The sequence below is a fragment of the Heterodontus francisci genome, chromosome 3 (genome assembly GCF_036365525.1).
Source record: "Heterodontus francisci isolate sHetFra1 chromosome 3, sHetFra1.hap1, whole genome shotgun sequence".
Taxonomy (NCBI): Eukaryota; Metazoa; Chordata; class Chondrichthyes; order Heterodontiformes; family Heterodontidae; genus Heterodontus; species Heterodontus francisci.
Window position 1 is genome coordinate 73,740,834 of NC_090373.1, and position 288,358 is coordinate 74,029,191.

A 288,358-nucleotide genomic window follows, 5' to 3' on the forward strand; every position below is an offset into this window, starting at 1 on the left:
TCCTCATACCTGGAACCATTCTTGTGAATCTTTTCTGTACTCTCTCCAGTGCCCTCTGTGATCTGTCAGCTGCAATGCAGACTACAGTTATATTCACACTGAGGTGCTGGAATGCATGCACAGAGCTCTGTTGTTTCTGTTACAAAGTTTTTAATGTTAGCAAGAGGTACAGTGAGTGTCCTTTTTCTCATGACATTAAAAACACTGCTCAATAAATTTTAATAGTTCCCTAGAGATCTATGAACTGCCTGGGCACTTTTAAAGTACAGCATTGTACCAGACTGGAAATGGGTGTGTGTGGACTGAGAGGAGTGTGTGTGTGTAGATTTAGAGAAGGGCGTGTGTGTGGATACACCCAATACTGCAAAATGGGACTCTGACCTATATGACGACAAGTAGTTATCGATGACTAAGCTAAAGTGTGCCACTGCATGCAAACCAAAGTTTCTGCCGCACATACAAACACCACCATTAAGATATCCATTAGCAGATGCTGGAACAAAATACAATTTTGTTCTCTGCATATTGCTCAGGAAAACATGTGAAATTAGTGTGATTTGTGGGAACAGTGCTGTTCCTGAGGGGTCAGTATTAGGACCAGTGTTCCTTGTGACATATATTAATGACCTAGACTTGAGTATGCAGGGCATTATTTCAAAGTTTGCAGATGACACAAAACTCAAATGTTGTAAACAGTGAGGAGGATAGTAAAATACTTCTGCATAACAGACAACACTAATGGAATGGAAAACACATGGCAGATGAAATTTAACACAGAAGTGTGAAGTAGGAAGAATGAAGAGTGGCAATAAAAACTAAATGGTAACTTTGAAGGGACTGCAGAAACAAAGAGACCTGGGGGGCACTTACACAAACAAATCTTTGAAAATGGCAGCCCAAGTCGAGCAGGCTGTTAAAAAGGCAAACGGGATTCTTTGCTTTATTAATAGAGCATAGAGTACAAAAGCAAGGAAATTATGCTAATTTTATCAAACACTGCTCAGGCCTCAGCTGGAGTATTGTGGTCAATTCTTAGCATCATACTTTAGAAGGATGTGAAGACCTCAGAGATAGTGCAGTGGAGATTTACTAGATGGTACCAGAGATGTGGGACTTCAGTTATGTTGAGTGACTAGAGAAGCTAGGATTGTTCTCCTTAGAGCAAAGAAGGTTAAGGGGAGGTTTGATAGAAAAGTTCAAAATCATGAAGGGTTTTGATAGAATAAATAAGGTGAAACTGTTTCCACTGGCGGAAGGGTCAGTATCGCGTGACTTATATTTAAGGTGATTGGCAACAGAAGAGGCGGCATGAGAAAATAAAATTACGCATCAAGTTATGTTGATCTAGAATGCAGTGCGTAAAAGGATGGTGGAAGCAGATTTAATAGTAACTTGCAAAAGAGAATTGCATAAATACTTGAAGTGGACTAATTTGCAGGGCTATGGGAAAAGAACAGCGGAGTGGAACTAATTGGATAGCTTTTTCAAAGAGCCAGCACAGAGTCAAGGGGCCAAATGGCCTCCTTCTGTGCTGTATCACTCTATTACTTCATGGCTGGATAAGCTGATGACAGTTAATTTAAAAGAAAACTCTCTTGCAGACAGCCAGCATGGACACAATGGGCTGAATGGCTTCGTTCTGTGCTGTAACCATTCTATAATTCTATGATAACTTCTACATGGCAGTATGAAAACTACAATTATCTTTCCTTTCTTGGGAAAGAGTGCAGAGAGGGGAAAAACTGAAAATGGTGGCAATACTTTGACAGTCACCAGATCAGATTTTCTGCAACATGAAGAAACTGCTAAATATGCAGAGTACAGCCAATAAGCTGAAACAGATGGTAAGTGTAATGTAAAAAAGATACAAAAAGGCATTTACGGTTGAAAAAAACAATAATAGATGTATGATAGTAGCAAATGAGGCAAGAACACAGGCAAGCTGATAAACCAGGCTGGTCCATAGATAAAGTGGCAGAGAACAGCTGAGAACAAAACAACATGGAAAAATCTTTGGAAGATGGATCAGCCAAGATTAGTTTTCCCATCATATCAGTTTTTGATTCCTTGCAAATGCAAATATTATTGATGCTTTGCAAAAATGGACAATGTTTGTGAAAATTTTTACTTATTTTTGGCAGACCCTCTGAAAATAAAATCATGGGTCATAAAAGTGCAATATTGCAGTTGCTGTGCATTGAGCAAACTCCTCAAACTTGCCAAGATTTGGCCTCCAGCTTTCTTTATTCGGCATGCTGGATGCATCTGTTGCCTCTTAAGCTCAGCGGCTCTACTGCACATTACCTAGATGCATTTTGGGACACCACTTCACATTACAATAAAGCACCATCAGGTCAGGTAATCTTGCATCAAAAAAAGCATAGAGTAGGAGGTAAAGGACAGTTATTCAGATTGGAGGAAGGTAGAAAACAGTATTCCATAATAATCAGTGTTGGGACCACTGTTATAAATAATTTACATTAATGATCTGGATTTAGGAATAAGTAACTATCAAAATTTGCAGATGGCACAAAACTGGCTTGGGCGGGGCTGGTGGTGGGGGGGATGGTGAGTGGGGAAAGGGTGGAACAGTAGAGCTAACACTGAGAAAGAATGCAACATAATACAAGACAACATTAGAAAACATGCAGACTGTTAAGTGTCATGCTGGGCCCCCACCTCCCAAGAATGAGGCATATTAATTTCACTTTATGTAAATAAATTTCACATTGGGAAGAAGAGAAGGCCTGTTACAAGGGCTGCCAGACACTTGGCTGGAGGACATTTGCATACCAATAGGGACAAAAGAGTTACTTCCCTTCCCTTATCCACTAATCCTAAAATGGACTTTGATCACCAGGTATTGTGTGTAACAGGAGTGATTCCAGGGTCTGCTAGAACAAGAGAATCCACAAACACAGAAGTGGTTACACCAGTTGGTCACATGACTAACCTGCTGGCCAACTTGGGGAGTTTTTTTTGAATTGTACAGACAGTTTGAATTCAGAGAGACTGTTTGCTCCTGGACTGAAAAGACCTCTTCTGTCTGCTCCCATCTCTTTCTCACAAGCCTCCGGACCCACTGAAGACACGTGAACCTCAAGAGAGAAAAGTGTCCTACATCGAACAAGGTTTAAGAAGAATACTGGGCCCCAACGAAAAGCAAGACCTACCTACAATCAAGGACTCTATAGCAAGTTCGAAGAACAGTAACCAAAACCATTTTCAGATATTGCCTCAAACTTTTCCACTTTATTTCTACTGCTCTTTTCTGTCTCTATCTGCATGTGTGTATTGCTTATGCATGCTAGTGTGGGAGCGTCGCATATCTGTATGCGAGTTCAAAGAGAGTGCGCCACTGAATAATACATAAAGAATTCCCAGATTTTCTTTGATGGAGATCATTTTTGACATAACTTACTTTAAGCATAATTACTATTTTACAACTGAAATCAGTTTGACAGGAAATTATAGAAATGAAAAATGCAAAATGTTATTGTAGCAAATAAATGATGTTAAAATCAATAACTCAGTTGTGGAACTCTATTTTAAGAATGTTATTCAAAACAACGCACAAAACAAAAAAGGCCACTTAGTCAAACAATTAGGTCCTTCAACACAGTTTGCTCCATAATGGAATCTACCCATCTAATTTAATTTTTGGAGGAAAAGTTCTGCAATGTATCTCCCTCCCCTTCCCCAAAGGTGAAGCAAGTAAACTCAACAAGATCTATACAGTCTTTTATCACACGTTATGCATCCTTGACCATTTGCCCTTCCTTAAAATGAATTGTCATAGCCCTGCAGCTCAGTAACCATTATGTTTGACACAACATTTGAACATTTCTATCTTGCCTATTTTTATGACCCTCAATACTTGTCTACATCTAAATATTCATCCATTAAAAAAAAAATGTTAACTGCCATATTAATTGGTTTAGCCAAGTCTACTTTCACATAGCCACCATCCGTTGGTAAAACTTTTATTTGAAGCTGTTCAATTCTGCACAGCTGAACATACATTTCCAATTGGTTATGCCCCTTAAGATAGTGTCAGAGCAAAAAACATGGCAATAACTTATTACAGGCAGAGACCTGGAATAAAGTACATCATATGCATTTCCAGTCAGCAATATGATGGCAGCAGGATGATCCTGCCTGAAACAGGTAGCTTAAATTTTAATCTGTTGATAAGGTGGATCTGGTTATTTTGTTGCCCATACAAGTTCCTAGTGCTTACACAAGTGTGCCATTGCATCAATTTGTGCATACGAGATTGGAATCCAGAATGCAGAATAGATTTTAAAAGTCAAATGGTATGTACATCAATGGTTGTGAAGGAAGCTTCAACACTTTTCTTAAGCCAATATTTTGCTGACACACATTTTGTTTTGTCCCAGTTGTGGGATAAAAAGGGTTTCAACTCCATTTTAGTCACTGCCATTTTTATTTAAACACACAATACCTATGGGATTACCACTAGGTTTTTGTTTTCTGGAGAAAAGCACACAATGGGATGCATGGCAGGTAAGAAGGCAGCAAAGGAGGACTGCATTACCCATTGTTCATCTCTAAACTAGATTTACAGAGGAACACCGGAACAGGAGTTGTCCATTCACCACCTCAAACCTGTTCTGCCATCAAATGAGATTATGGCTGGTTTGTGTCCTAGCTCCATCCACCCGCCTTGGTTCCATATCCCTTAATGCCCATGCTTAGCAAAAATATATCTATCTCAGATGTAAAATTATTAATTGAGCTAGCATCCACTGTTTTTGTGACCCTAAATTCCCTCTTTCAACTCGAATCCCATTTTAAAGCTATCAACTGACCCATAATTAATTACTTTTTCCAGTAGGCTGTTCTATCCTGTGCAGAAATCTTTAATATTGTTTCATCTTACTCCTGATTTGTGAATTTTTGTAATTGTTTCCAGTATTATGCTCATGGCCCAAACTAAATAGCCTTCTTACCTCACTCTTATCTGTATCTATTATTATTCTAAAGACCTGTAACACACACGCTCCATCTCTGTCTTGTGCAACAACCTTCTGAATAAAGAAATTTCTCCAAACTTCTGTTCTCACACTCACACAATGGCAATGCTAAATTGGTGACCTTCTTGTTTCTTGTCATTGATTCCCTAACCAGAGGAAATAGTCTTTGCCTATTCACCCCATATATATAACTCTAGTTCCTCACCCATGGCATCATACCAGAGAAAACACAGTGTGCATTTTCAATAGCTTTCCTGTCCTTTCTGTAAAACTACACACAGTATTCTAACTATGACCAAATAATTGTCTTGTACAAATTGATTGATTTCTTTGATCTTGTATGGTTAGGATTTAAGAAAACCCTAAATATCATAGCTTCATCAACTATTATCAAATTCACCATAGAAATTCAATATTAGCAATAATAGAAGTTAACATTTAACAGACTCTTGTACCCAAAAGCTTGGTGGATAAATGCATCTCTGTGCAATATGATTTAAGGCACCTTCTGATTCCTGTTCTTTCGGTAAGCAGGATTAATAACGAACTATTAAAAGGATTTTCTGGAGAAAATTTCTGCTTCCAAGAGGGAGCTAACATTTTAGTTCCAATTCTCTGATCCATATTCCTCCTGAACAGGGCATGGCTCCCTGCTCAGAATGTGAGATTGTGGAGACAAACCTGCCAAGGATCCTAGCATGCCAAATAATTAACTCCAGTGTACTTGTCATTGTCTTCATTTAAATACATTATGCACTCAGCTCCAATTTCTTACCTTCTGAGTTTACATGATGTTCACGATTGTTTTTCAAAGGAACACTACAGGTACTGAAGCACACAAATTAGGTCAGGTCAGAGTTAGCCGATCCCAAACAGAACGGAGTTGGAACAGTGCAATTCGCCTCAGTCCCTCTATTCTATGAAAAAGAAAACAAAATCAGCTAGGATTCTAACTTTCGATTATTATTCGGTGTCTCATCTGGAAAGTGTGTGTATGGGTCTGCATAAAAGGGATATGGCTCAATTATGATGCCCCAATGTGGAAATTACGTCATTATTTACTGTCTAGGTTAATTCAGGAATATCCAGATGAACCAGACATCAGAGGGCTGCCAGAACACACGAAACCACAGCCCAGCTCATAAGCTGTCTTTAAAAACAAAGAGGGAAAAATATTAGAGAAATAAAATCTAGCTAATCTCTGATTATAATCAGTTGTGTTCTAATCTGCTCATATTGACCAATCCTACCGTATTATAATGCAGATCTATAAAATCTATGTGACATATATTTCATAAAGATTTAAATTACTATAAAGATTCTGGTAAAGCTTGAAAGTTGGATTATGTTTGTGAAGGAGAATGGGCAATAGGTGTTTGGGTAATGAAGGGGGGTCATCACCCTTAAGGCATCACGGGGACATAGTGTTCATCCTTTGTAGTTAAAGATGACCATGACATTAGCTAGAATTCACTGAGTTAGGTTTCAGGTACAATGTGTTTGAAGATGACTAATCAGTACAATTTGAGCACAAAAAGGTCTATCACGTGTTGGAAACACATGTATTGTTGGTGCGGAAAAGGTGCTTGCGACTCTGGACTTGTGAAGCACATGTTTCCTGTTGGCCAGTGCAACTCTGTTCTGTTCACAGGAATTGGCGCCTTTGTTGATGAAACTGCACCATATAGAGTGATCCTGTGCGAGATTCTCCCATGTCTCAGGGGTGATGTTGAAACTCTTCGGTGAGACCTTCAGGGTGTCCTTGAAGTGCTTTTCCTGGCCTCCATGTGAACATCTCCCTTCAATTAGCTTTGCCATTGAAGAGCTTTTTTGGCAAGTGCTCATTAGGTATTCTGGCAACATGTCCTGCCCATCTTATCTGAGCTCTCTTCAGCAGAGTGTGGATGTTAGTCATGTCGGTCAGGGAAAGAATCTCAGTATTAGGAACCTTGTCTTGCCATCTGATCTTGAGTAGTCTCTGCAGGAAGGTCATGTGAAAGTTTTGTAGCTGGTTTGTGTGCCTGGACTTAACTGTCCACGTCTCACAAGCACACAAGAGAATGGGAAGGACAACTGCTCGAGATACCTTCACTTTTGTTGAGAAACCTAGTTTTTCGTAGCTTGTCAAAGGCAATGCTGGCCTTAGCTATTCTGCTGTTGACTTCACCATCAAGGTGAACTGCTCTGGAGCGGGTGCTGTCGAGGTAGGTAAACTTGTCGACTGCTTCAAGTCTTTGACCATTGATTGTAATAGTTAACTTCACATACCTTTTCTGTGGGGCAAGGCGGCACAGTGGCTCAGTGGTTAGCACCGCAGCCTCACAGCTCCAGTGACCCAGGTTCAATTCTGGGTACTGCCTATGTGGAGTTTGCAAGTTCTCCCTGTGTCTGCGTGGGTTTCCTCCGGGTGCTCCGGTTTCCTCCCACATGCCAAAGACTTGCAAGTTGGTAGGTAAATTGGCCATTATAAATTGCCCCTAGTATAGGTAGGTGGTAGGGAAATATAGGGACAGGTGGGGATGTGGTAGGAATATGGAATTAGTGTAGGATTAGTATAAATGGGTGGTTGATGGTCAGCACAGACTCGGTGGGCCGAAGGGCCTGTTTCAGTGCTGTATCTCTTAGCTAAACTAAACTATAACTTCAGTCATTTTGGTGCTAATGGTGAGACCGAAGTTATCACATGCAGATGAGAAGCGGTCATGTTGCATTTCTTGTTCTGAATAGGCATTTAGGGCACAGTCAACAGTGAAAAGAAAGTCACTAACCACAGCTTCATGCACTTTGGTTTTGGCTCATAGTCTCCTCAAATTGAAGACTTTGTCATCTGTGTGATATCGAATGTAGATACCACTTTCACTAACACAGAATGTTTCAGAAAGCATGGCAGAGAACATCATGCTGAACAGGGTAAGAGCCAACACACAGCTCTTTCTCACTCCATTTGTTACTGGGAAGTAATCAGAAGACTCTCCACTGTCCAGGACACGAGCAAACATGCCATCGTGCAATTGTTGTACCATAATGAATTTTTCTGCACAGCCATCTTCCTTAGGGCTCATAACTAACTGTGTCGAAGATTATAGTGAAATCAACAAATGTTGAGTATAAGTTGCAGTTCTGCTCTTGGCATTTCTCTTGGAGCTGACATGCAGCAAACACCATGTCAACTGTACCACGATCTTTTCTCATGCCACATTGACTGTCTGGTAGAAGGTCCTGGTCGAGATGCAGTATCAAACAGTTTAGCAGGGCTCTTGCAAGTAATTTCCCAGCAATACACAGCAGGGAGATTCCTTGATGGTTGTTGCAAACTCAGTGATTTTCCTTCCTGTTGTAAAGGTGGATTTTTGATGCATCTTTGAATTCCTGAGGAATGGCTTCTTGGTTCCACATTATCTGGAATAGTTTGGTGAGTTTGTCAGTGAGTATTGTGCTTTCCATGTTATATATATCACCTCGTATTACATCTGACCCTGGTGCATTGATGCTCGACAGGAGATGGATTTTTTTCATGATCTCAGCTATGTTGGGGATGTCAGCAAGCAGCATGTTGACTTCAGTTTGGGGCAAGCAGACATTGATTATTGGGACCCAATTCAGAATATTGATAAAATATTCTGTCCGTCTCGCCATGATTTTGGTCTTGTCTGTAATCAGTGTGGTTCCCTCAGCACCGAGGAGAGGAAAATGTCAGGAAGCCTGTCGTCAGAGCATCATAGAAGCATTTAGTATTGTTTCTGTCTGCGTATGATTGTATTTCTTCTGCCTTTTTACTTAGCCAGCGATCCTGCATCTCTCTAAGCTTTGATTGGATGACTTTATGGATGTTGTTGAAGGCGGCTTTCTTTGAAGCAGATGAACACAGGGCACAGTGGCGCAGTGGTTAGCACCGCAGCCTCACAGCTCCAGGGACCCGGGTTCGATTCTGGGTACTGTCTGTGCGGAGTTTGCAAGTTCTCCCTGTGTCTGCGTGGGTTTCCTCCGGGTGCTCCGGTTTCCTCCCACATGCCAAAGACTTGCAGGTTGATAAGTTAATTGGCCATTATAAATTGCCCCTAGTATAGGTAGGTGGTAGGGAAATATATAGGGACAGGTGAGGATGTGGTAGGAATATGGGATTAGTGTAGGATTAGTATAAATGGGTGGTTGATGGTCGGCACAGACTCGGTGGGCCAAAGGGCCTGTTTCAGTGCTGTATCTCTAAACAGTCATTTTGGTAGGAGTTATGGAAATGGTGTTTCTCATCCAACAGAGTCACAATCTCTTCATTGTTTTCATCAAACCAGTCCTGGTGCTTCCACGTGGTGGTTCCCATAAGTTCGAGGGCAGTAGAGCGCACCAGGTCTCTGAAGGCTATCTGGTCATCCTCCATGCAGTGAGAGCTTCCATGCAACAAGAGACAAATTTAAGACCATCTAGCTGGCAATCCAAATCTTCTGAGAAGTTACGCCTCACAGTATCCATTTTGTGTCTTGAGATGTTGAGTCTGTTATTGACTTTTTCCCCTGGGGGCGTCTCTTGGGCTAAATATGGATGTTGAGTTTTGAGACAATGGGCTGGGTTTTAAAGCCCTTCCGCCGTTGGGAACATTGGCAGGGGGGTCAATGAAGTTCGGTGCGGCGGCGGCTCGCCACCGACCTTGACAGCAACAGGTCCTGTGCCGATCCCAATGGTGGCGGAGAGGCTTCATGGCAGCTGCCCCCCAACTCGGCGATGGGACCCCCATTTAAATATGTAAACTAATTTACATACCTGAGGGTCCAGTCGCCTTCTTGATCGCCGCACGAATCTTCATTCGGGTGGCCGACAATGCTTCAAATGCCTTCAAATCCCCGTTCAGGGAAAGATGCCATGACACCTGTGGGAGGGAGGAGGATTGTTTCTCCGTGTGGGATTGGTGGGGGTTGGGGGGGTAGTGGGATGACATTGTTGCGGATTGGTTGGGGGAGGTGATGGGGAGGGGGAAAGGGCAAAGGTGCCGAATTTTGTGGGGGAAAGGTCAAATTGTTAATAAACTAATTTTGAGGTGGAAATGGGCAGAAATGATTTGAAATGCTGTTGGGGGTGGGGAAATGAATTTAATGAAAATTCTTTTTTTCGGTCATGGAACTGACGTGGCCCTTTAATTTAAAAATCTCCAGTAAGGGTTGTAAGCCCATTAAAAATGGCGCTGGTGCTGGCACTTTGGTGCCGGAAGCCGTTGCCTGCGATGGCTTGCCCACCTGTCCACGTGATTGTGGGGGGGAGCGGGCACCGCGGCTATGCAAATCATGGGGGCTCCGTGACGCAGTGCCCATGCGGGTGGGGCGCATTTTCTTTACGTCCGCTGCCTACTTCAGTGGTGGACTCTTAGAATCCAGCCCAATGAGTCTGTGGTCAGTCCAACAATCTGCTTTGGTCACTCTGACATCCTGCCTGTCCTTCCTGCTGATAATAACATGGGGAAGCATTTGAGTAGTGGTAATGTCACTGAACTAGTAATCCAGAGCCCAGGCTAATGCCCTGGGGTCATGGGTTCGAATCTCACCACAGCATATGGTGAAATTTGAAATCAATTAATAAATCTGGAATTAAAAAACTAGTCTAATGGTGACCATGAAACCATTGTCGATTGTTGTAAAAACCCATCTGGTTCACTAATATCTGTTAGGGAAGGAAATCTGCTGTCCTTACTTGGTCTGGCCTACATGTGACTTCAGACCCACAGCAATGTGGTTGACTCTGAAATGGCCCATGAAGCCACTGAGTTCAAGGGTAATTAGGGATGAGCAATAAATGCTGGCCTAGCCAGTGATGCCCACATCCCACAAAAGAAAAAGTCAATTAGATGCTCGTGCTTAGAGCAAGGATGCATCGCAGATGTATTGTTTCAGTTTGGCAGACAGAATATAATGATGGTAATGAGGAGGTCGTGCTCTGCATATGTCTTCAACAGAAAATGGCCGAGTTGCTGTCAACTCATTTCTCCCTATAACTCCCTCCCAGATCTGATAGAATGTGCCAACTCTGGCAGCAATTGGAGATTCTAGCTCTTTATAAAATATATCTTTCACCTCTTCAGGATTTTTCATTATAAGTACATAAACACTGACAATGGTGGCATGTTTTTTACCAGTGAGGGCAAGTTGCAATGCCATGAATTGGTCATTTGTGCCTTTTCTGAGGCTGGCAATTTTTGTAACGAGGTTGGACGTGATAATAAACCCTATCCAGCTTCATGACTCTCTTCGCTACTGCAACCACTCCAAAAGATGCAGCCAGCTCCAGCATCTGAAATTTGCCCTTCATCAGCTATACGAGTCTCAATTAATGCTTCAATGTGGATGTTGTATCTGGCAAGCTCTCTCCCAACAGTGGTGTAGTGGTAATGCCACAGGACTAGTAATTCAGAGCCCAGGCTAATACTTTGGGGATATGGATTCGAATCCCAGCATGGCAGATGGTGAAATTTGAGTTCAATTAATAAATCTGGAATTAAAAGCTAATCGAATGTTAACCATGAAAACATTGCCGATTGCTGTAAAAACCCATCTGGTTCACTAATGTCTTTTAGGGAAGGAAATCTGCCGTCCATACCTGGTCTGTCCTGCATGTGACTCCAGAACCACAGCAATGTGGTTGACTCTTAAATGCCCTCTGAAATGGCCAAGCAAGCCATTCAGTTCAAGGGCAATTAGGGATGAGCAATAAATGCTGGCCTAGCCAGCGACACCCACATCCCACAAACGAATAAAAAAAAGCAAGTTACAGAATTCCCAGGCTCTGACCTGCTGTTGTAGCCAAAGTACTTATTTGGCCAGTCCGGTTCAGTTACGGTCAATGGTAACCCCCAGAATGTTGACAGTTGAGGATTCAGTGATGGTAATGCCATTGAATGTAAAGAAGAGATGGTTGGATTCTCTCTCGTTGGAAATGGTCATTGCCTAGCACTTGTATGGGCCAAATGTAACTTGCCATTTATTAGCCCAAGCCTGAATGTTGTCCAGATCTTGCTGCATATGGACACAGACTGCTTCGGTATCTGAGGAATCGCAAATGATTTTTTTTTTAGAGATACAGCACTGAAACAGGCCCTTCGGCCCACCGAATCTGTGCCGACCAACAACCACCCATTTATACTAACCCTACACTAACCCCATATTCTCTACCACATCCCCACTATTCTCCTCCCACCTACCTACATTAGGGGCAATTTACAATGGCCAATTTACCTATCAACCTGCAAGTCTTTTGGAGGTGGGAGGAAACCGGAGCACCCGGAGGAAACCCACGCAGACACAGGGAGAACTTGCAAACTCCACACAGGCAGTACCCAGAATCGAACCCGGGTCGCTGGAGCTGTGAGGCTGCGGTGCTACCACTGCGCCACTGTGCCGCCCTAATGATGCTAAACATTGTGCAATCATCAGCGAACATCCCAACTTCTGATTGAAGGAAAGTCATTGATGAAGCAGCTGAAGATGGTTGGGCCTAGGACACTACCCTGAGGAACTCCTGCAGTGATGTCCTGGGACTGATATGATTGACCTCCAATAACCACAACCATCTTCCTTTGTGCTCCAACCAGTGGGGAGTTTTCCCCCTGATTCCCCTTTACTCCAGTTTTGCTAGGGCTCCTTGATTCCACACTCGGTCAATGCTGCCTTGATGTCAAGGGCAGTCACTCTCACCTCACCTCTTGAGTTCAGCTCTTTTGTCCATGTTTGGAACAAGGCTGTAATGAGGTCACGAGCTGAGTGACCCCAGTGGAACCTAAACTGAGCATCAGTGAGCAGGTAAGTGGCACTTGATGGCACTGTCGATAACACCTTCCCCCACTTTGCTGATGATCAAGAGTAGACTGATGGGACTGTAATCGGCCGGGTTGGATTTGTCCGACTTTTTGTGTACAAGACAAACCTGGGCAATTTTCCACATTGTTGTGTAGATTTTTGTTTTATTCATTCATGGGATGTAGGCGTCGCTGGCCAGGCCAGCATTTATTACCCATCCCTAATTGCCCTTGAGAAGGTGGTGGTGAGCTGCCTTCTTGAACCGCTGCACTCCATGTGGGGTAGGTACACCCACAGTGCTGTTAGGAAGGGAGTTGCAAGATTTTGACCCAGTGACAGTGAAGGAACGGCGATATAGTTCCAAGTCAGGATGGTGTGTGACTTGGAGGGGAACTTGCAGGTGGTGGTGTTCCCATGTATTTGCTGCCCTTGTCCTTCTAGTTGGTAGAGGTCGCGGGTTTGGAAGGTGCTATCTAAGGAGCCTTGGTGCATTGCTGCAGTGCATCTTGTAGATGGTACACACTGCTGCCACTGTGCATTGTGGTGGAGGGAGTGAATGTTTGTAGATGGGGTGCCAATCAAGCGGGCTGCTTTGTCCTGGATGGTGTCGAGCTTCTTGAGTGTTGTTGGAGCTGCACCAATCCAGGCAAGTGGAGAGTATTCCATCACATTCCTGACTTGTGCCTTGTAGATGGTGGACAGTCTTTGGGGAGTCAGGAGGTGAGTTACTCGCCTCAGGATTCCTAGCCTCTGACCTGCTCTTGTAGCCATGGTATTTATATGGCTACTCCAGTTCAGTTTCTGGTCAATGGTCGCCCCTAGGATGTTGATAGTGGGGGGATTCAGCGATGGTAATGCTGTTGAATGTCAAGGGGAGATGGTTAGATTCGCTCTTGTTGGAGATGGTCATTGCCTGGCACTCGTGTGGCGCGAATGTTACTTGCCAGTTATCAGCCCAAGCCTGGATATTGTCCAGGTCTTGCTGCATTTCTACACGGACTGCTTCAGTATCTGAGGAGTCACAAATGGTGCTGAACATTGTGCAATCATCAGCGAACATCCCCACTTCTGACCTTATGATTGAAGGAACAGGTTGGCTTGGGGCGCAGTCTGTTCTGGAGCACAAGGCCTTAGTACTATTGCCAGAGTGTTGTCAGGGCCCATAGCCTTTGCAGTAACCAGTGCCTTCAGCCATTTCTTGATATCATGTGGAGTGAATCGAATTGGCTAAAGAATGGCATCTGTGATGCTGGGAATTTCAGGAGGAGGCCGAGATTGATCATCCACTTCGCACTTCTGGCTGAAGATGGTTGCAAATGCTTCAGCCGTGTCTTTTGCACTGTTGTACTGGGCTCCCCCATCATTGAGGATGGGGATATTTGTGGAACAAGACCAGTGGAGCCCATAAAAGAGCAGCGAGAAGGAACAAGAGAGAACTTAAGCGGAGAGCTTAAAAGAGCAGTGGGAAGGAGTGAGACTGCGAAACCAGTGGAGAGCTTAAAAGAACAGCAGTGTAAGTGATTGACCTGTGCGGGGTCGTAATGGTGAAAATCTCTCCTCCCCCAACACTCACTTGTGGGGTTCTTGGCGAAGGCGGTGTGATATTGCGAAGTGGAATTCAAAAATGATGTCAAACAACACTCAGGTATATGATGAATCAAACAAGGGTATTTATTAAACAAAAACCAACTGTGAAACCATTTATACTCTATCTTGTACAATGGCTATAAAAACACAACCCACCTAGTCCAACCTAGGTTGTGTGTCTGGTGTGTTTGATAGAGGGACCCTAGCTCACGCAAAGTGTCATGTAATCTCATTGGTGATATTCACGGGTCTGATGTCTTGCAGCTGGCAGCGGCCTGTCATTGTTTGCAGTACACAGTCTATCTTGGATTGAGGATTTACCTCCTTACTTCAATGCCCCTCTTTTCCTCTGTGTCCTGAACTCAAGCGTGAGCTCCGTGGTCTCAATGTGCTGATGTTCTCTGCCCTCGCTCTGTACAGCTTGCTGGGGATGCTGGCTTGCCTTTTCTTACTGTTCCTGTTATGCTCTTGCTGAAGAAAAAAACTCATCTGCTCCAAAAACCCTATAACAGTTATAGTGTTATTGGTTCACACCAACAACAGTCTTGCTTTTGTTCTGTAAGTTTGTGTCAGACAGGCCAGATTTAACTTGTTGAATAGTTCATTTGAACAAGGTTGCCTGTCTCATTTGGGGAGAGTAGGTGAAAAATAGAGGGGAGATGAGTTGATCATGTCTTGATAGCTTGGAGATGTCTAGAGTGGATGCTAATTGATAACCAGTTTTATTTTATTTGAAATGACTTGTCCAGGGAATGGCATCCCTTATCAGGTCTTTGAATATTCAAATAAAAACAAGAAATGCTGGAACCACTCAGCAGGTCTGGCAGCATCTGTGGAAAGAGAAGCAGAGTTAACGTTTCGGGTCAGTGACCCTTCTTCGGAAGAAACGTTAACTCTGCTTCTCTTTTTCACAGATGCTGCCAGACCTGCTGAGTGGTTCCAGCATTTCTTGTTTTTATTTTAGATTTCCAGCATCCGCAGTATTTTGCTTTTATTTGAATATTCAAAGACTGGAGGTGAACTCCCTTTTTTTTGGTGCCTAATATTCTGTCGCTGCATTTCTTTAATCGATTTTTAATCTGTTGTTCAGAAGCAATTTGTCAGTGACTTAAAGGGACAGTCCACATGAGTCGCATTCAAAGTGTCCTGGCCACAGTGGTTGAATTTAAAGTGTTCTTAAGCCTGGGCTGATTTGAGTGCTTAAAAATGGCTATGCCTACAATCACCCCTTTGAGGGGGAGGCAGCTACTGCAGGCTCTCTCCTTACAAAATGTCTTCCCTCTTCTGGGTCTCGAAGGTCTCTCTCTCTCTCCTACTGTGTGGGGGGGGTGGGTGGGCCCTCTCTATGGGAACTTGCCAGGAATGGTCCTTTTCCCTCCCGCTTACTCTAAACGCCCCTTTGAGGGAAAATGTTCCCGTACATTACCACAGTACCCTGTAAATAAAGCATACATACACGTTCACATGTACTGTTGGAAAAACAGCAAAACCGATGTTACCAAACGTTAGACAGTTATTACAAACCGCGTCCACTGTGCAACAGTTTCTCGTCATTGAGGGAATGAAGCACAGCAGTTTCTACAAAGTGTGATACAACAGATGGCAACTTTAACTTATTTACACAAAGTTTTCGGAGGTTTCAGTTTCATGGGTTCTCCGCCTCACTAGTTGAGCTGTTTCCTGCATCTCGATGTGGGAGTGGAGATGGCGTATCCTCCTCCATCGCCTCCGGCAGCTCCTGCGATAGTAGAGGCAGGAGCTCCCCAGAAGAAAATAAACACGAACAAACTGGATTATCACAAATACATGTGATGTAATCCTAATCCAGGGTGGGATCTCTATATTTAACCTGAAATTCCACCGGGGGGGGGGGTGGGGGGCGAGATGAGATCATCGATAGCTAACCCCGCTTCTCTGTTTCTCTGTTCTAAGGTGTAAAAATGTTTTTGGGAGATCTCCATCTGTTTTGGTAGTTTAGTGATGCATTCGGGCAGTGGAGGGATCTCATACCTGATCATGGCTACATAGTGCTGGATGCCTCCTACTGAGTCATTGATACCGAGGTAGATAACCATTACATCAACAATTGGGACTATCCTCTCGTTAGCAATCTGGACTTCGGTGCTGGGCTTAAAGCAGAATGTCCGATCGGTCACAGGACACTAGGTGTCATTGTGAACCCGATACTGGTCCACCCCTGTGGTAACACAGTAGGTACCATTGCCGGAATATGCTACCTGAGTTGACACGTGGCCAGCGGCCATCACCTCCATAGTGCAATTATAGTACAGAGGCCAGACGGTCAGAGGGTGTCTGATCGCTGCCTCTTACAATACACTGGCGGCTGGAATGGGGATGACCACTATTGACGGGGTCTGAGTGTTCTCTAACTCCTCCTCACCACCATCTCTATGGGCTCGTTATCATCCCATTGAAACAGGGAGAGCTGAATCCACCTAGCTCATGATCAGCCCTGGAATTCTTTTTCACTTTGTTTCTTTGCTCCTCAGGAGTAAATAGCTTGCACTGGTTAATGTGAAACCACTTAGTCCTCCTGGGGAGCTTCACTGTGTACACCATTGGGCTGGCCTTCTCCACAATATAGAAGGGGCCCTGGTACAATGGTTCGAATTCCCCAACCCGGGCATAATTCCGAACCATGGCTTGATCCCCTACATCCCATTCCTGGCAGTGCTGCGGTGATAATAGCAATTTGTTCGCTCCGTGGTGCTTTCCCAAATTGCTGGCAGCCTGTCACTGAATTTTCCGCAGGGTCTCATATAGGTTTTTCACAAACTGATCCTGTTTGGCCTCCTCTTCCTGCCTCTCTCAGAGCCCTGGCGCTAGGAGATACAGGGGTGTCCTCATCACCCTGCCTGTCATCAACTCGTGTGGGGAGAACCCTGTGCGACAGGAAGGACTAGCCCTCACCCCCATTAAGATTAAAGGGAGAGCCTCATCCCACCATTTGGGGAATTCCCCAATTTCCTTCCTCAGCCTTTCCTTCAGGGTACAGTTTTTCCGTTCCACAATCCTGGATGACTGGGGATTGTGGGAGACATGCCACTTGTCGGCGATTCCCAAAAGTTTCAGGGTGGCCTGCATAATCTGGCCTGTGAAGTGACTCCCCTGATCCGACTCGATCACATGTGGTAAACCCTACCAGGAGAACACTTCCCGCACTAGCAGCCTTGCTGTTGCCAATGCAGTGGGAGATTTGCAGGGGAAAGCTTCCACCCACTTTGAAAATATATTGACAAGCACCAAGTGCTTGTTCCCTGACTTGCTCGTCGGGATCGGACTGATATAATCAATTTGGAGAGACCGCCATGGGCCCTCCACTTGCCAGGTATGCCCTAACGGTGCCTTGCAGGGATCAGGGTTGTTTGCAGCGCACACCAAACAACGCGAGCAGAATTCCCTCACATCCTCCCGGAACTGCGGCCACCACCCTGCCTCCTCTACCCGTTTCCAGGTAGTCTCAGGCCCCGGGTGACCCGCTCCTGGGCCCGCATAGGCCAGCTGGAAGAAATCCTCTTGGTGTTCTGCTGGAACTACCCACTGCTCCCTCTTGGAGAGCATACCCTCTCTTAGAACTATATTGGGTGCCCCATACGGGCCGCCTACCTTTGTCCCCTGTGCAAACTTAATGAGGGCCCCTTTGATCTCCGGGTCGCCCACTTGCAGCTTCTTAAAGTCAGGAGCTAAATCCCCGGAGTCTCTTGGCTGTCCCTAATTGCAGCCATCAGGCCTAATGGATGGGGATCCCAGAAGTTGCCCTCCCTAGCTCCTACCCTGGCTAGCTCATCAGCTTTTGAATTACCCTGCCACCATGTGTGAGCCATTACCTTGTGGATGTAAAAGCCCTCTCTTCCCTCGATGGCTGCATCGAGGATTATTTTCAACAGTGGAGCTGTGCCCAGGGGTCTCCCGTCTGCCCCTTTGAAACCACGCCGGCTCCTGTTTGCCAAATACACAGTACACGAGTTACTTGTGAACATCAAGTCTGAGCAAATGGTGAGCGGAGGGGGAAACAGCTCAGGGTGCGTAACCACAAATGCAACCGCCGAGAGTTCAGCATGCTGGGCACTCATGGTGGAGGGGAGTTTAATCGCCTGGGGCAGTTTGGCCATGGATCCTGCATCCTGTCAATCATACCCCGTCCAGTACTGAACTGGACTCATCCACATAGATTACCCAGCAGGTCGGATGTATACCGGCTTTGAATCTTATGTCCTGGTCTCAGACCCCTGCTACACTGCACGTATGAGGTTCCCCAGCATAGAGGAGGTTCATGGCTAGCTTGGGTTTGGCGAGCCTCTGCACTCTCAGGTTTAGCTGAGACAGAAGTAAAGTCCAGCAAGCAATGCCTGCACTGCTCACTGTACCATCCTTTATCCTGCCGTCAAGCAGCATCTAAGTGGGGGTATGGTAGGTCAGTAGAGTGATCTGGGAATATCCCGTGAAAAGCTGGGAGCGCTTCACGGCCCAATGCTTGGCTAAAAGATGCCTTTCGCAGTTGTAATATCCCTTCTCAACATCTGTGAGGACTCTAGAGGAGTAGACCACGGGCCTTAGCTGGCCGCGTCACTCCTGTAGCAACACGGCCCCCAAGCTATCCCCGCTCGCAGCCACCTCCAAAAAGAAATCCTCGGACCCGTTTATGGCCCCTAGTGCTGGTGCTGTCTGGAGGTCTCCTTTGAGATGCTCAAATGCTGCCTGGCAGATCTCATCCCACTCCCACTCGACTCCCTAGCGCAGAAGCCGAAGTAGAGGGGCTGCTGTAGCTGCATAGCACTCAATAAAATCCCTGTAGTACGCTGTGAGTCCCAGGAAAGATCGTAACCCCGTAACATCCTTGGCAGCTGGGAACTCCTGTAATGATTTCTGCTGTTCCTCATCTATGCTGTGCTCAGCCGCCCACATGGTCAAACCCAGGAACTTTACTTCCAGCTGACCGATTTGAGCTTTTTGGGGATTTACCTTAAATCCCACTTCCCTGAGTAGCTCGGCTAACAAAGGGGCATGTTGTCCCTCAGAGAAGAGCAACAAGTAATCCACATACTGCACCAAGTTCAGTGGCTGGCTGAACGCTTTGAGTGCATCAGCCATGCACTGGTGGAAAATGGAAGGGCTGTTATGGAAACCCTGAGGCAGGCATGTCCATGTGTATTGTTGGCCTTTAAAAGTAAAGGCAAACTTATACTGGTCTTTGCGTTTAAGCGGAAAGGACTGGAAACCGTTGGAAATATCCAGCACTGAAAAATGGAAGCAGTATCTGGAATACATCCTATTGAATCAGCCATGGCTGCCACAGTCGGCGCACACGCTGGGATATTCTTATTGAGCATCCAATAGTCCATGGTGGCTCTCCACGAGTTGTCTGGCTTTCCGACCGGCCACAGTGGAGAGTTCACGTGGGTGGCTAGGGGTCTCAATACCCACTGCTGTACAAGGGATCCCAGGGCCGTCTCTAGATCAGCCTCAGCCTCTCTGGGGAAGTTGTATTGCCGCTGTGGCCATGACATGGGGTCTTCTTCCACTCGAACCTCCACCCCAGTCACTCTACCACAATTGTGCTTGTAGGTGGCAAACGCTGTGAGGTTTGCCTGCACGAAATTGCGGTACACAAAAAGCAGGACAAATCCAACCCGGTCAACTACCGCCCCATTAGCCTACTCTCAATCATCAGTAAAGTGATGGAAGGTGTCATCAACAGTGCCATCAAGCGGCACTTGCTTAGCAACAACCTGCTCAGTGATGCTCAGTTAGGGTTCCGCCAGGGCCACTCCTGACCTCATTACAGCCTTGGTTCAAGCATGGACAAAATAGCTGAACTCAAGAGGTGAGGTGAGAGTGACTGCCCTTGACATCAAGGCAGCATTTGACCGAGTTTGGCATCAAGGAGCCCTAGAAAAACTGAGGTCAACGGGAATCAGGGGGAAAACCCTCTGCTGGTTGGAGTCATACCTAGTGCAAAGGAAGATGGTTGGAGGTCAATCATCTGAGCTCCAGGACATCACTGCAGGAGTACCTCAGGGTAGTGTCCTAGGCCCAACCATCTTCAGCTGCTTCATCAATGACCTTCCTTCAATCATAAGGTCAGAAGTGGGGATGTTCGCTGATGATTGCACAATGTTCAGCACCATTCGCAACTCCTCAGATACTGAAGCAGTCCGTGTAGAAATGCAGCAAAACCTGGACAATATCCAGGCTTGGGCTGATAAGTGGCAAGTAACATTCGCGCCACACAAGTGCCAGGCAATGACCATCTCCAACAAAAGAGAATCTAACCATCTCCCCTTGACATTCAACGGCATTACCATCGCTGAATCCCCCACTATCAACATCCTCGGGGCTACCATTGACCGAAAACTGAACTGGAGTAACCATATAAATACCGTGGCTAGGAATCCTGAGGTGAGTAACTCACCTCCTGACTCCCCAAAGCCTGTCCACAATCTACAAGGCACAAGTCAGGAGTGTGATGGAATACTCGCCACTTGCCTGGATGGGTGCAGCTCCAACAACACTCAAGAAGCTCGACCCCATCCAGGACAAAGCAGCCCGCTTGATTAGCACCCCATCTACAAACATTCACTCCCTCCACCACCGACGCACAGTGGCAGCAGTGTGTACCATCTACAAGACGCACTGCAGCAATGCACCAAGGCTCCTTAGACAGCACCTTCCAAACCCGTGACCTCTACCAACTAGAAGGACAAGGGCAGCAAATACATGGGAACACCACCACCTGCAAGTTCCCCTCCAAGTCACACACCATCCTGACTTGGAACTATATCACCGTTCCTTCACTGTCACTGGGTCAAAATCCAGGAACTCCCTTCCTAACAGCACTGTGGGTGTACCTACCCGACATGGACTGCAGCAGTTCAAGAAGGCAGCTCACCACCACCTTCTCAAGGGCAATTAGGGATGGGTAATAAATGCTGGCCTGGCCAGCGACGCCCACATCACGTGAATGAATGAATAAAAAAATTGGGCAGGGGTGTTATTGACCAGCACCTCCAGGTTTTCACTCCCATTGGAACTGATGGTGCAAATATTCCCGTAATCACCCCTGTCCCACGGGATGACTACCACCTCATCTGACTTAACAGGACTCCTATCTCTCCTCAGACACCCATTTCTGACATCCACAATCACTTGGTTTGCTAACATAAAGTCAGCACCAAGGACTCCTGATCCTGGCTGTTCGCACTTTACAAGGACGCACTTTCACCCAGTGTGTAGGTCTCCTGGGCGGATTGCGAGGGGTCTGGAGATTGCTCCAACCTGCTCATCTCCGGTAAAGCCCACCAGACTGTATGGGACCCCGCTAGACCAAGGGGAGGCTGTCGTGTTATCCATGCTGATCACCGTTCTGGACGCCTCGGTGTCCACCAGGAATTTCCCGACCGTATTCTTCACCTCATCCTTAACTGTGGGTCTGCTCCATTCATCATAGGTAAGCTTACTCAGGAGTACAGGTGGGGCTTGCTCTACTCAGGAAGTTTGCTGGGCTGGGGGCGCAGACGGGACCACACTGGAACTCGCTACGTCCAGTTTTCCCTTCCCCAGCTTCCCCATAACCAGCTGCATTGCCTCAACCATGCAGATGAAACCTAATCCTCCGCTATGGCTGTCGCAGGTCTTTTCCCTGCGGAAAAGGAGTGAGGTTGTGACTTCCCTGTTCCGGGACAGTCCTTTCGATAGTGGCCTGCCTTCCCACAACCAAAACAGGTTAGCTTTCTTTCACCCTCTCTCCCCTTATGGCGCCATTCCTTTAGATAGGGAACAGTCTTTTTCGGCTCACTCGCCTTTTTGGGCTTATGAGCGGGCTTGGGTTTCCTGCCAGGCTCGGGCTCATTTCCCTATGCCTAATGCAGTTTACCCTTGGGGCGGACCGTAGCTTCCTCATCCTGGCCCTTTTCAAAAATGAGCGTCAGTTTCTTTAACACTCCGGCCTCGGTGTTGGTGCAGTCCTCAGGGTCGAACCAGAGATCAATGGTGTCCCGGATCCTTGGCAGGCTGTTCACCACTACATACCATAACCAATGGTTCAACAAGTCCCCCTGTGACTGAGCTCTCACTACGAGCCCAAGGTCACCCTTGGCATAAATTGGCCAAAGCCTGTCTGCAAACGCTGCCGGGCTCTCGTTGGGCGTCTGTCGGCTTTTTTCTATCTGGGCAAAAGGGCTTCCCTGATTATACCTCATCGCCCCTGTAATCAATTCCTTTAGTGCCTCTGTAGTGCCTTCCCCAATTTTACAGTCTGCGGGAAGGCTCTAGTACAACTGGTTATCCAGGGACACGAAGAGAAGCTTGTTCATCTCCTCCACGTCACACCTGCTCTATAGTGGTGAAGTGCAGGGAGGGATCCCCATCCTTCTTCAGCTTGGGTCTACCCGTTATCATTTTCTGGAGTTGGGGCAAGTCGTATGGGACTACATAGTCGCTCTGCAGCGGACCATAGCCCCCACCCACGGGTGGTGGACCGAATTTCTGTTGCCGCATTGGACACATGGGATTCCCTCAGCCCCTCCGGCCTTCTATCCCCATGTCCTGGGAGGGTACTGTCAGGTAGAATTGACTCCCTCAACCATCCTAGTCTTCAACCCTCCTGTCCCAACCCCAGCACCCCTCTCCCCATACTTCCCCTTCTCCACAACCCTAAAAGGTGGGCTTCCCCTTACTGAACCTCAACTGAGGCTCAGCATTACCCATACAGGTGGGCTCCTTGGTCCTTCTCCTTGGTCCTCATACCAGACTCGACACCGCCCATGAGAGCTGACGTCCCCACCTGGGCTTCCCGTGGCTCGAAGATTCATGCCTGCCCTGGCACTACCAGGCAGTCTACCCCTCTTGTGTGAGCCACAGTCCGCGCTCGATCTCCACCTGGCACCCACTGGAGTCAGTGCTAGCGGTATTCGATTCTTGGGCTACTCTATAGGTGATCCTAACCTTCTTTAGGGTCTCCTCAGCTGCCCACACCTTTTGTTGATATTCTACTAAAGCATGCCTCAGCTCCTTAACCAGGGCCTTGGGCCCCAGTGAGTTCACACTGTAGGTAGGATAAGGCGCATTGGAAGGCATCCTCCTTTTCTACCAGCTTCTCTTTTGCTACCTCTAGTCTCTCATAGAGCATGTTCCCTCAGCTTGGCCTGGCCTCTAACTCTGCCTGCGCTTCCCCCAGTTCCTCCTCCAGCTCAGAAATCCGGCTGGTGCTATTAAGGAGCTGCCTTGTTAAGCAAAGGAGCCAGACCACTTTTTCTTTGGACTTTCGGTGATTTTTGCACTCTGTCCACTCAGCTGCTCTCTGGTAGGAATAGTCCCCGTGTACGAGATCTACCACCCATTGCTGCTCTATATTGATCTTTTTCATTACCTGACATTTTCATTTGACCGGTTCGCAAAATCACAACCACCCTCCGTCCCTTCGTGGTCGCCAATATATGTAAGTGATTGACCTGTGCGGGGTCGTAATGGTGAAAATCTCTCCTCCCCCAACACTCACTTGTGGGGTTCTTGGCAAAGGCGGTGTGATATTGCGAAGTGGAATTCAAAAATGATGTCAAACAACACTCAGGTATATGATGAATCAAACAAGGGTATTTATTAAACAAAAACCAACTGTGAAACCATTTATACTCTATCTTGTACAATGGCTATAAAAACAGCACCCACCCAGTCCAACCTAGGTTGTGTGTCTGGTGTGTTTGATAGAGGGACCCTAGCCCACGCAATGTGTCATGTAGTCTCATTGGTGATACTCACAGGTCTGATGTCTTGCAGCTGGCAGCGGCCTGTCGTTGTTGCAGTACACAGTCTATCTTGGATTGAGGATTTACCTCCTTACTTCAATGCCCCTCTTTTCCTCTGTGTCCTGAACTCAAACGTGAGCTCCGTGGTCTCAATGTGCTGATGTTCTCTGCCCTCGCTCTGTACAGCTTGCTGGGAATGCTGGCTTGCCTTTTCTTACTGTTCCTGTTATGCTCTTGCTGAAGAAAAAAAAGTCATCTGCTCCAAAAACCCTGTAACAGTTATAGTGTTATTGGTTCACACCAACAACTGTCTTGCTTTTGTTCTGTAAGTTTGTGTCAGACAGGCCAGATTTAACTTGTTGAATAGTTCTTTTGAACAAGGTTGCCTGTCTCATTTGGGAAGAGTAGGTGAAAAATAGAGGGGAGATGAGTTGATCATGTCTTGATAGCTTGGAGATGTCTAGAGTGGATGCTAATTGATAACCAGTTTTATTTTATTTGAAATGACTTGTCCAGGGAATGGCATCCCTTATCAGGTCTTTGAATATTCAAAGACTGGCTGGTGAACTTCCTGTTTTTTTGGTGCCTAATATTCTGTCCCTGCATTTCTTTAATTAATTTTTAATCCATTGTTCAGAGGCAATTTGGTAGTGACTTAAAGGGACAGTCCACATGAGTTGAATTCAGAGAGAGAGAGAGAGAGAAAAGCGGGAAGGAGCGAAAGAGAGAGAGGGAGCTCGAAAGAGCTTAAAGGAGTGGCAGGTAGGAGAGAGCGAGAGCAGCGGGGAGCTATCATATCTCATCCAGTCAGGTCTGTGGCTGCAGAGCAGACCAATCAAGAAAGATCAAAGTGTGACATCACAGGGAAAGAGGTAGTTGATTGGTTGGTGAGTATTTTTCTCATTTATCTTTCAATACTCAGTTAATTTTGGTAATTGTTAGATTTTATTAGTAGCAGTACATTTTAGTAATAGTAGTAAAGCTTAATAGGATTGGCTGGTGAGTTATTACTGTTTGTAAGGTTTATAACTATTGGTGAGGTTATTCCTACTTTTGGTAACATTTTAGTATTCTTAGCATGTATTAATAGTGGTAAGGTAGATTAGTATTGGTAAAGTTTATTATTATTAGTAGGGTTATTATTACTATTGGTAAGGTTGAGTACTATTGGTAGGTTTATTAGTATTAGCAATAGCAGGGTTGATAAGTAGCAGGATTTAGTTGTAGTACCAAGGTTTATTATCGAATAGAGGAATGACAGGACTGCTCCAATCTCTGGAGTGCACATCCTGTGCTCTATGTGGGAACTCCAGGATGTTTCTTATGTCCTGGATAACCATATGTGCAGTCAGTGTCATCAGTTGCAGCAGCTTGAGCTCTGGGTTTCAGAGCTTGAAGCAGCTGGCATCACTGCGATGCATCTGTGAGGTTCAGAGTTTCCTGGATAGCATGTTTATTGATGTGGTGACCACGCTGCTTAAGAGTATGCAGGCAGAGAGGGAATGGGTGACCACCAGGCAGTCAAGAAGAAACATGCAGGAGACCCCTGAGTGCATCTCACTCTCCAACCGGCATTCAGTTCTGAATACTGTGCAAAGTGATGGTTCATCTGGGGAGTGCAGCCAGAGCCAAGCCCATTGCACCACAGGTGGCCCAGTTGTACAGTGGGGTACAAGGAAGACTGGAAGTGTGATAGTGATAGGCCATTCAATAATTAGTGTAATAGACAGGCATTTCTGTAGCTGCAGATGTGAATCCAGGATGGTATGTTGCCTCCCTGGTGCCAAGGTCAAGGATGTTACTGAATGGCTGCAGAGCACCTTGAGGGGGGAGGGTGAACACCCAGCAGTCGTGGTCAACTTTGGTACAAATGATCTAGGTAGGAAGATGGATGTGGTCCTGCAGAAAAAGTTTAGTGAGCTAGGTAAGAAATTAGCAAGCAGGACTGCAAAAGTAGTAATCTCAGGATTACTTTCAGTACCACGCACAAGTGACTGCATACAGAGGAGGATCGTGCAGATGAATGCATGGCTGGAAAGATGGTACAGGAGGAAGGGCTTTAAATTTCTGAGGCACTGGGATCAATTCTGGAGAAGGTGGGACCTGTACAGGCTGGACAGGTTGCACCTGAGCAGTGTGGGGACAAATTTTCTTGTGGGGTGATTTGTTAGTGCTATTGGGGAGGGTTTAAACTATCTTGGCAGGGATGTGGAAACCAGGAGATAATACAAAAGAGGAACACTAAGGTGCACAGAGAATTGGAAGAGATAGATAGCACTAGAGTAGGAAATAGCAAAGTATTAGGTGGGGTCAGAGTGAGAGTGTTAGCCAGTACCAGAGAAGGGAGTAGTTCCGTATTAGATGGGAGTGGACTGAGGACTGTGATGAATGCAAAGACAGGATGACAATGCATGAGTGTAAACACACAAAGTCTGGCGAATAAGGTTGATGAGCGACAAGCACAAATAGCAGTATGGGAATAAGATGAAGTGGCAATAACGGAAATGTGACTTAAAAATGCTGAGGACTGGGTGCTTACTATACAAGGATATAAAGTGTTCAGGAAAGATAGAGAAGGAAAAAAGGGAGATGGCGTGGCAGTTCCAATTAGGGAAGAAAGTGCAGTGCTAGAAAGGGAGAATGTCCTTCAAGGCGCAAGGACAGAATCCATTTGGTTAGAGTTGAGGAACAAAAAGGGTTTGATCACGCTACTAGGGGTATTCTATAGATCTCCAGATAGAGAGAGGAGCAAATCTGTAGGAAAATCACAAAGATGTGCAAAAACTATAGAGTGGTGATATTGCGGGACTGTTACGACCAGATGTGAAAGGGATCTAGGGTTTCCTCTCAGCCTTCACCTGGTCTTACCGTAACAGGGTTTAATTTTAAACACATGTTTTTTTAGCTCCCTCTTAGTGACTCCCAATTATAAGGCAAAGAAACTATCCAAACAGCTTTTCTTGTGTTTAAAGAAAAAAGGTTGAACTTTATTGAACTTTAAACTCTAATTCAGCTAACGCCTATGGATATGCGACGCGCCTCTGCTAGCATGCATACGTGATACACACATGCAGATAGAGACAGAAAGAGCAGAAGAAATAAAGTGGAAAAGTTTGAGGCAATATTTGAAGATGATTTTGGTTACTGTTCTTCAAACTCGCTGTAAAGTCCTTGATTGTAGGTAGGTCCTGCTTTCCATTGGGGTCCAGTATTCTTCTTAAAACCTATTTGATGTACTATTCTCTCTTGAGATTCATGTGTCCTCAGTGGGTCCAGAGGCTTGTGAGAAAGAGATGGGAGCAGACAGGAGAGGTCTTCTCACTACAGGAGCAAACAGTCTTTCTGAGTTCAAACTCTTTGTACAATTCGGAAAAGCCCAGGTTGCCAAGCAGGTTAGACATGTGCCTAGCTGGTTTGACCACGTCTGTTTGTGGATTCTCTTGTCTTAGCCGACCCTGAAATGTCTTTTCTTACACACAATACCTGGTGCTCAAAGTCTATTGTGGGTTAAATTGGAGCAGGGAATAACCCCTTTGTCCCTCCAAGCCAAATATTGACTTTGATAATTTTAGAGTAAAGGGTAAGGAAAGGGAGAATTTCCTTGATCAGTACGTCCTCAGCCCAACTAGAAGAGGCATTGTTGGATCTGGTGCTGGAAAATGAGGCGGGCCAAATGTACCAAGTGTCTGTGGGGGAACACTTGGGTAAGAATGATCATCGTATCATTAGGTTTTGTGGGAGCAGTTTTGCTGAGCTTTTGCTTCGATAACTGTTATTTGAGTAAGTAGATTAAATATAATCCTAGTGAATATGTGTATATATATACTCTCATATATAAGTTGAAAGTATAGCTACATAGTGGTACAAAATGGAGTATTTACCCGAGGCATTGTGGGACAAGTTACTTAGCTTGCAGTTTTGAGCATGGTACAGCATAGCACAGACTCCGAGCAGGGCCCCTCTTATCAGTGTAACTGCAGACTGTGCGAAACACTCAGGAATGCAAGTTGTTTGATAGAGGTGACAGGAAGACTCAAGGATAATTGATGGGGTCTGAGAAACATCACAGATGCTCAGGGGGCTTGCATGAGCTGATCATGTAGCCACATGATGCCTAATGAGTAATCTAATTGGTAATATGTGTAATGTATGTAATCAATAACTGTTATGATTGGATTATGTCCAGCCGGGATGGGCTGAGTAACTGTATATCCGTTGTGAATTTTCCTTTGTCCGGTGGAGTAGCACTGGACTGCCTTTAGGGAAGGTGTGCACCCCATGATATCATGCAATAAAGTGTTTATTCTCAAAGTCTGAGTCCAGAGAATTTGTTCAACAATTTGGCATAATCTGGATTTCTCCAACAGGTTTAGACTAGTAATGCAGAAAAGCAAGCAACAAAATAAGGTAGAAGATCTAGATTGGACGAGGGCTAATTTGAACACAACGAGAAGGGATCTAGCCAGGGTAGAAGGGTAGTAGAAAGAGCTGCATCAGAACAATGGGCTACCTTTAAGGAAAAGATGCTTCATTTACAGGATAGGTACATTCCAACAATGGGGGAAAGGTAGGAGAACCAAGAATAGGGCTGCTTGGTTGATGAGGGAGATAGAGATGATGATGAAAGAAAAAGAGGGTGTATGTGATGCATGTCAGGTGAACTCATCGAGTGAGAACCAGACCATATACAATAAGTTGAGAGGAGAGGTGAAGAGGAAAATAAGACTGAAAAAGAGAGAATATGAAAATAGAATAGGTGTCAACATAAAAAGGAACCCAAAGATCTTCTACCGGCATGTAAGCGAGTAGTGGGAGGATGAGTGGGGCCTATTTGGGACAGAGAGGGTAATATATGTTTAGAGGTGCAGGGCAAGGCTAATACACTTAATGAATACTTTGTATCAGTGTTCACTAAGAAAATGGAGGCTGACAAACTATCCCTAGAAGCCAAGAGAGTAAAGGCAATCGAATGAATAAAAATTGAGATGGGGAAGTTACTAAAAAGGCTGGCTATGCTTCGGGTAGATAAGTCACCTTGTCCAGATGGATTGCATCCCAGGGTGCTAAAGAAAGTGGGGATGGATATAGCAGAAGGGCTTGCCATAATCTTCCAGTCTTCCCTGGATATGGGGGAGCTGCCAGGGGATTGGAGTGGCAAGTGACACCTTTATTCAAGTAAGAGTGCAAGGACAGTCCTATCAACTACATGCCAGTTAGTTTAACAGTGATAGGTAAGGTTTTAGAAACAATAATCAAGGAAAATATCAAGAGACACTTAGAGAGGTTCGAGTTAATTTAAGATAGCCATTTGTTATGGGCAGATCAGATCATGCTTGACTAATCTAATTGAATTTTTTTATGAAGTAACAGAATGTTAATGAAGGGAATGTGGTGAATGTTGTTTAAATGGATTTTAAGAAAGCATTTGAAAAGTTTCCACATAAAAGACTGGTTAACAAAATTGAGGTTCATGGAATAAAAGGGGTCAGTGTCCAATAGGATAAAAGAAAATTGGCTTAAGGACAGAAAACAGTCAGTCGTGGTAAACGGTTGCTTTTCAGACTGGAGGATGGTACACAGTGGTGTTCCCCAAGGGTCAGTGCTGGGCCACTGCTTTATTTGCTGTATATAAATGACTTGGATCTTGGAATACACAGAGTAGAATCTCAAAATTTGTTGACAACACCAAACGTGGAGGTGCAGAAAACAGTGAAGATGATATGAACCACCTGGAACAGGACATTGATAGACCAGCAGAATGGGTAGAGAGATGGCAGATGGAATTTAATACTGACAAGTGTGAGGTGATGCATTTTGGCAGAAGGAATGGGGAGAGGTAATATATAGTTAATGGCATAGTTCTAGAGTGTGTGTGCAGGAACAAGGTGTTGCAACATGCCATTTTTAAATTTAAGTTTCAGAAATACAAAGTTAAATGTTGAATTAGCCACAGAGATATTACATTTTCTCTAGCAACAGGTAAGGCGCATTAGATATCTGTAAAAATAGTTCCAAATACTATTCAGATTAATCAGGTATCAAAATTATTGGGAGGCGGTTGCTTTAATCACCATCACAAAAAGGTGGCTGGGAAATGGGGGTATGTGAGTACTTCTCTTTTAAAATTCATATATTTTCTCTTGTTAGGACTCCTAACTTGCTGAGCAAGGCCTCTCGCAATAATGCTCATGGAAAGCCATCAGGAAGCATGAGAAGGCACATCAGGTAGAATTGATGGCACCAAGAGGATTTTATTGTAGAGAGTCATGGCCTAGAATTTCTTGCAACCATGGTATCCAAATATTCAGAAAATATACATACAAATTCATAAAGAATTTACTTAAAATTATTCGAGTTCAGTAAACATACAAAGTATATTTTATTTCCTCTGAATTTGGAAGGAAACCATCCTTGCTTGTTCAAACATTTACACAGCCATTTCATTTACACATATCACAAACCGTAAAATGCATATCCTCTCAAGTGCAAGGTAAACTATAGCACCATTACAGGTTAGAATGTGAACAGGTTACAACAGTGAGGTAAATTTTGGCATGTAAAAATTGAGACATCAAGCCAGTTTGCTGATCACACCCATATACCACAATAAGTGACAATTATGGATGAACTCAGCAGGAAATTAATATATAAAAATTGCAACTTTATAGTGGTGTACATAATTACAAATACCAGAAATGGCAAGATTTGTTTAACCTTTCGAAGAGTGCCTGCTTTGAAATAGCTACCCTGTTGGAAAAATCTTAATAGAAAATTTGTACTTTGGTAATATTTGAAAAAAACTTATTTTATATGATGATGAAACTGTATAATTGATTTTTCTTGTTCCCTGGTTTCTATAGAACCATGACGAATTTTTCGTATTTCTTCAATTGCGTCAACTCCTGTTATTTTCTTACTTTTTACAAGATAACAAGCAAGCATTGTTCCAGTTCTCCCAAAACCATGGAGACAGTGCACTCCAACTCCCTAGAAACAGATGAAATAAAACAAGTCAGTTAGCACTGCATTTTCTTGATTAGCTCACTAGTAATTCACTACGTTGACAGTTACAAATAATAGTAATTTAGCAACAATGTGTATATTTCACTATTTAAAAGACCAGTGTGCACAAAACTTTTCCAGGCCTGGAGGTCCACTGCTGATGTCATAAACATTCCGACTTACCCGGAATCATCTTTAAAGACTCAAACTAGTAAAATGTTAACTCAGTCAAGGTCATCCTTACAGTACATGGTCAACATTGCAATTTTTCTGCAAACAGTGGAATATGTTGAAACTCAAAAAAGTTCTCAAAAGGAATCACTTTTGTTAAATTACAAGTTATTTCCCTTTGCACTGTTGCAAGCAATTGACAGTTCATTCAATTAGCCAGCCTATTGTCGATTCCCAGACAAATTGTGCACTTTACTAACTTTAAATGTTCAAGTGTCTCAATAATTCCAGTAGATCTATAGAAGTGAATTCCTCACTAACACGAAATAAGTGCAGAAGACAGTAGGTGACCAAAATTTGCATTCTTTAGTAACGTTTTATTAAAAACTCCAGGATTAAGAAAGGGATTTGAATGTCCCTGTAAAAGGCTAGGAATCACTATTGGAAATATAATCAACAAGCTGTAAAATATTTGTATAGAATTTCTTTGCCATTTTAAAGATTTATGTACCTGGATACCAAGATCTCTCTGCTCATCTACACTACCAAGAATCTTCCCATTAGCCCAGTACTCTGCATTCCTGTTACTCCTTCCAAAGTGAATCACCTCACACTTTTCCGCATTAAACTCCATTTGCCATCTCTCAGCCCAGCTCTACAGCCTATCTATGTCCCTCTGTAACCTACAACATCCTTCGGCACTATCCACAACTCCACCGACCTTCGTGTCATCCGCAAATTTACTAACCCACCCTTCTACACCCTCATCCAGGTCATTTATAAAAATGACAAACAGCAGTGGCCCCAAAACAGATCCTTGCGGTACACCACTAGTAACTAAACTCCAGGATGAACATTTGCCATCAACCACCACCCTCTGTCTTCTTTCAGCTAGCCAATTTCTGATCCAAAGCACTAAATCACCTTCAATCCCATACTTCCGTATTTTCTGCAATAACCTACCGTGAGGAACCTTATCAAATGCCTTACTGAAATCCATATACACCACATCCACGGCTTTACCCTCATACACCTGTTTGGTCACCTTCTCAAAAAACTCAATAAGGTTTGTGAGGCACGACCTACCCTTCACAAAACCGTGCTGACTATCTCTAATGAACTTATTCTTTTCAAGATGGGCGGCACAGTGGCGCAGTGGTTAGCACCGCAGCCTCACAGCTCCAGCGACCCGGGTTCAATTCTGGGTACTGCCTGTGTGGAGTTTGCAAGTTCTCCCTGTGTCTGCGTGGGTTTCCTCCGGGTGCTCCGGTTTCCTCCCACATGCCAAAGACTTGCAGGTTGATAGGTAAATTGGCCATTATAAATTGCCCCTAGAATAGGTAGGTGGTAGGGAAACATAGGGACAGGTGGGGATGTGGTAGGAATATGGAATTAGTGTAGGATTAGTATAAATGGGTGGTTGATGGTCAGCACAGACTCGGTGGGCTGAAGGGCCTGTTTCAGTGCAGTATGTCTAAACTATGCCACAGCGTAGGAAGCATGCGATGGACAGAGCTAAGCAATCCCACAACCAACAGATCAGATCTAAACTCTGCAGTCCTGCCACATCCAGTCGTGAATGGTGGTGGACAATTAAACAACTAACTAGAGGAGGAGGCTCCACAAATAACCCCATCCTCAAATGATGGGGGAGCCCAGCACATCAGTGCAAAAGATAAGACTGAGGCATTTGCAACAGTCTTCAACCAGAAGTGCCGAGTGGATGATCCATCTCAGCCTCCTCCTGAAGTCCCCAGCATCACAGATGCCAGTCTTCAGACAATTCGATTCACTCCGTGTGATATCAAGAAATGACTGAAGACACTGGATACTGCAAAGGCTATGGGCCCCTGACAACATTCCGGCAATGGAACTGAAGACCTGTGCTGCAAAACTTGCCGCAACCCTAGCTAAGTTGTTCCAGTAAAGCTACAACACTGGCATCTACCCAGCAATGTGGAACATTGCCCAGGTATGTAATGTATACAAAAGGTAGGACAAATCCAACCTGGTCAATTACCACCCCATCAGTCTACTCTCTATCAGTAAAGTGATGGAAGGTATCATCAACAGTGCTATCTAGTGGCACTTGCTTAGCAATAACCTGCTCACTGACACTCAGTTTGGGTTCTGCCAGGGCGACTCAGCTCCTGACCTCATTACAGCCTTGGTTCAAACATAGACAAAAGGGCTGAACTCAAGAGGTGAGGTGAGAGTGACTGCCCTTGACATCAAGGCAGCATTTGATCGAGTATGGCATCAAGGAGACCTAGCAAAACTGGAGTCAATGGGAATCAGGGGGAAACCCCTCCGCTGGTTGCAGTCGTACCTGGCACAAAGGAAGATGGTTGTGGTTGTTGAAGGTCAATCATGTCAGCTCCAGGACATCACTGCAGGAGTTCCTCAGGGTAGTGTCCTAGGCCCAACTATCTCATGACTTCTTCAATGACCTTCCTTCAATCATAAGGTCAGAAGTGGGGATGTTCACTGATTGCAGAATATTCAGCACCATTTACGACTCCTCAGATACTGAAGCAGTCAGTGCAGAAATGCAGCCACACCTGGATAACAGGCAGGCTTGGGCTGATGTGTAGCAAGAATGTTACTTGCCACTTAAGTGGCAGGCAATGACCATCTCCAACAGGAGAGAATCTAATCATCTCCCCTTAACATTCAATGGCATTACGATCGCTGAATCGCCCACTAACATCCTGGGGGATACCATTGACCAGAAACTGAACTGCAGTGGCGATATAAACACGATGGCTACAAGAGTAGGTCAGAAGCTAAGAATCCTGTGGCAAGTAACTCACCTCCTGACTCCCCACAGCCTGTCCACCATCTATAAAGCACAAGTCAGGAGTGTGTTGGAATACTGTCCACTTGCCTGGATGGGTGTAGCTCCAACAACACTCAAGAAGCTGAACACTAGCCAGGACAAAACAGCCCACTTGATTGGTGAATGTTGAAGGTGGTGGACAGGGTGCCAATCAAGTGGGCTGCTTTGTCCTGGATGGTGTTGAACTTCTTGAGTGTTGTTGGAGTTGCACCCATCCAGGCAAGTGGAGAGTATTCCGACACACCCCTGGATTGTGCCTTGTAGATGGTGGACAGGCTTTGGGGAGATAGGAAGTGGGTTACTCGCTGCAGAAATCCCAGCCTCTGACCTGCTCTAGTAGCCACAGCATTTAAGTTTCTGGTCAATGGTGACCCCAGGATATTGATAGTGGCGGATTCAGAGATGGTAATGTCATGGAACATCATGGGGAGATAGTTAGATTCTCACATTTGAGATGGTCACTGCCTAGCACTTGTGTGGCATGAATGTTACTTGCCACTTATTAGCCAGATGTTGTCCAGGTCTAGCTGCATATGGACATGGACTGCTTCAGTATCTGAGGAGTCGCGAATGGTGCTCAACATTGTGTAATCGCCAGTGAACATCCCCACTTCTGATTTTATGATGGAGAGGTGGTCATTGATGAAGCAGCTGAAGATGGTTGGGCCTAGGACACTACCCTGAGAAACACCTGCAGTGATGTCCTGAGACTGAGATGACTGACCTCCAACAACCACAACTATCTTCCTGTGCTTGGTATGACTCCAACCATTGGAGCGTTTTCCCCCCCGATTCCCATTGACTCCAGTTTTGTTAGGGCTCCATGATGCCATACTCAGTCAAATATTGCCTTGACGTTAAGGGCAGTCACTCTCACCTCACCTCGAGTTCAGTCTTTTTTCCATATGTGAACCAAGGCTGTAAGGTCAGGAGCAGGTGGAACCCAAACTGAGCGTCAGTGAGCAGGTTATTGCTGAGCAATTTCCGCTTGATAGCATAGTCAACGACTCCTTCCATCACTTGGCTGATGATCGGGAGTAGACTGATAGGGTGGTCATTGGCCGGGTTAGATTTATCCTGCTTTTTGTGGACAGGACATACCTGGGCAATTTTCCACATTGCAGGATAAATGCCAGTGTTGCAGCTGTACTGGAACAGCTTGGCTAGTGGCGCAGCAAGTTCTGAAGCACAAGTCTTGAGAGTTCTACTGTCGAAATATTGTCAGGGCCCAAAACCTTTGCAGTATCCAGTGCCTTTAGCCATTTCTTGATATTAAGTGGAGTGAATCGGATGAGCTGAAGACTGCCAGCTGTGATGCTGGGGACTTCAAGAGGAGGCCAAAATGGATCATCCACTCAGCACTTCTCGCTGAAGATGGTTGTAAATGCTTCAGCCTTGTCTTTTGCACTGATATGCTGGACTCCCCCATCGTTGAGGATGGGGATATTTGTGGAGCCTTCCCCTTCTGTCAGTTGTGCAACTGTCCACTAGCATTCACGACCGGATGTGGCAGGACCACAGAGCTTAAATCTGATCTGTTGGTTGTGGGATTGCTTAGCCCTGTCTACTGCATGCATCTTCTGTGGTTTGGCATGCAAGTAGTCCTGTGTTGTAGCTTCAGCAAGCTGACAACTCATTTTTAGGTCTGCCTGGTGCTGCTCCTGGCCTGCCCTCCTGCACTCTTCATTGAACCATCATTGTAAAGGAGTTTAAATGAAACCAGGGAAGCTATAAATCAGCAATTCTTCATACATGACTAAGCTATTTTAATTGAGATAGCCTTGAATTAGAATGTATTATTCTTAAACATACTTTAAAAATAATGAAAAATATTACACGATTATTCAATATAGGAAAGCAATCAAACTCGATACCCACCTCAGCTCGTGCATTGGCTTCCTCAACTATAGCAAGAAATCTCTTGATTTGTTCAAAAGATGGTGGGCAAAAGTCATCGATCTTTATGTGGTGAATCTTCACCCCTGGACATGTATCATGGTATGGGGGCTTCCTCTCACAAAGTGTGACTAGATGATGAATGCCATTATCATACAAATACTGATAGTGAGCAGGTAATCGTGGCATGGCCATTCCAGCTAGTTTATTGGGTTCAATCCAGGAAAAGTTGTGTGGAGCAGATGCCATTTTTCATTCACCTGTTTAAAAAACTATGTTTAATATCTTGTAAATTGCCATCATGGAATCTGTTAAGAACATTGCTACTTTTTAAACGTCAAATGGATTTGTTTCACTATGTTTGAACGATCCTGAGGGTTTCATGATATCCAGTGAAGCCTATAAAGGCAAGGAAAAGTCTCCAGAAATATGAACTGAAAATGCACTCACATTGTAAACTCTCAAATACCAGCTATTCTCCATGCCTATTTGCTACCAATAATCAGTAATGTTCGGCATCAGTTAAAATTTCTGCAATAAAGATGCAAGTCTAACATGAGAAGCTAGCGCCATCTGATAGTTAGAATCATTCAGCACAGAAAGAGGCATTCAGCCCATCGTGTCTATGTCAGTTGTCTGAAAGAGCCAACAGATAGTCCCATGTCCCTGCTCCTTCCCCATAGCTCTGCAATTTTTTGCAGTTAAGTATATATTCAGTTCCATTTTGCAAGTTTTAATTGAATGTGTTTCCACCACTCTTTCAGGAAATACATTCCAGGTCATCATAAGTCGTTGACTAAAAGAATTTATCCTCATCTCCCCCCCTGGCCTTGTTGCCAATTATTTTAAATCGGTCTTCCAGTTACCGACTCTCATGCCATAGGAACAGTTTCTCCCCATTTGCTGTATCAAAACCCCATATAATTTTGATCATCTCTATTAAGTCTCCTGTCATGCCCAGTAAAGGCATGTCCTATTCACAACTTTAAACACAGACTGTACCCAGCATAGAATCCTCCGGAACTGGATTTTCCTTTTTTTGAAAAAATAAAGTGAAGCATAATGGACATTAAACTATTACAAGAAGAGGCTGCTGAGGGCCAAGTGACTTTTGCAATTGAATGACCATGGGTGGAGTGCCTCCCTTGAATGGGCATACCAAGACAAAATCATTTTGTGGAATTCACACCTCCTACTGTTTGTGGCCCTACCCAAAACACAGTTTCTATGGACTCCAAGACTCACTGTCTGGGAGCTCAAAACTTAAACGGAGCTGTAAGAAACTGGTTAAACCATAAGTAGGTGTAAACGGCCACCATCCATTCCCCATTTTGTAGCCATGGCTTTGAACTTCAAATCATTCTGGGTGGACTATAGGAGTATTGATCAAGTGGTCACATGATGAAAACTAAACACAGATAACTAAACTAGATAATTAAAAGCAAAATACTGCAGATGCTGGAAATCCGAAATAAAAACAAAAAATACTAGAAATACTCAGCCGGTCTGGCAGCATCTGTAGAGAGAGAGAAGCAGAGTTAATGTTTCAGGTCAGTGACCATTCAGCAGAACTGGCAAAGGTTAGAAATGTAATAGAGGTTTTAAGCAAATAAAGCAGGGGTGGGGCAAAAGATAACAAAAGGGAAGGTGTTGATAGAACAGAGGATCACAGAGAATAACTGACCAAGAAGCTCATGGAGCAAAGGAGAAGCATGTGTTAATGATGTGGTGAAAGACAAAAAGTGTTAGTGCAGAGAGGGTGTTAAATGACAGAATAGTGAACAACCCCAGTCAAAAGCACAAACATGAAAAAAACAGTGGGCAGGTACATGGTAAAAAAATGATGAAACAAACAAATAAAAATGAAAAATAAAAAAAATTTTTAAAAGGGGGACCCGTCATGCTCTGAAATTATTGAACTCAATGTTCAGTCCAGTAGGCTGCAGTGTGCCTAATCAGTAAATGAGATGCTGTTCCTTGAGCTTGCATTGATGTTCACTAGAACACTGCAGTAAGCCCAGGACAGAGATGTGGGCATGACAGCAGGGGGATTGTTGAAATGGCAAGCGACAGAAAGCTCGGGGTCATGCTTTTGGACTGAGCGAAGGTGTTCTGCAAAGCAGTCACCCAATCTATGTTTGGTCTCCCCAATGTAGAAGAGGAGACCGTATCGTGAGCAGCGAATACAGTATACTAAATTGAAAGTACAAGTAAATCGCTGCTTCACCTGAAAGGAGTGTTTGGGGCCTTGGATAGCGAGGAGAGAGGAGGTAAAAGGGCAGGTATTACATCAACTGCGATTGCATGGGAAGGGGACGAGGTGTTAGGGGCAATGGAGGAGTGGACCAGGGTCTCACAGAGGGAACAATCCCTTCAGAATGCTGACAGGGGAGAGAAGATGCGTTTGGTGGTGATCTCATGCTGGACGTGACAGAAATGATGGAGGATGATCCTTTGGATGTGGAGGCTGGTGGTGTGGAAACTGAGGACAAGGAGAGCCCTGTCGCGGTTCTGGGAGGGAAGGGAAGGGGGAGTGTAGAGGTGTTGGAAATGGGCTGGACACAGTTGAGGACCACAGTGGGGGGGAAATCCTCGGTTGAGGAAAAAGGCATATCATCACTTCAAGAAAAAAGGACTACAGCAGCAGGCTTCATGTATATTAATAGAAAATCGAATGGCTGACTTTAACATTAAATCATTTGTAGAACAGGAGGATTTAACTTGGCAAGAATTAGCTATCTTAATTATTGAACAGCTCAGAGCAGTAGCTGATCAGGTAGAATTCAGTATGAGGAAAAAGGCAAGAAGACCCGAGGTGCTAAAAATGTCGGCTGAACATTTTCCCCCTCAGCCCTGTACTGGAACATGCAGAACATATAGAGCCAGATACAGACCAGATTACATTTCATTTCTGTAGCTGCAGGAGGCTGTCTACTGCTTTGTGAGTTCAAGCTTATTTTGATGCAAAAATTTGCTTGCAAGAGCAGAGGCTAGAGTCAGAATTTCAGGGGAGAAAAAGGAGGAATGAGAATGCCAGGAGAGAGAAAGAGCGAACTTTCCAGACAGGTGGGTGTCTGCAAGACCCTAGCTCAAATGAGCAGGCATTTTTACTGAACTCACCTCAGGTCTGATGTGGCCTAATTCTGCAAGACCCGTCACACTTGTCAGGTTGCGGGCAAGCCACAGTCTGCAATTAAACCTGCCCCACTCAAACGCATACTGGTGTTTGGTGAACCCTTCAACAGAATCCTGATACCCAGAACCAGGTCAGGCTAAGAGTCCTGCACAGTCTATCAGTGCCTCCTCGCTATAATGGATCTGGCCACCCAATTCCCTGATGGCATCCCCCTCAAGAAAATCACAGGCAAAGCGGTGATTGAGGGACTGACTCAGTTCTTTAACTGGTCTGGCCTGCCATAAAAGATTCAATCGGATCAGGGAACGGATTTCATGTCACGTGTGTTCCAGGAGGTTGTCCACAGCCTAGGTATAGTACAGTTGAAATTCTCAGCCTACCACCCACAGAACCAAGGAGCATTAGAACAATAGCATCAGATCCTCAAAACCATGATCTGAACATACTGCCTTGAATACCCTCATGATTGGGATAAAGGATTAGGTTTCTTGCTGTTTGCCATGAGACATTCACCTAATGAAACCACAGGCTTCAACCCATTTGAATTAATTTATGGACATGAGGAGAGAGGCCCTCTGAAGCTAGTAAAAGAAGTAAAAGAAAAATTTCTAGAGCAAAGGGAGTACATGTCCATGTTACGTGAACAACTCTTTAACGCCTGTGCTGTGGCCAAAGAGCACTTAAAAACCTCACAGAAAATCATGGAGCAGCAACGCACCAAGGCTCTTGAGACAGCACCTTCCAACCCCGTGACCTCTGCAACCTTTAAGTTGGTGGATGAGGTGCTAGTCAAGTGGGCTGCTTTGACCTGGATAGTGTTGGAGCTGCACCCATCCAGGCAAATGGAGAGTATTCCATCACACTCCTGACTCGTTCCTTGTAGATGGTGGACAGGCTTTGGGGAGTCAGGAGGGGAGTTTCTCACCACAGAATTCACAGTCTCTGACCCGCTCTTGCAGCCACAGTATTTATGTGGCTAGTCCAGTTCAATTTCTGGTCAATGGTAACCTTGGTTTAACCTTGATGGTGGGAAAGCTTTTCGAAATGATAATTTCAGAACAAAATTGTCACTTGACAAGCGTGAATTAATTAAGGGAAGCCAGCAAGGATTTGTTAAAGGCAAATTGTGTTTAAAACTAACTTGATTGAGTTTTTTGATGAGGTAACCGAGTGGGTTGATGAAGGTCTTCCAAAAGGATGTTTGCTAAAGTGCCACATAATAAGCTAGCCAGCAAAACTGAAGCCCATGGAATAAAAGGGACAGTGGCAGTATGGATATGAAGTTGGCTGAGTGACAGGAAACAGACAGTAGTGGTGAATGGTTGTTTGTCGGACTGGAGGAAGGTTGCCCAGGGATCAGTACTAGGACCACTGCTTTGCTTGATATATATTAATGACCTAGACTTGGGTATACAGGGAACAATTTCAAAATTTGCACGACACATAACTTGGAACTATTGTGAACGTGTTAATCTGTCATTTATGTATCAATGATTTAATTATATGCAGGTGGAGGGTGTTAATTGGGGTCTGACTTGAGCACTTATAAGCAGACACTTACTGAGACTGATGGAGGTTTGAGAGTGAAGAGCTACATGTTGGTAATCCTTTTACTCTGTGCAATAAATGTGAAATGGAGCAAGATAGGCTCCAGCATCATCCTGCCACAAACATAGGAACATCGGAGCAGGAGTAGGCCATTCTCCTCATCTCTGTCCTAAGTGGCTTCCCCCTTATTTAAAGTTGTGTCCCCTTGGTTCTAGACTCCCCAACCAGGGAAAACATCTTAGCTGCATTTACCCTCTCTATCCCTTTAAGTATTTTGTAGGTTTCAATGAGATCACCTCTCATTCTTCAAAAACTCTAGGGAATACGGGCCCAGTTTCCCCAATCTCTCTTCATAGGACGGTCCCGCCATCCTGGGCGCTAGTCTGGTGAACCTTCATTGCATTCCCTCGATGGCAATAATATCCATCCTAAGGTAAGGGGACCAAAACTGCACACAGTACTCCAAGTACGGTCTAACCAAGGTTCTATACAATTGAAGCAAGACTTTGCTACTCCTGTACTCACATCTATTCCTCCTACCAAAATGGATAACCTCACATTTCTCCACATTATATTCCGCCTGCCACGTTCTTGCCTACTCACTAAGTCTGTCCAAATTCCCTTGATGCTGCTTTGCATCTTCCTCACAATACACATTCCCACCTAGTTTTGTCGCTTTCGCAAACTTGGAAACATTACATTCATTTTCCCACATCCAAATCATTGGATATATATTATGAACAGCTGGGGCCCAAGTACTGATCCTTGTGGTACCCGACTAAGTCACAGCTTGGCAACGCGAGAATGACCCATTTATTCCTACTCTCTGCCTGTTAACAAGTCCTTAATCCATGCCAGTATATTACCTCCGAACCCATGAGCTTTAATTTTGCTAACCAACCTCCTGTAGGGGACTTCATCAAAAGCCTTCTGAAAATCCAAGTATACTACGTCCACTGACTCTCCTTTATCAATTCCGTTAGCAACATCCTCAAAAAACTCCAACAGGTTCATCAATGATGATTTCCCATTCATAAATCCATGTTAACTATGCCCAGTCAGATGATTATTATCCAAATGTCCATTTATCACATCCTTTAGAACAGATTCTAGTATTTTCCCTACTACTTATGTAAAGCTAACAGTTCCCTGTTTTCTCCCTCCCTTCTTAAATCGTGGGGTGACATTTGCTACCTTCCAACCTGCAGGAACTGTTCCAAAATCTATAAAATTTTGGAAGATGTTCACCAATGCATCCACTGTCTCCAAAGCTACCTCTTTCAACACTCTGGGATATAGAATATCAGATCCTAGGGATCTATCAACCTTCAGCCCCAATAATTTCTCCAATATAACCTTCTTACTAATACTAATTTCCTTCAATTTCTCATTCTCCCTAATCCCTTGGATCTGTAATTCTGGGAGATTTTTTGTATCTTCCTCAGTGAAGACAGACATAAAGTAATCATTTAGCTTCACTGCCATTTCTCTATTTCCCCATTATAAATTCTCCTGACTCTGCCTGTAATGGACCCGCATTTGTCTTAGCCAAACATTTCCTTTTTACATACCTACAGAAGCTTTTACAGTCCATTTTTACTTTTTTGCTAGTTTACATTCATATTCTATTCTCCCTTTATCATTTCTTGGCCCTCCTTTGCACACAACATTTGTAACAAGACAGATGAGTTGACGGCACAAATAGAAATAAATGAATATGACTTGGTAGTTATTACAGGGACGTGGTTGCAGGGTGACCAAGACTGGGAACTCAATATTCAAGGGTATTCGATGTTCCGGAAAAATAGGCATAAAGGAAAAAAGGTGGTGTAGCTTTGTTAGTAAAGGAAGGTATCAGTGCGGTGGGGAGTAGTGATATAGGTGCAATAGATCGTGATGTGGAATTAATTTGGGTGGAAATAAGGAATATCAAGAGGAAGAAGTCACAGGTGGGAGTCGTCTATAGGCCCTCGAAGAGTTGCCTCTCTGTAGAACAAAGTATATAATTGGAAAATAATGGAGGCGTGCAAGGGTGCTACAATTGTCATGGGTGATTTTAATCTGCATATTTACTGGACAAATCAGATTGGCAGAGGCAACATGGAAGACGAATTTGTAGAGTGCATCAGGGATTGTTGCTTAGAGCAAGAAGTCGCAGAACCTATCCGGGAACACGCTATTTTAGATCTAGTAATGTGTAATGAGGTAGGATTAATAAAGAGATTTCGTAGTTAAGGATCCCCTAGGAGGTAGCGATCCCACCATGGTAGAATTTCAAATTCAGTTCGAAGGCGAGCAACTCCTGTCTCAAACAAGTGTGCTCAACTTAAACAAGGACAATTACAGAGGTATGAAGAAAGAGTTGTCTAAAGTGGGCTGGGAAAATAGACTATGGGGAAGATCAGTGGATGAGCAGTGGCAGACATTTCAATGCTCAGCAAAAATTTATCCCAGTCAAACAAACAGACTCGATGAGAAGGATGAACCACACATGGTTAACAAAGGCAGTCAAGGAGAGTAAACAACCAAAAGCTAAGGCATACAAAGCCACGAAAACTAGTGGTAGGCCAGAGGATTGGAAATTTTTTTTTCCAGGAATGAGCAGCAGATGACTAAAAAGCTAATAAAAAGAGGGAGAAAATTGATTATGAAAGTAAATGGGCAAGAAATATAAAAACAAACAGCAAGAGCTTCTACGGGTATATAAAAAGAGAGTAGCTAAAGTGAGCATGGGACCCTTGGAGGATGCAACCGCAGAATTGATAATGGAGAAACAGGGAAATGACAGATAATTTAAACCAATATTTTGCATCGGTCTTCACAGTGGAGGGCACTATAAACGCAGATATCAGATAAGCAAGGAGCTAATGGGGGGAAAAGATCTTGTAACAGTCTCTATCACGAGGGACAAAGTCTTTGACAAACTAATGGGACTAAAGGCAGAAAAGTCACCAGGACCTGATGGCCTACAAAGGGCTTTAAAGGAAGTGGCTGCAGAGATAGTGGAGGGATTGGTCAAAATATTCCAGAATTCACTGTATTCTGGGAGGGTCCCAACGAATTAGAAAACTGCTAACGTGACATCCCTGTTCAAGAAGGGAGGGAGACAAAAAGTAGGTAACTATAGCCCAGTCAGCCTAACATTGGTTGTTGGGGAAATTCTAGAGTCCATTATTAAGAAATAAATAGCCAGACATTTAGAAAAGTTTAACACAATCAAAAAGAGTCAACATGGTTTTGTGAAAGGGAAATAGTGTTTGACAAATTTGCTAGAGTTCTTTGAGGATATAGCAAGCAGAGTTGATAAAGGGGAACCAGTAGATGTAATGTATTTGGATTTCCAGAAGGCATTCGATGAGGCGCCACATAAAAGATTATTGCACAAGATAGGAGCTCACAGTATTGGGGGTAATGTATTAGCATGGATTGAGGATTGATTAACTCATAGAAGACAGAGAGTCGGGATTAATGGGTCTTTTTCAAGTTGGAAAGACGTAACTAATGGAATGCCACAAGGATCAGTCCCATTTATTATCTATATTAATGACCTGGAGGAGGGTGCAGAGTGTAATATATCCAAATTTGCTGACGATACAAAAATAGGTGGGACTAAAGGGTTGTGATGAGTGCAGAAGGAGTCCGCAAGGGAATATAGATAGGTTGAGTGGGTGGGCAAAAACTTGACAGATGGAGTTGATATGCAGGAAAGTGTGAGGTCATGCACTTTGGTAGGAAGAATCAAAAGGCAGACTATTATTTAAATGGAGAGAGACTCCAAAAAAAGTGCAGGCAAAAGGATCTGGGTGTTCTTGTGCATGAAACACAAGAAGTTAGCATGCAGGTGCAGCAAGTAATTAAGACAACAAATGGAATTTTGGCCTTTATTGCTAAGGGGTTGCACTTTATAAATAGGGACGTCTTGTTACAACTGTAAAGGGTGTTTGTGAGGCCGCACTTGTAGTATTGTAGTACAGTTTTGGTCCCCGTATTTAAGAAAGGATATACTGGCACTGGAGACAGTTCAAAAGCGATTCACTAGGCTGATTCCAGGGATGAAGGGGTTGATTTATCAAGAATGGCTAAACAGGTTCGGCCTTTATTCATTAGAGTTTAGAAGAATGAGGAGTGATCTTATTGAAACGTACAAGATTCTGAGGGGGCTTGACAGGGTAGATGTTGAGAAGATGTTTGCACTAATGGGGGGCACAGTTACAGAATAAGGGGGCATGCATTTAAAACTGAGATGTGAAGGAATTTCTTTTCTGAGAGAGAGGATGGCGAATGTCTGGAATTCTCTACCCCAGAGAGTTGTGGAGGCTAGATCACTGAAAGTATTTAAAGAGGAGGTAGATAGATTTTTGAAATATCGGGGAGTCGAGGGCAATGAGGAGCTGGCATGAAAGAGGAGTGAGGTCTGGGGCAGATCAGCCATGATCTTATTGAATGGAGGGGCCGAATGGCATACTCCTGCTCCTATTTCTTATGTTTTGTTATTTACTGTGTTCTAAAATGTTCCCAATCCTCAGGTTTACTACTATTTCTGGCAACTTTATAGGTCTTTTCTTTGAGTCTTATACAATCCTTAACTTACTTTGTTAGCCACGGTTGATTGCCTTTACTTTTTGGGCTTTTATGCCTTTATGGAATGTACAGTTGCTGTAAACTATGTAATATTTCTTTAAAGACTATCCATTGCCTATGTACTCTCATACCTTTTAATATATTTTCCCCAATCCACCTCAGCCAATTTGCCCCTCATACTTTCATAATTTCCTTTGTTCAAATTTAACAGCCTGGCTTCAGACCGAACCAACTCACTTTCAAACATAATGTAAAATTCTATCATATTATGGTCACTCATCCCTAAAGGTTCTTCTGCAACAAGATTATTAATTAGTCCTTTCCCATTACATTATACTAGATCTAAAATAGCCTGTTCTATAGTCAGTTCCTCAACATACTGTTCTGGAAAACCATCCTTCACACACACCAGAAACCCGTCCTCAATAGCATTAGTGCTGATCAGCTTTACCCAGTCTATGTGCAGATTGACGTCACCCATGATTACTGTATTACATATGCTACATGCTTCTCTAATCTCCTGGTTAATACCATGCCCCACATTATCGCTACTGTTTGGTGGCCTATAAACAACTCCTACCAATGTTTGCTGCCCCTTGCTGTTTCTTAGCTCCAACCAAACAGATTCCACATTTTGTTCTTCCAATTTTCCCTTACTAATGTACTAATCCCATCCCTTATCAGCGTAACACTACCTCCTTTTCCTTTTTGCCGGTCCTTCCTAAATGTCGAATATCCTTGAATGTTCAGTTCCCAGTCTTGGTCACCCTGTAGCCATGTTTCTGTAAAAACAATTAGATCATACACATTTACCTCTATTTGTACTTTTAAATCATCTATCTTGTTGCGAATTCTACGTGCATTCAGGTAGAGTTCCCTTAACCTTGTCTTCTTGACATTATTCTGCATTCTATGCCGAGTTGATGCTCGCCTTTGTTTTGTCTGCCTTCTAATGTCACTTGCTACTTTTCTACCTCCTGTTACCAGATTTACTTCCTTCCAATTTGAGCTAGCCCTCAGGTTCCCATGCCCCTGACAAGCTAGTTTAAACCCTCCCCAACAGCACTAGCAAATCTCCCTGCGAGGATATTAGTTCCGGTCCTGTTAAGGTGTAGTCCATCCATCTTGAACAGGTCCCACCTGCCCCAGAACTGGTCCCAAGGCCTCAAATTTGATGCCTTCCCTCCTACACCAATTCTCCAGCCATGTGTTCAATCGATCAATCCTCCTATTCCTATGTTCACTAGCATGTGACACTGGGAGTAATCTGAGATTACTGCTTTGGAGACCCTGCTTTTTAAATTTTGTTCCTAACTCCCTAAAATCTGCTTTCAGGACTTCATCCCTCTTCCTACCTATGTCAACAACTTCTGCTTTCTGGAGAAGGATAGTGATAGACTTCAAGAGGACATAACCAGGTTGGTGGAATGGGAGAACATGTGGCAGATGAAATTGAATCAATGACGTTTGAAGTGATATGTTCTGGTAAGAAGAATGAGGAGAGGCAATATAATTTAAAGGGTACAATTCTACAAGGGGTGCAGGAAGAGAGGCACCTGGGGGTATACGTGGACAAATTGGTGAAGGTGGCAAGGCAGGTTAAGAGCGTGTTTAAAAAGGCATATGGGATCTCAGACTTTATAAACAGAGGCACAGAGTCAAAAGCAAAGCAAGTTATGAAGAACCCTTATAAAACAATGGTTCGGCCTCAACTGGAGAACTGTGCCCAATTCTGGGCACCGCTCTATGGAAGGATGTGAAGGCTTTAGAGAGAGTACAGAAAAGGTTTATGGGAATGATCTCAAGGATGAGAGATTTCAATTACAAGGATAGATTGGAAAAGCTGGTGTTTTCTTATAAAAAAGAACTTTGAGAGGATTTGATAGGGGTGTTCAAAATGAAGAAGGATCTGGACAGAGTAGATAGGGAGAAACTGTTCAGTTGGTGAAAGGATCGAGAGCTAGAGGACACCGATTTAAAGTGACTGGCAAAAGAAGCAATGGTGACATGAGGAAAAGCATTTTTAAGCACGGAGTTCTTAGGATCTAGAATGCATTGCCTAAGAATGTGATGGAGGCAGATTAATTGTGGCTTTCAAAAGGGAGTTTGATGAACATCCGAAGAGAACAAAAAATGCTTTCTACGAGGAAAGGGCAGGGGAGCAGGACTAGCTGATTTGCTCTTGCAGAGAGCCAGTACAAGCACGATGGGCTAAATGACCTCTTTCTGTGCTATAACCATTCTATGATTATCCTCTACTCTAAAGAAGAGGACCTCAGCTTCTCCAGTCTCTCCACATAACTGAAGTCCCTTACTCCTGGCACCAGTCTAGTAAATCCCCTCTGCACCCTCCCCTAGTCTTTGACCTTTTTCTCAGGTGCCCAGAATTGGCCTTGACACACCAGCTGGAGACTAACCAATATTTTATAAAGATTTACTATAACTTTCTTGCTTTCTACATAAAGCCAATGATCTCGTCTGCTTTTTTTAAAAAAAAAAAATCAACTTGTCCTTCCAGCTTCAAAGATTTGTGCATACAATCGCCAGGTCTCCATTTTAAAAAAATATTTGTTTCATGGGATGTGGGCGTCACCGGCCAGTCCAGCATTTATTGCCCATCGCTCATTGTCCATGAGAAGGTGGTGGTGAGCTGCCTTTTTGAACTGCTGCAGTCCATGTGGGGTAGGTACACCCACAGTGCTATTAGGGAGTTAGTTCCAGGATTCTGACCCAGCAACAGTGAAGGAATGGCAATATAGTTCCAAGTCAGGGTGGTGTGTGGCTTGGAGGGGAACTTGCATGTGGTGGTGTTCCTATGCATCTGCTGCCCTTGTCCTTCTAGTTGGTAGAGGTTGTGGGATTGGAAGGTGCTGTCGAAGGAGCCTTGGTGCATTGCTGCACTGCCTCTTGTAGATGGTACACACTGTTGCCACTGTGCGTTGGTGGTGGTGGGAGTGAATGTTTGTGGATGGGGTGCCCATCAAGCGGGCTGCTTTGTCCTGGATGGTGTCGAACTTCTTGAATGTTGTTGGAGATGCACCCATCCAGGTAAGTGGAGAGTACTCCATCACACTCCTGACATGTGCCTTGTACATTGGAGGACAGGCTTTGGGAAATCAGGAGGCGAGTTACTCACTGCAGGATTCCTAGCCTATGACCTGCTCTTGTAGCCACGGTATGTATATGGCTACTCTAGTTCAGTTTCTGGTCAATGGTGACCCCCAAGATGTTGACAGTGGGGGATTCATCGATCATAATGCCATTGAACTTCAAGGCGAAATGATTAGATTCTCTCTTGTTGGAGATAGTCATTGCCTGGCACTTGTGTGCGCAAATATTACTTGTCACTTCTCAGCCCAAGCGTGGATATTGTTCAGGTCGTGCTGCATTTCTACACTGACTGCTTCAGTATCGGAGGAGTTGCGAATGGTGCTGAACATTGCACAATCTTCAGTGAACATCCCCACTTCTGACCTTATGATTGAAGGAAGGTAATTGATGAAGCAGCTGAAGATGGTTGGGCCAAAGACACTACCCCGAGGAACTAGTGCAATGATGTCCTCGAGCCGAGTAGACTGACCTCCAACAACCACAACCATCTTCCTTTGCGTTAGGTACGACTCCAACCAGCGGAGAGTTTTGTTCCCGATTCCCATTGACTCCAGTTTTGCTAGGTCTCCTTGAAGCCATACTTGGTCAAATGCTGCCTTGAGGTCAAGGGCAGTCACTCTCACCTCACCTCTTTAGTTCAGCTCTTTTGTCCACGTTTGAACTAAGACTGTATTGAGGTCAGGAGCTGAGTGGCCCTGGTGAAACCGAAATGGAGCATCACGGAGCAGGTTATTACTAAGCAAATGCCACTTGATAGCACTGTTGACGACACCTTCCATCACTTTACTGATGGAGATTCATGGGACAGTAATTGGCCGGGTCAGACTTGTCGTGCTTTTTATGTACAGGACATCCCTGGGCAATTTTCCACATTGCCGGGCAGATGTCAGTGTTGTAGCTGTACTGGAACAGCTTGACGAGTGGCACGGAACGTTCTGGAGCACTGGTCTTCTGTACAATTGCCAGAATGTTGTCAGGGCCCGAAGCCTTTGAAGTATCCAGTGCCTTCAGTTGTTTCTTGATATCACACGGAGCAAATCAAATTGGCTGAAGACTGGCAGCTGTGACATTGGGGACTTCAGGAGGAGACAGAGATGGATCATCCACTCGACACTTCCGGCTGAAGATTGTTGCAAATGCTTCAGCCTTATCTTTTGCACTGATGTGCTGGGCTCCCCCATCATTGAGGATGGGGATATTTGCGGAGCCACCTCCTCCAGTTAGTTGTTTAATTGTCCACCACCATTCACGACTTGATGTGGCAGGACTGCAGAGCTTAGATCCGATCCATTAGTTATGGAATCGCTTAGCTCTGTCTATCACCTGCTGCTTATGCTGTTTGGCATGCAAGTCCTGGGTTGTAGTTTCCCAAGCTGACACCTCATTTTGAGGTATGCCTGGTGCTGCTCCTGACATGCCTTCCTGCACTCTTCTTTGAACCAGGGTCGGTCCCTGGTTTGATGGTAATGGTCGAGTGGGGGATATGCTGGGCCCTGAGGTTACAGACTGTGGTTAAGTACAATTCTGGTGCTGCTGATGGCCGACAGTGTCTCATGAATGCACAGATTTGCATTGCTAGATTGGCTCGAAATCTATCCCATTTAGTACAGTGGTAGTGCCACACACCACAATGGAGGGTATCCTCAATGTGAACACCAGTCATTGTCTCCACAAGAATTGTGCAGTGGTCACTCCGACCAATACGGTCATGGACAGATGCATCTGCGGCAGGCAGATTGGTGAGGACAAGGTCAAATATAATTTATCCCTCTTCGGTTCCCTCACTACCTGCCGTAGACCCAGTCTAACAGTTATGTCCTTATGGACTCGTCCAACAGCGGTGCTACTGAGCCACTCAAAGAACAAAGAACAGGACAGCACAGGAACAGGCCATTCGGCCCTCCAAGCCTGCGCCAATCTTGATGCCTGCCTAAACTAACACCTTCTGCACTTCCAGAGCCCATATCCCTCTATTCCCTTCCTATTCATGTAATTGTCAAGATGTCTCTTAAACGTCACTATCGTATCTGCTTCCACCACCTCCCCTGGCAGCAAGTTCCAGGTACTCACCACCCTCTGTATAAAAAACTTGCCTCGCACATCCCCTCTAAACTTTGCCCCTTGCACCTTAAACCTATGTCCCCTGGTAACTGACTCTTCCACCCTGGGAAAAAGCTTCTGACTATCCACTCTGTCCATGCCGCTCAAAACTTTGTAAACCTCTATCATGTCATCCCTCCACCTCCGTCTTTCCAGTGAAAACAATCCGAGTTTTTCCAACCTCTCATAGCTAATGCCCTCCAGACCAGGCAGCATCCTGGTAAACCTCCTCTGTACCCTCTCCAAAGCCTCCACGTCCTTCTGGTAGTGTGGCGACCAGAATTGCATGCAATATTCTAAGTGTGGCCTAAGGTTCTGTACAGCTGCAACATGACTTGCCAATTTTTATACTCTATGCCCCGACCGATGAAGGCAAGCATGCCGTATGCCTTCTTGACTACCTTATCCACCTGCGTTGCCACTTTCAGTGACCTGTGGACCTGTACGCCCAGAACTCTCTGCCTGTCAATACTCCTAAGGGTTCTGCCATTTACTGTATATCTCCCACCTGTATTAGACCTTCCAAAATGCATTACCTCACATTTGTCCAGATTAAACTCCATCTGCCATTTCTCCGCCCAAGTCTCCAACCGATCTATATCCTGCTGTATCCTCTGACAATCCTCATCATTATCCGCAACTCCACCAACCTTTGTGTCGTCCGCTAACTTACTAATCAGACCAGCTACATTTTCCTCCAAATCATTTATGTATACTACAAACAGCAAAGGTCTCAGCACTGATCCCTGCAGAACACCACTAGTCACATCCCTCCATTCAGAAAAACACCCATCCACTGATACCCTCTGTCTTCTATGACCGAGCCAGTTCTGTATCCATCTTGCCAGCTCACCTCTGATCCCGTGTGACTTCACCTTTTGTACCAGTCTGCCATGCGGGACCTTGTCAAAGGCTTTACTAAAGTCCATACAGATAACATCCACTGCCCTTCCTTCATCAATCATCTTTGTCACTTCCTCAAAAAATTCAATCAAATTAGTGAGACACGACCTCCCCTTCACAAAACCATGCTGCCTCTTGCTAATAATTTCGTTTGTTTCCAAATGAGAGTAAATCCTATCCCGAAGAATCCTCTCTAATAATTTCCCTACCACTGATGTAAGGCTCACCGGCCTATAATTTCCTGGATTATCCTTGCCACCCTTCTTAAACAAAGGAACAACATTGGCTATTCTCCAGTCCTCTGGGACCTCACCTGTAGCCAATGAGGATGCAACGATTTCTGTCAAGGCCCCAGCAATTTCCTCCCTCAGTATTCTAGGCTAGATCCCATCAGGCCCTGGGGACTTATCTACCTTAATGCTTTGCAAGACACCCAACACCTCCTCCTTTTTGATAACGACATGACTGAGACTATCTGCACTCCCTTCCCTTGGCTCATCATCCACCAAGTCCTTCTCTTTGGTGAATACTGATGCAAAGTACTCATTTAGCACCTCGCCCATTTCCTCTTGCTCCACACATTGATTCCCTCCTCTGTCCTTGAGTGGGCTAACCCTTTCCCCGGTTACTCTCTTGCTCTTTATATACATATAAAAAGCCTTTGGATTTTCCTTAATCCTGTTTGCCAATGACTTTTCATGACCCCTTTTAGCCCTCCTGACTCCTTGCTTAAGCTCCTTCCTACTGTCTTTATATTCCTCAAGTGCTTCGTCTGTTCCTAGCCTTCCAGCCCTTACAAATGCTTCCTTTTTCTTTTTGACTAGGCTCACAATATCCCACGTTATCCAAGCTTCCCGAAACTTGCCAAACTTATCCTTCTTCCTCACAGGAACATGCTGGTCCTGGATTCTAATCAACTGACGTTTGAAAGACTCCCACATGTCAGATGTTGATTTACCCTCAAACAGCCGCCCCCAATCTAAATTCTTCAGTTCCTGCCTAATATTGTTATAATTAGCCTTCCCCCAATTTAGCACCTTCACCCGAGGACTACTCTTATCCTTATCCACAAGTACCTTAAAACTTATGGAATTATGGTCACTGAAGTCTCCCACCCAGAGTACATTCTGCACCTTGCCACCTTCAGTGCTTCCTCCAAGTGCTGTTTAACACTCAGGAGTACGGACTCATAAGCTGAGGGGGTGGGGCGGTAGGTGGTAATGAGCAAGAGGTTTCCTTGCCCATGTTTGACCTGATGCCATGAAACTTCATGGGGTCCATAGTCAATGTTGAGAACTCCCAAGGCAATTCCCTCTCAACTGTGTACCACTGTGCCACCACCTCTGCTGGGTCTGTCCTGCCGGTGGGACCGGACATACCTGGGGATGCGATGGCGGTGTCTGGAACATTCCGAGTATGACTATGTCAGGTTATTGCCTGACTGGTCTGTGGGACAACTCTCCCAACTTTAGCACAAGTACCCAGATGTTAGTAAGGACGACTTTGCAGGGTCCACAGTGCTGGGTTTGCCAGGGTCATTTCCGGTGCCTAGATCGATGCCTGGTGGTCCGCCTGGTTTAATTAATTGCTGTATCTAACCACTGCGAAGTCAGAGTGGCTTGCTAGGACTTTTAAGAGTCAACCACATTGCTGTGGGTCTGGAGTCACATGTAAGCCAGACCAGGTAAGGACAGTAGATTTCCTTCCCTAAAGGACATTAGTGAACCAGATGGGTTTTTACAACAATCGACAATGGTTTCATGGCCATCATGAGAGTAGCTTTTTTTTTTTTGAAATTCCAAATTTAATAGTTGAATTCAAATTCCACCTTCTGACATGGTGGGATTCGAACCCATGTACCTAGAGCAATACCCTGGGTCTCTCAGTTATTAGTCCAATGACAAGACCACTATGCCACCGCCTCCCCCATACGAGAGTTTCTGCTCTCAATCGAAGCTGACACTCAATGCAATACTGAGGTGTGCTGCCTTGTTGAAAGTGTCACTCTAGTAAATGGGAAACTACCGTCTCATCTGTCTGTGCTTCTGATTTGTATTAAAGGGCCCATTACAGTTCTCTTGAAGCCCTGACCAGCATTCTTCCCTCCCTCCTCCTCCCACCCTACCAGCATGCCCTTATATTCCTTTCTCCCTCATGTGTTTATCTAGCCACCCCATACCAGGTGTCTCAACTACTCCTTGTGATGATCAGTTCCAGTCTCTGGGTAAAGGAGTTTCTCCCGAATTCCATATTGGATTTATTAATAACTAGCTTATATTTATGGCCCCTAGTTTTTTTAGAATTAGAACATTACAGCGCAGTACAGGCCCTTCGGCCCTCGATATTGCGCCGACCTGTGAAACCATCTGACCTACACTATTCCATTTTCATCCATATGTCTATCCAATGACCACTTAAATGCCCTTAAAGTTGGCGAGTCTACTACTGCTGCAGGCAGGGCGTTCCACGCCCCTACTACTCTCTGAGTAAAGAAACTACCTCTGGCATCTGTCCTATATCTATCACCCCTCAACTTAAAGCTATGTCCCCTCGTGTTTGCCATCACCATCCGAGGAAAAAGACTCTCACTATCCACCCTATCTAACCCTCTGATTATCTTATATGTCTCTATTAAGTCACCTCTCCTCCTCCTCCTCTCCAACGAAAACAACCTCAAGTCCCTCAGCCTTTCCTCGTAAGACCTTCCCTCCATACCAGGCAACATCCTAGTAAATCTCCTCTGCACCTTTTCCAAAGCTTCCACATCCTTCTTATAATGCGGTGACCAGAACTGCATGCAATACTCCAGGTGCGGCCTCACCAGAGTTTTGTACAGCTGCAGCATGACCTCGTGGCTCCGAAACTCGATTCCCCTACTAATAAAAGCTAACACACCATATGCCTTCTTAACAGCCCTATTAACCTGGGTAGCAACTTTCAGGGATTTATGTACCTGGATACCAAGATCTCTCTGTTCATCTACACGACCAAGAATCTTCCCATTAGCCCAGTACTCTGCATTCCTGTTACTCCTTCCAAAGTGAATCACCTCACACTTTTCCGCATTAAACTCCATTTGCCATCTCTCAGCCCAGCTCTGCAGCCTATCTATGTCCCTCTGTAACCTACAACATCCTTCGGCACTATCCACACCACCACCGACCTTCGTGTCATCTGCAAATTTACTAACCTACCCTTCTACACCCTCTTCCAGGTCATTTATAAAAATGACAAACAGCAGTGGCCCCAAAACAGATCCTTGCGGTACACCACTCCAGGATGAACATTTGCCATTAATCACCACCCTCTGTCTTCTTTCAGCTAGCCAATTTCTGATCCAAAGCACTAAATCACCTTCAACCCCATACTTCCGTATTTTCTGCAATAGCCTACCGTGGGGAGCCTTATCAAATGCCTTACTGAAATCCATATACACCACATCCACTGCTTTACCCTCATCCACCTGTTTGGTCACCTTCTCGAAAAACTCAATAAGGTTCGTGAGGCACGACCTACCCTTCACAAAACCGTGCTGACTATCTCTAATGAACTTATTCTTTTCAAGATGATTATAAATCCTGGCTCTTAGTGTAGGATTAGAATAAATGGGTGGTTGATGGTCGGCACAGACTCGGTGGGCCGAAGGGCCTGTTTCAGTGCTGTATCTCTAAAACTAAAAAAACATAAATCCTGTCTCTTATAACCTTTTCCAACATTTTACCCACAACCAAAGTAAGGCTCACAGGTCTATGATTACCAGGGCTATCCCTACTCCCCTTCTTGAACAAGGGGACAACATTTGCTATCCTCCAGTCTTCCGGCACTATTCCTGCCGACAATGACGACATAAAGATCAAGGACAAAGGCTCTGCAATCTCCTGCCTGGCTTCCCAGAGAATCCTAGGATAAATCCCATCTGGCCCAGGGGACTTATCTATTTTCACACTTTCCAAAATTGCTAACACCTCCTCCTTGTGAACCTCAATCCCATCTAGCCTAGTAGTCTGAATCTCAGTATTCTCCTCGACAACATTTTCTTTCTCTACTGTAAATACTGACGAAAAATATTCAATTAACACTTCCCCTACCTCCTCTGATTCCACACACAACTTCCCACTACTATCCTTGATTGGCCCTAATCTAACTCTCGTCATTCTTTTATTCCTGATATACCTATAGAAAGCCTTAGGGTTTTCCTTGATCCTATCCGCCAATGACTTCTCGTGTCCTCTCCTCGCTCTTCTAAGCTCTCCCTTTAGATCATTCCTGGCTAGCTTGTAACTCTCAAGCGCCCTAACTGAGCCTTCACGTCTCATCCTAACAGAAGCCGCCTTCTTCCTCTTGACAAGCGCTTCAACTTCTTTAGTAAACCACAGCTCCCTCGCTCGACAACTTCCTCCCTGCCTGACAGGTACATACTTATCAAGGACACGCAGTAGCTGCTCCTTGAATAAGCTCCACATTTCGTTTGTGCCCATCCCCTGCAGTTTCCTTCCCCATCCTACACATCCTAAATCTTGCCTAATCGCGTCATAATTTCCTTTCCCCCAGCTATAATTTTTGCCCTGCGGTATATACCTGTCCCTGCCCATCGCTAAGGTAAACCTAACCGAATTGTGGTCACTATCGCCAAAGTGCTCACCTACATCTAAATCTAACACCTGGCCGGGTTCATTACCCAGTACCAAATCCAATGTGGCATCGCCCCTGATTGGCCTGTCTACATACTGTGTCAGAAAACCCTCCTGCACACACTGGACAAAAACTGACCCATCTAAAGTACTCGAACTAAAGTATTTCCAGTCAATATTTGGAAAGTTAAAGTCCCCCATAACAACTACCCTGTTACTCTCGCCCCTGTCGAGAATCATCTTCGCTATCCTTTCCTCTACATCTCTGGAACTATTTGGAGGTCTATAGAAGACTCCCAACAGTCTATAGAAGACTCTCCTCTCCTGTTTCTAACTGTTTTGGTCTCCTCCACAGGTGGAAACATCTTCTCTCGGTCTACCCTATCAAACCCTTACATAATGTTAGAGACCTCTATCAGGTCACCTCTCAGTCTTCTCCCTTTTGGAGAAAATAGGATCAAACATATTTTTATTTAAAATAAAACTGACAATTTTAGACACCACACTAATTTTCAAGATTTTCTGAATAGAAAGAGGAAGTAAAGAAATTAACCCGAATTACACAAACTGAAGGTAGGTATGGAACAGGAATGCTGATAATTGCTGTGATTGTAAGTAGAAAATATTTATTTTGTGACAAAGTTCTCAAGAAAAAAGAGAGAATTCTATTTGTAAACAATTGTTAAATAGACTGTCAGACCACAGAGCTGTGAATGAAAATCTTGACTAAGATATAACGAATTATAAAGACAGATGAGGTCCTGCAAAGTGAATATAGGGAGCTGGGCAGAAGGTTAAAAAGCAGGACCTCTCAGGCTGTAATCTCAGGATTACTCCCTGTGCCACATGCTAGTGAGGGTGGGAATAAGAGGATAAGGCAAATGAACTCGTGGCTGAAGAGCTGGTGTCGGCAGGAGGGCTTCAGCTACTTGGATCATTGGGATCTCTTCTGGTGCAGAGGTGACCTGTACAAGAGTGATGGGTTGCATCTGAACTGGAAGGGGACCAATATCCTTGTGGGAAGGTTAGGCAGGACTACTCAGGAGGGTTTAAACTAGTCTGGCAGGGGAGGTGGGACCCAAAGTAGTAGTCTCTCCAATGAGATAGTTGAGGCAAATGTAGAGGTTAAAGCAAGCAAGTCCAGTAGGCAGGCCGGGCAGGGGCAGGTCAGGGAGCATGGAAGATCTGGTAGGCTAAACTGCATTTACTTTAATGCAAGAAGCCTTATAGGTAAGGCAGATGAACTTAGAGCATGGATTGGAACATGGGATTGTGATATTATAGCTATTACGGAAACGTGACAGCTCAATGTTCTCGGGTACAGATCCTTCCGGCGTGACAGAGGTGGAGGTAAGAGAGGAGGGAGAGATGCACTATTAGGGAGGACATCACGGCAGTACTTAGAGAGGAAGGATATCCTGGGGGTTGGGGGGGGGGGGGGGGGGGGGCGGCGGAGAAATGTCCAGCGAGGCCATATGGGTAGAACTTAGAAATGAGAAAGGGGTGATCACTTTGATTCTACTATAGGGCCCCTAATAGTCAGAGGGAATTGGAGGAGCATATACGTAGGGAAATCACAAATAGGTGTAGGAATTATAGGGTTGTAATAGTAGGTGATCTTAACTTCCCTAATATTGATTGAGACTGCCTTAGTGCTAAGGGATCAGATGGGGAAGAATTTGTCAAGTGTGTCCAGGACAGTTTTCTGAAGCAGTATGTGGATGGCCCTACGAGAGAAGGGGCTATACTTGAACTCCTCTTGGGAAATGAGGCTGGGCAGGTGGTTGATGTGTCAGCGGGGGAGCACTTTGGCACCAGTGACCATAACTCTATTAGCTTCAAGATAGTTATGAAAAAGGATCAGACTGGTGCTCAAGTTGAAGTCCTAAACTGGGTGAAGGCTAATCTCGAAGGCATCAGACAGGAATTCTCAAAAGTTGAATGGGAGAGGCTGTTTACAGGTAAAGGGACGTCTGGCAAGTGGGAGGCTATTAAAAGTGAGATAGGAAGAGTTCAGGACCGGCATGTTCCTGTCAGATGGAAGGGCAAAGCTGGCAAGTTTGGGGAACCTTTGTTGACGAGGGATATTGAGGGTCTGGTCAGGACAAAGAAGGAGGCATATGTCAGGTATAGGCAGCTGGGATCAAGCAAGTCCCTCGAGTATAGGGGATGCAGGAGTACACTTGAGGAAATTAGGAGGGCGAAAAGGGGCCATGAGATTTCTCTGGCCAGATAAAATAAAAGGAGAATCCTAAAAGATTCTATTAGTATATTCAGAGTAAAAGGGTAGCTAGGGAGAGAGTAGGTCCCCTTAAGGATCAGTGTGGTAATCTATGTGTGGAGCCACGGGAAATGGGCGAGGTCTTAAATGAATACTTCTCGTCTGAATTTACCGTGGAGAAGGTCATGGAAGCTAGTGAGTTCAAGGGAGGGAACACTGATATCCAGGAGCATATCAACATTACAAAAGGAGGAAGTGTTGGAGGTTTTGAAGCGCATTAAGGTGGATAAATCCCCAGTGCCTGACCAGGTGTACCCTCGGATGCTATGGGAAGCAAGGGAGGAGATTGCAGGGGCCCTGGCAGAGATTTTTGTATCATTGTTAGCCACGAGTGAGGAAGACTGGAGGATAGCTAATGTTGTGCCTCTTTTTAAGGAGGGCAGCAGGGATAAGCCAGGGAACTACAGGCCTGTGAGCCTTACAGCAGTGGTGGGAAAGTTATTGGAAGGGATTCTGACAGACAGGATTTATATGCATTTGAAAAGGCAAGGTCTGATTAGGGATAGTCAGCATGGCTTTGTGCGTGGGAAATCATGTCTCATGAATTTGATTGAGTTTTTTGAGGAGGTGACCAAGAGGATTGATGAGGGCAGGACGATGGACGTTGTCTACGTGGACTTTAGCAAGGCCTTTGACAAGGTCCCACATGGTAGGCTGGTCCAGAAGGTTCAAACACATGGGATCCAGGGTGAGCTAGCCAACTGGATACAAAATTGGCTTGGTGATAGGAGGCAGAGGGTGGTAGTGCAGGGATCGGTGCAGGGCCCTCCGGTTCTTTGCCATATATATTAATGACTTGGATGAGAATGTAGGGGCATGATTAGGAAGTTTGCAGAAGACACCAAAATTGGTGGTATAGTGGACAGTGAAGAAGGTTGTCTAAGGTTACAACAGGATATAGATCAACTGGGAAAGTGGGCAAGGGATTAGCAAATGGAATTTAACGCAGACAAGTGTGAAATGATGTATTTTGGGAAGTTAAACCAGGGCAGGACATATACAGTGAATGGCAGGGCCCTGGGGAGTGTTCTTGAGCAGAGAGACCTTGGGGTGCAAATACATAGTTCCCTAATAGTGGCAACACAGGTAGATAGAGTGGTGAAGAAGGCATATGGCATGTTTGCCTTCATTGGCCGAGGCACTGAGTATAAGAGTTGGGACGTCATGTTACAGTTGTACATAACGTTGGTTCGGCTGCATTTGGAGTAGTGTGTGCAGTTCTGGTCGCCGCACTACAGGAGAGATGTGATTAAGCTGGAGAGGGTGCAGAAAAGATTCACAAGGATGTTGCCTGGTTTGGAGGGCTTGAGTTATAAAGAGAGATTGGATAGGTTGGGTCTGTTTTCCCTGGAGCGAAGGAGGCTGAGAGGGGATATGATAGAGGTATATAAAATTATGAGAGGCATAGATAGGGTAGATAGCCAGAGTCTGTTTCCTATGGTAAGGGTGACTAAAACTAGAGGGCATAGATTTAAGGTGACAGGGAGGAGGGTTTAAAGGGGATCAAAGGGGTAAATTTTTCACACAAAGAATAGTGGGTATCTGGAATGAGCTGCCAGAGGAGGTGGTGGAGGCAGGAACAGTAGCAACATTTAAGAGGCATATGGACAGGTACTTGAATGAGAAAGGCATAGAGGGATATGGAATTAACGCAGGCAGGTGAGATTAGTATAGACAGGCATTATGGTCGGCATGGACGCGGTGGGCCAAATGGCCTGTTTCTATGCTGTACGACTGTATGACTCAGTGTTTAGTTTGAAGTGTTACACTTTATTACGGGGCAGATATGGGTGGGGAACTATAACCTGCTCAAAAAAAAGACAATTCCATTTGTTATTTGGATACTCAGGGAATCAAGGAATATGGGGATAATGCAGGAGAGTGGAGTTGAGGTTGAAGATCAGCCATAACCTTAGTGAATGGCAGAGCAGGCTTGAAAGGCTGAATGGTCTACTCATGTTTCTTGCGCTATATTCTCAATTAATTAATCACAGAATACTACAGCACAGAAGGCGGCCACTTGGCCCATTGGGTCTGCGTTGGATCTTTCAAAAAGCAATTCAGTCAGGCCCACTCCCCTATTCTTTCCCCATATTCCTGAAATTTTTTCTCCTTTAATTATTTATCGAACTCCCTTTTGAAGGTCACTATTGAATCTATACCCACCAGCCGAGCAGGCAATGCATTCCAAATCCTAACTACTTGTTGCATAAAAAAAAAATTTCCTCATGTTGCTTCTAGTTCTTTTGCCAATCACCTCAAATTTGTGTCCTCTGGTTACTGACCCTTCAGCCACTGGAAACAGTTTCTCTTTATTTACTCTTTCTAAATCCTTCATGATTTTAAACACCTCTATCAAATCTTCTCTTAGCCTGCACTGCTCAAAGAACAACCCAGCTTCTCCAGTCTCCCGAGATAAGTATAATCTCTTATCCCTGGAACCATTCTAGTAAATCTCTTCTGTATCCTCTTCAAAGCCTTCATGTCCTTTGTAAAGTGGGATGCCCAGAATTGGATCCAACACTCCAGCTGGGGCCTAACCACTGTTTTGCATAGATTTAACCACAACCTTCCTTTAACCAAATCATGCTGACTGCCCTTAATTAATCCATACCTTTCTACATGATGGTTTATACTGGTACTCAGAATTTTTTTCCAATAATTTGCCTATCCCCAGGGTTAGGCTAACTGGTCTGTAATTACTCAGTCTATCCCTTCCTCCCTTTTTAAACAATGGGTACAACACTAGCAGTCCTCAAATCCTCTAGCGCCGTGCCTGTAGCAATGGAAAACGATGATCAGAGCCTCCATTATTGCCTCCCTTACTTCTCTTAACAGCATGAGAAACATGTCATCCAGGCCTGGTGAATTATCCACTTTCAAAGATGCTAAACCCCTTAATATTTCCTCTCTCAATATGGTTATACTATCGAATTCACACTCCTCCTTCTTAATTACAATGTCTGCTTTGTTTCCCTCATTTGTGAAGACAGACGAAAAGTATTCATTTAAAATCAGGCCCATATCTTCTGCCTCCACATACAAGTTACCTCTTTGGTATCTCACAGCCCAATTCTTTCCTTAGTTATCCTCTTGCTCTTTATGTATTTATAATCTTCAGTCTCTTCATACTGCCCTCAAATGTGGACAAATGGCAGATAATCTTAAAATTTGTGTAATATCATTGTGTTAAGATACAATACAAAAAAGTAAAACATTATTTAAACAATACATTCTTCACTGTCGCAGGGTCAAAATCTTGGATATCCCTTCCTAACACTGTGGGTTTACCTACACCACATGGACTGCAGCAGTTCAAGGCAGCGGCTCACCACCACCTTTTCAAGGCCAATTAAGGACGGGCAATAAATGCTGGCCTTGCCAGCAATGCCCACATCCCATGTATGAATTAAAAAATACTGAATAGTAATCTGATAAGAATCATTACATTTTTGTTTGAAATAATCATGTAGATTTTCCCTCAACCAAATCCACGGAGGCATGAAGAATGCATGAAAGTGGGTCAATAGCCTTAGTCATCGATACTAATAATGCAATTTTGTGAAGCAAAGTATACCGTGTGACGAAAAGGATTGCTGGAGTAGGACAGGGATACACATGGTCACTGAAAAGATCCGGAAAGAATCAGTCAGATCTATCTGACAAATCTATATCGGAGTAATTGTTCTCCAGCACAAAAAAAAAAATCAACTGTCTTTTCAAAGTTATATCAATATCAGACAGGCATAAATAAAACTCATTTAAACATTACAATAATTGCGAAAGAGGGGAGCGTTGCTTTACAACCAGTGCATATCTACAGTAATTTCATTTTTAGCAGGTGAGTAAGATGATGCAGAAAAACAATTAGTCAGTTGTTTGCTGACAACTGAGACTAAAGTTCATCCAGCAATCTTGGATTTTTTTTGTCTTGAACTGTTGCGATTGTAAACCTTGATCATGAATACAAGATATACAAGCTTACTGGAAAATGCACAATAAGGAAAGGTTTGTTCAACAGACTACGCACACTGATTCAAAAAATAAAAATGCCTTTTATTCCCAAAGAAACAAGACGTTTTTCTCCCATCACTCCCAGTTAAAAGCTAAAGCAAGATCAAGACTAGTTTTTTTTTGAGGGAGGAAGGGAGGAAACATACATGCATCTAAATAGCACATAACATGACCCCAAGATGCCTTGAAGCGCTTCACAGGAAGCATAATCACTGTAGTAACGTTGGGAAACAATGCAGACAGTTTATGCACAAGCTACCACAAACAATGAGATTAGCGACCAAATAATCTGTTTTAGAGATGATGGCGGAAGGATCAATATTTGGCAGGACACTAGCAGAACTCACCCGCTCTTCTTTGAATTCTGCCACAGAATCTTTTATAACCACCTGACAGGATAGGACATTGGTTTAGTGCCTCTTCTAAAAATACTGAAGTGCCAGCCTAGATTATGTGCTCAAGTCTCAGAGTGGGTGTCATGCTAGGCCCTCACCTGCCAAGAATGAGGCAGATCAATTTTGTCAGAAACAATGATTTTAAACTGTTACTTGAGTGTGGGGAGGACTTCTTGAACAGATCAGCTGTGGCTGAAAAATACATTTGCATATTAACAGATGGTATTTGGAAGGACAAAGGACCATTCCCTGGCATTCAACCCACAATGGACTTCTGATCACCAGACGTTGAAGATGGAGGAACTCGCATTCCAGGTTGACTGCTAAGATGGCCGAATATACAAATGGACATGGTCCAACCAGCTAGTCACATGACTAACCTGCTGGGAAACCTGAGTTTTTTGAATTTGTACAAACAGTTTGGGCAGAATGCTGTTAGCTCCTGGACTGAGAAGATCTCTCTCCTGTCTGCTTCCATCTCTTTCTCACAAGCCTCTGAATCCACATGAACCCAAAGAGAGAAAAGTCTCCTACAGAGAACAAGGTTCAATAAGAATACTAGGCCCCAACAAAAAGCAAGATCCATCTACAATCAAGGACTCTACAGTGAGTTCGAAGTATCGTAACAACAACTCTTCAGATATTGCCTCAAACCTTTCCACTTTATTTTTCTTCTGCTCTTTTCTGTCTCCATTTGCATGCGTGTATTTGATGCCCGTATCTGTCGGCATTAACTGAGTTCGAGTTCAAGTTAAAGTTTAATAAATTTCAACTTTTCTTGTTTAAACCTAAGAAAGCCTGTTTGTACTGGTTTCTTTGCTTTATAACTGGAAAGCAGTGAACAAGGATTCACCAAGGGGGAGCTAAAAATACGGTGTGTTTAAAATTAAACCCTGTTACAGTAAAACCAGGTGAAGGCTGAAAGGAAACCCTAGACCTCTTTCTCACCTGGTCGTAACAGAAATTTGGGGGCTCTTCCAGGATTTTACTCACAGACAAATGAGAAATTGCAAGTCGGAAGCTAAATTGTTCCCAATCAAAAAGAGCAAGATTTCAATACAGGTTTTCTTGTGTTTGTGTGTGCTCGAATACAAACATGTCTGCAACTGAAGCTAGTAGCTCTCCAAGCCAGGGTGAAGTAACTTGAGATAAGTTAAAAGCACTGTCTATGGAGGAGTTGAGGAAAATGGCTGAACAGTGTGCGATCACTGTATGTGGCAAGGCAATGAGGTCTGAACTCCTAAGGCTAGTGTCCAATCATTTTTCCCTTGCATCTGAAGAAGCAGAAACAGGGTTAGAAGCAGATTCCAACAGGGTATTGTTAGCAAAGATACAACTGGAATAAAGGAAACTTAAATTTGAGGAGGGAGAGAGAGAATATTCCGGAAGGAATGCGGAGACAGACAGTTGATGCGTCTTGAGTTAACTAGGGGGCGACAGAGTAACCCCAGTGAAAGCATGGCCAATATGAAGGAGCATAATTCAGGGCTGGGTATAAAATTGTTAAAGCTAGCTCGACTAATACCAAAATTCAGTGAGGAGGATGTAGAAACATTTTTTGTGTCCTTTGACAAACTGGCAAGGCAGCTAAAATAGTCAGTTGAGACCTGGACTCTTATACAAAGCAAGCCAACTGGAAAAGCCCATGAGGCTTATTTCCTGTTGCCAGATGAGAGCTAATCAAATTATGAACTGACCAAAAACGCTACCCTCGGGGCATATGAATTGGTCCCCAAAGCCTATCGCCAAAAGTTTAGAACCGTCAAGCAGCAAGCTAATCAAACTTATCTGGAGTTCCAAAGAAGTAAGCAGCGGGCTTTTGACCAGTGGCTGAGGGCTCTTCAAATACAGCTCAGCTATAAGAATCCCAGAGAAGTAATTAATTCTGTTAGAGGAACTTAAACACTCTCACCCACTCACCATAAAGACCCATGTTGAGCAGCAACAGGTTCAGAGAGCCCAGCAAGCGGCTGATCTGGCCGATGAGTTTGCTTTAATTTAAAAAGTAGTTTTCCCAGGGGAAAACCTTCCCTGGTCACCCCCACAAATCCGAAAAGGACAAAGGGTGGGAAGGTGATAGAAGCCCAAGTAGTCCTGGGAGAGAAAGAAAAGCAGGAGACACAGGGGGCCCTCCTCTAGCCAAAAAAGGTGCGATGAGGAGGAGCGAGACCCAGAGATCTGCGTGTTTCTATTGTAATAAAGCAGGGCATTTAAAAGTTGACTGCTGGAAACTAAAGGGAAAACCTATCGGGTTAATCAGGCCACACCGACTCGGTGAAGAAGTAACTCGATGGAAAGCACAGCAGAACAAGCTGTGACTTTAACTGCAGTAAGAGTGAGATCCAGGAAGCTTATGGCTGCAAGTGCAGGAAAAGCGAATAGGACTCCTGAAGGTGATCAGGATTTTGTGTCTGAAGGGAAAGTAACCCCGTACCCCTCGAGTGGGGCAAGCAAACCCATAGTAATTCTCAGGGACACAGGGGCCATTAGATCCCTTTTATTGGAAAAAGGCCTGACCTTTCCCCAGAGAGTGCAGTGAACACCAGAATGGTGGTGAATGGTATTGGAGGGCAGTGTATGCCTGCACCTGTACACCAGGAGCATCTGGAGTGTGACCTAGTTTCAGGACCGGTGACCGTAAGGATTGTCCCTAGTTTACCTGTGGGCTGGGTCGACCTGCTCCTAGGTAATGATCTGGCGGGGTTTAAAGTGGCAGCCCCCCCAGTAGTGAAAGAAAGACCGCAAGAGGTCAGAGAGACAGGGCAGTGGCAGGAGACAGTTCCCTACAGTTTCCCTGAACATGCAGTGGATCAGGCAATGATCAAACCAGCTGCCCCAGAGGAGACTGAATTGGCACTGCAGGCAGATGACCAGGTCTGTCTGTCTGATACTTTTAGAAAGTTAGGAAACCCAGGAAATGAATTAAATGGATTTTCCCTCGGTGAGGCTCAGCAAGCCGACCCAGTATTGAGAGTGTTAGCACAGGCTGCCCAGTATGAAAAAGTGAAGCAGAGGGCGTCCCTGACTAATACTATTTAAAGAATGAGATACTGATGAGGAAACAGAGTTCTCCTCAAAGACCTGACAGCAAGGAATGGACAGTAGTTCACCAGCTGGTGGTGCCACAGAGGTATCGGGGAGAAATATTAAGCAGGGCCCACGAGATAAGAGTGGCTGTACATGCCGGTATACCAAAACCCACATAAGACAGTTGTTTGACTGGCCAAAACTCCACAAAGATGTGGTGGAGTACTACAGGAGTTGCCACATGTGCCAGGTTGAGGGAAAACCTCAACCTACAGTGAAACCTGCACCCCCAAGTCCTGTACTGGTGTTAGGAGGACCCTCCAGCAGATGGCTGGCGAACTGCAAGGGACCCCTGCCGAGAACAAAAAAGAACAGGCAGGCACAAGGCTGGCAAAAGGTTAGACAGAGAAGGAGAAAATGTGACCAAGAGGGCAGCTTAAAAGAAGTCCGGGAGGAATACTGGATGAAAATCCCTACTGTCCAGTAGAGGCCTGCTCAGGTCGAGAAAAAAAAAGAGAACCCTTCCGAATCACAGCGGACCTGAGCCCGACCCAGCTCGAGTCCCTCCAATTTTGCCCCAAGCCCGACCCGACTCGAGCTTGACCATCCATTTACTTTCCTTCCTGACACTGAACCTGCAAGAAGCTGCAGCGCATGTGTGATGACGTCACAGCGACGTCACTGCACAGACTCAGTTTCGTCCCGGACTCCCAGCTCAGGTAAGTTTTTTAATTTCAATACGTACCAGCAAAGCACTTAACGTGAGTGTCTGGCCCGACCCAACTCGACCTGGATTCGGCCCAACCCGAGCCCGAAAGCTGTAGTCTGAAAATGGGTCCGACCCGAACCCGACACATGTCATCGGGTCCCATTGGGTAGCAGGCCTCTACTGTCCTGTCAGTCAACCCTGAAAAATTAGACCCCACATCTTCCTGCGTAAATGCAGGCACTAGAAGCACCACACAGAGTTGCTAACAGCATTTACAGGAATCTGCAAAGACAAAGAAAGACCTCCAGGGGGCACAGAAACTATGAGGGTGATGCCTCAACTAGTCAAAGTCCTACAGGGAGAGTGCAGTAGAGTCTGTACAAATACCTGCAGGCAGGAATGTCCTCTGGGACAAAAGGGAAGATAAGCAAAGTATCCTCCCCACAGTCAGAAAAAAAGCGAACCACCCATCCGCTGAAGTCAAAAGCCTTTGCATAACTCAGCGAAGCACTGAAAGTGTGTCCAGGAGAGACCCACCCACGACCTCAGCAGGTACAAAGACACTAGGCAGCCATGGAAATAGGCAAATAGAAAAGAAGCTTCCCAAAGAAAAAGAACTACATGTTTATTGGAATGCCTTAAGGGGGCAATTAAAGCAGCACTGGCACCAAGAGAAGACAGGCTGTAATATGTTATGGGATTTATGAATGAGTGGGAATGAATGAGAGAATTTATTTTTTCTGTATCTTACATTTTTCTCGACCCTTTTAATGAAATGCGTCTTTTCTCAAGTTGCATTTCATTCCGCTTGTTGTGGAGGTGTTATGCTCGGCCCCCACCTGCCAAGAATGAGGCACATTAATTTTGTCATGAACTCAAATTTTAAACTGTTACTGGAGTGAGGGGAGGGCTTGTTGAACAGATCAGCTGTGGTTGGAAAAGACATTTGCATATTAACAGACAGTGATTGGAAGGACAAAGGACCATTCCCTGATACACTCAACGCATAATGGACGTCGGAGCACCAAACGGTGAAGGTGGGGGAGCTCGTATTCCAGGTTGACTGCCACGATGGCCGAGTACACAAACAGACATGGTCAAACCAGCTAGTCACATGACTAATCTGCTAAGCAACCTGAGTTTTTTGAATTTGTGCAAACAGTTTGGGCAGAAAGCAGTTTGCTCCTGGACTGAGATCTGTCCTGTCTGTTTCCATCTCTTTCTCACAAGCCCCTGAATCCACTGAAGACACACGAACCCCAAGCAAGAAATGTCTCCTACTGCAAACAAGGTTTAAGAAAAATACTGGGCCCCAACAAAAAGCAAGATCTACCTACAATCAAGGGCTCTACAGTGAGCTTGAAGAATTGTAACAACAATTCTGCAGATATTGCTTCAAACCTTTCCACTTTATTTTTCTTCTCTTTTCTGTCCCTATTGTATGTGTATCGCGAATGCATGCTAGCATAGGGCACGGCGTGTATCCGAAGGCATCAACTGAATTAGAGTTTAAGTTTAATAAATTTCAACTTTTCTTCTTTAAATCAAAGAAAGCCTGTTTGTACTGGTTTCTTTGCTTTATAATTGGAAAGCCATGAACAAGGATTCACCAAGGGGGAACTAAAAATACAGCGTGTTTAAAATTAAATCCTGTTACAGTAAGACCAGGTGAAGGCTGAAAGGGAGCCCTAGACACCTCTCACCTGGTTGTAACAGTGGGGTTTCAACCCACAACCCTCTGCCTCAAAGGTAAGAGCAATATCACTGTCCCAAGGTTGGCACAATTAACACAAAGCAGAATTAGAACAGAAGAAACACAAATGAGGGACATTTAGAAACCATTTTGCCAATCAGGTGTTGTTACTCTAGTGAGGTAATTCTCTAATACGGAGCTTTTCTGGGACTGAGCCTGAGAAATGGTCCTGGGACATAGTGGATGCAGGGGAAGCGGTGGCATAGTGGTATTGTTACTGGGCTAGTAACGCAGACGCAGGGGATTGCTCTGAATTCCATTAATAAATCCAGAATTTAAAAAAGCTCGTCTAATGATGGCCATGAATCGATTGTCTTAAACCTAACTGGTTCAGTTATGCCCTTTAGGGAAGGAAGTCTGCTATCCTTTATTGGTCTGGCCTATACGTTACTCCAGACCCACAGCAATGTGGCTGGCTCTTAAATGCCCTCTGAATTGGCCTAGCAAGTCACTCAGTTGTACCAAAGTTGATTAACGAATGAAACTGGACGGACGACCCGGCATCGACCTCTGCACTGGAAAACGACAATGACAAATCCAGCCCTGACGACTCTGCAAAGCCCTCCTTACTAATATCTGGGGGCTTGTGCCAAAGTCAGGAAAGCTGTCCCACAGACTAGTCAGTGAATCACCATCCCTGGGTATGTCCTGGCCAACCATAGGAACATAGAAAACAGGAGCAAGAGTAGGCCATTCGGCCCTTTGAGCCTGCTCCTCCATTCATTATGATTATGGCTGATCATCCAACGCAGTAGCCTGTTCCCGCTTTCGCCCCATACCCTTTGATCCCTTTAGACCCAAGAGCTATATCTAACTCCTTCTTGAAAACATACAATGATTTGGACTCAACTGCTTTCTGTGGTAGCGGATTCCACAGGCTCACCACTGTCAAGATGAAGAAATTGTGTTTAGGCGGCACAGTGGTTAGCACCGCAGCCTCACAGCTCCAACGACCCGGGTTCAATTCTGGGTACTGCCTGTGTGGAGTTTGCAAGTTCTCCCTGTGTCTGCGTGGGTTTCCTCTGGGTGCTCCGGTTTCCTCCCACATGCCAAAGACATGCCGGTTGATAGGTAAATTGGCCATTATAAATTGCCCCTAGTAAAGGTAGGTGGTAGGGAAATATAGGGACAGGTGGGGATGTGGTAGGATTAGTATAAAAATGGGTGGCTGATGGTCGGCACAGACTCGGTGGGCCGAAGGGCCTGTTTCAGTGCTGTATCTCTAAAAAAAAAAAAAAAAAAAATTTCTCCTCATCTCAGTCCTGAAAGGTTTACCCCCGTTTCCTTGAAATATGACCCCTGGTTCTGGACTCCCCCACCATCGGGAACATCCTTCCTGCATCTATCCTGTCAAGTCCTGTTAGAATTTTATAGGTTTCTATGAGATCCACCCTCACTCTTCTGAACTCCAGCGAATATAATCCTAACCGACTCAATCTCTCCTCATACGTCAGTCCCGCCATCCCAGGAATCAGTCTGGTAAACCTTCGCTGCACTCCCTCTATAGCAAGAACATCCTTCCTCAGATAAGGAGACCAAAACTGCACACAATATTCCAAGTGTGGCCTCACCAAGGCCCTGTATAATTGCAGCAAGACATCCCTGCTCCTGTCCTCGAATCCTCTCGCTATGAAGGCCAAAAAACCATTTGCCTTTTTTACCGCCTGTTGCGCCTGCATGCTTACCTTCAGCAACTAGTGTACGAGAACCATTACGAGAGGCCATTCCCCCCAACAGTATCCAAAGCAGTATAACTGTTTTGCAGGGCAATAGCCACAGGAGATTCCTGAACTGCCTGGCTAGTCTTCTTGCTCTGTGACCACCACGCAGAGCAACAGAGCAAGAGGACTAGGCAGGCAGTTCAGAATTCTCCTGTGGAGAACTGGCAGGACAGTGGTATATACAGTCTGGAGGGAGTTGCCCTGGGAGTCCTCAACATCATCTATGGACCCCATGAAATCTCATGACAGCAGGCCAAACATGGGCAAGGAAACCTCCTGATTACCACCTACCACGCCACCGCCCACCTCCCCCCACCACCCCCCACCCCCGCAGCTGATGAATTAGCACTCCATGTTGAGCAGCATTTGGAGGAAACACTGAAGGTAGCAAGGGGGCAGAATGTACTCTGGGTGGGGGACTCCAATGTCCATCAACAAGAGTGGCTCGGTAGCACCACTGTTCGCCGAGTCCTAAAAAACATAGCTGCTAGACTGGGTATGCGGCAGAGAATGAGGGAATCAACAAGTGGGAAAGACACTAAAATAAAAGCAAAATACTGCGGATGCTGGAAATCTGAAATAAAAACAAGAAATGCTGGAACCACTCAGCAGGTCTGGCAGCATCTGTTGAAAGAGAAGCAGGGTTAACGTTTCGGGTCAGTAACGTTTAGGGTAGGCGGTGGCGTAGTGGTATTATCACTGGACTAGTAACCCAGAGACCCAGGGTATTCCTCTGGGGACATGGGTTCGAATCCCACCACAGCAGAAGGTGGAATTTGAATTTAATTAATAGAAATCTGGAATTAAAACTAGTCTAATGAAGGCCATGAAACCATTGTCGATTGTTGTAAAAACCCATCTGGTTCACTAATGTCCTTTAGGGAAGGAAATCTGCTGTCCTAACCTGGTCTGGCCTACACGTGACTCCAGACCCACAGCAATGTGGTTAACTCTTACATGCCCTCTGAAATGGCCTAGCAAGCCACTCAGTTGTACCTAACCGCTACAAAGTCTATGAAAAGGAATGAAACCGGACGGACCACCCGGCATCGATCTAGGCACCGGGAACAACAATGGCAAACCCAGCCCTGTCGACCCTGCAAAGTCCTCCTTACTAACATCTGGGGGTTTGTGCCAAAGTTGGGAGAGCTGTCCCACAGACTAGTCAAGCAACAGCCTGACATAGTCATAGTCACGGAATCATACCTTACAGACAATGTCCCAGACACTGCCATCACCATCCCCGGGTACGTCCTGTCCCACCGGCAGGACAGACCCAGCAGAGGTGGTGGCACAGTGGTATACAGTAGGGAGGGAATAGCCCTGGGAGTCCTCAACATCGACTCTGGACCCCGTGAAGTCTCATGACATCAGGTCAAACATGGGCAAGGTAACCTCCTACTGATTACCACCTACCACCCTCCCTCAGCTGATGACTCAGTACTCCTCCATGTTGAACACCACTTGGAGGAAGCACTGAGGGTGGCAAGGGCACAAAATGTACTCTGGGTGGGGGACTTCAATGTCCATCACCAAGAGTGGCTTGGTAGCACCACTACTGACCGTGGCTACAAGAGCAGGTCAGAGGCTAGGAATCCTGAGGCGAGTAACTCACCTCCTGACTCCCCAAAGCCTGTCCACCATCTACAAGGCACAAGTCAGGAGTGTGATGGAATACTCTCCACTTGCCTGGATGGGTGCAGCTCCAACAACACTCAAGAAGCTCAACACCATCCAGGACAAAGCAGCCCACTTGATTGGCACCCCATCTACAAACATTCACTCCCTCCACCACCGACGCACAGTGGCAGCAGTGTGTACCATCTACAAGATGCACTGCAGCAATGCACCAAGGCTCCTTAGACAGCACCTTCCAAACCCGCGACCTCTACCAACTAGAAGGACAAGGGCAGCACATACATGGGAACACCACCACCTGCAAGTTCCCCTCTAAGTCACACACCATCCTGACTTGGAACTATATCGCTGTTCCTTCACTGTCGCTGGGTCAAAATCCTGGAACTCCTTTCCAAACAGCACTGTTGGTGTACCTACCCCACATGGACTGCAGCGGTTCAAGAAGGCAGCTCACCACCACCTTCTCAAGGGCAATTAGGGATGGGCAATAAATGCTGGCCTGGCCAGCGACGCCCACATCCCATGAATGAATTAAAAAAAACTAATCTCATGCTAAATGTGAGATTTCGAGCAGATCTAGCAATGCAAAACTGGGCATCCAAGAGGCGCTGTTGGCCATTAGCAGCAGCAAAATTGTACTCAACCACAACCTGTAACCTCATGGCCTGGCATATCCCCCACTCTACCATTACCATCAAGCTGGGGGTTCAACCCTGATTCAATGAAGAGTGTGGGAAGGCATGCCAGGAGCAGCACCAGGCAAACCTAAAAATGAGGTGTCAATCTGGTGACGCTACAACCCAGGAATATTTGCATGCCAAAACAGCAGACGCAGCATGCAACAGACAAGAGCTAAGTGATCCCACAACCAACAGACCAGATCCAAGCTCTGCACCTCAGTCACATCCAGTTGTGAATGGTGGTGGGCAATTAAACAACTAATAAATAACTCCATCCTCAATGACGGGGAAACCCAGCACATCAGTGCAAAAGATAAGGCTGTTGCATTTGCAACAATCTTCAGCCAGAAGTGCTGAGTTGATGATCCATCTCGGCCTCCTCCTGAGGTCCCCAGCATCACAGATGCCAGTCTTCAGCCAATTTGATTCACTCCACATGATAGGACGCAACAACTGAAGGCACTGGAATACTGCAAAGGCTATGGGCCCTGACAACATTCCAGCAATAGTACTGAAGACCTCTGCTCCAGAACTTGCTGCGCCCCTAAAAGCAAAATACTGCGGATGCTGGAAATCTGAAACAAAAACAAGAAATGCTGGAGTCACTCAGCAGGTCTGGCAGCATCTGTGGAAAGAGAAGCAGAGTTAACGTTTCGGGTCAGTGACCCTTCTTCGGAACTGACAAATATTAGAAAAGTCACAGATTATAAACAAGTGAGGTGGGGGTGGGGCAAGAGATAACAAAGGAGAAGGTGCAGATTGGACCAGGCCACATAGCTGACCAAAAGGTCACAGAGCAAATGCAAACAATATGTTAATGGTGTGTTGAAAGACAAAGCATTAGTACAGATTAGGTGTGAATACACTGAATATTGAACAGCAGCAAGTGCAAACCTGAAGAAAAACAACCTGAAAAAAACAGTGGGTAAGCAAACTGAACAAACTAAGATGAAATGAAATAAATGCAAAAAAAGATTGTAAAAAATGTAAAAAGGAATGTAAAAAAAAAGGGGAAGAAAAACTAACTAAAAATGAAAGTAAAATGGGGGGCTGTCATGCTCTGAAATTATTGAACTCAATGTTCAGTCCGGCAGGCTGTAATGTGCCTAATCGGTAGATGAGATGCTGTTCCTCGAGCTTGCGTTGATGTTCACTGGAACACTGCAGCAATCCCAGGACAGAGATGTGAGCATGAGAGCAGGGGGGAGTGTTGAAATGGCAAGCAACCGGAAGCTCAGGGTCCTGCTTGCGGACTGAGCGGAGATATTCCGCAAAGCGGTCACCCAGTCTGCGCTTGGTCTCCCTAATGTAGAGGAGACCACACTGTGAGCAGCGAATACAGTATACTACATTGAAAGAAGTACAAGTAAATCGCTGCTTCACCTGAAAGGAGTGTTTGGGGCCTGGAATAGTGAGGAGAGAGGAGGTAAATGGGCAGGTATTACACCTCCTGCGATTGCAGGGGAAGGTGCCCTGGGACGGGGACGAGGTGGTGGGGGTAATGGAGGAGTGGACCAGGGTGTCGCGGACGGAACGATCCCTTCGGAATGCTGACAGGGGAAGGGAGGGGAAGATGCGACTGGTAGTGGCATCACGCTGGAGGTGGCGAAAATGGCGGAGGATGATCCTTTGGATATGGAGGCTGGTGGGATGAAAAGTGAGGACAAGGGGAACCCTGTCACGGTTCTGGGAGGGTGGGGAAGGGGTGAGGGTAGAGGTGCGGGGAATGGGTCGGACACTGTTGAGGGCCCCGTCAACCACAGTGGGGGGGAAATCCTCGGTTGAGGAAAAAGGAGGTCATATCAGAAGCACCGTCATGGAAGGTAGCATCATCAGAGCAGATGCGTCGGAGACGGAGAAACTGGGAGAATGGAATGGAGTCCTTACAGGAGGTAGGGTGTGAAGAAGTGTAGTCGAGGTAGCTGTGGGAGTCAGTGGGCTTATAATGGATATTGGTAGACAACCTATCCCCAGAGATGGAGACAGAGAAGTCGAGGAAGGGAAGGGAAGTGTCAGAGATGGACCATGTAAAGGTGAGAGAAGGGTGGAAATTGGAAGCAAAGTTGATAAAGTTTTCTAGTACGGGGCGGGAGCAGGAAACGGCACCGATACGGTCATCAATGTACCGGAAAAAGAGTTGGGGGAGGGGGCCTGAGTAGGACTGGAACAAAGAATGCTCGACATATCCCACAAAAAGACAGGCATAACTAGGACCCATGCGGGTACCCATAGCGACACCTTTTACTTGAAGGAAGTGCATGGAGTTGAAGGAGAAGTTGTTCAATGTGAGAACAAGTTCAGCCAGGCGGAGGAGGGTGGCGGTGGATAGGGAGTTGGCCAACTCACAGACACCTCATCCTACCTCCCTCTGGACCATGACCCCACCACCGAACATCAAGCCACCGTCCAAAGGACTGTCACTGACCTCATCTCCTCTGGAGATCTTCCCTCTACGGCTTCCAACCTCATAGTCCCACAACCCCGGACAGCCCGCTTCTACCTCCTTCCCAAAATCCACAAACGGGACTGTCCCGGCAGACCCATTGTGTCAGCCTGCTCCTGCCCCACTGAACTTATTTCTTCCTATCTAGACTCTATCTTTTCTCCGCTGCTCCAGTCTCTTCCCACCTACATCCGTGACTCTTCTGACGCCCTACGTCATTTTGACAATTTCCAGTTTCCTGGTCCCAACCGCCTCCTCTTCACTATGGACGTCCAATCGCTCTACACCTCCATCCCCCACCAGGATGGTTTGAGGGCTCTCCGCTTCTTCCTGGAACGGAGGCCCAACCAGTCCCATTCCCCCAACTCTTTTTCCGGTACATTGATGACTGTATCGGTGCCGTTTCCTGCTCCCGCCCCGAACTAGAAAACTTTATCAACTTTGCTTCCAATTTCCACCCTTCTCTCACCTTTACATGGTCCATCTCTGACACTTCCCTTCCCTTCCCTTCCTCGACTTCTCTGTCTCCATCTCTGGGGATAGGTTGTCTACCAATATCCATTATAAGCCCACTGACTCCCACAGCTACCTCGACTACACTTCTTCACACCCTACCTCCTGTAAGGACTCCATTCCATTCTCCCAGTTTCTCCGTCTCCGACGCATCTGCTCTGATGATGCTACCTTCCATGACGGTGCTTCTGATATGACCTCCTTTTTCCTCAACCGAGGATTTCCCCCCACTGTGGTTGACAGGGCCCTCAACAGTGTCCGACCCATTCCCCGCACCTCTACCCTCACCCCTTCCCCTCCCTCCCAGAACCGTGACAGGGTTCCCCTTGTCCTCACTTTTCATCCCACCAGCCTCCATATCCAAAGGATCATCCTCCGCCATTTTCGCCACCTCCAGCGTGATGCCACTACCAGTCGCATCTTCCCCTCCCTTCCCCTGTCAGCATTCCGAAGGGATCGTTCCGTCCGCGACACCCTGGTCCACTCCTCCATTACCCCCACCACCTCGTCCCCGTCCCAGGGCACCTTCCCCTGCAATCGCAGGAGGTGTAATACCTGCCCATTTACCTCCTCTCTCCTCACTATTCCAGGCCCCAAACACTCCTTTCAGGTGAAGCAGCGAGTTACTTGTACTTCTTTCAATGTAGTATACTGTATTCGCTGCTCACAGTGTGGTCTCCTCTGCATTGGGGAGACCAAGCGCAGACTGGGTGACCGCTTTGCGGAATATCTCCGCTCAGTCCGCAAGCAGGACCCTGAGCTTCCGGTTGCTTGCCATTTCAACACTCCCCCCTGCTCTCATGCTCACATCTCTGTCCTGGGATTGCTGCAGTGTTCCAGTGAACATCAACGCAAGCTCGAGGAACAGCATCTCATCTACCGATTAGGCACATTACAGCCTGCCGGACTGAACATTGAGTTCAATAATTTCAGAGCATGACAGCCCCCCATTTTACTTTCATTTTTAGTTAGTTTTTCTTCCCCTTTTTTTTTACATTCCTTTTTACATTTTTTACAATCTTTTTTTGCATTTATTTCATTTCATCTTAGTTTGTTCAGTTTGCTTACCCACTGTTTTTTTCAGGTTGTTTTTCTTCAGGTTTGCACTTGCTGCTGTTCAATATTCAGTGTATTCACACCTAATCCGTACTAATGCTTTGTCTTTCAACACACCATTAACATATTGTTTGCATTTGCTCTGTGACCTTTTGGTCAGCTATGTGGCCTGGTCCAATCTGCACCTTCTCCTTTGTTATCTCTTGCCCCACCCCCACCTCACTTGTTTATAATCTGTGACTTTTCTAATATTTGTCAGTTCCGAAGAAGGGTCACTGACCCGAAACGTTAACTCTGCTTCTCTTTCCACAGATGCTGCCAGACCTGCTGAGTGACTCCAGCATTTCTTGTTTTTGTTGCTGCGCCCCTAGCTTAGCTGTTCCAGTATTTCCTACTGCTGGTAAACCTTACTACAACTCATAAAACCTTACCAATAAATCACCTGAGTCTCAGAAGATTCTTATGGTTACTATTCCAATTAATGTTACACTAACGCCAATTAAAATTTCTTAGTTTAGTTGAGAGAGATAATGTTCAACCATTCTCACTCCGCCGATGTCTCCACTGTCTGCGGTTTGAAATCCTTACTCTTTTATGGAGCCTCTGATGAGTCACTTGCTATCTAGCTCAGTTTCCTGCTTCAGTCATTAACACCTACTTTCAGCTGACTAACAGGTAACTGCCACTGTCAGGCAGCTGTATGTTTAACAAGGCAATTTAACTTGAAGTTTGAAAGTTCTGTGTCAATGTCTGACTCCTAATTTTTTCTCAAGTTCAATTTAGATTACCAGAATTTAGCACATGAACCAAATTCCCACCTTCACACTGACGCGGCGCAGTGGTTAGCACCGCAGCCTCACAGCTCCAGGGACCCGGGTTCAATTCTGGGTACTGCCTGTGCAGAGTTTGCAAGTTCTCCCTGTGACCGCGTGGGTTTTCGACGGGTGCTCCGGTTTCCTCCCAAAGGCAAAGACTTGCAGGTGATAGGTAAATTGTCCGTTGTAAATTGCCCCTAGTGTAGGTAGGTGGTAGGGAATATGGGATTACTGTCGGGTTAGTATAAATGGGTGGTTGTTGGTCGGCACAGACTTGGTGGGCCGAAGGGCCTGTTTCAGTGCTGTATCTCTAAAATAAAAAAATATAGCTACAACACTGGAATCTACCCGGCAATGTGGAAAATTGCCCAGGGATGTCCTGTACACAAAAAGCAGGACAAATTCAACCCGGCCAATTACCGCCCCATCAGTCTACTCCCCATCATCAGTAAGGTAATGGAAAGTGTCACTGACTTGCTATCAAGCGGCACTTGCTTCGCAATAACCTGCTCAGTGATGCTCAGTTTGGGTTCCATCTGGACCACTCAGCCCCTAACCTCATTACAGCCTTGCTTCAAACATGGACAAAAGAGCTAAATTCAAGAAGTGAGGTGACAGTGCTTGCCTCTGACATCAAGGCAGCATTTGACTGGGTATGGCATCAAGGAACCCTAGCAAAACTGGAGTCAATGGGAATTAGAAGGAAAACTCTCTGCTGGTAGGATTCGTACCTAGCGCGAAGGAAGATGGCTGTGGTCATTGGAGGTCAATCATCTCAGCTCCAGGACATCACTGCAGGAGTTCCTCAGAGTAGTGTCCTAGGCCCAACCATCTTCAGCTGCTTCATCAATGACCTTCAATCATAAGGTCAGAAATGGGGACGTTCGCTGATGATTCCACAATGTTCAGCATCAGTTGCACTCCTCAGATACTGAAGCAGCTGTGTAAAAATACAGCAAGACCTGGACAACATCCAGGCTTGGGCTGATAAATGGCAAGGAACATTTGTGCCACACAAGTGCCAAGCAATGACCATCTGCAACAAGAGAGAATCTAACCATCTCTCCTTGACATTCAATGGCACCACAATCACTGAATCCCCCATCAACATCAAGGGGGTCACCATTGACCAGAATCCAGAGTAGCCATATGAATACCTTGGCTACAAGATCAGGTCAGAGGCTAGGTATCCAGCAGCGAGTAACTCAACTCCTGACTCCCCAAAGCCTGTCCACCATCTACAAGGTACAAGTCAGATGAGTGATGGGAATACTCGCCACTTACCTAGATGGGTGCATCTCCAACAGCACTCAAGAAACTCAACACCATCTAGGATAAAGCAGCCCACTTGATTGGCACCTCATCCACCACCTTCAACATTCACTCCCTCCACCACCGAAACACAGAGGTAGCAGTGTGTACCATCTACAAGATATACTACAGCAACACATCAGGCTCCTTCGACAGCACCTTCCAAACCCATGACCTCTACCACCTAGAAGGACAAGGGTAGCAAATGCATGGGAACACCACCACCTGCAAGTTTCCTTCCAAACCACACAACCTGACTTGGAACTATATTGTCGTTCCTTCACTATCACTGGGTCAAAATGCTGGAACTCTCTTCCTAACAGCACTGTGGGTGTCCCTACCCCACACAGACTGCAGCAGCTCAAGAAGACGGCTCACCAGCACCTTCTCAAGAGCAATTCGTGATGGGCAATAAATGCTGCCTAGCCAGCCACACCCACATCCCACAAACGAATCAAAAAAATTACTACTGTATGCATTTAGCTAACTTGGGAGTGTTTGATGTTGTCAGAGTCAAATTATTATTTGCAAAAAACTTGGAGTGCTTCTGGAACGATATATCTGGTAACACACTACAGCAGGACCATCCAAAATAAAATCTTTGTGAACCAAGTAAACACAGTCCATAATGCCCCACAAGTCAAATACCAAACTCGAATCCTTGCTCCAAATGGTCTGGCACCAGTGACAACAACAGATCTTGGTGTTCAATTTAGAATTTATCCATCAATCAGGAAACACGACAACATCCCTTTCCAAACCGTTTGACTCACAATATTCAACAGGACGAACAAGGCAGAAGCAAATAAAAAAAAAAGTGCGGACTTTCCAGGGCTTCTTGCAGACTGCATATTTTGGTTAGCGACGACTACATGTTCTGCCTGCTCCTTTTTGCTCGTATATGGTCTGCATCGGAAAACGGCCGTTCTAATTAAAGTACAGCAGCAGGCCTGTTCCCATCACCCAACAGTTATAGGAATGAATAAAACTCTCCCAACAAAGCTAAAACGTTAAAAAAAAACCTTTTAGGATAAGGATCACGTGGCCGGTTACTTTTTGACACAGTGTATCTCTCACCCACTGCAACGATTTAACAGGTACCTTTTAAAACAACCTTCAGATCATACCAAACCCAGCACGGCTCGCTCCACTGCTCTGCAGCAAGAGAACAGCAGAATTGATTGACAAACAGGGGAAGCAGCTGCAATCAATCGGAGCACAGGGTGAGGCAGCGTCACAGGAGAAGGCAGGTCTGGATGGGTTCAATAAAAATAACATCTATTTATCTAGAGCCTTTAATGCAATAAAAGGACCCAAGGCACTCGGCAGAAATGTTATAAAACAAAGTATGTCACCGAGCCACATAAAGAGCTATTAAGTCAGTCGGAGGAGGCTGTGGCATCGTGGTAGTGTTTCTGCTCCATTACCTTCTGGTCAGTTATTCTCTGTGACCCTGTGCTGTCAACACCTTTATTTTTGTTATCTCTTGTGGCCCCCCCCCCCAACTTTATTTGCTTCAAACCTATTACTTTTCTAATATTTGCCAGTTCTGATGAAGGGTCACTGACCTGAAACATTAACTCTGCTTCTCTATCTACAGATGCTGACAGACCTGCTGAGTATTTTCAGTATTTCTTCTTTTTATCCCCAGAGCCTGGGGATCTGGATTACTATAATAAAATGATATAATATAATATAATGATGGTCAGCACAGACTCATTGGGCCGAAGGGCTTGTTTCAGTGCTGTATCTCTAAATAAATAAATAAAATAAATAAATAGCAAAATACTGCAGATGCTGGAAATCTGAAATAAAATCTGAATAAAATAAAGGTTTTAAGCAAGTAAAGCGGGGTGGGGCAAGAGATAACCAAAGAGGTGTTGATAGGACAAGGTCACAGAGAATAACTGACCAGAAGGTCATGGAACAAAGGCAAACGGTACGTTAATACTGTGGTGAAAGACAAAGCATTAGTGCAGAGAGGGTGTTAATTGACAGAAAAATGAACAGCCCTAGCCTAAAGCACAAACATGAAAAAAGTGGGTGGCACAGGAGAAACAAACTACAATAAAATAAACACATAAAAAAGAAAAAATAACTAAAAACAAAAATAAAAAGGGGGACCCATCATGCTCTGAAATTATTGAACTCAATGTTGAGTCTGGCAGGCTGTAGCGTGCCTAATCGGTAAATGAGATGCTGTTCCTTGAGCATGTGTTGATGTTCACTGGAACACTGCAGCAATCCCAGGACAGAGATGTGAGCATGAGAACAAGGGGGAGTGTTGAAATGGCGAGCAACCGGAAGCTCGGGGTCATGCTTTTGGACTGAGCTGAGGTGTTCCGCAAAGCGGTCACCAATCTGCGTTTAGTCTCCCCAATGTAGAGGAGACCACATTGTGAGCAGCAAATGCAGTATACTAAATTGAAAGAAGTACAAGTAAATCGCTGCTTCACCTGAAAGGAGTGTTTGGGGCCTTGGATAGTGAGGAGAGAGGAGGTGAATGGGCAGGTATTACACCTCCTGCGATTGCAGGGGAAGGTGCCATAGGAAGGAGACAAGGTGGTGGGGGTAATGGAGGAGTGGACCAGGGTGTCGTGGAGGGAACGTTCCCTTCGGAATGCTGACAGGGGAAGGGGAGGGGAGGATGCGTTTGGTAGTGGCTAATGCTCTGGAGGCATGGGTTCAAATCTCACCATGGCAGATAGTGAAATTTGAACTCAGTTAATAAAGCTAGTCTAATGGCGACCATGAATCCATTGTCGATTGTTGTAAAAACCCATCTGGTTCACTAATCTCCTTTAGGGAAGGAAATCTGCCATCCTCACCTGGTCTGGCCTACATGTGACTCCAGACCCACAGCAATATGGTTGACTCTTAAAATGCCCTCTGAAATGGTCTAGCAAGTTACTCAGTTCAAGGGTAATTGGGGATGGGCAACAAATGCTGGCCTAACTAGTGACGCCAACATTCCATGAACGAATAAAAAACACTAAAAGCTTGGTCAAATAGGTAGGTTTTAAAGAGCTTCTAAAAGAAGGAAAAAGAGGTATCGAGATGGAGTGGTGTAGGGAGGCAGTTCCAGAGCTTAGGGCCTTGGCAGCTGTTATGACACGACAGCTCAGGACAAAGCCCCCAATAAAAATATAAAATTTTGATTGTGGTGGGAGCAACGCACTGTCAATTCAATTCTGCCGCCTGACAGGTCACATCATATATATCTTAAAGCTTTCCCAAATCAAAGAAAGTACAGCCGAATACCTGAATGAGGCAAACCAAACCAGGTATCTTTAGATATCAACAAATTAACTGTTTATTAGAAAAAAAACTAAAATCTTAAACACTTCTAAGAGAAACCAATATCTAAAGACCCTATAACGTATTTAAAAATCTAACTCCTGCATTCGCATACATATACTCAAACTATCGGAAGTTTGGTGTTTAATTAGCTGCCCGAAAAAAATAGAATAACAATAAAGTCTTTGCAGATTTATGGTCCTGACAATGTGTAATCTTCGAATGTGGAATAGTTCAAGGTTGTTTGAAGTCTTCCAAGGCCTGATAAATCCGAGGATAGGAGTTCAGCAATTACAGTTCAGTAGGTGAAGCATCAAACTCTTCTTCTTTCCAGCGATGAACACAGTAGATTGACAAATAGCTTTTTGTTAAAAAAGAATTAATTTGGTTGACTTTTCAGAATTCTGAGAGAGAATAATAAATAGGTTTGAAATAGACTGAGAGAGCTCTCCTCTTTCCTTCATGTGCCTGAACAGTCTGAGTCTGTGTCAGCTGTCTCTGCAAAGCCAGTTTTTTAACGTTAAATGGGCAACATTGTATGTCGGATTCTCCCTCTCTGTATGGCTGTATCCAGGGCAACCAAAATGCACTTTCCAGTAACTTCTGAAGCTGGCTGCCTTAAAGAAGTACTGATCTATTACAGCCTTAAAGGCACACCGCATATTTCCCAAAAAAAAGGATCATGACACAGCTGAAGGCGGAGCCAGCAATGGTGGAGCGATTAAAATCAGAGATGGTGCAGGGGCCAGAATTAAAGGAGTGCAGATATCTCAGAGGGACTCAGACAGTTGCCAGGATGGAATCAGTGGCTAGGCAGGAGAGTTTGTGGCAGTGAACGAAGGCAATGGTTGGAATTTTAATTTGTGATGATGGCCCACCCACTGGCAAAAATGTCAAGGGCGAGCCTGCCTCCCCCAGGCCTGGAAGCCACACTGCAACTTTATGCAGCCCCGGCCCTTAACTGGTCTCAGTTGGGGGCTTCTGCCCCTCTGAGGCAGGAAGTCCCGACTCCAAGAGCTGCTGGCCAATCAGAGGAATGGCAGGTTCTCAGACCCAGCTGCACCCCATGAGCGGTGGCTACTGCTGAGACTGCATCCAGTGAGAGGTGCCAGCATGGACACCGGCCTAGAACAGATGAGGGCAAGGAGGGTGGGGGTTGGAATGCATGGCAGGGGTGTGTTTTAGGGGGAGTGGCCCGTGCTGCTTTGGGGGGGGGGGGCTCTGTGGGGTACAAGGTGTCCAATCGGGAGGGCCCCCACCCAGCCCGCAAGGAGACCACCAGGTAATGTATCAGCAGTGGTGCGAGGAGGCCCTTAAGTGGCAATTAATTGGAACTTAAGGGCCTCAATTAGCCTAGGGTGGGCAGGCCGTTTGTCATCTCCCCAGCTGCTGGTAAAATAGCAGCAGGGTGGGTAGACAATGGGAACGGCACCCTGGCCTCCCTCTCCATTTTGCAAACCACCACCCTCCCACAGCAACTCCCCCCCACCCACCCCAGCGCCCCCACCCCCCTGTCTCCCAGCCTGCTCCTGGGGATGGGGAGAAGAGATTCCAGTCAATGGCTTTGGTCTTACCGATATTTAATTGGAAGAAATTTCTCCTCATCCAGCACTGGATGTCGGACAAGCAGCCTGACAGTTTAGAGACAGTGGAGGGGTTGAAAGAGACGGTGGTGAGGTCCATCTGAGTATTGTCAACAAACATGAGGAAATCATCGTAGAATCATAGATTCATAGATGATTTCCACATAGAATCATTGAAATTTACAGCGTGGAAGGAAGCCATTCAGCCCATCATGTCTGCGCTGGCCGACGAGTAGCCTTCCAGCCTCATCCCACTTTTCAGCTCTTGGTTCCGTAGCCTTGTAGGTTGCACCACTTCAAGCACATATCCAAGTACTTTTAAATGTTATGAGGGTTTCTGTCTCTACCGCTCTTTCAGGCAGTGAGTTCCAGTTCCCCACTCTCTGGGGAAAAAAAAAATCTCTTCTTAAATCCCCTCTAAATCTAACCTATAATCCTGAATTTATGCTCTCTGATTATGGACTCCTGAACTAAGGAGAATAGGGCCTTCCTATCCATTTTATCTAGACCCGTCATAATTTTATACACTTCAATTAGGTCTGCCCTCAACCTCCGCTGTTCCAAAGAAAACAACCCTAGCCTATCCATCTTTTCTTATAAATACAATTCTCCAGTCCAGGCAACATCTTCATAAATCTCCTCTGTACCCTCTCTAATGCAATCACATGTTTCCTATGTGCGGTGACCAGAACTGCATGCAGTACTCCAGCTGTGGCCTAACTAATGTTTTTTTACAATTCCAGCATAATCTCCCAACTCTTATATTCTATGCCCCGGCTAATTAAGGCAAGTATCCGCTATGACTTCTTGACCACCTCATCCACCTGTCCAGCCACTTTAGGGCATCTGTGGACATGCATTCCAAGGTCCTTCTGTTCCTTTAAACTTCTCAGTATCCTACCATTTATTGTGTATTACCTTTCTTTGTTAGCCTTCCCCAAATGCACTACTGCATACCTCTCCAGATTTGTCATTGTTCCGCCCACCTGACCAGTCCATTGACATCTTCCTGCAGTCTGAAGCTTTCTTCTTCATTGCCAATCATACAGCCAATTTTTGTATTGTGTGCAAACTTCTTAATCACATCCCTACATTCAAGCCCAAATGATTTTTTTTATTCTTTCACGGGACATGGGCGTTGTAGGCCAGGCCAGAATTTATTGCCCATCCCTAATTGCCCTTGAGAAGGTGGTGGTGAGCCGCCTTCTTGATCTGAAGCAGTCCATGTGGTGTATGTACACCAATAATGCTGTAAGGAAGGGAGTTCCAGGATTTTGACCCAACTACAGTGAAGGAACAGTGATATAGTTCCAAGTCAAGATGGTGTGTGGCTTGGAGGGGAACTTGCAGGTGATGGTGTTCCCATGCAACTGCTGCCCTTGATCTTCTAGGTGGTAGAGGTTGCGGGTTTGGAAGGTGCTGTTGAAGGAGCCATGGTGAGTTGCTGCTGTGCATCCAGTAGATGGTACACACTGCTGCCTCTGTGTGTCAGAGGTTGAGGGAATGAATGTTGAAGGTGGTGGATAGGGTGCCAATCAAGCACGTTGCTTCATCCTGGTGGTGTCGAGCTTCTTGAGTGTTGTTGGAGCTGCACTCATACAGGCAAGTGGAGAATATTCCATCACACTCCTGACATGTGCCTTTTAGGTGCAGGACAGGCTTTGCAGAGTCAGGAGTTGAGTTACTCGCCACAGAATTCTCAGTCTCTGACCTGTTCTTGTAGCCACAGTGCTTATATGGCTTCTTCAGTTAAGTTTCTGGTCAATGGTAACCCCCAGGATGTTGATTGTGAGGAATTCAGCAATGGCAATGCCATTGAATGTCAAGGGGAGATGATTGGATTCTCTCTTGTTAGAGATGGCCATTGCCTGGCACTTGTGTGGTGCTAATGTAACTTGCCACTTAGCAGTCAGAGCCTGAATGTTGTCCAGGTCTTGCTGCATATGGAAACGGAGTGCTTCAGTATCTGAAGAGTCAGGAATGGTGCTGAACACTGTGCAATCATCAGCAAAAATCCCCACTTCTGACCTTATGATGGAGGGAAGGTCATTGATGAAGCAGCAGAAGGTAGTTCGGCCTAGGACACTACCCTGAGGAACTCCTGCAGTGATGTCCTGGGACTGAGATGATTGACCTCCAACAACCACAGCCATCTTTCTTTGTGCTGGATATGACTCCAGCCAGTGGAGAGTTTTCCCCGATTCCCATTGACTCCAGTTTTGCTCGGGCTCCTTGATGCCATACCCAGTCAAATGCCTCACCTCACCTCTTGAGTTCAGCTCTTTTGTCCATGCTTGTACCAAGGCTGTAATGAGGTCAGTAACTGAGTGGCCCTAGCAGAGCTCAAAGTGAACATCAGCGAGCAGGTTAGTTCTGAGAAAGTGCCACTTTATAGCACTGTCGTCGACAGTGCTGATGATGGAGAGGAGACTGATGGGGTGGTAATTGGCCAGGTTGGATTTGTCCTGCTTTTTGTGGAAAGGACATCTCTGGGCAATTTTCCACATTGCTGGGTAAATGCCAGTGTTGTAGCTGTACTGGAACAGCTTGGCTAGGGGCGCAGCTAGCTCTGGAGCACAGGTCTTCAGTACTACAGCCAGGATGTTTTCAGGGCCTATAGCCTTTGCTGTATCCAGTGCCTTCAGTCGTTTCTTGATATCATGTGGAGTGAACTGAATTGGCTGAAGATTGGCATCTGTGATGCTGGGGACCTCAGAAGGAGGCCAAGATGGATCATCCATTCGGCACTTCTGGCTGAAGATGGATGCAAATGCTTCAGCTTTGTCTTTTTCCCTGATGTGCTGGGCTCCCCCATCATTGAGGATGGTGATATTTGTGGAGCCTCCTCCTCCTGTTAGTTGTTTAATTGTCCACCACCATTCATGACTGGATGTGGCAGGACTGCAGAGCTATGATCTGAAAATAAGAACAGAAGGTGCTGGAAATACTCTGCAGCTCTGACAGCATCTGTGGAGAGTGAAACAGAGTTAACGCTTCAGGTCTATGACCTTTCATCAGATGATTGAGGCCCACTTTCTGCAATTTCTCCTCCTAAGAGGATCCTGCCATCGCAGGGATCAGTCTGGTGAACCCCCATTATTTTATCTATTTCACACTCCTCCTCACTGATTGCTATGTCTGTTTCATCCCTCTCTTTTATGAAAACCGATGGAAAGTATTCATTAAGAACATTACCAACATTCTCCACCTCCACACACAGGTTACCAGTATGGCCCCTAATAGGCCCAACTCTTTCTTTAATTATCCACTTGCTTTTTATGTATTTGTAAACAATATTTGGGTTTTCCTTGATTTTACTTGCCAATATTTTTTCATGCCCTCTCTTTGCTTTCCTAATTTTCTTTTTAATTTCACCCCTTCATATTTTATACTCCTCGGTATCTGCCATAAGCTTCCCTTTTTTTCTTTACCCTCTCCCTTAAGCCGCTTAATATTCAGGGCACTCTGGATATCTTAGTCCCACTCTATTTCTTTAAGGGAACATACTTAGTCTGAACTCTCACTATCTCTTCCTTGCATGCCTCCCACTCACCTGGCACTGATTTACCTTCAAGTAGCTCTTTTCAGTCCACTTCAGCTAAATCACATAACAATTTAGTAAAATTAGCTTTTCCTCAATTGAGAAATTTTATTCCTGATCTATCTTTGTCCTTTTCCTATTAACTACCTTAAATATAACTGATTACTTCCACCAAAGTGCTCCCTAATTGCTACACACAAAAACACAAGAAATAGGAACAGGAATAAACCATATGGCCCATTCAATACGATCATGACTTCAACTCTACTTTCCCGCCTGCTTGCCATAACTCTTGATTATCTGAGAGACCAAAAATATGTCTATCCCAGCTTTAAATGTATTCAACGATGAAGCATCCACAACCCTCTGGGGTAGAGAATTCCAAAAATTCACAATCCTTTGAGTGAAGTAATTTCTCTTCATCTCAGTCCTAAATATCGGCCCCTTATCCTGAGACTGTGCTCCCATGTTTTAGATTCCTCGACCAGCAGAAACAATCTCTCAGCGTCTAACCTATCCAGCCCCTTCAGGATCTTGTATGTTTCAATGAGATCGCCTCTCATTCTTCTAAATTCCTGAGAATATAGGCCCAATTTACTCAGCCTCTCATCATAGGACAACCCACTAATCCCAGGGACCAATGGGACCAATTTAGTGGACCTTCGCTATACCACCTCCAAAGCAAGCATATTCTTTCTCAAATGTGGAGATCAAAACTGCACAGGGTATTCCAGATGTGGTCTCACCAAAACTGTGCAATTGTAACAAAACTTCTTTATTCCTGTACTCCAATCCCCTTACAATAAAGGCCAACATGTCATTTGCCTTCCTAATTGCTTGTTGTACCTGTACTTTCTGCATTTCTTGTACAAGCGCACCCAAGTCTCTTTGAACATAAACACTAACATGTTTCACACCTTTTAAAAAATATTCTGTTTTTCTATTATTACAACCAAAGTGAATAACTTCACACTTCCCTACTGTTATGGCCAGGCGAGAAAGAGGTCTAGGGTTCCCTTTCAGCCTTAACCTGGTCTTACTGTAACAGGGTTTAAATTTTAAACACACCATCTTTTAGCTCCCCCTTGGGTGCATCCCTGTTCACCGCTTTCCAATTATAAGGCAAAGAAACCAGCACAAACAGGCTTTCTCAGATTTAAAGAAGAAAAGTTGAAGTTTATTAAACTTAAACTCTAATTCGGTTGATGCCTACGGATACATGACACACCCACATTAGCATGCATACGCGATACACACATGCAAATAGAGACAGAAAAGGGAAGAAAAATAAAGTGGAAAAGTTTGAGGCAATATCTGCAGAGTTGTTGTTACGGTTCTTCGAGCTCACTGTAGAGTCCATGATTGTAGGTAGATCTTGTTTTTCGTTGGAGCCCAGTATTCTTCTTAAACTTTGTTCACTGTAGGAGACTTTTCTCTCTTGGAGTTCATGTGTCTTCAGTGGGTTTTGGAGTTCCATGAGAAAGCGATGGGAGCAGACAGGAGAGGCTGTGGCGAGCCAGCCAGGAGAGGTCTTTTCAATCCTTGAGCAAACAGCTTTCTGCAGGATCTCAGTTCAAAAAGTACAATTCAGAAATCCCCAGGTTGCCAAGCAGGTTAGTCATGTCAACTGGTCTGACCACTGTTACGACCAGATGAGAAATGTGTCTCGGGTTCTTTTGCTCTCTTTACCTGGCCTTTTTGTAACAGGGTTTTATTTTTAAACACACTGTGTTTTGAGCTTCCCCCTTTTGTGAATCCTTGTTCGCAACTTTCCAATCATAAGGTAAAGAAACCAACACACCAGGTTTTCTCAGGTTTAAAGGAGAAAGATGAAATTTATTAAACCTTAAGCTTAAACTTAAACTCTAATACGGTTCACGCCTATGGATATACGACATGCACACGCTAGCATGCACACGCGATATACACATGCAGATAGGGACAGAAAAGGGAAGAGGAAAATATAGTAGATAGGGGTTTGAGGCAATATCAGAAGAGTTTCTTGTTTACTGCGCTTCAAGCTCATTTGCTTGTAGGTAGTTTTGCTGTTCATCAGGACCCACTATTCTTGAACCTTGTTCATGTAGGAGATTTTTCTCTCTTTGAGGTTCACGTGTCTTCACAAGATTCTGTTCCCTGAGAGATGAGCCGGCAGACAGGAGAGGAGGTAATTCTTGCTTCAGTTCCAGAAGCACATGACATTCTGAGTTCAAATTCTGTTTTTCCAATTTAAAACTCCCCAGTTGGCCAGGAGGTGGCTATGTGACCGACTGGTTTGACCAGGCCTCTTCTGTGTATTGGAGAGGGATTGGTTCCTTCGTTTCAACACTGTCTGGTACTATGTAAATGTCCTTCCAGTCAGCAGACTGCAATTTTAAATATTAATGTTCATGTGGCAAAATAATGTGTGCCTCAGTTTTGGTGGTGGGCTTGCCTGACACCACATCTTGGCTCTGTATATTGTTGGCCAGGGGCTGCAAGAAGTACTGAGTCTGTTACAAACTGCTGAAGAGCTTGTGAACTAAAGTAGCCTGAGCTCAGACACTGGCCTGTGCTGGTGAAAACCAGTTTGAACTAATTAAGTTATGTGAAAGACAAGGGAGATATCACAAGAATGGAGCCTTATCTGGACAAGGAGTGATACCGGGGTCCTTGGGCCTGGGCCAATAAGGAGAAGATACGAACGAGGCGAGCAGGCCTAAACCAATGGGAAAGAGACAGCACAGCTTGAAGAGATAAGAAAGAGAATACGTATGGAGAATCTCGGGCATACAGCCAGCGAGAAACTCCGGAGATCAACCAACGTGGAAGTGGAAGACCCTGCGTCAGCAACGCGGCGACAATGTAAAAGAGAGAGAGAGAACGGAACGCCTGGCCAGCGTCAGCTCTCCCCTTTTCGGGTATTATCTTTTATTTTCTGAGACTAGGTCAGGAAATGTCAGAGGAACCTAGTGGGTGTGCGTATCGATTCTAGTTTTGTCATAAACTGTATAACCCAGTTTGAGTTGCATGCTTTTGTCTGACCAAGTGTATTAGCCTTATTCTTACATTGTATAACAACGTGAATAAAGTAAATTGTTAGTTAAAGAAAGGACAGAGTTTCCTCCTCTTTGTACTAAGCCAATAACCGTAGCCGGTGGATTAGGTGGAGGGCGGCTCTCCTGTAACCCCGATATCCCAATCACCCAGCCTGAGCCTGAATTAAGAGGACTTAGTCCCACGTGACGGCCAGGATCAAGTGGGCGAAGGGAATAAAGGGACCAAAGGGGAGTTGACTCTGCTCCCCGGTTTACATAATTGGCGTCCCTGGGTGGCCTGGACCTGTAATATACAAGTGTAATTTCTGCTCTTATTTACAGTTTCTTTCTTATCCTATTTTAAGTCCAGTCTCTCCATACACTGAGCCAGACTGTCTGTATCTTGTTCCCAATTTGTTTCTGATTCTAACCGTCCATTTCTTCTAGCCCACTTACTCCCCCTGTTTTCTTTATTTTTCTTTCGTATTTTTCCTCGATTTCTCTCTGTATGTGGACGGACAACCTCAGGTTGTCTTTCAAACACTTCCGCTTGGATCTGCAGTTGATCCTGCTCTTGATCTCCCTGACCTTCGGTCAAAACATCGGTAGCATCAAGCATCACATGCCAATTGTGATTATCTTGTTTTTCTCCTACTAACTTTAACTGATTAATGTGATACCAGCCACTCTTATCTGGTGCCGTCAATACTTTGTATACAGATGGACTAGTTTTATCTATTATCTCATAGGGACTGGTGAACTTTGGACTCAATAATGAGGTGGGCTGGTATATTCTGATCATTACCCTTTGTCCGGGGCTCAACTCTATTGGGCTGGCTTTGCTGTCTCTTCTTTCCTTGTTGGTGAGCTGCCACGTAATTTGCTTCTCTCACTGTTTCTACTAGTTGTTGCACCCATTTTTCTGATATAATACTGTCCACCTCGGGTTCGGACAAGTGCAAACCTACCAACCCCTCCATTCCTCTCATGTTCCTTCCCGTCATGAGTTTATAGGGAGTATAACCTGTTGATGAAGCTACGGTATTCCTGATTACCATCAACACATAGGGCAGAATGACCTGCCAGGTCGTCTTGTACTGCTGTACCATTTTAGCTATCATGTTTTTCAATGTCCGATTCATCCTTTCCACAATTCCACTAGACTGTGGTCTATAGGGTATGTGGAATTTCTGTTTGACCCCAAAGAGGATCATTACATTTTGCATTACTTGGGCTGTAAAATGTGTACCCTAATCTGATTCTATGCTTCGGGGTAAACCCCACCGAGTGAACACCCTTTCTAACAGAATTTTTGCGGTGATTTTGGCTGTATTTGTTCTGGTTGGGAAAGCTTCCACCCATTTGGTAAACGTGTCTACTATTACTAGAATGTACTTAAACCCTCCTGGAGTGGGGGGGGTAAGGGTCCTACATAGTCTATCTGTAAATTAGTCCAAGGCCCTTCTACTGGTCTAGTATGTCGGAGGGCCCCTTTCTTGACATTTCTATCGGGGTTGTGTTGTGCACAGATCAAACAATTCTTGACGTAGTGTTCCACGTCACCTTTCATTCCAGGCCACCAGCACACCTCCTTTATCCTTTCCAGGGTACTCTCTGTCCCTTTATGTCCCCATAAGTCATGGTACCAGTGGATTATTTGGTTTTATCCCCCCTCTGGCATTACGAATTTTCCTTCATATAAAACCACTCCGTCCTGAATACAGACCCCCTTGTACTCTTTGTATGTGTCTGACTCTACTCCTTCTATCAGTTTTTTCAATTCTCCATCTTTCTTCTGCTCCTCTGTTAAATCCATTACCTTAACCTGTTTCCCTTTCTGTTCCCCAATTTCCTCAATCGGTGGTTGCCATTCCTGCCCACTAGCTTGTTTGGCTAGCTCATCCGCTTTCCTGTTCCCTTCTGGAGTAAGTTTTGAATGAGCCTTTACCTTCATGATCCCATATCCTTTCCCCTGTGCTCCTTCAAAGATGTATCTTAATAATGGAACCGATGGAAGGGGCTTCCCATCTGCTGAGCCAAAACCTCTCGCTTCCCATAAGGGCAAATGTTCCGTGAAGCTATTACAGACATACATGCTATCAGAATATATAGCTGATCCGGGCGGGAAGTATTCCGGGTGGCCAACCACATATGCGACAGCTGCTAATTCTGCCGCCTGCACGTTCATGGTTTTAGGTAATTTTAAGGGTGCGCGAAATTTTTCCTGACCATGTTCGTCTTCTACATATATCCCGCACCCAGTTTTCCTCTCGCCATCTTGTACTGATGAGGAACCATCCACAAAAATTTGTAAGTAGGGTTCTTTTTCCTTTGCATCTTTGCTTTCAGGCCCCGTTGCTTTCTCCAATCCACTCCTACCCCCTTCTTTTTGTTTTGATACAAATGGTCCCTTGGGATCATTTGCTATCATGACTTGACACTCATGTTTCTCTCCTTGATGCACTAGGTTGTCTGTCAACATCGTGGTAGTTTTTACCCCTTTTACGCTTATGTTTCTTCCTTGCAACAATAGTGCCCACCTAGCAATTCGGTTCTGACTTACTGACCCGTCTTTGATCGTACCGTCTAATAGTAACTGTACGGGGGTATGTTCTGTCAGTATTGTAAGTGGGTTCAGTCCCACTATGTAAGTAAAATACTGTACTGCCCAAAAAACTGCTAACAAATGTTTCTCACACGTCGTATACCCCTGCTCTACCGGTGAAAGCATACACGAGGCATACGCTACTTGTCTCAATTTCCCGTGTGTCTCCTGTAACAGAACTGCTGAGAGGGTGGTGTCTGTGGTAGCTACCTCCAATGAAAACGGTGCAGTTGGATTTGGAGTTTTTAGAGCAGGCGCGGCAGCTAGTGCCTGCTTTAAATCTGAAATGGCCTGTGAGTGTTCAGTTTTCCACTCACAGGCCACATTCTTTTTCAATAGCTCCATTAACGGGGCCACTTTTGTAACGAATCCGTCAATGTGGTCCCTGCAATATCCCACCAAATCCAGGAAGGATCTCAACCCTTTTACATCCTGCGGGACAGGGAGTCTGCCAACCGCTACTACCCTTCATTGGTCAATCTCTCTTTTTCCCGGTGTCAAGATCATTCCCAAGTAAGTAACCTTCTGTCTCATAACCTGCACTTTTTTGGGGTTTACTTTTAGTCCTAATTCGTGTAACAATTGTAGTAATTCAATTAGTATCATCTTAGCAGGGAATGGAATGCGCTTCCCTGTCTTAAATATTTTGTACCAGCCAAAGTCTTGCAGTCATTGTAACAGGCCTTCTCATCTTCCCAGCAACAATTTGAAATTTAATGTCTATGTGGCAAAATTAATATGCCTCATTCTTGGCAGATGGGGGCCTGCATGACACTACATTATACTCCATCTGTCATCTGCTGCCCACTCACTTAACCTGTCTTTGTCTCTTTGCAACCTCTCTGTGTCCTCCCCACAGCTTACCTTTCCACCTACCTTTGCATCATCAGCAAACTTAGATACATTACTCTCTGTCTCTTCATCTGAGTCATTAATATAGATTGTAAATAGCTGAGGCCCCAGCAGTGATGCTTGCGGCACTCTACTATTCACTGCCAGCCAACTTGAAAATGCCCCGTTTATGCCCACTCTTTGCTTCCTGTCTGTTAACCTGTTCTCTATCCATGCTTATATTACTCCCAACTCCATGAGCCTTATCTTGCCTATTAACCTTTCGTGTGGCACCTTATTGAATACCTTTTGGAAATCCATGTATACTACATCTACTGGTTTCCCTTTATCTACCCTACTAGTTCCATCCTCAAAAAACTCTAATAAATTTGTCAAACAGGATTTCCCTTTAGTTAAATCATGTTTACTTGTTCTAGTCACACTGTGCTTTTCTAAGCGCGTTGGTAAGACTTCCTCAATAATAGGTGCCAGCATTTTCCCAATGACTCATGTTAAGCTAACTGGCCAGTAGTTCACCGTTTCCTCTCACCCTTCTTTCTTGAAAACATCTGCCAACTTCCAATCTGATGGGACCGTTCCCGAACCTAAGGAATTTTGGAAAATCATAGCTCGCGCATCCACCATCTCTGCAGCTATCTGTTTTAGAGCCCTAAGGTGTAGGCCATCAGGTCCTGGGGATTTGTCAGATTTTAGTCCCTTAAGTTTCTCCAATACTTTTTCTCTGTTGATCTTAATTTCCTCAATGTCCTCACTCTTTTCAGCTCCTAGGTTACCGTCAATTTCTGGTATGAAACTTGTGTCTTCTACCATGAAGACAGGCACAACATATTTGTTCAATGCCTTTGCCATTTCCTCATTCCCCATGATACTTTCTCCTCTCTCTGCTTCTAAGGGACCAACGTTTACTTTAGCTACCCTCTTCCTTTTAATATACGTATAAAAGCTCTTGCAATCTGTTTTTATATTACTGGCTAGTTTAGTCTCAAATTCTATATTTTCCTTTTTTTATCAATCTTTTAGTAGCCCTTTGCTGGTTTCTAAAAGAATCCCAATCCTCAGACTTGCTACTGTTTTTTGTAACATTGTAAGCCTTTTCTTTTAATTCAATATTATCCTTAATTTCCTGAGTGAGCTACAGATAGGTCTTTCTTGCTGAGTTTTTGTTTTTCAATGGAATGTATTTTTGTTGAACTTTTTGAATTGTTACTTTAAAGGTTTCCCTCTGTTCATTTACCACCATATCTTTCAGTCTATTTACCCAATTTACGTTAGCCAGTCCTCCCCTCATACCTATGTAATTGGCTTTAAGATTCTTGTTTGTGATTGGAGTATGTCACTTTCAAACTTAATATGGAATTCAATGGTATTATGATCACTATTTCCCAGTGGATCTTTCACTGTGACATTACTAATTAACCTTGCTTCATTACACAATACTAGATCTAAGATAACTTTATCCCTAGTCAGTTCCACAATGTGTTGCTCCAAGAAACTGTTTCAAAACATTATACAAATTCATCTTCTAGACCACTCTTGCCAATTTCATTGTCCCGGTCTATATGAAGATTAAAATCCCCCACAATATCCCTTCCACCTGCCCAGCTTTATTCACTATAAATAAATCCAGAATTGCAACTCCTTCTCTCTTCTTGGGCTTGCTACGTACTGGCTAAAAAAGTTCTCCTGAATGCATTTTAGGAATTCTGCTCCCTTTGTGCCTTTAACACTAATTCTATTCCAGTTAATATTAGGGTAGTTGAAATCCCCCACTATTACTGCCCTATTATTTTGCACTTCTCAAAGACTTGCCCACATATTTGCTCTTCTATCTCCCTCTGGCTGTTTGAAGATCTATAGTACACAGCCAGTAATGTGATTGCCCCTTTTTTGTTGTTCAGTTTAACCTGTATGGCCTCACTTGACGATCCTTCTACCATATCATCCCTCCTCGCAGCTATGTGTTTCTTTAATCAATATTGCGACCCCCCCTCTCCTTTTTTCTCCACTTCTCTATCTCATCTGAAAACCCTGTAACCAAGATTGTCGAACTGCTATTCCTTCCCTTCTTTCATCTGTGTCTCAGTGATAGCTAGAATATTATATTCCCACGTGCCAATCTTCCTCTCATCTCATCCAGACTTCTTGCCATGAAGTATACACCATTTAACGCAGCCAAACTCCCTTGTCGTCTATTTTCTAACCTTTGTTTCCTATGCCTTCCAAACACACTTATTAATTTTCTGCCTTCCATTTCCAATTTTTCATCTGTCTCTTCTGAATCTATTCTCAGGTTTCCATCTCTCTGCCAAGCTAGTTTAAACCCTCCCCAAAAGTACTACAAAACACCCTGTGAGGATATTGTTCCCAGTCCTGTTGAGGTGCAACACGTCCAGCTTGTACAGGTCCCTCCTCCCCCAGAAGGAGTCCCAATGCCTCAGGAATCTAAAGCCCTCCCTCTTGCACTATTTCTGTAGCCACGTATTCATCAGCTCTATCTTCCCATTTCCGTACTCACTAGCTTGTGGCACAGGGAGTAATCCAGAGATTACTGCCTTTGAGGTCCTGTTTTTCAATCTCTCTCCTAGCTTCCCAATTCTGATGAAAGGACATTGATCTGAAACCTGAACTCTGTTTCTCTCTGCACAGATTGGGCGGCACAGTGGTTAGCACCGCAGCCTCACAGCTCCAGGGACCCGGGTTCGATTCTGGGTACTGCCTGTGTGGAGTTTGCAAGTTCTCCCTGTGACCGCGTGGGTTTTCGCTGGGTGCTCCGGTTTCCTCCCACAGCCAAAGACTTGCAGGGTGACAGGTAAATTGTCCGTTGTAAATTGCCCCTAGTGTAGGTAGGTGATAGGGAATATGGGATTACTGTAGGGTTAATATAAAAATGGGTGGTTGTTGGTCGGCATAGACTCGGTGGGCCGAAGGGCCTGTTTCAGTGCTGTATCTCTAAATAAATAAATAAAGTAAGTATATTTTGGTTACTTTCCAAATAATATCATCTATTTAATGGCAAGTTTGAAAAAGAAAGTAAAGCACTGCCTTCAGCATAGTTAATGCCACAGCCTGTTAGACCTGTCTCTATTTCAATAGGGCTTTAAACTAAACAGTTGGGGGGGAGGGTTCAAATGAGGGAAATTTTAGAAAATGGAAGAGAAAGGACAAGGCAATAATTCAGGGTAGCAATATGGGTAGTGATAACCAGAGTGCGAAAGCAAGGGACAGAGCGTACAAACATAAGAGTGCACCAGCAAATATAGTCAGAGTAGGGGAAAAGAGTAAAAAAATAAAATTAAAGGTTCTTTATCTGAATGCATAGAGCATTCATAACAAGATAGATGAATTGATGGCACAAATAGAAATAAATGGGTTTGATCTGATTCTCTCTTGTTGGAGATTGTCATTGCCTGGCACTTGTGTGGCGCGAATGTTACTAAGTGATATGATCTGTACAGCAGTGAGAAATTATCTTGGCTCGGAAGATCAAGAAACATTTTGAGTGGAGATAAGAAATAGCAAAGAAAAGAAGTCACTGATGAAAGTACTCTCTAGGCCCCTTAAAAGCAGCAACACTGTATCAGACTGTAAATCGAGGAAAATTGAGAGTTTATAAGAAAGGTACTTACAATACTTAATTGTCATTTGGGGTGGACAAATCAAATTGGCAAAGATATCCTTGGGGACTAGTTCATAAAGTGCATTCGGGACAGTTTCTTAGAACAATATGTAGCCGAACCAACCAAGGAACAGGCTATTTTAGATCCACTGATGTGTAATGGAGCAGGATTAATTAATGATCTTATAGTAAAGGATACTCACAGGAAGAGTGAGCATAACATGATGAATTTCACATTCAGTTTAAGAGCGAGAAACTTGGGCTGAAACTAGTGCCTTAAACTTAAATAAAGGTTATTACAAAGGTCAGAAGACAGAGTTGGCTAAAATGGACTGGGAAAATAGATTTAAAAGTATAACGGTTGATGAGTAGTGGCAGATATTTAATGAGATATTTCATGCTTCTCAACAAGGATATACTCTATTGAGAAAGAAAGACTCTACAAGGATAAACCATCCGTGGCTAACTAAGGAAGTTAAGAATAGTATCAAATTGAAAGAAAAGGCATACCATGTTGCAAAGATTAGTAATAGGCTATAAGATTGGGAAAATGTTAAAAAACAAAGGATGACTTAAAAAATGGGAAAAAATAAATAATAGGAGTAAAATAACAAATATAAAAACAGTAAGACTTCTACAAGTATATAAAAAGGAAGAGAATAGCTAAAGTAAACATTGGTTCCTTAGAGGATGAGATCAGGGAATTAATAATGGGAAACAAGGAAATGGCAGAGTCTTTGAACAAATATTTTGTATCTTTCTTCACGGTAGAAGACCTAAAAGCACACCAATAATAATAAAAACGTCAGTGTGCAAAAGGGAGGGAGGAACTTAAAACAATCATTCTGACAAGTCCCCTGGACCTGATGGTCTGCATCCTAAGGTCTTAAAAGAAGTGGCTGCAGAGATTGTGGATGCATTTCAAAATTCCCTAGATTCTAGAAAGGTCCCAGTGGATTGGAAAACTGCAAATGTAATGGCAGTACTTAAGAAAGGAGAAAGACAGAAAGCAGGAAACTATAGGCCAGTTAGCCTAACATCTGTCATTGGGAAAATGTTAGAATCCATTATTAACGAAGTAGTAGCATTTAGAAGGAGGATTGGCTAACTAACAGGATAGAGAGTCAAGATAAATGAGCCATTTTCAGATTGGCAAACTGTAACTAGTGGGGTGCCAAAGGGATCAGTGCTGGGGCCTCAGCTATTTACAAACCATATTAATGACTTGGATAAGGGGATCGAGTGTGTTGCAATCAAATTTGTTGATTATACTATTACGACCAAGGCGGGATGAGTGCACTGTTTATTCTACTTCCACTTCTCCACAGGTCACAACATATATTTAAATGTTTTCCCACTTACTGATACGGTCAATCATAGACTCTATTTTTATCCTAGAATAAAATACACCAACCAGGTTTCTCTAATTAACAATTAACAACAAAACTATCAGTTTATATAAAACAAGTCTTAATCAGGAATGAAGTAAAGCATAAACACACAGACTGAAATTTTAAATTCCCTTTTTACCTTAGCCCCTCACACTCACACATACCAGTTAACCAGAAAAGATGAGATATGTTGTATTTCAAAACTGGCATACAGTCTGGCCTCCGAGTACACGGAGATGGGATCTTTTAAAACAGTCCTTTTCAGGCGGCGTTGAGAATTAATTCAGCAGGCTTTTCTTCAAAGAAAGGAGACGAGATGAATTGACACAATGGACTTCTCAGGGTCTTTTAGAGAGATTCTGGAAAGCTGAGCTGGGTTGTGGTCTTCTCTCCTTCCTTGGGAATTCTCTTCTCTCCTTGGAAGTTCTCTTCTTTTTTATACAGTTCGACTCTAACTCTAAACAATTCAAAAGCAAAACCGACAACAGGAGGTCAACCTTTTGACCTCCACCAATCCTGACCTGTCACTTCTTTGTAAACAACTTCTCCAGGTGTCCAAAGTTCTCTGTTGGATATTGAGCTGGAAGTCGAGCGGTTTCCCAGAAAGGCTTGTTGTTGTTGCTAGAAGTCAAATGGTTTCCCGGCAAGGTTTGTTTTCCTCACAAGACTTCTCAGTGCTCCTTTTAAAAATCATTTCCAGGGACTTTTTTTCAAAGTCAAGTGTCCTTTACATGACCCCCTTTGAACACCCCAAAGTTTAACATTTCTTCAAACTTTCAAAAATGAATCCTTAAAAAATATATTTAACAAAACGCTTAGTCACTTTTGTAACAATATAAAGATAGATGGGAAAACAAGTTGTGAGGAGGACACAAAGAGAATGCAAAGGGATATAGATAGGTTAGGTCAATGGCAAACATTTGGCAGTTGAAGTATAATGTGGGAAAATGTGAAGTTATCCACATTGGTGGGAAGAATAGAAAAGCAAAATATTATTTAAATAGAGACTACAGAATACTGCAATAGAGAGGGATCTGGATGTCCTCTTACATGAAACACAAAATGTTAGCATGCAAGGAAGGCAAATGGAATATTGGCCATTTTTGCAAGTGGGGGGGGGTGGAGTATAAAAGTAGGGAAGTATTTCTACAACTGTACAGGGTATTGGTGAGACCACACCTCAAGTACTGTGTACAGTTTTGGTCTCCTTTTATAAGAATGGGTATTCTTGCATTGGAGGCAGTTCAGAGATGGTTCACTAGATAGATTACTGAGTTGTTTTATGAGGAAAGGTTGAGTAAGTTGGGCTTATACTCATTGGAGTTTAGAAGAATGAGTGGTGATCTTATTGAAATATATAAAATTCTGAGGGGGCTTGACAAGGTAGATGCTAAGAGGAGATTTCCCCTCGTGGGGGAATCTAGAAGGCATGGTTTCAGAATAAGCAATCAACCATTTAGGACAGAGATGAGAAGGAATTTCTTCTTTCAGAGGGTGGTTAGTCTTCAGATTTCTTTACCCGAGAGAGCTGTGGAGGCTGAGTTATTGAATATATTTAAGGCTGAGTTAGACAGATTTTTGAACTATAGGGGAGTCAAGAGTTAGGCGAACAGGCAGGTAAGTGGAGTTGAGGCCAAGATCAGATTGGTTTGATCTTATTGAACGGCAGAGCTGGCTCAAGGGGCCGTATGACCTACTCCTTCTCCTATTTCATATGTTCTTAATACTACAGTTGAAACCCTCTGGTGATCAACACCAGCAAAGATGTAACCAGAGACTCTTAACACATATCTTATGTACCAAGAAAAGTCATTTCAGACATTTATTTGAAGATTTCTTTAAGTAATATGTATTTTTCAGATCCTTCTACCAGGTTTTCTAAGACTGTCATTACCTGTAGTTCCACTTTTCCTTCCTATTTTGGCTACAGTTGTTGGCCATCACACTGTTCATTTGCGAGCCAATTCCTGAGCATCTCTCTGGGCTGGATTTTGGGGTAGACACAACAGGCTATTAGCGCTCATCGTTATTAACATATAAAGCAGACCAGCAACTTCCAGCATCTGTACAAGTGCAGTCAAATGCATAAGTCAGGAAGTTGCTGTCCAAATTGCCCTGCTCCATATCAGTATTTCGCTGAAAGATTCATTATTGAAATACATGGAAAGATGTGAAGTTACTCTACTTAAGTGATAGATACCCACTAAACATGTCAGAAAAAGTTAACACTTGAACATTCCGATGTATGTAAATTTTAATGATGTGATGAGTTTAAATTACCACCAACCAACCTGAAACTGAAAATTTAACATGTTTAAGTGTGGGGTCTCATTCCTTCATAGTTCAATCATTGTTGGAAACTTAAATAAGATTGTAAAATTGAATTTATTTTTTACTTTTTCTTTCTGTCGCTTTTATCTCTCTCTTAATCTATTTTTTCTTTTCCTCTCTTCATTTTGCTTTCTGTACCAAAATTGACATTGAATTAAATATTACAACTTACACTTACTGGTTCAGACTCTGCACTTCTTAACAATTCTTCAATCTGATTCAAAAACAAAATACTGCGGATGCTGTAAATTTGAAATAACAACAGGTCAGGCAGCATCTGTGGAGAGAGAAACAGAGTTAACTTTTCAGGTCATAACCTTTCATCTGAACTCTTCAATCTGATTGGTTAATGAGAATCACAGTTACTTGCCTACAGTTCTCCTGTCGAGCCATTTCTGCCCTCTAATTACAGTTAGGTGGTTAGCAGCAATTCACTGTAATTTTGTGGAGCCAGGAGAAGCACACCTTTTAATAACTTAAGACCTTGTATCACCTAGACAAAGCTTGCACAGTACTAACTCCTCTCAACTGTAAGAAAATTTCAGTCAGAGTTCTACACCAGCATTCGGATCCTGATTTGCATATGTCCAGCGCCTAAAACCTGTTTCAGCCAGGCACCCTGGACACCTAAGTCACCTGCTTTCAACTTGGCAGCCAGTGCACTTCTTAAGAGTTTGGGCGCATATATTTAGTAATTTTATTGAACAGCAGATGAGTCAGAACCTTCTGTTATTAACAGATACACAGACATTGCAACTTTAACAATTCTAATTTCACCTTGATAATGACAGTTTTACTACTACAAGGATTTCAGTAATTTTTCCATTCTAGTAAGCAGGTGCAGTGGTATAACAACATATGGACCAGCTTAACAGAATTTCACTTAACAGTAATTTTCTGCTATAGCAAAATGCTACATGGTAAGATGGAAAAACTGCTTAATGTTACACAGCAGTATCATCAGTTCACAGGGCCTATGCTACAATCCTGTCTGATTGCCAGCCATAAAAGAAAGCTGTCTATCCTGAAAGCTCTGACAAAAACTGTTATGCCAGATTAGGTAGAATATAGTTTTCGGGACCATCGTGGGATAGCTTTAAAGTTCTTTTGGTATTTTCTGAAAGCTGCTGAGTGACTTAAACGTCCAACCGAAAACACAAAAATGACAGACTGGAAAAGAACTACAGGTTCATTCAGCAGGTCTTACACAATTGCGCTGCTTTATTTATCATAATACACACTCCCCATTCACCCAGAACCAATTAATCTCCCGGAAGAGGTGAAAAAAACCCAGGCCAATTAGGGAGGAAGAAGTAGAAAATTCCTCTCTGACCCCCTTAGACAATCAAAACTAATTCAGGCAATCACATTGACACTAATTTTTGTATTCCGTACACCATCAACATTCTATGTTAGCAATCTGTCGAGGTTGTAATTATGCTGAAGTTTTTACTTATCATTATTGCATGATTATCATTAAAACATGTTATAGAATACCTACCTCATGGAAAATGATCTCACCCCAGCCTGAAGAAATTCATCAAATCAGCACAATTTACCCTACAGTTTCCAACCATGTTGCAACCTTTTTGGAAATTGTAGTTAGCTACATTCCTCTTGTCCAGCATAACCGTAAAAGAAAAACAGCATTCAAAGTCAGTTGCTAAGGTCCGCTAAAAGAGAAGAAAATAAGCCTAAGCCATTTTATAGAATTACACTGAAGTTATAGCACAAAAATAGGCCATTCAACCCAACTAGTCTGTCAGTTTTTATTCATCACCACAAGACTCCCCTCATCTACATATCCTTCTATTCCTTTCTCCCTCATGTTCTTATCTATCTTCCCCTTAAAGGCATCTATGCTATTCCCCTCAAATATTTCACGTGGGAGCAAGTTCTACTTTCTAATCACACTCTGGGTAAAGAAGTTTCTCCTGAATTCCTGATGGGAAATTCTTCGTGACTATCTTAATATCTATGGTCCACAGTTTTGGAGTGTCCCATAAGTGGAAGCATCTGCTCTATCAAACTCCTTCATACTTTTAAAAGCCTCTATTATGTAACACCTCAGCCTTCTCTTTTCTAGAGAAGAGTCCTAGTTGTTTGGTTTTACCTCATAGTTGTAACCTCTCAGTCTTGATATCATCCTTGTAAATCCTTTTTGCACCTTCTCCAGTGCCTTTATAACATTTTGGTAACATGGAGACCAGAACTACTTAGTTTAACAGGTTCGATAGAAGTTTAAATAACTTCCCTGTTTTTAACTATATTTCTTTCGAAATGAACCCCAGAGTTTTATTTGCAGCCTTGTTAATTTGTCTTGATACTTTTAATAATTTATGAATGTGTATCTTAGATCCCTTTCTTCCTCCTCTACCCTACTTAGTCTCTTAATTTCAAAGGAGTATCTGGTCCCTTTATTCCTCCTGCCAATATGCACCACCTCATGGGTGTCTATATTAAAATTAGTCATTTACATACCCATCTGCAAGCTCATTAATGCCACCTTGTATTTTGACAGTCTTCCGCAGTATTAATGATATTCCCAATCTGGTGTCATCAGCAAATTTTTGAAATTGTACTTCCAATCCCAGAGTTCGATTGTTTTTTTAAATGGTGAACAACAGTGGTTCCAGAAAAGATCCTTGTGGAACATCACTTCCCATCTTCTGCCAATCTGAATAACTACATTTAACCCCTACTCTCTTATTTCTGCTTAGTAACCAGCTTGCTATCCGTTCTGCTACTTGTCCACAGACTTCACATGCTCAGAGCTTAGCTATGAGTCTATTTTGTGGTACCTTATTGAAGGACTTTTGAAAATCCAAGTGTATTACATCTACTACATTACCCTATTCTACTCTGTTACTTCTTCAAAGAATTCAATAAGGATGGTCAAGAATGAGCTTCCCTTTAGAAATCTGTGTTGACCATCTATTATGTTTCCAGAATTTTTCTATTACATCTTTAAGTAAATGTTACATTATCTTTTGTACTACAGCCTTATTTATCCTTTCCACTGGGACTCTGGTGCAACTCTCCAGCAGAAACCAGAAAGTCTGGCTGAAGTCAATTTCCAGTACAAGAAGCAGCCCTGCACCCTCCCCAGAAATGCTCCCTAATCAACAACTGAAGACTAGACTAATGTATAGTGAGCAAGTGAGATGAGATGAAGTGCATTGCTTAGCAATATTCAGTAGAATAGCTTGTCTGTTGATTACAACAGACTGTTAGTTTTCCTGTGGACTATATTATTGAATTACAGCAATGATTTGCTATCCATTTTATATTACAGTATCAAAATTATTAGCTATTCCTTAAGCTAATTTATGGCACAAAATTAAAATAAATGATTTATGCTTCTGGTCACTAAAATCAACATAGTCAGAAGGCACGTGCCCTGCAACAGAATCTTACATCTACATTAGACAGCAATGAACTAGAGAAAAAAGGAGCGGAGAGTGAGGCCCGAGACCAGAAGCAGCGGTGGTGAGAGGAGCCGGGGTATAAAAGGAGCGGAGAGCGAGACCAGAGACCAGAAGCAGCAGTGGTGAGAGGAGCCGGGGTATAAAAAGAGCGGAGAGCGAGACCCGAGACCAGAAGCAGAGGCGGCAGCGGTGAGAGGAGCCATGGTATAAAAGGAGCAGAGGGCGAAGCCCGAGACTAGAAGCAGTGGCGGCGGAGGTGAGAGCACTCTGTTCTGTTTTGTTCAATTCTGTGGACCAGCTGGACCAGCAAAAATCGAAGCATGACGTCACAGGAGAGCTGGTAAGTGATTGGCGGGTATTTCTTCCGTGTCTGTTTTTTGTTTTTGTTTGGACCAAGTGCTTTAAATCAGGAGACGGCATTACAGGTTAAGAGTACACTTAAATAATTTTTTTTTTAATACTGAGATCCAAATTAATTAATTAAATAGAATAGAGATGGCTGGGCAGGCGATGTGTTGCAGCTGTAGTATGTGGGAGCTGGTGGACACCGGTGTGATCCACGGTGGCCACATCTGCAGCATGTGTTGGCTGCTCCAGGAACGTCGGCTTAGAGTTGATGAGCTGGAGTCTGAGCTGCGGACACTGTGACACATCAGGGAGGGGGAGAGTTACCTGGACACTGTGTTTCAGGAGACAATCACATCCCTTAGATTAATTACATCCAATTTGGACCGTAGTCAGGGGCAGGAGGGTGTGACTGCGAGTGAGGCAGGTATGGGGATCCAGAATTGAGCTTTGGAGGAGCCTCAGCCAGTGCCCTTATCCAATAGGTACGAGGTTCTTGTTTCCGATGTGGACGAGGGCACAGACTGCAGGGAGGATGAACAAACTGACCACTGTACCGTGGTTCAGAGTACCATTCAAGTTGGGGGAGAAAAGAGAAATGTAGTTGTAATAGGGGATAGCATAGTTAAGGGAATAGATACTGTTCTCTGCAGCAGAGATACAGCGTCCCGAAGGCTGTGTTGTCTACCTGGTGCCAAGGTTAAAGACATCTCTCCTGGGCTAGAGAGGAACTTGGAATGGGAGGGAAAGGATCCAGTTATCGTGGTTCACGTAGGTACCAACGACATAGGTAGGACTAGGAAAGAGGTTCTGCTGAGGGACTATGAGCAGCTCGGGGTTAAATTAAAAAGCAGAACCACAAAGGTAATAATCTCAGGATTACTACCTGAGCCACGTGCAAATTGGCATAGAGTAAATAAGATTAGAGAGGTAAATGCGTGGTTCAAAGATTGCTGTGGGAGAAATGGGTTCCGATTCATGGGACACTGGCACCAATACTGGAGAAGAGAGCTGTTCCGTTGGGATGGGCTTCACTTGAACCATGCTGGGACCAGTGTCTTGGCGAATCGTATAACTAGGGTTGTAGATAAGGCTTTAAACTAAATAGTGGGGGTGGGGGAGGGTTCAATTGAAGGGAAGTTTAAAAAGTCAAAAAGTAATGAGAGAGCAGAGGTGCAGGGTAGTGAAGAGGCATAGATTAATCAGAGTGTGACAGGTAGGGACGGAGAATACGAGCACAAAGAGTACAGCATAAATTAGAACCAGAGTTGGTAAAAATGGTAATAAGTCAAAGCTTAAGGCTCTTTATCTGAATGCAAGTGGCATTTGTAACAAGATAGATGAGCTGACGGCACAGATAAAAATAAATGAATATGATTCGATAGCTATCGCAGAGACACGGTTGCAGGATGACCAGGACTGGAATCTCAATGTTCAGGGATATTCAACATTCTATAAGAATAGGCAGAAAGGAAAAGGAGGTGGGGTAGCTTTGTTATTAAAGGAAGGGATCAGTGCAGTTGTCAGTAATAATATAGGTGTAATAGATCATGATGTAGAATCGGTTTGGGTGGAAATAAGGATTAGCATGGGGAAGAAATCACAGATGGGAGTGGTCTTATAGACCCCCGAGGAGTTGCCTCACTGTAGGACAAAATATTAATCAGGAAATAATAGAGGCGTCTAAGAAGGGCACTGCAATTATCATGGGTGATTTTAATCTGCATATAGACTGGACAAATCAAATTGGCAAGAGTAGCATGGAAGACGAATTTGTAGAGTGCATCAGTGATTGTTTCTTGGAATAATATGTTGCAGAACCTACTCGGGAACAGGCTCTTTTAGACTTAGCAATGTGTAATGAGGTAGGATTAATAAGAGATCTCGTAGTTAAGGATCCTCTAGGGGGAAGAGATCATAACATGGTAGAATTTCAAATTCAGTTTGAGGGTGAGCAACTCGGGTCTCAAACCAGTGTCTTCAACTTAAACAAGGGCAATTACAGAGGTATGATGAAAGAATTGTCTAAAGTGGGCTGGGAAAATAGACTACAGGGGAAGTCAGTGGACTAGCAGTGGCAGACTTTTAAGCAGATATTTCATAACAATCAGCAAACATTTATTCCGGTTAGAAGGAAGGACTCGAAGAAAACTACGAACCACCCGTGGATAACAAAGTAAGTTAAGGAGAGTATCAAATAAAAAAAAAAAGGCATACAAAGCAGCGAAAGCTGGTGGTAGGCCAGAGGATTGGGATTTTTTTTTTTAGAAACCAGCAGCGGATGACTAAAAAACTAATAAAGAGAAAATTTATGAGAGTAAATTGGCAAGAAATATAAAAACAAACAGTAAGAGCTTCTACAGGTATATTTAAAGGAAGAGAGTAGCTAAAATAAGTGTGAGACCCTTAGAGGATGAGACTGGGGAATTAATAACAGGGAAATGGCAGATAATTCAAATCAATGTTTTGCATCAGTCTTCACGATGGAGGACACTATAAACATCCCAACAATAATAGATGAGCAAGGTGTAAGTGGGAGGGAGGAACTTGTAACAATCTCTATCACGAGGGAAAAGGCGCTGGAAAAACTGATGGGACTAAAGACAGACAAGTTGCCAGGACCTGATGGCCTGTATCCAAGGGTTTTAAAAGAAGTGGCTGCAGAGATAGTAGAGGCATTGGTCATAATATACCAAAACACACTGGATTCCGCTAGGGTACCAGCGGATTGGAAAACCACTAATGTGACACCCCTATTCAAGAAAGGAGGGAGACAGAAAACAGGAAACTATAGACCAGTTAGCTTAACATCTGTCATTGGGAAAATGCTAGAGTCCATTATTAAGGAAGAAATAGCAGGACATTTAGAAAAACATAATGCAATGAGACACAGTCAACATGGTTTTATGAAAGGGAAATCACGTTTGACAAATTTGTTAGAATTCTTTGAGGATATAACAAACAGAATGGATAAAGGGGAACCAGTAGATGTAGTGTATTTGGATTTTCAGAAGGCGTTCGATAAGGTGCCATGTAAAAGGTTATTACACAAAATAGGAGCTCAGGGTATTGAGGGTAATGAGTTGGCATGAATTGAGGATTGGCTAACAAACAGAAGGCAGAAAGTCAGGATCAATGGGTCTTTTTCAGGCTGGAAAGCCGTAACTAGTGGGGTGCCATGAGGATCGATCCTAGGGCCTCAACTATTTACTATCTATATTGATGACTTGGCAGAAGGGACAGAGTGTAGAGTATCCAAATTTGCTGACGATACAAAAATAGGTGGAAAGGCAGGTTGTGATGAGGACACAAAGCATCTGCAAAGGGATATAAATAGGTTACGTGAATGGGCAAGAGCTTGGCAGATGGTGTTCAATGTAGGAGGGTGTGAGGTCATCCACTTTGGTAGGAAGAATACAAAGACAGATTACTATTTAGATGGAGAAAGACTACAAAATACTGCAGTACAGAGGGATCTGGGTGTTCTTGTACAGGAAACACAAAAAGTTAGCATGCAGGTGCAGCAGGTAATTAGGAAGGCAAATGGAATTTTGGCCTTTATTGCTAGGGGGTTAGAGTTTAAAAATAGGGAAGTCTTTTTACAACTGTACAGGGTGTTGGTGAGGCCACACCTGGAGTATTGCGTACAGTTTTGGTCCCTGTATTTAAGGAAGGATATACTAGCATTGGACAGTTCAGAAAAGGTTCACTAGGCTGATTCCTGGGATCAAAGGGTTGTCTTATCAAGAATGGCTAAACAGGTTTGACCTCTATTCATTGGCGTTGAGAAGAATGAGAGGTGATCTTATTGAAACATATAAGATTCTAAGGGGGCTTGGCAGGGTAGATGTTGAGAATATGTTTCCACTGGTGGGGGAATCTCAAACTAGGGGACAGTTATAGAATAAGGGGGGCACACATTTAAACTGAGATGTGAAGGAATTTCTTCTCTCAGAGGGTGGTGAATCTCTGGAATTGTCTACCTCAGAGTTGTGGAGGCCAGGTCATTAATTGTATTTAAGGAGGAGGTAGATAGATTTTTGAAATCTCGGGGAGTCGAGGGTTATGGGGAGCAGGCCCGAAAGAGAAGTTGAGGCTGGGAAAGATCAGCCATGATCTTTATGAATGGGGGGGGGGGGGGGGGGGGGGGGCAGGCTCGAGGGGCTGAATGGCCTACTCACTTTTTGTGTTGTGTAGAGTGTCCCACCATCTTCAACTGAACTTTCAATCGCGAGAGACATCTACAATCTCAGACCTACACCCATCGAGAACTTGATTTCCAAGAGAATTGAACATATTTATCGTGATCTCCCACCTCCCCCACTAAAAAAAAATCACTTTCTTTTTTTCCCCTCTCTGTCGCTTCTTCTGTATGCAAGCGAATGCGTGAGTGGACGTGGCCGTGACAATTTCAGGACAAGGTGCATTGATCAATAAACAATTGATTTGCTGTTTTTTTAAAACCTGCAAGAAACCCTGTCGCTGTTTGTTTATTTGACAGAAATAAACCAAGGGGTTAAACCCTAGTAACAAAACACTTGCTGCGGTCAGGTGGGGAGTTGAATAGTGGGAGCCACCCACATCACACCACGTGGCCGTAACAAACTTCTGCCGTCCGCACATGCACAGTTAAATGTGGAAATCCAGAAATTACTGTCAATGATTCCCTGCTCCTCCACAGGGAGCACTGTTGAAATCCTCAGATGGAAACCAATTAGAAATCACTGATTTGACATGAGCTTCCACTTTTTACACTATTAGTCTTGCTGTAAAAAAACCCTTAAAAAAGGGTTAAATGAGGTGTAACACTCTTTAAAGGCATTGTGACAGAAACCAGACCTGCCAAATGGAAACATATTAATTTCGTCATATGGGACACTGCTTGAATCTTTTACTGGACACTACAAATGACTTTTTAAAAGAAAAAAAAAACAGCATTGAACAGCTAAAAAGATGGTCACACATTTACATTCGGAGAAGACAAGGGCTGGCTGAGAGACAGCTGAATAAAGAGACAATGGGAGTGCTCCCGATTCAATTAGCGAGATTGCTTTTGCCAATAGGCGTTATCAAAAGACATCGATACCCCTTTAACTTTGGAAGAGCCAAGTTCTCCCCTTTTATGTCTGATGGACTCTGAAGTTCAAAGACCCCTCTAGGAGGTGCTGTCTCAAACAAAGAAATGGTCACATGACATAGCTGCTGGCAACACTGAGGTTTTTTGAATTGTCCCTCAGAGTGAACAAAACACTGCAACTGAACTGGACTGACAGGAAAAAGTCTCTCTCTCTCTGTCTCCCTTGCCAGCAAAGTCCCAGGGAAACCACAATGGCAGCTTTTAAACTTCAAGACTGCAGAACTTTACAAACGACCACTAAAAACAGTTGAAACCTGCCTGCAGCCTTCTGGTACCAGAGAAGCAAGCCTGAAATTGTACACGTGGCCCGACCGAGGACTCCCAGACTTTAACTTCAATCAAGGACACTAAAGACAGTATCTGTATTCCATTTATTGCCAACTCTACTTCAACCTCTATCTATTTGTACGTGTCTCTCGTGCACGTGAGCATGGACGTGTCGCATATTTTCCTAATTTTAACCAGGTTAGAGTGATAAGGTTAATAAACTTACATCTTTCTTGTTTAAACCCAAGAAAACATATGATTAATTACAATTGCAAATGAACCAGAGTGCAGCGAGCACAGGCTCACTGAGGTGATAAGCTAAAATCACCGTGTTTAAAAAGACAAACCCTGTTACAGCCAAACCAAAGAAGGGGTGAGAGGGGAGCCTGAGACCCATTCCCCACCTGCTCATAACAGTATTCTAAGTCATATTTACTGAACAACCTCTCAAATTAAAACCAGTTATATTGGTGGAATGCCTAATAATGATTAAATTCCATAGATTTGATTTTTAAAAAAAAAGTTTATTAAAAAATTTCTACCTCAATTCCATGCGTATGCCCCAATCTTCATTTAGCTCTCTGTAAAATGATTAAAACGTGAAGGATAATCATGGCTTTTCACTTCCTGGTTAGTTGTCTGAAATAATTCTTCTAACTGATTGGCCTGCATGATGGCATCACTGTTGCTGAATGCCAGCGATCCCCTGTAGTTTGCATCGGAATTAAATCAGTGCCAGGAAAAGGTGAAATCTATGCCAGAGAACACCAGATCTTTGTCAGCAGCATTCTTAGTGTTCAGCGGCAAATGCTGTCACTTTACTGCTGCCCTCTATGTAAAATCCATGTCTATGTAGCCCCTTAAGCATAACTCACCAATACAGAAGTGGGAAATCATGTGATGCAGCCACTTAAGGGTCAGTCTAAAGGAAAAGTGCATTTTATATGTGGCATAGAGAGAAGCAACACTGAAGAACATCATTCACAGGTTTAGAATCTCTATCAACTACAAGCACTTCAATGCTCTAAGTTTTACCCAAGTTGAGATCCCCTTTAAATATAATTCCAAATAGCTGCTTTCCAATTTATATTGCTTATGGTTGGTGTATAGGAGAGAAAACTGGTGGTATCATTGTAATTAGTTAGAAAGAACTTGAAGATCAGTATTAAGATTGCAAAAACAAGTACAACAGCACTACAACTCTATCCAAAGCAGAAAATGCAGTTGGGGTCTCAATCTATGAACCTTTTTGCACGTTTGCTTTAGATTCACACAAGCTTCATGCTCTCCTAAAGATCAAAATGCAGATAAAAGCACGATAAGTACAGAGGACTAGGAGGCACTTTAGTTTCGGGATTTTTTTAAAAAATGTTTTTGAATGTAAATGGGGCAATAGAGACAAAAAAAACCAATTTATTTTTGGTTATGCTGATTTCTATGAAATAAACCATTCAATATGACTTCTGTTTAATTATCCTTCTAAAGCTTGTGGTGAGCTCCAATCTGTGTTTCATCACCAGTTCCCAACAGGTATCCTCTGCCCTTTATTTTCCATACATATAAACTACTAGTTATCCATGTCTTTACAGCACAACACAACTTTTATTTCAATAAGCTAAATTAAAAAATGGATTGTACATGTCTGTTTCAAATATTGTTCAAGTAACAAGATTTCTCAAGATATAACAAAAACATTTATTATCCAATGTTTTAAATTAAATTTGAAAGGCAAGTTTTTTTTTAAGTTGCAAACATTTTTGAATATGGACACTTATATCCTTAGGAAGAGAGGAATAAGTTCCTTTAATGTCTTTAGATGAAGTAAATAAATTTCAAACTAGCAAACTTTAACAAAAATCAATCTGCAATTCAAGCAGTTTAAACGAGAAAATTCCAGTTTCACATTCCAGTCATACTAGTGACAGATTCTTAGTCTTCACTAACCCGTATGAACTATTTAAACATATTTTAAATTTTTTACAATTAAATCTGTGCTAGATTAACTACAACTTTTGCATTTGTGACATAGTTCAAAAATATACTATTTTGAAATGGTTGTTGCGTTGTTCTGTTTAATTCTTCACTTTTAATTGAGGTCTTCAAGTATTTTTAACCAATTTTGAGCATGATTCAATGCAAGGCACACTAGTGAAGCAAATGATGTCACAACAAAGGCCAGTCTTGATGAAAGTTTTGTTGTGGTGTAGGAAAACATCTTTAGAAAATCACGTTCATACCTAAAAATAAAAAGCACAATGTAGTAGCATATACATATTTCTGCAGATTGCATTTATGTTCAATTATTGGTTTGTGCTACATTTATTGGAGGATGATAATTCATTAAGACAAAACTTTTCCACTTTTGGTATCCAGCATTAGCAGATGGCATTTCTCTACTTTCCATATTCTTGGACAAATTGGAACATTATTTCCGATTTAATGACATTAAACATATTGTATATAGAAATAACTGCCACACATTTCATTCAACATAGTCAAATATATTAATTTATAAACATACCGACAAATTTAGAAACGTCAAAACTTTTTGCAGTTAATTCAATCACAATGAATAAATTTTAAATTTATGAACAAAAGATTGGCCAAGTAAACCAACTGAGTTACTCAGAAAAATTCCAAATACTTTTGTCTGGCATTTCTTTCCTGAAATTTCTAATGGTTAAAATTAGATTTTTAAAACTTATATAATTCACAATTGCATAAAAAATTACCTATAAAGGAGTAATTTCTGATTTACTGCTAGGGTGATCCTAGGATCTGGGGGTGGTGTTTAAGTACTGTTGCTCGTCATTAACTGAAGTGTGGCTGGGGGGGGGGGGGGGGGGAAGTGTTCCTGGGATGTGCAAACAGTAAACCAAGTTGAGTGGGGGTTTCCCATCTCCATGGCATGGCAACATTTTAGAAGTTATCTTTAGGTGGGGTGGGGTGGAGGGGAAATCATAGAAAAGAGGTCGGCAGTCTTGGTGTTTTGGAAACAGGCCCCAAGGAGCCGAATGATGGATCCAAGTGAAGGAGTACTGGGGAAAGAGAGCTGTGAGAGGATGAAGTGGGGTTGGTGGGGGGGGGGGGGGGGGGAAAGAGGGGGCAAAGAGAAGACGAAAAAAAGACTACATTTTTACGTTTACACCAGGTAAAAACAATTCTGATCACCAAAACAATAAAAAATCTTGGAAAATCCCTGAACAGATGCAAAAAAAAAATTTGACTTATTTAGTGGGCTCAATAAGATCGTATGCCATTGTGTGATCTCCCAAACTTCTTGGAATGCCAAATAAAACTTGCATTTGAATATATAATTGCTTATAATCAATGGCCCCAATCATCATAATGTTACCATTTAAATGGGGAGCTGAACTACTCAGTATCCAATATGAAATGCATGAAGTGTGATCAACTACAACTTGTCAACGAATAAAACATACTGAATAAACAATACAAGGTGATTTTGTTTTCTTAGAACAAAATTTGTAGCTTTTAACTATCTAGAAGATGGAGCTTACTTTCAGATATCTATTACTGAGAAAGTAAAGGTTTTGGAAATGCTTACTGGCTGTACCATGTTACAGAGTGAAGCAAGAAAATTGTTCAGACTCTGAAGTCTGCAATATCATAACTTCCATCACAACTGAAAATGCAAACTGAAAACACAAAAAGTGGGGATAAGTTCTTTGGTAGGTGAAAGTTTTCTGTACTAGTTTAAGGAGGTAAGGACATGTGATATGCTGTCACAGGTCTTGTTCTTGCCAAAAGCTAAGAAAAAATAAATTACAAACTATGAAGATCTAAATGGTATACTAGTTTAGGTCTCTAAAAATTGACAGGCATAAATTATGCCTTATTCATAAAGATGCATTCAATACCCAAGCTGCTAGCCTATGTTTTAAAATGTTTCTTTTCCAAATGAGTCAATAGCAGACTAGATTGATGACAATCATAGTGTGCTTTATAAAGTATCTTCTGCCTATCAAACAGTATTTCCTTGCAATAGAGGGAATGCAAAGAACTAGATTCAAGAAAAAAACACACCACACATTGATCCCTTTGGTCAATAAATACATTTTGAGTAAGGCAGAATGAGCCCAACTCTCTTTCATGTGCCAAACAAAATATAATGGACCCACCAATGCATAACGCTTGCTGGCCTTACATGGTAAAGACGACACCAGTTGTAATTTTCATTAAGAAATTTAAGATTAATGAACATATAGATTCAAACAGTTTTCACATTAGCTTGCTCAAAACTAAATTCCAATGCTATGTACCGGCAACCTGAGGAATGTTATTTAACTCCCTCTTCATAAAAGCTTTTTGTCTGCATCTTAGATGCTATGCAACAATGAAAAGGCAGGTGTTAAGAGATTGTCACTTGGAATAATTCATAACATGTAATGTAAATTTTAAAGCCAAGAGCTTACATGGTCTTGGGGCTTAATCCAGTTATTCTATAGTAGGCCTTTTAAGAGGATATCAGATCAACAAAAAGCATGAAAACCTTTCAGACTACAAAATAAAAAAAACCTTCAAAGAATGTATCTCTCTCTGAACTCAGTTGTGGAAGAAATTCTGAATGCTATTTTAATAGAACTAACACTAGCAATGATTTGGAACTTCACTGGTATGGCAAACAGATCCACTGCCAAAGACAGGAGAAAAAACTGTTACAGAATGGGAACTCACCAATTGGAGATAAAGAATAGAATAGTCATGGTAGGAAAAGGCTTGTTTTTTGGGGGCATCCATTGTGTTACATTTGTTGTACATTCACAAATTTATTCAGATTTGTATGATCTCTATATCCTAAAGCTGAGCTTTACACATAGGAAAGATCACCAGGCTGTTCAACTAACTGTTCAGAATAAATGCTAGGTGCAATTTTGACACTAAAAAATAATAGGACAGATTTTCTTGATTTGTTTCAAATGTAGCGTCACAATCCTGTGTTTTATTTTCTCTCCTCAGGAAATATTGTGGTGCGCCTTTAAGGCTGCAAAAGATCAGTACTACTTTAAAGGCAGCAAGCTCCAGAGTCAGTGAGACAAAGTGCATTCTGGGAGAGAGAGAGAGAAGAGAAATTCAATGTATCCATTTTGACTTTGAAACTAGTTGGCAAAAAACTGGGTCAGCTGACAGACTGTTCCAGCACGTGAAGGAAATAGGAGAGCTCTCAATCAATTTAATCCCTGTGTAGTTTCTCTCTCAAAATTCAAAAAAAACTGAGCCAAATTAATTCCTTAAAGAAATAAATATAAAAGGTTGCTATTCTTTAACAAATTATTGATCTGCTGTGCTCATCGCTGAAAAAAAAGAGTTCAATACGACAACTGCTGAACTGAATTGCTGAATTCCTATCTTTGGAAGGATCTACGGATTCATCGAACCTTGGAAGACTGCAAGTGAACTTTGTGTTGCTGCAGAAGACCGTTCGTAGAAAGCATAATTTGCGAAGACTTTTTTTTCTATTTTTTCGGGCAGCTAATTAAAAATCAAACTACTGTTGGAGTATATGTATGCGAATGCGGGAGTTTTGATTTTTAAATAAGTTATTAGGGTCTTTAGATATTGGTTTATCTTAGTAGCGTTTAAAGATTTTAGTTTTTTTAATAAATAGTTAATTTGTTGATTTCTAAAGATACCTGGTTTGGTTACTAGATTGTTTCAATTCAGCTGCTGCTTTCTTAGATTTGGAAAGCTTAAAAGAAATATGATGAAACCTATGGAGCGACAGACTGAACCGACAGTGTGTTGCTCCCACCACAATCAGAATCATACATTTTGATTGGGGGCTTTGTCCTGAGCAGTCATAACATATATTAAATTGGGGGCTCGTCCGGGATTGAATCATATTTTAATTAGGCAGCTCATGTCTGGGATCAGAATCAGACTAATTTGGAGGGCTTGGGTTTGGAATCATATTAATTGCTCGTCTCTGGGATAATAAACAAATTGCGATCTTGCGTATTAATTGCTCTCATGTCTGGGATCATATCAATTGGAAACTCAATTATTGGGATCTAAATCTAATGCCAATTACAAAGAAATAAACAGAACCAGGTCTCTTGTCTGATAAGGTACAGCCTATACCATAGTAATGACATTAGCAGTTGCAGCAGAGTTTTTGGGAAAGCAGAGTGTTTCCCTCAGTGACTTGATAACTTTAACTAAGAACAAATTAAAGAGAATTGAAATTAGGTGCCAAAAATAGAGATAATTGACACAATAGCCCAACACCTGGAATTAGAAGGGGAATACGTGGAACAAGAAAGTAGATGGTCAGAGAGTGATGCAGTGGTATTGGCTAAGATTCAGTTAGAAACTAAAAAACTTGAGACTGAAAAGAATTTTTTTTTTTTAAAAACTTCATTTTGGAAGAAAGGGAGAAAGACAGCACATTTTGGTGAGAAAGTGAAAGAGGAGAGAGAATTTAAGTTTAAAAAGATGGAACTAAAACAAAGGGTTAGTCTTAAATCAAAGAAAATTCAGGTCAGGAAGAATCTGAATTTAGCTCAGGACTCAGCGAAAAGTTGTTTAAATTTATTCAAGCTCTTCCAAAGTTTGAGGAAAGGGACGTAGAGGCATTTTTCATATCTTTTGAAAAAATAGTCAGAGGAAATGGCCAAAGGAAAGTTGGACACGGTTTATGCAAAGCATGTTGGTAGGCAGAGCTCATGAAGTTTATGCCATGCTTCCTGAAGAGGCTTCTGCAGATTATGAGATGGCAAAAAAGGCTATTCTCACTGCGTATGCGTTCGTCCCTGAAGTTTACTGTCAGAAATTTCGGAACTTACTGGCTGGGCAGACGTATGTAGAATTTGAGAGGGTGAAGCAAATTAATTTTGACTGTGGATATGGACTTTAAAGATGGAAACCACATATGTGAACCTTTGAGAATTGATTCTCATAGAAGAGTTTAAAAACTCCATTCCCTCAGTAGTGAGATCTCATGTAGATAACTTGGAAGTTTTGAAAGCTGGGCAAGCAGTAGAAATTGATGATTTTGAGCTTGTGAATAAGCCAAAACCTTTTCTCCTTCACCCACACAAACCCAAGAAGGATAAAGTGGGAGAGTGAAAGGAAAGCAAGTAGCCAGGGACAAGAAGGAACAGCTGGGAATTCCCCAGAATCAACTCCTCAATTCAGAAAGGAAGGTGCTGAGGGTAGAAGTGAGGTTCGCAAGCCAAAGTGTTATCATTGCCTCAAAACGGGTCACTTTCTAGAAACAGGTTCTGGGAATATTTTCTGCATGTGTCGTCACCTGAGCAATGGCTAAACAGGTTCCATTGTTGCAGGTAAAAGGGGAACCATAAACAGATAGCCAACTGAAACCTTATTTGGGGAGTTAGATAATCCAAATGAGACGTTTAACAGATCGTCTATCATAGTAGTACCGCAAGCTGATCCAGAGATATACCGATTGGGAGGAATGAGGAATTGAAGGAAATTAGTATTAGTAAGACGGTTGTATTGGAGAAATTAATGGGATTCCAGGTTTCTAAGTCCCCAGGACGTGATATTCTACATCCCAGAGTGTTGAAAAAGGTAGCTATGGAGATAGTGGATGCATTGATCAACTTCCAAAATTCTATAGATTCTGGAGCACTTCCTGCAGATTGGAAGGTCACAAATGTCACCCCACTATTTAAGAAAGGAGGGAGAGAGAGAGAGAAAACAGGTAATTACAGACCTGTTAGCCTTACTCCAGTCGTTGGGAAAATGCTAGAATCTATTCTAAAGGATATGATAAATGGAGACTTGGATAATAATGATCTGATTGGGCACAGTCAACATGGATTTATGAATGGGAAATCATGTTTAGTTTAGAGATACAGCACTGAACCTGGAATTTTTTCAGGATATTACTAACAGAATTGATAAAGGGGAGTCGGTGGACGTAGTATACTCGGATTTTCAGAAGGCTTTTGATAAAGTCCCACGCAGGTGGTTGGTTAGCAAACTTAAAGCACATAGGATAGGAGGTAATATACTGGCATAGATTAAGGATTGGTTAACATGCAAAAAGCAGAGAGTGGGAATAAACGGGTCATTCTCGCGTTGGCAGTCTGTGACTAGTGGAGTACCGCAAGGATCAGTGCTTGGGTCCCAGATATTCACAATATATATCAATAATTTGGATGTGGATATGTACCAGTTCCAAGTATGTGGATGACACTATACTAGGTGGGAATGTGTATTGTGAGTAAGATGCAAAGCGGCTTCAAGGGGATTTGGACAGACTTACTGAGTGGGCAAGAACGTGACAGATGGAATATAATGTGGAAAAGTGAGCGGTCATCCACTTTGGTAGGAGGAATAGATGTGCAGAGTATAGCCTTTATTGCAATAGGATGAGAGTACAGGCGTAGTGAAATCTTGCTTCAATTGTATAGAACCTCGGTTAGACCACACTTGGAGTACCGTGTGCAGGTTTGGTCCCCTTACCTTAGGAATGATATTATTGTGTTAGGCAAAGCCCCCACCTGCCAAGACTGAGGCACACATGATTTCGCCACATGAACATTAAAACTTAAAATGGCAAGCTCCTGACTGCAAAGACATTTGCAATAGTAACTGATAGTGTTGGAATAATGGGGACCCAGTCGTTGCTTCCCCAATGCACAGAAGTGGTCAGACCAGTTTTGGTCACATGACTGACTGACTGACTGACTATTGGAGGTTTTGAATTTGCACTTCCAACAGAGGATTTGAGCTCAGAAAGCCATGTGCTCCTGGTTGGAACAGAACCTCCTCTCCAGTCTTGCCTGCCTCCTTCGCTTTCCCACGGAACTGAACCCTGTGAAAACACGAGAACCTCAGAGAGAAAAGTCTCCAACATGATCAAGGTTTAAGAAGAACACTGGGCCCCGACGAACAGCAAGACTACCTACAATCAAGTGGGTTCGAAGCACAGTAAACAAGAGACTCTTCTGATATTGCCTCAAACTCTCTCTACTATATTTTCCTCTCCTCTTTTCTGTCCCTATTTGCATGTGTGTATCGTGTGTGCATGCTAGCATGGGTGTGTCATATATCCATAGGTGTGAACCCTATTAGAGTTTAAGTTTAAGTAAGTTCACCAGACTTGTTCCTGGGATGGCGAGACTGTCCTATGGAGAGAGATTGGGGAAACTGGGCCTGTACTCTCCAGAGTTTTGAAGAATGAGAGGTGATCTCATTGAAACCTACAAAATCTTAATGGCGGGGCAGGCTCGATGGGCTGAATGGCCTACTCCTGCTCCTATGTTCCTTGCCAAAAACAAAAGCGGGACATCAATATATACTTACTATCATGGAAATGGCTACACGATTCCCAGAGGTCATTCCTTTGAGGACAATTACTGCTAGAATAGTAGAAAAGTTAACCCAATTCTTTACAAGATATGGGTTACCACTTGAAGTTCAATCAGATCAAGGTTCTAATTTCATGTCTAGGATATTTCAAGAAGTCATGGGCAATTTGGGGACTAGGCAGTTGAAATCTTCAATATATCAGAGTCACAAGGAGCTTTAGAGAGATTTCACCAAACTCTCAAAATGATCAGAACATACTGTCACGAATATCCACATAACTGGGATAAAGGACTAGACACCAGAGACTCAAATGAGTCTACAGGCTTCAGTCCTTTCAAATTGGTTTACAGAGATGAAGTAAGAGGTCATCTAAAACTTATAAAACAGATTCTTGGAACAAAATAATGAATCTTTGATACCAGACTATGTATCTGTGTTCCGGGAAAGGCTTAGAAAAGCTTGTGGTGTGGCTCAGGAACACCTTAAAGCATCCCAAGCCAATATGAAAAAATGGGCAAACAAGAACGCAAAAGCCCACAATTTTCAACCGGGGAAGAAGTATTAGTGTTGTTACTGTTACAGCAAGAACCATAAAAAGCAAGGATCAGTAGGCCCATAAAGAATGATCAAAAGAGTGGGTAAGGTAGATTACTTGATTGACACCCTGATCGCTGGAAGAACCACCACTTGTGTCACATCAATATGCTGAAGCAACATTATCACAGGGAGGATAAGCCAGTTTAGTTATGTCAGGTAATTGGGACTGTTCAGAAGGAAAAGGATAGTGAGGATGAGGCAGAAGCAGGCCTACAGAATTCTCAGATTGAATCTCCAACTATCAGATTAGTGAATACAGAATGGTTAGGAAAATTAGACAATATGCTTTTGCAATTTGAGGCAAAATAACATGAAGACCTAACCAGGCTTTTCACAACATTTACCAGAGTTTGTAGGGATAAGCCAGGATGTACAACCTTAGCCACGCATGAAATGAAAACAAGAAATGCTGGAAATACTCAGCAGGTCTGGCAGCGTCTGTGGAGAGAGAAGCAGAGTTAACGTTTCAGGTCAGTGACCCTTCTTCAGAACGAGTATTTCCAGCATTTCTTGTTTTTATTTCAGATTTCCAGCATCCACAGTATTTTGCTTTTATCTTAGCCACGCATGATGTGGATATGGGGGAATCATTCCTTTAAAACAACATCCTTGTCGCATAGGTTCAGACAGACAGGCCCAAGTGGAAGCAGAGGTCCAATGCATGCTGAAGGGCAGCTTAGTTGAACCTAGTCAGGACAGCTGGAATTCGCAGGTGATTTTGATGCCTAAACCTGGTGGGTGGGATCAAACTAGCATAGACTACAGAAAAGTCAGTAAGGTAATGAAGGCAGATAGCTACCCAAATTCTCATTTAGAAGACTGTACGGATAGAGTGGGCAACACCACGTGTCTTAAAGAGACAAATGTGTTGGAGGGATACTGTCAAATTCCTTTGACACCCCAAGATAAGGAAAAATCAGCTTCTGTTACACCGCACAGGGTTTTCCAGTATCAAATGATGCCACATAGGATAAGGGGTACTTGAGAAACTTCTCAGAGAATAGTAAACCCAGAAGTGGCCAGTGTTCCTAGATGTGCAGTTCACCTGGCTGAGGTGATGGACAATAGAGACACTTGAAAGGAAAACACAAAACAACTGGGAGGCTATGTTTGGAAGGTTGAAATGGGCTAATTGGGCCGACATTTGCAAAACTTAAAGCCAAAAATGTTTTGATGGAACTTGTTGCTGTAGTCTTATCATTTTAGAAAAATGTATGTAAATATGGAAAAAAAGATAGTGTTTTTCAATTCCTATTTCGGAAGTGGTGTTTAATTTCGCCAGTGTTGGAGGTGTCTATATCCTGTGTTTTTTTTCCCTCCGTGGGAAATATTGCGGTGCGTCTTTAAGGCTGTAAAAGATCAGTTCTTCTTTAAGGCAGCAAGTTCTGGAGTCAGTGAGCAAGAGTGAGGGGGGGGGGGGGGTGGTGGGAGGGGGGGGAAAAGAGTGAGCCAGAGCAAAGGGGGGGGGGGGGGGGGAAGCCAGAGAGCGACCGAGCGCGAGAGCGAGCGCAATAGAACAGAAATTCAATGTATCCATTTTGACTTTGAAACTAGCAGGCAAAAACCTGGTTTGGTCAGTAGACAGACTGTTCCAGCACGTGAAGGAAACGGGATAGCTCTCTCTGTCAATTTAATCTGTGTAGTTTCTCTCTCAAAATTCTATAAAGCTTTGAGCCAAATTAATTCCTAAAAGAAATATAAAAGGTTGTTATTCTTTAACAAATTATTGATTTGCTGTGTTCATCGCTGGAAAAAAAAAAAGAGTTTCATACTACAACTGCTGAACTCCTATCTTTGGAAGGATCTTCGGACCTTGGAAGACTGCAAGTGAACTTTGTGTTGCATTAGAAGACTGTGCATCGGAAGTGTAATCTGTGAAGACTACAGGTTTTTTTCTATTTTTTCGGGCAGCTAATTAAAAATCAAACTACTGTTAGTTTGAGTATATGTATGCGAACGCAGGAGTTTGATTTTTAAATAAGTTATAAGGTCTTTAGATATTGGTTTATCTTAGTAGTGTTTAAGATTTTAGTTTTTTTAATAAATAGTTAATTTGTTATCTAAAGATAACTGGTTTGGTTCGCTTCATTCAGGGGTTACTAGATTGTTTCAATTCGGCTAAGCTTTCCAAATCGAAGAAAGCAGCAAAGAAATATGATGCAACCTGTGGAGCAATGGGACTGAATTGACAGTGCGGTGCTTCTACCACAATCAGAATCATACAGTTTGATTGCGGTCTTTGTCGTTAGCGGTCGTAACAGTAGTATATATGAAAACGTTGAAAGACCTACACAAAATAAATACAGTAAATGCTTTAACTGTGTTTGGAATGGGTACACTGGAAATAAATTAAAGGAAAAACTGTATAGACTTTGTCATCAGATCTGGTCTTCGAACAGGTTAGCATGTAGCAAATTGACAACAAAAGTAATCCATGTCAGAACTTTCTTGCTAGGAGGATACTGAAAATCACTAAAGAAACAAAGGTTTCAATGATATCAAAATATTGCAGATGCTGGAAAGCTAAAACAAAGTGCTGGAAATAGCAGATCTGGCAGCATCTGTGGAGAGAGAAACAGTGTTAACATTTCAGGTGGATGACCTTTCATCAGAACGTTTTAATGAAAGGTCATTAATCTGAAAGGTAATTCTTTACATTGGAATAAATACAATAAAATCAGCATCTTTAAATAATTTTCATGAATCATAGTTCAACAGTGACTGGTTTTGTTTTCTACCTTTGTCCTAAACAATTTGATTTCCAAGCTTGATAAAATTTGGCAGAGATACTGCAGCACACATCCAGTTTACTCTCAGTGGCTAAAATTCATAAAAAAGTAGTTCACTATCCCTACAGACTAACCTTTCACATAAAAGTTTAAACAAATTCAAATTACATGCCATGATAATTGGCCTATTACACATATGCTTTTGTTTCCTGCAGATGAAATGTTTCATTTAGCAAATTTGTTTTTCAAACATCAGGATTTGAACAAGTGCAGCCAGTAATGATTTCCTCTTTTTTGCCTTAAGAAACAAAGTGCAATAGAAAAAGGCAAAGATCCTACACAAGCACACTTGTTAGTAAGCTATAAATATTTTTTAAATGTGTTAATCCTCTGAAGTACACCATGTCCCATTCTGAAAGATCAACTCATGGCATTTGAATACTTGATTAATATTTCTTCGTGCCATGTATTCCAAAGAGCAGATCACTACTGCTAGCCAGTATTATAGAACTCATGTTCAAAAAAAAATTTGCCTTGGCGTGTCATACTCACAAGTGCAGCGATGAAAATACAGAACCAAACTGAAGAGTTATTAAAAAAAAGGAACAATTTTTAAAAGGCTGATATATGTGCTGTCAACAAAATGGAGGACAAGACACATGCCCCTCAGCATCTCATGCACACAAATCTACATTCGTGCCTATTAAGACTGAAAACCAATTAAGCCCCATCTGTATGGAAATGTGACAGATAATCACACCTGGATGTCAGCTATACTCAAAAACAATGAGACAAGAACTTTCTCAGCCTTCTCGTCCCAGAATAACCTCAATTACAATAGAGTGTGAACCATTCTTATCTCAGAAAGAGGTCATCGCCAAGGCCATTATACAGCCCAGCTAGGACTGAAACCTGAAGTCACATGGGCGAAAGCAACCCTTGCAAATTTCACCTTAAAAACGTAATCATTTTGAAGAACAAAGGGCAGGAATTATCAGGACATGAATAGAGACATCATCAGTCTGGTCTGTTCTCAGCCACAGTGCAACAAAAAGCCATCTTGAACTCCAGCAGGCGTGGGAGGGGAGAGCAGGCACAGTAGGGCAAGGGAAAGTAGGCGTGGGAGGGTGAGGGAGGTTCCAGTCAATTCAGTTGAACCCTGTTGAGACAGGTTGAAAGCTAGCTGCAGCAGAGACAAGAAAATGCCTTTCTTAAAACAGCTCTTTGACCAGTGAGCATTGACCCAAGACATCAGCAGCATTTTCAACCCAAAGTACATCAGGAGACTACAACTGCCCAACAATTACCAGACAACCAGCCTCGAGGGGATCCCACAAGTTATTCCTGAAACACTAGACTCTTACAACCTTAACTCTGAACAACTCTTACCCTGTACTTTTCTATCTATCTTCTTTTGAGAGTGCATATGAGTGAATGTGTGAGTGGTGTTGTGAACACTTTCGGAGAATGAGTATTGCTTAATAAATATTTAATCTGCCGTTTAAACCTACCAGAAAACCTGTCATTGTCCGTTTATTTGGCAAATAAAACACAAAAGGTTATCACACACCATCACCATGCCATATGAGGCAAAATTTTCAGAATGGTTTATAGAATGGCAATGGTACAAGACACAAACCAGTTTAAATAATTAAATATTTCTCAACAGAATGCCAAATGTTAATTGCATATTCATTGTGTTTAATTGTATGTAGCTAGTGAGCATTAATTGGTGATTCACATGAGTCCCTATAAGTAGACAGGCAAACTGTGGTTGTTGGATTAGGATGTGTATGCTTGTAATCTCTAACTCTGTAAATAAATAAGTGTATAAAGATTGGCTCCAGTTCCATCCTTCACCAACTAGCTTTCAGGAGAAGAACACTGTATACTGAAATAAAAAGTACTCTTCTACTGGGACAATTACAAGATAAATTCCTCAAAACTCGATACCATTTTGAATAAGCCTACCTAAATACTGCATGAAAAAGAGCACAGAGATATAAAATTATCTAGTCCATTATGAATATTTGCTCTTAGCATAGTCTTGTCCAGAACAATTGTCAGTCTACCATTGTATTCTTGTCCTTACAAACATTACTTTCGGGCCAAATACATTTAATAAAAACATCCATCAAATATTTGACAATAGTACTCTGGCTAATTGCACATCAGTCACACTCTGAGCAAAGAGAAGTCCTGGGAGAAAAATTCTCATGTATACCAATGTGACGTTGCCCACTTCATTTGGGCAGAGAAATGGCAGATGGAGTTCAATCAGGGCAAATGCGAGGTGATGCATTTTGGAAGATCCAATTCAAGAGTGAACTATACAGTAAATGGAAAAGTCCTGGGGAAAATTGATGTACAGAGAGATTTGGGTGTTCAGGCCCATTGTTCCCTGAAGGTGGCAACGCAGGTCAATAAAGTGGTCAAGAAGGCATACGGCATGCTTTCCTTCATCGGACGGGGTATTGAGTACAAGAGTTGGCAGGTCATGTTACAGTTGTATAAGACTTTGGTTCGGCCACATTTGGAATACTGCATGCAGTTCTGGTCGCCACATTATCAAAAGGATGTGGATGCTTTGGAGAGGGTGCAGAGGAGGTTCACCAGGATGTTGCCTGGTATGGAGGGCGCTAGCTATGAAGAGAGGTTGAGTAGATTAGGATTATTTTCATTAGAAAGACGGAGGTTGAGGGGGGACCTGATTGAGGTGTACAAAATCATGAGAGGTATAGACAGGGTGGATAGCAAGAAGCTTTTCCCCCCCCAGAGTGGGGGATTCAACTACTAGGGGTCACGAGTTCAAAGTGAGGGGGGAAAAGTTTAGGGGGGGATATGCGTGGAAAGTTCTTTATGCAGAGGGTGGTGGGTGCCTGGAACGCGTTGCCAGCGGAGGTGGTAGACGCGGGCACGATAGTGTCTTTTAAGATGTATCTAGACAGATACATGAATGGGCAGGAAGCAAAGAGATACAGACCCTTAGAAAATAGGCGACAGGTTTAGATAGAGGATCTGGATCGGCGCAGGCTTGGAGGGCCGAAGGGCCTGTTCCTGTGCTGTAATTTTCTTTGTTCTTTGTAACCAAATGAGTCCTCATCTGATTTCACATCTTAACTTTATTGTTTAAGGCCTATTTCCAAGTTACTAATACATGTTACAAGGGAAACTGTATCTCAATAATAATAGGCTTCACTTGGCTAACATACCAGTTGAAGGGGACAGTCTGCAGTCTTCAGATCAATCCATCCATTCGATTACCTAGAATATGCCATTACATATTCTAAAAAGGTTGAACATTCAAAGTCAACAAGACTCTATACAAAGGGATTAAGAGCAGTTTAAGAATAAGGTGCATCTTGGGAGGTTGGTGAAGAGGAAATTAGTAAAGTGTGAGGTAACAATATTATGGATAAGAGTTCAGTAGTATTGATGGTGAAGTAGCTGTGGATAAATATTGAGAGAGATGGACCTACAGAGTCTGTTATGGATTGAATATGGGGTCTGAAGTTCAGCTTAAGGTCAAAACTGCACACAGGTTAGTTGAATCTGAGTGGGCACCAAGAGGAGAGGATGGAGTTCGAGACAATGGTAAGAATCAAGAAACGTCAGTTTTCCAAATGTTCAACTTGAGAAAGTTCTGGTTTACTGTCAGATAGGCAATACAAGTTCGGCTCTTGAAGAAGGTTCACTCGGCTGATTCCTAGATGAGGGATTTGTCTTATGAGGTAAGATTGAACAGGTTGGGCCTTACTCATTGGAGTTTAGAAGATTGAGAGTTGATTTTATTGAAACACAAGATGCTGAGCGTGCTTGACAGGGTAGATGCTGAGGGGATGTTTCTCCTCGTCAGGGAATCTAGAACTAGTTTCAAATTAAGGGCTCCCCATTTAAGATGGAGATGAGGAGTAATTTCTTCTCTCAGAGGATCATTAATCTTTGGAATTCTCTTCACCAGAGAGCAGTGGAGGGTGGGTCATTGAATATATTCAAGGCTGAGTGAGATAGATTTTTGATTTACAAGGGAGTCAAGGGTGGGGTGAGGGGGGCAGGGGGAAGGCAGGAAAGGAATTAAGGCCATCAGTCATGATCTTATTGAATGGTGGAGCAGACTCAAGGGGTCGAATGGCCTACTACTGCTCCTATTTCTTATGGTTTTATGTAATTTGTTTCATGTGTTAGTTGAGAGATAAACATTGGCTAAGACGCCAGGAGAACTTCCGTGCTTTTCTCTGAACAGTGTTATGGGATTATTTATTTTTACATCCACCGAGCAGATTTTATTTCATCCAAAAAATGGCATTTTTAACAGTGCAACACACTCCCTCAAGTACTGCATTGAACTGTCAGCCTAGATTATGTGCTCAATTCTAAGGAGTGGGACTTGAACTCACAGACCTTCTGGTTTAGAGGCAAGAGTGACACGAGGCGGAAATCCGGGTATGTTGAACAGTTCTTTGTCAACAAGTTTCAGCCTGTGTTCCGAAGCAGCTTTTAGGTGTGCCTGACCCTTTAAAGTTGCTTCAGTGTACCCCTGGAGCAAACTATTAATTCCTCCAAATTGTTGAGAGCCTAAATGGGATATTTTCACAGTGCTGGGAGTGCAACTGAATTATAATTAAAATGATCCCATCACAAAATCTAAGTTCAATAGTTCATTACTTCAAAACAAACATTTCTTCAAATGCGAGGTACCTTAGGGAAGTCTACAAAGGGCCACAAGATGGCACTGTCAAATTTTCAAAAGATGCATTTTAAAATGATGTAGGCCTTCAAAAGTAGGCATCTGATAAGGCAAATTCACTTTTTTTTTTGCAAATTTGCCTTATGATAAATACAACATAAAATAAGCAGAGGGAACCCATATGATGTTCTTACTTGATATGGGCTGCTTGGATTTTTTTTCTGGCTGCCTTAAGTTAATGTCAATCACATCAAACCCCTACTTCAACCAAAGTGCTCTTACTTGACTTTGTGTTCCACTGTTAGCTGAATTAATAACCTGAGGCTGCTTTGCCATAGCCCTTGCAGATTTCTTTCTAAATAGAGGGTCAGCAGAAGCTAAGAAAAGTTATATTAAGTCAGTTGAAATGTTTTTAAGAACGACTCAATTTTTTTCTAATGTTTATCACAGAAATCAGAATTGTCAGTACACAAAACAGGCCATATGGCCCATCAACTCTGGGCTTATTTAATTTATGGACTCTGCTGTAACAATGATGTGCAGTAGAGAATTCCATATTCTAATCACTATGAAGCTTTGTTTTTTTATGAAGCTTTGACAGGGTGACCCGTTGTGTGAACGTGGCATGAGCGAGCGCAGGTTTACAACATACATAAGAATATCCATTTACTCTACATTTTCAAAACTTTGCTCTAACAAAGTTTGGCGTGCTCTCCCTGTTCTTCTGGTTTTATTGAATTAAGTTTTAAGTAGGTGATATTTAAGAGGGACTAAAGTGAAATTCTCTAGGCTAGAACTGGAGTAGAAAGCAACATCAATAATTTGGCAATGTAACCGAGGAAGAAGTCATGGAAAGAATCCAAGTCGAATTTCTTCTATCCTACAAAGAGAGAGGCATAAAATGACCATGTCAAAAAAAGATTTTTCCTGCAATACTTGTAATTTATGACCAGATCTACCTCCCAGAGCAACTGATTACAAAAATTCATACAGAATTCATATTAGAATCCTGAAGAAGTATATTTCATGAGATATAGTTCCAGCCAAATAAAGATAAATAGTAATGTAGCCATTAAGTGACATTTATAATACTTAAAAAAAAAATGAATGGACAGAATACCTTCAAGTACTAATAACTGCTCTGTTATGGAGAAGCTGCTGGGTCAAAAACTGTTTAACCACGCATTAAATGTTATATAAAAAGCAACATTAAGATACAAGCTCAGATATTCCTCCTCTTGACAATAGTAATGCAAGAACAGGAATAACAGTAGGTTATTTAGCCTGCTCTGCCATTCAATTAGATCATGTTCGATTTGTACCCCCTCAACTCTATTTTCCCACCTTTAATACATATCCCTTGATACCCTTACCCAACAAAAACCTGTCGATTACAGTCTTGAAATTTTCAATTGGCCAAAAGACCAGATTTTTAGGAAACAGAATTTCCTATAGCTTCATTTGGTAAAAATGCTTTCTGATTTCATTCCTGAATGGGCATCGCTCTAAATATTAAGGTCATGTTCCCTGTTCTCTATTTCCCCCACCAGAGGAATTAGCTAATCTATCTCCACCCCATAGAATCCTTTAATCATTTTAAACGCTTCAAATAGATAATCTCTCATCAGCATTTAAATTTGGTAAACTGCGTCATTTGTATGATCAGTCACAACTTGGATGCAAGCCCGTGTACCTCAAAATGGGGGTGGGAAAATAAACAACTGCAGGCCTAAGAGGCTTACAATTGCTGCATGGTCTTGTGTAATGTTGCAGCTACTGCTGCAGGCCAAAAGATTGGAGGAAAATTATAAAAGATGCTACTTGCCAAGTTTGCAGGTGATACACATGCTTTAGGACTGTGAAGGGTATTACTAACTGCAATCAGATATCTCTGCGTTGGAGGAATGGGCCTGCATTTGGCAAATGACATTTATCTGAGAAATGCAGTGCTATTGTCTGTGGCCTGGACCAATGCTAAGCATACCTACACCTTCCAAGGGTTAGAACTAAAAGCTGTGGTAAAAGAAAGAGGTCTTGGTATCATAGCTCAGAGCTCACTAAAGGTTCCCACCCAATGCAATGAAACCATAACTGAAGCAAATAAGAGTTCTGGGTTGCATTCAGAGGGTCATCCTTTACAAAACAACATCTGATTGTGTCCTGTATCAGAATTTGGTCAAGACCTATTTTAGAATAGTGTTCAGTTATGGGTCCCCTTTTAGGGGTTGGCAACAAGAGGCTTTGAAAAAGCAATCAGAGGAGGACCACAACAATAATTCCCAGTTTAAAATTACCTTAGCTACCCAGATAGGCTTAAAGGGTTTATATACTTCAGAAAAGCATATACTCGGACGATTTGATTGTGATCTGTAAAATGATGAAAGAATTAGATTGGGTGGACATTATTTCAATGGGATACGTTGAAGACCAGCAGGAGTCATGTGTATAAATGACAAAAGTGAAGAAATAGGTTAGTTGTTAGGCAGTTCTTTTTCTCCCTCAGAGAACAGTAAACTTATGGAACAAGTCTCCAACTTGGGTAGTAGGTGCTATATCATTCAAGAGACAGCTGGACCAGTTGCTGGCTGGGGCAGAGATCACATCATAAAAGAGATGGGTACTAAATAATATTAAGTCATGGTCAATGTAGTCTCCTGGACTAGTTTTGACTGCATGGTAGGATGAGATAGAAATGTTTTGGATTTTTTTCCAACTGACTTTGGGTTTTTGATCTATTTTCCACTTCCCCCAAGAAAATATATGGCACCTTCAACGAGTACAAATGTCCCAAAGAGCTTCACATGAGCATTAGAGAAAATTTGACATCTGGGGACGAGGATGTAAAGAGTCTCTTCATGTGATGCAATATGCATCACAACCAGGGGCGAGAGTGGCCAAAGGCCAAAAGGTCTGAAAATTAGTGGCCAAAGACAAAGACACAGAACCATGTAATTATAGCACTGTTAACGATCTGCAATGAATGCAAATGCTTCAGGCCACTTCAAATGTGCAGAAATATTAGTTTTCCCTTTGTTTACCATCAAGACAGTGAACCTATGCATTTGTATAAAATCACCAATGACCTCAGCATTCCAGCATTTAATAGTTAGTACATCACGTAATTAAGGATAAAATAAATTTTACCAGAACTGTCAGTTTTTTTTTTAATAAAGGCAGTCAGAAAACCAAGCTGCCCCAAAGGTCAAAGAACAGTACAGCACAGGAACAGGCCATTCGGCCCTCCAAGCCTGCGCCAATCTTGATGCCTGCCTAAACTAAAACCTTCTGCACTTCCGGGGACCGTATCCCTCTATTCCCATCCTGTTCATGTATTTGTCAAGATGCCTCTTAAACGTCGCGATCGTACCTGCTTCCACCACCTCCCCCGGCAGCAAGTTCCAGGCACTCACCACCCTCTGTGTAAAGAACTTGCCTCGCACATCCCCTTTAATCTTTGCCCATCGCACCTTAAACCTAATGTACCCTAGTAACTGACTCTTCCACCCTGGGAAAAAGCTTCTGACTATCCACTCTGTCCACGCCACTCATAACTTTGTAAACTTCTATCATGTCGCCCCTCCACCTCCGTCGTCCCAGTGAAAACAATCAGAGTTTATCCAACCTCTCGTCATAGCTAATGCCCTCCAGACCAGGCAACATCCCGGTAAACCCCTTCTGTACCCTCTCCAAAGCCTCCACATCCTTCTGGTAGTGTGGAGACCAGAATTGCACGCAATATTCTAAGCGTGGCCTAACTAAGGTTCTGTACAGCTGCAGCATGACTTGCCAATTTTTATACTCTGCCCCGACCGATGAAGGCAAGCATGCCGTATGCCTTCTTGACCACCTTATCCACCTGCGTTGCCACTTTGAGACCTGTGGACCTGTACACCCAGATCTCTCTGCCTGTCAATACTCCTAAGGGTTCTGGCATTTACTGTATACTTCCCACCTGTATTAGATCTTCCAAAATGCATTACCTCACATTTGTCCGGATTAAACTCCATCTGCCATTTCTCCGCCCAAGTCTCCAACCGATCGATATCCCGCTGTATCCTCTGACAATCCTCATCACTATCCGCAACTCCACCAACCTTTGTGTCGTCCGCAAACTTACTAATCAGACCAGCTACATTTTCCTCCAAATCATTTATATATAATACAAACAGCAAAAGGTCCTAGCACTGTTCCCAGCGGAACACCACTAGTCACATCCCTCCATTCAGAAAAGCACCCTTCCACTGCTACCCTCTATGACCGAACCAGTTCTGTATCCATCTTGCCAGCTCACCTCTGATCCTGTGTGACTTCACCTTTTGTACCAGTCTGCCATGAGGGACCTTGTCAAAGGCTTTACTGAAGTCCATATAGACAACATCCACTGCCCTTCCTTCATCAATCATCTTCGTCACTTCCTCAAAAAACTCAATCAAGTTAGTGAGACACGACCTCCCCTTCACAAAACCATGCTGCCTCTCGCTAATAAGTTCATTTGTTTCCAAATGGGAGTAAATCCTGTCTCGAAGAATCCTCTCTAATAATTTACCACTGACGTAAGGCTCACCGGCCTATAACTTCCTGGATTCTCCTTGCTACCCTTCTTAAACAAAAGGAACAGCATTGGCTATTCTCCAGTCCTCTGGGACCTCACCTGTAGCCAATGAGGATACAAAGATTTCTGTCAAGGCCCCAGAAATTTCTTCCCTTGCCTCACTCAGTATTCTGGGGTAGATCCCTTCAGGTCCTGGGGATTTATCTACCTTAATGCTTTGCAAGACGCCCAACACCTCCTCCTTTTTGATAACGACATGACCCAGACTATCTACACTCCCTTCCCTAGACTCATCATCCACCACCAAGTCCTTCTCTTTGGTGAATACTAATGCAAAGTACTCATTTAGTACCTCGCCCATTTCCTCTGGCGCCACACATAGATTCCCTCCTCTGTCCTTGACTGGGCCAACCCTTTCCCTGGTTACCCTCTTGCTCTTTATATATGTATAAAAAGCCTTGGGATTCTCCTTAATCCTGTTTACCAATGACTTTTCATGACCCCTTTTAGCCCTCCTGACTCCTTGCTTAAATTCCTTCCTACTTTATTCATATTCCTCAAGGGCTTCGTCTGTTCCCAGCCTTCTAACCCTTACAAATGCTTCCTTTTTCTTTTTGACTAGGCTCACAATATCCCTCGTTATCCAAGGTTCCCGAAACTTGCCAAACTTATCCTTCTTCCTCACAGGAACATGCCGGTCCTGGATTCTAATCAACTGACGTTTGAAAGACTCCCACGGCAGATGTTGATTTACCCTCAAACAGCCACCCCCAATCTAAATTCTTCAGTTCCTGCCTAGTATTGTTATAATTAGCCTTCCCCCAAATTAGCACCTTCACCCGAGGTTGGAAGCAACAGTTCCAACTCACAGCAACTGTCAGTTCCAATTTTTTTTTTTTTTAAAGCTGGTCTTTTGAGTCAGGTGGTCATAAACTGCAGGGGTGTCCAACCTTTTCAGTTGAGAGGCCACGTTAAAATTTTTGTCCTACCTCGGAGGCAGATGTACAAATTTCAGAAAAAGGCATTAGAAATTTATTTTACTATTAATTGAAACAAAAAAGTGCATTTTTGTGAAGAAGCTTTAAATGAGAAGACTAATTTATTAACTTCCTTTCTCGTCACTACGCTGAACACGGAGTAAGCTACCTGGCATTGTATTTGCTTGCGTAAGTTGACAATGTCTGCCTGCACACTTGAAATTGCGATGCAGACTATTCCGGATAGATGTCCATCTGTCAGGCATGATCTTGACTGAAATAAAAACAAGAAATGCTGGAAATACTCAGCAGGTCTGGCAGCATCTGTGCAGAGAGAACTCAGTTCTGAAGAAGGGTCTCTGACCTGAAACGTTAACGCTGCTTCTCTCTGCACAGATGCTACCAGACCTGCTGAGTATTTCCAGCATTTCTTGTTTTTATTTCAGATTTCCAGCATCTGCAGTATTTTGCTTTTATGATCTTGACTGATCTCTCCCTCCCTCCCTCACCCCCGTCTCCCTCCCACTCTCCTCCTTGCCTCCTACAGCAGCCATTCCCACTCACTTCACTGAACCACCCGAAAACAGCAGGGACAGCCAATCCCAGTGCCCGTGCACTGCAAATAGTCAATCACGCTCACCCCACCCAGGCAGTCCACTATCAGTCACATACCGACCAATCACAGATAAGGAGCGATTGAAAGTTTTGGTGGGCCGGAAGTAGCAAATCGTGGATTCCTAAAACCCTATCAAGAATCTGCCAAGTGGCTGAAATATCTCATCCCTCATCACTACAATACGGACTAGCTTTTTTTTTCTGTCTGACGTTTTTGTGTTAACTTATGCTCTGAAGCTGGACACCAGTCAAACATAGATGAACGTGAGGTGGAAGGGTCAATAATACTTCCTTAACTTTATCTCCATGGCTGCCCTTGTTCTAGGCCTAATCCACTTTAGGAAAGTACTAGAAATCCTAAAACACCACAAGGTGGGGGATGCAGATGCGGGGTGGTTCCAAATGACATGGAGACCCAACATAACAGGTTTCCAGCCCATTTTCCTCTCCACAACATTTGGGAATTGAGCTTTCCCTAGGTGCAATTAAGATTAACAGGCAATGATGTTTACTGCCTTTATAACTCCCATGTAACTCAATAAAATCTTCCTTATGGGAGATAAAATTTCAAAATAAGTTGAATTAAATAAAGACTTTGCTACATTTTAAAATTACAAAATAGAATTGCCAAATTTGAAAAGTATCTATTTCTATTAGTTATACAAACATACATGTAGGAATGTCATGCATTACAAAAATATTTTAGAAAAATCAATACTCACATTTTGTTGAATAATGGATTCAAATTTTTTAATAATGGGCTCTTCATTTGGTAAAACTGTAAGCTCATCATTGTTTTTATGAAATCGCTGCTCAAAAATGGGTCCAGTCAGCACTTGAAATACCTCTACAGAACTGATAAAGTCTTTCGTGGAAGAGTTGGCAATTCCTGTCAGAAAAGCAGCGTGTCCATCAGAAACCAAATCTTCTGCTATACTCTTGTCATTTATGACAAGGTCCACCTCCCAGAGCAACTCAGAAACATGCTGTCTGAAAAATACAGTCAAAGTCTGTTTGTTTAAGGATTTTTGAAAGAAAATTATAGCTTCATCTGTCCATATAGGTCCAGCTGAAGATACAACACCACTTAAACGGCAGGGAATAGTCAAGCGTGGTACTTCTGCAAGCTCTTTAGGAAGTGCCCTTAGTCTGCTCAAATCTGAAGATGGTACAAAGATATAATGTCCATAATCAACAGCTCTAACAAGAACAAACTGTTGAGACACTTCATAAATTTCCACTCTAGACCACTGCTCATCTGTAGTACTTTTGATTAGGCAACTTACACCAGGATTCAATATGTCTTGAGGTAAAGGATGAAAATTCTCTGATAGATCAGCCAGGAGTGAAGAGAGTGTTTCCATCATTTCAAATGTATCTTCAAGCTGAATGTAGAATTCTGAGGGGTCAATTACAGAAGTAGCAAAGCCAGTGTACTCTATTCTAGTCTGGATTGGGCCACACAAAATTGGGTTCAATGATGAGAAGCATATCACACTGTTATCAAGAGACAGCAAAGTTTCTGATGACTCCAAACACTGTTTGTTTGCTGTATTGATCGCCATTTCTTTAAAAGTAATTTTTTTCATCCATGCATCTACATCAAGTAAACAATCTTGCAAAGCAGTGATTACATCATTTTTGTGGACCATTGCTTTATATTTTTCAACAGGAGAAATAGCATCTCTGCTAATTGCAACCTCCCAAAATCCAGAATCCAACTTGCTGAGCAATTTGATAAATTTCTGGTCAAATAACACAATCGCAAGAGAGATTATATATTGTTTTAATAGCTGCTCAACTTTTTCAATGGTATTCCACGGACTCATAATGACTAGTTCAATAAAGTTCAAAATGCTGTCATTTGGTATTTTAGGCCATTGTGACAACATGTCAGTACTACCAAAGTCCACCAACAGCACCCTTTTATCTTCCCAGTAAAGAAGTTTGATTATAGATTTGTCTTGCTCAGAAAATTGTTTAAACTTTACCAAATATTTTCTTCTTTCAATTGCATTTGAAGATAATATACTTTTTCTTTCTACATTTTCATCAACAGCAAAAGTTAAGGGAAACTCCTCCTCAGGGCTTGCATTAAGTTTAATACCGAAGTCATTATTTGATACACTTATTAAATTGAGAGCTTTAATGAGCCAAGCAATTTTTCTTGAGCACATGGGCCTCGTAAGTAAATTTGTATCTATCCAAAATTTAAACTCTTTGTCGGAATTAAGCTGTTGCTCACAAGACATAATTTTTGTACAATTTTGTTTTTTATCCTCAACACCAATTTTCTCAGCTTTATTCCTTATGTCCTGTAAAGATAAACACAGCTCAGAAATAAAGCTTTCTATTTTTGAAGCTTTGTTGAGCATCAAAGCCTCCTGGCTGATAGACATGCTAGTTGCCATCTCGCTTCCTAAGAATTTGCCAGCTGATGATCCAGTACAATCATTAAGATGTACCTTCCAAAACTGACTACATTGTTGCACAAACTCACAAACTATATATTTTCTAGTTAGCTCATTTGTAAAAAGTGAAACATCTTCAGAATACCACTGTCGATGAGATTTTGTACCCTGCAATATTGGCTTTAAGAATTTCTTCTCAAACAGGCCTGATTTAGAATAAGTCAAATCAATATCAGCTGTGTTGGCAAGATCAATGAAGTTTATATGCAATGGATTTAATTTGATGTCTTTTACAATAGCACAATGCCAGGCATCATTTTCCAGAAAATCATCAATAACATCTCTTACTTGTGTACTTTGAAAATGTTTGAGTTTAGCTTGAGTTATTGCTGCATCACTTTGCTCTTTTTCAAGATCTGGGGCTCTGTGCTCATTGTGTGATAGCTGTATGAAGAAGTCTGATGAACTACTTACACATGAAATACATTTTTCAAACTTTAACTTAGTGGTCAGCTCAGGTTCAGGTTGTGGCAAATCTCTCCATTTTTGAAGAAGTCGTTTGCCCTGATGGTGCTTTCTAGTTCTACAAATCATTTCAAAACCGTCCTTTGTACTGTGTGCTGCAGAACTGTTTTGTATAAGATGACAAAATATAATAGATGGCAATGTTTCCTTGGAGGTAATCACATCATATGATCGCATCTTAGTCTTCCCTAGTTGGAATGTGGTCTTGCCTGAATGGTCTGTTTCACTACAGTTCTTTTTGTTACATGTTTTTTTACATTTTGTTTGCTGTGTAGTAAATTTAGGGATAATTTCATTTTGGCAACATTTCAAGCTTTTATTATTGTAATGTTTCTCTGCCTTGCATGGCGTATTTTCTTTAAAACTGCAGTTCCGGTCTTTATTTTTATGTCCCAAGTGATATAGGTCTGTTTTCAAAAAGGAACGGATCAGTCTGTTTGTTTCTTTGATCAAGTGTGCTAAATAATCAGGTTGCCTACTTATCTGTTGTTCTGTGGAAGTAACTGTTTTTGTTGGGTGGGGAGAACAGCCACCTTGCCATTTTGTTTCATCAAGGCATCTTATTTCTCTTCCATAATGATATGACATGTATTGTTCTGTTACTTGAGTGTTGATTTTCACAAGTCCATCATAAAGCTCAAGAACCAACTGACCATCAGACTTCTTTGCTACCACAAAGGCTGTGAGAGGTTTGCCCACAAGTGTCTGTTTAAACAAAGCAATAGCTTCATCTGACAGTTGCTGAAGGCAAGGGGACAAACAGCACTTAACTGCTTGCATTGGTATCAAAATCAGCTCCTTTGCATCTTCAGGAATTGGAACCACGTCATTTTTATCAACTATCTCTGTATTGCCATAGTCTATGAAAAACACTTTGAAATGTTCAGGTGATTGTACAGATCGGGCTATAGCACGATACCACTGACCATCTTCAAAATATTTTGCTAAGCACATTATAGTTTTGTCCAAGTCCAACCTTTGTTCTTGTATTTGTTTACTAACAAGGTCAATCTCAGTCATAAGAGTATCAACAACTGCAGTGTTTTTATCAATTTGACAATAGAATTTTGACAAACTAGACACATGAGTTACATATACCTTCTCTTCACTTCCAACTTTTATACCATGGGCACTGTAATAGGGTGTGTATAATTGAACTGAATGACTAAATGAACGGGTTGATTCAACGCAAGTAGCTAGTCCCATGTCCAAGAGTAACTGGCACACATTAATAAATGGAGTATGAAGGTCTACCGCATTACACAGACCCTTTCCATCCATCAGAGCCATAGCAAATATTGTGCATTTAAGACTCTCACCAGAAAGCAAAGTATTGTCAATGAATTGCTTAAATTTATTGCAGGAAATTTGATCCCAAACAGCAGGGTCGTGTCCTACAGGTTGAATTATGCCGTTAAGAGTGCATCTAAAAGCCTGTCCTTCTAATTGAAGAAATTCTGGATTAATAGCACAAAGGTTTCTCATAGCTATTTTTTGCTGGATACCATAATCAACAAACAATATAGTAACCTCTTCTTTTGGAAAATCCCTTTGAATAACTGATGCTCTATACCACTGGCCATCTTTAGAGTATTTTGCAACACATCCAATACGTTCAAGTTGAAAAGGATCCCTTGGAGTACTGTAATAATGCTGGATATTCCTCATAAGCAATTGAAGTTGATTCAATTTATTTTGCAGTTGACACCAAAATTCTGATGGAGAATTTACATGAGACACTCTCACATCGAGAACAGAGCCAAGTTTAAACACTTGTTGCCGATATGGTGATGCCATCTTAGACTCTTTAATCCATGTTGGCATGGTAAGATGTGCACATGGAAAGCTATTATTCATTGTAACAGCTGGAAATAAAGCAGTAGATACCTGGATATGTGAAACTGGAATACTGCATGAATTTTTCACTTTTGAATTATCTGTCCATACCCTTTCTGTGCATATTCTTTTCTCAGTTGTGGTTGATTTGGTTGTTCTAGATCCTGAAAACTTCAGTTTATATCTCTGTTGAGGCAATGTAGCATCTAACTGTAAATTCCAACAATCAGCGTACCCAGCTTTAAGCATCAGTATACTAATAGATGACTGCTCTCTGCACTCCATATCTTTCACATCAATTATATATCTGCTGCCCTGTCTTGAGACTACTTCGATAAAAAGTTGTTTGTTGAATACAGCTTTCTTAAAGAAGTTAGTAGCATCTTTAGTCCATACTTCTTCGATAGGAAAAACATGAGCAACAGAACAGTTCATAGCCAGAGCAGGCAGATTTTTGTATTCAGGAAGCAGGGATTTCACAGCATTAAAGTCTAAAACTTCAGCATTTCCAAAATCAACAAAAAACACTCTTGCTTGGTTGTCAAGTACTTCAGTAATAACTGCTCTGTAGTATTGTAGGTCTTTGCTATATCTAGCACAGCAAAATAAACCAGGTACTGGTTCCTGAATTAGTTCTTCATTTATGCCAATTTTGCTGTAGTGATCTGTAATGCTGTTCATTAAACATTCAAATTCATAATTGTATTCTGATGTTCGAATCCAAAAGTCAGATGGGTTAATTACATATTCAACAAATCCAACATAGGAAGCATTTACTTTCATCTCATCAGATCTTAAAATATCATGTATAGATTTACATGTCACTTTCCCAGTTGCAGTCATCTTAGTTTCTGAAAGTTTTCCAACTTGTCCATTGATATCTTTATTTTCCTTCTTCTTTGGGACACACTCAATCTCTGGATTTACTTCTGACAAAATTCCAGACATCTGATGGATATTAATGTTTTTGTGCTTGTAGAGAGTAACATAGTACAAATGTTCTTCACAAGAGTAGGAATCAATACAAATACTTAATGCCTCCTCAAACAACGACGACTTAAAAATTTCAGTCTGCAAACTTATCCATTGTTTTGTTTGGTTTGGTAAGCCGGTTAGTGCACAAGGAAATGACATCAGAGGCATCATAAAGAAAATTGGCATCAATTTTTTAATATGATGGGGAAGTACAACTTCAGCACTTCCATAATCCATGAACCAAACTTCTACCTCGCCAGAGGTTAAGAGTTGCTTTACAACTCCCCTGTACCATCTTCCATCCTTACCTTTTGCAGCACAGAGTGCACCAAAATTGTCAACAGGTTCATCATTTAATTCTTTTCCTTCATATTCATAGTAACAATGCATGTCACTAGTCATTGCTTCTAGCTCTGAAGCCAGCCTTTTCAACTGGCAATAAAAGTTATGAAGTCCTGAAGCACATGTTATTTTTACCGCCTCTGTAACACCAGTTTGCAAACTTGGACTCAAAACATCCAGGATGCGTTGGAAACTGGGAGATAAGATAATCGGTTCATAGATCACAGGCCTCCAGCAACGTTTATTCATGTACTGAAGTCTAGTATTTTCATAACCAGGACATCCTAGTAAATCTTCTGACATTTCCAATATAAAATGGAAAGTAGTGCCATCAAGAATTTTTGCTAAACCAAATTCAAAGAGCTTTTGGTTAATATCAGGGACTTCCACCAAAAAAATTTGGTCCATCAAGATATCTTTAATGTAACCTTTAATTTGAAAAGTTGCCAGTGATGAAAAATATTTGACTGCTGTTGGGGACCATATTCCTCTTACTGGCACTATATTGGCAAATATGCCACATACTACTTTTGGAGGCAATTGAAACAAATTCTCATAGGCAGGACAAATATGTCTAGCATCAACTGTCAATATCATTCCAACATCTATGAGAAATACTTCATATAATTCTTCATCTTTTCTTATTACCCTTCCTCGATGCCATCCCCCATTGTAAAGGTCCTCTGCAAAACAAAACTCACCAACTGCAATGTTGGCACAAGTCTTTGCTGCATTCTGTACTTCATTATGCAATATATGATAGTCCAATTCACATACGTTGTTGCAGCGACCCCAGAAACGTACTAATATTTTTTCTGGATGACATTCTACACGGGTTATATTCAGATCAAGGCACGAGGTGTAGACAGGTGAAGTAAAGATTGAACACATAAGGCCTGGAAAACAAAAGTTTGAGAAAAGAAACAGATCACAGTAAGTAGTGTATAATAGGGACAACTTCATCAGACATTTGATAGTCCACCCTCCATTCAAAATATTAAACAATTGGACTTTTGATTGCATTGATGTACAGAGTTGAAGAAACCAAACATCAAGGCAAATGACTGCAAGTGAAGCTAAACTATATTACACACACATTATTGGTTTGTCCCATTGCTAATCTTACGTAGTTTACAATCTAGGTCTTGAAAACAATTGTGCCTAATAAATAATTAGCATAGCAAAAACAGTGGTCTTTAAAAAGAATGAATGAAAGAACTTGCATTTAGATCACAACTTTCACTTCCTCAGGACTTCCAACAACCCTAGCCAGCCAATTAATTATTTTTAGATGGGAAAACACGGCATTACGTTTACACACAAGTTCCCGCAGACAACAAACGCAATGAGTGGCCAGTTAATCTGCTTTGGTTGTTGTTAGTTAGGGGATAAATATTGGCCAACTCAGTGGGAGAACCCTCCTGCTCTTCTCTGATAGCAGGTGGACAAAGCTCCTCTGAACGCTATAGAGTACCAACCTAGATTATATGCTGAAGTCCTAAAATGAGGCTTGAACCTTTTAAGTCAATGGTGAAAATGCTGCCACTTAGGCATCTAAATGTCAGCTTGGCTCAGTTTAAAAAAAGTGTAAAACTACATGAACAAAGAAGACAGACACAATCATCATAAGTCATCACAGTGTATCCTTACTTATACTACAGGTTAAGATTAAAGATACATTTTCTACATCTATTCATAGGCCATTATGCATTAACTTTCCTGTTGTTAGGATCTATTGCTGATAACATTAGGACTGGCTGTGTGATATAGCTTCAAAATGATTCTACTTTGAATGTTCTGATCAAAAAACAAAGTTACTCAAAATGGGTATAAACTCCATACCTCAGTTTTCAGGTACAACTATCTTGCTCTCTGGAATTCTCTTCCTAAACTTCTCGGTCTGGTTAAATTTCTCCCCATATTGAAAAGCCTCCTCAAATGCTATCTCTGTAATCCTGTAGACACTTCCCCCAACAGCTCCTGTTTGTTGTCTGAATTCCCCTCTACATTCTTGTCAAGCACCTTGGGATGTTTTATTACATTAAAGGCACTATAGAAGAGCAAACTGCTGTTTTATAATAAAACGGTTGCTGTAACCAGATGTAATGATATCTGGACAAATATGAAAAATTATGACTGCCAGCTTTGCATAAACAGTACATTACAAATTCTCAAGTGTTACAATCTATTGAAGAGTTAGATTTTAAGCAGTTTAAAACTAATACTCCTTTGATGTAGTTTGGTTGAGAATGTCATTATTTGTACACTAATGAGCAAGATGGTTAATAGATAATTTGCATTCTGTTAACTAAGTTGTGGTATATACAGGAGTATGCTATTTGCAATCTATATTAATGACTTAGATGAAGAGACCGAGAATAGTGTATGTAGATTTGTTGATGATCAAGTTAAATGGAAATGTAAGTTGTGAGGAGGGCAGAAAGAGGTTAAGTGAGTGGGCAATGAGTTGGCAGATGAAGAGGTGTGAAGTTATTCACTTTTGGTATTAAGAATAGAAAAGCAGAATATTTTTTTTTTTTTAAAAAGGTGCAAAACTTTTATAATGTTGATGTTCAGAGACACTTGGGTGTGCTTATACAAGGAATACAAAGTTAACTCGTAGGTACAGCAAGCACTTAGGAAGGCAAATGGTAAGCCGACCTTTATTGCAAGGGGATTGGAGTACAAAAGTAAGTAAGTCTTGCGAATATTGTATAGGTCTTTGGTGGGACCACACCTGGAGCATTGTGCGCAGTTTTGATCTTCATATCGAAGGAAGGATATATTTGCCTTGGAGGCGGTAGAGTGAAGGTTCACTAGATTAGTTCTTGGGGTGAGGGGTTGTCCTATGATGGGAGACTGAATAAATTTGGCCTATACTCTCTGGAGGTAAGAGAAATGAGAGGTGATCTCACTGAAACATACAAGATTCTGAAGGGGTTGTTTCTCCTGGCAGTGGAAAATCTGGAACAAGAGGGCACAGCCTTAGGAAAAGGGCCTGATCATTTAAGACAGAGATGAGGCTATGGGTCAAGTGCTGGCAAAGGGGATTAGGTAGACAGGTCAGGTGTCTTTAATGCATCGGTGCAGACTCGATGGGCTGAAGGGCCTCTTCTGCACTGTATTATTCTGTGATTCTGAGGAGAAATTTGTTCATATAGATGGTTGTAAATTTTAGAAATTGTCTACCACAAAGGGTGTGGATGCTCCATCATTGAATACATTCAAGACTGAGATGGACAGATTTGTTGATCTCTAAGGGAATCAAGGGATATGAGGAGTGGAAAAGTGGACATAACGTAGAAGATCCAACCATGATCATATTGAATGGCAGAGCAGGATCAAGCAGCCAAATGGTCTACTCCTGTTCCTATTTATGTCCTTATGCAGGAATACTTTTCCATGTCTTATTTGACATGAAACATATTCTTCAAAAATATTGTCAGTTATAAAATACAAGAAAATTAAAATCCTCCATTTAAATATATCTACTATGTCGAGTGGTATCTCAGACGGTCTGCAACAATAGAATATGTTTTTTTCATGCAGTTTACAGAAAATTTACTAAACATATAAACATCAGTGAAAGGTAAAATACCACACGCTAATACTGGAAAAAATAAGCCTTGTATTGTAGAATTGTAATATAAACATTTATCTACCATTTTGAAAAACTTGCTTGGATAACAAGTCACCTTTTCTTTTCCCAAAACCTCTAAATTATAAAAAGTTACACAAGTCTGTACAGATTTATTATATATTGAGTGTGCATACCTGCAGTACCCGTTATTCTTGGAATTACAGTTATAAGCCTTTTCAATATTAAAGGTGTCACACCGAGATGCACAAAAACTGATAATTTATAGCCAGAATGTGCAATTACAGGATGATACAACCTGGTCACAAATTACTCAAAATGCTTTCTTTATTTTGTTTCAATCATAATTTTCTCTTAGTATTTGTTGCTTTCTATAGGTTCAGCAATAACTTTTAACTTTGCATGATATGCCTCTTTTATGAAACCTTGGATCCTACATAAAACCTGAAATGCTAGCCACTTGCCTTTGTAGTTTTAAAGATAGAGCTTAGAAATGCAATGGGTGCAAATGGTTCTCAGGTGCAAAAAGGAGAGCAGGCAAACTTATGACACACCAGAAGTGCATCACTCTCCATACGGGCAAGGGCAGAAAGAGAGGTACCCAAGGCCTGAGCCTGAAACAGGTATTAGGTCTTACGCATATACAAATAGGGGACCTAATTATGTTTGAAGCCTCCTTTGAAAAATTGAATGGTAGAACGTGATCTACATGGAGCCTAACTGAGTCTTTAAGTGGTGCCACCAACAAAAATATAAATTTCTTGAAAAATAGTTACCCAAATGTGGTGCTCGAAGTGCTGCTCCAATGCCCACTGCAGTGCTAATGACCACCGACACCCCCAGTCATGCCTCAGACCTTACAATAGCTTACCCACCTTCTCAGAGGACCTACCCAAGGGCTGCTGCTATCAGAATTCAAATCATCTTCGCCAACGAGTTGCCTGGGGTTGCCTAGCAGGTATAGGACGCAAGCCCCTCAATCTATTCCCACTTTTGCTCTTTCCCTTTAACTTCTTTTTTCTTTATCCCTCCTGGACTCTTTTCTATGGTCATACCTCCTGTCACTTCTCCACTCCCAGGTACTCTGCCCTCCCAATTCCCTACCCTAAACCTTCAGTACCTCTCGACCTTCCTGCTCTCTTGCTGCCACCCAAGGCTTGACCCCTTACTAGATAAGCCTACAGCTTCCTTCTCTGCCTATCTTGGCATACTATGAAAGGCTCATTGAGGCATTCGGTGCTGGCTAATCATGAGCAGCAATCCCAATTGCTCCATTCCTCTCTGTCATCACCCTTCCCATTCAGTGCACCTGTTGGGAGCTAATCTTGCCAATCTTCTTCCAGTCCAAATCACCCCTCCCACTGCTGACCCTGTGAATACTGCCAGATCAACTCTCACCACCCCTCTAAGCATCTCCCTCCAGAATGTCCAATCACTTGTGAACAAGGCCCTTTCCATCCATGAACTTATTGTGGATGATTGCATCGACATGGCCTGAATGGAACCCGAGCTGACGGTGATGACACCTCGCCACTTAAATGAAGCCCCCCCCCCCACCTGGCTACATCTTCGCCACTGCGATGATCTTGGCAGGGCAAGTGGTGGGTGTGGCGCTCATCACCAGATCACACCTTGGCCTGACACCCCCCTACTCCTCTGGCATTTTCTCCTGCTTCAAACAAACATTGCACCTTGTTCCATCCCTCTCACCTCCTTTCAAGATCATCGTTCACTACTGCCCTCCTAAGTATGATAAAAATGTTATCAACCAAGATATCTTCACTGATTTCCTCCCTCAGCCTCTGCCCCGAATAACTTCACATCCTCAATGATTTCAATCCATCTCACTCATCATGCTCTCTCTCCTGAGTTCACTGCCCTTTTATCATCCCTAAATCTCTCCCTGCACGTAAAGTCACAAACCCATATTCGCGACCACCCCCTCAACCTTGCCATCTTGCATGTTCTTGCTAGTCCCATCTTATCAATTACAGATCAGGCCATCTCAGATCACCGCCTTGTATCAATCGCCATCCACAACCCCTTTTCACGCCCCAACCTTCCCTCATATTGTATCCATCCTTAAAAAAAAAAACTATCCACCTATTCACATAACTGCAAATTCAAAATCTCAACTATCCAGTCAGAGGCGCTCTATTTGCAGCTACTGATTTGCTCAACCATTTCCTCACCTCCACCTTTGATGTCCTAGTCCCCAATAAAAAGAGGGCTCTCACCCTGGCCATTCCCCCGGTATGACCCTCATCTCCACTCCCTGAAGTCCAAAGGAAGCAGACTTGAAATATGGCGGACAACAGGTTTAGCCATCCACCACCGATCTGGCTGGACCACTTAAAACACTCTTGGGTCCTGCTGTCGTCTGCTAAGACTGCTCACCATTCCAGGATCATCTTGGAATGCAAAGATAACCCCCAGCTTCTTTTCTCTACTGCAAACCGTACTCTTGAACTTCTTTTCCCCTGTCCCCCCCACCCTCACCTCCAACAAGTGTGAGCAGCTCATGGACTTTTGTCACCAAGATCAAGACTATCCAATCAGCTGCCTCTGTTGCATCCCTCCCTTCCACTAGCCCACCGTGCCAAACTTCCTACAATGCTCCCTGTAGGAACAAAGGAGTTAACCTCTGCCATGTTTTATCTTTTGGATGAATCTATGTAAGCTATGGTCTGAGACAAATTCGCATGAGGCGCTATTACTTAAAGTAGAATGATTTTAAGTGATGTTGCAGTTATGCACGGGAATAGTTATACTTTGTATATGTATCAATGTATTAGATTAGAACTAAGATATGGACCTTGTGTTTAGAATCATGTTATGCGAAATGTTTATTTGTATACTGTAGTGGAGAGGCTGGATGTCTTGATATCTGCCCATTCTGCATTTCAATTAAGACAGACTCAGTCACAATAACAGGTGGACTTGTAGGCCCATGAGGATGGTAATGTAAATAAAGATATTCAGAGACCATTCAAGACTGGAATGTTGATGGGGATAACAAACATTCCCCATTGTGCGACAATGGCTTGGGCCATCATGCTGTCTACAGAGACAGAGACAATGTATGGATGGTAGGGTCATGTCTGACCAATCTAACTATAATATACTAATCAAGAGGAGACAATGTATACAAGATGAGGTCATACGTGATCAATCAAAAGGATTAAGGTGGAATGTAACCGAATATGGATGGAAGGAACCCTCAGAGGGGGCCATAAAAGGCAGGTGCTGGGAATACTTGAACGCACCAATTCAAGAAGAGATCAACCTAGAGTGAACAGAATACCCTACAGTCAACAGAACACCTCAAGAAAGAAGGCTGTGCCACAGCAACTCAGGAAACACGAATCAAGGCCATCCTACACTCTGCTGCATAACTACTGCTGTTGGTTAAGTATTGCTTGTATATTCTTGCCATGCTTAATAAACACTATCTTGATTAAGAAACCAGAGTCTGTACTTTGTGGGTCAAAAGTTAGTCAACATCCCGCCAAACACACAAACATCTTGCATGCTTTCGCCCTGAACTCACATCATTTTCTAGTTTCTCTTCTATCTCCCCTCATGCCCTCTGAGCTCATCTCGCCCATGTGACCCACTTCTGTTCCCTCGATCCCATTCCCACTAAACTGCTGACCACCCAACTTTCCCTCTTGGTCCCCATGTTAGCCGATACAGTAAACGGCTCTCTATCTTCAGGTGTTGTCCCTTTCTCCTTTAAATGTCGTCAACAAACCTCTCCTCAATAAAACCAATCCTTGATCTCATTGCCCTTGCAAACTACCATCCCATCTCCAACCTCACTTTCCTCTCCAAAGTCCTTGAATGTGTTGTCACCTCACAAATCAGTTCCCATTTCCCAGAACTCCATGTTGAATCCCTCCCATCAGGTTTCCACCACTGCCACCGCACCGAAACAGCTATCAAAGTCACAAATGACATCCTATGTGACTGTGACAATGGTAAACCTTCACGCCTTGTTCTCGATCTATTTGCATGACATGGTTGACCACACCATCCTCCTGCAACACCTCTCCACTATCATCCAGTGGGTGGGACTGCTCTTACCTGGTTCCATTCTCATCTAATTGCGGTGAGAGAATCACTTGCAATGGTTTCTCTTCCTGCTCCTGCACCGTTACCTCTGGTGTCCCCCAGGGATCTATCCTTGGCCCCTCCTATATCTCATCTACATGCTGTCTCTCACTATCATCCGAAAGCATGGCATTGGTTTTCACATGTATGCTGATGACACTCAACTCTATTTCACCACCACGTCTTTCAACGCCTCCACTGTTGCTAAATTATTAGACTGCTTATCTAACATCCAGTGCAGGATGATTAGAAATTTCTTCCAATTAAATATTGGGAAGACTGAAGCCATTGTTTTCAGTCTCTGCTAAAATCCCATTCCCTAGCTACTGACTATTTCTCTGCCTAGCAACAGTCTGAGATTAAGCCAAGCAGTTCACAACCTGGGTGTCACATTTGACCCCGAGATGAGATTCCGACCTCACTCGTGCCTATTTCTATCTCCATAACATAGCCCAACTTCGACCCCGTCTAAGCTCATCTGCCGCTGAAACCCTCATCATGCCTTTGTTACCTCTAGACTTGACTACGCCAATGCATTCCAGGCTGGTCTCCCACATTCTACCCTCCATAAACCTGATGTCATCCAAAACTCTGCTGCCCGTATCTTAACTCGTACCAAGTCCTGTTCCCCTTGCATTCCTGTGCTCGTTGACCTAAATTGGTTCCTGGTCAAGCAACATCTTGATTTTAAAATTCGCATCCTTGTTTGCAAATCCCTCCATTGCCTCACCCCTCCCTATCTCTAATTTCCTCCAGCCCCACAGCCCTCCAAGATATCGGTGCTCCTCTAATTCTAGCCTCTTGTGCATCTGATATTAATCGTTAAACCATAGATGGCCACGCCTTCAGCAACCGAGGCCCCAAGCTCTGCAATAACCTCTCTACACCTCTCCATCTCGCTTTCCTCCTTTAAAACACTCCTTAAAACCTACCTCTTTGGCCAAACCTTTGGTCCTCTGACCTAATATCTCCTTTTGTGGCTCAGTGTCATACATTGCTTTGTAATGCTCTTGCAAAAAGCCTGGTCATATTTTTAGCACATTAAAGACGTTACATAAATACAAGTTGTTGTTGTATATACAGCTCACTGGTCTCGTAAGCGAGGCCAAGTAGCAGGTGGAACAATCCCTGCAACAGTTTGCACCAAATAATTTCTAAACCTGTGTATCTAAATCCTCAAGTCTCCCCTGCTCCTCCACTCCATTTAAAATGTTACCATCAAGTGTCTATTTCCTCACCTTATTCTTGCTACCAAAATGTATCTCATTTCTTTACATTAAACTTTAGCCAACAGCTATCTGCCCAATCTACTAACCTCTCATGTCCCCTTGAAGTCAACCAGTGAAGAAATTAATCCATTAATTTGATTAAGTGGTGAATAGCAGCTTGAAAAAAAAATTGAGGAAATTTTATTGATCATCATTTTACTGGTTACTAAGTTCAACATTATGAACAAATCAAAAAGAACCAGTCAATCTGATAACTTAGTAATTGTTTGAGCCAGTCACAATTTTTTGCCTTACAAACATTTGACACATCGGAAATGTCATACAATGGATACAGACCAGGCAAGATTTCGAATTTTAAAAAAGGCAAATTACTGCACGCAGATGCTGGAAAAACTCAGATCAGGCAACATCTGTGGAAAAAGGAGAGTTAAAGTTTCAGGACTGTGACCTACTGCCCAAACCAGAAAATGTTACAGATGTAACAGGCTTTAAGCTAAGAGAGAGACAGGAAAGGGGATTAGGGAGGGTAGAAAAGAACAACAGGGAAGGTCTCTGATGGGGTGCAAGGCAGAAATGATGATAGTGCAAGGCAAATAGGAAGTGGTAATAGGACAAGTAAAGAAACAAAAAAGACGAATTTCGAGGAACTGTAAAAGTAGCAGAATCATACCAGCGCCTACTGTCGGAAGAAATGGGAGCAGTGGCTATGACTTCAAAGTGATTCCAAAAGATTATAAAGCACCTAACCAAAAGATGAAATACTGTTCCTTGAGCTTACATGGAGTATAGGAGGCCAAGGACAGAGAGGTCAGAGTGCAAATGGGTTGCAGAATTAAAATGACAAACGAACGGAAGCTCGGGGCCATGCTTGCAGACTGAATGGAAGTGTTCAACAAAACAAACACTCAAGCTGTGCTCGATCTCCCCAACATAGAGCAGACTGCATCGTAAGCATTAAATACAGTGTATTAAATTGAAATACAAGTTGTTATGACCGAAGTGGGAGGAATGCACAGTCTTTTCTAGTTCCACTTCTCCATTGGTCATAACATATATTTAAATGTTCACCCAGTTACCTATACAGTCAATCATAGACTCTACTCTTTATCCCAGAGTAAAATACACCAACCAGGTTTCTTTATCAAACAACAAAATCATGAATTTATTATGAAACAAGGCATTACCAGTAACGAAGCAAAGCATTAACACTGACTGAAATATGAAAGTTCCCTTTTACCATAGCCACACACGCACACACACAGGTTAACCAGAAAAAAAGATTTTCCTTTTAGAGCTCTGTTACAAAAAAGGATGTTTAAAAAATACTTCAGCCAAATACTTGCTAATTTTTGAAGAAAGAAAAAAGACATGGAAAGATGTCAGTTGTTCCTTTTTCAGTTTGGTATCCCAAATATGCGTAAATGGCCATCACTGGGATCTTTCTCTGGAGCAATTCGTTCAGGCAGCATCAAGGATTTATCCAGCAGGTTTTTCCAATGTCTCGGGAGAAATGTGGACACAGGGGTTGCAAGCAGGACTTTCAGGAGGAATGCATCATCAATTTCTCTATTTCGTACACTTGCTTCTAAGAGCTTCTCAAAGAGATGGAAAAGACTGACCTGGGGTGACTGCTCTCCTGGCTGTTTTTCTTTTTAAAGCTCCCACTCTGTCCAAAGCGAAACCAAAAACAATATCTCAAGAGTCAAGCCTCCTGACCACTATAAATCTTGACCCATCACTTCTCTGTAAACATCTCCCCCCAAGGCAAAAAGCCCTTGATGGGTATTTATCTGAACACAGGTGACTTACAGTACTTGTTGCTTGCAAACAAGTCCAAAAGACCTTACGATGACCTTTTAAAAAAAAAGTCCAGAATCAATGGAATCCTTTTCTCGGTTTTATAACACAAGTCCTCATAATTTAACAAAAAAATGGAAGCACGTTTGAAACAAAGTAAATGGCAGTTTCATCTGGAAGGAGTGTTTCCGGCTTTGATTGGTGGGGATGAGTTGAAAAGGCAGGTGTTGCATCCCCTGCGCCTGCATGGGTAGGTGGCATGGGAAGGGGAATGGGTGCTAACAGTAATTCAAGAATGGACAAGGATGTTGCAGAGGGAACCTGTCCTTTTTGAATGCTGAAAGAGGAGGGCTTGACCTGTTTCATGGTGGCATTGCATTGGAGTTGGCAGAAATGGCAGAGGATGCTCTATTTAATATGGCAGCTGGTGGGTAGATAGTGATGACAAGGAGGACTCGATCATGGTCCTGGGAGGAGGGGGAAGGGCGCGTGCAGAAATTGGGGAAGTAAGAACACAAGAACTAGGAGTAGGTCATACAGTCCCTCGAGCCTGTTCTGTGATTCAGTATCATGGAACAATTTCAGTTCTGATTATAGCCAATAACTGAGCATCCGTAGCCAACTGCAGTGGAGAATTCCAAAGATTCACAACCCTGAGTGAAAAAGTTTTTCCTCATCGCAGTCCAAATGGTCCACCCCTTATCCTGAGGCTGGGATCCTTAGTTCTAAACTCTCCAGTCAGTCATTCAGAGGAAACATCCTTCCAGCACTGACCCTGTCAAGCCCTCTCAGAATCTTATACATTTCAATGAGATCCCCACTCATTCTTCTAAATTCCAGGGAATATAGGCCTGTGCTAGTCAATCACTTCCCAAAGGAGAACCCCCCTTATCCCAGGAATCAATCTAGTGAACCTTTGTTTGTACCCCCTCGTAGGGAAGGAGATCAAAACTGCACAGAATACTCTAGGTGTGGTCTCACCGTAAAGCTATATATTTGCTGCAAAATGTCCTTACCCTTATACTATAACCCCCTTGTAATAAAGGCCAGCATGCCATTTGCCTTCACAATTGTAACTACATGTTAACTTTGCAATTCATGTACAAGGACACCCAAATTCCCCTGCAATTTACTAGTTTCGCACCAAGTGAAAAATTTAACATTTCCCCACATTATACTCCATCTGCCACCTTTTCGCCCACTCAACCTGTCTATATGCCTTTATTGCCTATTTGCACATTCTTCACATCTTATTTTCCTACCTAGCTTTGCATCATTAACAAACTTGGACAGCATTACACTTGGTTCCCTCATCTAAAGCCATTGGTATAGATTGCAAATAACTGAGGTCCAAGCAGTGATTCTTCTGGCACCCACTAGTTACAATCTGCCAACCTGAAAATAATGTTTATTCCTACTGTTTTCTATCTGTTAACCAATCTTCAATTCAAACTAATATGTTACCCGCAATTCCATGAGCCCTAACCTTGTGCAACAACCTTTTGTGTGGTTCCTTATCCAAATATACTATATCCACTGAATCCACCTTACCCACTCTGCTAGCTACAACTCTACTGGTTTGTCAAACAAGTTTTCCCTTTCATAAAACTGTGCTGATTCTGCCTAATTATATGATTTATGTGCACCATTACTGAATAATGACCGCAATTTTCAGGTAGAAACAAGGAAGGAGGACATCAGTACTTGTCGTTATTATGGTGTAAATCAGACAGCAACTCTGGTGTCCTCACTTGTGCAATAGATCGTAGAAATTCAGAAGCTGCTGTTTAATTTACTCTGCTCTCCACAAACTTTGTTACACAGGTACCTCACTGGAAGACTCAGCACTGAAATACATGCAAGGATGTGAAGTTGCTGTACTTACCCATTATTTACCCTTTAAACATGACAGAAAAAGTTAGGGTTTGAATATTCACATGCAAATGATTTTTTAAACTGTCTGAATTACTGCCAAATGACCTCACTGGCATGGAAAATGGATTTTTACAAGTGTAGAGTCTTATTCCTTCAGATTGTAATTAATGTTGGAGCGATTATTCCCTCTCAATCCCTTTTTTTCCTCTCTACTTTGCTTTCTGTAAATGATTTTATATTGAACTAAATATTCAAACATACTTCCTTGTTTACACTCAGTGTCTCATTGAGGAATCTTCAATTTGACTTGTTGAGGAGACATGCTGTTGCTTGCCGTGTTCACACAGGTACCAGGCATCCTGCAGAGGCTACTGTGCCGAATCAGATGTCTGAAGACAGTAAGTTGATGCTCAAAAGCCGACAAAAGGGCTGTGGGCAGCTGGAAGCTTAACGAACACTGATGCCATTCGTTCACAGTTGACCACAAAATCCGGGTCAAAAGATGCTAGCATCTTCCCTACTACTGATGTCAGGCTAACTGTAGTTCCCGGTTTTCCTTCACCCTCCTTTCTTGAATAGCAGGGCTACATTTGCTACCTTTCAATCCACGGGGACCATTCTAGAATCTAGGGAATTCTACAAGGTCAAAAAACAATCACTGCAGCACCTCCTTTCAAACCTAGGATGTAGGCCATCTGGGATGGGTTGGTTTTTAGTCCCATTAATTTCTGCAATACTTTTTTTTTAAACTAACATTACTTACTTTAAGTTCATGACTCTCATTAGACCTTTAGTTCCCCACTATTTCCAGTATTTTTTTTTGCCTTCTCCTGTAAACACAGTTACAAAATACTTATTTAAGAACTACAGAAAAGTTATGGCACAGAAAGAGGCCATTCACCCCATCATACACTGTGTCTGCGCCAGCTGAAAAAAACAAGCTGCCCATTCTAATCCCACTTTCCAGCACCTGGTCCATAGCCTTGCAGGTTACAGCACTTCAGGTGCAGGTCCAGGTATCTTTTAATAGAACCATAACTTCTGCTTAAACATCATGGTTTAACTTCTCTGCCATTTCCTTATTTCCAGTTATAATTTCTCTTGCCTCTGTGGGAACCATGTTTACTGATCCTTACCGTTTTACATACTGGCAGAAACTCTTACAATCTGTTTTTCTTTCCTTTCTAATTTCCTCTTGTACTCTTTTTTTCTCCCTCTATCAATTTCTTGGTCATCCTTCTTCTGGTGGCTATGATTGGGCCACTTTTATTCCTCAAGGAAATGTATGTTGATTGAGAATTATGATTTATTTCTTCGAATATTTGCAATTGCTTTCTACCATCATATTTGCTACTGAATTTTCCAATTTATTTTAGTAAACTTGGAGAAGAGAAGGCTGAGGTGTGATTTGACATAGGTATTTAAAATCATGAGAAACTGTGCCCACTCTTGAACGGACCGAGAACGAGAGGGCTCAGATTTAAAAGTATTTGGTAAGAAAAGCAAAAATAACATGAGGAAAAGCTTTTTCATGCAGCAAGTGGTTAAGGTCTGGAATGTGCTGCCTGAGAACACAGTGACGGCAGTTTCAATTGCAGCATTCAAAAGGGAATTAGACAGTCATATAAAAAGGAAGAATGTGCAGGGTTATGGGGAGAAGGCAGGGGATTGGAACTGAGGGAACTGCTCTTTCGGAGAACTGGTGTGGACACAATGGGCCAAACGGCCTCCTTCTGCACTGTAACGATTCTGTCATCTCGTCCTTCTTACCTACATGATTGGCTTTTTTTAAAGTTACGACCCCAGTTTCAGAATTAAACACATCACTCAAACTTAAAATGAAATTCTACAATATTAAGTTAGAATTCGGAGAGTTTCCTTTACTATAGATTACTAATTAACAATGTCTCATTACACAATACTAGATCAAAGATAACCTGTTCCCTAGTTGGTTCCTCAACATAATATTCTAGAAAACTGTCTCAAATGTATTCCATGAACTCACCCTCCAAACTATTTTTGCCAATTTGATTTGAACAGTTGATATAAAGATTAAAGTCCCCCATTGCATTATGCTTGTTATATGCTCTTCTAAATTGCTGATTTACATTCTGTCGTACACTATAACTACTGTTAGGAGACCTAGAAACTACTCCCACCAGTGGTTTCTGTCCTTTTCTATTTCTTAGCTTCACCTATATTGATTCAACATCCTGAGTTTCCAAGCCAAGATCATTTCTCATGACTGTATTTTTCTCACCTTTTATCAAGGCTACCACCTCACCTTTGCCATTTTAACTTTTTCCAAAAGTCAAGAATCCATAAATATTTAGTCCTCAACCTTGGTCACCCTGTAACGTATGTGGCCCAATTTCAAACCCTTTCCCTTAAACAGAGTTAAAATCGGGCCCCACATCTTAATAATGTTTACACAATCAAATCCATTTCTCTCCATTTGTGCCATTAATTCATCATATTATGGTTGCTTCATGCATTCAGATATAGCACCTTCAATTTTCACTTTTTACTATTTTTCCAATCGACCCGTCATTCATGCACTATTATGTTTGTTAAACTCACTAGCCATTCCTAACATACACTGCTTTATTTTATTCAAATCGCGACTCTAGAGGCTTGACTTTTCTCCTTCGACAAAAATTTACCCTTACTTGTACCCTCCCCACTCCTGCCCCCCTTATTAACTTAAAGCCCCTTCTACCAACCTAGTTACTCGATCCACCAAGACAGTAGGATCTGACTGCGAATCAGGTAGGTAAGGGGACCTCAGATGGAGTGTTGGAAGGAAATGTAATCCAGGTAGCTGCAGGAGTCAGTGGGCATACAGCAGACATCAGTTGACAGCCTATCCCCAGAAATGGAGAGAGAAAAGTTGAAAAAGGGAAAAGTCAGAGATAAACCATGCAAAGGCAAGGGAGGGGTGAAAATTTGAAGCAAAGTTGCTGAAATTTTCCAGTTCAGGGCAAGGGTAGGAAGTGACATTAATACTGTCATCAATGTACCAAGAGTGAGAGAGGGTACCCAAGTAGGAATGGAACAAAGAATGTTCCATGCATCCCACAAAAAGACAGGCATAGCCAAGATGAAAACAGAAAGTGCTGGAAATACTCAGCAGCACTGGCAGCATCTGTGGAAAAAGCAGAGTTAAGATTTCAGGTTGGTGACCTTTCATCAGACCTGGCAAAGATTAGAAATGTAGTAAGTTTTAAACATAGCATAGCAGGCATAACTAAGACCTATATAGGTTACCACTATGACATTTTATTTGGAGGAAGTGACAGAATTCAAAAGGAAAAGCTGTTCAACGTGAGAACAAGTTCAACCAAATGGAGGATGGTGGAAGATGAGAACTGGTTGGGCCACCATTCAAGGAAGATGTAGAGGCCATCCTGGTGGAGAACAGAGGTGTAGAGGGACTGGACATCCATGGTGAAAAGAGAGTTAGGGTCAGGAAACTGGAAGATTTTCAAGTGGCGAAAGAAGTCAGAAGATTTGTGGATTAAGTCAAAAGAGAGTGGAGAACAAGAAAAGCTGAGATAGACAGAAGTAAGTTCCCTGGAGCAAGAACAGGCTGGAACAATGGGTGGACCAAGGCAGTCCTATTTGTGGATCTTGAAAAAAAAGAGGTAGAAGCAGGCTGGCGGACAATGAGGCTGTTGGGGGGGCAGGGGAGTGGAGAGAGAGATCTCCAGAGAAACTGAAGTAAGTGACGGTCTGAGCAACAATGGCTTGATGTTCGGTGGTGACGTCCCGGTCCACGGGTAAGTAGGTGGCATTCAAGAGTTGGCATTCAGCCCCCAGAAAGTAGAGGTCTGTTTGCCAAACAACAGCACAGCCCTTGTCAGCAGGTTTAATGACATTGTAAGTGTTGGAGCTGATTGAATGGAGAGCTACAAGTTCAGTGGGAGATAGGTTAGAGTGGAGGAAGCAGGGAAATTGCTGAAGTTACACTGGCAGATCCCAATGAAAAGATCTAGAGAGGGTAAGAGACCAGAAGGAGGAGTCCAAGTGGAATCAGAATTCTAAAGATGGGAGAAAGGGTCTAGAGTGTGGAGGGGCTTGGGGGGGGGGGGGGGGGGGGGGGGGCGGTGAACAGGAATGCTCCTGGGCAAAGAAATGGGTGCAGACACAGAGAAAGAAGAGCTCAGCATCCTATCAAACTCAAAATTTGTAGTTGTGGGGGCATAACGGGTGAAGCTGAGGCTGTGGTCCAAGTCAGCAAATCTGTACGTTTCATCACTGCGTGGCAGACCTCCGCAAGGAGAAATCAGAGATGATGTAAATCAAAAAAGCATGTACTGCTCCATATCTACATTTCTACGAGACAGACATACAGAATATCAGTTTTTGTAGTTAAATATGTTACGCATTTTATGGCAACGTCCTGTGTAGTAAGTTTTTTTTCCCATTAAGCTTTGATTTGTCAAAGCGCTTCTTGAAGATTCGGAGATTTCTCAAGCGATGGGGTTCTCATTTTAAGTTGTTTTACTAAACACACAGCTTTGTTTTATCCTGTCTTAGTACTGGTTTTCCTGCCTGCTTACAGGCTTCTGAGGCAGTTAAAAACAGTATCCCCACCATCAATTAACCCAATAACAAAACAAGATTCACAAATGAATCCAAAGAAAACACAATGTATGATTATGGGCAAAAATAGCTGGCATTAGAAGATAGTAATTTCATTAAGTACTGCTGATGAAATTATAAACGAGTATGCAACACGAAAGGAATCTCTTCAAGATGTCTCTAGATTTAATAGTTTCTGGTGTACTTTCAAATTAATTGTTCTATTCCATTGAAAGAAAATAAATCTCATTTCAACTGCCTCTCCCTTTTTCATCTGTGTTCCTACCATCTCTCATTCTTTGCATATTCTTATCCCCTGCTCTCATCTTTCAGTCTTTTGTGGCCATCTTATGCTCCAGAGTCCCTCTCCTGCTTATGCCTTTTCTCTCCAACTGCACCTCAGCAGTAATTCTGGCTGTGCAGATGACTACTTTTCAAATGAAAGTGCCATAAAATGTTAGAATGCTGGATAATGTACTGTACGAAAATAAAATCATGATGAATCGTGAAGTGATGCCTATGGACACCCCTAACTTGTTGCTGTTTTATTTTAATAGGCAATCATGTCCCTTGATATTATACATACAAGCGTTTTAGGGGTGTGGAAGAAGAAAGAGGAGGAATCTCTTTCAGCCTTTAGTGCGGAACTAGCCAGTAAACATCATGACTCCAACATGTGATGAGACTCCTGCTCCAAGATTAACAACTTTCTAAACTGCACAAGATGTTTTGAGTCAGCTGTGAAGTCACGATCCAATTAGACCAATGGCCAATTTGTCACAGAAGCAGTTCTGAATATGAAGATAATTGATAAAACACTGTAAATTGGGAGAACTGTTCACTTGGGCTACATTCCTAAGTCCTAATATGGAGTTTCTAAATTGCCTTACAAGATCACAAGCATGAGGACCAAATTCACAAGATCTTGCAGCCTATTAGAAATAATAGGTGTCCAAATTGAACGCAAAATGCACAGCAAGATACATTTTCCTGCCATCCATGTCAGCTACAGAATTGGACTTTGGAACGCATAGAACCATAGAAAAATTATGACACAGAAGGAAGCCATTCACCCCTTCATGTCTGCGCCAGCTGAAAAATCTATCCGCCCAATCTAATCCCACCTTCCAGCACCTGGTCCGTAGCCTTGCAGGTTACGACACTTCAGGTGCATGTCCAGGTACCTTTTAAATGAGTTGAGGGTTTCCCAAAGTAAAATAAGACTACTACAGTTAATCTTTAGCAGAATAAGCATATGGATGTAATTAAGACATCACAGCTGAACATGACAAAAAAGAACACCCAGCACAATCAAACCTGTAATGTCCTCATTAACCACCATGAGTTATCAACCAACTTCAACTCGTTTTCAACAATCTACCCATCACAGATTCATCTAACCATGACAGTATTAAGAGTGGCCATCGCACAATAATACAGCATTTCAGAAGTGAGGCAAGTGTAACTTCCCTTGACATCAAGGCAGCATTCAACTGAGTTTGGAGCCCTAGTAAAACTGAAGTCAACAGGGATCGGGGGAAAACCCTCCACTGGCTGGTTTCATACCTTGTACACAGAAAGTTGGATGTGGTTGTTGGAGGGCAATCATTTCAAACCCAGGACATCACAGCAAGAGTTCTTCAGTGCAGTGCTTTAACCATCAACTGGTTGATCAATGTTTTTCCCTCCATAAAGGTAACAAGTGGAGCTGTTTGCTCAACTGTAGAGTGCTCAGCTCCATTCATAATTTCTCAAAAAATGAACATAGGAACACAAGTAGGTCATTTAGTCGCTGCAGCCTGTTCTGCCATTTAGAGAGATTATGGCTGATCTGTGCCCCAAATACATATACCACCTTTACCCCATATCCCTTAGCATAACAAAAATCCATCAATCTCAGTTTAAAATTTATAATTGATTAAGCATCAGTTGCCATTTGAGGAAAAAAATTCCAAATTTCTACCATCCTGTGTGTGTAGGAGTCTTAATTTCACTTCCGAAAGGTCTGACTCAAATTTTTAAGTTATGCCCCCTAGTTCTAGACTTGCCAACCAGCAGAAATAGTTTCTCTCTCTCTGTTCCCTGTAATATCTTGAAAACAGTCAAATCACCCCTTAACCTTCTAAATTCCAGAGAATACAACCTGATTTTGTGCAATATCTCCTCATAATTTAACCCTTGGAGGCCAGGTATCATTATGGTAAATCTGCACTGCACTCTCTCCAAGGTCAATAGATCCCTTACAAGACACGGTGCCCAGAACTGCTCACCATACTTCAGTTGTGGTCTAACTCGGGTTTGCAGTAGCTGAAGCAGTCCACGACAGCATGCAAGGCCTATATAACATTCAGGAATGGACTGATAGGTGATGAGTAACATTTGCACCACATAACTGTCAGGCATGGTCATCTCCAACAAGACAGTCTAACCACCTCCACTTTCAATACCATCACCGAATTGGTCCACCATAACATTCCCAGCAGTTGCCATTGACCAGAAACTCAATTAGACCGATCACATAAATGCCATAGCTACACGACTGGGTCAGATTCCGGGTATTCTGTGGCATGTGCCTAATCTCCTTACTCCCCAAACCCTCTCAACCGCCTACAAGGCACAAGTCAAGAGTGTGATGAAATACTCTCCACTTACCTTAAGGAGTGCAACTGCAACAACATTCAAGAAGCTCAACACCATCCAGGACAAAACAGTCTACTTGATTAACAGCCCATCCACCATCAATGCACCATATCTGCAGTATGTACTATCCACATGATGCAATGTAGCAACTCACTCAGACTTCTTCGACAGCACATCCCAAACGCATGATCTCCAGAATCTAGATAAGGGCAGCAGGTGCATGGGAACACCATCACCCACAATGTCCCCTCCAAGTCTCATACTGTTCCAACGTGGAAATATATCACTGTCCTTTCATTGTTGCTGCGTCAAAATCCTATAACTCCCTTCATTACATGTACTGCAGCTGTTCTAGAATGCAGCTCAATAATACCTTCTCAAGGGAAACTCGGAGTCGGCAATAAATGCTGGACTTGCCAGTGATGCCCAGATCCCGAGAATAAATTTTTTTTTTTTAAAAAGGCAATAGATTAAAAAAAAAGATTTAAGGAAAGGAACCAAGAGATATTTTTTCTGAGAGGATGCTTAATTTTATTCCTCTTCCTTCATAAGGTCTCCCTGGGCAGTGCCCAAAGCACCAATGGCTAAGTGATCTCAACTGGAACTCCACCAAGCTAGCTAGGAAGTGCACTAAACAGCTCAATTACAGCCTTCCCTCAGCTTTTTAAACATCCAAACCTCAGAAAAAAGGAGCGGCATAGTGGTTAGCACCACAGCCTCACAGCTCCAGCAACCCGGGTTCAGTTCTGGGTACTGCCTGTGCGGAGTTTGCAAGTCTTCCCTGTGACCGCGTGGGTTTCCGCTGGGTGCTCCGGTTTCCTGCAACAGCCAAAGACTTGTAAGTTGATAGATAAATTGGCCATTGTAAATTGCCCCTAGTATAGGTAGGCGGTAGGAAAATTGAGGGAAGGTGGGAATGTAGGAGGGAATATGGGATGAATGTAGGATTAGTATAAATGGGTGGTTGATGGTCGGCACAGACTCAGTGGGCCGAAGGGCCTGTTTCAGTGCTGTATCTCTCTAACCACCACCCCTCTGCCCAGCACACTAACTCAATCAATAATTCAAGCCAAACAGTACAAGTTCAAATGTCCACACTATATCAGTCAGTTGCTCCAAAATGGCACGTAAAGGGGTCCACCCACAGTGGCACAGTACTTAGAGCAGATTGTGAGACTAGCTAAGAGGAAAAAGGAAGCATACATAAGGTCTAGGCGTTGAAAGAAAGACGAAGCTTTGAAAGAATATCGGGATTGTAGGCGCAATCTGAAACGAGGACCAATGTTTACTTTAGCTACTCTCTTCCTTTTTATATACCTAGAAAAGTTTTTACAATCTGTTTTATATTACTGGCTACTTTACTCATTCTATTTTTTCCTTTTCATCAACTTTTTGGTGGCCTTTTGTTGGTTTCTAAAACACTCCCAATCCTCAGACTTGCTACTCTTTTTTGCAACATTGTAAGCCTGTTTTAATCTAATACTACCCTTAACTTTTTGAGTGAGCCACAGATGGATCTTTCTTGCTGTGTTTTTTGTTTTTCAATGGAATGTATTTTTAAATATTTTGAATTGTTTCCTTTTAGGTTTCCCACTGTTCATTTACTGCCATACCTTTTAGTCTATTTACCCAATTTTCCTTAGCTAGTTCTTCCCTCATACTTACGTAATTGGCTTTGTTTAAGTTTTAGATTGTTTGTGATTGGAGTATGTCACTTTCAAACTTGGAATTCAGTAGTATTATGATCACTGTTTCCCAGTGGATCTATTGCTGTGACATTACTTATTAACCCTGCTTCATTACACAATACTAGATCTAAGATAGTTTTATCCCTAGTCAGTTTCATAACGTATTGCTCCAAGAAACTGTCCTGAAAACATTCTACAAACACATCATCTACACTGCTCTTGCCAATTTCATTGTCCCAGTTGATATGAAGATTAAAGTTCCCCACAATTATTACATTGAATTTGTTACCAGCTCCAATAATTTCTTGTTTAATGCTCTGTCCAGTGGCATAACTACTGTTAGGAGGCCTTTAAACTACTCCCACTAGTGTTTTCTGATTCTTGCTATTCCTGATTTCCACCCATATTGATTCTACTTCATGATCTTCTGAGGCTAGATCCTTCCTCACTAAGGTCCTTATGTCATCCTTTACTATCAGGGCTACTTCTCGTTTGTCACACTGTCTGTCTTTCTGAAATATTGTGTACCGTAGAATATTAATTTCCCAACCTTGATCTCCTTGTAACTGTGTCTCTGTAATGGCAGTTAGATCTAAGTCATTTATCTCTGTTTGTGCCACTAGTTCATATCATTTTGCAGATGCTTCGCACATTCAGATAAAGAAACTTTAATTTAATTTTTTTTAACTTCTATTCCCTCCAATGATTCGCTGATGTACAATTTTTGATGGGAACAAAACAAAATGGGCGGCACAGTGGTTAGCACTGCAGCCTCACAGCTCCAGCGACCCGGGTTCAATTCTGGGTACTGCCTGTGTGGAATTTGCAAGTTCTCCCTGTGTCTGCGTGGGTTTCCTCCAGGTGCTCCGGTTTTCTCCCACATGCCAAACACTTGCTGGTTGACAGGTAAATTGGCCATTATAAAATTGCCCCGAGTAAAGGTAGGTGGTAGGGAAATATAAGGACAGGTGGGGATGTGGTAGGAATATGGGGTTAGTGTAGCATTAGTATAAATGGGTGGTTGATGGTCGGCACAGACTCGGTGGGCCGAAGGGCCTGTTTCAGTGCTGTATCTCTAAACTAAACTAAGAGCGCTAAAAGGGGTCATGACATATCTTTAGCAAACAGGGTTAAGGAAATTCCCAAAGCCTTTTATTCATATATAAGGAGCAAGAGGGTAACTCGAGAAAGGATTGGCCCACTCAAGGACAAAGGAGGAAAGTTATGCGTGGAGTCAGAGAAAATGGGTGAGATTCTAAACGAGTACTTTGCATCGGTATTCACCGAGGAGAGGGACATGACGGATGTTGAGGTTAGGGACAGATGTTTGATTACTCTCGGTCAAGTCGGCATAAGGAGGGAGGAAGTGTTGGGTATTCTAAAAGGCATTAAGGTGGACAAGTCCCCAGGTCCGGATGGGATCTATCCCAGGTTACTGTGGGAAGCGAGAGAGGAAATAGCTGGGGCCTTAACAGATATCTTTGCAACATCCTTAAAACACAGGTGAGGTCCCAAAGGACTGGAGAATTGCTAATGTTGTCCCCTTGTTTAAGAAGGGTAGCAGGCATAATCCAGGTAATTATAGACCGGTGAGCCTGACGTCAGTGGTAGGGAAGCTGCTGGAGAAGATACTGAGGGATAGGATCTATTCCCATTTGGAAGAAAATGGGCTTATCAGTGATAGGCAACATGGTTTTGTGCAGGGAAGGTCATGTCTTACCAACTTAATAGAATTCTTTGAGGAAGTGCCAAAGTTGATTGATGAGGGAAGGGCTGTAGATGTCATATACATGGACTTCAGTAAGGCGTTCGATAAGGTTCCCCATGGTAGGCTGATGGAGAAAGTGAAGGCGCATGGGGTCCAAGGTGTACTAGCTAGATGGATAAAGAACTGGCTGGGCAACAGGAGACAGAGAGTAGCAGTGGAAGGGAGTTTCTCAAAATGGAGACGTGTAACCAGTGGTGCTCCACAGGGATCCGTGCTGGGACCACTGTTGTTTGTGATATACATAAATGATTTGGAGGAAAGTATAGGTGGTCTATTAGCAAGTTTGCAGACGACACTAAGATTGGTGGAGTAGCAGATAGTGAAGGGGACTGTCAGAGAATACAGCAGAATATAGATAGATTGGAGAGTTGGGCAGAGAAATGGCAGATGGAGTTCAATCAGGGCAAATGCGAGGTGACGCATTTTGGAAGATCCAATTCAAGAGTGAACTATACAGTAAATGGAAAAGTCCTGGGGAAAATTGATGTACAGAGAGATTTGGGTGTTCAGGTCCATTGTTCCCTAAAGGTGGCAACGCAGGTCAATAGAGTGGTCAAGAAGGCATACGGCATGCTTTCCTTCATCGGACGGGGTATTGAGTACAAGAGTTGGCAGGTCATGTTACAGTTGTATAGGACTTTGGTTCGGCCACATTTGGAATACTGCGTGCAGTTCTGGTTGCCACATTACCAAAAGGATGTGGATGCTTTGGAGAGGGTGCAGAGGAGGTTCACCAGGATGTTGCCTGGTATGGAGGGCGCTAGCTATGAAGAGAGGTTGAGTAGATTAGGATTATTTTCATTAGAAAGACGGAGGTTGAGGGGGGACCTGATTGAGGTGTACAAAATCATGAGAGGTATAGACAGGGTGGATAGCAAGAAGCTTTTTCCCCCAGAGTGGGGGATTCAATTACTAGGGGACACGAGTTCAAAGTGAAAGGGGAAATGTTTAGGGGGGATATGCGTGGTAAGTTCTTTACGCAGAGGGTGGTGGGTGCCTGGAACACGTTGCCAGCGGAGGTAGTAGACACGGGCACGATAGCGTCTTTTTAAGATGTATCTAGACAGATACACGAATGGGCAGGAAGTAAAGAGATACAGACCCTTAGAAAATAGGCGACAGGTTTAGATAGAGGATCTGGATCGTCGTAGGCTTGGCGGGCCGAAGGGCCTGTTCCTGTGCTGTAATTTTCTTTGTTCTTTGTTCTACCATTTCCCCACTCATCCCCTAATAAATCCAGGCTCCAAATGGCATATTCTGATATTATGTCACCTGGCTAAGAACTTTGCAACTGTTCAATAACACTGTTTTGATATAGGTTTAAAAATAAATTCAATATTTTAAAAGACTTCTATAGTACCCAACCAAGAAACAAAATATGGTGCTTCTTTCAATAAATTGAATTCAAAATAATTCATGGGTATAACACTAAAATTGCCAAAACACACAAACTAGAATTGATTATGAATAAATCTGAAAACAGCAATGGCGCCTAATATAAAATTAAAAACAAGAAATGCTGGAAATACTCAGCAGGTCCAGCAGCATCTGTGGAGAGAAAAGCAGAATGGTGCCTAATATTTTGACTGAACACATGCACGCTCCTATATATTTTTCATAACCTCACAGCAGAAAAGCGTTAAATGTCTCCCGTGGGGGTGCATCAGTTTGGTTAAATGCTGGCCTGACAGACAGAAGCAGTATCGTTATTATTACAGAAACATAAGCGTGACTTCTTGGAAGAGCTATGAGTAAGAAGTTTTGTGAATTACTGCATATGCACAGGCAAATGTGGCTAAATCAAAAGACACTGTATAACAAAATTAAAACATACCTAACGCACCAGCCTCTTTGGCATTCTGTGAAGAAGAATTCACAATGCGGGTAAATGCATACCCCGACCCACTTCCATCACATACGCGGCAGAACGTCTTGCACCAGTATTAAAGTGAACAAAACTGATTGACCACCACTGAAAATAGCTGCAGAGAATGAGCGTGCAACTATCACGCCAGGCTATTTGGGCCCCATGCGGGCTCTAGATTCCAACACTGAACTTTTTACTCCTTACCGGTTGCTCTCCACTCAAGAGTCTCCACCCCTGTTGCTAAGTTCTCCCACGTGCACCCTACCCTGTCTGAGGCCTCCCGACTTCACAATCACAATCTCACCCTCTCCTCAAAGAAACACCAGCAGCTGCCTTCACTGACCCGCCCCACCTGTCATTGCTCCATTCAACCCGAGCTCCGGGTCCTGTTCGTCGGCGCGCGCCGTCCATTAAACCGCGCGCAATCACAGCTGACCAAGGTTCCGGGTGCGGTTATTTGTCATATGTTTGGGTGGCATTAACAGACAAAATGGACACCAGGAAGGTCTGTTCAAATAAGTGTTTATTTAGGTAATCACATCGTTAGCCTATTATACGAATATATTATACTGCTTCCTCTTTTCAAAGGAAAGTATTTTTTCTCTATAATGAACTATATTTACAAATCAAGTTTAAAAACTGGTTTATGAGGTCTTTCTGATCTCCTTACAGGTCTTAGTGTAGAGTAGGGTTGTTCAACCGTTTCACGTGGGGGTGGGGCTATTGGTGAGACAATTTCGGAAAGGCAAAGGCGTTAATCAAAACAGCAACAAATGTGCATTTTTGTGAAGAACCTTTAAATGAGAAGACCAATTTATTGACTTACTTTCTCGTCACTATGTTGGACACTGGTTTCATGAGATTTTTTTTCTGGCTTTTTTTTGCGTGCACAAGTCGTCATTGTCTGCCCGCACACTTAGTATAGCGATGCAGAGTATTCTGCATAGTTGTCCATCTGTCAGGAATCATCTTGATTGCTCTCTCACCCTCCTCTCTCTCTCTCTTTGTCTGTCTCTTTCCGCCCACCTCTCTGTGTCACCCCTCTTTGTGTCCTCCCCTCTTTGTTGTCCCTCCCCCTCTGTCATTCCATCTCTCATTCCTCCCTCTCTGTGTCCCCTTTTCTCTCTCTTCCCCCCCCCCCGTTCCCCCGCTCTCTCTGTTCTCCTCCTTGTTCTCTCTTCCCCCCCTCTGCCTCTCTCGCCCTCTGTCCCCCTCTCTCGCTCTGCCTCGTCTCTCTCTCCATCCTCACTCTAACCCCCTTTCTCGCTCGCTCTGCCCCCTCTCCGTCTCTCCCTCTGCGCCAACTCTCTCTCACTGCCCCCCGCCCCCCTCTCTCTCTCTCTGACCCCCACTCTCTCTGACCCCTCTCTCTCTGTCCCCCTCTCTCTCTGCCCCCCTCTCACTCTCTATGCCCCCTCTTTCTCTCTGTCCCCCCCCCCCGCCAAGCCCTTGACCATTGCTGAGAGGAGAAACAGCAGTTACCGACAGCTTCATGGTTTTTCGGTGGACTGTTAAAATCATAATCAGAACCCCGCTGGAAAACCCCAAATCTGCCCAATGTTCGGAAACACCTTTCCCGCTTTCAGCACCTGTCAGTTGTGAATACGGAAAGGACTGATAGTTAAAGATCTGAGTTTAGATATTACAATTCAGCTATGAAACTGACAGTTTTTTAAAAATCGTTCTGGTAGGAAGGAAGACGATGATGGGAAATTTCTCATCATTGAAATTACCAGTTACGAACCTCAAAATCTTTTTGCCACGGACACTGGCATCTGTGTATAGACACGTTGCCAACCCTGAATACTGCCCCATATGTGATGGTTGGTAGCACACACTGATCATATACATACATCTACATACAATGAACCATCTCATTGAGAAGTCAAATGAATATCAATTGAACCTGTGCATTGGATTTATTGACTAAGAGAAGGCATTCAATTCAGTGGAACACAGATTTATTTATAGCTTTAAGGAAAACAGGAATAAATGAGGGATATTTGAAGATTATAAAAGACATTTACGCAGATGCAATGGCCAGAATATACATTGACAAAGATTTAAAACAGTTGTTAAATATTGAAAGAGGAGTGAGACAAAGGATACAATCTCACCTAAAATATTCAGTACAGTAATGGACACATATTCAAGAAGATAGAAGATACCCTGAGAGGAGACAGGATTAAATATTGATGGAAAAAAACCAACAGCCTTACGCTTTGATGGATGTTGCAATAATTATTTCATCTGTTAAAAACTTGGAAGTACAACCAAATAACTTAAATGAAGAGAGAGAAAATATTGGACTGAAAATGCACAAAAGAAAAACAAAATATATGATGAACTTTAAAACAGAAGATACCATACAAATTGAAGACCAAGAAATTGAAAAAATGTCTGAACACAAATATCTGGGCCAAACATTAAGGATGGAGGATTGTACAAATGAAGAGATACTGACTAGGATTAGGGCAGGATGGAGTTGTTTCAGGAGATGCAGAGATATTTTGTGTGATAAGAAAGTACCACTGGCATTAAGGAAGGTGTATGATCAGCGTGTGCTACCAACCATGATATATGGAGTGAAATCAAAGTTGTCATCAACTCCCTACCAAATGAGCAAGTGGGCTTCAGAGAAAGAAGAAGCTGCTCTGACTAGGTGCTTGCATTTATTACCAACATTGAGGCAGCTAAAGATTGGAGCTGCCTTCATAGACTTGTCATCAGTATACAACACTATCTAGCACGGAGGCCTGTTACTGAAGCTTTCAATAATCATTCAATACCACAAAACTCTTCGGCTTATGCCCAATGAGCAACCCTATGTTCTGTGTCTATCTTGGTGACAAGACCAGCCAAGCATGGTCTGCCACAGGGGTCAGTATTTGCACTGGCCTTTGTTAACATCTTAATGTCGGACATACCCTGCACCAAATTACAGAAATTTATACCAATGACATAGCATTGTTGACGCAGGCATCAACAGTAGAGGAAGCAAGTAGGACGCTCACAATGACCTGCATCTACTGGAATGCTACTTCTGGATGACATTTCCACCCCAACCCAGAGAAGACAGTTGTGTCCGCATTCAATCTGAACAAATGCCACCAGGAAAGAACTCAACATTTTCTTCTGCGGAAAGCAACTTACTTGTAACCCCCATGCAAAATACCCAGGCATCACCCTGGACAAGACTCTCGCCAATTGGCCTCATCTCATCAACACCAGCCAAAAAGTAAAAATCATGGTGAACTTGGTCTGGACACACACTGGAACATCATGGGGGAGTACAGCCAAAACACTTTGCACCACAACAGTGGTCCTAGTCTACTCGAGATGTTAAGATCCATGATAGTCTGATGCGTAATGCACAATCTTGCCATCATGAGGATCTTGTCACCAGTTATACGGCGAATAGTTGAAGAGCAGGAGGAGGAGCAGGATGAGGAAGGGAAGAGGTAACCTGGACAGCCCTTTTCTAGCCAGCTGTCTGTGAACAACTCACCTGACTGCGACCACTCCAACCCCCATTCACCAACAGCCCCATACCATACCTTCCCTCTGTCACTGACTATCACAGCTTCCTCTTGGCTATAAGGCAAAAATTAAAGTCTCCACAAAATAAACATTTCAAACTAAAATTATAAATCAAAGCATGCCATATTGCATACAAAAATTAAACTAATCATTGTTATGCATTCCCTTAGTGCTATTCTTCCATGTTCTTTTGTCTGTCCTAGTGTTCTTATCTAATGCTACCTCAGTGGCTGCAGCATGAATGGTGGAAGACTGCTGACTTTCAGTGCAGGACGCTGCAGATTACCTCGCGCAGCTCGAGCTCTAGAAGGTCTGGCTGCAGACTTCACCATCTCAGCCTGGGAGGCAGCAACCTGGGTGGGTTGGCTGGCTGGCTGACAGGCAACAAGAAGGGCACTGGCAGAGTGGGATGTGTGGGAGGTCAAATGCTGTCTTCCTGAGAGAGGGCAGTGGGTTCTTGCTCCATGAACCATTCTCATTCCCCCAGGCGGCACCTCAGCAATCTTAGCAATCTATTGGAGGACAGATTGTTGGACTGCATGAGAGTAGTCTGAGCTTCTGCCGCAGCACCCAGATATTGGGTGACTTCTGCTTGTGCTGCAATTGAAGCTGAGACTTGCCCATCGCGGTTGCGCCACAAGTATACTAAAGAAGTTGGCAACCACTTCCATGCTAGAAAGGATGGGCCCCGTTCTCTGTGCAAAGCCCTGTGCAAAGTTGATGCTGAACTCCTCCATGCTACTTGACATATTGCAGGCTTTCTGGCAGGCATGCCAATGCACCAAGGATTTCATTGTGCATACCTATCAGCCTTTATCTGCATAGCACCCCCATTAAAGTGCTCAACTGGGTCCTCTGCAGCAGAACTAGTGTGCGACCTCACGTTCTGAGGAGCTTGCACCTATGCATCCCTACCCCCTGCCCTGGCTACAAGCCACTCATGCCCAGAGTCTCACCATGTGCTGAGCCTGCCTCTATGCTATCCTCTAAATTACGTGCAGTGTCAGTATCTGAGCTGGTGGCTGCGAGTGTTACATCAAGTCACGGTGTTTCTTCATCATTATTATCTTATTGCTGTTTCACCTGTTGCTCTTCCACACTACCGGCCAAGTAGCACTTCTTGAAAGGAGAAAGGCGCAAGCATAAAATTGTGGTGAGGGGAGGGAGGAAAGCAAGAGGTGCATGAGGATACCATCAGCTTCTGTGGGATCAGCTCTGCCTGTGGCCACGATCTGATCAATGGTTGCTCCAATGATGGTGAGCAGCATAACTCCTGCTGTCTCTGATTGTGCACCATCTTGTCCTTCCAACAAGAAAGAAGGAAGTGTCAATAAGTGTGGTGCAATCTGTTTGGGTGATGCAACTGTCATAGTTGAATAGCTGGCAGTGTGTGCAACCTGTAAGATTTGGTGTTGAGTTTGCAGCAGTGCTGTGTGTGAGGCTGAGGTGCAGCTATGAATGTTAGGTAAAAGTCCTGATTAATAGAGATTGTTCTAGGTGAGTGATAGAGTTGTCATGCATTGAGTAGTGTCTGAGGCTAGTGATCCAGTTGGGGTGGGATATGACATTTGAAAATATATTCACCAACCTTGGCCACTCATGTGAGATTATTGAACTTTATTTGGCATTGGTTCTCAGAGCTTGACTCCTGGCATTGACCGCCATAGCCCTTCTGCCTCCTGGTCACCTGTGGATACTGCACTTCTCTTCTCCTTTGCATCTTCACCATCAAGACCTCCAGTCTGAGAACCTTGGAGCATGCTCTCTTTCATATTCAGTCTTTTTCCACTTCAGAGTGACTCTACCAAGGAATTTCACCACCTGCACCAACCACAGTGCATCTCCCCTCTAAGAGGTGCATTCTAGCTTTCAGTAATGTAGGTTTGCTTGAACTCATGAATAAAAACAAGAAACGCTGGAAATACTCAGCAAGTCTGGCAGCATCTGTGGAGAGATACTGCCAGACAACTGGAATTTTCCTTCCTCCCAGCAGTGGGAAATCTATCAGAAGTGATATAATTGCTCCAAACCCATCCCACAGAACAAACAAGGGCCCCGAAGGAAATTGCAGCAGGTTAACGGTGGGTTCATATTACCGAGCTGTGTTCCTGCTCTGCCGCTAACTAGCCAATCAAAGGAAGCTTCAACCCGAGAGATCTTTAAAGCTATTATCTTGGAGGAGAGCATCTATATACTGTATGCAATTTAATAAGTGGTGCTTTAATGATTCCCATACAAATATTTTTCCTGTTTATAATAAAAGGAGTGGGGTTGAATTCATTAATTGTGGGTGATTTTCAACAGCTGGCCATCGGTTTCTCACATGAAAACAGCAGATGGCAGTTGAAAATAGAGGGAGAGGGAACACTTTGACTGCTTCATGGACACTCAAGGCCGGTTTGCTGCAATTTTCAGGTAGGCCTGTAAATAGGCAAGCAATACACTTTCTCCCATTTGTACCAAGCCTAACCAGAAAAGAGCCCAAAAGGTTTTGCAGGTTCAGGAAAAACACTTTTTTTATTTCCAAGATATACTTTATTCATAAAAATCTGTAAAAAGTACATTACAAAACATTTCCAAAAAGCACCAAGTCAAACAATACAAAGAGTGCAAAGGAGATCAGTTTCCTTCAATACAGAAGTGAGTTTCCTCACAACCATTCCATTTCATTTTACATGCCATGTACATTTTACTGCAAACAAATATTTTGTGGATACAGATCGAGGGGTTTTCCATGGATTCAGCCCCTCAGTTTATTTTGGTGGGGGGACCTTACACAGTGGTCTTTCCCCATTGAGCCTTTGCCATGGCTGCCCCAAGCTTTAGTGCGTCCCTCAGCACGTAGTCCTGGACCTTGGAATGCGTCAGTCTGCAACATTCGGTCGTGGACAACTCTTTGCGCTGGAAGAGCGGCAGGTTTCGGGCAGACCAAAGGGTGTCTTTCACCGAATTGATAGTCCTCGAGCAGCAGTTGATGTTTATCTCGGTGTGCGTCGCTGGGAACAGCCTGTAGAGCACAGACTCCTGTGTTACAGAGCTGCTTGGGATGAAGAGTCATAGAATCATTCAGCACCGAAACAGGTCCTTCAGCCCAACGAGTCCGCACTGACCATCAACCACCCATTTTCCCTCTCACATCCCCACCTTCCCTCAATTCTCCTACCACCTACCTACACTAGGGACAATTTTTACAATGGCCAATTTACCTATCAACCTGCAAGTCTTTGGCATGTGGGAGGAAACCGGAGCACCCGGAGAAAACCCACGTGGTCACAGGGAGAACTTGCAAACTCCGCACAGGCAGTACCCTGAACCGAACCCAGGTCGCTGGAGCTGTGAGGCTGCGGTGCTAGCCACTGCGCCGCCCTGAACTTCGACAAAAACCACTGCATCTCTTTCCACACCTGCTTTGCAAAGACACATTCCAGAAAGAGATGGGCAACCGTCTCTTCCCCACCACGGCCACCTCAAGGGCATTGTGTGGAGGGGGTGAGACTCCGGGCGTGCAGGAAGGATCTGATGGGAAGGGCTCTTCTCACCACCAGCCAAGCTACATCTTGGTGCTTGTTTGAATGTTCTGGTGATGAGGCATTCTGCCAAATGACTTTGACAGTCTGCTCGGGAAACCATCCGACAGGATCCACCATCTCCTTTTCCCGTAGGGCCTTGAGGACATTCCGTGCAGACCACTGCCTGATGGATTGGTGGTCAAAGGTGTTTTTCCGCAGAAACTTTTCCATGAAGGATAGGTGGTACGGCACGGTCCAACTGGATGGAGCGTTCCGCGGAAATGTGACCCGGTCCATCCTTCACAACACCGGGGACAGATAGAACCTCAGCACGTAGTGACACTTGGTGTTTGCGTACTGGGGATTTATGCACAGCTTGATGCAGCCACACAAGAACATGGTCATCAGGATCAGGGCGACGTTGGGTACATTTTTCACGCCCTTATCCAGAGGTTTGAACATCGTGTCCCTCCAGACCTGGTCTATTTTGGATTCCCATATGAAGCAGAAAATGGCTCGGGTGACCGCCACGGTGCAGGACTGTGGTATGGGCCAAACCTGCGCCACGTACAGCAACAACGTGAGCGCCATGCATCTGATGACCAGGTTCTTACCCACAATGGAGAGAGAGCGCTGCTCCCACATGCTCAGTTTATGGTGTATCCTGGCTACTCACTCCTTCCAGGTTTTGGTGCACGCCCTGGCCCTTCCGAACCATATCCCCAACACCTTCAGGTAGTCTGACCTGACGTTGAAGGAGACAAAGGATCGGTCAGCCCAGTTCCCAAAGAACATGGCCTTGCTCTTGCCTGGGTTAACTTTGGCTCCCGAGACCAGTTTGAACTGGTCTCAGATGCTCATCAGTCTGCGAACGGACAGCGGATCTGAGCAGAAGACGGCGACGTCGTCCATGTACAGGGAGGTTTTAACCTGAGTGCCTCCACTGCCTGGGACTGTCACCCCTCTTATGCTTGCCTCCTTCCCAGTAGACTCAGCAAAGGGTTCAATACAGCAAACAAACAAGACAGGGGAGAGAGGACAGCCCCTGTCTGACTCCAGATTGGATCGGGAAACTTTCTGATTCTCACCCATTGATTGAGATTGTGCTACTAACGTTTGTGTAGAGCAGTTTGATCCAATTGCAGATTTCCTCCCCAAACCCCATTTTGGAAAGCACATCCATCATGTAGGTGTGTGATATCCTGTCAAAAGCCTTCTCTTGGTCCAGGCTGATGATGCAGGTGTCCACCCTCCTGTCCCATACATAGGCAATTGTATCCTGGAGTAGCGTGAGACTATCAGAGATCTTCCTGCCAGGTATAGTGCAGGTCTGGTCAGGGTGAATCACCAACTCCAGAGCAGACTTGACTCGAGTGGCTATGACTTTGGACAGAATCTTGTAGTCAACATTAAGCAGTGAGATGGGCCACCAATTTCTGATTTCTGCCCTCTCCCCTTTCTGCTTGTAGATGAGGGTGATGATGCCTTTCTTCATGGATTCTGACATGCTGCCAGCCAGAAGCATACTCTCATACACTTCCAGCAGGTCTGGGCCGACCCAATCCCACAGGGCCGAATACAACTCAACCGGTAAGCCATCGCTTCCGGGAGGTTTACTCGTCTCGAAGGACTTGACGGCCTTTGTCAGCTCGTCCAGAGTTAACGGCTTATCCAGTCTCTCCCTCATGCTGTTGTCTAAGACCTCTGTGATAGATGACAGGAAGGACTGGGAGGCTCTGCTGTCTGTGGGCTTCGCGTCATACAGCCCAGCATAAAAGGATTTGGTGATCCTTCGTATGTTGGACTGCAAAGACGTTACCGAGCCATCCTCTTCCTTCAGGCTTCTGAACACAGAGCTCTCTGTGTGTACCTTTTGGAAGAAGTAACGCGAGCACATCTCATCCTGCTCAATGGAGCGGATTCTGGACCGGAAGATGATCTTGGAGGCCTCCGTGGCAAAGAGCGAGGTCTGCTGGCTCTTCACCGTATGGAGGTCCTCCTTGACCTCGACCCCCATCAACTGCAGCCGGAGCAGATTTTGCATACTTTTCTGGAGTCGGGACATTTCCCTCTGTCTCTCTCTCGCCCTCTGAACACCTTTGAAAATAAAGAACCTCTTGATGTTCTCCTTGATCGCCTCCCACCAGTGAACTGGAGACTCAAAGAGGGGTTTCACGGTTTTCCAACCTTTGTAATCCCTTTTGAGTTCCTCAATGTTCTCTGGGGTTAGCAGGTCCAGGAAAAACACAGGTTCTCCTGGCTCCCAAAAATTCCACAGCCCAATGCCAGCCTGTGCTTCCTGCCTGGCCAGGGATCAAGATTGACCCCTTCCAAGGTCCAACTTGCCATTGCCAGTAAATTGCAGCAAGGTGCCTATCTAGTGTTGATCGGCTACATTCAAATTAATCCCAAATGCACTAACAGTTCAGGACCTCCGATACTAGCTTTGAATGCGTGTGGGTCGTTCACCTTCGGATAGGACGGGAGTCGAAAATTCTCCCCATTATCTTTTTACTTTCAATTATGTGAGGGCATGTGCGTCAATTATTTGAAAAGAAGACAATTTCAGCTCGTGAACAATGATGCCTCTTTCAACGTTTGTTCCAAAAGATAATCTGTTAATATTTTATTTGAAAATGTTTTACTTAAACATTGGAAGAGAACAGTGTGTTAGTAAACAGCAAGTGACCTAGAACCTTCATCAACTTTGTTTCTGTACCTGGTCAATTGACATTGATAAATAATGAGCATTGTAAACAACAGATGCTGCAATCATCTGGTACAGCGAGGAAAAATTTAACCCCCCAAAACGGGTGGTTTCGGGTCGAATGATATGTGAAAATTTAAGAAACCTCAAACTCGACCCCAACTCGTCCATTTCTCGTTTTAATAGAGGCAGGACACGGGGTGGGTGACCAACCTGCTCATAGGCTCATCGGAGGCGGGTTGGCTATTTAAATATTAAAATGAGGCTGCGTACCTCAGATTTAATCTCTTTTACTGATTTACCCTGGCCAGCTGATTTCCCAGGCCTCAGAAAATCCGCAGCTAAAGGGAGGAGAGGATTGATTTGTGGAAGAGGTAAGTGCCTTTACAGCATTGTGTGTGGGACAGTCGGAGCAGGAGTGCTTCCTCCCAGCCCACCAAGCCTACCTGTTTCCCTGCCCGCCATCGGATCACAGACACCCATCCCCTCCCCAAAGATCCGGACCCATCCACCCCACCCGCACCCCCGCTACACTAACCCAACTGCAGGTTCCCGACTTGTTGCTGGCATATGGCCTCCTCCGGAGTATTCGCCACTCGACAAACAGCCAAGCCTGTCAATCAGGCTGGCTCCCTGGCCGAGAAGCTGCTCGGGAAAAAAGACGCCAATGTGACGTTAAAACTGCACAGCGTACAGATACCAAAAACTCCTCCGCAAACCCCAACCTACTCATAATAACCACTCCAGTCAAGATCAGTAAAATTAATCTATATGTAGATAAGGTAAAAGGTAATTAATTGTAGTACAGACAATCTATTAAAATTGCATGTACAGGTTGGAGCATCAACACAGTGTTCCCTTGAAGAACTAGGTTCTATTTATAATTTTGCTTGTAGAACGGTAGATATCTAGGAGCATCTTACAGATATTATGAATTGCAAGAGGGAGCTTGATTGTTTACAAATACTATAGGAACCCAGAATATATTTTATAGTAACAAAGGAAAATGCAGGAAAGGAAAAAGCATCTGTGGTTTATTTAGTGGGTCCCAAAAGCCAGTACCTCTCAATCAGCCATTTCCTCACTCCACTCTTTCTCTCTCCACAGATGCTGCCTGACCTGCTGAGTATTTCCAGCATTTCCTGTTCTTATTCACTCAAATATCCATTCTGTTCTCATTTAAATTTCTGTACTGTAAGTTCTATGTAATTTGGCTCCCTGGGCAGTATATTCCACAATTTTATGCTGGGGGAAAGGAGAGGGCCTGCACCTTCTCAGTTGACATGGTCATTCTGTCTTTGGAGCTGATGGAACTGGTATACTTTACCAACATCTGCTGTTTAAATTTCCAACCTGATTTAATTTCAGACCTGATCCCCAGGCTTTCTATATTTACCTTTTCTCACATTTTACTTAGGCTTCTCACCTCCTTAACTGTTTGCACGTCCTTTGTTTATTTAAAGCCTCTTTTTTATTTCAAGTTTTTTTCAGTTTCAGTGCATTCCAATCGTTGACCATTCTGTATGTAAAGTAGTTAAATGTAAATTGTGAAGTTCCCTCTTCTAAGCTTGAATGTATGTTTCCTAGTTTTAGAGTTTGTGGCAAACTCGAGCATATTATCAACATTCAATTTCCCTCTTACCCTCAGGTCTTGAGTACTTGAATATTATTTCACTCTTTCATTCTGTGTTTTATAGTAAATAACCTTGGTAACTAAACCTCTCTCTCTGCCTTATGTTAGGTGTAGTTTGATTGACAAAGAGACGAACGTAGGTGAGGACCTGGAAACAATCATTATTACGGAAGAGGTAGTGTTGGGCAAGCTAATGGAGCTAAGGATTGATAAGTCTCCTGGCCCTGATGGAATGCATCCCAGGGTACTAAAAGAGATGGCGTGAGAAATAGCAGGTGCACTGGTGGTAATTTTCCAAAATTCGCTGGACTCTGGGGTAGTCCCAGCAGATTGGAAAACAGCAGATGTGACGCCACTGTTTAAAAAGGGAGGTAGACAATAGATGGGGAATTATAGACCGGTTAGCTTAACCTCTGTAGTGGGGAAGATGCTTGAGTCTATTGTCAAGGAAGAAATAGCAGGGCATCTCGATGGAAATTGTCCCGCTGGGCAGACGCAGCATGGGTTCATGAAGGGCAGGTCATGCTTGACAAATCTTTTGGAATTCTATGAAGGCATTACGAGCAAGGTGGACAATGGGGACCCAGTGGATGTGGTGTACCTAGATTTCCAAAAGGCCTTTGACAAGGTGCTGCACAAGAGGCTGCTGCTTAAGATAAGGATGCATGGCGTTAGGGGTAAAGTATTAGCATGGATAGAGGATTGGTTGACTAACAGGAAGCAGAGAGTGGGGATAAATGAGTGCTATTCTGGCTGGCAATCAGTCACTAGTGGTGTGCCTCAGGGATCGGTGTTGGGACCGCAATTATTTACAATTTATATAAATGATTTGGAGTTGGGGACCACGTGTAGGGTGTCAAAGTTTGCAGATGACAGTAAGATGAGTGGCAGAGCAAAGTGTGCAGATGACTGTGAAACTTTGCAGAGGAACATAGATACATTGAGTGAGTGGGCAAAGGTCTGGCAGATGGAATACAATGTTAATAAATGTGAAGTCATTCATTTCGGTAGGAGTAACGGTAAAAAGGATTATTACTTGAATGGTAAAATGTTGCAGCATGCTGCTATGCAGAGGGACCTGGGTGTCCTTGTGCATGAATCGCAGAAGGTTGGTCTGCAGGTACAGCAAGTAATTAGGAAGGCAAATGGAATTTTGTCCTTCATTGCTAAAGGGATTGAGTTTAAAAGCAGAGAGGTTATGTTGCAGCTGTATAAGGTACTGGTGAGGCCGCACCTGGAGTACTGTGTGCAGTTTTGGTCTCCTTACTTGAGAAAGGATGTACTGGCACTGGAGGGGGTGCAGAGGAGGTTCACTAGGTTAATTCCGGAGTTGAGGGGGTTGGCTTATGAGGAGAGACTGAGTAGATTGGGATTATATTCATTGGAATTCAGAAGAATGAGGGGGGATCTTATAGAAACATATAAAAGTATGAAGGGAATAGATAAGATACAAGTAGAGAGGATGTTTCCACTGGCAGGTGAAGCTAGGACAAGAGGGCATAGCCTCAAGATTAGAGGGAGCAGATTTAGGACTGAATTGAGAAGGAACTTCTTCACCCAGAGGATTGTTAATCTATGGAATCCCTTGCCCAGTGAAGTAGTTGACGCTACTTCAGTAAACGTTTTTAAAGCTAAGGTAGATATCTTTTTGAACAATAAAGGAATTAAGGGATACGGTGAGAGAGCGGGTAAGTGGATCTGAGTCCACGAAAAGATCAGCCATGATCTTATTGAATGGCGGAGCAGGCTCGAGGGGCCGGACGGCCTACTCCTACTCCTGCTCCTAGTTCTTATGTTCTTATGCCCTTCTCTTCATTATCTCCAATGTTTGGGTATCCTTTTTGTTTTCAAAAAATATACTTTATTCATAAAAATCTTGTAAAACGTACATTACAAAACAGTTCAAAACAGCTCCAAGTTGACATTCCAGTAAGTGCAAAGGAAATCAGTTTTCTTCAATACAGAAGTGAGTTGCCTCACAACCCTTCCATTCAGTTTTACATGCAACGCACATTTTACAGCAAAACCATATTTTGGTGCATACGGCCCGAGAGGTTTTCCATGGGTTCCAGCCCCTCGGTTCACTATGGTGGGAGGACCTTACACAGTGTTCTTTCCCCATTGAGCCTTTGCAACATCTTGCCCAAGCTTTAGTGCGTCCCTCAGCACGTAGTCCTGGACCTTGGAATGTGCCAGTCTGCAACACTCGGTCGGTGGACAACTCTTTGCGTTGGAAGACCAGCATGTTTCAGGCAGACCAAAGAGCATCTTTCACCGAATTGATGGTCCTCCAGCAGCAGTTGATATTTATCTTGGTGTCTGGGAACAACACGTAGAGCACAGACTCCTGTGTCACAGAGCTGCTCAGGATGAACCTTGACAAAAACCACTGCATCTCTTTCCACATCTGCTTTGCAAAGGCACATTCCAAAAGGAGGTGGACAACAGTCTCTTCCCCATCACAGCCACCTCGAGGGCAGCGTGTGGAGGGGGTGAGACTCTGGGCATGCAGGAAGGATCTGATGGGGAGGGCCCTTCTCACCACCGGCCAAGCTATGTCTTAGTGTTTGTTTGAAAGTTCTAGTGATGAGGCATTCTGCCAAATGGCTTTGGCAGTCTGCTCGGGGAACCATCCGACAGGATCCACCATCTCCTTTTCCTGTAGGGCCTTGAGGACATTCCATGCAGACCACTGCCTGATGGATTGGTGGTCAAAGGTGTTTCTCTGCACAAACTTTTCACGAAGGATAGGTGGTACGGCACAGTCCAACCGGATGGAGCGTTCCGCACAATCTGGCCAGACCCATCCTTCGCAACATTGGGGACTGGTAGAACCTCAGCACGTAGTGACACTTGATGTTTGCATACTGGGGCTCTGCGCACAGCTTGATGTAGCCATACACAAAGGTGACCATCAGGAAGTTCGCAACATTGGGTATGTTTTTTCCGCCTTTATCCAGAGGTTTGAACATCATGTCCCTCCACCTGGAGGGACCTGGTCCATTTTGGATCTCCAGATAAAGCAGAAAATGACTCAGGTGACAGCCATGGTGCAAGAGTGGGGTATGGGCGAGACCTGCGCCACATATAGCAACAACATGAGCGCCTCGCACCTGATGACCAAGTTCTTACCCAGAGTGGAGAGAGAACGCTGCTCCTACGTGCTCAGTTTATAGTTTACTATGGCTGCTCGCTCCTTCCAGGTTTTGGCACATGCCCCAGCCCTTCCAAACCATATCCCAGCACCTTCAGGTACGGCTGACCTGATGGTGAAGGGGAAGAAGGATCGGTCAGCCCAGTTCCCAAGAACATGGCCTCACTCTTGCCGCGATATACTTAGGCTCCTGAGGCCAGTTCAAACTGGTCGCAGATGCTCATCAGTCTACGAATGGATAAGGATATCCTTCTGATGAAGTGTCACTGACCTGAAACATTAACTCTGCTTCTCTCTCCACAGATGCTGCCAGACCTGCTGAGTATTTCCAGCATTTCTTGTTTTTATTTCAGATTTCCAGCATCTGCAGTATTTTGCTTTTATTTAAGGGTGTCCTTCTTGTTGTACAGTGACCAGAATTGTACAAGGTAATCCAAGACTGGCCGTATGGTTGCCTTGCTCAGAGTCATTACCCCTCTGGCAATATATTTCAATGTCAAGTTGGCTTTCCTTACTGCTGCTGCACATTTTACTGTTGCTTTCAGTGAGCTGATTATCTATACACCAGATCTCTCTACGGCACTGTGTGCTATAATCCAGAGCCATTCAATTTATGTTCTCACAGCTTATTTCCCTTCGCTAGTCTAATTTGTTTTGCTTTTGTCCACAGTATTTGTCACTGATAATCAGCTCACATTTATATACAGATCTTTTTGGTTTAGTTGCCTCTTACCAAGTCTGAACCGTTTTCTCCAATTTAGTGTAACCTGCCAATTTAAGCACCTTTGTTTCTGTCTCAAAGCTCCAAATCATTTATATAAACTGTAAACAGAAGTTTTTTCTTGTGACACCCTGCTGGTGGCCCCTTGACATGTTAGTGATGCTCCATTCCTTACCACCTTTTGCTTTCCTGCTTCAGCTAATTTTTATCTCAGCATAATTCCATGTCTTCCCACCTTTTCAACAAATTATTTGTGTAGTATGGCCTCAGAAGCTTTTCTGAAATATAAATATATCCTATCCACTGAATTTCTATTACCCATCATTTTCCTGAAGAATGCCAGTAAATTCTTGAGAGAGAAGACTTAACTCCTTGTTGACTCCAATGACATACTATGCCAATCTAGATATTTTATTATTCCCTCTTTCAGAATGCCTTCAGGTACTTTACTCACAACAGATGTTAGGCTAACTGGCCTCGCAGTTCAACACAAGCCTTTTATACCAGAGGTGGGTAGCTAAGTAGTATATAGTCAGGAAGGAATGGCTCTGGGAATCCTCAACATTGATCTTGGACCCCATGAAGTTTCATGGCATCAGGTCAATATGGACAAGTAAACCTCCTGCTGATTACTACCTTCCCTCAGCTGATGAATCAGTGCTCCTCCATGTTGAACACCACTTGGAGGAATGTACTGTGGGTGGAGGACTTCAATGCCCATCACCAAGCATGGCTCAGTAGCACCAGTAATGATCGAGCTGGTTGAGTACTGAAGGAGATATCTACCAGACTGGACCTGCAGCAGGTGGTGAGAGAACCAATAAGAGTGAAAAACTTTGACCTCATGCTTATTGACATACATGTCGCAGATGCATCTGACCATGGCAGTATTGGTAGGAGTGACTGCCCCACAGTTCTTATGGGACAACCACTTTTCTAAATGGGATGGATTCAGAACAGATCTAGCAACTCAAAACCGGGCATCCATGAGGCACTGTGAGCCATCAGCAGCATGACTGTATTCAGCCACAATCTGTAATCTTATGACCCTGCATATCCCTTACTCTACCATTACCATCAACGCAGGGGATGAACCCTGGTTCAATGAGGAGTGTAGAAGGACATGCCAGGAGCAGCACCAGGCAGAACTAAAAATGATGTGCCAACCTGGTGAAGCTACAACACAGGACTACATAAATGCTAAACAGTGAGCAGCAATTTATAGACAGAGCTAAGCAATCCCACAAACAATGGATCAATTCTACTCTGCAGTACAGCCATATCCAGCCATGAATGGTGGTAGACAATTAAACAACTAACTGGAGGAGGAGTTTCCACAAACATCCTCTTCCTCAATGATGGGGGAGTCCAGTATGTCTGTGCAAAAGACAAGGCTAAAGCATTTGATCCATCTCGGCCTCCTGAAGTCCCCAGTATCATAGATGCCAGTCTTCAGCTGATTTGATTCACTCCACTCCATGTGGCATCAAATAATGGCTGAACACACTAGATATAGCAAAGGCTCTGGGCCGTGACAACAGCACTGCTGTAGTACTGAAGACTTGTGCTCCAGAAAAAGCTGTGCTGCTAGCCAAGTTGTCCCAGTACAGCTACAACACTGGCACCTACTCGATAGTGTAGCAAATTGCCCAGGTATGGCCTTTCTACAAAAAGTAGGACAAATCCAATCCGGCCAATTACTGCCTCATCAGTCTTCTCTCAATTATCAGCAAGGTTGTCGTCGACATTGCTATCAAGTGGCAATTACTCAGCAGTAACCAATTCAACAATTCTCAGTTTGGGTTCTGCCAGGGGAACTCGGCTGCAGACCTCACTACAGCCTTGATCCAAACATGCACAAAAGAGATGAATTCCAGAGGCGAGATGAGAGTCACTACCTTTGACATCAAGGCAGCATTTGACCGATTGTGGCATCAACGAGCCCTAGCAAAATTGATGTCAATGGGAATCAGGGGAAAACTCTCCACTGGTTGGAGTAATACCTAGCACAAAGGAAGCTGGTTGTGGTTGTTGGAGGTCAATCATCACAGCCCCAGGACATTGCTGCAGGAGTTCCTCAGGGTAGTGGCCTAGGCCCAACCATTTTCAGCTGCTTCATCAATGACCTTGATGTTCAAGGCATTTCCATCAATGAATCCCCCACCATCAACATCCTGGGGGTCAGCATTGACCAGAAACTTAACTGGGCTAGCCATATAAATACTGTGGCTATAAGAGCAGATCAGAGGCTGGGAATTTTGTAGCAAGTAACTCACCACCTGACTCCCCAAAGCCTGTCCATCTACAAGGTACAAGTCAGGAATGTGAAGGAATACTCTCCACTTGCCTGGATGAGTGCAGCTTCAACAACACTCAAGAAGCTCGACTCCATCCACAACAAAACAGCCCTCTACCACCTAGGAGACCAAGAGTATCAGCTGCATGGGTACACCACCACCTGCAAGTTCCCCTCCAAAGCACACACGATCCTGACTTGGTATTATATCACTGACCCTTCACTGTCACTGGGTCAAAATCCTGGAACTCCCTTCCTAACAACACTGTGGGTGTACCTATACCACATGGATTGCAATGGTTCAGGAAGGCTGCTCACCACTACTTTCTCGAGGGCAATTAGGGATGGACAGTAAATGCTGGCCTTGACAGTGACACTCAAATCCCATGAACAAAAGAAAGAAAATTGACGTTCCTTCATTGTTGCTGGATCAAAAATCTCAAGTACTTTACCTAATGGTATTGTGGGAATATCTCCATCACTACAGCAGTTCAAGAAGAGGGCTTATCAGTACCATCACAAGGATAACACAGGATGGACAGTAAGTGCTGGTGTTGCTTGTAATGCCCATATCTCAAGAATGGTTTCTTAAAAGTCACATGCTTCATGGTAGACTGCAGAGTGGTGATGCTGTGTGAATTGACATCACAAGCTGGAAGCTAATTCCTTCATACTATCAGCCACAATGCTGCGTGAGGCAAGCAGGTTTCTTTTCACAGCTAGGCCAATATCTATACCTCTGTTCTCTACAACAGAGCTGGCAGAAGACCTTGCCCTCTGGTAAGCTATTTCCTTAACTGCCCCTGTCACCACACTGTGCTCCTGCTCACTCCTGCTTGGTGTGTCATTATGTGCAGATTCTGTAGCTCTCTCTTGCCACCCAAGGTACCAATCTCAGTGCTTGTCCTTGGGAGGAATGGAGGACTTGCCAGTGCTTCCTCAAAAGAAATGTTCTTCTGAGATTTCTTTCTTTTGGGAGCTCTGGCAGCTGAGAAGGATCTAGAGGAAAGAAAAAAGGGGAAAAAAAAGTTAGCTTGCGACTGACAGACTGGGCAGTCGCAGATGACCATTTGATGTTGTTAAGCTGGCTGAATATGTGTTTTTCTGAGGTTCACAAAGCGATCCAAGTAATAGTTAGAGGCTCTGTTCAGATAAACACCCAGCCTCGAAATCTCCATTTCCGACAGCTCTCAAAGGACCTTCATTTTGAAAACTTGCTTCTTAAGCTCAGATAGATTATTCCTCCCCTGGTCTTATTGAACTCCCTTGTGTTGTACACTATTTTAGTCTGCAGAAGGAGATGGTGAGAGTTTGTGACCTTCTCCTGAAATGAAGAGTGCACAAATGTGGGACTTCTATTCGTTGTGCATAGGCTGAGAGGGAGCAGAAGTAAAATGTAAGCAGGGTGGAGAGGCATTGAATGGAAAACAATTGACTGGGAGGAAGAAGTCATTCAAAGAGTTCCTTCTTCTGAAATTGCTGCCATATGAGAAATTAATCTTGTTGGCTGCAGTGAAGGCAACATGCAAGTGTAAGTACATATTTGAATTGAGACTGAGAAATGTTATTTTGCGGTTATGTGATGGGCGGTGAATGATGTGACACAGGAGAGGGAATTGTTCAGAGTGGGGGGTAGGGCTATTGACAGAAATTGAGAAATGAAGAGCTGAGCTCACGCTTTCTGCTTCTACCAGGCCATTGAAACATTGCATTGAACCGAGGTCCGAGCGATGTTGCTCCTGGAGCTAACAATCTCTGTAGTCTCTGTCAACACCTGGTGTATTTTCATTTTTGGAATGTTCTTGGCATTAGTGGGAAAGAAAACTTTCTTCTGCACCGTCGCTTCATTGACCATTACCTCCAGGGTACCCTTAAGAAAATCTAGAGTTTTGCTTCCAGTTCATTGCTGCAGAAAATGTGGTTGCAACAATCTTACAGAGCAACTTGTCAAAAGAGAATTCAACCTGTTCAAAGAGGCGCATTTATAATAAAAGCAGATGGTCTGGCAACATCTGGGATATAAAAGTAGAGTTAACGATTCAGGTCTGTGACCTATCATCAGAACTGGCAAAGGTTAGAAATGTTAGAAATCTTTGAGCAAGTGAAAGATGGGTCGGGGGACAAGATCAAAAGGGAAGGTGTGTGGTAGGGTGGAGGGTAGAAGAGATTAAATGACAAAGATGTCACAGAATAAAAGGCAAAGGGAGTGCCAGTAGTTGTAGTAAAAGTCAGCATTAGTCCAGAGAGAATGTTAATGGCAGAATAATGAACAGCTTTGTGTGAAAGCAAAAACATGAAAAACCAGGTTTAAGACAGGCACATGGTTAAAAAATAAAATATATGTAAAAAAAAATTAAAATGGCAGTCATGCTCTGAAATTGTTAAACTCAATGTTGAGTCCAGAAGGCTGTAGAATGCCTAATCGGAAGATGTGGTGCTGTTCCTCAAGCTTGGGCTGAGCTTCACTGGAACACTGCAACAGGCCAAGGACAGAAATGTGGGCATGAGAGCAGGGTGGTGAATTAAAATGGCAAGCAACCGGAAGCGCGGGGTCATGCTTGCGGACCGACTGGAGGTGTTCCACAAAATGGTCATCCAATCTACGTTTGGTCTCTCCAATGTAGCAACATCAGATTGTGAACAATGAATACAGTATTCTAAATTGAAAGAAGTACAAGTGAATCACTGCTTCACATGGAACGTGTGTTTGGGGCCTTGTATGGTGAGGAGAGAGGTAAAAGGGCAGGTATTATGCCTCCTTCGATTGCATGGGAAGAGGACAAGGTGTCGGGGGTGATGGAGGAGCAGGGTGTTGTGGAAGGAACAATCCCTTCGGAATTCTGATGGGGAGGGGAAGGAAAGATGTGTTTGGTGGTGGCATCATGCTGGAGGTGACGGAAATGGCGGAGGATGATCCTTTTGATGTGGAGGTTGATGGGGTGGAAAGTGAGGACAAGGGAAACCCTGTTGCAGTTCTGGGAGGGAGGGGAAGGGGTGAGAACAGAACTGCGGGAAATGGTGCGGACACAGTCGAGGGCCCTGTCAACAACAGTGGGGGGGAATCTTTGGTTGAGGATAAAGGAAGATCTATCGCAAGCGCTGTTGTAAAAGGTTGTATCATCAGTATCTATGCGTCGGAAACCGAGAAACTGGGAGAATGGAATGGAGTCCTTACAGGAGGCAGGGTGTGAGGAAGGGTAGACAAGGTCGCTGTGGGAGTCAGTGGGCTTATAATGAATATTAGTGGACAGCCTATCCCCAGAGATGGAGACAAGAAGTTGAGGAAAGGCAGGGAAGTGTCGGACACGGGCCAGGTGAAAGAGAGAGAAAATTGGAAGACAAAGTTGATTAAGTTTTCCAGTTTGGGCAACAGCAGGAAACAGTGCCAATACAGTCATCAATGTACCGGAAAAAGAGTTGGGGGAAAGGACCTGGCTAGCACTGGAACAAGGAATATTTGGCATACCCTACAAAAAGACCCTTTTAGCAACACCCTTTTATTTGGAGCAAGTGAGTGGCATTGAAGGAGAAGTTGTTCAATGCGAGAACAAATTCAGCCAGGTGGAGGAGGGTGGTGGTGGATGGGGACTGGTTGGGCCTCTGTTCAAGGAAGAAGCAGAGAACCCTCAGACCATCCTGAAGGGGGTTGGAGGTCTCGAGAGATTGAACGTCGAGAATGAAGAGGAGGCGATGAGGGCCAGTAAACTGGAAATTGTTGAAATGACTTGGGGGTCAGAAGAGTCACGGATGTAGGTGAGAAGTGACTGGACCAGGGGAGAAAAAAATAGTCAAGAATAGGAAGAAATCAGTTCAGTAGGGTAGGAACAGGCTGAAACGATGGGTCACCAGGACAGTCCTACTTATGGATTTTGGGAAGGAAGTAGAAACAGGCTGTCCAGGGTTGCGGGACTATGAGATGGGAAGCTGTAGAGGGAAGATTTCCAGGAGATGAGGTCGGTGACAGTCCTGGAGACAGTGGCTTGATGGTCAGTGGTGAGGTCATGGTCCACGGGGAGGTAGGAAGAAGTGTTTGAGAGTTGGCACTCAGCCTCTGCAAGGTAGAGTCTGGTATGCCAGACAACAACAGCACCACCCTTGTCAGCAATTTTGATCACAATTTTGAGGTTAGACTTGAGAGAATGGAGTGCAGCAAGTTCAGAAGGAGTCAGGTTAGAGTGAGTGAGGGGAGCAGAGAACTTAAGACAGTCGATGTCACGCTGACAGTTCTCATTGAAAAAATCAAGAGCGGGTAAGAGAACAGAGGGAGGGGTCCAGGTGGAGAGGAATGGGTTCGTTGGTCAGAGAAAGGACTCCTGGCCAAAGAAGTGAGCCCAGAGGCGAAGGCGATGGAAGAAGAGATCAGCATCATGCCGAGTACAAAATTCATTGAGATGGGGGCATAAGGGGATAAAACTGAGTCCTATGCTGAGCACAAATCGTTCAGCGTCAAGAGGGAATGGTGAATACATGGCAAGGGATGAAATAAGGAGAAGGTTTGGGGTCAGAGGGAAATGAAGGGCAAGAAAGGTCTAGAGGGGAGTTGGTCCCCTTGAACTGCTGGAGCTTGTGTTCCTTAACAGCTGAAAGGAAAATAAGTTTTTTGTTAATGTGTCAGACAAGATGAAGGATGAAATGAAACTTTAGGAGCAGGACAGCTTTGAGATAAGTTGAGTCAGTGCTTCTGAAGAGAGAGGTTGAGTGTGTACATGTGGCAGCGCTTGGCACTGAGTGTGGATCAAAGAGGTGCATTCCCATTTTAAATAGGCTTCTAGGGGCCCGCTGGAAATAACGTGTTAAAAATTGGGCAGGCTTCCCATTCCTGATAGGATCAGCTGGGAAACCCACCTATCAAATTAACTCCAGCCTAGGAATTAAAATAGCTTGGAACTATAGTCTAGACCAGAAAGTGTGTTTCGCAATTACCCCACCCCCGCCTGTGAAAAACCTGCTGCAGGTTAAATCATACGAAAATACGAATTAAGAGCAGGAATAGGCCACTCAGCCCATCGAGCCTGCTCTGCCATTTAATAAGTTCATGGCTAAACTGATTACTCCACATTTTCACCTACCCCTGATAACCTTCCACCCCCTTGCTTATCAAGAATCTATCTACCTCTGCCTTAAAAATATTCAAAGACTCTGCTTCCACCGCCTTTTGAGGAAGAGAATTCCAAAGACTCAGGACCCTCTGAGAAAAGATTTCTCCTCATCTCTGTCTTAAATGAGTGACCCCTTATTTTTAAACAGTGACCCTTTGTTCTAGATTCTCCCACCAGGGGAAACCTACTTTCCACATCCACCCACTGTGAAGACTCCTCAGGGTCTTATATGTTTCAATTAAGTCACCTCTTACTCTTCCAAATTCCAGTGGATACAAGCCTAGCCTGTCCAATCTTTCGTCATAAGACAGCCCGCTCATTCCAGGTATTAGTTTAGTAAACCACCTCTGTACTGTCTCCAATGCATTTACATCCTTCCTTAAATAAAGAGACCAGTGCGGCACAGTGGCGCAGTGGTTAGCACCGCAGCCTCACAGTTCCAGCGACCCGGGTTCAATTCCGGGTACTGCCTGTGTGGAGTTTGCAAGTTCTCCCTGTGTCTGCGTGGGTTTCCTCCGGGTGCTCCGGTTTCCTCCCACACGCCAAAAGACTTGCAGGTTGATAGGTAAATTGGCCATTAGAAATTGCCCCTAGTATAGGTAGAGAAATATAGGGACAGGTGGGGATGTGGTAGGAATATGGGATTAGTGTAGGATTAGTATAAATGGGTGGTTGATGGTCGGCACAGACTCGGTGGGCCGAAGGGCCTGTTTCAGTGCTGTATCTCTAAACTAAACTAAACAGTACTGTACACAGTACTCCAGATGTGGTCTCACCAATGCCCTGCATAGCGGAAACATAACCTCCCTACTTTTGTATTTAATTCCCCATAAACAATAACATTCTATTAGCTTTCCTAATTACATGCTGTACCTGCATACCAACCTTTTTCGATTCATGCACTAGGACGCCCAGATCCCTCTGCATCTCAGAGCTCTGCAATCTCTCACCAGTTAGATAATATGCATCGTTTTTATTCTTCCTGCCAAAGTGGACAATTTCACATTTTCCCACATTATGCTTCATTTGCCAGGTCTTTGCCACTCACTTAACCTATCTATATCCCTTTTTAGCCCCCTTATGTCATCTTCACAAGTTACTTTCCTACCTATCTTTGTGTCATCAGCAAATTTAGCAACCATACCTTCAATCCCTTCATTTAATTCATTTATATAAATTGTAAAAAGTTGAGGCCCAAGCACAGATCCCTGTGGTATACCGCTCGTTACATCTTGCCAACCAGAAAAGGAACTGTTTATACCTACTCTCTGTTTCCTGTTAGCTAGCCAATCTTCTATCCTTGAAAATATGTTACCCCCTACACCATGAGCTTTTATTTTCTGCAATAACTTTTGATGTGGCACCTTATCAAATGCCTTCTGGAAATCTAAGTACAATACATCCACCAGTTCCCCTTTATCCACAGCACATGTAACTCCCTCAAAGAACTCCAATAAATTGATTAAACATGATTTCCCTTTCACAAAACCATGTTGACTCTGCCTCATTACCTTGAATTTTTCTAAATGCCCTGTTACAACATCTTTAATAATAGCTTCTATCATTTTCCCTTAGATGTTAAGCTAACTAGTTTCCTGCTTTCTGTCTCCCTCCCTTTTTGAATAAAGGAGTTACGTTCACTTTTCTCCAATCTAACGGACCTTCCCGAATCTAGGGAATTTTGGAAAATTCAAACTAACGCATCAACTATCTCACTAGCCACTTCTTTTAACACCCTAGGATGAAGTCCATCAGAACCCGGGGACTTATCAGCCTGCAGCACCAACAATTTGTTCAGTACCACTTCGCTAGTGATTGTAATTTTCTTCAGTTCCTCCTTCCCTTCTATTTCCTGACTTACAGCTAATACTGGGATGTTACTTGTATCCTCAATAGTGAAGACCGATGCAAATTATCTGTTCAATTCATCTGCCATCTCCTTATTATCTATTATTAATTCCTCAGACATACTATCTAATCAATATCCAAGCAAGCATCATGTGCTTGCAAACAAATCTGAAATGGTTTGCCAAAAGCAATTTCCATTTAAACAGTGATTCTTAAACAAACTGGCGTTAGGAATAGTCGATTGCTTAATGGTAATAGAGCTTTCACCATGTCCAGAACAAAGGAATGCGGTCTTTTTCCTATAATAACCTTTAATGTACAAATATTCTGTAAATAAAACACCATAGCCATGAACCCCTGGTATATTAATTTTCAGCGTGACACCAGAGATTTTTCTCAATGTTATTTTACTATTTAGCTCTAACAAAATATGAAATATAAACAACAAAAAAACTCTCATAAACCCACAAGAAGCCATTGCTTGAAAAGCTGCAATTTCAAACATAACGTTTTTTGTAATTTGTCCCAACCGACTGTGTAAATAACTGTATCAATACCATTTATAGTATAGCAAAAAAAGTCTAATCGCCCCTAAAATTAAGAAGGCCCACCACCATTTTGGGATGGACAATAAATGTGGCCTTGTCAGAGTCATTTACATCCCAAAAACAAAAAAAAATTGTCTTTCACATGTCAACGTTTATATACTCCCTTCAATACAGAAGCCTACTGACCTGTCAGTGGCTGATTCCCCTAATGACCACGCTATCTCCATGGGGTTAAGAACTGATACTGTGTCAGCCTCCATTGCCAGATGATTATTGCTAAGTGCATTTCCTGCATTACAGGGTGGTTGTACTATTCCAATTCAGTCACTCACTTTGAAACACCAATAAAGTGTGTTCTGGCTATGGTAGTTACTGATACGGGCATTTTGTATTGAACATATGTGCTCAGTTACTAACTGGATGAATTTCTGATAATGAGCATAATATTATTCTGAACAATTGCCTGTATTTGTAATATGCATGCATATATCTGTACTTAGTCTATTGATATATTTTGCACTCCACCGAAGAAATGAATAGTTTGTGACGGTTAGAGCATAAAACTGAGAATTTGGCTGTTGCAGGGGGGGCCTGTAAAATACTGCCGGGAGAGGTCTGCCTTGACCTCCAATGTCAAGAAGGCCCCGCCATATATTACTGGCAGCAGGTGGACCTCGGTGCAGCCACCCCGCCATTTGGCGGCGGCGGCACCCCAATTACTATATGTAAAGTTATACTTACCTCTTGCTCCACAGTTCCGCATTTAATGTTGAACGGGCGGCCATCATGTGTTGTCCCGTTCACAAACGTAAAAACCGGGACATCAAATACAGGAGTACTCTCATGAAGGTAAGTCCAGATATACAGGGTCTTAACTCTGCACACTGAAGGGAGGAGGGAGGGGGGATTACAGGGGTCTGAAGTCTGCATACTGGAAGTGAGGTGGGAGGGGGTCTGGGATGATTGGGGTCTCAGCTCTGCACTCTGAAAGAGAGGTGGGAGGGGGTGTGCGATTACTGGAGGGAAAGCTCTGTAGGCATGAAGGGAGGTACTGTGTGCCCTCCCTCAGTAAACAGTGTATGCTCTGCATTTGTTTGTATGTAAGAAGGAGCAATGGCAGTGTAGTCACCCTGTGTGTGGGAAAGGTGCCAGAAAGGGTAGGAGCATTAAGATAGTGGGGGCAATCGATGCAGTTGGTAGGATCTTTATGTGGTCATGCTGTGCCACTGAGTGTGAGCCAAGATAGGCAATGCCATGCTACGCCACATAGTTGATCCATGAAAGCACCTGATGTACTCATCAACACTAATCCCTGCCTTGTTAGGAACCTTCAAATAAATGAAGGATACAACTTTATTTATCACATGGAAATAGGTATGGCTCATCCTTGATTGTATGATCCACTTCTCCTGAGGATCAATACGCAGCAGGGGCAAATTCAACAGGCAAATGTGGTCCACATAGAGGCCCCAGTCGTGAGCAGCAGCCCCCAAGGGGAGCTCGCCATTACAGGTCGCTGCGCATCTACAGGCCCCACGTGACATGCCATCGGATGTCAGAGCACCAGTGTCAGAGGTGATTACGTGTCAGAGAGGGTGGTGACATGTCTTTGTGCCCTGCTCAACGATAGCCTGCAGCCCATGGGCTTCAGTGGACATCCTATGCCTGCGGTCCTCATATGCAGCATTTCAGGGGCCCCCTGGAGCCCTTTGTGGGGTCATACAGTCAGCAATGCACCACTGCATCAGGGAGGTCACCAATGGCCCTCCAGTGCAGAGTAATGAGTATGTCCGCTTCAGGACGGACCCACACAGCCAGGCCTAGAGGTATCAGTTTCGGCACCATTGCTGGATAACCAAAGGCTTTAGAGTTCATAGACTGCCATATGGGTGCAATCAGGCCTCCCACCTGCAGACATTACTGTTAAAGGAATCCTCTCAATCTAGGTGCAGCTGGTATGTGTTCACTAGAGATGCTTCATGCAAATCTGTGCCTGCTTCTCAGGGAGCTGCTATGCCACCTGGGTCCTGCGCCAGCCCCAACTGCCACTGCTGTTCACTGAACTGGCTCGGATGGAGGGGTGACTTCTTGGAGACAAGGGCTATTCCTTGCAGACAAGACTCCTGACACCTGTGAGAGATCCCACCACTACTGCAGAGGAGAGATACAATGCCAGCCACTGAGCTACAAGAGCCACCATTGAGCAGGCGATTGGCATGCTGAAAATTCGCTTCCAATGCCTGGATAGATAGGGTGATGCCCTGTACTACGGGCCGAAAAGGCCAGCTCCTTTCTTTGCTGCTCATTGTGCTCTGCACAGTTACGCACCCAATAGGGGGTAGGTCTGGCATGATGAGGAGAGACTCGAACTGTGAGGACGTACAACAGGAAAGGCACATGGAAAGGTAGATGGCACCTAGGCTCTGTATGCAAGGCTAGCTGTGAGCTAGAGATGTACGGCAGTGGCTTATCGGACAAAGGCTCCCTGTTCCATAGGAACCAACATGAGCTCTGCAAGCCACACATCCCCCTCGATCACCTGCTGCGCACCAGTCCACATTTTCAGCATCTCTCTGTAAACCATTAAAGGTAGCAGCTGACTGAACTAATGTCCATGTCACTGCATCCGTGGAGATGCTCATGAGTAATGGTGGCATGGCAATGATATTGCATATGTTAGCTCTGCTGAAGGGCCAACGGTGTAAAGGGATGTGACATTAGCGCTGCCTGCTTGCACACATCATTCACACAAAGAAAAGAACACACACGTTGGTGAGAAAAATTTAATGAAAGACATATTTACATTGCTGTGCCAGCCATGTGTTCCCATTTGTGTCAGTGTATTCTCTTTAAATGCTTGCGAGTGCCCCTTCTCAGTGCAACCTCTGCACGAGCAGCCTGACTGGAGGACGGCTGCTGGTCTGATTACGCTTTGACTGTAGACTACTTTGACGGTCGTCCTTTGCACACACGAGGCCTGGAGGGCCCCGGCTGGCAGGGGGAATTATTGTTCATCCTCTTCCGACATTGGTTCCTTTGACGCCGGATGGACCCACAGCTACTCATCTCCCCTGCCACCTCTAACCAGGCTGCCTTGGTCAGGTGGGAGGGTCTCTTGCCATTGCTGGAGAAAAGGGCATCCCGCCTTGCCCGCACACCCTGGAGGAGAGTGAGCAGGGAGGCATCACTGAACTGTGGGGCCAACCTAGAGCACCCATCTGCCATCTTCAGTTTTTGGTGTGGTCCTTTAAATGTAAAGGTGACTCCACAGTGTACCTGCTCTAACTTCTGGCTGCATCGTTTCCCTTGCACGTTTGAAAACCAATGCAGGACGAGTGAGGAAATCTGTGCTGTTGTTATGGCTTTTTCATCTATTACACATCGACACATGTTCATGTACACTTTGCTTCTGCAGCAACTGATCAAAATTATTGTAATATTTCTAGTTGGTAATACAGCTAGAATATGAACATATTTTCCTGGTTCTTTGCAAAGATCATTTAATTGGAGTTGCATGTCTTTTCACACAACAGTTAGCAGAGAAATTAATACAGATTCCAAATGCAAATTAGTCTGTGACTTTTCGCAGTCAGATGATTAGAAGCCCTGTATGTAGATATTCTTCAATTATGGTTTTATTTCTGTTGTGTATTTGCCTTTTATGGTACATTTAAGCTTCATATCCTGGTATGTGCAAAATTAAGATTATTCACCCAGATGCTGCACGCCTACAAGAAGGAATGTTAAACTTGAGTAGAAGAAGAGGATATCAACTCCACAGGACACTGGGACACAGCAGGGTAAGTATGTGGCAGCAAACCAGAAAGTGCTGGGGAAACTGAGCAGGTCTGGCAGCATCTGTGGAGAGAGAAGCAGAGTTAACTTTCAGGTCTGTGAACTTGGTCAAGTTGACTCTGCTTCTCTCTCCACAGATGCTGCCTGACCTGCTGAGTTTCTCCAGCACTTTCTGCTTTGCTGACAGATTGACAGCAATTCAATCTTCAGCAGTAAGGTAAGTATTTCTTTGGCAGCTGTCAGGAAGCAGGTGCTGGAGCGCTTTAAATAGGGCCCCAGTACCTGCTACACGGCTGACAAAAGGTTCCTCACTGCGCCAGATGTGCCGCCTCTCCCCACGTAATGGTGGGGGTGGGCGGCGGCTCATCGCAGTGATGCTAAAGAGCCCCCACATGAAATATCATGGGAGGTCAGTAGCGGCGCTTCCACGCATGAAGGCCGCCAACTTCAAAGTGCGCTGCGGCGATTTGCGGTGCACTAGTAAAATCCAGCCCAGACCAAGGGAGAAAGACAGATATGGAGGTAGAGGGGAAAGAGAGACACAGAGTGAGGGGAGAGAGATAGACATAGATGTGGGGACAGAGAGAGAGACAAACGGGGGGGTGGGAGAAAGAGCACAATCAAGATCACTCCTGACAGATGGGCATCTATCCAGAATACTCTGCATCGCTACGTCAAATGTATGGGCAGACATTGACTACTTATGCAAGCAGAAACAATGCCTGGTATCTCACTAAATCAGTGTTCAAAAGTGACGAGAAAGTAAGTTAATAAATTAGCCTTCTCATTTAAAGCTTGTTCACAAAAATGCACCTTTTTTGTTGTTTTGATTAATAGTAAAATAAATTTCAAATGTCTTTATCTTTCTGAAATTTGCTGACCAGCAAAAATTGTAATTTGGCCCCTCACGTGAAAAGGCTGGACGCCCCTGCAGCTTCCAACCTTCAAATCCAAAAGACTGGCTTTAAAAAAAAAAGGAACAGTCAGTTTCACTGACAGTTGCTGCAAGTATTAACTGCTGCTTCCGACCGTAAGTACAGCCTCTTGGTTTTCCTGTGGGCTTTTTTATAAAAAAGAACTGACAATTCTGATGAAACTTTCTACATCCTTCATAATTATATGATGTACTATTAAATGCTGAAATGTTGGAATGCTGAGGTCACTTTGGTGATTCTATACAAATGCATTGGTCCACTGTCTTGACGGTAATTGAAGCGAAACCAAGGGAAAACTAATGTTTCTACACATTTGAAGTGGCCTAGAAGCATTTGCATTCATTAGAGAGCAGCACCAGGCATACCTCAAAATGACATGTCAACCTGGTGTTACGACCAGGTGAGAAAGGTTTCTAGGGGTCCCTTTTAGCCTTCACCTGGTCTTATTGTAACAGGATTTGGTTTTTTTAAACACTGTGTTTTGAGCTCCCCCTTGGTGAATCCTTGTTCACCGCTTTCCAATTATAAGGCAAAAAAATGAGCACAAACAGGCCTTTTTAGGTTTCAAGAAGAAAAGTGAATTTTATTAAAACTTAAACTCTAATTCGGTTAATGCCTATGGATATATGCTACGCCCCAGGCTAGCATGCATACACGATACGCACAAGCAAATAGAGACAGAAAAGAGCTCAAGAAAAATAAAGTGGAGAAGTTTGAGGCAACACCAGAAGAATTTCTTGTTACTGTGCATCGAGCTCACTTTTGTAGGTAGTTCTTCCCTGTAGGTAATTCTTGCTTTTCGTTGGGGCCCAGTATTCTTATTAAACTTTGTTCACTGTAGGAGACTTTTCTGTCTTGGGGTTCCTGTGTCTTCAATGGGTCTTCAGTTCCATGAGAAAGAGATGGGAGCAGACAGGAGAGAGATGTTCTCAGTCCAGGTGCAAAGATCTTTCTAAGTTTTAAAACTCTGTCAAGTTCAAATTAAAAAGACTCCAACAGCCAGTTAGTCATGTGACTAAACTGGTCTGACCACGTCTGTGTGTATTCGGCCATCTTAGCAGTTAACTTGGAATGCTAGCTTCTCCACCTTCAACATCTGGTAGTCAAAGGTCCATTTTGGATTAAATTGGAGCAGGGAGTGGCCCCTTTGTCCTTTCCAAGTACTATCTATTACTATGCAAAAGTCTTTCCAGTCAAGGGTTTGGTGTTTTTTTGAAAAAAACAAATTCTTTACTCCAGTAACAGTTTAAAAATCAATGTTCATGTGGCAAAATTAATGTGTCTCATTCTTAGCAGGTGGGGGCCTGCATGACACTTGTGAAGCTACAACCCAGGACTACCTGCTTGCCAAACAGCGTAAGCGGCATGCGATAGACAGAGCTAAGCGATCCCACAAGCAACGGATCAGATCTAAGCTCTGCAGTCCTGGCACATCCAGTCGTAAATGTTGGTGGACAATTAACTAACTGGAGGAGATAGCTACCCCAAATGGACTGCAACGGTTCAAGAAAGCAGCTCACCACCACCTTCTCGAGGGCAGTTAGGTTTGGACAATAAATGCTGGCCTCGCCAGTGAAGTCTACATCCCATAAATGAATTTAAAAAATCATTAACTGTGCTATTATTGCATGATTCTTTTTTTTATTTTTTTTTATTTAGAGATACAGCACTGAAACAGGCCCTTCGGCCCACCGAGTCTGTGCCAACCAACAACTAACCCTACAGTAATCCCATATTCCCTACCACCTACCTACACTAGGGGCAATTTACAATGGCCAATTTACCTATCACCTGCAAGTCTTTGGCTGTGGGAAGAAACCGGAGCACCCGGCGAAAACCCACGCAGTCACAGGGAGAACTTGCAAACTCCGCACAGGCAGTACCCAGAATCGAACCCGGGTCCCTGGAGCTGTGAGGCTGCTGTGCTAACCATGTGCCACTGTGCCACCCTGAGGGGAAGAGCAGGCTTCATTTTAACATATCATCTGAAAGATGGCATTTCCGACAGTGCAGCACTTCCTCAGTACCGCACCCGATTGTCAGCCTGGATTATGTGCTTAAGTAGCTGTAGGTGTAGAAATCAGGGAGGGGATTGGGATATACTTGAACAAATTAGCATTTAAAGGGAGGAAGTATTAGCTGTTTTGGCGTGCTTAAAGATGGATAAATCCCCAGGCCCAGATGAGATGTATCCCAGGCTGCTATGTGAGGCAAGGAAGGAGATAGCAGGGGCTCTGACACAAATTTTCAAATCCTCTCTGGCCACAGGAGAGGTACCAGAGGACTGGAGGACAGCAACTGTGGTACCATTATTCAAGAAGGGCAGCAGGGATAAACCAGGTAATTATAGGCCAGTGAGTCTAACATCAGTGGTAGGGAAACTACTGGAAAACATTTGGAGAAACAGGATTAATCTCCATTTGGATAGTCAGCATAGCTTTCTCAGGAGGAGATCGAGTCTAACAAGCGTGATTAAATTTATCGAGGAGATGACTAGATGTGTCGATGAGGGTAAAGCAGTTGATGTAGTCTACATGGACTTCAGTAAGGCTTTTGAGAAGGTCCCGCATGGGAGATTGGTTAAGAGGAGCCCATGGGATACAGGACAATTTGGCAAATTGGATCCAAAATTGGCTTAATGGAAGGAGGCAGAGGGTGATGGTCGAGGGTTGTTTTTGCGAATGGAGGCCTGTGATCAGTGGTGTACCGCAGGAATAGGTGCTGGGATCCTTACTGTTTGTACTGTACATTATTGACTTAGACATGAATTTCGGAAGTATGATCAAATTCACAGATGACACAAAAATTGGTGGGGTCGTAAATAGTGAGGAGGAAAGCCTTAGATTACAGGACGATATAGTTGGGCTGGTAAGATGGGCAAAGCAGTGGCAAATGGAATTTTAATCCCGAGAAGTGTGAAGTAATGCATTTTGGGAGGACTAACAAGGCAAGGGAATATTTATTTAGAGATACAGCACTGAAACAGGCCCTTTGGCCCACCGAGTCTGTGCTGACCAACAACCACCCAATTATATTAACCCTACTGTAATCCCATATTCCCTACCACCTACCTACACTAGGGGCAATTTACAATGGACAATTTACCTATCACCTGCAAATCTTTGGGAGGAAACCGGGGCACCCGGCGGAAACCCATGTGGTCACAGGGAGAACTTGCAAACTCCGCACAGGCAGTACCCAGAACTGAACCCAGGTCGCTGGAGCTGTGAGGCTGCGGTGTTAACCACTGCGCCACTGTGCCGCCCTAATATACAATGGATGGTAGGACCCTAGGAAGTACAGAGGGTCAGAGGGACCTTGGTGTACTTGTCCATAAATCACTGAAGGCAGCAGCACAGGTAGATAAGGTGGTTAGGAAAGCATATGGGATACTTGCCTTTATTAGCCAAGACACAGAATAAAAGAGCAGGGAGGTTATGATGGAGCTGTATAAAATGCTAGTTAGGCCACAGCTGGAGTACTGTGTACAGTTCTGGGCACCACACTATTGGAAGGATGTGATTGCACTGGAGAGAGTGCAGAGGAGATTCACCAGGATGTTGCCTGGGCTGGAGCATTTCAGCTTTGAAGAGAGACTGAAAAGGCTAGGATTGTTTTCCTTAGAGCAGAGAAAGCTGAGGGGAGATATGATTGAGGTATACAAAATTATGAGGGGCATTGATAGGTTAGATAGGAAGAAACAATTTCCCTTAGTGGAGGGGTCAATAACCAGGGGGCATAGATTTAAGGCACGGGGCAGGAGGTTTAGAGGGGATTTGAGAAAAACTTTTTTCACCCAGAGGGTGGTTGGAATCTGGAACGCACTGCCTGAAGGGGTGGTAGAGGCAGGAACCTTCACAACATTTAACAAGTATTTAGATGAGCACTTGAAACACCATAGCATACAAGGCTACGGGCCAAGTGCTGAAAAAAGGGATTAGAATGGTTCGGTGCTTGATGGATGGCACAGACACGATGGGCCGAAGGGCCTGTTTCTGTGCTGTATAACTCCATGGCTAAGTCCCTGGGGGGCATGAACACTTAATTTTTTGACTTAGAGGTGAGAGTGCTACCAGTTAGGGAAGTACTCTCAGCTAACCAAGGATAACTTCAGAACAAATTGACAATTAAACAATAACTGAAACAGAAGTAATATTAAATTAATATTTGCTTAATAATATATTGGGGTGGGATTAGGGAAAGAGGCACAACGGTCTTCAATCATTCATATACCACTTACCTGGACATATGTGAAATGTCATTGACAGCTTTTGCTGAGAAACCTGCAGTATGGGTTATCCAAGCTTACCATTTGAAGAACATAACAAGTAAAGAAGGAAATCTGAGAACAAAGATATTGGCCGGAATTTTACGGTGGATGGATGGGAGCCAGACTCCGACGTGAAAGTCGGTGGTGAACCCGCTTCCGCCTAGCCCGGGGATCCGTCCCACATTTTATGGGTCCCCAGGCTTTAATGGTCATGAGGCGGGACTTCCACCCACTTGAGGGAGGAGGTCCCGCCTCAGTGAGGTGCCGGCCAATCAGTGAGCCGGCAGCTCTTAGTCTCAGCAGCGCCACCGGGAGTGGTGGCCACTGCTGGAACTGCAGCCCAGCCGATGCAGTGGATTGAGGAGGGAAGGTAAGTAGGGGCATGCTTCACCGCGGGATCGGTCCTTCCCTGGTGAGGCTGGAGTAGTCGTTTTGTGGGAGGGGGTGTCTTGGCTCCCAGGGGTGGGTTGGGAGGCGCGGGCGGCCCTCAATCGGGCACCCTGTGCCCGACTGCCATGCCCCCCCACCGGGTCACGGAAAGGCCGGCAGCTATCACTGGGCGGCCTAGGACGACCCCAGCACACCTGCTTGCCATGGGTAAAATTCCTGTGGAGGCGGGCGAGGGCCTTTAAATGGCCGTTAAGTGGCCACTTAAGGGCCTTAATTGGCCTCGGGCGGGCAGGCCGTTTTCCACCCCCCACCCCCCCGCCTGACCGCCGTAAACTTGTCTGGAGGCGGAAGCAGGGCGGGTAGGCCTCCCTGAGCCTGTCGCTCAATTTTACGCCGTCCCCATGCCACCATCTGACCCACTGGGGCGGCGTAAAATGCCGGCCATTGTAGGTGTCAGTCTTGACACTGTGCTAACACTCTTGTCATTGAATCAGAAGGCTGCGGGTTCAAGTACCACTGCCTACTGAATAAAGATGATCTGAGGTCCAGGTTCTAGAGCTGGCACACACATGTCCTCCCTGGGGTACAAGACTTGCATTTTCTCATAGTTAACCGAATTATTTCACCCTGCTGTGTTCTCTCACCCCTGAACTTTAGTAACTGATCCAGTCATTATTGACTCAAAATTTCTGCTCCTTTCATGAGCCTACTGCTTTCAGTGGATCCTGTATCAGTCAAGTTAAAAAAGATGTTTAGAAATTAAGTATGATCAGCATTGATCGAGCTTGTTAGATTATTATGGCTGAAGTTATACTTTAACCTTGTGATAAATAAGCATGTGTTGTTTTATTTCTGAAGGAACTGTTCTTTGGAAAACTCTTACCTACAATAATGTGGAAGACATCAAAAGTAATTTAATTCCCTTTGATAATAAAGCCAATGCTGAATGATCAAATCACCAGTTGAAACACAGGTAGCAACCATTACAATGCACACAGCTAAAGACAGGATTGGATAATAGCCTGGCAAATTATGTGCTTGCTTCACCATTAAAATGTCTAAACTAATAATGTAAAGAATCTGCACAAAAAGTACAAGCAGTTAAGCTTCTCTTGTCTTCACTCTCTCTCCCAGGCAGTATTGGCACTTGGAAATCTGACCCTTGTATGTCGAGGTTAAAATGCAAGATCAAGCAACAGTAACAAGTATGTATTAGGCTATGGGAAATTAATAACCTTCTCATTGATAGCTAAGTAAAACTTTTTTCTGAGACACCTCCAAGGTCAATTTTGTGACATATCTCATTTTGATGCAATTGTTGAAACTCTGTTATAATACCTAAAAGACCAAAGTGTTCTTCATCTTTCGTTTAATTCCAAATATGAACTATTTAATTTTGGTTAAAAGATGTTTCTGCCATTTTCTATGAATCTGTAGCATTTTCTGTTCAATTTATCAGCTTTAAAGCAGAATTATTCTGTTTTTATCATGCAGAAATAGCTGTGTAATCTCATTTTTCTTTACAGAGCTGCTGAGTATAACGTTTTACCAATTTTTTTGCTTCTAGGTAACTGTCATGGCAGAGAGCATTACTGTTTTATCTAAAGTAAATACTGTAATCAAATAGTCCCTGCATGTTTGCTGGATTCTTAATAGTTCTGCATCAGTATTGTTTGATTCCATATCTGTTGACTTAGTCAACATGTCAATAAAGAATCTAAACTAGCTTGTACATGTCAAGGCTTCACATTGAGGATATAAATGATTTGCAAGTGAAAATGCACTGTGGATACAAGGTCTATCTAGTCAGTTAACATTTCCATTTACTGATAAAAAATGCAAACTATTACATCCATATAAGTTATTGGCCACAAAAGTGGGCTCTGTAGCATCGCTGGTGCCGCGGTATGGAAGCCCCGAACTAAAAAGACAGTGGTCAGGATGCCTCCAGCCACTTCTGGTGTGGCCTGTGCAGCATGCCTTGACTGACAGGGTACTAATGCGAGCATGTTATGCGTGCACAGGATAGATGCAGAGTTGCCGGATTATGACATCAAACAGTTTCGAACGCTGATTTGACACACAATCTGCCATTTGGGACCACACAATTCCAGTTAATACCTACTCCTAATCACTCACAGCTAAATGTGCATTCACCAGCATGAGGGCCCCCCACTCCCACTACCGTTAATAAAAGGGATAACTATCCACTTTCAAGTAAGGTACTTTTTTTTATTCTTTCAAGGGATGTTGCTGGTGCAGAGCTGGTGGAGGTATTGTGTTCTTGGAGGTGTTTTGCTAACTTTTTGGATTTTCAAGGGAGTGATGCTGGATCCTGTTAAGGAGGTCAAAGGATTTGTTTGGCCTGTCAGGAGAAAGCCTGCTTCAGTAATGGAGGCTAAAGTTACAGTACTATTGGGCTGCAGCATAACCTGGAGATGCAACAGTAGCACTAGGAAGTAGTGCTCAGAGGGAGGAGGAGGGGGCTCTCAATAAAAGGCCCTACCCATCGAGGCTCTTTAGGGAGAACTTGTCCCACTTGCACCTCAGCCAGGAACAGCGTCTGAGGCATCTGCATTTCAACAAGGAGGTGGCTACCAAACTGGTTATATCCTATGGTCCAACCTGCAGCTTCCGAGTATGAGGACAGTACTGCCAGTGGCCGTCAAGGTCACAGTTGCTCTCAATTCTACGCAACTGGTCCTTCCAGATGTGAGTAGGTGACATCAGCATATTTCTCAGTTTTTCCTGCGTCACTGCATCAGGGAGGTCACAGAGGCCCTATATAGAAAGATAGGGGTCTTCATCATCATCTCCCTGACCAGAGAGAAGCAGGATGAGAGAGCATGTGGATTTGCCTGCTGGAGGATGCAGTCGACTACTCACACATGGCTCTGCGGGCCCCACATGTTAATGGGAGGTGTTCCGTAACCACAACGGCTCCCACTCTATCAACATACAATTGATGTCCGACCATGTCCAGAAGATGATCTTGGTGAATTCCTACGATGCTGGCAGCAACCACAACTGCTTCATTATGCAGCAGTCAGCCATAACTGCCATCTTTGCACCACCACGAAGAACCAGAGTCTGGCTGCTGGGTAAGAAGGGATGCCTGTTGTACATCTGGATAATGACTCTGCTACCTTCACTGGGCGGCACAGTGGCGCAGTGGTTAGCCTCACAGCTCCAGCGACCCGGGGTCGATTCTGGGTACTGCCTGTGGGGAGTTTGCAAGTTCTCCCTGTGACCGTGTGGGTTTCTGCCGGGTGCTCCGGTTTCCTCCCAGAGCTAAAGACTTGCAGGTTGATAAGTAACTTGGCCATTGTAAATTGCCCCTAGTGTAGGTAGGTGGTAGGAGAATGGTGGAGATGTGGTAGAGAATATGGGATTAATGTAGGATTAGTATAAATGGATGGTTGTTGGTCAGCACAGACTCGATGGGCCAAAGGGCCTGTTCCAGTGCTTTATCTCTCTATGACCCTAACCACAGGGGATCAACTAACCTAATAATGAGAGCCATGCAGCAACCAGGAACGTCATGGAGCAAACCATCAGCGTCCTGAAGAAACAATTCAGTGGCCTGGACTGCTTGGGGCGAGCCCTCCAATACTCACCAGAGTGTGTGTCCAAATTCATCGTGGTCCACTGCATCCTCTTTAACTTAACTATCATGAGGGCGCAGCCCTTGCAATCAGGCATTCAGGGGCCATCTAGAGAGGAGGATGAGGAGGCAAGGAGGTGGAATGCAGGAGTCCTTTGCTCTGAATGGGCTGCCCATGAGCGGCTACTGAGACTCCGATCCCCTAAGGTGTCATCCCCACAGTACAGTTGCTCCAAAGTTCCCCACCTTTCAGTCCATCTGCTACATCCTATCACAGCATCTTGTCCAAAATTCTGAAATGAAAGCTACCAACGTAAAAGTATTCCATAACAACTTTATCCAACAACACTTCCAATAATGTGTACAGAATTATTCACCCTTGTGCATTCCCTTCGTGTCTGTCTTCTGGGTGCCTTTTTCTATCCTATTGCTCCTATGCAGTGCTACCCAGTACCTGCAGCATGACGTTCGGAAGGCTGCTGAATTGCACTGGGTGAGACAGCAGATGGCCTTTCAGTACAACTTTGACGAGCTCTGGGCCTTTTTGGCCTGGCTTCAGCTTGTACTATCTCAGCATGGGCAGAAGCTGTCTGGGATGGCTGGCTGACAGACATGAGAAAGGGCACTGCACTGATGGAGTGGCAGCGTTGGGTGCACAAATCTGTCCTCCTGAGAGAGGACAGCAAGTTTGTTCAGCATGGAGCCACTAGCACCACCCTGGGGCAGCACCTCAGCAATCTGTAACCTGTTGGAGGTCAGATTGGGGGACTGCTGTGAGAGCCAGCATGCCCTTTTGAACACTGAGATCTGCCGCAGTCTCAGCCTACATGGCACCAAGCATGGAACTCATGACCTCAGTTTGAACTTCCACTGTAGCACTGAAATTGGGTGGCTGCCGCCTAAGCTGTAATGGATGGTGAGACCTTGGGCACCAAGTGCTGCATCTGCGATGGGTCCACAAGCATTCTCATGAAGTTGGTCACCACTTCCACACTGAAAGGATGGGCTTGAAGCTCTGCCTGAAGCTTTGTGCCAAGTTGGAGCCTGACTCCAAAATGTTCCTTGACAGTGACAAGAGGCTCTTTAGCAGGCCTGCCAATGCACCAAGCATCTCAGTGTGTTTCGGTGTTCTCCATCTTTACCTTCTCCATTGAAGTCCTCATCTGAATCATCGGCAGTAGAGCTCATCTGTGACCTCGCCCTGCTGGCACACAAACAATCCTTTCCCACTTGTCTGGCTGCAGCCCACTTGTGCCCAGTGACTCACCATATGCAGATTCCAACTCTATAGCACCCTCTAAGGTATGCAGTGCCAGTATCTGAGCTGGTTGCTGTGAGTGTCGGATTAAGTCACGGTGTTTCTTCATAAGAGGTCAGGTGTAAACTGTTGCTCTTCCTCATGAGACGGCAGTGGTTAAACAGACCATCGTTCTTTGGTATCAGAAAGTAGAAATGCAGAAGTGGGGGGTTGAAATGATGGAAGGGGAGCTGGGATGGAAAGCAAGAGGTCCATGGTCACACCATCTGCAGCTTGCACTTCATGCCAATAGCAGAATGAGGGTGAGATGGGATTTGAGAAGGGGCATAAACCAGGAATGTATGTCACCCTGAAAGTCCTCGGTGATGCTAAATGCAATAGCCTCAGTCATAGTATGCCAATGATGCGGACCACTTCCCCCTCCAGAGGACTCAGCTAATGCAGGCGTGTCTGTCCCCCGCTGGCTCTGTTCTTGTCCCTCCTGTCATGGACCACCTTGTCCTGCAAGAGAGAGGGAAGAATGTCAGTATGTGTGTTACTGTGTTTTTGGGTGATGTGCCTGTCATAGCTGAATAGCGAGAGGTACATGGAAGCAGTGAGAGGTCGGTGCAGTTGACAAGTGTGTGAGGGTGAGGTGAAGCATCTGAATGTTAGGCACAAGTCCTGATTGCTAGAGATGGCAGAGTAATGATTGCTGATGGGTGACTGATGGGGTTGTGGTGCATTGAGCAGCCTGAAAGGTTGATGGTGCAGTGGGCAGATTCGTTCACTGATCTTAACCACCATTGTGAGGTCATTGAATTTCTTCCAGCACTGCTGCCAGTGCCAAACTCTATGAATTGACCTCCCTGGCTACCTGTTGCCATTCCCTTTTCAGAGTGTGTTTTGAGGTCCCCTTGGCTCCCAGTGGAAATATGGGGCTGGATTTTATGGGGCTTTCATGAGCAGGATGGAAGGAGGAGAGGGGGGTGGGGGGGATGGGGGGCAAAATTTGGGAAAGGATGCGCTCACCTGGAACCACAACGTTGTGACATTGGTTCTATATTTTACCAGCAGTGGGAAAGCTCCAAGGCAGCAGTGCTGCTGCGACATGGCGGGAAGGCAATGGAGCTCGTTGAGCATATACTTAAGTCATTTGCATGCAATTATCTGCAATATTATGCTGAGTTTGGGATTTCATGATCACGGGCCTTCGGCTCCCTGACCGGTTAAAGCTGTTGGCACCGAGACGAGGCCTAAGTGTCACTGATGGAAGTCAGCCATATTGAAGTAGTTGCTTGGTTCCTGGTTGACCTGATGTGGAAGAGGAGGGCGCAGAGGCCATTGCCAGCCTGCAACGGCAGGCCTCCGAGAGTGGGAGCTTAGTCTGCTGGTGGGCTCACATCAATAGTGGGAGCCTAGTCTGATGGTGGCCTCGCAGCAAGGGATACAAGAGGGGCATTGGTGCTGGTGCAAAGGGAAATGACAAGGGCATGGTTCCAGGGGAGGTAGACTCCAAGGGCAGCGAAGACTGCACAATGGTCAGCCTCTGGGGTTCCTGGACTGCCCAATGGTCAGCCTTCAGGTTGGAGGGGTCCACTCTGGAGGAAGTGCCCTTTCTGGAGTGCTGCTGCACTGTTTGGAATGTCCAAAGTTGGACTGACTGCAGGGCTGGCAAGCCTTTAAAAATGGTGTCAGCACCTGCTTTTGCATCAGGTGATGCCAAGATCGGTGCCTCATGATCCACCCTCATGCCAGCACTGGACGGGCCCCACGCCTCCAAGCTGTTAATTCGCTGGCTGCCACGTAATCATGGTCAGCTGGCTGCATTTCTCCCATGCGGCGATGGCATCCACTTCCAGGGCCGCTGTCAAGACCCGCACTGCACACACTAAATTCAGCCATTATGTCACTCCTCCTTTTCTACCTCCTGGGCTAATGTCTCTAGCACCCCGTCAGGAACCCTGGGAGCCCTCTTATTTGTCTGTTGTTCCGTTTCCTGTGTTTTGATGTGTTTTTTGCTTCTATCCAAGTCTCCCGCAGTTTATAGCATCTCCCCTTTAACAGGGAAAAAGGCTGCTTTAAGACATGCACATACTGTAGCACATGCAAGCCATACATGCAGCTGGACCCCCTCCAGAGCATGCAGCCAGTCAGCAGCACATTCCATGCTAGGCTGCATGCTGAAATCATTTAGCTGAGGAGGCAGCACGAAGTTTGCATGCTGCCTGCCTCAACAGGCCCAGGCACGAATTGATCTGCATCATGACCTCTGCACCTGAAAACAGGTCATGACGAATTTTTGCTCCATTATAACCCCTGAAACTGAACACTGATAATTATTACTTAAGCTCTCTTTAGGACATAAAAACATCAGATGATATGTTAGATCTAAGGGGGTAAGGTCATTTCCCGATTTGTACTTTTCTCATTAGAGTAGTGAGCTTCTGGAATTGTCTTCGAGTAAAAGCAGTTAACCATATCTAGGGAGTAATTTAAACCCAACCCGTCTAACACCAATCAGGCAGGTGGGCATTAAAATTGCCAAAGTCACTTGTATGCCCTGGAGCTGCTGGGAGATGACTGATTCGGATTTTCATCAGCTTTCCTAAGTGAGGGCAGCCACCCAAAACATAATGTTATTGTACTGTGACTGCGATTTTTACTCGGGTCTGAGCTGGAAATGGCATTAGGTTTCCTACCAGGCCAACCCAGTGACAGAGAGGATTGGAGCTAGAAGAGACGCATAAGCTGTGCTAGTTGAATAGTTTAACCAGTGGGAATTGCTGCAGGTTCCTCAAAAAAAAATGCAAAAAGAGATTTATAAATGACCCCACGGAAGTCAACCCCAAAGTCTTCACCTCTGATTGTCTATAGGTACCTGGATTAGCTGAGCCTCTGGATTTTCGAGCCCCTCTGATTGGTAAACTACTACAAATGCATGAGCAGCTTGCCAACAGACTGATTGTGAGCCCCAACCATGAAAAGTAGTTCTGCCTCACAAACATTAGGCTGGCATCCTAAAAATTCCACCTGCCCCTTACCTGATATCTGTCATTACTGAAAATCAGGCAAGTAGTATATGAATCAATATAGCATGGAATATAGGATACAATAGCCTGGAAAAGTATGTCTACCTACTACCAATTTAAAATTGCTGCTGTTAAACAGATTTACACTCATTATAGGACCATTCTGACAATCAAATAGTTTGAGTGTTCTGACAAACTGACAGAAATACTGTAACAAGCTATAAATGCAACGTAAAATGGTTGTAATCCAAGCCAGTTGTCTAATCTTATTCTGTTGTCATAGAGTCATAGAGAGATACTGTACCGAAACAGGCCCTTTGGCCCACTGAGTCCGCGCCAACCATCAACCACCCATTTATACTAATCCTACATTAATCCCATTTTTCCTTCTCACATCCCACCTTCCCTCAATTCTCTTACCACCTACCTACACCAGGGGCAATTTTTACAATGGCCAATTTACCTATCAACCCGCAAGTCTTTGGCATGTGGGAGGAAACTGTTCAGGTTTTGAATAAAGCTGGGTTTTGCTTGCAGTATCTTAAAGGTCAATAAGATAATTTAAAAGGACTACTGAAAGGACTATTGGGATCATTTCTGTATTGTTCCAAACCCTGTGTTCAGGATCATTTCATTGAGAGGGGAGGAAGTAAACACAGTTTTGCAGTATGTTATCCATCAAGCACACCTAAGAGAAAATATGTATAGTTTCAACAAGAAAAAAAAATCACATATAAACTAAGATGACAAACCTTTTAAACCGTATTTGTAATTATATTTGCATCTGGGTGGTATTCTTGCCACGCATACAGATTTTTTTTATCTTGTTCAAAGTTTAAGCCAACCTGGATCATCAGAGTACAAAGTCCTTTAGTTTATGACCTGTGTATTGCACATACACATCTCTGCCTGATTGGTCTGAACAATGTGCTCTGATTAAGAGCAATTATAGAGCTGCTTAGATAAGAACCAATAACATTTCTGTGGAGGTGCTGTGATTCCAATTTAATCATAACTTTTTTGACAACTATCAATAAACTTAATATTTTCCAAGGAATTTCCCATGCCTTCAATAAAGCATCCCAAGTTATTTTAGTATGTCAGTGATTTAGTATCTAGACGTATATAAAGGTTCTCAGATATTTTTCTAAGACATTTCTACATTTAAAAAACATGGGCTCAGAAATGACTTGGCCATTTCAGTAGACTCTCACCATAACTCTGGCTCTGGATGCATCAAATCCTAGACTGTTGCAGTCTCCAACAGCCTTGTTTTAGGGCAGTGCCTTTACCCAGCTCATACCAGGCCACTGACACTGAGGGGGTGGAGCTAAGGATGGGAACTGCCCATGCTAGGAGTTCCCATTTCTTCAGCTTCAAAAGGACCCAAAGTAAGTTTGGAGACCAGTATGTCCAGTATGATTAGATGTACCCACCTCCTCAAGGGTGCAGCTAGATCCCACTGAGAGGCTAGACTCCTCCCAAAGACAAGATGTTTGATTAATGGTATTATTGACCCTCATACAATAGAATTTTACAGCACTAAACGCCATTTGGATATCACACTTGTGCTGGTTCTCTATAAGAGTTATCATTTTAGTCCCACTCTCCTGCTTTTGCACTTTTTTTATTTTTGCATTTCGTTATCCACTGCTCTTTTTAAATCTGCTGCAGATTTTTCTCCACCTTTGTTTCTGATTAGGATATTTGTATTCTTGAAAGTAGACAGCTCCCAGAATATTTAGCACAACTACTTATCATTGATGTGGGACAACTTCTCAATTTGCATTAGATTAACAAGGCAAAATATTTGTGGCAAGGAAACTGGCAACAACCTGACAGCAGAGAGAGGGTACTGTCCTCAATTGTTATTCTTATGGCTGATTCCTGGTCAGCTATGTAATATCAGGCAATGTGCTGCTAACATTTGCATAAAAAGTGAAATATGTGTTGGTCAGCATTGCCAACACTTTTCTCACTGGACAGCATAACATGCATGCCCAATGTCACCACATAGGTTCATTTCCCAAAGTAGACAAAAATCACTGATTGCTCTTGCATGTCCAACCTGATGCACTTGCAAATATAAATGCTTTTATTATACATTGTATCTTGACTGTGTGCTGTGCTGAGGTATGGATATGCATGAGATGCAATAAAGAGTTGTAAGGTTGTATGAAGTATTGCTATGGGCAAGGAGTAATCATGAAACATGTTGACAAGCTGCGATTTGTTGCACGTGCCATCTACTTAGCACATAGCGCTGTTGATCGGATTCTTTAAAGTGCACCATCTCCTATATCTGTTTCCAGGTTTTGTAGATGTGGTAGACAGCACTTGGACTAACTGGCACCTCTAGCCAGTCATGATACATTGTCCTTCTCTGGGCAGAGTATCCTGGAATGCCAGTCAGATGCATCATTCACCTTACGTACCAGAAAGTCACTACACAACCATCAAAAAGAGGATTAGGGGCTATTTCACTTGCCAATAGGCTCCCATTTTGTGCCTTAACATTGAATTTGCCTTTAATCCTTACCCCTAACAACCACCAGCAATACAACCTTTTGAAGGACCAAGAAATATTACGAACTATTTTAAGCTTTTTAAACACTGGAAGAATTTTGTCTCCTACCCTAATGCAGACACCTTTAGGTGGTTGCATCAATTTGATTCTTACACCCCAATTCCTTGCCCCCTCTTTCCTCTGTACCTTACATCACTGCCTCACCCCCACCTGCCCCAACTACAGAATACTCCTTCCACAAGGTTCAATTATGCAGGGAACATATTTAAATGACTTATTTAGATTACCCTACTGAATTCAACAAGGGTAACGGGCAACTCTAACAACATAGGTGCACATAGGAATACTGCAATTGCGACCACAATTTCTCTCAGATCAGTGACTTAGTACTTGTAACTCAAGTCCTTTCTTCTAGTTAAAATAAAAGCAAAATACCATGGATACTGGAAATCTGAAATAAAAACAGTGCTGGAAATACTCAGCAGGTTTAGCAGCATCTGTGGAGAGAGAAACAGAGTTAATTTGTCAGGTCAGAAACTCTTTTTCTCTCCACAGATGCTGCCAGACCTGCTGAGTATTTCCAGCACTTTCTGTTTTTATTCCTTTCTTCTTGCTAATTGGTGCTGGCAGGAAAGGTCACATCAGATGTCGCCAAGACAGTGGATGACATCATGAAAAAAGATTCTAACTTTTACATTTTTTCTGGGTTCAGGATCTAACTGCCAACTGATCAGCATAGAAGATTTAATGGTGACATAGTTATGTCCTGGAGATCCTGCTAGCTAATCAGCCCTGAACTCTTACTTGTCATCATTCTCTCAAAATGGTTATCCAGTATAATAAAAGCAAAATACTGCAGATGCTGGAAATTTGAAATAAAAACAGAAAGTGCTGGAAATACTCAGCATGTCTGGCAGCATCTGTGGAGAGAGAAAATTAGTAAATGTTCCATCTGTCATCAGGTCACTGACCTGAAACATTACCTCTGGTTATCCAGTATATTCATGTTAGGTGCACTAAGTTGATGCCGTGAGTGCCATTTTGGAGTTCAGTGCACCAGCCAATGTCCCCTCTTAATCTCGCACAGCTGTTCAGCAGCAGGAATGAACCCCCACCCCAACCCCAGACCCAGTGCCCTTTAAAGAGATGATCAGCTATTTACAGGTTGGTTACTGGTAGATTTCTTCCGGCTGTTGCTACAATTCTACAAGCATTTGGTGCTTTCTATGATTGTTTCAAGTTGTGAAAGTCTACAGGGAGGTGATTGTGTTAGGTGTGAAAGGACTTCTTGCTGACTTCAAGGCTTCTGCATAAACCAGTTTTCAGTCATGGATGCACTGGTCAGCCTTCTTGGAACACAGCATGACTTGAAGAATGAATAGAGACCACGCAGAGCAGGGCCAGCTGCTGTAAGGGGGCGGGGGGAAGGGCTCTTAGGATAAGGCCTTATCCACCCAGGGTACTCAGGGAACAATTCTCTGAACTGAATCTTAGCAGGGAACAATGTGTGAGTCATCTGTGCTTCAATAAGGATGTGCTCACTGAATTTTTTCACCTATAGTAACTACAACTGCAACCTCAGAGCAAGGCAAGGACCGTATTGCCAGTGTCTATGAAGGTGACTGTGGCGATGAGCTTTTATGCGTTTGCCTCCTTCCAGGCTGCAGCTGGAGATATTTGCAACAATTCACAGTTTAGCATCCAGTGCTGTGTGAGGGAGATCACTGAGGCTATCCACTCAGCGAGAGCTAACTACATTTTATTCTCTCTTCCCAGAAAGAAGAAGGTGGAGTGAGCATGCATCCTCACTAGATTTGCAGGTTTCCTAATGTTGCAGGGTGCCATTGATTGCACGCACATTGCTTTGCAGGTGTCATATGTCAACTCTACCCTATACTGAAACTGAAAGGGATTCCACTCCCTCATCATCCAATCGGTGTGTAACCATGGGCAGCCAATCTTGCAGGTTGATGCCCAATATCCTGGGATGATGCCTTCATTTTGCAATAGTCCACTGTACCAGCTACATTTGAGCTACCACAACTAACCAAAGGGTGTCTAACGAGTGACAAGGGCTATCCGCTGACCACTTAGCTGATGACTCCTGTGTGCAACCCATGTGCACGCATCCATACAATGAAGGTCTTGTTGCCACAAGTAATATGATAAGCAGATCGTTGGGGTGCTGAAACAATGCTTGCGCTGCTTGAACAGCTCTGGAGGACTCGGCAGAGTGGGTGTCAAAATTCATGGTGGTCTGCTGTATGATGCACAACCTTGCCATCATGAGTGGACAAACCTTACCACCAGCTATACCGCAGGCAGCTGAGGATGAGGTGTATGAGGAACAGGAGGAGGAGGCACAGGAGCATGAGAAAAAGGAGAAGGAGAAGAGGAAGAAAGAAGCAATCTAGAAAGCCATTTTCTGGCCCAGCTGTCTGAACAAATCATCTAAATGTGGTATCCATAACTGCAACTCCAATTCTCCATTCACCAACAGTCCCACACCTTGCCTTGTTACTGACCATCACAGTGTCCATTTGGCCACAATGCAAAAACAAAATCCACCATAAAACAAATATAACAAACCAAAATTGTAAATCAAGGCATGCCATGTTGCATACAAAGGTCAATTGCACAATCACCCTTGTGCATTCCCTTAGCGTGTCCTCTCTGTACCTTCGCCTGTTCTACTGCTCCTATTCAGTGCTACCCCAATGGCTGCAGCATGGCTAGTGGAAGGCTACCTACTTTCAGTGGATGAGACTGTGGATGACCTTGAAATATGACTTCAAGCAGCTCTAGGCCTAGAAGGCCTGGCTGCATTTGTGCTATCTTGGCAAGGATAGCAGTGGTTTGGACTGGCTAGCCGACAGGCAACATCAAGGGTACTGGTAGAGTGGCAGTTCTGGGAGGATGAATGCTGCCATCTGAGAGAAGATACCAGGTTTGTGCTCTACGGAACCACTGCCACTTCCTTGAGGTGGTGCCTCAGCAATCCTAGTAATCTGTTGGAGGACTGATTGCTGGACTGCTGTGATAACCTGCAAGCCCTTTTGCACACTGTAATACACAACCATGATGGCAACAGTCTGAGCTTGCATTGCAGTAGGACGAGAAGCCACCCAGTGCAGAGCAGGAAAGCAGAGAAGATAGTGAGAAACTTCCTTTGGAGACATGAGTCCCATAATAATGCACTCAACGTTAAAGCACCAGTAAACAAAATCCTAGAATATCATTTAATAAAACAATAATTTGACTTATTCCGCTAGGTAAATAAGTGGTCCTGATGTTATCCCCTACCTTGCATGAAAACTGCTTTAGTTTTAAAATAACATATTTTCTGACTCAGCAATGCCCTGGGATATCTATTACTTACACAAATTTGGTGGGGGGCAGGGGTTGGGAGGGTAATGAGGTCATTGCTTGCGAGCAGCACTGCCTCCAAAGCAGATAAAACTTTTACTCTTGTATAATTGGGGTTTCAATGCTGAGGCCTATCCACCTGAATGCACAGATCTTGTGCATTGCTGGCACCTGGCCCCTTCCTGGCTACAACATTAGATTTTGGCACTGTAACTAACTGCGCCATTCAACTATTCAGCATGGTGGATAAATTCAGAATATTAATTGCAAGATATTTTGACGTTTGAATTAATATAGGAAAAATTCAACACATTGTATAAGACAACATCATTTAAAATACAAGACTTAGAATAGTGCTCGGAACTCTGTCATGAAATATTAGTGTGCTCATTTTTAAAATTGCTGGACTATTGTTCCTGAGTTCATTGTGACATAATTTATCCTGGAGTTGTAAATGATAAGAAATAGCTGTAAGCAGCATGCATTATGTGAAAAAGTGCACCATTGTTCTCACGTACTGCAACAGCAGTTCAAGACCAGTGTGCTTTTGCTGATTTGACTATTTTTTTTACAGATAATGTCCTTTCATTGTTAACTTTCATATTTTATATTTTACTTAATTTGTTAAGTATAAAGGGAAGGTGGTGCATATATTGGAGTTCAAAGAACCTGTGACTTTTGTAACCTAATTTGGGAGTGCTTGGTGCGGACACTAACGTCAAAGTTTGTGATCCTACAAATTTGTGACTCTGTTATACTCCAGAAGCCTTGTTGTTGGAGCCAATTTTTACTCAGTCTTGCATTTATTTTACAAAAATGTGCAGCTGCTCACTCAAACCTTCACCCAGTTTAAATGTCTCCTTGTATATACTCAAGTAATTAGCACCCTCCACCTGCATATGATTAACAGATTCTCTTTTTCTTCCAATAAAAAACTTAGAGTTTAATATGAACAAACATTTTTTTTAAAAATCAAAATAAATTCCATATTCTGAACAAAGCATTCCATTGCAAGATGCCCCTCCACTAGGACCCCTAACAATTTCTTTATACAAACATTTCTTTTCGTAAAACTATCAGGCAGTTGATGGCTTGTATGTACCCATTTAATTTTGGAGATTTCCTTTCTCTCCAGCATTTGTTTCAATCCAGCAAGGTCAATCCGCAGCCTTTCTGTACTAACACATTTTGTAGAGTGTACATTATCCCACAAGGCATGATTATCTACATACCATTCAATGGGCAGCTTATCTTCAGTATGCCCCTTGTAAAGAATCTAACCTAAAATATTTGACAAATAGAACCTCATTTCCACTGCCTTCACAAGAGCCAGTGTTTCCACAGCTAAAGTACTTTTAACAACCCTTTTTATTTTCTTATCTTTCCAAACTATAGACAACATTTCCTACTTTCACCCATCAAAAATATTATGAAACCAGCTGTACTCAAATACCCATCAGCAAGATTAGCATGTGAAGCACCACTAAAAATGACTAGTTTCATATTCTTTGGGTCACCTAAGGATGGGAACTTAAGTTCACGTTTCTCCAGAGTTAATTTTTTTAATGTTTTATTTTTCCTTCAAACTTTCTCAACTTCTGGTGTTTCATCGTAGTGCTTAACTCCAACACAACAAAACCAGCATCAGGTCTAGTCTGAGTGCACAGCCAGTTTAATTGACTAATCAATCTTTGCAATTGTTCTGTCTCTTTAAATATATGATCATCTTTCTGTGATGACCTGGCACAATTAACCAGGTTGAGAGTAGCACTCTGTAAATAGGATTGTTGGTTTAAAGTTGTTTCAGACCTACTCTGTTTAATATCTAAATCAATATATTTAAAAGCCCCACAAGCCTGACTCCCAATCTTAAATTTTACTCAGATATTATTAATAACATATTGCTCACATTCTGCAGTACTATCTGTTATGTTCCTTTTTTGGGGGGGGGGGGGGGGGGGGGGGAGAAATATGCAGTGTGTCTTTAAGACAGCGCAGGATCCGTACTGCTTTAAGAACAAGCAAGCCTCAGAAGTTAGCAAGGAAAGTGCATCTTGGTTGTCCCGGAAACAGCCATTCGGAGACCGAGAACACAATATACAATGTTGCGATTAATTTTTGAAACTAGCTGAAAACTGGCTTTTGACAGACTCAGAGACACAGACTGTCTGCCAGCATTTACTGAAGGAAATAAGAGAGCTCTCCCTCTGTCTGTTTAAACCCTATTTATTACACTGTCAGAATTCTGAAAAGTCAAGTCAGATTAATTTCTTAAAAGAAAATAACCAATTACTTTAATGACTGAACTGTAATTGCTGTGTTCACCGCTGGAAAAGAGGAAGAGCATCTCTTCAACTGCTGAACTAGACTACTGAATACTGTAGAAGAACCTTTTTTATTCCCATCGGACAGCTGCAAGGACCTTAAGCAACCTTGGACTGTTCCTCATTGGAAGATTCCACTTCAACAGGAATGTTGTTTATATCTTAGTAATGTTTAAGAGTTTAGTTTTTCTAATAAAGAGTTAATTTGTTGATCTAAAGACACCTGGTTTGGTTTGCCTCATTCGGGGTTTAATAGATGAATCAATTTGGCTGTGGTTTTCCTTAATTTGGAAAGTTTAACATGATATGTTAGGCAATCTGTGGAGGGACGGGACTAAATTGACATTGCGTTTCTTCCACCGTAATCAGAAACATATATTTTGATTGGGGGCTTTGTCTTGAGCAGTCAGTTGTAGGATTGTTGGTTTAAAGTTATTTCAGACCTACTCTGTTTAATATCTAAACCGATATATTTAAAAGCCCCACAGGCCTGTCTCCCAATCTTAAGTTTTACTCAGATCTTATTAATAACTCGTTGCTCACATTCTGCAGTGCTACTCCATAAGAAATCATCTGTGTGCATCATTGGGGCGGCGCAGTGGTTAGCACCGCAGCCTCGCAGCTCTAGTGACCCAGGTTCAGTTCTGGGTACTGCCCGTGTGGAGTTTGCAAGTTCTCCCTGTGACCGTGTGGGTTTTCGCCGGGTACTCTGGTTTCCTCCCACAGCCAAAGACTTGCAGGTTGATAGGTAAATTAGTCATTGTAAATTGCCCCTAGTGTAGGTAGGTGGTAGGAGAATGGTGGGGATATGGTAGGGAATATGAGATTAATGTAGGATTAGTATAAATGGGTGGTTGTTGGTTGGCACAGACTCGGTGGGCCGAAGGGCCTGTTTCAGTGCTGTATCTCTAAATAAAAATAATAAATTTTAAAAAATGAAGATGCCTGAAAGTTTCCCTTTATGATACCAATAAAACATTGCAGGATCTGCTTTTAGTTGAATGCAACCAATTTTCAGTAAAACAGATCTCACCAAGAAATACCACACCCTGAAAGCATCATTAAGGCTGTAGACACATTTGTTTAGTTTCCATAGTTTTACTTCTGCATCTGCTGCCTGTTTAGGCAATTTCAGAGAAATTTCTCTGAAAAGTATTGCCCTGCAGAAAGGTGGCTTTTATGTTGTTTGATCTACACTCACAGGAAAATGTGGCTAAAAAGCTAAAGTGATTTTCAAGATTACTTTACCAGCTGTGGGAGTCCACTCTCACATCTGTATCACCCAGTCGCTTTTCAAAATCCCTTGCAACTAGCCTCGCTTTAGCCTCATAAGTTCCATCTGCAAGAACTTTTTCAGTACAAATCCATCTATGTGACAAGGCTGACTGTCCCTTATCTGGTACCTCAGAATACACACCAAACTCTCTCCAACTCTCAAACTCCTTTTGTTTTGCATCTTTTATTATTTTTTCCTCAAGTTTATTGGCAGCATCCAAAACTTCATGGTCATGAGGACTTCTGCTTCTAGTTCTATTGCAAGACTGTTCTTCAGCCTTCATTGTCTAATCTGTTCAAACCATGGCCTCTACTAGCACTTTGATGTCTTTTGGGACTATTGGTGTAAGATCTCTCTCTTGTACTATCGGTGGCTCTTTCTCTTGAGGCAAGAGTCACTTCTAGACCTACTATCAGAACTTGCACTGTGCTTTCTTACTCTCCACTCTTTCACCCCATTCTTTCAGTCCATGGACCTGCTTCTTAGCCATCATCCTGAATATTCAACCAATATTTAAACTTATCAGTAGACTTTCCTGCACACTCCACAGTTGTTGCATCCTTCCACACATTAGGCCCCTCTGGAATATACGTCACGCGAGTACCTGCTCGGTGCAATTGGCCTTTGGATGTGATAGCTCTGTCCTGCACGTCGTGATTGCTCATATTACCACCATCCAACCCTTGCTCTACCATTTTCTGCTCCTCAGGACCTTCATCACAAAACACATGAGCATATGAGGTTCAAGGTGCCTCTTTTCCTTCTATCAGCTGCTCAGATTCTGAGATTTTGTAATCAATCCTGATTAATCATGAGGAATGAACCTTAACAGTTTGATTTCTATGTTTGATAACTACTCTTACTATCACAAATTATTAATTTACCAGGGCATTTCCATTCCCTATGACCCTCTCTTTTATAATACATCAAATCTCCTGAATTAAATTTGTCTGAGATGGCCTTATACAATGCCTCAGAGCTCTCTAAATTTTATTCGAGACCTCAGTCTTGATTAAAGCCCAGCTGCCTGTATGTAAAACATTCAAATGTGCAGAAAAAAATGCAACGAACTGTAGTACTGTCTAGAGCAGGAGGATTGTTGCACAGCACAGAAGGCAATTTGGGATTTTGTCCAGATACCAATTGATAGGGACGATAACCTCCAACCATCTGAAGCGAATCCTTTGCATGAACTACCCACGGCAGAATGGTAGTCAACTTGCAGTTTGGTTGGTCACCTAAGATTTTATGCAGCATTTCATCGATCACTACATGATATCTTTCATAGAGCCTATTGCTGAAAGGACTTTCAGCTGAAGTATTCATGACCATAATGTTCATGTTTTCACATATGCCTCTGATCTCATCAATGGCAAATTCCCCTCCATTATCAGTCAGAAACTTAGCTGGTGTCCCAAGTCCAGTCCCTATCCATTTCTCCATGATTTTATATATAATCACCCTTTTGTCCTTGCTATGCATTATTGTAGAAAGATGAAATCTGGTTGCCAAGTCTATAAAATGCAGAATTAAAATATTTCTGTCTTTGTCCCATACTGTTAGATCCACGGCTACTACCTCATTCAAGTCATATGCCAATGGAAGGCTTACAGTAGGACACGACAGGGCCTTCTAATACTTTCTATAGATTTCGCACTTTTCACTAATCTCTCCAATTATCTTTGTATACTCTTTACCAATAACACCTGCATCCTTTAGCAGGGTTTTTAATCTTTGACAAGAAGGGAGAACAAATTGACTATGTAACTTTAAGGCAATTTGCTTTTTTTTGCTCTCTGATTCTTATCACCTGATGCCATTAATACTTCTCTAACACTTTAACTAGCAACATCGGCCGGAGGCCCCGCCCACTGGCTGAAAAATCGGGGCAAGCCCGCCTCCGCTAGGCATGAAACCGTGCAGCAATTTTGCATGGCACAGGCCCTTAATTGGCCCCAGGTGGGACTTCTGCTCCTCTGAGGCAGGATGTTCCGCCTCCAGGAGCTGCCGGCCAATCAGAAGGCTAGCAGCTCCTTGGTCCCAGCAGCGCCACCGGGAGCAGTCTGAAGATGACCATGGACACCGGCACCGAAAGATGAGTGGGGTTTCGGGCCTCGCCATGGACAATCGGCTGTGCACCGGTGAGGGGTTTGGGGGCCAATTAGGAAGGCAGGAGAGGTACTTCAGCAGGGACAGCTTGTGCTGTGGGGGAACCTCCATGGGACACAGGATGCCTGATCAGGAGGGCCCCCTCCAGCCCACTAGGAGGCCGCCAGGTTTAACTGGGTGGCTTTCCCAAGTGATGAAGTGCCTGGCCACTGCTGGTAAAATACCAGCGGCGGTGGGAGGAGGCCCTTAAGTGACAATTAACTGGCCACTTAAGGGCCTCGATTGGCATGGGGCATTCGGGTTGTTTTCAACCTCCTCTGCTGCAGGTAAAACGGCAGTGAGGGAGGATAGAGGATGGGAACGGCACCCCCCCCACCTCCCACTGAATTTTATGCCCTCCTCCGTACTGATAAAGTGGCTTACTGCAGCAATTTTACATGAAATTACAACTCTCTTTAGTGACTTCACTGTGCTGTCATCACCAAACCTAATGAAAGCAGTAATTTTATCCTCCTTGAACTTGCATCGATCCTCACTACTGAGTGAATCCAGATAACGTTTTAACCAATCTGCTCCACATAGTGTCAACTTGCAAGTACTATCCAACTCAACACAGTTGAATGAATCTGCAACTAACACATTCATCACAGGACTAAAACTCCTTGTGACTAGTACAATCTGTTCAGATTCGTCAATAGCTTCCTGTTCTTCCTCAGAATTCTTTGTGTCTTGTGTCATTTTGAGGATCCTGCCTCTTTGCTTTGGATAATGAATTTTGAGTCACATCTGAAGCACCTATTAACTGTTCCTTGGGCATTCCTGGGATTCATTTGCCTATTATTGCTGTTCCAATTCTGTCTTCTTCTGTAATAGGCAGACCTGCTAAATGTGTTTTCATTGTCATTCTTCCTCTCTTTAACTTTTCCATTGTACTGCTGCCTGTGTAACAGTATCTGGACCATTTCAAACTCTGGCAATCATTGAGTCTTCCATTTTTTGTGTCACTGCAGAATTTGTTCTACCATTTGTTCTACCAAGATTGCAGGAAATGACTGTTTCCCCAGAATTTTTTTTTCAGGCAGCAGACATCTGATCCAACAGGGAATCTTTTCCTGAGAACCAAACCCCAGTTAGAACAAGAAGCCTGTCCATATGCGACCCCCATGCACAATCTAGCAATTTAATGCTAGCACTGAGCCAGGGATCTCCAGATTGAATTTCCTCAATCTTCTATACAGTCTAAAGTCCATGATAAATATATCCATTGATTTGTTTTCCAAAATCTATAAAAGTCTGCCCATGTCTCATACGCATTTAACAGATCATCTTTCTTGTAAATCTCATCTAACAGACAATGCAAACTGTCATGCAGGCCCACACCTGCCAAGAATGAGGCACACATTATTTCACCACATTAACATTAAAACTTAAAATTGCTGCTGGGAAGAAAAGAGGGCCTATCACAAGGAATTGCCAGACCCCTTGCCGGAGAAATCTTTTTGCATTCTAGCAGACAGTGTTGAAACAAAGGAGCCAGTCCCTGCTCCCCAATACACAGATGACCTGGTCAGACCTGTTTAGTCACGTGACTAACTGGTGGTTGGAGTTTTTTGAATTTGAACTTGCCACAGAGTTTTAAAACTGAGAAAGCTGTTTTGCTCCTGGACTGAAAAAACCTCTCTCCTATCTGCTCTCATCTCTCTCTCACCAGCTTCAGAAGCCATTGAAGACTTATGAACCCCAAGAGAGAAAAGTATCCTACAGTGAACAAGGTTTAAGAAGAATACTGGGCCCCAACAAAAAACAAGACTATCTACAATCAAGGACCCTACAGTGAGCTTGAAGCACAGTAAAAAAAAAACCCTCTTCAGAGATTGCCTCAAACCTCTCCACTATTTTCCTTCTGCTCTTTTCTGTCTCTATTTGCATGTGTGTATCGCAAATGCATGCTAGCTTGGGGTGCGGTGTGTATCTGTAGGCATTAACTGAATTAGACTTTATGTTTAAGTTTTAATAAATTTCACTTTTCTTTTTTAAATCTAAGAAGGCCTGTTTGTGCTAATTTCTTTACCTTATAATTGAAAAGTGGTGAACATTAGGGGTAGTGCAGTGGTTAGCACCGCAGCCTCACAGCACCAGTGACCCGGGTTCGGTTCTGGGTACTGCCTGTGCAGAGTTTGCACGTTTGCCCTGTGACCACGTGGGTTTCCGCCGGGTGCTGTGGTTTCCTCCCACAGCCAAAAACTTGCAGGTTGATGGGTAAATTGGCCATTGTAATTTGCCCCTAGTGTAGGTAGGTGCTAGCGAATATGGGATTAATGTAGGATTTAGTTTAAATGGATGGTTGGCACTCGGTGGGCTGAAGGGCCTGTTTCAGTGCTGTATCTCTCTATGACTAAGGATTCACCAATGGGGAGCTCAAAACACAGTGTGTTTAAAAATTAAACCCTGTCACAATAAGACCAGGTGAAGACAGTAAAAGACACCTTTCTAACCTGGTCGTAACAAAATCTTCATCAGTAGCCATCTGAAGAGCATCCAGTCACAAATACTTTACTTCTGATTTTACTTTTGGTAGGAATTGTAAATGCCAAGGCGATACCTTGTAACCTATGTGTCCATACATCCACTTCATTCTTCCACTTGTCATACGATTCAGACTCAGAGAACAGGGGAGGTGGTGGTATTGCCACTGGACTAGACTAATGCTTTGGGGACATGGGTTTGAATCCTACCACAGCAGATGGTGAAATTTGAATTCCATTAATAAATCTGGAATTAAAAGCTAGTCTAACGACGACCAAGAAATCATTGTTGATTGTTGTAAAAACGCATCTTGTTCACTAATGTCCTTTAGGGAAGGAAATCTTCCATCCTTACCTGGTCTGAGTGTACTAAATGCGTTAGATTTTAAAAAGATCTAGCAACTCAAAATTGGGCATCCATGAAGTGTTGTGGGTCATCTTCAGCTGCAGAATTGTACTCAACCACAATCTAAATTTATGGCCTAGAATATCCCCCACTCTACCATTACCATCAAGTCAGGGGACCAATCCTGATTTAATGAAGGGTGCAGAAGGACATGCCAGGAACAGCACTAGGCATACCTGAAAATGAGGTAACAGGCAGGTGAAGCTACAAAACAGGACTACATGATTGCTAAACAGCAGAAGCAGTTTGCGATAGACAGAACTAAGCGATCCCACAACCAAAGCATCAGATCAAAGCTTTGCAATGCTGCCACATCCAATCGTGAATGATGGTGAACAATTAAGCAACTAACAAGAGGAGGAGGCTCCACATATATCCCCATCCTCAATGGGGGAGCTCAGCACATCAATACAAAGGATAAGGCTGAAGCATTTGCATCCACTTTCAGCCAGAAGTGCCGTGTGGATGATCCATTTCAGCTTCCTCCTGAGGGCCCCAACATCACAATTGCCAGTCTTCAATCAATCCAATTCACTCCATGTGATATCAAGAAACAGCTGAAGGCACTGGATACTGCAAAACCTATGGGACCTGACAACATTCCCCAATGCCTGTCCACCATCTACAAGTCACAAGTCAGGTGTGTGATGGAATACTCTCCACATGCCTGGATGGGTACAGCTCCAACAATACCGAAGACATATGCTCCAGACATATGCTCCAGCATCTACTTGGCAATGTGGAAAATTGTCCAGGTATTGTCCTGTCCACAAAAAGCAGGATAAATACAACCTGGCCAATTACCTCCCTATCAGCCTACTCTCAATCATCAGCAAAGTGATGAGAGGTGTCGACAGTGCTATCAAGCGGCACTTGTTCAGCAATAACCTGCTCAGTTTGGGTTCTGCCAGGGCCGCTCAGTTCCTGACCTCATGACAGCCTTGGTCCAAACGTAGGCAAAAGAGCTGCACTCCAGAGGTGAGGTGAGAGTGACTGCCATTGACATCAAGATAGCATTTGACCAAGTATAGCATCAAGGAGCCCCAGCAAAACTGTTGGCAGTGGGAAGCGGGGAAATTTCTCCACTGATTGGAGTCATACAGAGCACAAAGGAACATGGTTGTGGTTGTTGGAGATCAATCACTCAGTCACAGGACATCACCTCAGGAGTTCCTCAGAGTAGTGTTCTAGGCCCAACCATCTTCAGCTGCTTCATCAATGAATTTCCCTCCATCATAAGGTCAGAAGTGGGAATGTTCACTGATGATTGCACAATGTTCAGCACCATTCGTGACTCCTCAGATACTGAAGCAGCCCGTGTCCAGATGCAGCAAGACTTGGACAACATCCAGGCTTGGGCTGATAAGTAACATTTGTGCCACACAAGTGCCAAGCAATGACCATCTCAAACATGAGAGAATCTAACTATCTCCCCTTGATGTTCAATGGCAGTGCCATCGCTGAATCCCCCACTATCAACATCCTGGGGATTACCATTGACCAGAAACTGAACTGAACCAGCCATATAAATACTGTGACAAGAGCAAGTCAGAGGCTGGGAATTCCATGGCAAGTAACTCACCACCTGTCTCCCCAATGCCTGTCCACCATCTGCAAGTCACAAGTCAGGAGTGTGATGGAATACTCTCCACATGCCTGGATGGGTACAGCTCCAACAATACTCAAGAAGCTCAACACCATCCAGACAAAGCAGCCCGCTTGATTGGCACCCCATGTACCACCTTCAACTTTCACTCCCTTCACCACCGATGCATAGTGGCAGCAGTGTGTACTATCTACAAGATACACTGCAGCAAATCATCAAGGCTCCTTCGACAGCACCTTCCAAACCCATGACCTCTACCTCCTAGAAGGACAGGGCAGCAGATGCATGGGAACACCACCACCTGCAAGTTCCCCTCCAAGCCACACACCATCCTGACTTGGAACTATATCATCATGCCTTCACTGTTGCTGGGCAAAATCCTGGAACTCCATTCCTAACAGCACTGTTGATGTACCTACACCCCAAGGACTTCAGCGGTTCAAGAAGGCAGCTCACCACCATCTTCTCAAGGACAATTAGGGATGGGCAAAAAAAGCTGGCCTTCCCAGTGATGCCCATATCCCATGAACAAATAAAAAAAATCATTTGAGGCTAATCATACCTTGACAATTTACGTTTACTTTGTGCCATTTTCCACAATGGCCACTAGGATTTTAGTTTTCTATGTGAAAAAAGAAACTTTCTTAGTTTCCAACCTTCACCTTTCGGCAATCATCCTTTGTAAGCATGTTATATTTTGGAAAGTTTGTTGTTGAAGGATTATGCTGGAGCCAATCTTTACTCAGTCTTGCATTTATTTTACAAAGTAAGAAGATTACCAACTCCGCACTCAAAACGTCAGGCTGTTTCAGTCAGTGTCTCCTTATATATTCTCAAGTAAGACCCTAATTACCACCAGCAAATGTTAAAACACGCTTAACATGTCTGCCTGAGTGCTAACACACTTGGTACACAGCCTGTGGGGTGGGCTACACTGAATTTTGCAATCTTAAGTCTACCACTAATTTCAACAGGCTATAAGTCACAGGAAGTTTCCATTGAGAGCTTGGCATGTAGCACACTTAGCTGAGGAGCATAAAACCTAATGAGGCATAAACTCTTAAAGGCTTCAGCTCACCATAAAAGATGAAGCTTTGATGATGCCAGGAACATACATCCATTGATCATTAGACATCTGAGCAACACTGCTGCTTTTGATGCTGTAGATTTGGTTGTCATACAGCAGGTGGTTTTACAAAGGAGGTTGGTCTTATTTGGGGCAAAAGACCACTCTCCAGTAAGGGCACAGGTGCCAGCTGCATGTAAGAAGGGCATCAACCAAGTCAGTGCAGTTTACCCAGGTCATTTGTAGTTACAAATGAGGAAGAAGTTTGCTGTTAACAGGAACAAGAAAAAGATGAGTACACTCACCACTTTTGAACAGATTTCTTATCACCAAACCTAAGTTGGGGACTGCAAGATCATGTAGGAGGTATCCTTGGAAGTTTTATGTGCACTGTCCTTTTTCTGAAACTCTTATTCCATCTAAGTTGCATGACAGATGAAGGTGAAGATGGCAATTGAAAGCAGCAGATAGATGCTGAGATATGTAGGCAAAGCTGCTTTTCTACTGTCAGGAGGCTTCTTTGGGAGTCTGCAACCAGGAAAGAGACATCCATCAAGTGCTTCTTTCAAAAATATGAAATTATCCACTTTGGTAGGAAAAACAGAAGTGCTGAAGTCATGCAGAGCCCGCACCTGCCAAGAATGAGGCATATTAATTTTGTCATATGAACATTGATTTTAAACTGTTGCTGAAGTGAAAAAAGGACTTGTTAAAAAAATCACCAGACACTTGGCTGGAAAAATATTTGTATACTAACAGACAGTGCTTGTAGAGACAAAGGACTATTCCCTGGTCCACTGCACCCAAAATGGACTTTGATCGCCAGACATTGAAAGTGAGGAAACTCACATTCCAGGATAGCTGCTAAGATGGCAGAATCCACAAACAGAAGTGGTCAAACCAACTAGCCACATGACTAACCTGCTGGGCAACCTGGGGTTTTTTGAATTGTGCCACAGGGAAAGAGGCAGAAGGCAGTTTTGAACTGGAACCTGGAACAATGAAGCCTCTATCTCTCTCACGCTTTCTCCCAAACCACCAGACCCACGGAAGACACGTAACCCTCAAGAGAGAAAAGACTCTGATCTTGAAACAAGTTGAAGCGTGCACTGGGCCCCAACGAATTGCAAGTCTGATTGGCAACCAAAGACTTCACAGCAAATTCAAAGGACAGTAAACTAGAAACCCATCTATTGCCTCAAACTTTTCCCCTTTATTCTTTTCTACTTTTATAGAGTCATAGAGTTATACAGCACAGAAACAGGCCCTTCGGCCCATCGTGTCTGTGCCAGCCATCACTTATCTATCCTAATCCCATTTTCCAGCACTTGGCCCATGCTCATCCAAATACTTATTAAATGTTGTGAGGGTTCCTGCCTCTACCACCCCTTCAGGCAGTGTGTTCCAGATTCCAACCACCCTCTGGGTGAAAAAAATTTCCTCAAATCCCCTTTAAACCTCCTGCCCCTTACCATAAATCTATGCCCCCTGGTTATTGACCCCTCCGCTAAGGGAAAAATGTTCTTCCTATCTACCCTATCTATGCTCCTCATAATTTTGTATACCTCAATCTGGTCTCCCCTCAGCCTTCTCTGCTCTAAGGAAAACAACCCTAGCCTATCCAGTCTCTCATCATAGCTGAAATGCTCCAGCCCAGGCAACATCCTGATGAATCTCCTCTGCACCCTCTCCAGTACAATCACATCCTTCCTATAGTGTGGCAACCAGAACTGTACACAGTACTCCAGCTGTGGACTAACTAGTATTTTATACAGCTCCATCATAATTTTTTGTCTCTATCTGCGTATGTGTTTATCACGTATGCATGCTAGCGTGGTCACATCGCATATTCGTAGTCGGTAACTGGATTAGAGTTTAAGATTATTAAACTTCTACCGTTCTTGTTTAAAATCTAAGAAAACCTGTCTGAATTGACTTATTTGCCTTACAATTGGCGCAGTGAACAAGGATCCACTGAGGGAAAGCTAAAAACACAGTGTTTGTAAAATTAAACCCTGTTACGGTTAAACCAGGCAAAGACTGAGAGGGAAGCCCTAGGCTCCTTCCCACCTGGTCATAACACATAATATTTCCTAAATGGTGATATTGGGAAGTGTTGATGCCCAAAGGGACCCGGATGTCCTTGTTCATAAGTCACTGAAAGCTAACATGCAGGTGCAGCAAGTAATTAAAAAGGCAAATGGAATGTTGGCTTTTATAGCAAGAGGATTGGTGGACAGGAGGAAAAAAAACTTTGCTGCAATTGTGTAGAGTCTTGGTGAGACCGTATCTGGAGTATTGTATAGTTTTGGTCACCTTACCTAAGGAAGGATATACTTGCCATAGAGGGAGTGCAACGAAGGTTCACCAGACTGATCACTGGAATGGCAGGATTGTCCCATGAGGAGATACTGAGGACATTGGGCCTACATTCTCTAGCGTTTAGTATAATGAGAGGTGATCTCATTGAAGCAGACAAAATTCTGACAGGACTCGACAGGGTAGATGCAGAAAGGATGTTTCCCCTGGCTGGGGAGTCTAGACAAGGGGGAACAGTCTCAGAATAAGAGGTAGGCCATTTAGGACTGAGAAGAGGAGGAATTTCTTCAATCAGAGGGTGGACTTTGGACTTTGGAATTCTCTACCCCAGATGGCTGTGGAGGCACAGTCATTGACTATATTCAAGACTGAGATTGATAGATATCTAGATATTCAAGATATCAAGGGATATGGGTATTGTGCAGGAAAATGGTGTTAAGGTAGAAGATCAGCCCTCATCTAATTGAATGGTGGAGCAGGCTCAAGGGGAAGAATGGCCTCCTCCTGCTCCTATTTCCTATGTTCCATGAGCTGCTGCATAATGCAAGAATCATGGCTATTTCTGAGATAATTCCCACTGAAGTAATAGAGAAAATCTGCTGGGAAAAAAACATGGACATTTGGAGCCTTAGAGTTCAAAATTAGTAGCAAGAAAGCTATTCCTGATGTTTGAGTTGACTAATTACTGTAATAATGGTGTTTGTTTGTTTTCATTGTCACAATACACAAACTGAAAATTTGCAGAACCAATTATCCCAGGAAGCCTGTCCAATTGTCTATCTAGTTAAGATCAATAGACAGAAAATAAGGCAGGGGACCTTATAGATAGGCAATTTCGCTGCTTGATTTTCCTCTATTTATTGCGCCAATGTGATTCAGTATGCTCAGGCACAGGAACACGCAAAACTGCCCCTTCATCTCTTTTAGTCTCTATAAATAATTTTCAGCATTCGGAGAGTTATATTTACATTGAGGTACCATGTTAATTCCACCCTATGTTTTCCAGGATACACCCACTGTAGTGAACATACTGATAGGTTTAGAATGTACCTTTTCTGCATAATGACTTTGTTTCAGATATCAGTCAAAGATAACAAGAAAAAGTGCATTGGACTTTTAGACATTTGACTAAGCGTGATTGATAATATTTTACTTATGACTAACAGTGCCAGCTTTTGAATCACATTTCCATTTAGCTATTGTGCAATAGCTATTGTGCAATTGATCGTGGCCTATTTATCTGTGAGATTTTAATGAACATTAATAAAATATTTATCCTGTACATATTATAAACATGCCTACCTTATAAGGTTAGTGGTTGCACATAGACTAGCAGTTACCTAGGACTTAATTACCTCTGGCACTGATTTCTCCAGTATGTTACCATTAGCAACTGGTTTTGTCAACACTCTTCTTGGTCTGTCCTTCCTCTTCCTGTTCCCAAATGAAAACTTATTGGGACAGTATGATCTGGATTGTGAAATTGGTGATTAAACAAAAAGAGTATAATCAAAAAAGATACCAGGCAGAGCAGCAACAAAAACAGCAAGCTAAAGATAATTAGACAAACATATTTTTTCATGGAGTTATGTCATTCATAAGAATTAATTTAATTTAAAACTGTATTATTTCAGACGAGAAAATGAACTCGGATTTTTTGTTGAAAAAGTGGCAGCCATTTAGTATTTTTCTATTGCAAGGATACAGTTGTTTCTCAGATCAGAGAAGTTTTCATTTAAACATGTTGGGACATATTGGATTGAAGGATTCACTCACCTCTAAGGAAGCCACCCAATTTTCTATCCATTAATTCAAATGCATAGAAGTGTGCTGATCTTCCCTGCCCCATTTTTTTCCATGCACTGCGCCAGTGATTTATTATACCAGGCATAGGAACAAAAAGAAACCTCATCTTGCAGATTGGATGTAATATTTTTAATCATGCAAAACTTAAAAAGATGGCACTTAAATTGACTACTATTTGGGCACTCTTTCCTCTGATTCAGAAGATTGTGGTTTTGGTCACATGTCAGGACCTCAGAACATTAAGACTGACACTTCAGTGTTGAAAGATGTTGCATTATCAAAAGGTGCTGTCCTTTGGATGAGACATTAACCTGAGATCATGCCTGCCTGTTCAGGGGATATTGAAACTAATGGTCAGGGTTGGGTTAGTATTTGAGATACAAATAAGTAAAGGGTATTCTTATCTGAATGTATTTAATTCACTGTAGGTGTTATGAAATGTGATTGCATTTAACAAGGGACACTTTCATTGGTATTTTGAACCTGTTTCTGTATCTTAACTGTGTAATACATTCCATTTACATTACAGGGCTCATAGTCCATATCACATAACAGAAACTTAGCAATGTGTTGGAAGCAGGATATAGTACTAATTACAAAAGCAAAACATGTAGTGTTTGAACACCACCATAATCCTGAGTTTGTTATATCTTTGAAAATCATTAATGCTTTGCTGAATAATAAATAATTTTACATTTTAGCACTCCTGGTATACAGCTATGCCGGTCGGGAGTACAATTTGGCAATTCAGGAACATGCAATTCCATGAGGCAAAGCTTTGTACCAGGTGCGCAATTTCACAATACTATCTCCATATACAAAATTTAATGAGGATTTATATTAATTTTGTTGCAGTTTAAGAATTAGGCTGAACAGCTAACCCATAATTGGGGATTAATTATGTTGAGTAAGAATCCATAGCTACTTTCCAAAGATCAAGTGGGAACACACCTACTGGCTGGCATTATATTGTGAAGAAATACAACATTCATATTAGTACTACATTCAGTGGTACAGATTTTTACATGGTAATTTAATGCTGAGGCATGCAATAGCTAGTAACAGTCTATTTTGTTATAAAGCATACTAACCTTGATTCCTACCATTTTAATGTTGCATTTTCAGCTGGTCTATGAGCATTAAAGGTGACCTAAATGATGGGATGAGCTGGGTGGGTTTAAATGGCTTTTAATTGTTTCTGGATTCTTATTGCATGTGTGACATTGTAATATGCAAAATGTTTGGTTCAAAATGACTGTTACTGTAAGTTTCAAGCATAGTTTATGAATAAAAATAGGATACATAGTGGGGACCAATGAAATATTTAGTTTATTCAGATTGAAAAATGGCCAAAAGGAAATCGCAAGTAGGAATTCCAAAATTCTTCGTTGCCTTTCATGTTTATACTGGGGTGATGGGGATTGCGCTATAAAAAATAACTTTACTTCCTGCTTCTCTGAAAACATTAAAACTGTGATTCGCTTTATTAAAATGTTTTCTTCCCCCTTTATGTAAGAGTTAAATTCTGGTTCTCACCGGTGATTAACAGTGAATGTTGGTGGTCAAGATGCTAAAAGAAGTCAGGAAGGAGGCATTTTACCAAATTGAATTGGTTATTTTGTATTTACAAAACTATAAACTCAAAGATATCTTCTTTGTAACAAATCTAGGTAGTTTCAGGCCATAAGCTGTAATGTCCTTGTAGTGACTGAGGAATCATCCAGATCCATTGCATTCATTTACAACTGCATTGTTCATTAGATATTTCAGACTAGTCGTAGACACGTTAGCTACATGCAATAATTTTAGTAGAAAAACCTTTATAAGTTAAATATATATTTCCTTAAACATCTACCGCCATTCAGCACTAAATTTTGCAGTCTTTTGCTTTCACTAAAGTTGAAATTCTGGAATTAGATGAGGGCCTTCAGTTATTTGGAGTGATCTGAGAAGCTGGGATTGCTGTCCTTAGAGCAAAGAAGGTTAAGAGAAGATTTAACAGAGGTGTTTAAAATTATAAAGAGTTTTGTTGGAGTAAATAAGGAGAAACTGGCTGCAAAATTGGGCTGCCTAACACCGGTAGTTCCTGCACTACAGGAACTGTTTTGAGGAAAAATGGTGGGGGTCTGCTCCTGACCACTTCCAGTGTAACGTGCGGCAATTGCCATGTTGTTAAGGGCCATGTTGTTAAGCCCAGTGCGTGGGCTGCAGATAACCAGAATAGACAGATTGTGATATCAATCATTTTCGAAGTTGCAGCTTCTGTTAAAGGCTTCTCTTAAAATAGCTGTGCGAGGGACCACCGCTACCTGCCCCCGCACCCCACCCCCCCCCCCCCCAGCTCTCCCACTGCCCCCCAAATGCTATTTAAAGGCATTACCATCCAACTTTCAGGTGAGGCGCTTTTGACTATCTACTTGCTGCTGTGGAGTTAGTGGAAGCGCTGCGTTGCTGGAATTAACAGAAGTTCTTTCAGAGCACACCACTTGTTCCCAACCACGGGAGATATAATTGCAGTTCCTCTTGGGCTGGAGTATAACAGGGAGATGGAGAAGAGGCCCTAAAGAAGAAAAGCTGTTCACAGAAGGCGGAGGAGGAGAGCTCTCAGCATGAGGCCTTTCCCACCAGTGGCGGGTGCGGAGAATGGCGGCCACCCTGCATGTGATCCACGCTACTGCGATGCCGCAGCAGGCTGCCACTTAATATATTAATGGCGGCTGCCCCCCCTCCCCCCGCCAATCACGTGGCAGGGCTGCCTTGGCAATGCCATGAACTGTGTCACCTGATGTAGGAGCAGGTACTGGCATCATCTTGAAAAGGCAGCCAGCTCTGCATTCAAGTTCTGCCTGCAATATATTGAAGCTTGCAGGAGTGTTGCAGAGATCTAACAATCAGCAAGTGGCACCACTGGGCATCCCTCTGGTCATGGCAGAGATCTGAACAAAGGTGGCCCCACAGTTCAATGATGCCTCCCTGCTTCTTTGCCTCCAAGGGAAAGGCGGGAGGTCCTTTTCCCCAGACATGACAAGAAGAGATCCTCCTGCCTGACCAATCAAGCCTGGATGGAGATTGCAGAGAAGGTTTGCAGCCGTGGGGTCACCCCACAAAACTGGATCCAGTGCAGAAGAGTATCAATGGCATCCTGTGCTCAGCAGAGGTAAGTACCACATTTCAAAAGTGCTCGGTGTGATCTGGTTGGCACTACACCGTATGCCACATGGGTGCCACTGCCATTTCAGAGACAGGGAGGTCAGGGAGGATTGATGGCACATGACTGGTGTCATGCAGGCCCCCACCTGCCAAAAATGAGACACCTTAATTTCACCACATGAACATTGATTTTTAAATTGTTACTGAAGTAAAGAAAGAACTTGTTTTAAAAAAAAACACCAGACCCTTGACTGGAAAGATATTTGCATAGTAACAGACAGTATTTGGATAGGTCAAATTTAATTCAAGCCTCAAATTTAATCCACAGTGGACTTTTTATTACCAGACGTTGAAGGTGAAGAGACCAGCATTCTACGTTAACTGCTAAGATGGCTGAATACACAAACAGACGTGGTCAGACCAGTTTAGTCACATGACTAACTGGCTGTTGGAGATATTTTGAATTTGAACTTGACACAGAGAATTTGAACTCAGAAAGCTGTTGGCTCCTGGACTGAAAAGACCTCTCTCCTGTCTGCTCCCATCTCTTTCTCACAGAACTGAAGACCGATTGAAGACACGTGAACCCCAAGAGAGAAAAGTCTCCTACAGTGAACAAGGTTTGAGAAGAATACTGGGCCCCAATAAAAAGCAAGAATTACCTACAAGCAAGAACTACCTACAAAAGGATGACAGTGAGCTCGAAGCACAGTAACAAGAAACTCTTCTGATATTGCCTCAAACCTCTCTACTTTATTTTATTCTTCTGCTCTTTTCTGTCTCTATTTGCATGTGCTTATCACGTTTACATGCTAGCGGCTCTTAAAATACAGCTCAGACTCTCAGAGAAGTAATTCTGTTAGAGGAATTTAAAAACTCTCTCCCACTCTCAATAAAGACCCATGTAGAGGAGCAGCGGGTTCAGGGAGCCCGGCAAGTGGCTGTTCTGGCCAATGAGTTTGCTTTAATTTATAAGATGGTTTCCCAGGAGAGAACCTTTCCTAATCACCCCCACAAATCCAAAAAGGACAAAGGGTGGGAAAATGATCTCCGCCCAGGCAGTCCTCAGAGTGGAACGAAAGCAGGAGACACTGGGGGCCCTCCTCCTGCCAAAAAGGAAGGTACTGTGAGCAAGAGTGAGACCCGGAGATCTGTGTGCTTCCATTGTAATAAAGCAGGGCATTTAAAATCTGACTGCTGGAAACGAAAGGGAAAACCGGTAGGGTTAATCAGGGTACACCCGCTCAGTGAAGACGGGACCCCGATGGAAAGCCCAGCCGAACAAGCTGTGGCTTTAACTGCAGTAAGAGTGCAACCTACTACAAGTGCAGGAAAAGTTAATAGGATTCCTGAAGGTTATCAGGGTTTTGTGTCTGAAGGAAAAGTAACCCTGTACCCCTCGAGTGGGTCAAGCAAGCTCATAGTGATTCTCAGGGAAACATTGGCCATTAGATCCCTTTTCTTGGGAAAAGACCTGACCTTTCCCCCAGAGAGTGCAGTGAACACCAAAATGCTGGTGAATGGTATTGAAGGGCAGTGTATGTACACCGGGTGCACCTGGAGTGCGACCTAGTTTTGGGACTGGTGACCGTAGGGATTATCCCTAGTTTGCCTGTGGGCGGGGTTGACTTGCTCCTAGGTAATGATCTGGCGGGGGTGAAGATGGTAGCTCCCCCCAGTAGTGAAAGAAAGACTGCATGACGTCAGAGAGACAGGGCAGTGGCAGGAGAAGGTCCCCTGCAGAGTCCCTGAATATGTAGTAGATCAGACCATGATCAAACCAGCTCCCCAGAAGAAACTGCATTGGCACTGCAGGCAGATAACCATGAGGTCTGCCTGTCAGAGACTTTCTTTGAAAAGTTAGGAGACCCAGAGAATGAATTAAATGATTTTCCCTAGCTGAGGCTCAGTGAACTGACCCAGTATTGCGAGAGTTAGCACAGGCTGCCCAGTCTAAACATGAAGCAGAGGGAGTCCCTCATTGCTACTATTTAAAGAATGAGGTACTGATGAAGAAGTGGAGTTCTCATCACAGACCTGAGGGCAAGGAGTGGACAGTAATTCACCAGTTAGTGGTGCCGCAGAGGTACCGGAGAGAAATATTAAGAAGGGCTCATGAGACTACAGTGGCTGTACATGCTGGTATACGAAAGACCAAAGCCTGCATAAGACAGCAGTTTGACTGGCCAAAACTCCACAAAGATGTGGTGGAGTGCTGCAGGAGCTGCCACATGTGCCAGGTTGAGGGGAAACCACAACCTACAGTGAGACCTGCTCCCCTAAGTCTTGTATCAGTGTCAGGATGACCCTGCAGCAAACAGCTGGTGAACTATAAGGGATCCCCGCCGAGAACAAAAGGGGGCAGACAGGCACACGGCTGGCAAATGTTTAGAAAGAGAAGGATTTTAAAGTGACCAAGAGAGGAGGTTAAAGCAAGTCCAGGAGGAATCCCAGATGAAAACCCCTACTGTCCGGTCAGCCTACCCCGACAAATGTGAAAAGTTAGACCCTACATCCTGCTATGTAAATACAGACTCTAGGAGCACCCCAATAGAGTTGCTAACAGCATTTACAGAAACCTGAAGAGACTAAGAGAGACCTCTAGGGGGCACAGAAACTGTGACGGTGATGCCTCACCCAGTCAAAATGCCACAGGAGAGTGCAGTCAAGTCTGCACACATACCTGCAGGTAGGAGTGGCCCAGAGAACAAAGGGGAGCTTAACAAAGAATCCTCCCCCACAGTCAGAAGAAAAGGGAACCCGTCATCCCCCAAGGCAAAAGCCTTTGCATGATTCAGCAAAACACTGAGAGAGAGAGATCAGGATAGACCCGCCCACTATTAACTCTCCTGGGGAAAAAAAATGAATGACCTCAACAGGAACAAAACCCGAGGCAGTCATGGCAATGGGCAGACTGAAGAAAAGCTTCCCCAAAGAACCACATAGTCACTGGGAAGCCAAAAGGGGGAAGTTCTGGCACCCAGAAAAGACAATTTTAATCCAGCTTTAAGATTGATGAATGAATGGAAATGAATGAGAGGAATGCATGGTTTTTCTTTCTGTAACTTATATTTCTCTCAAACCTTTTAATGAAATGTGCCGTTTTTTCAAATTGCATTTCATTCCCCTGGGCGTGGAGGTGTGATGCAGGCCAAAGAAGCCTGCCAAGATTGAGACACTTTAATTTCGCCACATGAACATTGATTTTTAAACTGTTTCTGGAGTAAAGAAAGAAATTGTTTTTTTAAAAAAAAACCACCAGACCCTTGACTGGAAAGACATTTGCATAGTAACAGACAGTATTTGGAAAGGACAAAGGGGCCACTCCCTGCTCCAATTTAATCCACAATGGACTTTTGATTACCAGATGTTGAAGGTGGAGAAGCCAGCATTCCAGGTTAACTGCTAAGATGACCGAATACACAAACAGATATGGTCAGACCAGTTTAGTCACATGACTATCTGGCTGTTGGAGATTTTTTGAATTTGAACTTGCCACAGAGCATTGAACTCAGAAAGCTGTTGGCTCCTGGAATGAAAAGACCTCTCTCCTTTCTCATGGAACTGAAGACCCATTGAAGACACGTGAACCCCAAGAGAAAAAAGTCTCCTACAATGAACAAGGTTTGAGAAGAATACTGGGCCCCAACGAAAACTAAGAATTACCTACAAGCAAGAACTACCTACAACAGTACTACAGTGAGCTCGAAGCACAGTAATAAGAAACTGTTCTGATATTATCTGAAACCTCAACTTTATTTTTTCTTCTCTTTTCTGTCTCTATTTGCATGTGCGTATCATCTATGCATGCTAGTGTGGGGCGCGGCGTGTATCCAGAAGCATTAACCGAATTAGAGTTTAAGTTTAATAAAATTTCACTTTTCTTCTTTAAACCTAAGAAAACCTGATGTGCTGGTTTCTTTGCCTTATAACTGGAAAGCGTTGAACAAGGATTCACCAAGGGGGAGCTCAAAACGCAATATATTTAAATATTAAATCCTGTTACAATAAGACTAGGTGATGGCTGAAAGAGACCCCTAGACACCTTTCTCACCTGGTAGGAACACTGGCTGCATATGTGAATCAAGTCTCCCTCATTAGTACCTCAGAACATGTCACACCCATGACAGGATGAGTCCTTATGCCAGACAAAGCATCCCCCAGTTGTTGGTGAAGTGCCCATGTTGGTACAACCGTGATGTTGAAGTTTCGCAATGTTCTATATCTGCATTTTTGCTCTTTCAGGAGAGGAGGGCCCACAACAGTAGAAAGGTGTCCAGGACCGGAGGCGGTGTGCCCGACCTGAGGCCTCTGTTGCAAGCCGAGGAGGAGGCCTGGAGTTAGCTGGGAGTCATGGAGCACTGGCCATCTCGGACCTGAAGCTCAGGGTCCCACTTGAAGAGAGTGATTATTGCCAAACACAGAATAATTCCAAATTACATCTCCGATGCAGATGCGATGCTGTCATCATTGCGACATGTGTACCATAACACCTAATGTCTGTTCTTCACATTGTATCTTGCAGGGTGATGCTCAGAAGTTGCCCCAGAGACTCAGGAAATGAAGAGCACCTCTGAGGAAGAGACACACTTAGAGAGGATGCACTGTCCCATGACTCCTGCACCTTCCACCAGCACAGATGCCTTCACCTCGGTTGGTATCCGATCGCCATTACAAGCAGCTGGCTGAGGATTAGACAGCCAAGGCCACTGACAGTCAGAGGACTTTGGGTGGCCAGGCCCATACTGAGCCCCAAGTTGATGATGAGCCTCTGGTGTCAACGGCACAGGCCATGCAGGGAGAGGTAAGGCAATATCTGGCGAAGGTGCCAGAGGCCATGCACAGCCTTGAGTGGACAGTGGGGGAATCCATCCATGCCATGACTGCTGCCATGTCACAGGAATGTGAGTGTCTGGCTTCATCCATGGAGAGGTTGGCGACCCTCTATGAGAGCCACATTCCTTAGATGCGCTATGACGTGAAAGCCCTCACCTCAGGCATGAGTTCAATCAGTGGCCGGGCGAGAGAAGGACCAGGAGCATGGAGAATGTTCCCACACCCGGTCCTTCAACGGAAAGCAGGGAGGTTCCAACGAGCCTTGAGAGGGACAAGGAGAGGCTGGGCTCCATATCTGAAGTCTCCCCTCAGGATGATTCGAGTATGGATACTGGCTCCTCAGCCCCTCCACCAGTGAGTCCAGCTCCAGCAGTCACGACGCCTGAGGACACCCCTGCACTCTTGCAGGAGGCCCTCAAGCAGCCAGAGTCCTCCAGGCCTCAGGCGACCAGAGGATGACTGCTGACATCATCCCAGGCCAAGCGGCATCCTGATCTTCAGCCTGCCTCCAGTCTAGCACCAGCGCAGAGGTCACACCGCAAAGGAGCACCCGCAAATGTATTAAAAAACACCTTGACACATATGGGTATTCAGAAGTGAGACGGATATGTCATGTGTACTTTAATTAAATGTGCTTTTCTGCCAATAATCAGCCTTTCCTGTGTGAATAATGCATGACGTTATGTATTGATTATGTGTCTTTCGATTATAACATAAGTCTGACAGTACTGCCAAATGTAAGCAATAACATCATTGCCATGCCAATATGCATGGATGCAGTCACTTGGGCAATGGTTCAGTCAGCTGCTACAGTCATGCTGGAGAGATGGAGGTTACAGAGGCAGAAGACTTCAGAGGAGATGCATGATGGTGGTTTGTGGTGTGAGGAGCATTTGTTGCACCGGGGATTGTGGAAGTGCTCAATAATCAGGCATTGCCTTGCCTCCCTTGCTCGCTGCTCACCATGTCATCTCTCCATCACTGCTCTCTGTGCTCCCATGCGTGGTTGTTCCTGGTTGCCCTCCGTGTCCTCATCATTGGAGGATGTGTCCTGCTTCCATACCTCTTTATCCTGCAAGGCCTCCCCACTCTGTACTGCGACGTTGTGCAGAACGTGGCAGACTACAATGATGCGCCCAACCCTGGTGCACACTGGCGAGTTCCAGATCTATCAAAGCAGCGAAAGTGCATCTTCAGCATGCCGATGGCCTGATCGATGATAGCTCAGGTGGAACCATGGCAGGCGTTATAGCACTCTTCAGCATCGTTGCTGGGCTTCCTCACCGGCGTAAGAAGCCATGTCATCAAGGGATAGCCCTTATCCCCAAGAATGCACCCCTGAAGGTGAGCAGGTGGAGTGAACAGCAGCTGCACCTGGGACTGGCACAGGATGAATGAGTCATGGCAGCTACCTGGGAAACGGGCACACACTTGCAGTAAGTGCTTTCTGTGGTCACACACTAACTGCACATTGTTCTAATGAAAGCCCTTTCTGTTTATGTATGCGACTGGTTATTCCGTGGGAGCCTTGATGGCCACGTGCGTGCAGTCAATGATTCTTTGCACCTGTGGGAATCTCTCAATGGCCCCAAATCCAACGGCCTTCTCGGCCTGACACTCAGGGTCCATTCTGAAGTGCATGTAGTCGCCGGCCTTCCTGTACAAAGCGTCAGTAATCTCCTTGATACTGCAGTGCACTGCTAATTGAGAGACCCCACACATGTTGCTAGTGGATTCCTGGAATGATTACAGAGGTATATAAGTTTAAGGCAACAGTAACTTTGATGCCCTTGGCATAGGGTACCACCAAAATCCATCGGCTGCAGGTCAGTATTCAGCAGTGTGCAGGGGAGTCTGACTGCCTCTCTGGTCATCTGAAGTCTTCTCTGACACTGGCATTCCGACATCTGCAGGTATGTCATCTGTGTCCTATAGACGCGCTGGCATATCTGGGCTACTCCGCGCCTTAGTGCCTGCTACTGCTCACTTCCTAGAGCTTCTTCGTGGGTTGCATCTGCCTCTTAGTCCCGCCTCCGACAGAAGTGCCTCATCACGGCAAGAGGATTCAGGAAGACAGGATGGATCATACCTATCTCTATGTTCCTGGTAAATTCAGGTTCCTTCACAAGCCCCCTATCTGGGCAGAGAGTTGTGTTCATCCCTGTTTCAGCAGTGTCCCAGCATGAGCAATATGATATGGCATAACATTGCCTGCACGAACCTTAAGTAAGTGCAAGCCAGCCTGACCACTCATATCATTCGAGTTGCCTGCACTGGACCACCAGCAAAAGGAACACATACAGTTTCCCAGTTGTGCGGTGCTGGCCCCACCCCAACCAAAACAGTTTATCTACTGCCAGTGTTGTCCCCCTCCCCCACCCCCCAACATCAGTGCCCGAATGCAAAGTTACCCCCCTCCCCCAACATCAGTGTCCAAATGCAGAGTGTCCCCATTTACAAGCGCCAACCACCCCCCCCCCACCCCATCCATGAATGACTGCAGAGTGGTCCCCTTCACGGAACAAAAATGCAGGGTGCCCCCCTGATCTCTTCACAGAGCTTCCAACCCCCCTCAGGCGATTTAACTCGGGTTCACAAAGATAATGGAGGGGAGCAAGACATCACCTACCAACCAACCTACTACCAACCGGGGACTGCTGCCTCAGTGGCGCCAGCTTTTCAAGGATGGAAAAGTGAAGACACTTCAGTGTTGCATGTTGAGATCAAGATTGAAAACTGCTGGTAGGATTGCGGATGATTACATTTAAATGTATATGACCGGCTACGCAGTGGGGTGCTACCACAGAGTTTCCCTGCCCCCGGGAAGATCAGGCCTAGCAATCCTGGCGTTGCATCCTGTGGCGGCCGCTCCCCTCCACAGAACCCGAAATCAGGATAAACACAAGATACGGCCCCTGGACTTTTCAGAGTACATTTCCCCTACCTCCACCTCAGCCAGTCTGCGATGACTGCACTTCACCAAGTAGGTGGCACAGAACTGAGTCCTCTCCTTAAGGTGGACCTGCAGCCTCAGAGGTCACCATGACCCTCAATTTCTGTTCCCTTGGATCCTTCCAGGCTGGAGCCAGCAACATCACCAACATATCACAGTTCGCCGGATCCATTGCTGCATCCAGGAGTCCACTGAGGCCCTGTATGCCAGATGAGGAGTCTTATTTTTCTTCTCAGAAAGAAGCAAGAGGTATGGGCACATGATTTTGCCAGGATAGCGGGCTTCCTCATGGTGCAGGGAACCATTGACTGCACGACGACAACTTTACAGGTGTCACATCTCAATAGGTAGATATATCGCAACTGAACGTGCAATTGGTCTGTGACCACACCCAGGCCATCATATTGGTGATTGCCCGCTATCCTGGCAACATACCTGATACTTTCATCCTGCACTAGTCAGCTGTTCTAGCTATATTCGAGCCACCATGTCGAACCAGAGGGTGGCTGCTTGGTGACAACGGCAACCCACTAGACAAGTGAATAATGACAGCACACCCCCCCCCCCCCGCCCCCCCCACCTCCACCACCACAAAACTACATGTGGACAGGGCTCCTACAATAACAACCGTGCTGCAATTAAGAATGTAGTAGAGCAGATCATCGGTGTCCTGAAGTAGCAGCTCCGCAGAACCCAAATCTGCACCTTCTCTTACTTCATGCAAGTACATCTTAGTGTAATTTCTAGGTTTTTGCGAATGGTACTATGACTTTATCAGAATGATTATTAAGAATGTTGATTCGGGCAATAAAATATGACAGACCTGCCCCTGCTGTCCACCCAGAACCTAGTCAGATGTTGCTTGCCTTTTGCCATGTCATGCCCTGTTGTAGCTGTTCGTTATTGTTTGGGTTTGCTTCCTTGTGCTGGCCTGGAGTTATTATTCTGATTGGTCAAGCTGACCACAATGACAGCTTTCCTCTTCATACAATGTTTCTGATGTTTCACTGGTCTTGGTGATACTTATGTTATACGCCATTTTAGCAGATAACCATTAAGCAGTAGCAAAGGAAGTAAAGCACACATAATGATCAAAAAACACTCCCACACTTTGCTTTTCATCTTAACAATTCACAAACAAACACAGAAAATGTTGAAATACACAGGCATTTATTGTGAACACAAATATTGAGATTACATGTCCATCAAAGGTGTCCACTACTTATTCTTTCTTTTTTTTCTTCTTTGGCCTCCTTGTCTCGAGAGACAATGGGTAAGCACCTGGAGGTGGTCAGTGGTTTGTGGAGCAGCGCCTGGAGTGGCTATAAAGGCCAATTCTAGAGTGACAGACTCTTCCACAGGTACTGCAGATAAAATTGGTTGTCAGGGCTGTTACACAGTTGGCTCTCTCCTTGCGCTTCTGTCTTTTTTCCTGCCAACTGCTAAGTCTCTTCGACTTATTTACCAATTAAAACTCCAGTTAGCTGCATCTGGGTCCCCTAATAGTCACATGTGGCTAGTGGCTAATGATTTAAAAAACTGTAACCATCTTAGAACAGTTACAAGTGGGTTGAAGAATCCTCTTGGAAAGGGAATTGTTAACGACATTTGTAACTCAGGAAATGGAGTCCACACTGCACTACAATTAAGGGTAAGGCCAGTCAATTTTTACCTTGATCCTCCATATTGCATTTTTTGAGGCAATACAAGATTGCCAATCAACACTTTGATACATTGATATGGTTGGGCCAACTAGTCTGAGTACAGTTGGTAAATTGACTAGCGTTCTATTCAATCTACTTATCACACTGATGAACAATCAGCAACGTTCCTCCATGAACCTCTAGGATGATACCATGCAAATCGATCTCAAATCATCCGAAGGCCTTCCTGTCAGGGTTTCATGCGCTTACTGAAGGACATAATCCCTAAAGCTATTTGTATCACCTTACTGTTTGACAGATTTTCCTTTCCAAAGCTCAGCAGCTATAGGATGTTAAAAGATCCACAAGGGTATTGCTTGGGCTTTATATCCCATTCTGTCAGACAGAGGGGTTTAAATTTCCTCCTGGCTTTTCTGCCACATCGCTGGCAAAGTTACAGCAGCTGAGCAGGAACAGCTCCAAGGAAATTCCGGGACTTGCTATAATAAACTAGAAAAATTGCAAATTAGAAAATGTGTGTTGCAGAGTGAATGTATCTGTTCTGGGTGCAGGAAGGCTGGTTTCAGCAAATGTTATGATATAAGGCCCTCGTGTTCATTTTCATATTCTCCCTGCAAATGGAGAACCTGCATGGGGGGTTGGTGTTATTTGGCGTTAAAGTTCACCCATCTGTTGAAGCACAAGTACAAGCTACATGGATGGAGCAAATGAATGCAGTATCCTAGGTCTGCCATGTTTGGAAACAAATTTACACACCTTGAGCTGAATTTAATGAGCCCATTGCTAGGACGGGCGGTGGGCTCAGAAAAGGACAGAGTTCCTGTGCTTCACGTGCAGCCGCGCCACTGCGATTATGCTCCAGGCAGCCATTTAACACAATGGAGACGTCGGTCACCCCAAATCACGTGGCGGGGGCAGGAGGCGAGAAGCCAATTACGGTGTTAGCTGACAGCGAATTAGGTGCTGGCGCTATCTTTAAAATCCTGACAGCCCTGCTTTGACTCCTACCTTGCAGTTTATAGAAGGTCGGTTTACTGTGAAGCATAAAAAGTCAGAGCACTGTTTCCTACAACACCCAACCGCCCCTAGGAAGAGTGGATATGACGGTAGAGGGTAGACAAAAGGTGGCCCCATGCTTCAGGGATGCCTCCCTGCTGATTCTCATCCAGGCTGCAAGGAAAAGGCAAGAGGTTCTCTTCCACAGCGATGGCAAGAAGAGGTCCTCACACTTGATCAAGCAAACCTGGGTGGAGATCACAGAGGAGGTCAGCAGACGTGGGAGTCACCCAATGCAATTGGGTCCAGTGCAGGAAGAGGGTCAATAACCTCCTGCGTTCAGCCAAAATGAGTGCTACGTTCCAATGCTCTTTTCTGTGGTTTGGTTGTCACTACAGGGTGTGCGATATGGTGAGGGTGCCACTGCGATGACAGAGAAGTTATAACCTCATCATGACAGATGCGTGGCGGAATCTGGGCCACACACCACCCGCGTTCATAGCTCACCCTCAGTACATCCCAGCATGAGATATATCAGATCCCCCAGTTGGAGACGAAGAGACCATAGTAGCAGAACTGTCATGGTGATACGTTTACCAATTTATAATTTCTCCATCCTTCCTCTTGCAGGAGGAGAGCCCATAACAGTAGAAAGGTGGCCAGGACTGCTGCAGTGGTCCCTGACATACGTGCACTAAGCCAGGCCGAGGAAGAGGCTTTAAAACTAGCAGGAAGCCAGGGCACACGCACTATATCTGATGGGAAGACTGGAGACCCTGCACAAGAAAGTGATTATTGTTGTTCATCGAAAAATTCATGAATGATGGACAGCCACCTCAGGCATGTTTGCCATAACGGGATATGTTCAGCTTAACCCACACATGTTTTTGTCGTATCTTGCAGGACAGCATCCGCAGGTGACTGTAGCCATTTAGGGACTTCTAAGGCGGACCAGTCAGAGGATGCAATATCCTATGACTCTCTTGCACCTTCCACCAGTGCAGATACTTTCACCTAGTTGGGTAATCAATCGGCATTAGAATCAGGGTCACTAGCTGGTGAGAGCACTGCACACAAACCTGAGCAGCTGGCTGAGGCTGAGACAGCCGAGGCCTCCGACAATTGGAGGACTGTGGGTGGCCAGGCCCATGCTTACACCCCAGGCTGATGACGAGCCTCTGGTGTCGGCAGCACAGGGCATGCTGGAATAGCAGAGAGAGATAAGGCAATATCTGGCAGAGTTGCCAGAGACAGTGCAAGGTGATGAGCGGACAATGGAGGAGTCTATCCATGCCGTGACTGCTGACATAATCCAGGCATACGAGCGCATGGTTTCCTCCATCAAGAGGTTGGCAACCCTCATGGAGAGCCAAATTCCACGATGTGCCAGGACCAGCACACCATCGCCTTGGCCATGAGCTCAACTCAGCAGTGGCAAGATGAGAGAAGGACCAGGAGCCTGGAGACTTCTCCCGCTCCGCGTCCTTCTTTGGTGAACAGGGAGGTTCCAGCGATCTTTGAAAGGGAGGAGGAGAGGGTGCTCTGAGTGCGGGCACTGGCTCCTCAGCCCATCCGCTGGTGAGCCCAGCTCCAGAAGCTGTGATGTCTGAGGAGAGTCCTGCACTTTAGGCAGCTGGGGCCCTCCAAGCGTATTAAGAAAAGTACCTAGCCACACATCGGTGTCGCAAATATGTTATTTGGAATTTAATTAAACACTCTTTTGTGTCAATCATTAGTCATCATTGTGTGATAACCATGTTCCAATGTGCCTTAATTGTAAGCTTCTGACTTCCATCCTGCCGCATAGTAGAGTGCCAATGTGGCCACAGCCTTCATTATCATGGCAATGTGACTGCAGATCTCATTAACATATGTTCTCCCATGGGTACATGCACAACCAGTTGGCATTCAGGGAACACAGATGGAAAGAAACATAGAAAATAGGAGCAGGAGTAGGCCATTTGGCCCTTCGAGCCTGCACCGCCATTCAATACAATCATGGCTGACCGTCCAAACTCAGTACCCTGTTTTCACTTTCTCCCCGTATCTCTTGATTCCTTTAGCCCTAAGAAATATATCTAACTCTTTCTTGAATATATTTAATGAATTGGCCTCAACTGCCTTCTGTGGTAGAGAATTCCACAGGTTCTCCACTCTCTGGGTGAAGAAATCCCTCCTCATCTCAGTCCTAAATGGCTTACCCCTAATCCTTATATTGTGACCCCGGTCCTGGACTGCCCCGCCACCGGGAACATCCTTCCTGCATCTAGTCTGTCCAGTCCTGTTAGAATTTTGTAGATTTCTATGAAATCCGCTCTCATTCTTCTAAACTTTAGTGAATACAAGTCTAATCAACCCAATCTCTCTTCATCAGTCAGTCCTGCCATCCGAGAAATCAGTCTGATGAACCTTCGGTACACTCCTTCCATAGCAAGAACATCCTTCGTCAGATAAGGGACCAAAACTGCACACAATACTCCAGATGTGGTCTCACCAAGGCCTTATACAATTGCAGCAAGACATCCTTGCTCCTGTACTTGAATCCTCTCGCTATGAAGACCAATATACCATTTGCCTTCTTAACTGCCTGCTGCACCTGCATACTTACTTTCAGCGACCGGTGCACAAGGACACCCAGGTCTCGCTGCACCTCCCCTTTCCCAATCTATTGCCGTTCAGATAATAATCTGCTTTTCTGTTTTTGCTACCAAAGTGGATATCCACATTATACTCCAATTGCCATGTATTTGCCCATTCATTCAACCTGTCCAAATCACACTGGAGCTTCTCTGCATCCTCCTCACACCTCACCCTCCCACCCAGCTTTGTTTCATCTGCAAACTTGGATATATTACATTTAATTCCCTCATCTATATCATTAATATATATTGTGAATAGCTGGGGTCCCAGCACTGATCCCTGCAGTACCACACTAGTCATTGCCTGCCATTCGCAAAAAGTCCCGTTTATTGCTACTCTTTGTTTCCTGTCTGCCAACCAGTTCTCTATCCATGTCAGAGGATGTCGTTGCTCAGGCATTGTTCCTCATGTAAGGCCTCCCCGCTGTAGTCCCAGATTGTGCAGAGCACAGCAGACCACCATGATACGCGAGACCCTCGATGGGGCATACTGCAGGGGTCCATCAGATCGGTTGAGGCAGCGGAATCTCATCTTCAGCAGCCCATTGGCTAGCTTGATGGTCGCTTGGGTGGAGCCATGGCAAGTGTTGTATCGCTCGTCTGCTCCATTGCAAGGGTTCCCTGTCTTCCATGGGTAGCGCTTGTCCTTGAGAATCCATCCCTGAAGGCGAGCAGGGTGATTGAAAAGCTGAGGCACCTGGGACTGTTGAAGTATGTAGGCGTGGTGGCTGCTTCCTGGGCATAGGGCACCTGCAGGAAATACTTTCGGTGGTTGCAGACCAGTTGAACATTGATTGAATGGAAGCCCTTCCTATTGATGAAGGCAGTTGACTGGTCTATAGGTGCCTTGATGGCCACATGCATTCAATCTATTACACCTTACATCTGTGGGAGTCTAGCTATCGCCCCCTCAGTCTGACTGTCAGGGTCAGTCCGGTCACGCACTTAGAAGCCGGTCCTCTTGAACAGGGCATTGGTCACCACCTTGATGCAGTGGTGGGCTGCGGCCTGGGAGACATGTCCCCGGTGGATCCCTGGAAAGATCCAGATACGTAGAAGCTTAGGGCAACTATAATCTTTAGAAGCACTGGTGTAGGGGGACCCCCAAATCCCAGAGGTCAAAACTCATCCTGCAGAAGGCCACATAAGTCAGTGACGGCCTCCCTGGAAAGCCGTAGTCTTCGCTGACAGTGTCGCTTGGACATTTGGACGTAGGTGATGCGGGTCCTGTACACTCTCTGGCGTGCATGGACCCTTCTTGGCCTGGCTGACTGCTGCTTCTCTCATCATGCAGGAACAGCTGCCTCCTAGGCCTGCTTCTGTTGGAGGCACCTCAACACGCCAAGCAGATCCAAAAATACAGGGTGGATGAGACCCAGTGAAGGTGTCTTGGGGCCTTTGGATCACTTCAGATGCAGAGACAAGCCTGTCTTGGCAACTATGCTTATCAATATTTGCTCAGCAGAATGTCTAATGTGCCTCAAGACTAAAGGTTACTGTTGGCCACTATCTTTACAATAGTGTGAGCCACCATGCACAGTAACACAGCATTTATGATACCCTCTAATGTTCACCCACAATCAACCTGGACCTTTGCAGAGCCTCCCAATATGCACAATCCCCTAGCAGACTCTACATCATCAAAGCAGCAATGGCCGCAGAAACCCCCATTTCCCCTATGCTGCAATGATCAGGAGTGCCCCTTCGTGGCACTGAGGCCTCTTGCCTTGGTGTCACCAGTTCTTAATGGTTGCAAATTTGAAGGCAGATGAGTGCCACACGCTATTCCCAAAATCACAGCCCAGTCATTAAATTGGAGATAATTACATTTAAATTCATACTAAGCAGCAGTTCTCCAATTTAAATTAAGTTCCAGTCGCATCGGGGCATCAGTACTGCCATGGTACTTTCCCGCCTCTGACAAAATTGGGAAACTATGGAACGATGCTGGATTTCAGGGTGGTTGGCTCCAGTGTGATTCTCAGTCCCCCCATGCCACCCAACCCACCTTAAACGGCAGCACAAAATTCAGTCCCTTGGTACACGTATTTATTCTTTGTCTATAAAAGATGTGGCCCAAAAGTAAATGTTTCTCTTCTGCTAAAAAAGTGATTCAATGTAGGAAAGATAAAACATGCTGAGTGGTGACATTACACCTCTGAAAGTACTCTGACCAATCCCTTCCACAAATTTGTGGCCAAAAAGAACCAGGATTGTGTCATTTTTTGTGAGTTACTTAAGCATGGCTGGTCTAAAACTCATCCTGGTTCACTCTTGATAGTGCGTACAGTTTAGGCCTTCAGCAGAACACATTTAGGGAGGTGTTAGCGACTGCCTCAACACCTCAAACTGTCCCCTTATGTCCTGAAGCATTATGGGAGCTCTCTGGATAACATGCATTAACTATTTCTATGGTCAGAAACCACCTGAACATTTATGTAATGGTGTCCATTATTTATATATGCAGTTGGCTGACCGTGTGCAGCCCTGATAGTTACATAGTTTCATCATTAATGCTTTTATCAACTGGTAATGGTTCTGTGTTGCTCTCCAGTTAATAATGTCTGCTTTCTATTAGGGAAGTATTAGAAGCATTTCCTTAGGGAAACATGGCATTAATCACTGGCTTTCTAAAGGTATGAACTGCAAAGTGGTTTATCTGGTAGAAATTCCCTGCAGTGACCTGAAAGGATACTGTTGCAACAAAACTTAATGTGTTTGTGACCTCCACAGCTGTAGAAAGAGCCATTCAAATCCTTGAGGTTGTCTGGAAGTTGGCCCACAGCTAATGACATAGTTTAGTTATTGTCTTTGCAGTGAAGTGGAGGCACTGTTGACAGGACTCATTTGGCAGACCCAGTTATCAGTGCCATGGCCACCTGTAAGAACAGATCTTCAGACATTGATTAAAGTATATATATCTCCATAGTGGAATATATTGTATTGAATCTATAGATTTTGTTCCCTCATGAATGGGTCTTTCTCACGAGAAAGTCTCCATATCACTGGCAGGGCCTTGTAATATGGGGTTTACAGGTTCAAAGTTACACTGAAAGTCATATTATGACAGATCCAAAAATAGACTGCAACAATGACTACAAATGTTCTGCTTTTATTTTTTATCTTGTGTATGAAGAATTCAGTAAAACTATTACACTCTTCTTTAATGAATTAAATCCTAAAGTGTGAACAATTATTGTCCCGGAAAATTGTTGGCACCACACCCATTTTACAGATACCTAAGTGTCCAATACAGCAGGCAGCATGCACAATCATTTGCTCCGGCCTATTGTAAAACTCCCGCAGAGGCATCCAGGGCTCATGTCTGTAACAGGTTTTGGCCCTTGCATATGCCAACAGGGAGCCTGAAACCTGTTTGAGGCACCTTTCCGAAATGTATTTGCAACAGACCACACAGCATGCGCCATGCATGCTGCAGTCAGTATTCTCAGGCATTTTGCAGACAAATCAGTGGTCTTTAAATGAATCGCTGGAGGCTTACTTTGAAAATTTAAGTTTAAAACTTTTTCCTTACTTTATTAGGGAGCTGGGAGGAGCAGTCCTACTCCTTCTAGCTTCACATTAGGTTTGTGAGCTTCTGCCAGCTACTTACTGTTATTGCCCCTCCTGATTGCTTCTTCCTCCATTCCCCATTGGACTCAACTTATGAGTAATATTCTCATATTCTCATAATACACTCCTTTCAGGTGAAGCAGCGATTTACTTGTACTTCTTTCAATGTAGTATACTGTATTCGCTGCTCACAGTGTGGTCTCCTCTACATTGGGGAGACCAAGCGCAGACTGGGTGACCGCTTTGCGGAACATCTCCGCTCAGTCCGCAAGCAGGACCCTGAGCTTCCGGTTGCTTGCCATTTCAACACTCCCCCCTGCTCTCATGCTCACATCTCTGTCCTGGGATTGCTGCAGTGTTCCAGTGAACATCAACGCAAGCTCGAGGAACAGCATCTCATCTACCGATTAGGCACACTACAGCCTGCCGGACTGAACATTGAGTTCAATAATTTCAGAGCATGACAGCCCCCCACTTTACTTTCATTTTTAGTCATTTTTAGTTATTTTTTCTTCCTTTTTTTTTGCATTCCTTTTTACATTTTTTACAATCTTTTTTTGCATTTATTTCATTTCATCTTAGTTTGTTCAGTTTGCTTACCCACTGTTTTTTTCAGGTTGTTTTTCTTCAGGTTTGCACTTGCTGATGTTCAATATTCAGTATATTCACACCTAATCTGGACTAATGCTTTGTCTTTCAACACACCATTAACATATTGTTTGCCTTTGCTCCGTGACCTTTGGTCAGCTATGTGGCCTGGTCCAATCTGCACCTTCTCCTTTGTTATCTCTTGCCCAACCCCCACCTCACTTGTTTATAATCTGTGACTTTTCTAATATTTGTCAGTTCCGAAGAAGGGTCACTGACCCGAAACGTTAACTCTGCTTCTCTTTCCACAGATGCTGCCAGACCTGCTGAATGAATCCAGCATTTCTTGTTTTTGTTTCAGATTTCCAGCATCCGCAGTATTTTGCTTTTATTTTAGTGTTTAATTCACTGCCACTTCTCTTCCAGGAATGCCTACCTTGAAGAAGTTCTGCTCTTCTCTCCGACGGGATTTTCGTTTGTCTCTTTTACCTTGTTCACCTTCATTGCTTTCTATTTCCCTCCTGGTGTTTGATAAGGTATCCACCAAAACTCGTGTTCACAGCCACATCTCCTTCCTCAGTGACTGTCTCCGGCTCCGACTGATTCCACGTGGATTCCAACTGCAGTTTCACCCATCATGCTTTGAAACCACCCAGGATCACAGGTATCTCCGAGAAATACAACGTTCCTCGGACTGCTACTCTCGCCGCATCCTGAGATCCACACTCAGTGCTATGCGCCGCCATATGCACACACTGGACCTCTCTCTCCAGCAGCACCGTCTCACCTTATCTCAAATCTGTTCTACTCCGCAGTTTCATCTCATCTTACGTCTCATCCGACGCATTAACAAAAAACTTTTTTTCTTCCTTTCAGGTGTTAAGGAACGCAAGCTCCAGCAGCTGATGGGAACTAATGCCCCTCCAGATCCTCCTTCCGCTTCACTTCCCTCTGACCCCACCCCTTCTGGTCTGACCCCTTGCCGTGTATTCACTATACCCTCTGACCTCCCCCTCTCTGATGCTGAGCGTTCTGTACTCAGCAAAGGTCTCAGTTTTATCCCCTTACGCCCCCACCTCAATGAATTTCGCGCTCGGCATGACGTTGAGCTCTTCTTCCGTCGCCTCCGCCTCCGGGCTCACTTCTTCGACCAGGAGTCCTCCCCCCGACCAGCAGACCCATTCACCCGCCTCCAGCATTCTCCCTCTACCTGGACCCCTCACCCTGGCCTCTTACCCGCTCTTGATCTCTTCATTGAAAACTGTCGGCGAGACATTGGTCGTCTCAATTTCTCTGCCCCCCTCACTCACTCTAACCTGTCCCCCTCTGAACCTGAGGCACTCCGTTCTCTCAGGTCTAACCCCGACATGGTCATCAAACCTGCAGACAAGGGTGGTGCTGTTGTTGTATGGCGTACCGACCTCTACCTTGCAGAAGCTCAACGCCAACTCACAGACACCTCTTCCTACCTCCCTCTGGACCATGACCCCACCACCGAACATCAAGCCACCGTCCAAAGGACTGTCACTGACCTCATCTCCTCTGGAGATCTTCCCTCTACAGCTTCCAACCTCATAGTCCCGCAATCCCGGACAGCCCGCTTCTACCTCCTTCCCAAAATCCACAAACGGGACTGTCCCGGCAGACCCATTGTGTCAGCCTGCTCCTGCCCAACTGAACTCATTTCTTCTTATCTAGACTCTATCTTTTCTCCGCTGGTGCAGTCTCTTCCCACCTACATCCGTGACTCTTCTGACGCCCTACGTCATTTTGACAATTTCCAGTTTCCTGGTCCCAACCGCCTCCTCTTCACTATGGACGTCCAATCGCTCTACACCTCCATCCCCCACCAGGATGGTTTGAGGGCTCTCCACTTCTTCCTGGAACAGAGGCCCAACCAGTCCCCATCCACCACCACCCTCCTCCGCCTGGCTGAACTTGTTCTCACATTGAACAACTTCTCCTTCAACTCCACGCACTTCCTTCAAGTAAAAGGTGTCGCTATGGGTACCCGCATGGGTCCGAGTTATGCCTGTCTTTTTGTGGGATATATCGAGCATTCTTTGTTCCAGTCCTACTCAGGCCCCCTCCCCCAACTCTTTTTCCGGTACATTGATGACTGTATCGGTGCCGTTTCCTGCTCCCGCCCCGAACTAGAAAACTTTATCAACTTTGCTTCCAATTTCCACCCTTCTCTCACCTTTACATGGTCCATCTCTGACACTTCCCTTCCCTTCCTCGACTTCTCTGTCTCCATCTCTGGGGATAGGTTGTCTACCAATATCCATTATAAGCCCACTGACTCCCACAGCTACCTCGACTACACTTCTTCACACCCTACCTCCTGTAAGGACTCCATTCCATTCTCCCAGTTTCTCCGTCTCCGACGCATCTGCTCTGATGATGCTACCTTCCATGACGGTGTTTCTGATATGACCTCCTTTTTCCTCAACCGAGGATTTCCCCCCACTGTGGTTGACAGGGCCCTCAACCGTGTCCGACCCATTCCCCGCACCTCTACCCTCACCCCTTCCCCTCCCTCCCAGAACCGTGACAGGGTTCCCCTTGTCCTCGCTTTTCATCCCACCAGCCTCCATATCCAAAGGATCATCCTCCGCCATTTTCGCCACCTCCAGCGTGATGCCACTACCAGTCGCATCTTCCCCTCCCTTCCCCTGTCAGCATTCCGAAGGGATCGTTCCCTCCGCGACACCCTGGTCCACTCCTCCATTACCCCCACCACCTCGTCCCCGTCCCAGGGCACCTTCCCTTGCAATCGCAGGAGGTGTAATACCTGCCCATTTACCTCCTTTCTCCTCACTATCCCAGGCCCCAAACACTCCTTTCAGGTGAAGCAGCGATTTACTTGTACTTCTTTCAATGTAGTATACTGTATTCGCTGCTCACAGTGTGGTCTCCTCTACATTGGGGAGACCAAGCGCAGACTGGGTGACCGCTTTGCGGAACATCTCCGCTCAGTCCGCAAGCAGGACCCTGAGCTTCCGGTTGCTTGCCATTTCAACACTCCCCCCTGCTCTCATGCTCACATCTCTGACCTGGGATTGCTGCAGTGTTCCAGTGAACATCAACGCAAGCTCGAGGAACAGCATCTCATCTACTGATTAGGCACACTACAGCCTGCCGGACTGAACATTGAGTTCAATAATTTCAGAGCATGACAGCCCCCCACTTTACTTTCATTTTTAGTCATTTTTAGTTATTTTTTCTTCCCTTTTTTTTTTGCATTCCTTTTTACATTTTTTACAATCTTTTTTTGCATTTATTTCATTTCATCTTAGTTTGTTCAGTTTGCTTACCCACTGTTTTTTTCAGGTTGTTTTTCTTCAGGTTTGCACTTGCTGATGTTCAATATTCAGTATATTCACACCTAATCTGTACTAATGCTTTGTCTTTCAACACACCATTAACATATTGTTTGCCTTTGCTCCGTGACCTTTTGGTCAGCTATGTGGCCTGGTCCAATCTGCACCTTCTCCTTTGTTATCTCTTGCCCAACCCCCACCTCACGTTTTATAATCTGTGACTTTTCTAATATTTGTCAGTTCCGAAGAAGGGTCACTGACCCGAAACGTTAACTCTGCTTCTCTTTCCACAGATGCTGCCAGACCTGCTGAGTGAATCCAGCATTTCTTGTTTTTGTTTCAGATTTCCAGCATCCGCAGTATTTTGCTTTTATTATTATGAGTAATATTGTTGCTTCCTGGAATGACAAACTGTCTCTGGAGCTGCAACTGGAGGGTGGACCAATTTGATCGTGAGCTGGCCTCATTAGGCACATACAGGATGTGTTGCACTGGCCGTGATCCAGTTTCTAGGTCAATATATCAAACAACTGGTGCCTAGTTTTATCCTTGCTAAAACTTACACAGACAAAGAAAGCTTACAAAATTAAGAAATTAGTAACCATGCTAAAGATCCAGTGAATTACAATGAAAAGTCCACACAAATGTTTCATTCCTTAACTTATGTTCAGTAATTATAAATTCCCTCCAAGCTGTTTCTTACTATGGCATAATCAATTGCAACATCTACCTAGTTCACATACAAATATGAAAGGGAATAGGTGTCACAAAAAAAATGCTATGTTGAACGATGATTTTTAATCCACTGGCTGGAAACCAGAATTGAATTTTTTAAAAACAGATAAAAAGTGACTCGATGCTGGCAGCTAAAGATGGCCACCTCAATTTACATCACTGTGCTTTCCATATTCCAATGCATTGAGGTGGAGACAGCATGCAGCATATTGGCACAGACCCATCAAGAACAATGACCTAGGAAATCTGAGTGAACCACCTATCCTGCTCCTATTGGCAAGGCGCCAAGGTCATTACCTGAATATTCATCTGGTCGAGACGAACCCCTCAAACCTAATCACTTGAACAATAAGACCCTAGCTGTGAGAAGGGAATTCCTAGACATGGACTGCAAGAAGGAATAGACACTAGTCACCACCATGTTTGAATTACAGGGTGATGATCATGTGACAGGCCCATCCTTCATGCACTTTAGCTGGTATTTTCTTCGCAGCATTGAGACAAGTAGCTAGGCACCGATGAGATAAGACCTGAGTGGGGACCCTCCTTCCTTTCTGTCTCTCCAATCCACCTTGCAAGCTTCGAACCCTTCCTGTTGACTGTGACCACCCACCTGGTTGCAGACAGAGACTCCTTGAAGGAAATCAGCTGCATTACTGCCTCCAGGAAAACCACTGCATCAGCCATCCACATTTTCAAATTGGAAGCCTCAGGACCACCAAAGGAAAGTCGCATGACTACAGAATTCAGCCTGAAGCCAACCGAGTCCTCAGCCTCCACAGACTGTATACCCCTTTTATTTCTCTAGACTCTAATTTGACCAACCTATCCTTCCCCACTCTGTAACCTATTTCTATGTGTGTGTATGAACTTCGAGTGTGTGTGTGTGAAAGTCAGACTGTATTTTATTATTTTACTTAGATCGGTTTAAGTACAATAAAGCTAATCTCTTTCTTTGTTAAACTCAAGAAAACCTGTCCAATTGGTTCTTTTTATGATCATGGTGCATAAACAGTTAAACAGTCACTGAATTGGCAAGTATATCCACTTCAAAGAAATAAACCTGTTGTGGTCAAACAAAGAGAGTGAAAAACAGGGACCCCTTCAATCCCTCCCCGCCCCTCCCCTCCTCCCCCCCACCGATCGTAACATTAGGTACATGAAACTCTCATAGAAACATAGAAAATAGGAGCAGGAGTAGGCTATTCGACCCCTTGAGCCTGCTCCGCCATTCATTATGATCATGGCTGATCATCCAACTCAATAGCCTGTTCCTGCATTCGCCCCATACCCTTTGATCCCTTTAGACCCAAGAGCTATATCTAACTATATATCCTCATGTAGTAAAATCCTGAAGCAAACGTTCTTTCTGAAAATTGTTTGAAAAATAAAGTAGGAATTTTAAAATATTAATATTGAAAGCAATGTCAATTAATTATGATTATTTTTATGCACAACTATGATCTCAACTACTATTGCTATATTAGCCTATACAAAACTACAATGATACAATTTACTTACCAGTTATCTGAATTAGAACTGGCTTAAATGAAAATTTAACCATGAATCCTCCATTCTTCAGATCAGAAGGAGCAGTTGGCGACATCACACAGAGCAATGGAAACAAATTCTTCCAGTCATAAAGTAGTTCATCTATATCTGCACACTGACTGAATCTTCTAGTTCTATATATATAGATGGTAACTTTAAAAAAAAATCATTTCAATACTCCTCCAGGCTGCAGTCCCCAGAACTGTGATTTTTTTGTATAACTGTGCATTCAGTTTCTGATCAGCCTCATGAGAAGAAGAAGCAAAGAATGCAGCATCTTTGTTTGATTAGGGAATTTTTGAATCAATGGTTGGGCTAAATTTTATCCTTGGCACAATAACACGTGCACAGTTTGTATCACCACAATACGTTTTGTCCCCAGTGTTAAGCATAAACAAGATGTTCACAAGGCACAACTACCAATGTACCCAGCCTTTTCTTTATTTTTCTGGTCTTGCTTTTGTTACAAATTTGTGTCTTTTATCGGTACCTTTTCGAATGTTACTCCCTAAGTAGATCCCACACTCCTTGCGTACTGGACTAGACTCACACTGCCCGATGTCTACTTACACAAATGCATAACCCGGGGGCCTAACAGCCTTATGACTGGAGCTTGATGTCCATATCTTTTGCATGTGCTCCCATGTGCCTTTTCAAGGGCAGATCAAGAAAACAACTGGTTCAATGGTAAAAGAGGGAAGGTGTAAGGTTATATTGGGTCGGTCAAGGGTGATGGGTGCAGGCTGGAAAGTGGCAGGAGGAGGTTGGAAGCTAGAGAAACTTGCCTTAAATTGTACTCGCACCATTTTCACGAAGGATAATGCAAACCATGTGGCCACTCAAGGATTGTAAGTTGCATGGGAGAAGACCAATGATGCTGGGTGTGATTTCCTGCTGGGTGCAATTTTAAGGCACATAAAAGTGATCTGTTCATTAACCCAATCATTCAGCTGACTGGCAACAGAAGGCTGAATTGAAACGTTCTTCTCATTTCATTATTTTCAAAGCTGCAAAGACATGGGTTGCATACACCCAATTTATCTCCTACCATGGGAAGAAGACTAGAAAGAGCAACTGAGGGAGGCTCTTTTCCCTCAATGCATAATGCCTAAACGCCAGCCGCAGGCAGAACAAGAAGCTGAGGATGCTCAGAATGATACCATCAAGAAACGGCATTATTGAAGACGGGCACTAGCACGTAATCACATCCTCAAAACAAGGACAAATCACCTACAAATGTCAGGCAATGCCAGAGACACCTAAGGATGTCACATGAAATAGTCACAGAAATTTGTAGGATCCTACAGCATGACCTGCAATCACTTGGGTTCGGTGGGAATCCCTTACCCTCAAGGTTACTGCTGCATTCAGTTTTTTGCTGGCACTGTCTTCCAGGGATTATTGAGCACTATATCACAGTCTGCGACCCATAGGCGCATCAAAGAGGTGACCAATGCCCTATTTCGTCATGCCAATGATTTCATCACTTACCTGTACATGAGAACAGCCAGGCAGCAAGGTTTGCAGTCTTCAACACCATCACTGGATTCCCTAGAGTGCAAAGGGTGATTGACTATGCTTATGTGGCCATTACAGCTCCATGGGACCAGCCTGCTGCATTTGTGAATCACAAAGGCTTCCACTCTTTGAATGTACAACTGGTTAGTGACCACAGGGGAAGAATCATGCATGTTTGCGCTCATTTCCCAGGGAGCTGTCATGACTCGTATATTTTGCGGAACTCACAGATGCCAGAAATTTATGAAAAACCAGCTAAAATTGATGGTTGGATCATGGGTGACAAGAGTGCCAAGCCTGCTATACTCTCAGCACTACATGAACTGCTATGCCTGTGCTGGGACGAGGGAGCAGTACCCCAGGACATGCGCGATGCCAATATCATCACCCTCTATAAAAACAAAGGTGACCGCGGTGACTGCAACAACTACCGTGGAATCTCCCTGCTCAGCATAGTGGGGAAAGTCTTTGCTCGAGTCGCTCTGAACAGGCTCCAGAAGCTGGCCGAGCACGTCTACCCTGAGGCACAGTGTGGCTTTCGTGCAGAGAGATCGACTATTGACATGCTGTTCTCCCTTCGTCAGATACAGGAGAAATGCCGTGAACAACAGATGCCCCTCTACATTGCTTTCATTGATCTCACCAAAGCCTTTGACCTCGTCAGCAGACGTGGTCTCTTCAGACTACTAGAAAAGATCGGATGTCCACCAAAGCTACTAAGTATCATCACCTCATTCCATGACAATATGAAAGGCACAATTCAACATGGTGGCTCCTCATCAGAGCCCTTTCCTATCCTGAGTGGTGTGAAACAGGGCTGTGTTCTCGCACCCACACTTTTTGGGATTTTCTTCTCCCTGCTGCTTTCACATGCGTTCAAATCCTCTGAAGAAGGAATTTTCCTCCACACAAGATCAGGGGGCAGGTTGTTCAACCTTGCCCGTCTAAGAGCGAAGTCCAAAGTACGGAAAGTCCTCATCAGAGAACTCCTCTTTGCTGACGATGCTGCTTTAACATCTCACACTGAAGAGTGCCTGCAGAGTCTCATCGACAGGTTTGCGTCTGCCTGCAATGAATTTGGCCTAACCATCAGCCTCAAGAAAACGAACATCATGGGGCAGGATGTCAGAAATGCTCCATCCATCAATATTGGCGACCACGCTCTGGAAGTGGTTCAAGAGTTCACCTACCTAGGCTCAACTATCACCAGTAACCTGTCTCTAGATGCAGAAATCAACAAGCGCATGGGTAAGGCTTCCACTGCTATGTCCAGACTGGCCAAGAGAGTGTGGGAAAATGGCGCACTGACACGGAACACAAAAGTCCGAGTGTATCAGGCCTGTGTCCTCAGTACCTTGCTCTACGGCAGCGAGGCCTGGACAACGTATGCCAGCCAAGAGCGACGTCTCAATTCATTCCATCTTCGCTGCCTTCGGAGAATACTTGGCATCAGGTGGCAGGACTATATCTCCAACACAGAAGTCCTTGAAGCGGCCAACACCCCCAGCTTATACACACTACTGAGTCAGCGGCGCTTGAGATGGCTTGGCCATGTGAGCCGCATGGAAGATGGCAGGATCCCCAAAGACACATTGTACAGCGAGCTCGCCACTGGTATCAGACCCACCGGCCGTCCATGTCTCCGTTATAAAGACGTCTGCAAACGCGACATGAAATCGTGTGACATTGATCACAAGTCGTGGGAGTCAGTTGCCAGCATTCGCCAGAGCTGGCGGGCAGCCATAAAGACAGGGCTAAATTGTGGCGAGTCGAAGAGACTTAGTAGTTGGCAGGAAAAAAGACAGAGGCGCAAGGGGAGAGCCAACTGTGCAACAGCCCCAACAAACAAATTTCTCTGCAGCACCTGTGGAAGAGCCTGTCACTCCAGAATTGGCCTTTATAGCCACTCCAGGCGCTGCTTCACAAACCACTGACCACCTCCAGGCGCGTATCCATTGTCTCTCGAGATAAGGAGGCCCAAAAGAAAGAAAGAAAAGAAAGAACAGCTCCATGGGACCAGCCTGCTGCATTTGTGAATCACAAAGGCTTCCACTCTTTGAATGTACAACTGGTTAGTGACCACAGGGGAAGAATCATGCATGTTTGCGCTCATTTCCCAGGGAGCTGTCATGACTCGTATATTTTGCGGAACTCACAGATGCCAGAAATTTATGAAAAACCAGCTAAAATTGATGGTTGGATCATGGGTGACAAGAGTTACCCCTTTTGCACATGATTGATGACACCAGTACGTCATCCCCAAACCACTGCTGAAAAGAGGCAGAATGCTGCTCAATCATCCACCAGAGCCATCATCAAACACGCCATTGGCATGTTGAAAATGCACTTCCGCTGCCTTGATCGGTCTGGAGGGGCTCTTCAGTACGCGTCACAGAGGGTCTCACAAATAGTCGTTGTCTGCTGTGCATTGCACAAGCTGGCAATTAGACTCAGTCATAATTTGCATTTGGAGGAACATCAGTCCTTCTCAGATGAGGATGACTATGAACAGAGTGAGGAAGAGGACATCAATTCAAATGATACCATTATGGATATAAGGGCCGTGGAGAGACATGCAAGGAACAACAGGGAAAACCTCAAATCGGAACATTTCAGCCAACATTGAGGCACTTAATAAAGGAATGTTGATAGGGGAATAAAAAATTCTCAAAATATGTTTACATACACCTGAGTTCTTATTCATTGCTGTAATCTAAAAGCAACTCTTCTGACAACAGCACATGAACCTGCAGTGGAGACCTGTCTAACGGCCTGTCTGCTATCAACTTCATTGAAAGCAACATGCGTCTCCATGGAAATATTGTCCTCCATCAAAGCGTTACCCCTCGCACAGAGGATGCTACAACATTGCAGCACTTTGATGTGACTGGCAGAACAAATCTTTTCTGGGTTTTTGATGGAACTGCAAAAATGCCTATGCAAGGAATGTAAGGAAGGGGGTGACCACAGAACTACAATTGTGAGGTGTGTTGGTAAGCAAAAATGTGCAAAATCTTCAAATGACAAACACCCATCATTGAAGACTGAAGGTGCAAGTGTCAATGATAAAAGGACATTGGACACTTTCAGAAATGCTTTGCAAGCATCAATACATTCCTACCATAGGCCTCCAATATCATTTTCCTTTTCAACTGAAAGAAAGCGAATGATTCACAAGAGTGCATCAAATATTAAAGCAAATATATCAATATTGAAACATCATTAATCCATGTACAATATTTACAATACCTGTGCCACCTCCACGCTCAAAAATGTTTTTTTTTTCTTTTCCTACCACGATGTCTAGCTGCAGCCCCAACATTAGCAGCTGAGGTGGAGACAGTCTGTTCAGTGCACAGTCCCATTTCTCTGGATGACTATGGCGGGTGTCCTCTGGAGGTACAGGGGCTTGATGGCTCCATCCTACTGGGGGTCAGCAGCAATGGGTCTTGAGTATCCCCCGTGTGCTTACCCGCTGGAGGTAAGAGGACCAATGTTAGGGGGAGGAGGAGACGCCGCTTAGCCTGGGGGTGACCTGAGAGGAAGGCCCGGGGAAGCTGGCACACGCTCCTTCTCCATCTCTGTGCAGTATAGTACCTGCCGGTCTCCCTGAGGAGAAGGACCACCTGGAGGGAGGTCAGGTTCCTTGTCCCACTCTCGCTGAGACTCTGCTTCATGGAGCCCATGGCTACAGTGATGGAGTGTGGGTCAGATCACATATGGCTCGAGTGCTCAACCAGACCTGCCACAGAGCTCACCAATCTCTCAACTGAAGAAGCCATACACTCATATGCCTGGGACATGGCAGATATCATGGCTTGCATGGACTCCTCCAGGGCATGCGCAAAGCCACACATGACCTCAGGCATCTCCGACATATTTTCCACATGGCTTTGCTGCACATCCAGCAGACTCTTCATAGCAACAAACAAAGGATCATCATGAGTGTGGGGCAGAGCAGGGGCCTGGTCCTCAGCAGTCCTCCGATTGTCTGGCACATGCTCCCTCAGCTTCTGGGATGTGCCTGTGTTGTGCACACCGAATTGTGACTAGGATTCTAATTTTAAAACCCCCCGTGGACCATGTGGACATATCTGCACTGGCGAAGGTGGAAGAAGAGGCAGGTGAGCACGCACCTTCTGGGGAATTGGCAGCATCCTCTCCAGAGTCTGAGTCTTGGGCCTCACTGCGTTCTGTCGCTTGAGTGTGGGCACCTGCAGTGGAGACACAAACAGAGGCACTTTAAGCAACAGCAGAACTTGAAGTCACACACTTTCCATTGGTGTGCATATATGGCTGCAAGACTGAAGATGGCACTTCATCCTTACACCTTGAGAATCCTGCCTTACCATCTGCAATTGCCCTGCCTCCCTCCTCTCTCACTATTTCTGCAGCCTCCTCCTCAGCCAGTGTCAGGACTCTGATATCTGGGACACCTCTACCTGTCTTTTTCTGCTCCCGCTGGTTGGGGATGCATTTATCCTGCAGGAGACAGTGCAGATTTAATGACATGTCAAAAGATGCATCACACCTATTGTATATGTGCATCGGCATCACTCATACGGGAGTATTTTCACATGACACATCCAAGCACCTAGAAAATGCCAGACATCAACTTGCAGCAAAATTATTTAGTGTATGACACCAATGCTGCTCACGGGTTCCACTGCATGCCTTGTCTGTCCAAACAGAGCTGGGGGATAAACTGGGGAAACAGATTTGGCAAGACCACCTAACCTCGCCGATCTGAGCAAGTCATCAATACGCTTCCTGAACCCAGTTTTGCTGTGTAAACCCATGGTTCGATACCTCCTCCGCCACCTCCATCCAGGCTGCCTTGGTCAGGAGGAAGGGTCACCTGCGTCCATCTACAAGGAAGAGGACCTCCTGTCTTTCCCTGGTGGTCTGAAGGAGAACTGAGGGGAGGCAACACTGAATCAACAGACACTGCCTGTTGGCTAACATATTTATAACTCTTGCTCCAGTCAAATAAAATAGGAAGAGAAGTTGGTGCTGGGTTTGAAAAATTAACCAAGGCAAAAGCAGTAAAAACTAAGTAAACAATTGAATCTGCAGGCACTTAAATACCATTAAGGCTGCTGATCCTTGAGGCTTGGAATGCAGAATGGTTTATAGCCATGGCATTCATGGTGCTTCACAGATTGATGGCGGGTTCTACCAATGAAAGTCTGTCCCTGCCGCATGATCACACGTGTTTCCTGTGCCCATGTAAAATTTGCATGCGAAACAAAAAAAAGGGCGGAAGCAGAAGTTCTGCCAACTTCCAGTTCAGCCATCAGAAACACCGCAAGACTCAAAAACCCAGCCGAACACTTGATCTTAGATTCACAGTTACCAGCTCAGATATTGGCACTGTGTGTATTTTAAAGGCTAGAATAGAGGGTGGACCTACACTTGATCAGAAACCGGGCACAAATGCTCGGAGCCTGGGTGAGGGGAAAGCATAATGCACCGGAGGGTGTGGTTGCATACTAGTTCTGCTCTAGAGGATTTAAATGAGGGTTTTGATGGCCAGGCTACATATAAAGGCTGACCAGTGTACATAGCCAAACGCTTGGTGCACTGGAAAGCCTGCCAGAAAGCTTGCACTCAATGTCAAGGAGCAGGGAGGGATCTAAAATAAAAATAAGAAATGCTGGAGCCACTCAGCAGATCTGGCAGCATCTGTGAAAAGAGAAGCAGAGTTAACGTTTCGGGTCAGTGACCCTTCTTCGGAACTGACAAATATTAGAAAAGTCACAGGTTTTAAGCAAGTGAGGTGGGGGTGGGGCAAGAGATAACAAAGGAGAAGGTGTAGAATTAGAATTAGAACATGACAGCGCAGTACAGGCCCTTCGGCCCTCGATGTTGCGCCGACCTGTGAAACCATCTGACCTACACTATTCCATTTTCATCCATATGTCTATCCAATGACCACTTAAATGCCCTTAAAGTTGGCGAGTCTACTACTGTTGCAGGCAGGGCGTTCCACGCCCCTACTACTCTCTGAGTAAAGAAACTACCTCGGACATCTGTCCTATATCTATCACCCCTCAGCTTAAAGCTATGTCCCCTCGTGTTTGCCATCACCATCCGAGGAAAAAGACTCTCACTATCCACCCTATCTAACCCTCTGATTATCTTATATGTCTCTATTAAGTCACCTCTCCTCCTTCTTCTCTCCAACGAAAACAACCTCAAGTCACTCAGCCTTTCCTCGTAAGACCTTCCCTCCGTACCAGGCAACATCCTAGTAAATCTCCTCTGCACCCTTTCCAAAGCTTCCACATCCTTTCTATAATGCGGTGACCAGAACTACACGCAATACTCCAGGTGCGGCCTCACCAGAGTTTTGTATAGCTGCAGCATGACCTCGTGGCTCCGAAACTCGATCCCCCTTCTAATAAAAGCTAACACACCATATGCCTTCTTAACAGCCCTATTAACCTGGGTAGCAACTTTCAGGGATTTATGTACCTGGGCACCAAGATCTCTCTGTTCATCTACACTACCAAGAATCTTCCCATTAGCCCAGTACTCTGCATTCCTGTTACTCCTTCCAAAGTGAATCACCTCACAATTTTCCGCATTAAACTCCATTTGCCATCTCTCAGCCCAGCTCTGCAGCCTATCTATGTCCCTCTGTACCCTACAACATCCTTCGGCACTATCCACAACTCCACCAACCTTCGTGTCATCCGCAAATTTACTAACCCACCCTTCTACACCCTCTTCCAGGTCATTTATAAAAATGACAAACAGTAGTGGCCCCAAAACAGATCCTTGTGGTACACCACTAGTAACTAAACTCCAGGATGAACATTTGCCATCAACCACCACCCTCTGTCTTCTTTCAGCTAGCCAATTTCTAATCCAAAGCTCTAAATCACCTTCAACCCCATACTTCCGTATTTTCTGCAATAGCCTACCATGGGGAACCTTATCAAACGCCTTACTGAAATCCATATACACCACATCCACTGCTTTACCCTCATCCACCTGTTTGGTCACCTTCTCGAAAAACTCAAGAAGGTTTGTGAGGCACGACCTACCCTTCACAAAACCGTGCTGACTATCGCTAATGAACTTATTCTTTTCAAGATGATTATAAATCCTGTCTCTTATAACCTTTTCCAACATTTTACCCACAACCGAAGTAAGGCTCACAGGTCTATAATTACCAGGGCTGTCTCTACTCCCCTTCTTGAACAAGGGGACAACATTTGCTATCCTCCAGTCTTCCGGCACTATTCCTGTCGACAATGACGACATAAAGATCAAGGACAAAGGCTCTGCAATCTCCTCCCTGGCTTCCCAGAGAATCCTAGGATAAATCCCATCTGGCCCAGGGGACATATCTATTTTCACACTTTCCAAAATTGCTAACACCTCCTCCTTGTGAACCTCAATCCCATCTAGCCTAGTAGTCTGAATCTCAGTATTCTCCTCAACAACATTTTCTTTCTCTACTGTAAATACTGACGGAAAATATTCATTTAACGCTTCCCCTATCTCCTCTGATTCCACACAAAACTTCCCACTACTATCCTTGATTGGCCCTAATCTAACTCTAGTCATTCTTTTATTCCTGATATACCTATAGAAAGCCTTAGGGTTTTCCTTGATCCTATCCGCCAATGACTTCTCGTGTCCTCTCCTTGCTCTTCTTAGCTCTCCCTTTAGATCCTTCCTGGCTAGCTTGTAACTCTCAAGTGCCCTAACTGAGCCTTCACATCTCATCCTAACATAAACCTTCTTCTTCCTCTTGACAAGCGCTTCAACTTCTTTAGTAAACCACGGCTCCCTCGCTCGACAACTTCCTCCCTGCCTGACAGGTACATACTTATCAAGGACACGCAGTAGCTGCTCCTTGAATAAGCTCCACATTTCGATTGGACAAGGCCACATAGCTGACCAAAAGGTCATGGAGCAAAGGCAAACAATATGTTAATGGTGTGTTGAAAGACAAAGCATTAGTACAGATTAGGTGTACATGGACTGAATATTGAACAGCAGCAAGTGCAAACCTGAAAAAAAACAATGGGTAAGCAAACTGAACAAACTATGATGAAATGAAATAAATGCAAAAAAAAATTGTAAAAAAGAAAAAATAACTAAAAATGAAAGTAAAATGGGGGGCTGTCATGCTCTGAAATTATTGAACTCAATGTTCAGTCCAGCAGGCTGTAGTGTGCCTAATCGGTAGATGAGATGCTGTTCCTCGAGCTTGTGTTGATGTTCACTGGAACACTGCAGCAATCCCGGGACAGAGATGTGAGCATGAGAGCAGGGGGGAGTGTTTAAATGGCAAGCAACCGTAGCTCAGGGTCCTGCTTGCGGACTGAGCGAGGACTGAGGGTTCTAACTTGGCACAGGGATTTGTGCAGACCTTGGAGCCCATCATTTCCAACATGAAACAGGTCATCTCCATTAGCACACCTATGGACGTATGCATGTGCATCTCGGACATTTGCCATTATTAGGAGGTCACATATTGTCTGAAAAATGAGCAATACTGAGCCCACTTTCTCCCTAACTACCCATATTCTCCTTCTAAGGCTGCCCAAAGCTTGCCCTCACAATTTTCTGTTGGAAAATCTGACTGATTGCCACTGTCTATTTTATTGCCTTACTTTCCAAAATTCACAACTCAAAAGGAAGGTCACCACAGGACGCACCTGCGAAACGCCCAGGATCAGGGACCTACAAAGACATCGGGCTGCATTTTTACTTACCTGGCCCCCGGAAGAGATTGGGAAGGAAGTCATGGGAAACCTGGAAATTGGGGTTTAACTCCAGAACACGAATGTACCAATTGGCTCCTGCCCAGGAGCAAGCTGATTGACAGGCTTGACTTCCAGTCAACCAGGTAGTGAGCTGGTTGGTGAAGGCCATAAGACCAGGTAAGTCTGCACCAGGGTAGTGAGGATGCAGTGTCAAAAGCAGGGGAAGGGGTTGATAAGGAGTGTTGATCGGGGGGAAGGTGGGTCGACCAGGAGGGCAGGGGGGTCCTGGAGTGAGTGGCAGTGGAAGGAATATCTTCAACCATCCTCCAGTCTATGAAGAGTCTCCAATTCAGAAATATTTACTAATGGTCTGCAGGACTTGGGAAACTGAATTGGGAGATTGGCAACTACTTACTGATGTATAAGAATAGGCCAAACAAAAGAAGTGGTAAGCATGGATGTGATTCTTAGCTTGTGTTTCTCCAATTTGTTCCATAATGATGTACTGGGGACTATTATTTCTTTAATGTATTTCATTATATAAACTGATATTGCTAATAACGATTTCTGTTTGATTACTTCAGACATTTGCAAATGTTACTATAAGGGGAGGGCTGAAAAGAATCCCAGGAGGATTAGATAATGATCATTTTGATGTTTACTGAGGTGAAATGACAAAAAAATGGATCAGGCATGATCAAAGGCTTCTCAGGTCCCCACAATTCAAGACAAAACAAATAAATACAGCTCTCGGCCTATAGTTTAATGTGATGCTGGTGTATCCTCTTTGTATCCCATCTCTTCTGCTTCTACAGTTTCAGCCTCTACATTTTCTTCCTCCTTGGGCTTGTCCATTCCAAGTCTTTTCACACAGCATAATTATGCAGCACACTGATTGTTATAACAATTCTGGAGATGGTGCTAGGAATATAGTGCAAAGAGCCACCAGCACCCCCATCATCCTTTCAGCATATCGATAGATTGCTCTATTCTAATTCTAATCTGGATAAGAGCTTCATTGTAGCATTCCTCTATTGCATTGGTGATCTGGCGCAGAAAGGTCATGTGCATGGCAGTATTGGGTAACCCTCTTCACAAAAAACCTAACCTGTACTCTTGGTCATGAGAGACCAATGGCACTGGACTGCCTCAAGAAATAGGAGGACAGCTTCCTGCATACTTGTCATTACTATGGAGGGGCTGATCCTGTGGTTGCACATTCAAGGAAAGAAATTCCTTGTGGTTAATTAAGTGGTGAGGGATGACAGTGGGAGCACATCCATATAGTTGATAGCCCAGCAACTTTGGCAAACTTGGTATTCTACAAAAATTGACAGCTCACTCACTCATCTGCCTGGCTCCATTGTTAAACAAGATGAAATGAACTCCCCTGGCACACAAGGCATTTATTAACTACCTTATGCAGCAAAGCACAGTAAATTATCGAACTTAGCTGAAGTCACCAATTGCTCCCAGTAATGACCCAGTGGTGCAAAAAAGAATACTTTCTCTTGTACTGTGAACATCATCTTTATCCTTCCTATGGGAGAGTGCATACTTTTCTAGGGCTTCAGAGGAAAAGTGAAGCTTCCAGAAACATGCATCAATGAAAAGGCTGGAAAGGTATGTTGCATTCTCAAGACACTGCTTGCAGGGTATTCCTGTGAGGATCTGGCTCTCTCCAGTGCTTCCATGACTGTCTGTTGCTCATCATCTCCTTCCTCCAACATATAAAGCATATACAAGGGAAATCTAAATGGAATTCCTTGGATAATATTTCTCACAGCTGATCAGCGTAAATGAATAAAAGCAAAATACTGCAGATGCTGGAAATCTGAAATAAAAATGGAAAGTGCTGGAAATACTTTGCAGGTTTGGCAGTATCTGTGGAGAGAGAAGCAGAGTTAATGTTTTAGGTCTGTGACCATTCATCAGACCCTTAAATGGAAGAAGTATCTTGAGATAGGAAATTGGGAACCTCTCAGAAATTCTGTTGTAACTTCAGCAGAAACTCTGGAGAATTTATTTTTACGCTGTTTCTCTGAGGTTTCCACCAATCCCCCACAAAGTTACAGCGGAAGATTAGAGAAATCTCCGTGGAAATTCTATTCCTGGGCAAATGACCACACTTCTCCAAGCGATAATTCTCTCAGCTTAATCAATGCAGCTCTGAAGAAATGTACACACAAGAATTTGATGGCTGTTTTACACAGCACACCAGTAAAAGCCAGAGCTACCAAGCTATTACCTTTAACTTAAGGCTCGGGGCAAAGGACAGACAAATCAGCTAGAGGATTCTGAACTTCGACACGTTTTTTTTTTGCCTGATTCTTTTGACTTTGTTGATGTTGTTTTTCTTTCTGGATAATAACAAATCAGTATTTTGACATTTAAAGCAAAGGCAGAACTATCTTGGTAACACGGTGTTTCAATTATCTGAAATGTGGCCTTTGTATTCTGCCACAATTTATCAGATTTGTTTTCGCAACTGTGAGTTGAGAACTAGATAGTGCCAGTTTAAGGTTGCATAGTTATCACTATGCAGTGGAGGAGTTCAATGAAACCTTAATGAACTGTGCTCTGGAGCAGTAGGACATCGGTTTGCTCCTCCATATATAAAATCTCTGATCTCAATCATCGGGGTGAGAGGGAATATATATTTGTTTGTTTTAAGAAGTAGCTATCGTAGTGCGAAGTTTCTCCTTCATGAAAGCATTCATTTACACAGGTATGGTAACATGCTGGTTATGCTACTGAACTAGTAATCCAGAGGCCTGCGGTATACATAGGATTACATTGGATAAACAGTACTGAAACAGGGCCATTTGGCCTAACAGTTCATACCGGTGTTTATGCTCCACTCAAGCCTCCACCCATCTTTCGTCATCTAAATCTAGCATTGTAACCCTCTAATTTCTTCTCCCTCATATGCTAATCTAGTTTCCCCTGAAATGCATCTATACTATTCTCTTCAATCATTCCCTGTGGTAGCGAGTTCCGCATTCTTGCCATGCTTTGGGTAAAGAGGTTTCTTCTAAATTCCCTTATGGATTTCTTGGTGACTATCTTAGAGTCATAGAGTCATAGTGTTCTTCAGCACAGAAACAGGCCCTTCAGTCCATCGTGTCTGTGCAGGCCAAGCACCTATCTGTTCTGATCCTATTTTCCAGCACTCGGCCTGTAGCCTTTTATGCTAAAGTGTTTCAAGTGCTCATCTAGATACTTCTTAAACGTTGTGAGGGCTCCTGCCTCTACCACCCCTTCAGGCTGTGTGTTCCAGATTCCAACCACCCTCTGCGTGAAAACATTTTTCCTCAATTCCCATTTAAACCTCCTGCCCCTTACCTTAAATCTATGCCCCCTGGTTATTGACACCTACGCTAAGGGAAAAAGTTTCTTCCCATCTACCCTATCTATGCCCCTCACAATTTTGTATACCTCAATCAGGTCTCCCCTCAGCCTTCTCTGCTCTAAGGAAAACAACCCTAGCCTATCCAGTCTCTCTTCATAGCTGAAATGTCCAGCCCAGACAATATCTTAGTGTATCTCCTCTGCACCCTCTCCAGTGCAATCACATCCTTCCTCTAGTGTGGCGACCAGAACTATACACAGTACTCCGGCTGTCACCTAACTAGGGTTTTATACAGCTATATCATAACCTTCCTGCTCTTATATCCTATGCCTCGGCTAATAAAGGCAAGTATCTCATATGCCTTCCTAACCACCTTATCTACCTGTGCTGCTGCCTTCAGTGATCTATGGACAAGCACAGCAAAGTTCCTCTGACCATCTGTACTTCCTAGGGTCCTACCACCCATTGTATATTCCCTTGCCTTGTTAGTCCTCACAAAATGCATCACCTCACACTTCTCAGGATTAAATTCCATTTGCCACTGCTCTGCCCATCTTACTAGCCCAGCTATATCATCCTGTAATCTAAGGCTTTCCTCTTCACTATTTACGACACCACCAATTTTCATGTCATCTGTGAACTTACCAATTGTACCTCCTATATTCATATCTAAATCATTAATGTACACTACAAACAGCAAGGGTCTCAGCACCGATCCCTGCGGTACACCACTGGTCACAGGCTTTCAATTGCAAAAACAACCCTCGACCATCACCTTCTGCCTCCTGCCACTAAGCTAATTTTGGATCCAATTTGCCAAATTGCCCTGGATCCCATGGGCTCTTACCTTCTTCACCAATCTCCCATGTGGGACCTTATCAGAAGCCTTACTGAAGTTCATGTAGACTACATCAACTGCTTTACCCTCATCTACACATCTAGTCACCTCCTCGAAAAATTCAATCTTATATTGATGGCCTCCAGTTATGCTCTTCCCCACAAGTGGAAACATTCTCTTTGTTTCCACTCCATCATGGGGTTGGCAATGTGTTCCTACACAGACACCAAAGTCCATTGTAAAAGATTTTGAGATCTGTGACTGGTAATTTAAGGGACAAGAAATTTCCCATTGACTTCTTGTTTCCAATCATTGCTGCTGTAAAAAAAAAAATCGCATTGTCATTTTCACAGATGACAGCTGACAGTTGCTGGGAGCCGGAAAAGCAGTTTCTGAACTTTGGACAGCTTCAGGGTTTTCTGGCGGGTTCCTTTTTTTAAAAAGCCTGTTGAAAAGCACTGAAGCTGTCTGAAGTTTGGAAACAGCTGTTCCCACTTTCAGTAATGGTCAGAGAGAGAGAGGGGCAGAAAGTGGGGCAGAGAGAGGGGAGAGAGGGACAGAGATAGAGGGACAGAGAGAGAGAAGAGGGACAGAGATAGAGGGAGAGAGAGAGAGAAGAGGGAGAGAGAGAGAGAAGAGGGAGAGAGAGAGAGAAGAGGGAGAGAGAGAGAGAAGAGGGAGAGAGAGAGAGAAGAGGGAGAGAGAGAGAGAAGAGGGAGAGAGAGAGAGAAGAGGGAGAGAGAGAGAGAAGAGAGAGGGAGAGAGAGAAGAGGGAGAGAGAGAAGAGGGAGAGAGAGAAGAGGGAGAGAGAGAAGAGGGAGAGAGAGAAGAGGGAGAGAGAGAAGAGGGAGAGAGAGAAGAGGGAGAGAGAGAAGAGGGAGAGAGAGAAGAGGGAGAGAGAGAAGAGGGAGAGAGAGAAGAGGGAGAGAGAGAAGAGGGAGAGAGAGAAGAGGGAGAGAGAGAAGAGGGGGAGAGAGAAGAGGGGGAGAGAGAAGAGGGGGAGAGAGAGGGGGAGAGAGAGATAGGAGAGGGGGGGTAGAGAGAGGGGGGGTAGAGAGAGGGGGGGTAGAGAGAGGGGGAGGGAACAGAGAGTGACAGGGAGAGAGAGGGAGGAGTAAGAACAAGGGGAAAAGGCAGAGAGGGAGAGAGAGAGAAGGGAAAGAGATAGAGGGCGGAGAGAGGGGAGAAAGAGAGAGCAGTGGAGGGAGAGAGGGGGTGCAGAGAGAGGGGAGAGAGAGAGACAGAGAGAGAGGGGCAGAGAGTGACAGAGACAGAAAGAGAGGGAGGACAGAGAGAGCAGGAATGGCATGGAGAGGGGAAGGACACAGGGGGAGCAGCATAGAGAAGGGAGCCAATACAGAGAGGGGGGAATTGACAGAGAGAGTGGGGAAATGACACAGAGATGGAACGGGAAAGAGACATAGAGAGAGAGAGAGACAGAAAGAGAGGAGGGAGAGAGAATGATCAAGATCACTCCTGACGATGGATATCTATCGGAATACTCCACACGGCTACAGCAAGTGTGTGGGCAGACATTGACTACCTAAGTGCAAGCAAAAAAGAATGCTAGGTATCTCACAAAATCAGTGCCCAATATAGTGACCAGATAGTAAGTCAACAAAATAATCTACTCATTTAAAGTCTCTTCGCAAAAATGCACATTTGTTGTTGTTTTGATTATATAGTAAGATACTTTTTAATGTCTTTATCTTTCCAAAATTGTCTCAGCAGCCCCCTATCTAAGACAAAAGTTGTAATGTGGCCCCCCATGCAAAAAGTTTGGACACCCCCCTCTCTCTCTCTCCCCCCTCTCTCTCTTTGTCTTTATCCCCCACTACCTAGCAGCAAAGTTATTTTAAAACACAAGTTTAAAGGCTGGTGTTATGTAAACTCATTTTAAAATGGAAAAAGTCACTTAGGGAATGTCTCGATTTCTACGCTCTGTCATGCATTACTTTCACTTGGGACACAAGCTCAGTTGAAAGTTGCTGCACTTTTACTTCTGTATAAATGTCACAATTCAGCTGCTATCCATTTGGAATCACATTGTTCCAGAACTTGCACTGATGGGAAAATGGGAAAGAAAATCCAAGGAATCTCCAGATATCAGCCTTGCAGGTTTGTCATGAATACAATAGTACAGTTTAATGGAGCTGAGTGATATTGGCATAAAAGGATGCTGCTGACCCATATACAATAGTACATACAATGTAACAGATACCTTCAATAATCCTTAATACACAGGCTAGCAAATTTAAGGCACATGGGATAGGAGGTAATATACTGACATGGATTAAGGATTAGTTAACAGGCAGAAAGCAGAGAGTAGGACATTCACATGTTGGCAGGCTGTAACTAGTGGGGTACCGCAGGGATCAGTGTTTGGGCCCCAGATATTCACAATATATATCAATAATTTGGACATGGGGACCAAATGTAATATTTCCAAGTTTGCAGATGACACAAATCTAGGTGGGAATGTGTGTTGTGAGGAAAATGCAAAGAAGCTTCAAGGAGATTTGGACAGACTTAGTGAGTGGGCAAGAATGTGGCGGATGGAATATAATGTGGAAAAATATGAGGTAATCCACTTTGGTAGGAGGAACAGATGTACAGAGTATTTCTTAAATGGTAAGAGATTAGAAAGTGTAGATGTACAAAGGGACCTGGGCATCCTTGTCAATAAGTCACTGAAAGCTAACATGCAGGTGCAGAAAGCAATTAAGAAGATGAATGATACGTTAGCCTTTATCACAAGAGGATTTGAGGTCAGGAGGAGTGAAGTCTTGCTTCAATTGTATAGAACCTTGGTTAGACCTGTTACGAACAGGTGAGAAGGATGTGTAGGGATCTTTTACTGTCTTCACCTGGTCTTAGCAGGGTTTAATTTTAAACACACTGTGTTTTGAGCTCCCCCTTTGTGAATCCTTGTTCACAGCTTTCCAATGATAAGGCAAAGAAATTAACATAAATAGGCTTTCTTAGGTTTAAAGAAGAAAAGTGAAATTTTATTAAAACAAACTAATTTAGTTAACACCTACGGATACATGCCACGAGTCATGCTAGCATGCATACATGATACGCACATGCAAATAGGGACAGAAAATAGCAGAAGAAAAATAAAATGGAGAGTATTGAGGCAATATCAGAAGAGTTTCTTGTTTACTGTGCTTCGAGCTCACTGTAGTCCTTTTGTAAGTAGTCTTTCTTTTCGTTGGTGCCCAGTATTCTTCTTAATCTTTGTTCACTGTAGGAGACTTTTCTCTTTTGGGGTTCATATGTCTTCATATGGTTTCCGAAGCTGGTGAGAGTGAGATGAGAGCAGACAGGAGAGAGGTCTTTTCAGTCCAGGAGCTAACACCCTTCTGAGTTCAAACTTCTGTGGCCAGTTCAAATTCAAAAAACCAACAGCCAGCCAGTCGTTTCCCGACTACTGATATTAGAGTTATCGGCCTGTAATTACCTGTTCTATCCCTGCTACCTTTCTAGAATAATGGTACCACATTCGCTGTCCTCCAGTCCTCTGGCACCTCTCCCATGGCCAGAGAGGATCTGAAAATTTGTGTCAGAGCCGCTGCTATCTCCTCCCTTGCCTCACATAACAGCCTGGGATACATCGCATCTGGGCCTGGGGATTTATCCACTTTTAAGCCCGCTAAAACAGCTGATACTTCCTCCCTTTCAATGCTAATATGTTCAAGTATATTGCAATCCCCCACCCTGATCTCTCCACCTACATTTCCTTCTCCATGGTGAACACAGATGAAAAGTAATCATTTAAAACCTCACCTATGTCCTCCAGCTCCACACACAGATTGCCACTTTGGTCCCTAATGGGCCCTACTCTTTCTCTGGTTATCCCCTTGCCCTTAATACACATATAAAACACCTCAGGATTTTCCTTTATCTTGCCCGCCAATGTTTTTTCATGTCCCCTCTTCGCTCTCCTAATTACTTTTTTAAGTACCCCACTACACTTTCTATACTCCTCCAATGCCTCCGCTGTTTTCAGTGCTCCGAATCTGCCATAAGCCTCTTTTTTTTCCTGATCCAATACTCTATATCCCTTGACATCCAGGGTTCTCTGGACTTGTTGGTCCTACCCTTCACCTTAACAGGTTCATGTTGGCTCTGAACCCTCACTATTTCTTCTTTGAATGACTCCCATTGGTCTGATGTCGACTTTCCTAGAAGTAGCAGCTCCCAGTCCATTTTGGCCAGATCCTGTTTTATCAAATGAAATCGGCCTTCCCTCAATTCAGTGCCTTTATTTCCGGCCCATCTTTGTCCTTTTCCATCACTACCTTAAATCCTACAGAGTTATGGTCACTATGCCCGAAACGCTCCCCCACTGACACTTCTACCACTTGTCCAGCTTCATTCCCTAGGATTAGGTCTAGTATTGCCCCTTCTCTTGTAGGACTTTCTACGTACTGGCTCAAAAAGCTCTCCTGTATGCATTTTAAGAATTCCGCCCCCTTTAAGCCTTTTGCACTAAGACTATCCCAGTGGTTACTAGGTAAGTTGAAATCCCCTACACTTATTACCCTATTATTTTTACACCTCTCTGAGATTTGCCTACATATCTGCTCCTCTATCTCTCCCTGACTGTTTGGAGGCCTGTAGTACACGCCCAGCTAAGTAATTGCCCCTTTTTGTTTTTAAGTTTTATCCATATGGCCTCATTTGAGGAACCTTCTAAGATATCATCCCTCCTTACTGCAGTAATTGACTCCTTGATCAACAGTGCAATGCCACCTCCTCTTTTACCCCCTCACCCTGTCATGTCTGAAGATTCTATACCCTGGAATATTGAGTTACCAGTCCTGACCCTCCCTCAACCATGTCTCTGTGATAGTAATAATATCATAATCCCATGTCCTAATCAATGCCCTTAATTCATCTGCCTTAATAGTAAGAATCCTTGCATTAAAATAAATGCAATCCCAGCCTTGCATTTTTCACTTGTGTCTTAACAGGTCTATATTTGCTCTGCCTTCCAGATTGACTCAGTTTCTCTTCTATATTTAACTATGCATCACCCCTTACTGTACCTCCACACTGTATCCCATTCCCCTGCCAAATTAGTTTAACCCCCCGCCCCCCAACAGCACTAGCAAACCTCCCAGCAAGGATGTTGGTCCCATTCTGGTTCAGGTGCAACCCGTCCAACTTGTACAGGTCCCACCTTTGTCAGAAACAGACCCAGTGGTCCAGGAAACTAAAGCACCCCCTCCTGCACCATCTCCTCAGCCACGCATTCATCTGCTCTATCCTCTTATTCCTATACTGACTAGCATGTGGCACCGGGAGTAATCCAGAAATTACAACCTTTGAGGTCCTGCTTTTTAATCTGCTACCTAGCTCTCTAAATTCTTGTTGCAGGGCCTCATCCGTCTTTCTACCTATGTCGTTTGTGCCAATGTGTACCACGACCTCTGACTGCTCACCCTCCCCCTTCAGGATGTCCTGCAGCCGCTCCGTGACATCCTTGACCCTAGCACCAGGGAGGCAATATACCATCCTGAAGTCACGTTTGCAGCCACAGGAATGCCTATCTGTACCCCTAACGATAAAATCCCCGATCACTATAGCTCTACTCTTCTACTGCTTCCCTGGTGCTAGGGTCAAGGATATCTCAGAGCAGTTACAGGACATTCTGAAGGGGGACGGTGAACAGCCAGTGGTCGTGGTACAAATTGGTACAAACGACATAGGTAAAAAAAAAAGGATGAGGTCCTAAAAGCAGAATATAGGGAGTTAGGAAGTAAGTTGAAAAGTAGGACCTCAAAGGTAGCGATCTTAGGATTACTACCAGTGCCATGTGCTAGTCAGAGTACAAATAGCAGGATATATCGGATGAATACGTGGCTGAAGAGATGGTGTGAGGGGGAGAGTTTTAGATTTCTGGGACATTGGGACCAGTTCTGGGGGAGGTGGGACCAGTACAAACTGGACGGGTTACACCTGGGCAGGACCGGAACTGATGTCCGAGTGGGAGTATTTGCTGGAGTGGTTGGGGAGGGTTTAGACTAAAATGATAGGATGATGGGAACCTTTGCAAGGACTCAGAGGAGGAGGGATCAAGGACAAGAATTGGTGCAAGGGATCGGTGCTAGAAGCCCAGCTATTCACAATATATATTTATGATTTAGATGAGGGAACTAAATGTAATATCTCCAAATTTGCAGATGACACGGAACTGGGTGGGAGGGGGAGTGTGAGGAGGATGTAGAGAGGCTTTGGGGTGATTTGAGTGAGTGGGCTAATGCATGGCACATGCAATCTAATGTGGATAAATGTGAGGTTATCCACTTTGGTATTAAAATCAGGAATGCAGATTATTATCTGAACGGCTATAAACTGAGAGAGGGGAATATGCAGCGAGATCTGGGTGTTCACGTTGAAGGTAAGCATGCAGGTGCAACAGGCGGTAAAAACGGCAAATGGTATATTGGCCTTCATAGCGAGAGGATTCGAGTACAGGAGCAGGGATGTCTTGCTGCAATTATACAGGGCCTTGGTGAGGCCACGCCTGGAATATTGTGTGCAGTTTTGGTCTACTTATCTGAGGAAGGATCTTCTTGCTATGGAGGGAGTGCAGCGAAGGTTTACCAGACTGATTCTTGGGATGGCGGGACTGACGTATGAGGAGAGTTTGAATCGGTTAGGATTATATTTGCTGGAGTTATTTATTTATTTACTTTTTATTTTATTTTATTTTTATTTATTTTATTTAGAGATACAGCACTGAAACAGGCCCTTCGGCCCATCGAGTCTGTGCCGACCATCAACCACCCATTTATACTAATCCTACCCTAATCCCATATTCCTACCACATCCCCACCTGTCCCTATATTCCCCTACCACCTACCTATACTAGGGGCAATTTATAATGGCCAATTTACCTATCAACCGGCAAGTCTTTGGCTGTGGGAGGAAACCGGAGCACCCTGCGAAAACCCACGCAGACACAGGGAGAACTTGCAAACTCCACACAGGCAGTACCCAGAATTGAACCCGGGTCGCTGGAGCTGTGAGGCTGCGGTGCTAACCACATGGAAACCTATAAAATTCTAACAGGACTTGACAGGATAGATGCAGGAAGGATGTTCCCGATGGTGGGGGAGTCCAGAACCAGAGGTCATAGTCTAAGGACACGGGGTAAACCTTTCAAGACTGAGATGAGGAGAAATGTTTTCACTCAGAGAGTGGTGAGCCTGTGGAATTTGCTGCCACAGAAAGCAGTTGAGGCCAAAACATTGTATGTTTTCAAGAAGGAGTTAGATATAGCTCTTGGGTCTAAAGGGATCAAAGGGTATGGGGCGAAAGCGGGAACAGGTTACTGAGTTGGATGATCAACCATGATCATAATGAATGGCGCAGCAGGCTCGAAGGGCCGAATGGCCTACTCCTGCTCCTATTTTCTATGTTTCTATGAGTCTATTCCTAACCCTGTTTCTGATTCTTCAGGTTCGAGGAAAAAATGGTTGGCCGCTTGTCTCAGGAGTTCAGACTTCCTTGCCTTGGTACGGACAGTGATCCCACACTGCTCAGTCATATTCCTCAGCTCTTCCCATAGACAGTGCCTTTAACTTATCCCAAGTTACTTCACCCTGACTTGGGGAGTTACTGGCTTCAGTCACAGAGATGTTAGTATTCCAGCACACACAACCACAAGAAAACCTGTATTGAAATCTTTTCTCTTTTTGCTTGGGATCAATATGACTTCCCATTTCCAGTTTCTCTTTTGTCTTTGGGTCCAATCCGGGACACTAGCCCCCAAATTTCTGATTTGACCAGGTGAGAAAAGGGTCTAAGGCTCCCCTGTCTTCCTGGTTTGGCCGTAACAGGGTTTAATTTTTAAAACACTGTGTTTTTAGCTTAGCCTCAGTGAATCCTTGCTCATTGCTCTCTAATCGTAATGGCAAAGAAATCAACTAGACAGGTTTTCTCAGATTTAAATAAGAAAAGTGTAAGTTTATTAACCTTAAAGCTCTAATTCAGTTAAAGCTACTAGAAATATGCATGCAACCATACTAGCATGCATACACGATAAACACATATGCAAATAGAGACAGAGGAGGAGAAAGAAGGGGAAAGGTTTGAAGTAATAGCTGGCGTTCAGTTACTGGCTTTGGGTTTGATATAAAGTCTTCGATTGATGTTAAGTCTTGCAGTTCACGTTGGGGCCCAGTGCATACTTTCAAACTTGTTTCACTGGTCTTCTGTCTTAAGGCTTAAATTACTTCTGTGGGTCCCTGAAACTTTGCTTGAGAGCGAGAGAGACAGGGAGAGACCTTCCTTCGCTGTTGTCTTCAAATTGCAGTCTCTTGCTTTCTGTATGGCACAATTCAAACAACCCCAGGTTAGCCAGCAGGTTAGTCATGTGACCAGCTCCATATTTGGAACAGTCTTTCCTGCAAGGTTTATGGACTCCTTCAAGCTTAGCAGACACTCTCAGTAAAGGGGTGGGGGGGGGGGGGGCAGAGGGGTTGGTGGAATGCTGGCTCTTACACATTCAATGTCTCTTGATCATCACTATTGACTATAAACCATCTGGCTAATTGAATCAGGGAGGCACTCCCATTGTCTTAGAACATAAGAAATAGGAGCAGGAGTAGGCCATTCAGCCCCTCAAGCCTGCCCTGCCTTTTAATTGGATCATGGCTGATCTGTCCCTGGCCTCAACTCCTCTTTCGGGCCTGCTTTGCATTACCCTCGATTCCCCGAGATTTCAAAAATTTATCTACCTCCTCCTTAAATACATTTAGTGACCCAGCCTCCACAACTCTCTGAAGTAGAGAATTCCAGAGATTCACCACCCTCTGAGAGAAGAAATTCCTTTGCATCTCAGTTTTAAATGTGTGACCCCTTATTCTGTAACTATTCCATCTTCGCTGCCTCCGGAGAATACTTGGCATCAGGTGGCAGGACTATATCTCCAACACAGAAGTCCTTGAAGCGGCCAACACCCCCAGCTTATACACACTACTGAGTCAGCGGCGCTTGAGATGGCTTGGCCATGTGAGCCGCATGGAAGATGGCAGGATCCCCAAAGACACATTGTACAGCGAGCTCGCCGCTGGTATCAGACCCATCGGCCGTCCATGTCTCCGCTATAAAGACATCTGCAAAGGCGACATGAAATCGTGTGACATTGATCACAAGTCGTGGGAGTCAGTTGCCAGCATTCGCCAGAGCTGGCGGGCAGCCATAAAGACAGGGCTAAATTGTGGTGAGTCGAAGAGACTTAGTAGTTGGCAGGAAAAAAGACAGAGGCGCAAGGGGAGAGCCAACTGTGCAACAGCCCCGACAAACAAATTTCTCTGCAGCACCTGTGGAAGAGCCTGTCACTCCAGAATTGGCCTTTATAGCCACTCCAGGCGCTGCTTCACAAACCACTGACCACCTCCAGGCGCGTATCCATTGTCTCTCGAGATAAGGAGGCCCAAAAGAAAGAAAGAAAGAATGTTCCCTAGTTCAAGATTCCCCCAGCACTGGAAACATATTCTCAACATCTACCCTGTCAAGCCCCCTTAGAATCTTATATGTTTCAATAAGATCACCTCTCATTCTTCTAAACTCCAATGAGTAAAGGTCTAACCTGTTTAGCCGGTTTTGATACGACAATCCCTTCATCCCAGGAATCAGCCTAGTGAACCTTTTCTGAACTGCCTCCAATGCGAGTATATGCTTCCTTAAATACGGGGACCAAAACTGTACACAGTACTCCATGTGTGGCCTCACCGACACCCTGTATGATTGCAACAAGACTTCCCTATTTTTAAACTCTAACCACCTAGCAATAAAAGCCAAAATTCCATTTGCCTTCCTAATTACTACACCTGCATGCTAACTTTTTGTCTTTCGTGTTCAAGAACACCCAGATTCCTCTGTACTGCAGTATTTTGTAGTCTTTCTCCATCTAAATAATTATCTGCCTTTTTATTCTTCCTACCAAAGTGGATGACCTCACACTTTCCCACATTGAACTCCATCTGCCAAGATTTTGCCCACTCACGTTACCTATCTATATCCCTTTCCAGATTCGTTGTGCCTTATCACAACATGCCTTCCCACCTATTTTTGTATCGTCCACAAATTTGGATACACTACACTCTATCCTTTCCTCCAAGTCATTAATATAGGTAGTAAATAGTTGAGGCCCTAGGACCGATCCTTTGTGACACCCCACTAGTTACGGCTTACCAGTCTGAAAAAGACCCATTAATCCCGACTCTCTGCCCTCTGTGTGTTAGCCAATCCTCAATCCATGCCTTCTTCAGGCAACTGTCTTTTAGAATGCAAGTGTGCAGTCATGTTCTCAGTCACTGTTGTGCTGTTGTGGTCTTTTTAAACAAGTTATTTCAAGTCTAGTAACAGTTCAAAAATAATGTTCCATATGACGAAATTAATATGTCTCATTTGGCAGGTGTGGTTTTTGTCACTGTTGTAATTATGTTTCTTTTCTCAATTCTTTTAAAATGCATGGATGCAATTCCTCTGATCCAGTGGATTTATCCTCTGAGTTTGATTAGTTTATTTAATACATTCCCTTTTTTATTTTAAATGCACTTATCTCATTACTCATCTCATCATGCAACGGTATTTCTATCTGTTCTTTCTCCATGGTAAATATTGAAGTGAAATAATTATTTAATATTTCTGCCATCCCTCTATCCTTAACCTGTGGTATTATTTTGTCCCTCCCTTAATGGTCCTATTCCTATCCCAGCCTTTCATTTTTATTGATCTCCCTGTAAAATATGTTACTGTCTTGTTTTATGTTCCTTGATAACTTAATTTCATAGTTCCTCTTTCCTTTCCTTGCTTTTGACTTCTTGCCTAATCTCTTCATATTCTCTCTTATCATGCATTCCTCTGCTGTCTATATACTGAATGTATGTCTCTTTGCTAACCCTCAATTGTTCCCTTATATCTTTATTGATCCGTGGTGTCTCACTAATATGTAGTTTACTCTTTCCTTTTCATGGAATATATTTTTCCTGCACTCTGTTGAACACCATTTTAAATGTTTTCCACTGTTGCCTTAGTCACACTCACAGAATCATATCTATTAGCCAAATTCCAGAGTCCTCTATCACCATCCATAAGAACTGGGCAATATTTAGGCTTGGGCTGGTAAGTGGCAAGTAACATTTGCAATATACAAGTGCAAAGCTATGACCATCTCCAACAAGAGAGAGCCTAACCACCTCCCTTTCACATTCAATGGCAATACCATTGCCGAACCCCTCACCATCAACATTAACATCTTGGGGGTCACTATTGACCACAGGTTTAAGTGGACTAGCTGCATAAATACTTTGGTTACAAGAGCATGTCAAAGGCTGTGCATTCTGTGGCCAGTGACTCACCTCCTGACTCCCCAAAGCCTTTCTACCATCAACAAGGTACAAGCCAGGAGTGTGATGGAATAGTCTTCACTTGCCTGAATGAGTGCAGTTCCAACAACATTCTAGAAGCTCGACATAACCCTGGACGGGGCAGCCCGCTTGTTGGCCCACCCATCCACCACCTTAAACACTCATTTTCTCCACCACTAGTGTACTTTGGCTGCAGTGTGTACCATCTACAAGATGTATCGTAACTTGCCAAGGCTTCTTTGACAGCACTTCCCAAACACACAACCTCTACCGTCTAGAAGGACAAGCATAGCAACCGCATGGGAACACCACCATCTGCAAGTTCCCTTACAGGTCGCAACGCCATTCTGACTTGGAAATATATCACCATGCCTTCAATGTTACTGGGTCAAAATCCTTGAACTCCCTACCTAACAGCACTGTGGGAGTACCTTCATTACAAAGACTGCAGTGGTTCAGGAAGGTGGCTCACCACCACCTGCTCAAGTGCAATTAGGGATGGGGAAAAATTGCTGGCCTTGCCAGTGATGCCTGTCTCGGATGAACAAATAACAAAAGAAGAAAATACAACTATTTTTGTTTTTAGAACCTTAGATAATGAATCTATTGCTGTTGACACCTCCTATTAGGATGCTCAGCTCCTAATTGTGTTCTTAAGGTTCTGCTTCTCAGGGCTCATTCTATCAGTTTTCCATCATTTTTCTAGACCCAAATAAATACTGTTCAGTTGCTAGGCAGTAAGCTGGTTCAGTATGTTGATTTGTTAATCCAGGTGTCCAGTGATACTTAAAAACAGGCAGTAAAATCAGTAATGTCATATCAATCCAGTTTTGTGCAGGAAAGGAGAGAAAACGATCTGGAAAGAGTGAACATCATTCTCAAAAAATAAACGTATTTTGCCCAATCCTAAGGTGCTTAGGAGTTCTAAGCCATGAATGCAAACTGCTTGGACACACTACAAATTTAACCTGCATTGATACTATTATTGTACAGAAATCCATATTAGTGTGAGGCATAGACATGTAAATCAGGCAACCTCCCAAAACTCCATATACTCCAACAGGGTAAATGGTAGAGATTCCCAGTAAGTGCAGAGGTATGCTTCTATACTTTTAAACTCAGGAGGCATTAAAAATAGTCCATGAGCGTCTTACTGTTACATAATTAACCATTACATCAATCATTAGGGATTGAAATAAGTACACTGCAGGTATTCCACTGTTATCCATTTATTTCAATAGACTGGGGGAAAGATATCATTACCAACTCTAAAGGACGTAATTTGTATTTTGAAAAGAATTGTTAGGATGAAGATGATACTGGCAAGGCCACATTCATTGCCTATTCCTAATTGCCCTGAGAAGCTGGTGGTGAATAACTGCAGCACTTCTGCTGGCTGTGCACCCACAGTGATGTTATATAGAAAATTCCCAGACGTTTGCCCAGCAACAATGAAGGAATTCTGGTAGATATCTAAATTAGGATGAAATGACATTTGCAGAAGATCTTTGAGGCAATAGTGGCCCCATGATAATTTTGTCCTTATCCTTCTCAGTGGTAGATGTAAAGGGGAGAGGTACAGTCAAAGTACTTTTGGTAGTTGGTGCAGTGCATCCCATAGATAGTAGACATTGCACTTTATCAAGTGAACTTCCCTGTCCTGGATGGTGTTGAGCTGCTTAATGTTGTTGTGGCTGCAATCACCCAGACAAGTGGTTGGTATTCCATCGCACTTTGAATTTGTGCCTTGCAGATGATGGAGAGGATTTGAGGGGTTAGGAGGTGAGCCATTTGTCGCAGTGTATCCAAACTTTTCTTGTAGCTTCAGTGTTGACATGGCTAATTTGGTTAAGTTTCTAGTCCATGGTAAATTCAAGTTGACAGTAGGCGGACTGGTGGTAACATTAATTGTTGGAGATGGTGACAACCTGGCACTTACGTGGTGCAAGTGTTACCTATCACTTGTCAATCTAAATCTTGATGGTATGGGCTCCTCCATTTATCTGAATATTGGAGGGCTAAGGTTTAACATGGCCAGTATTTAAACTATTTATTGAAATAGCAATGTTGGAATCTCTGATTGGACAGTAATCTAGGGGAGGTGGTGGCGTAGTGGTAATGTCACTGGTAACCCAGAGCCCCAGGCTATTGCTCTGGGGTCATAGGTTCAAATCCCAACATGGCAGATGGTGGAATTTGAATTCAATTAATAAATCTGAAATTAAAAGGCTAGTCTAGTGGTGACCATGAAACCATTTTCGATCGTTGTAAAAACCCATCTGGTTCACTAATGTCCTTTAGGGAAGGAAATCTGCTGTCCATACCTGGTCTGGTTGACATGTAACTCCAAACCCACAGCAATGTGGTTGACTCTTAACTGCCCTCTGAAATAGCCTAGCAAGCCACTCAGTTCCATCAAACCGCGACAAAGTCTAAGAAGAGGAATGAAACCGGACAGACCATCCAGCATTGACCTAGGCACCGGAAACGACAATGGCAAACCCAGCCCTGTTGACCCTGCAAAGTCCTCCTTACTAACATCTGGGGTCTTGTGCCAAAATTGGGAGAGCTGTCCCACAACTAGTCAAGCAACAGTCTGACATAGTCAAACTCACAGAATCATCTCACTGGTAGGACAGACCCAACAGAGGTGGCAGCAATGTTGTATACAGGTGGGAGGGAGTTGCCCTGGGAGTCCTCAACATTAACTCCAAAACCCATGAAGTGTCATGGCATCAGGTCAAACATGGGAAAGGAAACCTCCTGTTGATTACCACCTACCACCCCTCCTCAGCTGATGAATAAGTACTTCTCCATGTTGAACACCAATTGGAAGAAGCACTAAGGGTAGCAAGGGCACAAAATGTACTCTGGGTGGGGGACTTCAACGCCCATCACCAAGAGTGACTCAGTAGCACCACTACTGACTGAGCTGGCCGAGTCCTAAAGGACATAGCTGCTGGACTGGGTCCATGGCAGGTGGTGAGGTAACCAACAAGAGGCAAAAACCTACCTGACCTCATCCTCACTCATTTTTTTTTATATCCAAAATATACTTTATTCATAAACATCTGTAAAATTTACATTGCCAGACAGTTTCCAAACAGCACCAAAAAATACAAACATTGCAAGGGAGATCAGTTTCCTTCAATACTGTCATGAGTTTCTTCCCAACCCTTCCGTTTCACAATTGTCATGTCAATTACAGTTTTACATTTACAGCAATTGAGAATATTAACGATACAGTTTGAGGGGTTTCCCATGGATCCAGCCCCTCAGTCCAGCTTGGTGGGGGAACCTTACACTGTGGTCTTTCCCCATTGAGCCTTTGCTGCGGCTGCCCCAAGCTTTAGTGCGTCCCTCAGCACGTAGTCCTGGACCTTGGAATGTGCCAGTCTGCAACATTCGGTGGTGGACAACTCTTTGCGCTGGAAGACCAGCAAGTTTCGGGCAGACCAAAGGGCGTCTTTCACCGAATTGATAGTCCTCCAGCAGCAGTTGATGTTTGTCTCGGTGTGCGTCCCTGGGAACAGCCCGTAGAGCACAGACTCCTGTGTTACAGAGCTGCTTGGGATGAACCTTGACAAAAACCACTGCATCTCTTTCCACACCTGCTTCCTCACTCATCTACCTGCCACAGATGCATCTATCCATGACAGTATTGGTAGCAGTGACCACTGCACAGTCCTGGTGGAGATGAAGTCCCGTCTTTACACTGAGGGTACCCACCATTGTGTTGTGTGGCACTATCACAATGCTAAATTGGATAGATTTCGAACAGATCTAGCAACTCAGAACTGGGCATCCATGAGGTTGTGGGCCATCAGCAGCAGCAGAATTGTATTCAAACACAGTCTGTAACTTCATGGCCCGCACTACACCATTCCAATCAAGCCCGACCAACCCTGTTCAATGAAGAGTGCAGGAGGGTATGCCAGGAGCAGCACCAGGCATACCTAAAAATGAGGTGTCAGACTGATGAAGGTACAACACAGGACTACTTGCAAGCCAAGCAGCGGAAGCATCATGCAACAGACAGGGATAAGCGATCCCACAACCAACGGATCAGATCGAAGCTCTGCAGTCCTGCCACATCCAGTCATGAATGGTGGTGGACAATTAAGCAACTGACAGGAGAAGGAGGCTCCACAAATATCCCCATCCTCAATGATGGGAGAGCCCAGCACATCACAGCAAAAGACAAGGCTGAAGCATTTGCAACCATCTTCAGACAGAAGTGCCAAGTGGATGATCCATCTCTGCCTGCTCCTGAGGTCACCAGTCTGATTCACTCCACGTGATACCAAGAAACGGCTGAAGGCACTGGATACTGCAAAGGCTATGGGTCCTGACAACATTCTGGCAATAGTACTGAAGACTTGTGCTCCAGAACTAGCCGCGGCCCTAGCCAAGCTGTTCCAATACAGCTACAACACTGGCATCTACCCGACAATTTGGAAAATTGCCCAGGTATGTCCTGAGCACAAAAAGGACAAATTCAGCCCAGCAAATGACCGCCCTATCAGTCTACTCCCGATCATCAGCAAAGTGATGGAAAGGGTCACGACAGTGCTAGCAAGCGGCACTTGCTCAGCAATAACCTGCTCACTGTCGCTCAGTTTGGGTTCTGCCAGGGCCATTCAACTCCTGACCTCAGTCCAGCCTTGGTCCAAACATGGACAAAAGAGCTGAACCCCAGAGGTGAGATGAGAGTGACTGCCCTTGACATCAAGGCAGCATTTGACCGAGTATGGCATCAAGCATCCCGAACAAAACTAGAGTCAATGAGAATCAGGGGGAAAATTCTCCGCTGGCTGGAGTCATGCCTAGCACAAAGGAAGATGGTTGTGGTTGTTGGAGGTCAATCATCTCAGTCCCAGGACATCACTGCAGGAGTTCCTCAGGGTAGTGTCCTAGATCCAACCATCTTCAGCTGCTTCATCAATGACCTTCCTACAATCACAAGGTCAGAAGTGGGGATGTTCGCTGATGATTGCACAATGTTCAGCACTATTCGCGACTCCTCAAATGTTGATGCAGTCTGTGTAGAAATGCAGCAAAACATGGACAATATCCAGGCTTGGGCTGATAAGTGGCAAGTAACATTCGCACCACACAAGTAGCAGGCAATGACCATCTCAAACAAAAGAGAATCTAACCATCTCCCCTTGACATTCAATGGTATTACCATCGCTGAATCCCCCACTATCAACAGCCTGGGGGTTACCATTGACCAGAAACTGAACTGGACCAGCCACATAAATGCTGTGGCTACAAGAGCAGAGCAGAGGCTGGGAATTCTGCGGCGAGTACCTCACCACCTGTCTCCCCAATGCCTGTCCACTGTCTACAAGGCACAAGTTAGGACTGTGATGGAATACTCTTCACTTGCCTGGATAGGTGCAGCTCCAACAATACTCAAGAAGCTCAACACTATCCAGGACAAAGCAGCCCGTTTGATTGGCACCCCATCCGCCACCTTCAACTTTCACTCCCTCTGCCACCGACGCATAGTGGCAGCAGTGTGTACCATATACAAGATGCACTGCAGCAACTCACCAAGGGTCCTTTGACAGCACCTTCCACACCCACGACCTCTACCACCTAGAAGGACAAGGGCAGCAGATGTATGGAAACACCACCACCTGCAAGTTCCCCTCCAAGCCACACACCACCCTGACTTAGAACTATATCACTGTTCCTTCACTGTCGCTGGGTCAAAATCCTGAAACTCCATTCCTAACAGTACTATTGGTGTATCTACACCCTAAGGACTGCAGAGAATCCAGAAGGCAGCTCACCACCATCTTCTCAAGGGCAATTAGGGATGGACAATGAATGCTGGCCTGGCCAGCGACCCCCACATCCCATGAATGAATAAAACAAAAATATTTGTTAAGTTACAAATTTTGGAGACCTATGGACATAAGGAAAATTACACTTTAGGGGATGGAGATAGGTAGATCTTTATGAATTGAAAGAATAATTCTGAAATCTTCTATTTATAATATTCTGACTGCTGAAAATGTAGGAAATTGAAGTTTGAATTGTAGTGTTTATGAGACTCGAGGTGATTTGTTTATTTCCGGATCAGAGAACAACATGAACTATTAATTTCAGAGGGCAGGGCATAATTATTAAACTATATAAGGGTATTTTCAAAAGCATTCTGCTCTACTTTGAGCTTTATTTTCACTCTGGGCAAAAAACAAAGCACTGGGAATGGCCAAGAGAACAGAGGCAATTTATTTACTTCCACTTTGGAGGACAGAGCCATCCCAAATTCACTTCTGTGTTTTATTTTGTATGCTAGCATCCTGAGGGTTGTAATGCACAAATTATTAATTTATTTCCCAACTTGAAAATAAATAAAAGCAAAATACTGCAGATGCTGGAAATCTGAAATAAAAACAAGAAATGCTGGAAATACTCAGCAGGTCTGGCAGCATCTGTGGAGAGAGAAGCAGAGTTAACGTTTCAGGTCAGTGACCCTTCATCAGAACGGGCAAAGGTTAGAATTGTAATAGGTTTTAAGTAACCTTCCCTCGGAGATGCAGAAGAATAAGTTTTTTTTAAACAATTTTCTCTTCTATAGTACCTCAGTCTGCTCTTACCATCTAGGGATGAGGCTCCTCCATGTTAGGGTTTGTGGCTGGGGTTGTGGGGGAGTGTGCGGGTGGAGGGTGTAGTGTGCAGTTTTGGTCACAATAGGGAAACCCATGAGGCAGTATGCCTGGTTTGGAGCATCAGGGTGGGGTCATATCAGTGCAGCTGAATCATTGGGTCCAATCAACAACAAAAAAAATGGAGAATTATGTCCTTGTCATCACTGTCTCTCCAACATTGAATTTGCTCTGGAGTTCTACTTTGCAGGTGGGTATAGTGCAGTATTTTCAGAAATGAATGTTAACTTTCCCTTCTTTTAATGTAACATAGGTTGAGGCCACCCACTCTGCAGTAAAACTGGGCAGAATTGCTTCTTTCTGACTTTTTTGCCTTATAATCCTTTGTAACTTTATCTGTTCATCAGGTGCTCTATTATTGCTCATTTCATTTGGATGGAGGAAGACCTGGAAGACGAACAGCAGCTTCAGCATCAGCATCAGCAGCTGGACCTACCAGATCCCCTTTTTGGGGATTACATTTACCCTCTGTATGCCTGCCTGATTCCTGACACGAACAGGAAGGCAGCCCAACAATTTGATAGAAATGAAGCTCAGGAGGTAAAATTGCCTGGACTTCATGATCCTGACATTATGGTGGCTTCCTGCCCTCCCAATTCACACCCCAAGTTAAAATCATAGCCTTTAAACCTCTCTCCCAGATACTTTTGCTCCTTTTCTATTTTCAAGCCATATATGTTGGTGGGAAAAAGTTTCTAGGATACGTGAGCATGTGATTCTAGCTATTTGACGGTTTAGTTTAACAGTTTATTTCATTCTTTGATGTCTTTCTTCCTCCAAATTACATTACAGTTATTCTTGTCTGGAATTTCCTGAAAACTTTCACCCATCTATGGCATATGCCACTATCTGAGCACAGAGGTTTCAAGAAATTATGGCAATGTGATTTCTGCTGCTCTTCTGCCACAGGTTAATTCCTGGAATTTGTGGCCACTCTGTCATTATTCTCACCAAAACAGAGAGAATTTAATTATTATAGCCCATCTCCTCCCATTAAAATCAAAAGCAAATTAAATTTCCTTAATTCATCCTAGTTTTCTTGCTGCTGCCACTAAGACTGTAAAGTAATGTCACTGAAGACCGAACAATGACATGATTTATTGATTTTAAATGCATTCTATTATTACATTTAAATGACTTGCTAGCATGTTTATTAATTCGGACTTGTTGAAAAACAGTTTCTTAAATCATTGCATTGTCATATCAATCAAAATGTATTAACAATTCTTTTCTCTATTTTACTATGTTTCTTTTTAAGTATTGATTGTTGCTAATCTGCTACATCACGTGTTTATTTCCATCAAATATCCCTCAAGAATAAATAAATGGCAAAAGAAAGGAACATTCAGCAATTATGTGTCAACTATGTGTACAAATGGTGTTAAATCCATAGCAGGCAAAACCATGCATAAACTAGACCAGTAGGAAGGATACTGGAATCTTTGCGAAAAGATCAGAGGGGGTTGAAGTTGACCTTTGGTGGTAGCACATATAGGGCAATAAGGAATTGGAGGTTCTTCAATGTAAATGGTAAAGAAAATCAGGTGGGTATAAAATGGGCTGTTGATTGGCTATTGCCCATTTTACGCTAAAAATGTAGAGGCAGACAACTTTATTGAAAAATTGTTATCTGATAATAGCTGATATTTATTATTGCCTACTGACCCTTTTTAAATC

At 43.8% G+C, this 288,358-nt stretch overlaps 2 protein-coding genes and 1 long non-coding RNA gene across 10 annotated transcripts; 1 reads left to right on the forward strand and 2 right to left on the reverse strand.

Annotated features, from left to right (window-relative positions):
• Positions 1-30,374: 30,374 nt before the first annotated feature.
• On the reverse strand, positions 30,375-164,986 carry dusp23b (dual specificity phosphatase 23b). Of its 8 annotated transcripts, none has more exons than XM_068023193.1 (7): positions 164,871-164,986; positions 140,061-140,255; positions 133,993-134,159; positions 102,132-102,303; positions 100,809-100,907; positions 100,194-100,283; positions 45,996-46,078 (listed from the first exon to the last, which is right to left on the reverse strand). In XM_068023193.1, the coding sequence occupies exons 1-4, from the start codon at positions 164,875-164,877 to the stop codon at positions 102,148-102,150; spliced, it is 525 nt and encodes a 174-aa protein (XP_067879294.1). In that variant the 5' UTR covers positions 164,878-164,986; the 3' UTR covers positions 45,996-46,078; positions 100,194-100,283; positions 100,809-100,907; positions 102,132-102,147. The 8 variants fall into 8 exon arrangements, with proteins under 8 accessions (XP_067879342.1, XP_067879332.1, XP_067879294.1 ...); XM_068023213.1 differs by lacking the exon at positions 164,871-164,986 and adding an exon at positions 164,486-164,864; XM_068023202.1 differs by lacking the exon at positions 45,996-46,078 and adding an exon at positions 86,060-86,193.
• LOC137353493 (tudor domain-containing protein 15-like) lies at positions 134,269-140,053 on the reverse strand (the record flags this gene model as incomplete). The annotated part of the gene is made up of 1 exon (XM_068019842.1): positions 134,269-140,053. A coding segment is annotated over exon 1 (5,688 nt), but the record flags the coding sequence as incomplete, so codon positions are not given.
• Positions 164,987-174,567: 9,581 nt separating the features above from the next.
• Positions 174,568-200,703, forward strand: LOC137357165 (uncharacterized). The gene is made up of 3 exons (XR_010971148.1): positions 174,568-174,648; positions 200,098-200,168; positions 200,531-200,703. It is a non-coding gene; the product is annotated as an uncharacterized lncRNA (long non-coding RNA).
• Positions 200,704-288,358: the final 87,655 nt, after the last annotated feature.

Bases quoted from the DNA above. Each gene is read 5' to 3' on its own strand.
- dusp23b (XM_068023193.1), bottom strand. The intron at 134,160-140,060 runs GTGAGTTTTGTT...CTTTTCTGACAG, and splicing joins TTGTGCCAACATTGCAGTTG to GAATTGCCAACTCTTCCACG. The intron at 102,304-133,992 runs GTGAGTATTGAT...CTTCTCTTTTAG, and splicing joins AATCCATTATTCAACAAAAT to CGGACCTTAGCAACTGACTT.